The 224,249-nt window shown below is 42.9% G+C and overlaps 13 protein-coding genes, 1 long non-coding RNA gene and 1 pseudogene across 46 annotated transcripts in view; 7 read left to right on the forward strand and 8 right to left on the reverse strand.

Annotated features, from left to right (window-relative positions):
- The window catches only part of LOC118389240 (group XIIB secretory phospholipase A2-like protein), a 2,895-nt gene extending 995 nt beyond the window's left edge, over positions 1-1,900 (forward strand). The window contains exons 2-4 of the mRNA XM_035779102.2: positions 252-340; positions 1,029-1,194; positions 1,535-1,900. Of these exons, the coding sequence (XP_035634995.1) occupies positions 252-340; positions 1,029-1,194; positions 1,535-1,653 (374 nt within the window). The 3' untranslated portion in view covers positions 1,654-1,900. The remainder of the gene's footprint in view (positions 1-251; positions 341-1,028; positions 1,195-1,534) is intronic.
- A 10,138-nt stretch (positions 1,901-12,038) lies between these two features.
- LOC118389243 (uncharacterized) lies at positions 12,039-57,369 on the reverse strand. Of its 28 annotated transcripts, none has more exons than XM_052527691.1 (7): positions 57,185-57,369; positions 47,408-47,898; positions 27,220-27,348; positions 26,076-26,169; positions 13,680-16,542; positions 13,375-13,436; positions 12,039-13,283 (listed from the first exon to the last, which is right to left on the reverse strand). In XM_052527691.1, the coding sequence occupies exons 2-6, from the start codon at positions 47,852-47,854 to the stop codon at positions 13,418-13,420; spliced, it is 3,552 nt and encodes a 1,183-aa protein (XP_052383651.1). In that variant the 5' UTR covers positions 47,855-47,898; positions 57,185-57,369; the 3' UTR covers positions 12,039-13,283; positions 13,375-13,417. The 28 variants fall into 28 exon arrangements, with proteins under 28 accessions (XP_052383651.1, XP_052383653.1, XP_052383652.1 ...); XM_052527693.1 differs by lacking the exon at positions 27,220-27,348 and adding an exon at positions 36,449-36,577; XM_052527692.1 differs by lacking the exons at positions 26,076-26,169; positions 27,220-27,348 and adding exons at positions 35,312-35,405; positions 36,449-36,577.
- Positions 57,370-57,510: 141 nt separating this feature from the next.
- Positions 57,511-66,456, reverse strand: LOC118389242 (uncharacterized). Its single transcript, XM_052527694.1, has 4 exons — positions 66,140-66,456; positions 58,390-60,936; positions 58,155-58,223; positions 57,511-57,925 (listed from the first exon to the last, which is right to left on the reverse strand). The coding sequence occupies exons 1-3, from the start codon at positions 66,200-66,202 to the stop codon at positions 58,173-58,175; spliced, it is 2,661 nt and encodes an 886-aa protein (XP_052383654.1). The 5' UTR covers positions 66,203-66,456; the 3' UTR covers positions 57,511-57,925; positions 58,155-58,172.
- An 837-nt stretch (positions 66,457-67,293) lies between these two features.
- LOC118389244 (secernin-2-like) lies at positions 67,294-75,806 on the reverse strand. Of its 3 annotated transcripts, XM_035779113.2 has the most exons (9): positions 75,687-75,806; positions 74,698-74,866; positions 73,957-74,138; positions 71,876-72,075; positions 70,950-71,165; positions 70,454-70,619; positions 69,815-69,995; positions 69,362-69,521; positions 67,294-69,243 (listed from the first exon to the last, which is right to left on the reverse strand). In XM_035779113.2, exons 2-8 carry the CDS (start codon positions 74,863-74,865, stop codon positions 69,366-69,368), a joined length of 1,269 nt encoding a protein of 422 aa, XP_035635006.1. In that variant the 5' UTR covers position 74,866; positions 75,687-75,806; the 3' UTR covers positions 67,294-69,243; positions 69,362-69,365. The 3 variants fall into 3 exon arrangements, with proteins under 3 accessions (XP_035635006.1, XP_035635007.1, XP_035635008.1); XM_035779114.2 differs by lacking the exon at positions 67,294-69,243 and having other exon boundaries at positions 69,368-69,521; positions 69,815-69,928; XM_035779115.2 differs by lacking the exons at positions 67,294-69,243; positions 69,362-69,521 and having other exon boundaries at positions 69,852-70,274.
- A 1,521-nt stretch (positions 75,807-77,327) lies between these two features.
- Positions 77,328-78,271, forward strand: LOC118389583 (gamma-crystallin M2-like; annotated as a pseudogene).
- Positions 78,272-85,072: 6,801 nt separating this feature from the next.
- On the forward strand, positions 85,073-98,365 carry LOC118389245 (transcription factor Sp6-like). Of its 2 annotated transcripts, none has more exons than XM_035779116.2 (2): positions 85,073-85,336; positions 95,489-98,365. In XM_035779116.2, exon 2 carries the CDS (start codon positions 95,660-95,662, stop codon positions 96,575-96,577), a length of 918 nt encoding a protein of 305 aa, XP_035635009.1. In that variant the 5' UTR covers positions 85,073-85,336; positions 95,489-95,659; the 3' UTR covers positions 96,578-98,365. The 2 variants fall into 2 exon arrangements, with proteins under 2 accessions (XP_035635009.1, XP_035635010.1); XM_035779117.2 differs by lacking the exon at positions 85,073-85,336 and adding an exon at positions 95,118-95,297.
- Positions 98,366-101,653: 3,288 nt separating this feature from the next.
- LOC118389246 (pre-mRNA-splicing factor CWC25 homolog) lies at positions 101,654-105,943 on the forward strand. The gene is made up of 9 exons (XM_035779118.2): positions 101,654-101,899; positions 102,339-102,511; positions 102,733-102,969; positions 103,091-103,160; positions 103,274-103,422; positions 104,488-104,569; positions 104,702-104,970; positions 105,103-105,276; positions 105,366-105,943. Exons 1-9 carry the CDS (start codon positions 101,882-101,884, stop codon positions 105,478-105,480), a joined length of 1,287 nt encoding a protein of 428 aa, XP_035635011.1. The 5' UTR covers positions 101,654-101,881; the 3' UTR covers positions 105,481-105,943.
- Positions 105,944-106,381: 438 nt separating this feature from the next.
- Positions 106,382-108,319, forward strand: LOC118389248 (proteasome subunit beta type-3-like). The gene is made up of 6 exons (XM_035779120.2): positions 106,382-106,550; positions 107,110-107,294; positions 107,416-107,523; positions 107,627-107,804; positions 107,898-107,992; positions 108,154-108,319. Exons 1-6 carry the CDS (start codon positions 106,548-106,550, stop codon positions 108,200-108,202), a joined length of 618 nt encoding a protein of 205 aa, XP_035635013.1. The 5' UTR covers positions 106,382-106,547; the 3' UTR covers positions 108,203-108,319.
- A 313-nt stretch (positions 108,320-108,632) lies between these two features.
- Positions 108,633-119,760, reverse strand: LOC118389247 (phosphatidylinositol 5-phosphate 4-kinase type-2 beta). Its single transcript, XM_035779119.2, is given in 11 exon segments — positions 108,633-109,686; positions 109,854-109,957; positions 111,034-111,292; positions 111,541-111,654; positions 112,327-112,365; positions 113,147-113,293; positions 113,595-113,728; positions 113,731-113,746; positions 115,244-115,340; positions 116,503-116,600; positions 119,090-119,760. Coding segments are annotated over 11 exon segments (1,233 nt in total). The 5' UTR covers positions 119,234-119,760; the 3' UTR covers positions 108,633-109,605.
- Positions 119,761-120,269: 509 nt separating this feature from the next.
- Positions 120,270-126,406, forward strand: LOC118389249 (polycomb complex protein BMI-1-like). Its single transcript, XM_035779123.2, has 9 exons — positions 120,270-120,427; positions 121,133-121,260; positions 121,422-121,518; positions 121,650-121,705; positions 123,518-123,656; positions 124,245-124,281; positions 124,527-124,625; positions 124,864-124,944; positions 125,115-126,406. The coding sequence occupies exons 2-9, from the start codon at positions 121,143-121,145 to the stop codon at positions 125,487-125,489; spliced, it is 1,002 nt and encodes a 333-aa protein (XP_035635016.2). The 5' UTR covers positions 120,270-120,427; positions 121,133-121,142; the 3' UTR covers positions 125,490-126,406.
- Positions 126,407-126,778: 372 nt separating this feature from the next.
- Positions 126,779-128,894, reverse strand: LOC118389250 (CDGSH iron-sulfur domain-containing protein 3, mitochondrial-like). Its single transcript, XM_035779125.2, has 3 exons — positions 128,554-128,894; positions 128,121-128,237; positions 126,779-127,899 (listed from the first exon to the last, which is right to left on the reverse strand). The coding sequence occupies exons 1-3, from the start codon at positions 128,641-128,643 to the stop codon at positions 127,714-127,716; spliced, it is 393 nt and encodes a 130-aa protein (XP_035635018.1). The 5' UTR covers positions 128,644-128,894; the 3' UTR covers positions 126,779-127,713.
- Positions 128,895-129,900: 1,006 nt separating this feature from the next.
- On the reverse strand, positions 129,901-132,898 carry LOC127932693 (uncharacterized). 3 transcript variants are annotated; one of them, XR_008146361.1, is made up of 3 exons: positions 132,626-132,898; positions 130,687-130,803; positions 129,901-130,267 (listed from the first exon to the last, which is right to left on the reverse strand). It is a non-coding gene; the product is annotated as an uncharacterized LOC127932693 (long non-coding RNA). The 3 variants fall into 3 exon arrangements; XR_008146360.1 differs by lacking the exon at positions 132,626-132,898 and adding an exon at positions 131,886-132,605; XR_008146362.1 differs by lacking the exon at positions 132,626-132,898 and adding an exon at positions 131,854-132,605.
- Positions 132,899-135,503: 2,605 nt separating this feature from the next.
- Positions 135,504-168,819, reverse strand: LOC118389398 (protein AF-17-like). The gene is made up of 20 exons (XM_052527695.1): positions 168,237-168,819; positions 166,871-166,950; positions 166,643-166,697; positions 166,232-166,341; positions 164,054-164,157; positions 163,787-163,880; positions 161,117-161,236; positions 160,837-160,923; positions 160,206-160,356; positions 159,125-159,970; positions 158,225-158,391; positions 155,605-155,722; positions 153,809-153,875; positions 152,238-152,386; positions 149,978-150,190; positions 149,659-149,735; positions 145,900-146,264; positions 145,504-145,561; positions 138,796-138,984; positions 135,504-138,559 (listed from the first exon to the last, which is right to left on the reverse strand). The coding sequence occupies exons 1-20, from the start codon at positions 168,343-168,345 to the stop codon at positions 138,524-138,526; spliced, it is 3,195 nt and encodes a 1,064-aa protein (XP_052383655.1). The 5' UTR covers positions 168,346-168,819; the 3' UTR covers positions 135,504-138,523.
- A 6,314-nt stretch (positions 168,820-175,133) lies between these two features.
- On the reverse strand, positions 175,134-196,678 carry LOC118389399 (zinc finger protein Aiolos-like). The gene is made up of 8 exons (XM_052527696.1): positions 196,417-196,678; positions 195,613-195,677; positions 195,316-195,474; positions 183,744-184,121; positions 183,115-183,282; positions 179,045-179,161; positions 177,991-178,110; positions 175,134-176,399 (listed from the first exon to the last, which is right to left on the reverse strand). The coding sequence occupies exons 1-8, from the start codon at positions 196,551-196,553 to the stop codon at positions 175,741-175,743; spliced, it is 1,803 nt and encodes a 600-aa protein (XP_052383656.1). The 5' UTR covers positions 196,554-196,678; the 3' UTR covers positions 175,134-175,740.
- Positions 196,679-200,294: 3,616 nt separating this feature from the next.
- Positions 200,295-220,858, forward strand: LOC118389251 (insulin-like growth factor-binding protein 4). The gene is made up of 4 exons (XM_035779128.2): positions 200,295-201,393; positions 211,957-212,120; positions 212,661-212,786; positions 216,748-220,858. Exons 1-4 carry the CDS (start codon positions 201,033-201,035, stop codon positions 216,883-216,885), a joined length of 789 nt encoding a protein of 262 aa, XP_035635021.2. The 5' UTR covers positions 200,295-201,032; the 3' UTR covers positions 216,886-220,858.
- Positions 220,859-224,249: the final 3,391 nt, after the last annotated feature.

Consider the following 224,249-nt stretch of genomic DNA (forward strand, 5'->3'; position numbering starts at 1 on the left):
TTACCACCATTTATGAACTGATAATCTTCCACATCTGTGGCCCAGTGGGCTACCTTTGCTGAGTTGGTCAATCAAGTGTGAATGGCGATCAAGGTTGGGTTCCATTCCATTTCAAGTCAATTCAGTCAATTTATGAAGTAAATGGAAATTCCAGTTCCCATTTTCCTCATTGGAATTTAAAAACATAAGTGGAATTCAAATATTCCTCATGGCATTTCTTGAATTGAACTCTAACATTCTTTCTACCTCAGGTAAAGCTGCTCTTCCTCGCCCTGACTACCAGATGCAGGAGCCCAACGGATGCAGCTCCTACTTCCTAGGCCTTCCCGTACCCAATAGTGTATGCATATATAGATGATTGGAAACACACGCACACACACTTTAATGCTCAGTGAAACATTTCAACAATCAAGTATTTTTATAGAATGCAAATCAAAATAGTACATTGGTCATACAACTCCAATAATATACAGATTGAACAGTGCACATACACTGAGTGTACAAAACATTAGGAACACTGACCAGGTGAACGCTATGATCCCTTATTTTCACTTGTTAAATCCACTTTAATCAATGTAGATGAAGGGGAAGAGACAGGTGCCTCAAGACAATTGAGCTATGGATTGTTTATGTGCTATTCAGACCGCGAATGGGCAAGACAAAAGATTTAAGTGCCTTTGAACAGGGTATGGTACTAAGTGCCTGGCGCACTGGTTTGAGTGCGTCAACAACTGCAATGCTGCCGGGTTTTTAAACGCTCAACAGTTTCCTGTGTGTATCAAGAATAGTCCACCACCCAAAGGACATCCAGCCAACTTGAGCATTGGAGTCATCATGGGCCAGCATCCCCGTGGAACGCTTTCGACACCTTGTGGAGTCCATGCCCGACAAATGGATGCTGTTTTGAGGGCAAAAGGTGGTGCAACTCAATATTAGGAAGGTGTTCTTAATGTTTTGTACACTCAGTGTATAACACCATCATAGCACGCATGCACACACACTCACCACACTTGTCCTGTTCCATCAAGGTTGATCTGGGTATCCCTGCCATGACTAAGTGCTGCAACCAGCTGGATATGTGTTACGACACCTGCGGCTCCAACAAGTACCGCTGCGACTCCAAGTTCCGCTGGTGTCTCCACAGCATCTGCTCTGACCTCAAGAAGAGCCTGGGCTTCATGTCAAAGGTCGAAGGTCAGTCAACCTGATGCAGTGTACATGGAAAGTTCCACAGTCTGAAAAGTGTAGAAGCCGTCAAGCCCTTGATTCCTCAACTCCCTCTCAAAGTCCAGTGCAAGAGGCGCCAATGTCCCTCCCCTCAAACTTTCTCCAATGAACTTTGAGGGGATGAAAGGAATTAAGGAAAAATCAAAGATTTGACTGCTTGTACACTTTCATACAAAGCCACAGATTACACCTACAGTGCTATACCTGAACTTTATTGCACTTTCATCAGGCCTATTGATATTTTGCTCAAGATGTTTAAATAGGCCAGTAATTATCACTCATCCCCATGTCCCTCTTTACCTTCTAGCCTGTGAGACGGTAGCTGACACCCTGTTCAACACAGTCTGGACTCTGGGCTGCAGGCCCTACATGAACAGCCAGAGGGAAGCCTGCCTCTGTGAAGGAGAGGAAAGGGATGAGCTTTAAATTAGGGTTATAGACATACACACACACTCGCATATATATGCACACAACACACACGCACAGCTCTCCTATTCACCAAGTTATATGGGATACGTCACTCCAAATGACTGCTGGAGATGCGACTTGGCTCATTGTGTAATTTATTTGGTGTGTTTTACTTGGTTTTGTTTAACAGAACAAGTGCTGTATATTTGCAATAATTGTTGGGTTTATTTTTTAAATCTGCAAAAAAACATGTACTACAATACAATCTTGTATTTGTCTTCTTGAGTTGTGGAAAATCTGAGATTGCAATGTGCTTCAGACTGCATCTCTTCCTGATAACAGGGGAACACAGAATGCACACAAATATACTGCACATGAACTTACAAAGATGACTGCCACACATTTTGTATTAAGTTCAAATGTGTTTTGTCTCGCCATAACTTAATTCATGATAAAAAAATAATGTTAGCCCCATTACGTAGAAATTATACTTTACTCCACTCTTAGTCCTGAGATACAAAGTGAAACAGGACAGGTTCTATAGAAATAGAATCTCGGAATTAAAAATAGTCAGTTTCCTGGCTTTTATAACTAAAACAACCTCCTGGTACTGCCCATGCCATAATAACATAAAAGCAATCTGAACATACAGTACACTGAAAAAAAGCTTCAATATGAATCCTCAAAGGATATAGCCAGAAGACAAATCCTAGGGTAGTATTACTATACTGAACAAAAATGTAATAGCACCATGCAACAATTTCTAAGAGTTCATATAAGGAAATAAGTCAATTGAAATAAATTAATTAGGCCCTAACTTATGGATTTCACATGACTGGGCAGGGGTGTAGCCATGGGTGGGCCTCGGGAGGGCACAGGCCCGCCCACTTGGCAGCCAGGCCCACCCACAGCCAGGCCCAGGCAATCAGAAAGATTTTTTTCCCCACAAAAGGGCTTTATTACAGACAAAAATGCTCCACAGCACCCCCCACGTTGTCTGCGGTTGTGAGGCCGGTTGGACGTACTGCTAAATTCTCTGGCAACAGCTCTGGTGGACATTCCTGCAGTCTGCACGCTCCCTCAAAACTTCAGACATCTGTGGCATTGTGTTGTGACAAAACTGTACATTTTAAAGTGTCCTTTCATTGTCCTCTGCACAAGATGCACCTGTGTAATGATCATGCTGTTTAATCAGCTTCTTTATATGACAACTGTCAGGCGTTTCAAACGTAACTTGTTCTGAGACTTGGAGTGGTTGTTCCCCTTGCTCTGCATGGGTAACGCTGCTTCGAGGGTGGCTGTTGTCGTTGTGTTCCTGGTTCGAGCCCAGGGAGGAGCGAGGAGAGGGACGGAAGCCATACTGTTACACTGGCAATACTAAAGTGCCTATAAGAACATCCAATAGTCAAAGGTTAATGAAATACAAATGGTATAGTGGGAAATAGTCCTATAATAACTACAACCTAAAACTTCTTACCTGGGAATATTGAAGACTCATGTTAAAAGGAACCACCAGCTTTCATATGTTCTGAGCAAGGAACTTAAACGTTAGCTTTCTTACAAGGCACATATTGCACTTTTCCTTTCTACTACAACACTTTGTTTTTGCATTATTTAAACCAAATTGAACATGTTTCATTTATTTGAGGCTAAATTTAGTTTATTGATGTATTATATTAAGTTAAAATAAGTGTTAATTCAGTATTGTTGTAATTGTCATTATTACAAATTAAATAAATAAATAAAAATTGGCTTTTAATAATCGGTATTGAAATATCATAATCGGTTGACCTCTCGAAGCAACATCTCAAGACATCAGTCAGGAAGTTAAAGCTACTTCTTATGGATAGGTGGGAGGGTAGCATCCCACCTGGCCAACATCCAGTGAAATGGCAGAGCGCCAACTTCAAATTACTATAAATATTTAACTTTCGTGAAATCACAAGTGCAATACATCAAAATAAAGCTTAACTTGTTGTTAATCCAGCCAAGGTGTCAGATTTCAAGAAGGCTTTACGGCGAAAGCAAACCATGCTATTATCTGAGGACAGCGCCCAGCACACAAATGCATAACAAATCATTTTCAGCCAGGGAGTTGCGACACAAAAGTCATAAATAGTGATATAATATATGCCTTACCTTTGAAAATCTTCTGTTGGCACTCCAAAATGTCCCAGTTACATTACAAATGGTCCTTTTTTTCGATACATTCCTTCTTTATATCCATAAAAACTCAGTTTAGCTGGCGCGCTTCCGTCAATAATCCACTCGGTTTCCCTCTTACAAAATGCATACAAAATGAATCCCAAACGTTACTAATAAACTTATCCAAGCAAGTCAATCAAGGTTTATAATCAAACCTTAGGTACCCTAATACCAATAATAAACAATACAATTTAAGACGGAGAATCGTTATTGTCTTTACCGGAGATAAACAAAAAGAACACGCTCTCTCGGCCATGCGCTTGGAAACGCTACAGCCAAAATGGGAGACACTTAGAGAAACCTGTCCCTCATTCTTCCAAAAACCAGCCAGAAACTCTTTCTAAAGACTGTTGACATCTAGTGGAAGCCCTAGAAACTGCAATTGGGGACAAATTTGCCCTATTATAAAAGTGCCAGGCATTGAAATCAGTGGTATGCTGAATTTATTTAATGGTCTTTCCTCTGGGTTTTGCCTACCATTTCAGTTCTGTTATACTCACAGACATTATTTTAACAGTTTTAGAAACTTTAAAGTGTTTTCTATCCAAATCTACCATTTATATGCATATCCTAGCTTCTGGGCCTGGGTAGCAGGAAGTTTACTTTGGGCATGCTTTTCATCCGGACGTCAAAATACCACCCCCTACCCCAAAGAAGTTAAAACTTTATCGCAAATGGGTTTTCCAAATGGACAATGACCCCAAGCATACTTCCAAAGTTGTGGCAAAATGGCTTAAGGACAACAAAGTCAAGGTATTGGAGTGGCCATCACAAAGCCCTGACCTCAACCCTATAGAAAATGTGGGGGCAGAACTGAAAAAGCGTGTGAGAGCAAGGGGGCCTACAAACCGGACTCAGTTACACCAGCTCTGTCAGGAGGAATGGGCCAAAATTCACCCAATTTATTGTGGGAAGCTTGTAGAAGGCTCCCTGAAAGGTTTGACCCACGTTAAACAGTTTAAATGCAACGCTACCAAATACTAATTGAGTGTAAGTAACCTTCTGACCCAATGAGAATGTGATGAAAGAAATAAAAGCTGAAATAAATAAGTCTTTATACTATTATTCTGATATTTCACATTCTTAAAATAAAGTGGTGATCCTAACTGACCTAAGACAGGGAATTTTTACGAGGATTAAATGTCAGGAATTGTGAAAACTGAGTTTAAATATTTGGCTAAGGTGTATGCAAACTTCTGACTTAAGTATTCAGACCCTTTGCTATGAGACTCAAAATTGTGCTCAGTTGCATCCTGTTTCCATTGATCATCCTTGAGATGTTTCTACAACTTGATTGGAGTCCAGCAGTGGTAAATTCAATTGATTGGACATGATTTGGAAAGGCACACAACTGTCTATAAAATGTCCCACATTTGACAGTGCATGTCACAGCAAAAACCAAGCCACGAGGTTGAAGGAATTGTCCATAGAGCTCCGACACAAGATTGTGCCATAGTACAGATCTGGGGAAGGGTACAAAAACATTTCTGCAGCACTGAAGGTCCCCAGGAATACAGTGCCCTCCATCATTCTTAAATGGAAGAAGTTTGGAACCACCAAGACACTTCTTAGAGTTGGCTGCCAGGCCAGACTGAGCAATTGGTGGGAGAAGGGCCTTGGTCAGGGAGGTGACCAAGAACCCGATGGTCACTCTGACAGAGCTCCAGAGCACCTCTGTGGCGATGGGAGAACCTTCTAAAAGGACAAACATCTCTTCAGCACTCCACCAACCAGGCTTTTATGGCAAAGTGGCCAGACGGAAGCCACTCTACAGTAAAAAGCCGATGACAGCCCGCTTGCAGTTTGCCAAAAGGTACCTAAAGACTGACCATGAGAAACAAGATTATCTGGTCTGATGAAACCTAGATTGAACTCTTTGGCCTGAATGCTAAGTGTCACGTCAGGAGGAAACCTGGCACTATCCCTGCGGTTAAGCATGGCGGTGGCAGCATCATGCTGTGGGGATGTTTTTCAGTGGCAGGGACTGGGATACTAGTCAGGATCGAGGGAAGCAAAGTACACAGAAAGCCTTGATGGAAACCTGCTCAAGAGCACTCAGGACCTCAGACTGGGGGCGAAGGTTCACCTTCCAACAGGACAACGACTGTAAGCACACAGCCAAGACAACGCAGGAGAGGCTTTGGGAAAGGTCTCTGAATGTCCTTGTGTGGCCGAGTCAGAGCCCGGACTTGAACATCTCTGGAAAGACCTGTAAAAAAGCTATGCAGCAACGCTCCCCATCCAACCTGACAGAGCTTGAGAGGATCTGCAGAGAAGAATGGGAGAAACTCCCCAAATACAGGCGTGCCAAGCTTGTACCCAGTATAACTCGAGGCTGTAGTCGCTGTCAAATGTGCTTCAACAAAGTACTGAGTAAAGGGTCTGAATACTTACAGTGGGGCATAAAAGTATTTAGTCAGCCACCAATTGTGCAAGTTCTCCCACTTAAAAAAAGATGAGAGAGGCCTGTAATTTTCATCATAGGTACACTTCAACTATGACAGACAAAATTAGAAAAAAAATCCAGAAAATCACAATGTAGGATTTTTAATGAATTTATTTGCAAATGATGGTGGAAAATAAGTATTTGGTCAATAACAAAAGTTTATCTCAATACTTTGATATATACCCTTTGTTGGCAATGAAAGAGGTCAAACGTTTTCTGTAAGTCTTCACAAGGTTTTCACACACTGTTGCTGGTATTTTGGCCCATCCCTCCATTCAGATCTCCTCTAGAGCAGTGATGTTTTGGGGCTGTTGCTGGGTAACACGGACTTTCAACTCCCTCCAAAGATTTTCTATGGGGTTGAGATCTGGAGACTGGCTAGGCCACTCCAAGACCTTGAAATGCTTCTTACGAAGCCACTCCTTCGTTGCCCGGGCGGTGTGTTTGGGATCATTGTCATGCTGAAAGACCCAGCTATGTTTCATCTTCAATGCCCTTGCAGATGGAAGGAGGTTTTCACTCAAAATCTCACGATACATGGCCCCATTCACTCTTTCCTTTACACGGATCAGTCGTCCTGGTCCCTTTGCAGAAAAACAGCCCCAAAGTATGTTTTCACCCCCATGCTTCACAGTAGGTATGGTGTTCTTTGGATGCAACTCAGCATTCTTTGTCCTCCAAACACAACAAGTTGAGTTTTTACCAAAAGGTTCTATTTTGGTTTCATCTGACCATATGACATTCTCCCAATCTTCTTCTGGATCATCCAAATGCCCTCTAGCAAACTTCAGACGGGCCTGGACATGTACTGGCTTAAGCATGAGAACACGTCTGTCACTGCAGGATTTGAGTCCCTGGCGGCTTAGTGTGTTACTGATGGTAGGCTTTGTTACTTTGGTACCAGCTCTCTGCAGGTCATTCACTAGGTCCCCACCGTGTGGTTCTGGGATTTTTGCTCACCGTTCTTGTGATCATTTTGACCCCACGGGGTAAGATCTTGCGTGGAGCCCCAGATCGAGGGAGATTATCAGTGGTCTTGTATGTCTTCAATTTCCTAATAATTGCTCCCACAGTTGATTTCTTCAAACCAAGCTGCTTAACTATTGCAGATTCAGTCTTCCCAGCCTGGTGCAGGTCTACAATTTTGTTTCTGGTGTCCTTTGACAGCTCTTTGGTCTTGGCCATAGTGGAGTTTGTAGTGTGACTGTTTGAGGTTGTGGAAGGTGTCTTTTATCCTAATAACAAGTTCAAACAGGTGCCATTAATACAGGTAACAAGTGATGGACAGAGGAACATCTTAAAGAAGAAGTTACAGGTCTGTGAGCTTGTTTGTAGGTGACCAAATACTTATTTTCCACCATCATTTGCAAATAAATTAATTTAAAATCCTACAATGTGATTTTCTGGATTTTTTTCTTCTAATTTTGTCTGTCATAGTTGAAGTGTACCTATGATGAAAATTACAGGCCTCTCATCTTTTTAAGTGGGAGAACTTGCACAATTGGTGGCTGACTAAATACTTTTTTGCCCCACTGTATGCAAGTATAATTTCTTTATATTTTTATTATTCATTTGCATTAAAACAAATGCATAAAAACCTGTTTTTGCTTGTCCTTGTGGGGTATTATGTGTAGATTGATAAGAAGAAAAAAAGTAATCATTTAAAAAATCTAACTAACAAAATGTGGGAAAAGTCAAGGGGTCTGAATACTTTCCGAAGACACTGTATATAATTTACATACACACAGTTCAGAGAGGCCCAGCCACTGCTACCCCTCAATGAGCCTTTGCTCCAGTCTCTGGATGATGGGTCCATGATGTGGCTCATAGCAGAGGAAGCACCATACTCCTCCCCAACTTCTCTAGTCCTCCTCATGCTGCAGTATTCACTGTAGGGCTCTAGGGGCATAACCTGGCCATGGTCTCTCTTCTCAAGGCCATTGTCCCATTGCCCTGAGCTCGGTTCTAAATACTCCCTCCTCTGACTGCATGTCTCTGGTTCTCCATTATCCCTCTGGTGACAGCATGTCTCTGGTTCTCCATTATCCCTCTGGTGACTGCATGTCTCTGGTTCTCCATTCTCCCTCTGGTGACTGCATGTCTCTGGTTCTCCATACTCCATCCGCTGACTGCATGTCTCTGGTTCTCCATACTCCATCCGCTGACTGCATGTCTCTGGTTCTCCATTATCCCTCTGGTGACTGCATGTCTCTGGTTCTCCATTATCCCTCTGGTGACTGCATGTCTCTGGTTCTCCATTATCCCTCTGGTGACTGCATGTCTCTGGTTCTCCATACTCCATCCGCTGACTGCATGTCTCTGGTTCTCCATTATCCCTCTGGTGACTGCATGTCTCTGGTTCTCCATTATCCCTCCTCTGACTGCATGTCTCTGGTTCTCCATTATCCCTCTGGTGACTGCATGTCTCTGGTTCTCCATTATCCCTCCTCTGACTGCATGTCTCTGGTTCTCCATTATCCCTCTGGTGACTGCATGTCTCTGGTTCTCCATACTCCATCCGCTGACTGCATGTCTCTGGTTCTCCATACTCCATCCGCTGACTGTATGTCTCTGGTTCTCCATACTCCATCCGCTGACTGCATGTCTCTGGTTCTCCATACTCCATCCGCTGACTGCATGTCTCTGGTTCTCCATACTCCATCCGCTGACTGCATGTCTCTGGTTCTCCATTATCCCTCTGGTGACTGCATGTCTCTGGTTCTCCATTATCCCTCCTCTGACTGCATGTCTCTGGTTCTCCATTATCCCTCTGGTGACTGCATGTCTCTGGTTCTCCATTATCCCTCTGGTGACTGCATGTCTCTGGTTCTCCATTCTCCCTCTGGTGACTGCATGTCTCTGGTTCTCCATTATCCCTCTGGTGACTGCATGTCTCTGGTTCTCCATTCTCCCTCTGGTGACTGCATGTCTCTGGTTCTCCATTCTCCCTCTGGTGACTGCATGTCTCTGGTTCTCCATTCTCCCTCTGGTGACTGCATGTCTCTGGTTCTCCATTATCCCTCTGGTGACTGCATGTCTCTGGTTCTCCATTATCCCTCTGGTGACTGCATGTCTCTGGTTCTCCATACTCCATCCGCTGACTGCATGTCTCTGGTTCTCCATTATCCCTCTGGTGACTGCATGTCTCTGGTTCTCCATTATCCCTCTGGTGGCTGCATGTCTCTGGATCCATTCTGCCAAGGTGCCTGAGCTGGGCTGATACTCCAGGTTCACTGCAGAGAATAAAGAGGTGGTGAACTGTACTGTGTGTCTGGGTGACAACTATAACATTAAGTATGTTATGAATATAAACATGTCTGTCGTTTATGATGTACAATGCTCAAAAAAATAAAGGGAACACTAAAATAACATCCTAGATCTGAATGAATGAAATATTCTTATTAAATACTTTTTCTTTACATAGTTGAATGTGCTGACAACAAAATCACACAAAAAGTATCAATGGAAATCAAATGTATCAACCCATGGAGGTCTGGATTTGGAGTCACACTCAAAATTAAAGTGGAAAACAACACTACAGGCTGATCCAACATTGATGTAATGTCCTTAAAACAAGTCAAAATGAGGCTTAGTAGTGTGTGTGGCCTCCACGTGCCTGTATGACCTCCCTACAATGCCTGGGCATGCTCCTGATGAGGTGGCGGATGGTCTCCTGAGGGATCTCCTCCCAGACCTGGACTAAAGCATCCGCCAACTCCTGGACAGTCTGTGGTGCAATGTGGCATTGGTGGATGGAGCGAGACATGATGTCCCAGATGTGCTCAATTGGATTCAGGTCTGGGGAACGGGCGGGCCAGTCCATAGCATCAATGCCTTCCTCTTGCAGGAACTGCTGACACACTCCAGCCACATGAGGTCTAGCATTGTCTTGCATTAGGAGGAACCCAGGGCCAACCGCCCCAGCATATGGTCTCACAAGGGGTCTGAGGATCTCATCTCGGTACCTAATGGCAGTCAGGCTACCTCTGGCGAGCACATGGAGGGCTGTGAGGCCCCCCAAAGAAATGCCACCCCACACCATGACTGACCCACCGCCAAACCGGTCATGCTGGAGGATGTTGCAGGCAACAGAACGTTCTCCACGGCATCTCCAGACGGTCACATGTGCTCAGTGTGAACCTGCTTTCATCTGTGAAGAGCACAGGGCGCCAGTGGCGAATTTGCCAATATTGGTGTTCTCTGACAAATGCCAAACGTCCTGCACGCTGTTTGGCTGTCAGCACAACCCCCACCTGTGGACGTCGGGCCCTCATACCACCCTCATGGAGTCTGTTTCTGGCAGTTTGAGCAGACATATGCACATTTGTGGCCTGCTGGAGGTCATTTTGCAGGGCTCTGGCAGTGCTCCTCCTTGCACAAAGGCGGAGGTAGCGGTCCTGCTGCTGGGTTGTTGCCCTCCTCCACATCTCCTGATGTACTGGCCTGTCTCCTGGTAGCGCCTCCATGCTCTGGACACTACGCTGACAGACACAGCAAACCTTCTTGCCACAGCTCGCATTGATGTTCCATCCTGGATGAGCTGCACTACCTGAGCCACTTGTGTGGGTTGTAGACTCCGTCTCATGCTACCACTAGAGTGAAAGCACCACCAGCATTCAAAAGTGACCAAAACATCAGCCAGGAAGCATAGGAACTGAGAAGCGGTCTGTGGTTACCACCTGCAGAACCAATCCTTTATTGGGGGTGTCTTGCTAATTGCCTATAATTTCCACCTGTTGTCTATTCCATTTTTTTTTTTACCTTTATTTAACCAGTTAAGAACATATTCTTATTTTCAATGACCTGCCTGGGTCCTGCTGCAGAACGACAGATTTGTACCTTGTCAGCTCAGGGGTTTGAACTCGCAACCTTCCGGTTACTAGTCCAACGCTCTAACCACTAGGCTACGCTGCCGCCCCGTAGCCTAGTGGAAAGCATGTGAAAGTGTTGCTTCCTAAGTGGACAGTTTGATTTCACAGAAGTGTGATTGACTTGGAGTTACATTGTGTTGTTTAAGTGTTCCCTTTATTTTTTGAGCAGTGTATTTGATGTTCTTTGCCCAGATATGCATATTCAAGGCAAGACATAATGACTCAAACTAATTAACAGGCTTCTAACAAACAAGTTCCAATATATAGGTAGTTGCATTTGACTTATATAATGCTAACCCACTTGTAAGATATTGTTTTGAATGTCAGCTGAAATGCACTAGTTAGTGATGTAATTTTCAGTGCAGGCCCACATATAGCTTGCTAGCTTAATAGTGTAAATGTAAGCATGACAGGTAGGAGGGGAATATAAACAAATATCTAAAATAGCCAAATCGAAATAGTCACGTGGCCACTTAAAAGGCGCAAGCCTTGCTTGTAATTGTTGTTTACCTCCAGTCTGCCCCTTCTGCTACCCTCGCGCAGGCCTTTATGTGTTCGCCGTCTCATTCTGGATCTTGAGGGTTCAAACAACTTGCATGCACACAAAAGGAGTCAGAAAATTCTGAGTGCTTTGACTTGGAAATTACTATTGTATATAGTTACATTTGTTAGAACGGCAACTGATCAAACAAACTCGTTTCCAGGCCCCTGCTTCAAGTTAAATTATTATAGCTTCATAGGATCAAAAATCCAATACCGCCACCAATAGGGCAGAATGCGTGCATGGAATTGTCCAATACAAAACCAATGGAAGTTGTCCCTGAAAAGGAATGTGAAGCTCAATGGGTTGAAGTTAATTTGAAATATGATACACTACACACTTACAATAGACCGAATATTTTATTCAATTACATATTTACAAAGTGAAAGATCTATAGAAATAGGAGGGCTGACTGCACTGGGGAATGAAACATGGGCAGTTCTTACTTTTAGCTATCAGGCATGACAACTTACAAACATAATGCCGTCAATAGCATTTATCGGATTGATACACATGTACTATATCTAGGGCCAGGAATTTCTCTTGACCACATGACCAGACCAAATAAACTCCACGCCCTTACTTGGTTTAGAACAGGTAAATTGTCTCTGGCAGCCAAATACTCCATCTAATTGCAGTACGGTTCTAGAAACATCAAGCCATCTACTTTCATATGCAAAATGTACACTTACTCTGTTATTTAAGCAATAAGGCCCGAGGAGTTGTGGTATATGGCCAATATACCAGGGCTAAGGACTGTTCTTAAGCACGACGCGACACGGAGTGCCTGGACACAGCCCTTAGCCGTGGGATATTGGCCCTACATCACAAACCCCAGAGGAGCCTTATTGCTATTATACACTGGTTACCAATGTAATTAGAGCAGTAAAACTAAATGTTTAGTCATACCCATGGTATATGGTCTGATATACCATGGCTTTCAGCCAATCAGAATTCAGGCCTCAAACCACCCAGTTTATAAAACCGGTTTTAACAGTTGCAGCCGACAGTATCTTTCAGTGACAACGAGTTTGTGGCGTCCATCTTCCATTTACACACAGGGTTTTGGAGATGCAGATCGGTAATTAGCAAAGGTAGTCGACTCAGTCTTCCATCAGTTTTCCGTAAACAAGCACTGTAACATGGAAATATGGCCGTGTGGGAACCCTAACCCAATAAATGTGCAATTTTGTCCAACGCTGATATGAAAGATAGTTCCTCATGTTCCAAAATCAGGCCGCAAGCGATGCGTGTTAACGTTTAGTGCAAGGGTCGGGGCTCTTAATTAAACTCCCCCGGCCAGAAGATACTATCATCAATAGGCGCTAAAGGTACTTAGCATATATGAATGTGCTAGACCCTCCCCATACCCCACACACATTATCAATAAATTACACTGAAAATAAATTCAATACGAAGCATTTAAGGATGAGGCTAAACTTTAACAAATAATTTTTCAGTGATTACAAATCTATTAAATGGTTGATAGGTAAGAATGTAAGCCAACTGATGTCCATAGGGTCTGGATGGGTCAGCAGCAGGTTCTATTCTAGTGTGCGATAAGCTCATGATGCCAAGTGAAGATCTGTAGAATAGAGAAATAGTTGAGATGAATGACTCTCTATAGAATACAATCGTTCTCTTGAAACAGATGAATTTCTGGTGCTTTTACTTACAACAGCTAGCCATCCTTTGATGCTGTGTTAGGCGTGCCCATCTTCAGGTTGAACTCTTCAAGCTGAGGAACATTTAAGAAATTCAATGTCATTAAAATGCTTTTTGCCGTAACAAGGACAAAAATGTGGATGAATGGTGAACGCTAAGTTATAGGTAGACAAAAGGTCAACATAACCAGGTTCACTAAGATTCATTCAGATTACCCAAGGGAGAACTTCACTTCCATACCAAAGACATTAATTCCAACAATTACAATGCAATACAAAAGTTGAAAAAAAATGTTTTTTTTTTAAAAAGCACCAACCTTGTTTTTCCTTCATTAATTCTCATGCCACTGGTTGTTTCTCCCCTTGTCTCATTCTCAGTCTCTGGTTCAGAGAGCAAGCCAGGGCCCGTTATAGACACTTTCTCCACAGGGTCTGCTAGCAGTTTCTCACCATCTATACTTGCGTCGTCCTCTCCTTCTCGGTCTTTCTCAGCCTTTGGTTCCAAGAGGACCTGAGGGCCCTTTACAGACACTTTCGCCACATGATCTGCAAGCAGTTTCTCATCTTCTAACATAGTTTCTTCCTCTCTTTCTGGTTCTTTGTTGGGCCCTGGTTCAGGGGGAAGCCCAGAGTCATTTGTAGCCACTTGAGGAACCCCTTTCTCTAATGTGTCTGCAAGCAGTTCCTTCCCTTCTGTCATTCCTCCCCCCCCTTCAATCGTGGGTGCTGGTTCAGAAATGGCCTCAGTGCCTTCAGCAGCTGCTTTTGCCTTTGCCAGTTTCCCCCTTGTCAAATACGTTCTGTGTACCCTTATGAATATCCCTGGGTAGTATATACCTCCTTTTTCCTCTAGTGTTTTCTTTTTTTTCTTTTTCTTGGGCCATGGTTCAGAGGGGTTCCCAGAGTCCTTTGCAGCCTCTAGAAGAGGCACTTTTTCCTTAGTATCTACCAATGGTCTCTTCCCTTTGTACTGGAAAGCCTTTTTCCTCCTCTTTGCAAAATGCTTCTTCTTCCCTTTTATCTTGCACAGATGCCTCTTTAGACGTCTCATTAGAATCTTCATGAAGATACCTGGATACAACTTTTTTTTCTTGGGACCCATTTCAGAGGGGGCCGCAGTGTCCATTGCAGTCACCTGAGGAGCCACTTTCTCTGCAGCATCAGCATGTAGTTTCTCGCCTTCTGGTTCTTTCTTAGGCCCTGTTTCAGATGGTGCCTCCACATTCTTTGCAGCTTCCTGAGGGAGCACTTCTTCAGCAGTGTCAGCATGTAGTTTCTCACCTTCTGGTTCTTTCTTAGGCCCTGTTTCAGATGGTGCCTCCAAATTATCTGCAGCTTCCTGAGGAACCACTTCTTCAGCAGTGTCAGCATGTAGTTTCTCACCTTCTGGTTCTTTCTTAGGCCCTGTTTCAGATGGTGCCTCCAAATTATCTGCAGCTTCCTGAGGAACCACTTCTTCAGAAGTGTCAGCATGTAGTTTCTCACCTTCCGGTTCTTTCTTAGGCCCTGTTTCAGATGGTGCCTCCAAATTATCTGCAGCTTCCTGAGGAACCACTTCTTCAGAAGTGTCAGCATGTAGTTTCTCCCCGTCTTTCTTGGGGGGCTCCGGTTCAAAGGGGAAGTGAGGGGCCACTTTCCCTGCTGCTTCTGCAAGCAATCGCTTTCTTTTGCGCTGGTGAACCTTATTCCTCCTCTTCGCAAGCCGTTTCAAATAATACTGGAACTTCCTTAGATGACTGTGATAACTCTTCATGAATATACCTGTGAAGAATATATTGTTTCTCCCCTTTGCTTTAATCTTGGACCCTGGTTCGGGGGGGGACTTCTTTGTCGCTATCTGAGTGGTCAAAACCGCGGGGGACTTCTTTGTCACCATCTGACAGGACACTTTCCCTCGGGCATGCTTCTGTGTCTTTTTCCTGCGGTTTCTAGTGGGTTGGATGTATGTGCATCTCTGACTTAAGACTGCTCGAGTGCTGGCAGGCTGGGTGTATGTGTATGTCTGGTTTAAGGCTGTGGTACCATTAGAGTAATATGGGGGGAAGTTGGTGTAGGGTGGATACCCAGGGGGGTTAGGTTGGCGGGGCTTGTTACTAGGCAGCATGGCACCAGCTGGCATGATTCCAGGAAGCATGGTACCAGGGGGCATGATACCAGGGGGCATAATACCAGGGGGCATAATACCAGCAGGCATGGTACCAGCGGGATAACCCCACCCTGGAGGGAAGGCCATGGTGTAGGGGCTGCTGTGGTACGTCATACACTGAGAGTACTGGGTGGTGGAGTAGGTAGCCATCATAGATGCATGGGGATGAGAAACAGGGAATATAGGGTCCATGGAGTATGAGTAGAGCTCAATGGAGCGTTCACTGGACTCATCCCCATACCTATCCCTATCAGATCTCTCTCTGTCCCAGTCTCTGGTCCTAGAACGTTTGTCTCCGTCTCTGGTCCTTTGCAGCCACCTGTCTAAATCCTTGGCTATCTCTCGTTTTCTGTCTCTCTCAGATCTGTATCTGTCCCGGTCTTTCTCTCGGCCTCCGTCTCTGCTTTTCTCTGGGTCTCTGTCCCCGTCTCTCTCAGATCTGTATCTGCCCCCGTCTCTCCTAGATCTGTCCCGGTCTCTCTCTCGGCCTCCGTCCCAGTCCTTCTCTGGGTCTCTGTCCCAGTCTTTATCTCTGTTCCTTTCTGATCTGTTAGTTTCTCTGACTACCGGTATGTCCTTGTCTCGCTCTCTGGTACTAGAGTGTCTGTGCCCGTCTCCCTTTCGGTTTCTCTCAGATCTGTCTCTGTCCTTTTCTCTGGTACTAGAGCATCTTTGCCTGCATCTCTCTCTCGCAGGACTTTCCCCTTCTCTGGCTCTGTCCCTTTTCAAGTCTCCCATCTTTCCATATAGCCTATCATTGGTCCTGTCTGTCAGCCGACCCAACTCCTCAACCCCTAAGTCCAGCCCAACAATCTCCAGCAGGGTCTGCATCCGCTCGTACCGCTGCTCATCCTCAAGCCTCACCTTCTTCTCCTCAAATGGAGAAGACTTGGACCTACTGCTGTAGTCAACATGACCCTCGAGCAGAGTCGGCCAAACTTGTGGTAGCTCCTCGCCCACAATGAGTTGCTCATTTTCGTCGTTGACGATCTTTGAGAGCTTGTTGAGGTCCACTCCTTCATTGAGGACATTGAGGAAGCGCTGGAAGCCTGTGGCTACTATGTCTTTCTCCTGTGTCCTGAGTGAGTGAACTGGCCTCTGAATGGTTGGATTATGTTGTTTATCATTAGCGATCACCTAACAGGAAACATGAAGAAATATAAACAAACTAGTGCTGGGCGATTAACCAACATTTTGATTATGTTCAATTATTTGAATACCATTTTGTTCAGTTTTTTTCTGTGAGCTCAATGCGCACAATTTCTCAAGATATCAGATCCAGCCTGAACTGTGCGATGTAGTAGGGAATTGTAGTTTCCAACAGGCCAATATTATACATGGTTTAGCACATAAAATGTGGTAATTAACTACAATGACCATAATCCATTGCACATCTACTTGTCCGGTCTTTCTTTTATGCCTGCTACTGAAGAGAGAAGAATGCACAATTGCGAGGTGATATAGAGAGCAGCTGTTGCTCTGTGAGCTATCTCTACCTGAAAATACATGATCTAGTTGGTATTCAGCAGTCATAAAAGTATGCCTATTCAAAGTATTTACTTTGAAGAACTACAAAATAGCGATTTTGTAAGACAGCATAGGCAGCAGCTCGATAGGATGACTTGGAATGAAATAGTCATCAAATAAAACAGATGTGTATATTACAACTGAAATATTTTATTAAATGAAAGTAATGTGAATAAACTGTTAATAAGCGATAAGCAGTAATTGGCAGTCACAACCATCATGGTACTTTTATTCATTGTTTTACTCTGTTAGAGCATTCAACACCCAATGCATTTAATGTTTAAAATCCAAAAAAGCACTAATCGCTCAGCACTAAAACAAACAAGATGTGTTTGATCAGCACCGCGCCATCAAATGTTGTTTCATTTACGTATCGCTTATGTGTGCATTTCACACAACCTTTGTGTTACATTTACATTTAAGTCATTTAGCAGACGCTCTTATCCAGAGCGACTTACAAATTGGTGCATTCACCTTATGACATCCAGTAGAACAGTCACTTTACAATAGTGCATCTAAATCTTAAAGGGGGGGGGGGGTGAGAAGGATTACTTATCCTATCCTATCCTGGGCTTGCTATGTTCATCTGATTGTCACAACGAATGTATTTGGTTGCCTTTTGTCAAATGCATTTTACTCAGAATGAGTCATTCTGCAATGATTGGCTTTTAGCTGGCTAGCTATGCTACAAGTCCATCTAAATGACTGTTCGCATGCTAGGTAGCAATTGATGCATCAGGTGGCTGACAGGGATAACACTAATATAGCCATGACATTTAAGAAAAAAACTATACTTATAAGAACACAAAAAATATTATGAAGCGTACAAGTAAGTAGGCACTTCATATCCTGCGTATTTGGAATGGGTGTCAATGGGAGAAATCAATTGCATTAATCGGGGGCCATGGTTTTCTTGACTTCCTTATGATACTTTTGCCCAGCTCTATGTTTTGTGATGGCATCATACCTCATTGTTGGGAGAGCGTCGCTGGTTCATTAAACCCTTCACTCTCAGTCTCAGAGGATGGGCCTCTTCATTTTCTAGGGGAGCGCTAATCATTAGCTCCAATGCTCGCATCTTGTTTTGTTTCTTCAGCTTGGCAGCGGTATCCTAGAGGAAAATAGAGACAATATTTTAGTATGTGTAATGCAGTTGTCTCTGAATAGTGATCCAAGGTCAGTTTTGATTTACCCCAGACTCTTAATGGCTTTGGGTAACTGATCTTAGAACTGTGTTTGGAGAAAAGGGGGTCTGCTGCTAAGTCCATGTAGTAGAAAAATCAGAATCCAAACATCAGGAAAGATCTGATGGTCATCCTGATGAAGGCTGTTGTAGTCACAACGCATTGGTGGATTTCTTATTTTTGCTATACATGAGACAAACAATAAAGGCTTTGAAATGTTTTACGCTACACGCTAGTACCTTGATTATTGGCACAAAGGCTTTTTTGGCATCGTTTACAATACATCATCAACTTCTTTTGGATCTATCAAGGAAAATGTATTCATAACAGTGTTGAGGTAGACTCAGAATTTTATGAAATTCAACCCATTAATTGAAATTTGAATTCAAATAGTTTATAAGCAGAATTTAAAATAAATTAAACTTAGACATATGCGTCTCAAAACCTTTGACAAATACTTTGTCAAAATCACCTGACACCTCTTACTAAAGAATACAGATACCATTTTAAATGTTAGTTTGATTATAACTCAATGATGTCAAACAGTATTTTGTTTGTATTTTTGTCATGAAATGTTCACTTCCATTCTGGAGTGTTTAATCTAATGCATTCTGAGAAATGTTTTTCTATCATTACATTGAACAAGACGTAAAGTGAATGATTCATAATTAGAGACAACCTACATAACTAGCTTTGAATATCTCCAGACCACTATAATTATAACTCGTTTTAGGAGGATGAGTTTAAAAAAAGGAAATGTTTGAAGAACATGTTCAGCCCAGGGATCTAGCAGTATAGCCATTACCCACCTTGCGTCTTATTTCCCGACCCTAGACTGTGCCTGTTTGGTGACACTTTTCCCACGTCGGAGGAACTTTCCGTGGTTGGTAGACGGTTGATTCGCCGAGCAGTGCCCAAACAATAATTCAATTCAATTGATGGATTCTACCCCCCTTCCTTCCAAATCAAACATGGATTCCAATTTCTGTTATTGCTTTGCACGCACACCTCTGTGTTTCCCACCTGTTTGGCTTAACTAATCAGCCTCGCAATACGGGCGACGTGCTGCAACAGACAGGAAGTAGAAATGGAGTGTGTGCGAGCAAACATTTGAGCAAACATTGAAATCCATCTTTGATTAATAGTAATTTCAGCGTGACTTAACTTGAACGCCCGAAGACTGAATGCCACAAGACGGAACGTTAAATAAATGTACTTACACGTTATTAACTGTATACATGACGGCGAGCTTGTAGGGCTACAACATGTCAAACAGTATTGGTCACCATACATGATGTCAACATGAACATAACGGTATAGAGAAAAAATTAAGGGGAATTCAACCCAAATCTCGATTTTTGCATGAACTATCCCTTTAATTCTGCTTCCTGTGGGTTGTGACCAATTCAAATCCAAAACTTATGGGAATTAATGACCAACTACCCATTCAGAATTGAACCCAACCCTGATTAATAAATACAGAACTAATAGGTACATACCTTATGCAGTAGGTACTGTACCGGTGTTCTTCTGAGCTTACTCAGAATGTCCAGCACCCTCCGTTTAAGAGGTAGGCATATGCGTGACGACTGGTCCGCGACATTACTGTATCTTTGGAATGTTGTATCGTTTACCTTCCTCTGTTTAGACATGCCCTTCGCTGTTGCGGATGCAGCCTGTGTTTCAGGCATGTCCTTAGCTCTGCGTTGAACTTTTTGCAGAGCAAGAACAGCTTTCTTGCGAGCTATCTTTTCCTCTATGACCTTCAACTCCTTCTTCTTACGAGCGAGTTCCAGGTCCTCCACACTGAGCACCACAGGCTCTCCATCAATGTCCCCATCTGTGTCTGGGGAGAAGGGACCACTGCTACCCCTCAATGAGCCTTTGCTCCAGTCTCTGGATGATGGGTACATGATGTAGCTCATAGCAGAGGAAGCACCATACTCCTTCCCACCTTCTCTAGTTCGCCTCATGCTGGAGTATTCACTGTAGGGCTCTCGGGGCATAGCCTGGCCATTGCCTCTCTTCTCAAAGCTATCGTCCCATTGTCCTGAGCTTGGTCCTCCGTACTCCCTCCTCTGACTGCATGCCTTTGGTTCTCTATACTCCCTCTGGTGACTGTGCTTCTCTGGATCCATTCTGCCAAGGTGCCTGAGCTGGGCTGATACTCCAGGTTCACTGCAGAGAATAAAGAGGTGGTGAACTGTATTGTGTGTCTGGGTGACAACTATATAAACACTAACGTTAAGTATGTGATGAATATAAACATGTTTGCTGTTGATTATGGATGTATTAGATGTTATTTGCCCATAAATGCACATTTAAGGCAAGACATCACTAAGGACTCAAATAAATTAACAGGCTTCTAAACAAACAAGTTACGTTCCAATATATACAGTTGAAGTCGGAAATTTACTTACACTTAGGTTGGAGTCATGAAAACTCGTTTTTCGTCCACTCCACAAATTTCTTGTTAATAAACTATAGTTTTGGCACGTCTGTTAGGACATCGACTTTGTGCATGACAAGTAATTTTTCCAACAATTGTTTACAGACAGATTATTTCACTGTATCACAATTCTATTGGGTCAGAATTTACATACACTAAATTGACTGTGCCTTTAAACAGCTTGGAAAATTCCAGAAAAGTATGTCATGGCTTTAGAAGCTTCTGATATGGTAATTGACATCATTTGAGTCAATTAGAGGTGTACCTGTGGATCTATTTCAAGACCTACCTTCAAACTCAGTGCCTCTTTGCTTGACATCATGGGAAAATCAAAAGAAATCAGCCAAGACCTCAGAAAAGAAATTGTAGGCCTCCACAAGTCTGGTTCATCCTTGGGAGCAATTTCCAAACGCCTGAAAGCACCATATTCATCTGTACAAACAATAGTACGCAAGTATAAACACCAAGGGACCACGCAGCCGTCATACTGCTCAGGAATGAGACGTGTTCTGTCTCCTAGAGATGAACGTACTTTGGTGCGAAAAGTGCAAATCCCATAACAGCAAAGGACCGTGTGAAGATGCTGGAGAAAACAGGTACAAAAGTATCTATATCCACAGTAAAACAAGTCCTATATCGACATAACCTGAAAGGCCGCTCAGCAAGGAAGAAGCCACTGCTACAAAACCGCCAGACTACAGTTTGCAACTGCAAACGGGGAGAAAGTACTTTTTGGAGAAATGTCCTCTGGTCTGATGAAACAAAAATAGAACTGTTTGGCCATAATCACCATCATTCTGTTTGGAGGAAAATGGGGGAGGCTTGCAAGCCAAAGAACATCCCAACTGTGAAGCACGGGGGTGGCAGCATCATGTTGTGAGGGTGCTTTGCTGCAAGAGGGCGTGGTACACTTCACAAAATAGATTGCATCACGAGGAAGAAAATGATGTGGATATATTGAAGCACCATCTCCAGACATCAGTCAGGCAGTTAAAGCTTGGTCGCAAATAGGTTTTCAAAATGGACAATGACCCCAAGCATACTTCCAAAGTTGTGGCAAAATGGCTTAAGGACAACAAAGTCAAGGTATTGGAGTGGCCATCACAAAGCTCTGATCTCAGTCCTATAGACCATTGGTGGGCAGAACTGAAAAAGCGTGTGTGAGCAAGGAGGCCTTACAAACCTGACTCAGTTACACCAGCTGTCAGGAGCTGTCAGGAGGAATGGGCTAAAATTCACCCAACTTATTGGGGGAAGCTTGTGGAAGGTTACCTGAAACATTTGACCCAAGTTAAACAATTTAAAGGCAATGCTACCAAATACTAATTGTAATATGTAAACTTCTGACCCACTGGGAATGTGATGAAATAAATCATTCTCGCTGCTATTATTCTGACATTTCACATTCTTAAAATAGTGGCGATCCTAACTGGCCTAAAACGGGGATTTTTTTTTTTTTTTTACGAGGCTTAAATGTCAGGAATTGAGAAAAACACAGTTTAAATGTATTTGGCTAAGGCGAATGCTAACTTCCGACTTCAACTGTATGTAGTTGCATTTGTCTTCTATAATAACTTCGCTTGCTTGTACGTTATTGTTCTGAATGTCAGCTGAAATGTGCAAGCGTTAGCCAGCTAACGTTAGCAAATGTTAACTACCTAGCTAGTTTGTAATGTAACTTTCAGAGCAGGCTGGCATATACCTTGCTAGCTAACGTCTGTAAATGCAAGCATGTGAGAATATCGACAAATTCATGAAATTGCCACATTGCACATTTTCCACAATAAGTGGTTGCAAACATTGACTATAGCTAATGGTTGTTTACCTCGATGCTACCCTAGCGCAGGTCTTTGTGTTCACCGTCTCATTCTGGATCTTGTGGTGTCAAACAACTAGCACACCAGTCTCTCTTAAAAATCGGAGTGCTTTGACTTTCATATAAATTGTATAGATTAGGTTAAATTTGTTATAAAGGCAACTGGTCAACCAACAAACTCGTTTCCTGTCTACATCGTCTATTGTTCTATGATTTCCGCTTCATAGGATCTATACTGCCACCAATAGAACGGAGTGCGAAGAGCATGGCATTTTCTAATTCCAAACCAATGAAAGTTATGCCTGAAAAGAAATGTGAAGCTTAATGCCTTGGTTAAATTACTTTGACGTACTCCACACTTACAATATTAGACAATATTTTATTCAATTAAATATATACAAAGTAAAAGATGATCTATAGACTGAAGTGGGGGAATGAAACACGGGCAGTTTTCTTGCTATCAGGCATGAGAACTTGCAAGCATGTCATCAATGGTCTTTTCATTGCATTGACACACATGTACTATGCCCAGGGCCAGGGATCTTTCCTAACCACATGACCAGATCAAGTAAACTCCACGCCCTTATGATTTGCTTTATAACGGGAGAGAAAATGCGTTTGCTGAGCAGATATAATAGTAAAGAAAGACCACTGGCCCTACCCATACCACATAAAATACAAACATTACACTGAAAATAGCTTCAACATGAAACTTTGAAGGATGAGGTTAAACTATAACAAATCCTTTGCTAGTGTCATTACAAATCTAGCTTCTTAGGGACCACTTCTTCTACAGTGTCAGCATGTAGTTTCTCCCCATCGATCATTGTTACTCCTTCTGGATCTTGGGCTCCTCTCCAAAGGGGAAATCCTTTACAGCCACCCGAGGAGCCACTTTCCTGTTGCTTCTGCAAGCAATCACTTTATTTTGTGCTGGTGAGCCTCATTCCGCCTCTTCAAAAGCCGTTTCCTCTTACACATACGCTTCCTTTGATGATTGTGATAACTCTTCATGAAAATACCCGTGAAGAATATATTGTTTACCCCCTTTGCTTTATTCATTCACCCTGGTTCAGAGGGGGACTTCTTTGTCACCATCTGACAGGATACTTTCACTACATCTTCTGCATATTTCTGTCTCTTCCATGTTTATTCTTTTCACTTTCGCTACGGCTTCTGCATGCTTCTGTCTCTTTTCCTTGCAGTTGCTAGAGGGCTGGGTGTATGTGTATCTCTGAGTTAAGACCAACCAATCCAATTAATTTACTTATAAAGCCCTTTTTCATCAGTAAATGTCACAAAGTGCTTAGACAGAACTCAGTGCTTAGATAATGTGGCCCAGTCCGATGATACCCCCAGACAGGGCCAACCAGGCAGGATGTAACTGCTTAGGTGAAGTGAAGGCCATCCTCACATGGGGAATGCTGCTTTTTAGTTATCTTTTCGACAGTATCAAAAATACATTTTCGATTGTTTTTATCCACCTCAGTCTGGTTGGAAACGTAGGCCGATCGAGCAGCAGTGAGGGCTTTTCGATATTGCGCTTTACTGTCCATCCAAGCTAGTCGGAAGACTTCCAACTTGGTGGAGCGCCATTTCCGTTCCATTTGTCGGGAAAGTCGCTTCAGGGCTTTGTCATTTTCTTTATACCAGGGAGCTAGTTTCTTGTGACAAATGGGGGGGTTACGTAGGAGGGGCAAGACTGCTGCAGTGCCGGCAGGCTGGGTAGATGTGAGCTGGAGGTTGCTAGTAGCAGGCTGGGTAGATGTGAGCTGTAGGTTGCTAGTAGCAGGCTGGGTAGATGTGAGCTGTAGGTTGCTAGTAGGTTGGGTAGATGAGAGCTGGAGGTTGCTAGCAGGCTGGGTAGATGAGAGCTGGAGGTTGCTAGCAGGCTGGGTAGATGAGAGCTGGAGGTTGCTAGCAGGCTTGGTAGATGAGAGCTGGAGGTTGCTAGCAGGCTGGGTAGATGAGAGCTGGAGGTTGCTAGCTGGCTTGGTAGATGAGAGCTGGAGGTTGCTAGCAGGCTGGGTAGATGAGAGCTGGAGGTTGATAGCAGGCTGGGTAGATGAGAGCTGGAGGTTGCTAGCAGGCTTGGTGTATGTCTGGTTTAAGGCTGTGGTGCCATTAGAGTAATAAGGGGGGAAGTTGGTGTTGGGTGGATACCCAGGGGGGTTAGGTAGGCGGGGCTTGTTAATAGGCAGCATGGCACCAGCTGGCATGATTCCAGGTGGCATGGTAACAGGCAGGGGGCATGTTACCAGGCGGCATAATACCAGGGGCATGGTGCCAGGGGGCATAATACCAGGGGGCATGGTGCCAGGGGCATGGTGCCAGGGGGATAACCCCACCCTGGAGGGAAGGCCATGGTGTAGGGGCTGCTGTGGTAAGTCATATACTGAGAGTACTGGGTGGGGAGTAGTTTTCCATCATAAATGCATGAGGATGAGAAACAGGGAATATAGGGTCCATGGAGTATGAGTAGAGCTCAATGGAGCTTTCCCTGGACTCATCCCCATACCTATCCGTATCAGATCTCTCTCTGTCCCAGTCTCTAGTACTACAGTGGCTGTTCCAGTCGCTCTCGCTGTCCCAGTCACTGGTCCTAGAACGTTTGTCTCCGTCTTTGGTCCTTTGCAGCCACCTTTCTATATCCTTGTCTATCGCTTGGTTTCTGTCTCTCTCAGATCTGTATTTGTCCCGGTCTCTCCTAGATCTGTCCCGGTCTCTCTCTTGGCCTCCGTCCCAGTCCTTCTCTGGGTCTCTGCCCCGTCTTTATCTCTGTTCCTTTCTGATCTGTTTGTTTCTCTGACTACCGGTATGTCATTGTCTCTCTCTCTGGTACTAGAGTGTCTGTGCCCGTCTCCCTTTCGGTTTCTCTCAGATCTGTCCCTTTCTCTGACTCTGTCCTTGTCTCTGGTACTAGAGCATCTTTGCCTGGATCTCTCTCTCGTAGGACTGTCCCCTTCTCTGGCTCTGTCCTCTCTGTGCCCATCTCTCTCAGATCTCTCCATTTCTCTGACTATATCCTCCTCCCTCTCTCTGTCCTTGTCTCTGGTACCAGAGTGTCGGTGGCAGTCCCTCTCAGATCTGTCCCTGTGTCTCTCTATGTCACATACCCTGTTACTAGAGCTGCTGTATTCAACGGTCATGTTTGAGTGCTGGTTTAGAAGGGGATGGCGCTGTCTGATGGTAATGAGGAAGTACTGAGATGTTTAAATGAAGGCTCGCTCTCCTTTTTCTCTTCTCCCTTCTCATTCTCAAACTCCTTCCTTTTCAAATCTCCCATCTTCCCATACAGCCTATCATTGGTCCTGTCTGTCAGCCGACCCAACTCCTCAACCCCCAAGTCCAGCCCAACGATCTCCAGCAGGGTCTGCATCCGCTCGTACCGCTGCTCATCCTCAAGCCTCACCTTCTTCTCCTCAACTGGAGGAGACTTGGATCTACTGCTGGAGTCAACATGACCCTCGAGCAGAGTCGGCCAAACTTGTGGTAGCTCCTCGCCCACAATGAGTTGCTCATTTTCGTCGTTGACGATCTTTGAGAGCTTGTTGAGGTCCACTCCTTCATTGAGGACATTGAGGAAGCGCTGGAAGCCTGTGGCTACTATGTCTTTCTCCTGTGTCCTGAGTGAGTGAACTGGCCTCTGAATGGTTGGATTATGCTGTTTATCATCAGGAACCACCTAACAGGAAACATGAGGAAATATCAATGAATATCTATCCACTTCAGCTATAAACAAACAAAAAGTGTATGATCTGCTTGCATCATCAGGACGGCCCATCAAACTTCATTTACGTATCGTTTATGTGTGCATTTCACACTACCTTCGTGTTATCATGGGCTTGCTATATTCATCTGTTTGTTTTGGTTGTTTCAGATTATTTTGTGCCCAATAGAAATGAATGGTAAATAATGTACTTTTGGAGTCACTTTTATTGAAAATAAGAATAGAAAAGGTTTCTAAATACTTCTGCATTAATGTGGCTCCTACCATGATTACGGATAATCCTGAATGAATCGTGAATAATGATGAGTGAGAAAGTTAGACGCACAAATATATCATACCCCCAAGACATGCTAACCTCTCACCATTACAATAACGGGAGGTTAGTCTTGTGGGTATGATATTTGTGTATCTAACTTTTTCACGATTCATTCAGGATTATCTGTAATCATGGTAGGATCCACATTACATTATTATTAGAAACTTATTCTATTCTTGTTTACAATAAAAGTGACTCCAAAATGACACAATACATGATTTATCATTAATTGTTTGTTTTTAAATCCAAACCTGTGGAGTAGACAGACACAAAGTAAGATAAAATGCTTCACTGTCCCAATAATTACGGAGGGCACTGTATTTGGTTGCATTCTGTCAACTGCATTTTACTCATAATTACTCATTCAGCAATGATTGGCTGTTATCTGACTAGCTATGCTACAAGTCCATCTCAACGACTGTTAGCATGATAGGTAGCAATTGATGCATCTGAAAGGATAACAACATTTCCACGCAGGTGGTTGACGGACACTAATATAGCCATGACATTCTAGACAGCACTGTAAGTCCTATAAGAACACAAAAATAGATTATGATGCATACAAGTAGGTAGACACTTCATATGGAGCGTATGTGGGATGGGTGTCAATCGCAGAAATCGATTGTATTAATCAGGGTCCATGGTTTTCTTGACCTGCTTCTTATGATACTTTTGCGATGGCTACATACCTCATTGTTGGGAGAGCGTCGCTGGTTCATTAAACCCTTCACTCTCAGTCTCAGAGGATGGGCCTCTTCATTTTCTAGGGGAGCGCTAATCATCAGCTCCAATGCTCGCATCTTGTTTTGTTTCTTCGTCTTGGCAGGGGTATCCCGGAGGAAAAGAGAGAATATTTTAATATAACATATGCCATTTAGCGGACGTTTAATCCAAAAGCGATTTACAGTCATGCATGCCTACATTTTACATATGCGTGGTCCCAGGAATCAAACCTAGTACCCTGGCGTTACAAGCGCCACGCTCTACTTACTGATCTACAAAGGACCACATACTAAAAGGACCATTTTAGTATGTGTAAGGAAGTTGCCCCTGGACTGTGATCCAAGGTCAGTTTTTATTTACCTCTTAGCAGTAGAAAAACCTGGTTCTTACATTAACTATTAAGTCCATGTAGTAGAAACATCAGAATCCAAACACCAAGAAAGATCTGGTAGTCATCCTGAGTGTTCGTTTTTTAAAATATTCTTGCTATACATAAGCCGTAAACAATAAAGGCGGTTTACTTTTTTTCCACTTACACGCCTTGATTAATTCTGGAAGTTTTTTGCACAAATGCCTTTTTGTAATTATTTACTATTAAGCAGCAACTTCTTTTTGATCTATCAGGAAATATATATTCATAACAGGGTTAATTCAGGATAAAAATTATATTCAAGACATTCATTGAAATTTGAATTGGTCACACCCCACAGGAAGCAGAATTTGAAATAAAGGAAGTAGAATTGAATTCAAATCAAAGAAATTCAACTGAGACATGAATATATGTCAATCATTGACAATTGATTGACAATCCATTGACAAATACATTGCCAAAATTATTTGCCACCTCTAGGACAGTTTTACTGCTTCTTTAATCAGAACAACAGTTTTCAGCTGAGCTAACATAATTGCAAAAGGGTTTTCTAATGATCAATTAGCCTTTAAAAATTATAAACTTGGATTAGCTAACACAATGTGCCATTGGAACACAGTAGTGATGGTTGCTGATAATGGGCCTCAGTACGCCTATGTAGATATTCCATTAAAAATCAGCCGTTTCCAGCTACAATAGTCATTTACAACATTAACAATGTCTACACTGTATTTCTGATTTAATTTGATTTTTTTAAATGGATTTAAAAATGTGCTTTTCTTTCAAAAACAAGGACATTTCTAAGTGACCCGAAACTTTTGAATGGTAGTGTACATGTTTGATTTGAATACTTTCTTGTGCACAGGTAATGTGAGGGATGCCGATTTAATAAGAACGGTCTTCCGACTATGGATATATCTTCAACGTCAGACACGTGCTGCTAAAACAGGTAGTCATTTCAGTGTGGCTTAACTTGAAACGGCCGAAGACCGAATGCCCCAAGATGGAACGTTAAATAAATGTACTTACACGTTATTAACTGTATACATGACGGCGAGCTTGTAGGGCTACAACATGTCAAACAGTATTGGTCACCATACATGATGTCAACATGAACATAACGGTATAGAGAAAAAATTAAGGGGAATTCAACCCAAATCTCGATTTTTGCATGAACTATCCCTTTAATTCTGCTTCCTGTGGGTTGTGACCAATTCAAATCCAAAACTTATGGGAATTAATGACCAACTACCAATTCAGAATTGAACCCAACCCTGATTAATAAATACAGAACTAATAGGTACATACCTTATGCAGTAGGTACTGTACCGGTGTTCTTCTGAGCTTACTCAGAATGTCCAGCACCCTCCGTTTAAGAGGTAGGCATATGCGTGACGACTGGTCCGCGACATTACTGTATCTTTGGAATGTTGTATCGTTTACCTTCCTCTGTTTAGACATGCCCTTCGCTGTTGCGGATGCAGCCTGTGTTTCAGGCATGTCCTTAGCTCTGCGTTGAACTTTTTGCAGAGCAAGAACAGCTTTCTTGCGAGCTATCTTTTCCTCTATGACCTTCAACTCCTTCTTCTTACGAGCGAGTTCCAGGTCCTCCACACTGAGCACCACAGGCTCTCCATCAATGTCCCCATCTGTGTCTGGGGAGAAGGGACCACTGCTACCCCTCAATGAGCCTTTGCTCCAGTCTCTGGATGATGGGTACATGATGTAGCTCATAGCAGAGGAAGCACCATACTCCTTCCCACCTTCTCTAGTTCGCCTCATGCTGGAGTATTCACTGTAGGGCTCTCGGGCATAGCCTGGCCATTGCCTCTCTTCTCAAAGCTATCGTCCCATTGTCCTGAGCTTGGTCCTCCGTACTCCCTCCTCTGACTGCATGCCTTTGGTTCTCTATACTCCCTCTGGTGACTGTGCTTCTCTGGATCCATTCTGCCAAGGTGCCTGAGCTGGGCTGATACTCCAGGTTCACTGCAGAGAATAAAGAGGTGGTGAACTGTATTGTGTGTCTGGGTGACAACTATATAAACACTAACGTTAAGTATGTGATGAATATAAACATGTTTGCTGTTGATTATGGATGTATTAGATGTTATTTGCCCATAAATGCACATTTAAGGCAAGACATCACTAAGGACTCAAATAAATTAACAGGCTTCTAAACAAACAAGTTACGTTCCAATATATACAGTTGAAGTCGGAAATTTACTTACACTTAGGTTGGAGTCATGAAAACTCGTTTTTCGTCCACTCCACAAATTTCTTGTTAATAAACTATAGTTTTGGCACGTCTGTTAGGACATCGACTTTGTGCATGACAAGTAATTTTTCCAACAATTGTTTACAGACAGATTATTTCACTGTATCACAATTCTATTGGGTCAGAATTTACATACACTAAATTGACTGTGCCTTTAAACAGCTTGGAAAATTCCAGAAAAGTATGTCATGGCTTTAGAAGCTTCTGATATGGTAATTGACATCATTTGAGTCAATTAGAGGTGTACCTGTGGATCTATTTCAAGACCTACCTTCAAACTCAGTGCCTCTTTGCTTGACATCATGGGAAAATCAAAAGAAATCAGCCAAGACCTCAGAAAAGAAATTGTAGGCCTCCACAAGTCTGGTTCATCCTTGGGAGCAATTTCCAAACGCCTGAAAGCACCATATTCATCTGTACAAACAATAGTACGCAAGTATAAACACCAAGGGACCACGCAGCCGTCATACTGCTCAGGAATGAGACGTGTTCTGTCTCCTAGAGATGAACGTACTTTGGTGCGAAAAGTGCAAATCCCATAACAACAGCAAAGGACCGTGTGAAGATGCTGGAGAAAACAGGTACAAAAGTATCTATATCCACAGTAAAACAAGTCCTATATCGACATAACCTGAAAGGCCGCTCAGCAAGGAAGAAGCCACTGCTACAAAACCGCCAGACTACAGTTTGCAACTGCAAACGGGGAGAAAGTACTTTTTGGAGAAATGTCCTCTGGTCTGATGAAACAAAAATAGAACTGTTTGGCCATAATCACCATCATTCTGTTTGGAGGAAAATGGGGAGGCTTGCAAGCCAAAGAACATCCCAACTGTGAAGCACGGGGGTGGCAGCATCATGTTGTGAGGGTGCTTTGCTGCAAGAGGGCGTGGTACACTTCACAAAATAGATTGCATCACGAGGAAGAAAATGATGTGGATATATTGAAGCACCATCTCCAGACATCAGTCAGGCAGTTAAAGCTTGGTCGCAAATAGGTTTTCAAAATGGACAATGACCCCAAGCATACTTCCAAAGTTGTGGCAAAATGGCTTAAGGACAACAAAGTCAAGGTATTGGAGTGGCCATCACAAAGCTCTGATCTCAGTCCTATAGACCATTGGTGGGCAGAACTGAAAAAGCGTGTGTGAGCAAGGAGGCCTTACAAACCTGACTCAGTTACACCAGCTGTCAGGAGCTGTCAGGAGGAATGGGCTAAAATTCACCCAACTTATTGGGGGAAGCTTGTGGAAGGCTACCTGAAACATTTGACCCAAGTTAAACAATTTAAAGGCAATGCTACCAAATACTAATTGTAATATGTAAACTTCTGACCCACTGGGAATGTGATGAAATAAATCATTCTCGCTGCTATTATTCTGACATTTCACATTCTTAAAATAGTGGCGATCCTAACTGGCCTAAAACGGGGATTCTTTTTTTTTTTTTTACGAGGCTTAAATGTCAGGAATTGAGAAAAACACAGTTTAAATGTATTTGGCTAAGGCGAATGCTAACTTCCGACTTCAACTGTATGTAGTTGCATTTGTCTTCTATAATAACTTCGCTTGCTTGTACGTTATTGTTCTGAATGTCAGCTGAAATGTGCAAGCGTTAGCCAGCTAACGTTAGCAAATGTTAACTACCTAGCTAGTTTGTAATGTAACTTTCAGAGCAGGCTGGCATATACCTTGCTAGCTAACGTCTGTAAATGCAAGCATGTGAGAATATCGACAAATTCATGAAATTGCCACATTGCACATTTTCCACAATAAGTGGTTGCAAACATTGACTATAGCTAATGGTTGTTTACCTCGATGCTACCCTAGCGCAGGTCTTTGTGTTCACCGTCTCATTCTGAATCTTGTGGTGTCAAACAACTAGCACACCAGTCTCTCTTAAAAATCGGAGTGCTTTGACTTTCATATAAATTGTATAGATTAGGTTAAATTTGTTATAAAGGCAACTGGTCAACCAACAAACTCGTTTCCTGTCTACATCGTCTATTGTTCTATGATTTCCGCTTCATAGGATCTATACTGCCACCAATAGAACGGAGTGCGAAGAGCATGGCATTTTCTAATTCCAAACCAATGAAAGTTATGCCTGAAAAGAAATGTGAAGCTTAATGCCTTGGTTAAATTACTTTGACGTACTCCACACTTACAATATTAGACAATATTTTATTCAATTAAATATATACAAAGTAAAAGATGATCTATAGACTGAAGTGGGGGAATGAAACACGGGCAGTTTTCTTGCTATCAGGCATGAGAACTTGCAAGCATGTCATCAATGGTCTTTTCATTGCATTGACACACATGTACTATGCCCAGGGCCAGGGATCTTTCCTAACCACATGACCAGATCAAGTAAACTCCACGCCCTTATGATTTGCTTTATAACGGGAGAGAAAATGCGTTTGCTGAGCAGATATAATAGTAAAGAAAGACCACTGGCCCTACCCATACCACATAAAATACAAACATTACACTGAAAATAGCTTCAACATGAAACTTTGAAGGATGAGGTTAAACTATAACAAATCCTTTGCTAGTGTCATTACAAATCTAGCTTCTTAGGGACCACTTCTTCTACAGTGTCAGCATGTAGTTTCTCCCCATCGATCATTGTTACTCCTTCTGGATCTTGGGCTCCTCTCCAAAGGGGAAATCCTTTACAGCCACCCGAGGAGCCACTTTCCCTGTTGCTTCTGCAAGCAATCACTTTATTTTGTGCTGGTGAGCCTCATTCCGCCTCTTCAAAAGCCGTTTCCTCTTACACATACGCTTCCTTTGATGATTGTGATAACTCTTCATGAAAATACCCGTGAAGAATATATTGTTTACCCCCTTTGCTTTATTCATTCACCCTGGTTCAGAGGGGGACTTCTTTGTCACCATCTGACAGGATACTTTCACTACATCTTCTGCATATTTCTGTCTCTTCCATGTTTATTCTTTTCACTTTCGCTACGGCTTCTGCATGCTTCTGTCTCTTTTCCTTGCAGTTGCTAGAGGGCTGGGTGTATGTGTATCTCTGAGTTAAGACCAACCAATCCAATTAATTTACTTATAAAGCCCTTTTTCATCAGTAAATGTCACAAAGGGCTTAGACAGAACCCAGTGCTTAGACAATGTGGCCCAGTCCGAAGATACCCCCAGACAGGGCCAACCAGGCAGGATGTAACTGCTTAGGTGAAGTGAAGGCCATCCTCACTTGGAGAATGCTGCTTTTTAGTTAGCTTGTCAACAGTATCAAAAATACATTTTGGATTGTTTTTATTCTCCTCAATCTGTTTGGAAAAGTAGGCTAATTGAGCAGCATTGAGGGCTTTTCGATATTGCGCTTTACTGTCCATCCAAGCTAGTCGGAAGACTTCCAACTTGGTGGAGCGCCATTTCCGTTCCATTTGTCGGGAAAGTCGCTTCAGGGCTTTGTCATTTTCTTTATACCAGGGAGCTAGTTTCTTGTGACAAATGGGGGGGTTACGTAGGAGGGGCAAGACTGCTGCAGTGCCGGCAGGCTGGGTAGATGTGAGCTGGAGGTTGCTAGTAGCAGGCTGGGTAGATGTGAGCTGTAGGTTGCTAGTAGCAGGCTGGGTAGATGTGAGCTGTAGGTTGCTAGTAGGATGGGTAGATGAGAGCTGGAGGTTGCTAGCAGGCTGGGTAGATGAGAGCTGGAGGTTGCTAGCAGGCTGGGTAGATGAGAGCTGGAGGTTGCTAGCAGGCTGGGTAGATGAGAGCTGGAGGTTGCTAGCAGGCTGGGTAGATGAGAGCTGGAGGTTGCTAGCTGGCTTGGTAGATGAGAGCTGGAGGTTGCTAGCAGGCTGGGTAGATGAGAGCTGGAGGTTGATAGCAGGCTGGGTAGATGAGAGCTGGAGGTTGCTAGCAGGCTTGGTGTATGTCTGGTTTAAGGCTGTGGTTCCATTAGAGTAATATGGGGGAAGTTGGTGTTGGGTGGATACCCAGGGGGTTAGGTAGGCGGGGCTTGTTAATAGGCAGCATGGCACCAGCTGGCATGATTCCAGGTGGCATGGTAACAGGCGGCATGTTACCAGGCGGCATGTTACCAGGCGGCATAATACCAGGGGCATGGTGCCAGGGGCATAATACCAGGGGGCATGGTGCCAGGGGGCATGGTACCAGGGGGCATAGTACCATGAGGATAACTCCACCCTGGAGGGAAGGCAATGGTGTAGGGGCTGCTGTGGTATGCCATATACTGAGAGTACTGGGTGGGGGAGCAGGTTGCCATCATAGATGCATGAGAAATGGGGTATATAGGGTCCATGGAGTATGAGTAGAGCTCAATGGAGCTTTCCCTGGACTCATCCCCATACCAATCCCTCTCAGATCTCTCCATGTCCCAGTCTCTAGTACTACAGTGGCTGTTCCAGTCGCTCTCGCTGTCCCAGTCACTGGTCCTAGAACGTTTGTCTCCGTCTTTGGTCCTTTGCAGCCACCTTTCTATATCCTTGTCTATCGCTTGGTTTCTGTCTCTCTCAGATCTGTATTTGTCCCGGTCTCTCCTAGATCTGTCCCGGTCTCTCTCTTGGCCTCCGTCCCAGTCCTTCTCTGGGTCTCTGCCCCGTCTTTATCTCTGTTCCTTTCTGATCTGTTTGTTTCTCTGACTACCGGTATGTCATTGTCTCTCTCTCTGGTACTAGAGTGTCTGTGCCCGTCTCCCTTTCGGTTTCTCTCAGATCTGTCCCTTTCTCTGACTCTGTCCTTGTCTCTGGTACTAGAGCATCTTTGCCTGGATCTCTCTCTCGTAGGACTGTCCCCTTCTCTGGCTCTGTCCTCTCTGTGCCCATCTCTCTCAGATCTCTCCATTTCTCTGACTATATCCTCCTCCCTCTCTCTGTCCTTGTCTCTGGTACCAGAGTGTCGGTGGCAGTCCCTCTCAGATCTGTCCCTGTGTCTCTCTATGTCACATACCCTGTTACTAGAGCTGCTGTATTCAACGGTCATGTTTGAGTGCTGGTTTAGAAGGGGGATGGCGCTGTCTGATGGTAATGAGGAAGTACTGAGATGTTTAAATGAAGGCTCGCTCTCCTTTTTCTCTTCTCCCTTCTCATTCTCAAACTCCTTCCTTTTCAAATCTCCCATCTTCCCATACAGCCTATCATTGGTCCTGTCTGTCAGCCGACCCAACTCCTCAACCCCCAAGTCCAGCCCAACGATCTCCAGCAGGGTCTGCATCCGCTCGTACCGCTGCTCATCCTCAAGCCTCACCTTCTTCTCCTCAACTGGAGGAGACTTGGATCTACTGCTGGAGTCAACATGACCCTCGAGCAGAGTCGGCCAAACTTGTGGTAGCTCCTCGCCCACAATGAGTTGCTCATTTTCGTCGTTGACGATCTTTGAGAGCTTGTTGAGGTCCACTCCTTCATTGAGGACATTGAGGAAGCGCTGGAAGCCTGTGGCTACTATGTCTTTCTCCTGTGTCCTGAGTGAGTGAACTGGCCTCTGAATGGTTGGATTATGCTGTTTATCATCAGGAACCACCTAACAGGAAACATGAGGAAATATCAATGAATATCTATCCACTTCAGCTATAAACAAACAAAAAGTGTATGATCTGCTTGCATCATCAGGACGGCCCATCAAACTTCATTTACGTATCGTTTATGTGTGCATTTCACACTACCTTCGTGTTATCATGGGCTTGCTATATTCATCTGTTTGTTTTGGTTGTTTCAGATTATTTTGTGCCCAATAGAAATGAATGGTAAATAATGTACTTTTGGAGTCACTTTTATTGAAAATAAGAATAGAAAAGGTTTCTAAATACTTCTGCATTAATGTGGCTCCTACCATGATTACGAATAATGATGAGTGAGAAAGTTAGACGCACAAATATATCATACCCCCAAGACATGCTAACCTCTCACCATTACAATAACGGGAGGTTAGTCTTGTGGGTATGATATTTGTGTATCTAACTTTTTCACTCAGAATTATTCACGATTCATTCAGGATTATCTGTAATCATGGTAGGATCCACATTACATTATTATTAGAAACTTATTCTATTCTTGTTTACAATAAAAGTGACTCCAAAATGACACAATACATGATTTATCATTAATTGTTTGTTTTTAAATCCAAACCTGTGGAGTAGACAGACACAAAGTAAGATAAAATGCTTCACTGTCCCAATAATTACGGAGGGCACTGTATTTGGTTGCATTCTGTCAACTGCATTTTACTCATAATTACTCATTCAGCAATGATTGGCTGTTATCTGACTAGCTATGCTACAAGTCCATCTCAACGACTGTTAGCATGATAGGTAGCAATTGATGCATCTGAAAGGATAACAACATTTCCACGCAGGTGGTTGACGGACACTAATATAGCCATGACATTCTAGACAGCACTGTAAGTCCTATAAGAACACAAAAATAGATTATGATGCATACAAGTAGGTAGACACTTCATATGGAGCGTATGTGGGATGGGTGTCAATCGCAGAAATCGATTGTATTAATCAGGGTCCATGGTTTTCTTGACCTGCTTCTTATGATACTTTTGCGATGGCTACATACCTCATTGTTGGGAGAGCGTCGCTGGTTCATTAAACCCTTCACTCTCAGTCTCAGAGGATGGGCCTCTTCATTTTCTAGGGGAGCGCTAATCATCAGCTCCAATGCTCGCATCTTGTTTTGTTTCTTCGTCTTGGCAGGGGTATCCCGGAGGAAAAGAGAGAATATTTTAATATAACATATGCCATTTAGCGGACGTTTAATCCAAAAGCGATTTACAGTCATGCATGCCTACATTTTACATATGCGTGGTCCCAGGAATCAAACCTAGTACCCTGGCGTTACAAGCGCCACGCTCTACTTACTGATCTACAAAGGACCACATACTAAAAGGACCATTTTAGTATGTGTAAGGAAGTTGCCCCTGGACTGTGATCCAAGGTCAGTTTTTATTTACCTCTTAGCAGTAGAAAAACCTGGTTCTTACATTAACTATTAAGTCCATGTAGTAGAAACATCAGAATCCAAACACCAAGAAAGATCTGGTAGTCATCCTGAGTGTTCGTTTTTTAAAATATTCTTGCTATACATAAGCCGTAAACAATAAAGGCGGTTTACTTTTTTCCACTTACACGCCTTGATTAATTCTGGAAGTTTTTTGCACAAATGCCTTTTTGTAATTATTTACTATTAAGCAGCAACTTCTTTTTGATCTATCAGGAAATATATATTCATAACAGGGTTAATTCAGGATAAAAATTATATTCAAGACATTCATTGAAATTTGAATTGGTCACACCCCACAGGAAGCAGAATTTGAAATAAAGGAAGTAGAATTGAATTCAAATCAAAGAAATTCAACTGAGACATGAATATATGTCAATCATTGACAATTGATTGACAATCCATTGACAAATACATTGCCAAAATTATTTGCCACCTCTAGGACAGTTTTACTGCTTCTTTAATCAGAACAACAGTTTTCAGCTGAGCTAACATAATTGCAAAAGGGTTTTCTAATGATCAATTAGCCTTTAAAAATTATAAACTTGGATTAGCTAACACAATGTGCCATTGGAACACAGTAGTGATGGTTGCTGATAATGGGCCTCAGTACGCCTATGTAGATATTCCATTAAAAATCAGCCGTTTCCAGCTACAATAGTCATTTACAACATTAACAATGTCTACACTGTATTTCTGATTTAATTTGATTTTTTTTAAATGGATTTAAAAAATGTGCTTTTCTTTCAAAAACAAGGACATTTCTAAGTGACCCGAAACTTTTGAATGGTAGTGTACATGTTTGATTTGAATACTTTCTTGTGCACAGGTAATGTGAGGGATGCCGATTTAATAAGAACGGTCTTCCGACTATGGATATATCTTCAACGTCAGACACGTGCTGCTAAAACAGGTAGTCATTTCAGTGTGGCTTAACTTGAAACGGCCGAAGACCGAATGCCCCAAGATGGAACGTTAAATAAATGTACTTACACGTTATTAACTGTATACATGACGGCGAGCTTGTAGGGCTACAACATGTCAAACAGTATTGGTCACCATACATGATGTCAACATGAACATAACGGTATAGAGAAAAAATTAAGGGGAATTCAACCCAAATCTCGATTTTTGCATGAACTATCCCTTTAATTCTGCTTCCTGTGGGTTGTGACCAATTCAAATCCAAAACTTATGGGAATTAATGACCAACTACCAATTCAGAATTGAACCTAACCCTGATTAATAAATACAGAACTAATAGGTACATACCTTATGCAGTAGGTACTGTACCGGTGTTCTTCTGAGCTTACTCAGAATGTCCAGCACCCTCCGTTTAAGAGGTAGGCATATGCGTGACGACTGGTCCGCGACATTACTGTATCTTTGGAATGTTGTATCGTTTACCTTCCTCTGTTTAGACATGCCCTTCGCTGTTGCGGATGCAGCCTGTGTTTCAGGCATGTCCTTAGCTCTGCGTTGAACTTTTTGCAGAGCAAGAACAGCTTTCTTGCGAGCTATCTTTTCCTCTATGACCTTCAACTCCTTCTTCTTACGAGCGAGTTCCAGGTCCTCCACACTGAGCACCACAGGCTCTCCATCAATGTCCCCATCTGTGTCTGGGGAGAAGGGACCACTGCTACCCCTCAATGAGCCTTTGCTCCAGTCTCTGGATGATGGGTACATGATGTAGCTCATAGCAGAGGAAGCACCATACTCCTTCCCACCTTCTCTAGTTCGCCTCATGCTGGAGTATTCACTGTAGGGCTCTCGGGGCATAGCCTGGCCATTGCCTCTCTTCTCAAAGCTATCGTCCCATTGTCCTGAGCTTGGTCCTCCGTACTCCCTCCTCTGACTGCATGCCTTTGGTTCTCTATACTCCCTCTGGTGACTGTGCTTCTCTGGATCCATTCTGCCAAGGTGCCTGAGCTGGGCTGATACTCCAGGTTCACTGCAGAGAATAAAGAGGTGGTGAACTGTATTGTGTGTCTGGGTGACAACTATATAAACACTAACGTTAAGTATGTGATGAATATAAACATGTTTGCTGTTGATTATGGATGTATTAGATGTTATTTGCCCATAAATGCACATTTAAGGCAAGACATCACTAAGGACTCAAATAAATTAACAGGCTTCTAAACAAACAAGTTACGTTCCAATATATACAGTTGAAGTCGGAAATTGACTTACACTTAGGTTGGAGTCATGAAAACTCGTTTTTCGTCCACTCCACAAATTTCTTGTTAATAAACTATAGTTTTGGCATGTCTGTTAGGACATCGACTTTGTGCATGACAAGTAATTTTTCCAACAATTGTTTACAGACAGATTATTTCACTGTATCACAATTCTATTGGGTCAGAATTTACATACACTAAATTGACTGTGCCTTTAAACAGCTTGGAAAATTCCAGAAAAGTATGTCATGGCTTTAGAAGCTTCTGATATGGTAATTGACATCATTTGAGTCAATTAGAGGTGTACCTGTGGATCTATTTCAAGGCCTACCTTCAAACTCAGTGCCTCTTTGCTTGACATAATGGGAAAATCAAAATAAATCAGCCAAGACCTCAGAAAAGAAATTGTAGGCCTCCACAAGTCTGGTTCATCCTTGGGAGCAATTTCCAAAAGCCTGAAAGCACCATATTCATCTGTACAAACAATAGTACGCAAGTATAAACACCAAGGGACCACGCAGCCGTCATACTGCTCAGGAATGAGACGTGTTCTGTCTCCTAGAGATGAACGTACTTTGGTGCGAAAAGTGCAAATCCCATAACAACAGCAAAGGACCGTGTGAAGATGCTGGAGAAAACAGGTACAAAAGTATCTATATCCACAGTAAAACAAGTCCTATATCGACATAACCTGAAAGGCCGCTCAGCAAGGAAGAAGCCACTGCTACAAAACCGCCAGACTACAGTTTGCAACTGCAAACGGGGAGAAAGTACTTTTTGGAGAAATGTCCTCTGGTCTGATGAAACAAAATTAGAACTGTTTGGCCATAATCACCATCATTCTGTTTGGAGGAAAATGGGGGAGGCTTGCAAGCCAAAGAACATCCCAACTGTGAAGCACGGGGGTGGCAGCATCATGTTGTGAGGGTGCTTTGCTGCAAGAGGGCGTGGTACACTTCACAAAATAGATTGCATCACGAGGAAGAAAATGATGTGGATATATTGAAGCACCATCTCCAGACATCAGTCAGGCAGTTAAAGCTTGGTCGCAAATAGGTTTTCAAAATGGACAATGACCCCAAGCATACTTCCAAAGTTGTGGCAAAATGGCTTAAGGACAACAAAGTCAAGGTATTGGAGTGGCCATCACAAAGCTCTGATCTCAGTCCTATAGACCATTGGTGGGCAGAACTGAAAAAGCGTGTGTGAGCAAGGAGGCCTTACAAACCTGACTCAGTTACACCAGCTGTCAGGAGCTGTCAGGAGGAATGGGCTAAAATTCACCCAACTTATTGGGGGAAGCTTGTGGAAGGCTACCTGAAACATTTGACCCAAGTTAAACAATTTAAAGGCAATGCTACCAAATACTAATTGTAATATGTAAACTTCTGACCCACTGGGAATGTGATGAAATAAATCATTCTCGCTGCTATTATTCTGACATTTCACATTCTTAAAATAGTGGCGATCCTAACTGGCCTAAAACGGGGATTTTTTTTTTTTTTTACGAGGCTTAAATGTCAGGAATTGAGAAAAACACAGTTTAAATGTATTTGGCTAAGGCGAATGCTAACTTCCGACTTCAACTGTATGTAGTTGCATTTGTCTTCTATAATAACTTCGCTTGCTTGTACGTTATTGTTCTGAATGTCAGCTGAAATGTGCAAGCGTTAGCCAGCTAACGTTAGCAAATGTTAACTACCTAGCTAGTTTGTAATGTAACTTTCAGAGCAGGCTGGCATATACCTTGCTAGCTAACGTCTGTAAATGCAAGCATGTGAGAATATCGACAAATTCATGAAATTGCCACATTGCACATTTTCCACAATAAGTGGTTGCAAACATTGACTATAGCTAATGGTTGTTTACCTCGATGCTACCCTAGCGCAGGTCTTTGTGTTCACCGTCTCATTCTGAATCTTGTGGTGTCAAACAACTAGCACACCAGTCTCTCTTAAAAATCGGAGTGCTTTGACTTTCATATAAATTGTATAGATTAGGTTAAATTTGTTATAAAGGCAACTGGTCAACCAACAAACTCGTTTCCTGTCTACATCGTCTATTGTTCTATGATTTCCGCTTCATAGGATCTATACTGCCACCAATAGAACGGAGTGCGAAGAGCATGGCATTTTCTAATTCCAAACCAATGAAAGTTATGCCTGAAAAGAAATGTGAAGCTTAATGCCTTGGTTAAATTACTTTGACGTACTCCACACTTACAATATTAGACAATATTTTATTCAATTAAATATATACAAAGTAAAAGATGATCTATAGACTGAAGTGGGGGAATGAAACACGGGCAGTTTTCTTGCTATCAGGCATGAGAACTTGCAAGCATGTCATCAATGGTCTTTTCATTGCATTGACACACATGTACTATGCCCAGGGCCAGGGATCTTTCCTAACCACATGACCAGATCAAGTAAACTCCACGCCCTTATGATTTGCTTTATAACGGGAGAGAAAATGCGTTTGCTGAGCAGATATAATAGTAAAGAAAGACCACTGGCCCTACCCATACCACATAAAATACAAACATTACACTGAAAATAGCTTCAACATGAAACTTTGAAGGATGAGGTTAAACTATAACAAATCCTTTGCTAGTGTCATTACAAATCTAGCTTCTTAGGGACCACTTCTTCTACAGTGTCAGCATGTACTTTCTCCCCATCGATCATTGTTACTCCTTCTGGATCTTGGGCTCCTCTCCAAAGGGGAAATCCTTTACAGCCACCCGAGGAGCCACTTTCCCTGTTGCTTCTGCAAGCAATCACTTTATTTTGTGCTGGTGAGCCTCATTCCGCCTCTTCAAAAGCCGTTTCCTCTTACACATACGCTTCCTTTGATGATTGTGATAACTCTTCATGAAAATACCCGTGAAGAATATATTGTTTACCCCCTTTGCTTTATTCATTCACCCTGGTTCAGAGGGGGACTTCTTTGTCACCATCTGACAGGATACTTTCACTACATCTTCTGCATATTTCTGTCTCTTCCATGTTTATTCTTTTCACTTTCGCTACGGCTTCTGCATGCTTCTGTCTCTTTTCCTTGCAGTTGCTAGAGGGCTGGGTGTATGTGTATCTCTGAGTTAAGACCAACCAATCAAATTAATTTACTTTTGAAAGCCTTTTTTCCATCAGTAAATGTCACAAAGTGCTTAGACAGAACTCAGTGCTTAGATAATGTGGCCCAGTCCGATGATACCCCCAGACAGGGCCAACCAGGCAGGATGTAACTGCTTAGGTGAAGTGAAGGCCATCCTCACATGGGGAATGCTGCTTTTTAGTTATCTTTTCGACAGTATCAAAAATACATTTTCGATTGTTTTTATCCACCTCAGTCTGGTTGGAAACGTAGGCCGATCGAGCAGCAGTGAGGGCTTTTCAATATTGGGCTTTACGTTCTTTCCAAGCGAGTCGGAAGACTTCCAATTTGGTGGAGCGCAATTTCCGTTCCATTTGTCTACAAACTTGCTTCAGGGCATGTTTTCTTTTTCTTTATACCAGGGAGCATGTTTCTTGTGACAAATGGGGGGGTTACATAGGAGGGGCAAGTCTGCTGCAGTGTTGGCAGCCTGGGTAGATGAGAGCTGGAGGTTGCATGTAGCAGGCTGGGTAGATGCGAGCTGGAGGTTGCTAGTAGCAGGCTGGATAGATGTGAGCTGGAGGTTGCTAGTAGGTTGGGTAGATGAGAGCTGGAGGTTGCTAGCAGGCTGGGTAGATGAGAGCTGGAGGTTGCTAGCAAGCTGGGTAGATGAGAGCTGGAGGTTGCTAGCAGGCTTGGTAGATGAGAGCTGGAGGTTGCTAGCAGGCTGGGTAGATGAGAGCTGGAGGTTGCTAGCTGGCTTGGTAGATGAGAGCTGGAGGTTGCTAGCAGGCTGGGTAGATGAGAGCTGGAGGTTGATAGCAGGCTGGGTAGATGAGAGCTGGAGGTTGCTAGCAGGCTTGGTGTATGTCTGGTTTAAGGCTGTGGTGCCATTAGAGTAATAAGGGGGGAAGTTGGTGTTGGGTGGATACCCAGGGGGGTTAGGTAGGCGGGGCTTGTTAATAGGCAGCATGGCACCAGCTGGCATGATTCCAGGTGGCATGGTAACAGGCGGCATGTTACCAGGCGGCATAATACCAGGGGGCATGGTGCCAGGGGGCATAATACCAGGGGGCATGGTGCCAGGGGGCATGGTGCCAGGGGGATAACCCCACCCTGGAGGGAAGGCCATGGTGTAGGGGCTGCTGTGGTAAGTCATATACTGAGAGTACTGGGTGGGGGAGTAGTTTGCCATCATAAATGCATGAGGATGAGAAACAGGGAATATAGGGTCCATGGAGTATGAGTAGAGCTCAATGGAGCTTTCCCTGGACTCATCCCCATACCTATCCGTATCAGATCTCTCTCTGTCCCAGTCTCTAGTACTACAGTGGCTGTTCCAGTCGCTCTCGCTGTCCCAGTCACTGGTCCTAGAACGTTTGTCTCCGTCTTTGGTCCTTTGCAGCCACCTTTCTATATCCTTGTCTATCGCTTGGTTTCTGTCTCTCTCAGATCTGTATTTGTCCCGGTCTCTCCTAGATCTGTCCCGGTCTCTCTCTTGGCCTCCGTCCCAGTCCTTCTCTGGGTCTCTGCCCCCGTCTTTATCTCTGTTCCTTTCTGATCTGTTTGTTTCTCTGACTACCGGTATGTCATTGTCTCTCTCTCTGGTACTAGAGTGTCTGTGCCCGTCTCCCTTTCGGTTTCTCTCAGATCTGTCCCTTTCTCTGACTCTGTCCTTGTCTCTGGTACTAGAGCATCTTTGCCTGGATCTCTCTCTCGTAGGACTGTCCCCTTCTCTGGCTCTGTCCTCTCTGTGCCCATCTCTCTCAGATCTCTCCATTTCTCTGACTATATCCTCCTCCCTCTCTCTGTCCTTGTCTCTGGTACCAGAGTGTCGGTGGCAGTCCCTCTCAGATCTGTCCCTGTGTCTCTCTATGTCACATACCCTGTTACTAGAGCTGCTGTATTCAACGGTCATGTTTGAGTGCTGGTTTAGAAGGGGGATGGCGCTGTCTGATGGTAATGAGGAAGTACTGAGATGTTTAAATGAAGGCTCGCTCTCCTTTTTCTCTTCTCCCTTCTCATTCTCAAACTCCTTCCTTTTCAAATCTCCCATCTTCCCATACAGCCTATCATTGGTCCTGTCTGTCAGCCGACCCAACTCCTCAACCCCCAAGTCCAGCCCAACGATCTCCAGCAGGGTCTGCATCCGCTCGTACCGCTGCTCATCCTCAAGCCTCACCTTCTTCTCCTCAACTGGAGGAGACTTGGATCTACTGCTGGAGTCAACATGACCCTCGAGCAGAGTCGGCCAAACTTGTGGTAGCTCCTCGCCCACAATGAGTTGCTCATTTTCGTCGTTGACGATCTTTGAGAGCTTGTTGAGGTCCACTCCTTCATTGAGGACATTGAGGAAGCGCTGGAAGCCTGTGGCTACTATGTCTTTCTCCTGTGTCCTGAGTGAGTGAACTGGCCTCTGAATGGTTGGATTATGCTGTTTATCATCAGGAACCACCTAACAGGAAACATGAGGAAATATCAATGAATATCTATCCACTTCAGCTATAAACAAACAAAAAGTGTATGATCTGCTTGCATCATCAGGACGGCCCATCAAACTTCATTTACGTATCGTTTATGTGTGCATTTCACACTACCTTCGTGTTATCATGGGCTTGCTATATTCATCTGTTTGTTTTGGTTGTTTCAGATTATTTTGTGCCCAATAGAAATGAATGGTAAATAATGTACTTTTGGAGTCACTTTTATTGAAAATAAGAATAGAAAAGGTTTCTAAATACTTCTGCATTAATGTGGCTCCTACCATGATTACGGATAATCCTGAATGATGAGATGAGAAAGTTAGACGCACAAATATATCATACCCCCAAGACATGCTAACCTCTCACCATTACAATAACGGGAGGTTAGTCTTGTGGGTATGATATTTGTGTATCTAACTTTTCACTCAGAATTATTCACGATTCATTCAGGATTATCTGTAATCATGGTAGGATCCACATTACATTATTATTAGAAACTTATTCTATTCTTGTTTACAATAAAAGTGACTCCAAAAATGACACAATACATGATTTATCATTAATTGTTTGTTTTTAAATCCAAACCTGTGGAGTAGACAGACACAAAGTAAGATAAAATGCTTCACTGTCCCAATAATTACGGAGGGCACTGTATTTGGTTGCATTCTGTCAACTGCATTTTACTCATAATTACTCATTCAGCAATGATTGGCTGTTATCTGACTAGCTATGCTACAAGTCCATCTCAACGACTGTTAGCATGATAGGTAGCAATTGATGCATCTGAAAGGATAACAACATTTCCACGCAGGTGGTTGACGGACACTAATATAGCCATGACATTCTAGACAGCACTGTAAGTCCTATAAGAACACAAAAATAGATTATGATGCATACAAGTAGGTAGACACTTCATATGGAGCGTATGTGGGATGGGTGTCAATCGCAGAAATCGATTGTATTAATCAGGGTCCATGGTTTTCTTGACCTGCTTCTTATGATACTTTTGCGATGGCTACATACCTCATTGTTGGGAGAGCGTCGCTGGTTCATTAAACCCTTCACTCTCAGTCTCAGAGGATGGGCCTCTTCATTTTCTAGGGGAGCGCTAATCATCAGCTCCAATGCTCGCATCTTGTTTTGTTTCTTCAGCTTGGCAGGGGTATCCCGGAGGAAAAGAGAGAATATTTTAATATAACATATGCCATTTAGCGGACGTTTAATCCAAAAGCGATTTACAGTCATGCATGCCTACATTTTACATATGCGTGGTCCCAGGAATCAAACCTAGTACCCTGGCGTTACAAGCGCCACGCTCTACTTACTGATCTACAAAGGACCACATACTAAAAGGACCATTTTAGTATGTGTAAGGAAGTTGCCCCTGGACTGTGATCCAAGGTCAGTTTTTATTTACCTCTTAGCAGTAGAAAAACCTGGTTCTTACATTAACTATTAAGTCCATGTAGTAGAAACATCAGAATCCAAACACCAAGAAAGATCTGGTAGTCATCCTGAGTGTTCGTTTTTTAAAATATTCTTGCTATACATAAGCCGTAAACAATAAAGGTGGTTTACTTTTTTTCCACTTACACGCCTTGATTAATTCTGGAAGTTTTTGCACAAATGCCTTTTGTAATTATTTACTATTAAGCAGCAACTTCTTTTTGATCTATCAGGAAATATATATTCATAACAGGGTTAATTCAGGATAAAAATTATATTCAAGACATTCATTGAAATTTGAATTGGTCACACCCCACAGGAAGCAGAATTTGAAATAAAGGAAGTAGAATTGAATTCAAATCAAAGAAATTCAACTGAGACATGAATATATGTCAATCATTGACAATTGATTGACAATCCATTGACAAATACATTGCCAAAATTATTTGCCACCTCTAGGACAGTTTTACTGCTTCTTTAATCAGAACAACAGTTTTCAGCTGAGCTAACATAATTGCAAAAGGGTTTTCTAATGATCAATTAGCCTTTAAAAATTATAAACTTGGATTAGCTAACACAATGTGCCATTGGAACACAGTAGTGATGGTTGCTGATAATGGGCCTCAGTACGCCTATGTAGATATTCCATTAAAAATCAGCCGTTTCCAGCTACAATAGTCATTTACAACATTAACAATGTCTACACTGTATTTCTGATTTAATTTGATTTTTTTTAAATGGATTTAAAAAATGTGCTTTTCTTTCAAAAACAAGGACATTTCTAAGTGACCCGAAACTTTTGAATGGTAGTGTACATGTTTGATTTGAATACTTTCTTGTGCACAGGTAATGTGAGGGATGCCGATTTAATAAGAACGGTCTTCCGACTATGGATATATCTTCAACGTCAGACACGTGCTGCTAAAACAGGTAGTCATTTCAGTGTGGCTTAACTTGAAACGGCCAAAGACCGAATGCCCCAAGATGGAACGTTAAATAAATGTACTTACACGTTATTAACTGTATACATGACGGCGAGCTTGTAGGGCTACAACATGTCAAACAGTATTGGTCACCATACATGATGTCAACATGAACATAACGATGTATGGAATAAATTATCTATTTGAATTTCATTGAATTCAATTCTACAGACAACTCAAAGTAAGGGGAATTTGACCAAAACTATCCCTTTAATTCAAATTCAATTCTGCTTCCTGTGGTGTGTGGCCCATTCAATTCAAATCCCAACATTTTATGGAAATGAAAGGTACATACTAATAGGTACATACCTTACACAGTAGGTGCCTTACCGGTGTTCTTCTGAACTTACGTAGAATGTCCAGCACCCTCCGTTTAAGAGGTAGGCATATGCGTGACGACTTGTCGGTGACCTGGTTGTATGTTTTGAATATTGTATTGTTTATCTTGGTCTGTTTAGCGATGCCCTTCACTGTTGTGGATGCAGTCTGTTTTTTAGGCATGTCCTTAGCTCCGTGTTTAAGCTGTCGTGTAGCAAGAACAGCTTTCTTGCGAGCTATCTTCTCCTCTATGACCTCCAGCTCCTTCTTCTTACGAGCGAGTTCCAGGTCCACACCGGGCTGCACAGGCTCTCCGTCAATGTCCCCATCTGTGTCTGGGGAGAAGGGACCACTGCTACCCCTCAATGAGCCTTTGCTCCAGTCTCTGGCAGAGGGATCCATAATGTAGCTCATAGCAGAGGAAGCACCAGATTGTAACTCTCTGGTTCCATTTGGCATGTTATCTTCCAGCGTGTCTGAGCTGGGATGACTCTTCAGGTTCACTGCAGCATAAAATAAAAATGTAAGAAGACATTGGTGAGCTTAATGTAAGCTAAATGTTGTTGTGTACTGTCGTGCTAGGTTGCCTGGCTACCCAAACTCCTTGCTCCGGCCAAATGCTATGCCCAAGGATGTGAATGCATTTATCTGCAATGAGTCTGGATTGGTTGTCACTAGTTACCACAGCCACAAAGTCAAAATTGGCTATATTGTAAAGATTCAAGAAAACAAAAACAAGCTGTTTGGTCTTAATTGAAGGTTAGGCCTGAGATTATCAGTGTGGTTAGGGTTTGGTTTAAAGACATTTCAGAAATAGGCAGGGTTTATGACTTTGTGGTTGTGGTAACTAGTGACAAGCGTCTGGATCGGAGTACCTCCCCGACAATTTCTAGAACGCAATCTCATTCTAACCGTTCCGATTGGTCCCAGAAACCGATCAGTTGGGTTTTTAAAATTCGTTATTGCCCTTGATACTCTGGTTAGAAATGATCCAGTCGCTGATGACTGTTTTGTACAACCCTAATTTTGATATCAACACAAACAACTTCAATAATGGCAGTCACTAGCTAGGTTTCCATCCATTTGGAGACAGATTTATGCGAATATTCTAGAATCTGGATAAAGAAAATAGGCACATTTTACAACCAGTGGTGTTTTCCACCAGTGGTGTGATAGAAATCAGTGTGTGCACAAAAAGTACCTTTTCGCTAAGTTTTCATGAACTTAATTCTATCGTATTTTCAACTCTACAGATAGTTTTGGCACAAAAACTGTTGTATAAAATAGCAAATGTGCTTACGCTAGTATTGGCACATGTGCTCCAGCTAACAGCTCGCAGATACAGTGCAGGTAGGTTGTGCTGGTAAACTAGTCTACATGATGAGATTATTATGGATAAGAACAAGAATATTTTTTCTTTGTCAAATGGCAGTCAAGCATCAATCATCATGTCACTTGTTCAGCCTCTCTTTCGTATCATCTGAGATTGCCGCGGTCATCCCCCTCTTCAAAGGGGGTGACACCCTAGACCCAAACTGCTACAGACCTATATCTATCCTATCCTGCCTTTCTAAGGTCTTCGAAAGCAAAGTTAACAAACAGATCACCGACCATTTTGAATCCCACCACACCTTCTCCACTATAACTGCCATCGATAAGAGACAATACTGTGCAGCCGTATTCATCGACCTGGCCAAGGCTTTAGACTCTGTCAATCACCGCAGACTCAACAGCCTTGGTTTCTCAAATGACTGCCTCGCCTGGTTCACCAACTACTTCTCTGATAGAGTTCAGTGTGTCAAATCGGAGGGCCTGTTGTCCAGACCTCTGGCAGTCTCTATGGGGGTGCCACAGGGTTCAATTATTGGGCTGACTCTCTTCTCTGTATACATCAATGATGTCGCTCTTGCTGCCTGTGATTCTCTGATCCATCTCTACGCAGACGACACAATTCTGTATACTTCTGGCCCTTCTTTGGACACTGTGTTAACAAACCTCCAGACGAGCTTCATTGCCATACAACTCTCCTTCCGTGGCCTCCAACTGCTCTTAAATGCAAGTAAAACTAAATGCATGCTCTACAACTGATCGCTGCCCGCTCCTGCCCGCCCAATCAGCATCACTACTCTGGACGTTCTGACTTAGAATATGTGGGTAGCCTAGTGGTTAGGGCATTGGACTAGTAACCGGAAGGCTGCAAGTTCAAACCCCTGAGCTGACAAGGTACAAATCTGTCGTTCTGCCCCTGGACAGGCAGTTAACCCACTGTTCCTAGGCCGTCATTGAAAATAAGAATTTGTTCTTAACTGACTTGCCTAGTCAAATAAAAGGTAAAAATAAAATACTCGTCGCCAAACCCATTGGCTCCAGGTTATCTACAAGTCTTTACTAGGTAAAGCCCCGCCTTATCTCAGCTCACTGGTCACCATAGCAGCACCCATTCGTAGCACGTGCTCCAGCAGGTATATTTCACTGGTCACCCCCAAAGCCAATTCCTCCTTTGGCCGCCTTTCTTCCAGTTCTCTGCTGCCAATGACTGGAACGAACTACAAAAATCACTGAAGCTAGAGGCTCATATCTCCCTCCCCAACTTTAAGCATCAGCTGTCATAGCCCATCTGTAAATAGCCCATCCAACTACCTCATCACCATACTGTATTTATTTATTAATCTTGCTCTTTTGCACCCCAGTATCTCTACTTGCACATTCATCTTCTGCACATCTATCACTCCAGTGTTTAATTGCTATATTGTAATTACTTCGCCACCATGGTCTATTTATTGCCCTACCTCCCTTATCTTACCTCATTTGCACTCACTGTATATAGACTTTTTTCTACTGTATGTTTGTTTATTCCATGTGTAACTCTGTGTTGTTGTATGTGTCGAACTGCTTTGCTTTATCTTGGCACGGTTGCAGTTGTAAATGAGAACTTGTTCTCAACTAGCCTACCTGGTTAAATAAAAGTTAAATATATATATATTTTATTTATTAATAAGACCTTCAATATTTATTTGAAAGGAGCATCAAGATCACCATGCACTAGTGCTGAGCAATTAAATGTCCGTTGTTTTCTGTTTTTAAACTACAATATTTAGTTTTTTAAACAACAACTAATTGACCAATGTTGGTTCAATTATTTGAATTCCATTTTATTCCGTTTTTTTCTGTGAGCTCAACTGTGCGATGTGGTAGGGAGTTTTAGTTTCCAACAGGGCCAATATTCATCATAGTTTATCGCATAAAACATGGCAATTAACTACAATGACCACAATTCATTGTGCATCTACTTGTCCGGTGTGTGTTTCTTTTACAGAAGAGGCAGAAGAATGCGCCATCGCAAGGAGATATAGAGCAGCTATTGCTTTGCACCGTATCTCTAACTGAAAATACATGATCTAAATGATTGATAGTTGGTATTCAGCAGTCATGCCATATTTTCTTTGAACTACAAAATAGTGATTTTGTCAGATGGCAAAGGCAGCAGCTCTATAGAGATGAGATGACTTGGAATGAAATAATAGTCATCAAATAAAACAAATGTAATATACACAACTGAAATATTTTATTAAAGTAATATGAATAAATGTTGGTTAATAACTGATAAGCAGTAATTGGCGGTCACTACGATTAATTAGTTGTTTTATTCTATGTTAGAGCATTCAACCCACATAATGCATAGTGAATTTATTTTAAAAATCATCAAAACTTAAATCGAAAACGGTTTTTTTTTACTAATCAATCCGAAACCTACCTCAAAAAGCACTAATTGCTCAGAACTACCATTCACTTTCATCACACTGTGAAGTTCTTCATAACTCAGCTGTAGTCTAATAAACTGCATGGTTTCCCAACTCATAGTGGCAGGACCACACACAGTATCATCGTGTGACTCCAAGTTTAATATGATGGTTATTAGATCAATAGCGTTTCCACCGCCATTTCTTGCAAAATACATTTACTGACATAAAAAGATCCCACCATGTCGAACGACCAAATTATCTTTTGGCATTTATAAAATTGTATCATCATAGCTTTATACGTACAGTGCATTTGGAAAGTATTCAGACCCCTTGACTTTTTCCACATTTTGTTACGTTACAGGCTTATTCTAAAATTGATTAAATAAAAAAATCATCAATCTACACAAAATTCCAAAATGAAAACCGGTTTTTAGAATTTTTTTGCAAATGTATAAAATATATATATAAATAAATAAATTGACATTGAGCTCAGGTGCATCCTGTTTCCATTGATCATCCTTGAGGTGTTTCTACAACTTGAATGGACACAACCTGTGGTTAATTGAATTGATTCAACATGATTTGAAGAGGCACACACCTGTCTGTATAAGGTCCCACAGTGACAGTGCATGTCAGAGCAAAAACCAAGCCATGAGGCAGAAGGAATAGAACACAGCAGCCTACATCATTCTAAAAGAAGTTTGGAAGCACCAAGACTCTTCCTAGAGCTGGCCACCCGGCCAAACTGAGCAATAGGGGGAGAAGGGCCTTGGTGGTGATATTTTTTGGCACCCTTCCCCAGATCTGTGCCTCGATTCAATCCTGTCTTGGAGCTCTACGGAAAATTCCATCAACATCATGTCTTGGTTTTTGCTCTGACATGCACTGTCTGTGGGACCTTAGAAAGACAGATGTGTGCCTTCCAAAATCATGTCCAATCAATTGAATTTACCACAAGTGGACTCCAATCAAGTTGCAGAAACATTTCAAGGATGATCAATGGAAAAAGGATGCACCTGAGCTCGATTTTGAGTCCCATAGCAAAGGGTGTGAATACTTATGTAAATAAGGTATGTTTTTATTTGATGTATTTTTTGGAGAAATTGATAACCTGTTTTTGCTTTGTCATTATTGGGTATTGTGTGTAGATTGATGAGGACATTTGATTTAACAATTTTAGAATAACATGCTGACCAAACCGGACACACGCGTGCACCTGCATGCGCCATCAGGCGCATGTTGATTTTGTACCCCACACCAGACACGATCAGGACACGCAGGTTGAAATATCAAAGCTTGCTGTTGCTAGCTCATTTGTCCTGGGATGTAAACATTGGGTTGTTATTTTACCTTAAATGCACAAGGTCCTCTACTCCGACAATTAATCCACAGATAAAACGGTAAACTGAACTCCTTTCTCGTCATCTCTCCTCCTTCCTCAAGCTTCTTTTTTACTTCTTTGGACTTTATATGGTGGTTGGCAACCAACTTTACAGTGCATTACTATAACCGACTGGAGTGTGGATGTCAGTTAATCTTTCAATCACTCACGTGGGTATATGCTCCTAAAAACCAATGAGGAGATGGGCGAGGCCGGACTTTGCAACGCATTGAGCGTCACAAATAGAACCTATTTCTATTTTAGCGCCTGGCCACGCAGACACTCGCTGAATCGCGCGCAATGATTGAATAACATGTATGTGTACATTTCTTTTGCAAAGCTCGCACACGTGTGCGGTATGGTCAGCATGTAAGGCTGTAATGTAACCAAATGTGGAAAAAGTCAAGAGTTCTGAATACTTTCCAAATGCACAGTACCGCGGCTAAGGGCTGTTATACGCACGATGCAATGCGGAGTGCCTGGATACAGCCCTTAGACATAGGTATATTAGGTATATTGGCCATATACAACAAACCCCAGAGGTGCCTGCCTTATTGCTATTATAAACTGTTTAACAATGTAATTAGGAGAGTAAAAATACATGCGTTGTCCTAGCCGTGGTACATGTAAGGGATAAACGCAGATGTTCTGTAAATTACCTTGGAAATAACGGACGATGCAGCGGGACGAGGTGGTCCCTTTTTCCAAGGTAATGTACAGAACGGAGGCGTTTATCCAGCTTATACCACAGTTGCCAAAAAAAACTATATGAAAGCACACATTTACCGGTACAAATACATATCTTTCGCTGATATTTTCATAAGCAAATTCATACTTTCATCTTTTGGTTTGCTAGAGATGCGACCCAGTCGTTCGATTAGTTTGATATTTACAGACGCGACCCACTCGTTCGTTCTTAATGTTCTGTTCTTACCCCATGCTTGCTGCTAGCTAGCCAGCCAACTTGCTACAGCTACAGTCATTCATTACCTCTGCAGCCAGAATAACAGCAGTTTATCCAGCTTATACCACAGTTGCCAAAGAAACAATATTAAGCACACATTTACAGGTAGAAAAAAAGTTGATATTTTCATGTATATAAACAAATTCATGCTTTGCCATCTTTTGGACACGACCCAGTCGTTTGTTCTTTATGTTCTGTTGCCATGCTCTCTGGCAACATTCCTATCACTTTCTTGCGGCTAACACAGTCACTACCTCTGCAGGCAGAATAACAGCAAAGTAGCTGTTTTCTATTGACGTTCATTTGGATACATCCATAACAATGAGCTGATAATGCCCGGGAATAGATAGAAAACATATTTCCACTAGATGTTGGAACATTGCTGCGGGGACTTCCTTCCATTCAGCCACAAGAGCATTAGTGAGGTCGCGCACTGATGTTGGGCAATTAGGCCTGGTTCGTAGTCGACGTTCCAATTCATACCAAATGTGTTCGATGGGGTTGAGGTCAGGGCTCTGTGCAGGCCAGTCAAGTCCTTCCGCACCAATCTCGACAAACCATACAGTGTAGATGTCCTGGATGGCAGGGAGCTTGGCCTCAGTGATGTACTGGACTGTCCGCGCCACCCTCTTTGGCGCCATGCGATCGAGGGCAGTGCTATTGCCATACCAGGCTAGATCTGAACACAATTAGAAATTGCATTTTTGTCATTGCTCCCCCCAATTTTGTTATTGCTGTGATACAAAACACAGTATCAGTGTGCTTTAGGACCATGCAGATGCCTCAAGAGAGGTCGGGTAGGCTCTTTGGTGGTATCAGCCGGCTGGATTTAGGACCGCGCCGACACCACAGAGCGGGCTGGCTTATAGGACCGTCACGGGAGACATGAACAGAGGCAGGAGCTGTGTGTTGTGCTTTTTCTTTGAGTTGTAAAAGCAAGCAGAGCAGAAACGGTCTACTCTTTATTTGACTGATGCAAGGTAACTGCTATTTGACTTATTAACGGGAAAAAATTATTTATTCCCAGTGCTGAGCTAGTAGTGTAGCTAACTGACTTAGCATTAGCTAATGTTTCATCCCCTCTCAACTGAATTTCTGTCTAAAGTGAATTAACTAGCTACAGTGGCTAGCTAGTAGTTACCACAGCCAGTTCAGCTATAGCCATCTCAGTATCTGTCAGGTAGCAGTATTTGTGTTGTTGTGTGTATGGAAATGTTTTGTATAGCCTTTGTTTTGTCCTGTTTCAACAGAAGTAAATTAACTTGGCTAGTTTTTGCCAGTTGATGTACCATTAGAGCTAGCCAAAAGTTGTCTGATGCTAGCTCACTAACTTCAGCTATTATGTTTGCCTCAATCACACTAGATGAAACAAGCGGCCAAACGATTGAAGACCAACATTTAGACATTTGTTTTGACAGTGCAATATGAGTTTATTAGAGTCCGTATAGCAATGTAACATTATTGATCTGGCGTAACTACATGACAGAAGTTTAAAGCTACAGTCTAGGATCTGGGAATAATGGTAATTTCAATTATTGAACCATTGGTTCTATTCTTGGATAATAATGTATAAATGTACACAAAGGTAATATTTGTAATGCCTCATTTGAGCAGGATCAGATTGTGACAGGGGTCTCAACAGGATCAAGAAACCAGGGAAGACCAGTCTGTGGTGCAGTAAGGTGAACTTATATGTTATGCTCTTGTGAAGGTTGGCTGAATTCTGGCAAAGAGTATGTTATTTTATCTCAGCATATCTACAGATTCTCCTTTCTCCCTGTTTTTGTTTGCTTGGAAATGTTGATACTGGAGACTGATATCAGAAGAAACTGATATCAGAAGAAACTATGTAACCCAGCATTTAGTGGCTAAGTAATGCATTGCTATTAATTGTAAGGTTGGTTATCCTCCGACAATATCACAAAGGATGGCAGAAATTTAAAGATTAACGGTATAGTGTGCAACTTTCATAAGCTCTGGATGCCTTATATGGAATACTGTATGCATGAAAACATGCCCACGTCAGGGGAGATACCTATTTAGGCAATCCCTAGCTGCTGGGCTGCTCAGTCCTGGCCCAGGGGTCAGCCGTATTGTTGGTTGTCATTCTGACCTTGGCCTAACACACCTGAAAACAATAATACATTTTTCACTAAGATCCTAAAGCTCAGTGGGGTGTGATGGGTTGGGGCACTGAAGGGCGTTGGACCCCTAGGGACAAGACAGGGCGATCCAGCTATATTGTGTGCAAGTAAAAAGAGCTCTACAGTACTATTAGGCCTATGATATGAATTACAGTGCCCTCAGTAATTATTGGGACAGTGAAGCATTTTATCTTATTTTGGCCCTTCCTCAAAGTTTGGAATTTAAATCAAACAATGACTATGAAGTGCAGACTGTCAGCATTAATTTGAGTTTATTTTCATCCATATCGGGTGGACTGTTTAGAAATGACAGCACTTTTTGTACATAGTCCCCCATTTTAGGGGACCGAAGTATTAGGACAAAATTCACTTGTATGTGTATTAAAGTAGTAAAAAGTGAAGTATTTGGTCCCCACATTCATAGCATGCAATGACAACATCAAGGCTGCGAGTCTACAAATTTGTTGGATACATTTGCTGTTTGTTTTGGTTGCATTTCAGATTATTTTGTGCCCAATAGAAATTAATGGTAAATTATGTATTATGTCTATTTGGAGTCACTTTTATTGTAAATAAGAATATAATTAGTTTCTAAAAGCTTCTACATTAATGTGGATGCTACCATGATTACAGATCATTCTAAATGAATCATGAATAATTATGAGAGAGAAAGTTAGACACACAAATATCATACCCCCAAGACATGCTAATCTCTCACCATTACAATAACATGGGAGGCTAGACATTTTTTGGGAGGGGTATGATGTGTGCCTCTATAACTTTCTCACGCATCATTATTCACAATTCATTCAGGTTTATCCATAATCATTGTAGCATCCACACTCATAAAGAAGAATTTGGAAACATATTATTATTTACAGTAAGTGACCACAAAATTATGCCAAAAGGGTCATATTAGATTGTGTACAAATGCAGGAAATTTGTTTGATGTCCCAAAAAATTGAGGGAGGTCCCCCAGTCCCCCCTCCAGGTTATGTCCCCCCTCACTTCTAAAACCAAAGTTGCGCCCCTGGCTATCAGAATATGAAGATATCACAGAGAAGACTGGTCTAGACGCACAGAAGTGGCTTTGTGCTGATTGTGTTCAGATCTTGCTGACCACTTCAGGACGTGGTCTGGAATACAATGCGGACTTCTCAGTCTGGATGCAATCGGGCTAACGAAATCGCATACAGTGGGCGACGTCATACGCAGTCCTCCTACAAGTCTCCATTAAACTTGTGTTTTTGGGACCGACTGGCACTTTCTCATTATAACTTGAGGAAATTCGTTCCTAGCGTGTGAGGAACGCGATTGCTGGCTTCAAATGCTAGCCATAAATGCTAACTATGATCAGAATACTAAAGCTGCATTAATCTGAAGCGGAACCTCTTCTACTAAGCTAGGTAGCTAACGTTAGCTTGTAGCTATGCCATTTTCAGAACATGCTGTGAGCGTGACAAAAGCATATAGCCCAATAACTGTTTATCATAACCAAACACATTACCATATTCTTAAAAATAAAGTGCAAGCAGTAGCTATAAAATTATTGTTTACCTCGTCTGCAACCTCACCCGCGCTCGTCTTAGGCCTTAAAGAGGGTACCATCTCATTATGTTCGCCATGTCATTTTAGATTTTGAGGCGTCAAACAAGTTCCACGCAATTGCATAAAAATGCATATATTACCTAGTACAAAAGCAAAGAACTAGCTAGCCAAGGACAAAGACTATTTGATTTTTCTGCTGTACCTGCTTCTGAAGATTTTTTCCCACCCTGTTATGATTCAAATTCCAATACTGCCACCAACAGGCCGGAGTGTGGAGCATAGTTTAGATCATCAGCATGACTTCCATTTTGAAGTTACTTTTTAAGAAAAATAAATAAATAAAATAACTCTTTATTTGTATATATACACAGTGAAAGAGGATCCACAGAAATGGGTTAAGAGTTTTCCTGACCAAATAACCAGCCTAGGAAAATCTCCAGGCCCTAATTAAAACTAAAAGCCTATATAGATAATCATTTTTGCACGTCAGATCACGTTTTCAAGAAAAGCCCCTGACCGTACCCATGCTACTACATATAAATCCAATCTGAATATACACTGAAAAAGATTCTTCAATATGTTGCCTTAAAGGATGTGGCTCAAAGATAACAAATCCTTTGTTAGCATCATTACAAATCAATAAATGGATGATAGGTAACAATGTAAGCTAACTAATGTCCATAGGGTCTGGATGGGTTAGCAGCAGGTTCTATTCTAGTGGGAGATGAGCTCATGATGCCAAGTGAAGATCTGCAGAAAAGAGGAAGAGTTGAGACAAATGACTCGCTATTATAGAAAAACAGTCATGCTTTCTTGATTTGATAAGAGAATCACTGCATAACTGACCCAAATCAAATATTCCAGGGTCGTTAAGTTAAGAAACAACTAAACTTTACAAATTTCACCAAAGTCTAGTAAACACAACAGAATACGGATTCTTTGATGAAATAAATATAGTATTTCTACTGCTTTTACTTACAACAAACTGCCTTTGAGTTTATGTTGGTTGCGTCGATTTCCGCTTCATCTTCAGGTTGAACTCTTCAAGCTGAGAACGGGTACACACTCGCATGTCAATAAAAATATGACTGAATGGTGAATAATATCATTAGTAAAAAGGCACAAGGAACAATGACAAAGTGAGAACAGCATAGAAGTAAGCCACGGTCTATCGTACCAATGGTAATAATGTACTTCCAGAAGTAATTACAAACCTTCTTCTTTAGTTTCCCCTTAATCACTTCTTCAGGCATTGTTTTTTTCTCCCCTTCAACATCGCTCTCTGCCTCCGCTTCAGAGAGGGCCCTGGGATACTTTGCAGCCAACCGAGCGGCCACTTTCGCTGCAGCTCTTGCAATCAGTCCATCTCTCTTCCCTTGGAGATCTCGATATATTCTCCTCTTTCTCAGAACCTCTTTCTTGTATTTATTATACCTTTCTTCAAGCGCCTGCCTGTTTCTCGTGACTCTTGACCGTCTCATGCGGCGTTTGCTGCCCTTGGGCACCACCGTCTTAACGTAATGCAGACAGCGGGGGGGTGACAGCTCCTTCAGTTGTTGAACCTTGTTCAAGGAGATGGGGCCTGGGGTCAACACTTTCAGTGCTGGCGTCAGTACAGCCGTGCTTGTGAACTTGAGTTCGCTATCGGGCTGGGTAGATGTGACCTGGGGATTGCTAGCAGGCTGGATGTATGTAAGCTGGCGGGTGCTAGCGGGCTTGGTAGATGTGACCTGGCGGTTGCTAGTGGGCTGAATGTATGTAAGCTGCTGGGTCCCACCAGGCTGGATAGATTTGACCTGGGGGTTGCTAGCTGGCTGAATGTAAGTAAGCTGGCGGGTGCTAGCAGGCTTGCTGTTTGGGAGTTGGAGGTTCATGAGCTGGAGCAGGTTGCCAGTGGACTTGGTGTTTAGCTGCTGGAGGGTGCCAGAGGGCTGGTTGTATGGGAGTGGGATATATGCTAACTGGTGGTTACTGGCAGGCTGAGTAGATGAGAGCTGGAGGTTTCTAGCAGCCTGTGTGTATGCGTATGTCTGGCTTGAGGCTGCTGTGCTATTAGAGTAATGTGGTGGGGCGCTGAGGTAGGGTGGATACCCAGGGGGAGGGTATGGGAAGGGAGGCTTGGTACCAGGGGGCATGGTAAAAGGGGGCATAATACTAGGGGGCATAATACCAGGGGGCATAATACCAGGGGGCATAATACCAGGGGGCATAATACTAGGGGGCATAATACCAGGGGGCATAATACCAGGGGGCATGGTACCAGGGGGCCTAATACCAGGGGGCATGGTACCAGGGGGCCTAATACCAGGGGGCATGGTACCAGGGGGCCTAATACCAGGGGGCATAAGGCCAGGGGGATAACCCCAACCTGGAGGGAAGGTATTGGCGTAGGGTCTGCTGGTATACAGAGAGAACTGGGTGGTGGAAACGGTTGCCATCATAGATGCATTAGGAGGGTGAGAAAAAGGATATATAGGGTCCTTTGAGTATGTGTTGAGGTCAGCAGAGCTTTCGTTGGACTTGTCCCTATACCAATCATTGTCGCTTCCTTCGGCCCAGTCGCCATCTCTGTCACAGTCCCTGGTACGACAGCGCCTGTTCTTGTCTCTGTCCCTGTTACTAGAGCGCCTGTCCCGGTCTCGGTCCCTGTTACTAGAGCACCTGTCCCTGTCTCTAGAGCACCTGTCCCTGTCTCTATCCCTGTTACTAGAGCGCCTGTCCCTGTCTCTGCTACTAGAGCACCTGTCCCTGTCTCTGTTAGTAGAGAGCCTGTCCATGGTACTAGAGCGCCTGTTCCTGTCCCTGGTACTAGAGCGCCTGTCCCTGGTATTAGAGCGCCTGTCCCTGGTATTAGAGCGCCTGTCCCTGGTACTAGAGCGCCTGTCCCTGTTTCTGTCCCTGGCACTAGAGCGCCTGTCCTCGTCTCTGTCCCTGGCACTAGAGCGCCTGTCCTCGTCTCTGTCCCTGGTACTAGAGCGCCTGCCCCTGATACTAGAGTGCCTGTCTCTCTTGCTGTCCCTGGTACTAGAGCGCCTGTCCCTGTTGCTGTCTCTGGTACCAGAGTGTCTGGAACCAGAGTGTCTGTCCCTGTCCCTGGTACTAGAGCGCCTGTCCCTGGAACCAGAGTGCCTGTCCCTGGTATTAGAGCGCCTGTCCCTATCTCGCTCAGATTTGTCCCCGTCTCTCTCTCGGTCTCGCTCAGAACTGACCCAGTCTCTCTCTCTGTCTTTTTCTCCGTTTCTCTTAGATCCGTCCCTCTCTGTGTCCTCGTCTCGTTCTCTGTCCCAGTCTCTAGTTCTAGAGTGCCTGTCTGACGTCAAGGGACTCCTCTCCTGGTCTCTCTTAATCCCGTACAGCCTCTCCTTGGTCCGGTCTGACAGTCGGCCCAACCCCTCCACCCCCAGGTCTAGACCGATGGACTCCAGCAGGCTCTGGAGCTGGCCGTGTGGGAGATCCAGCCTCCTTTCTCCAAGAATGTGTGAGTGACTGTGGTCCTGTGGCAGAGCTCTACTGTGGGGTCCCAAGCAATCCTGAGAGCTCTGAGCTGGGGCCCCCTTATCCTCACTCCTGTAGGTAGTCTTGGGATGGCCCTCCTGCATAGGGGGTAACTCATTCACGTTGTTGACAATCTTTGAGAGCTTGTTGATGTCCACCCCTTTGTTGAGGACATTGAGGAAGCGCTGGAAGCCTGTGGCTGCTGTGTCCTGCTCCTGTGTCCTGAATGAGTAAATGGTGGATTTGTGTTGTTTATCCTTAGGGTCCTATCAGGAGACATGAGAGAATATCAATGGATAACCATCCACTAAGACAGCTGCTTGCTTTATACCTTAAAAATTGATGAAGGTTGACAAGATTCATACCAGTTATATGGTCAAGTGCTGTTAAGACAGACATAGGCAAAGTACAGTTGGCCCAGAACAGAGTAGCATGTCTGGCCCTTAAATGTACACGGAGGGCTAACATCCACAACAGACCGAGAACTTGATACTTCGAAGTCAGTTCTTTATGAATTGTAGTTTAGAAAACAATCTTTCCGCAGAAGCGACTGTTACAGGATTGTAAAAACAGCTTGATTGCCATAGCTACATCCGGGAAACTGGTCAGAAGTGAGTTGTGCTTCAAATACAGCAGTTCTGCAACATCTTTAATTGTGCCTCTCATTCTCCTTAATTGCCGGCTTCAACATGTTACGGAAAGAAATTAACGTATAGGAAGCTCTAGGGAGAGGCCGTCTGGATACTGGACAGACAATACATTTGCAGATACAAACACAGATTATCATATTTAGCGGACAACCGTTCTTGAGGCTTGAACAATAAAAAGCGATTTGCGATTTCGTTCATACTGGTGAACCGGTGTTTGAGTTGTGTGGTTGCAAATATGAACAGTCCCTTATCTCAGGTATATCTTGGCATGTATTATTCAAGAATAGGATTACATTTTGTGCAGCGAAATGGACATAGGCCTATAATGCACCATGTCTCATGAAAGACTGTCTGGGTTGGCAATACAGTCGGGGCCGCAACCTGGATCTCCAGGCTGCGGTGAAAAGATTTGCACACACACAAAAATGAGGACTTCAGGAGACTCTCTCAAGTTAGATTTCATATACCTTGAATATTGCAGCCCATTTGTGCAGGCTATTAGCCAGTCAAAACCCACTGAGTTCAACAATAAATAGTGGCTGATTTTACCCTCAAGCCAAGTACTTTTTTCCAGTTTATTTTATTTTAACTAGGCAAGTCAGTTAAGAACAAAATCTTATTTACAATGACGGCCTACCCCGGCCAAACCCTCCCCTAACCTGGACAACGCTGGGCCAATTGTGCGCCACCCTATGGGACTCCCGATCACTGCCGGTTGTGATACAGCCCGAGATCAAACCACGGTGTGTTGTTTCGCCTCGAGCACTGAGATGCAGTGCCGTAGACCACTGCGCCACTCGGGGGAGAACTTGTTTGGCTATTTGATGTGTCATTTTTATAAAAAGCAGCTAAATACAGTACATAGCTATAAAATGTACACTGAATAATGAAACAATCCCTAGTAAACTAGTGTTTTGAGGGTGGACTGACTATTACTTGGCATTAATAGACTGGTTTTACTCACAACAACTTTCTATCCAAGCTAGGAGAGAGCACTAGGACGGCTCATGTCATGCAGGTTCAGGTAGCCTATACAGGACCGTTGTATATTATAAAAAAATCCATTGGTAGGTGATTAGTATGCTGTTGCATAAAAACATTATTTTACGCTCTGCAATGTTTGAATTTCCAACTTTAATTACTGAACAAGTAATTACATTATTGCCACCAGTCAGCAGTCTAAAAATGGCAACATTGCGACAACATGTATAGCTTCGTGAAATGTTAGGCTTAGCATGAGAAAATGACTACCAAATAGGCCTACCAATAAACATTTATCCATAAGCCAAAGCAAAGCTATAGATGCCCGCGCAATTTCAGCACCATGGACAGCCATCAGTTTATTTTACACTGGTGGTATGTTTTATTTCTGTGTTCTCCAGGAAGAGTAGCTGCTGCCTTGACAACAGCCTAATCAAATAAAATACTAAACGGGGGTTTGTAGCTATAGAATGTAGACTTAATAATGAAACAATCCCTAGTAAACTAGTGTTTTGAGGGTGGACTGACTGTATTATTTGGCATTAATAGACTGTTTTTACTCACAGCAACTTTCTATCCAAACTAGGAGAGAGCACTAGGACGGCTCATGTCATGCAGGTTCATGTAGCCTATACAGGACAGTTGTATATTATTTAAAAATCCATTGGTAGGTGATTAGTATGCTGTTGCATAAAAACATTATTTTACCATCTGTAATGTTTGAATTTCCAACTTTATTTACATTATTGCCACCAGTCAGCAGTCTAAAAAATGGCAGCATTGCGACAACATGTATAGCTTTGTGAAATGTTAGGCTATGAGAAAATGACTACCAAATAGGCCTACCAATAAACATTTATCCACTAGCCAAAGCAAAGCTATAGATGCCCTCACAATTTCAGCACCATGGACAGTCATCAGTTTATTTTAGGGGGTGGGGGTCAAAGAAAAAGTACCAAACTATCTGTTCAATAAGTTACTAACCTTGGGTTTGTAGTAAATAGTAAGTGAGAGAGTTAGCTGTGCCTGAGTTTTGTGTGTCGGAAATACATGGAGGAAACTCATACCTACACTCTGTTCTCTGTTCTGTATTTCGACTGCCAGCGCATGGAACAGAAGAATCCACTTGGCAAACCACACTATTTCCTAACTTGAAAAATGTACAATATATGCATCTTCCAAATAAAACCTGAAGTTTGGTAATTGAGAGAATTAGTAAGGAATGCTTGCATGTGGATGTGCATGCATGTGGTAGGTCAGACACAGTTTAGTTTGTTGTCATACCCATTACATTGAATTACATTTACATTTAAGACATTTAGCAGACGCTCTTATCCAGAGCGACTTACAAATTGGTGCATTCACCTTATGACATCCAGTGGAACAGCCACTTTACAATAGTGCATCTAAATCTTTTAAGGGGGGGGGGGGGTGAGAAGGATTACTTTATCCTATCCTAGGTATTCCTTAAAGAGGTGGGGTTTCAGGTGTCTCCGGAAGGTGGTGATTGACTCCGCTGTCCTGGCGTCGTGAGGGAGTTTGTTCCACCATTGGGGGGCCAGAGCAGCGAACAGTTTTGACTGGGCTGAGCGGGAACTGTACTTCCTCAGTGGTAGGGAGGCGAGCAGGCCAGAGGTGGATGAACGCAGTGCCCTTGTTTGGGTGTAGGGCCTGATCAGAGCCTGGAGGTACTGAGGTGCCGTTCCCTTCACAGCTCCGTAGGCAAGCACCATGGTCTTGTAGCGGATGCGAGCTTCAACTGGAAGCCAGTGGAGAGAGCGGAGGAGCGGGGTGACGTGAGAGAACTTGGGAAGGTTGAACACCAGACGGGCTGCGGCGTTCTGGATGAGTTGTAGGGGTTTAATGGCACAAGCAGGGAGCCCAGCCAACAGCGAGTTGCAGTAATCCAGACGGGAGATGACAAGTGCCTGGATTAGGACCTGCGCCGCTTCCTGTGTGAGGCAGGGTCGTACTCTGCGGATGTTGTAGAGCATGAACCTACAGGAACGGGCCACCGCCTTGATGTTAGTTGAGAACGACAGGGTGTTGTCCAGGATCACGCCAAGGTTCTTAGCGCTCTGGGAGGAGGACACAATGGAGTTGTCAACCGTGATGGCGAGATCATGGAACGGGCAGTCCTTCCCCGGGAGGAAGAGCAGCTCCGTCTTGCCGAGGTTCAGCTTGAGGTGGTGATCCGTCATCCACACTGATATGTCTGCCAGACATGCAGAGATGCGATTCGCCACCTGGTCATCAGAAGGGGGAAAGGAGAAGATTAATTGTGTGTCGTCTGCATAGCAATGATAGGAGAGACCATGTGAGGTTATGACAGAGCCAAGTGACTTGGTGTATAGCGAGAATAGGAGAGGGCCTAGAACAGAGCCCTGGGGGACACCAGTGGTGAGAGCGCGTGGTGAGGAGACAGATTCTCGCCACGCCACCTGGTAGGAGCGACCTGTCAGGTAGGACGCAATCCAAGCGTGGGCCGCGCCGGAGATGCCCAACTCGGAGAGGGTGGAGAGGAGGATCTGATGGTTCACAGTATCGAAGGCAGCCGATAGGTCTAGAAGGATGAGAGCAGAGGAGAGAGAGTTAGCTTTAGCAGTGCGGAGCGCCTCCGTGATACAGAGAAGAGCAGTCTCAGTTGAATGACTAGTCTTGAAACCTGACTGATTTGGATCAAGAAGGTCATTCTGAGAGAGATAGCGGGAGAGCTGGCCAAGGACGGCACGTTCAAGAGTTTTGGAGAGAAAAGAAAGAATGGATACTGGTCTGTAGTTGTTGACATCGGAGGGATCGAGTGTAGGTTTTTTCAGAAGGGGTGCAACTCTCGCTCTCTTGAAGACGGAAGGGACGTAGCCAGCGGTCAGGGATGAGTTGATGAGCGAGGTGAGGTAAGGGAGAAGGTCTCCGGAAATGGTCTGGAGAAGAGAGGAGGGGATAGGGTCAAGCGGGCAGGTTGTTGGGCGGCCGGCCGTCACAAGACGCGAGATTTCATCTGGAGAGAGAGGGGAGAAAGAGGTCAGAGCACAGGGTAGGGCAGTGTGAGCAGAACCAGCGGTGTCGTTTGACTTAGCAAACGAGGATCGGATGTCGTCGACCTTCTTTTCAAAATGGTTGACGAAGTCATCTGCAGAGAGGGAGGAGGGGGGAGGGGGAGGAGGATTCAGGAGGGAGGAGAAGGTGGCAAAGAGCTTCCTAGGGTTAGAGGCAGATGCTTGGAATTTAGAGTGGTAGAAAGTGGCTTTAGCAGCAGAGACAGAGGAGGAAAATGTAGAGAGGAGGGAGTGAAAGGATGCCAGGTCCGCAGGGAGGCGAGTTTTCCTCCATTTCCGCTCGGCTGCCCGGAGCCCTGTTCTGTGAGCTCGCAATGAGTCGTCGAGCCACGGAGCGGGAGGGGAGGACCGAGCCGGCCTGGAGGATAGGGGACATAGAGAGTCAAAGGATGCAGAAAGGGAGGAGAGGAGGGTTGAGGAGGCAGAATCAGGAGATAGGTTGGAGAAGGTTTGAGCAGAGGGAAGAGATGATAGGATGGAAGAGGAGAGAGTAGCGGGGGAGAGAGAGCGAAGGTTGGGACGGAATTAAACTTGTAAAAACATTATATATAAAAAAATCCAGTCCACATATTTTAGAAGCGGATCAGAGTTTCCTAGCAACTAGCTAGTTTACGTCAGATTAGCTAACGTTAGCTAATGTTATTTTCAGAGCAGGTTGGCTATGTAAACATAAGTATGTATGCCAGTCAGGAAGGTACCGGCAAATATATTAAATCACCAAATGTAATTTCCAATACTTCTGGAAATGCATGTGCAAGAACCGACAAAAAATGATTATTTACCTTCTCGCTTTTCCTCCTGGTAGCATCTCGCAGGTCTTCATCATATCTTGTGTGTCGTCTCATTCTGGATTTTGAGAGTTCAAAAATTTGATCGCCCTACCACTGAGCTCTTTGACTTGAAAACAAAATTGTAGTATTATAGTAGAAATAAAAAGGTTTATAAACTGTGGTATCACAGCTAGTTAGCTTTCCCAGTCATACCTCTCCAGCGGGGTGGGGAGAAAGCAGATGTTTCCGGTTTTCACGGATACAGTCTTTTCAGCCTAATTTCCGTTTCCACTGAAAAACAGATGTGGGGACTCCGTAAGGTCAGAGAGCAAGAGGCAAGACTTGAGGTTTTACTCCGCCCAAAATCTGTCAAAGAAAATAAACCCAGGAAGTGAGGAATTTTTGTAGTGAGGTCAATGAGAGCGTGTCAAATTTGGTCAACAAAAAATGTTATTCTAATTTGCTACGTCAGGCCTATTTGATCGAATAGAAGTTCCGTAGTTGCTAGATTTATAAGAATGCACCAATATAAGTGGATGCACGTGGCATTTCGGCAAATTAAAAACAGAAAGATTTTATATCAGAGTTGTGCCATAGAGATAGACACATCATGGATATAACCTGTTTAAGCATGGACATTGAACTTGAGGGCGTCCACTATTTTAAAGTAGTCAACTGGGTGGGCATTCCAATAAGTTGGAATTAATCAGACAACGCAAAATAAAATGTACCGATACAATAATTGAACAGATAAAGAGATGAGTCTTCTATCAATCTCTATGGCTGTTGTTAAAACGCGGATCTGCCCTCTCATTGGCTGAATGGTCCCACCTGGTCTCGCTGCCACAAACCTGTATTCAATCTTTGAGGACATGTATTTCCATTTCCATTGTTAGAGCAGTCACTTAAAGATCTTGTCAATATAATAGACAATCTTTGGTTAGGTGACTTCTGAAGCTGTGAGCTAGGATATTTTATAAGATTGGAAGTGCAACACTGCCACCATCAGGACGGAGTTAGAATTTCCCCAACTTCAACAAAACTGTACATTTGTTGAATTCTTTACTTAACTGTACTAAATACATCAGTACATACTGAATTAATGAATTGAATACTGCAGTGTTTGTTTTAAACTACTGTGTTAATAAATACAGGACACATCAGCAGACAGAGCTAATATTGTATTAGTTAATTCTCATGGGGCAGCCAGTCAACTAACCCCCATTCACTTGTAACAATGAATTGCACATTTTACAAATGGTGTACTTACAGTAGGTGTTTTAATGTGAAACAGATCTACACATAGTCACATACATACAGTACCAGTAAAAAGTTTGGAACACCTTCTCATTCAAGGGTTTTTCTTTATATTCACTATTTTCCACATTGTAGAATAATAGTGAAGACATCAAAACTATGAAATAACACATATGGAATCATGTAGTTACCAAAAAAAGTGTTAAACAAATCAAATTATATTTTATATTTGAGATTCTTCAAAGTAGACACCCTTTGCCTTGATGACAGCTTTGCACACCATTGGCATTCTCTCAACCAGCTTCATCAGGTAATCACCTGGAATTCATTTCAATTAACAGTTGTGCCTTGTTAAATGTTAATTGATAGAATTTCTTTCCTTCTTAATGCATTTGAGCCAATCGGTTGTGTTGTGACAAAGTAGGGGTGGTATACAGAAGATAGCCCTATTTGGTAAAAGACCAAGTCCATATTATGGCAAGTACAGCTCAAATAAGCAAAGAGAAAATGACAGTCCATTACTGGTCAGCCCATCTGGAACATTTCAAGAATTTTGAAAGTTTCTTCAAGTGCAGTCGCAAAAACCATCAAGCAACTGGCTCTCATGAGGACCGCCACAGGAAAGGAAGACCCAGAGTTACCTCTGCTGCAGAGGATAAGTTAGAGTTAATTGCACCTCAGATTGCAGCCCAAATAAAAGCTTCAGAGTTCAAGTAAAACAAATCTCAACATCACCTGTTCAGAGCAGATTGTGTGAATCAGGTCTTCATGGTCAAATTGCTGCAAAGAAACCACTACTAAAGGACACCAATAAGAAGAGACTTGCTTGGGCCAAAAAAAAACATGAGCAATGTACATTAGACTGGTGGAAATCTGTCCTTTGGTCTAATGAGTCCAAATGTGAGATTTCTGGTTCCACCCGATGTGTCTTTGTGAGACGCAGAGTAGGTGAACGGATGATATCCGCATGTGTGGTTCCCACCGTGTAGCATGGATGAGGTGTGATGGTGTGGGGGTGCTTTGCTGGTGACACTGTCAGTGATTTATTTAGAATTGAAGGCACACTTAACCAGCATGGCTACCACAGCACACTGCAGCGATACGCCATCCCATCTTGTTTGCGCTTCGTGGGACTATCATTTGTTTTTCAACAGGACAATGACCCAACACACCTCCAGGCTGTGTAAGGGCTATTTTACCAAGGAGAGTGATGGAGTGCTGCATTAGATGACCTGGCCTTCACAATCGCCCGACCTCAACCCAATTAAGATGGTTTGGGATGAGTTGGACCGCAGAGTGAAGGAAAAGCAGCCAACAAGGGCTCAGCATATGTGGGAACTCCTTCAAGACTGTTGGAAAATCATTCCAGGTGAAGCTGGTTGAGAGAATGCCAGGAGTGTGCAAAGCTGTCATCAAGGCAAAGGGTGGCTACTTTGAAAAATATCAAATATATAATGAACCACTTTTTTGGTTACTACATGATTGCATGTGTTATTTCATAGTTTTGACATCTTCACTATTATTCTACAATGTGTAGAAAATAGTCAAATAGGAAAAACCTTTGAATGAGTAGGTGTGTCCAAACTTTTAACTGGTAATGTACACTCCTGTAGTGGTCTATCACATACTCACTAATGTGGGGCGAGCATTGCTCCCTAAAGTGATACAAATGATAATGATGCTCCAATCCCATGGAACGTTAAGACATTTATATTCTGTGTTAATGATGGATGGAATGGCATCAGGGGGTTCGTATGCGTGAGATGGGAGGGAGCCAATCTAACAGGAGCACAGGATGTAACAGTCCCAGGGCCATCTCCTGCCGATCTGCAAGCACTAGCATTCTCCACATGAGGGCGCTGTAACAGAGAGAAATTGGAGGCAGCATTGGCTTAATGAGAAGGTTACTGTGCTTCTGAGAGACACACACACACACACACACACACACACACACACACACACACACACGGTTCTTACCTCCTCACTGGTAGAACTTCAGCTCCGTGTCCACACAGTCAAAGAACAGGTCCCCCAGTTCCTCATCTGCTGGTATTTCTCCACTGAGCAGGGCTGATATGTCCGTCAGACACTGGCCCTCCAACATCCTCAATGTCTTCGTCAGAGCATTCCCTGCGTCCTGAGGGACAGAACCACACACACGCAAAAATACACACATGAATGCCCCCCCACACACAAGCACGTGCACAAGCAGAGAAGACCTGACAAACAGCAATTTGTGAAGTTTATAGGGAATTATAAAAGTTCAAAGTCGGTGATGTACGTAACACAATATCCATCAGTCCGTACCCACACTCAAAGTAAAAAATGTAACACTTTTTTTACATTTTTATACTCTATGAAAGTGTAGCCTATTACATTCAGCCGTGGCATATTCAACACATATTTCATTCTAACCCCTTCTACACGTACCGGGTTGGTCTCCATAGTCTGCAGGGCCCCCTCATGGGCCTTGTACAGGTCGTGCCTGCGGTCCACTTGGCTCTGGAAGCGTGGCTGCTTCCTGACCGGGTCGTCTGGGCCGTACTGTGGGGAGATCACCCTCGACACTGGGGTCACAGACTCAGAGAAGATAAAAGGCTTGAAAACAGACCTGGCAGGACGGAGGACAGTCCGGTAGGAGGAGGAGGGCAGGGGGTAAGGACCAAATGAAACACACAGACACAAAGAAACTCCTATCAAGACGCAGTTTTGCCAAAGGGGGAAATGATGAAGATGAAAAAGAGCAATAGAGAGATAAACGGCAAAGAGCAAATCTGAATCTTAAGAAGCACTTCCAGATAGCCTGAGGGGTTCCTGGGCCTGGTTCCAAACCAATCCCTTGCCACTTCTCCTACACCCTTGTTGAGTCCCTCTTGCCAATCTGAAAAAACTGGAAAGGTTTCAGCAAAATAGCAACATTACCACATAGCTCTCTGGTAGGCTCGGGGGAGTTTCCCAAACATTTCTCACACACTTATCCAGCTCATTTAGATTAAACACAAGGAGTAGACAACAATGGGGTTAGGGTCAGAGTGATTAGTTTGGGACCAGGCCGGTGAGGTGACGCACCTGGAGGGGTCGGGGGTGGCAGTGAGGAAGTGGATGCAGGGCAGGCTGGGGTCGCGGGGCATGATGGACACCATGCTGCCAGTGGTGCGGAACCCCCCAGAGTCCATGCAGATCCCACTGGGCTTGTCCCTCAGGATGGACATCATCACCTCGGCCGTCACAGAACCTGGGGAACCCAGAAAATGTATCGTCTTAAGTACGTTATTAGTCGTCTATTTTTATGGGAAAGCCGACCGGAGAGGAAATGGCAGGACATGAAATGGCAGGAGACAGGAAATGACATAGCTAGTTACATGTAATGTACTTTCAATGGTAAGAGGGGATACCAGGCCTTTATTATGTGTAATAAAAATAGCTGTATAAGCAATGCGGCAACCAAACCAAACCTGTATAGCGTTGTTAATATTCTGCTTTAACATCATTTTGGGAGTTTTTACAGTTATAAGGAGTTGAAAGTGTTGAATTAGATTAGAATATAAAGAATAGTCTCCCTCACCATCATGCTGTTGAAGGAGCTGTGTGCCCCCACTGTAGCGCTTCTTGGCCAGTTCCATCCTGGCGGGGGGGTTTTCAGACTTGAACACCTCGTTGAAGCAGAACTCTCCCTCGCCGCTCCACCAACCCTGGGCCTGGGCCACACTCCGCAGCTCTGGGTGCTCCGCCGAGATATCCGTCCCGATGGTCAGCGCATTGGAGATGTTCTTCACCCCCTCTGTGGGAAGCAAAGACAGGCGGGGGGTGCACAGTTGTATACTGCTGGTAGAATTTGCTCAGATATACACAGATATACACAGATACACACAGGGATATACCCTCCCCACTGTCCTAACCATAAGGGTAAAACCACAAAAATAATCTCCTGTGGGCAGATTTTGCTCGTAGACTGACTAATCTGCAGAGACTGAATGGGAGGTGTGAGATAAGGAGCAGCATTAGTTCCGGTTTTGGGGTTTTCCTCGCTGGTTATTTGCACGTATCATTTGGGGTTTTAGGCTGGGTTTCTGTACAGCACTTTGAGATATCAGCTGATGTACGAAGGGCTATATAAATAAATTTGATTTGATTTGATTTGATCACGATTGGGTGAAGGCGGTGCTAAAACTGCTTCGGTTGGAGGAGGGGGGCTTTGTCTGAGAGATTACTTTATGCCAGGGTGGAGACTTCATATTTGCCACTCTCAATTTCTAACACTGACTGTATGAACAAAGAAATTAATCCCTCAGCTGACCAAATTACGTGGGATTTTACTTCTTAACAGAGATTAACCCAAAACTAACCTCTGATTCAAAACTTATGTCCATACTACAGCTCCAGTGATGTTAGAGCAATTTTCTCACCATGTAACCTCCTGTGCCACTCTCAGTTTCCCCCCCAAAGTCCATTCACACTACAGCTCCCACGGTGTTACAGCAGTTTCCTCACCGGTGACTTTCTGTGCCACCCAGAGCTTGCCGGCAGTCTCCAGGACCCAGGCCTCGTTGCGGTCCACCAGAAGGAAGGAGTTGTGGTAGCTGAAGGGCGCCGGGTCCTCCCTGCATGGCCCCCCCTGGCCGTGCTGCTCCAGCAGACCAGTGATCACACTCACCGCCCCCCAGGCACTGTCCGCACGCTCAAGCCCCAAGCTGTCAAGCAATAGAATAGAGTAGAGGAGTAGAGTAGAGTAGATTAGAGCAGTAGAGTAGAGTAGAATATAGTAGAATAGAGTAGAGCAGAGTAGAATACCTGGAGAATAGAGCAGTGTTTCCCAACCTTGGTCCTCGAGTACCCCCAACAGTACACATTTTTTTGTTGTAGCTCTTGACAAACACACCTCATTCAGCTCATTGAGGGCTTGAAAATTAGTTGACAAGTTGAATCAGGTGTGCTTGTCCAGGGTTACAATAAAAATGTTTACTGTTGTGGGTACTCGAGGACCAGGGTTGGGATACTGGAACAGAATAGTGATAGAATAGAATAGATTATGAGTAGAATAGAATAAAATAGAACATTCTGTCTTATATTATTCCACTGACACCACATACACACAGTTGCGAGGCTGGTAGCAGCATAGGGCCAGCCAAAGAGCAGCATAGGGTCAGCCACAGAGCAGCATAGGGTCAGCCAAAGAGCAGCATAGGGCCAGCCAAAGAGCAGCATAGGGCCAGCCACATAGCAGCATAGGGTCAGCCACATAGCAGCATAGGGTCAGCCACAGAGCAGCATAGGATCAGCCACAGAGCAGCATAGGGTCAGCCACATAGCAGCATAGGGTCAGCCACATAGCAGCATAGGGTCAGCCACATAGCAGCATAGGGTCAGCCACATAGCAGCATAGGGTCAGCCACATAGCAGCATAGGGTCAGCCACAGAGCAGCATAGGGTCAGCCACAGAGCAGCATAGGGTCAGCCACATAGCAGCATAGGGTCAGCCACATAGCAGCATAGGGTCAGCCACATAGCAGCATAGGGTCAGCCACATAGCAGCATAGGGTCAGCCACATAGCAGCATAGGGTCAGCCACAGAGCAGCATAGGGTCAGCCACATAGCAGCATAGGGTCAGCCACAGAGCAGCATAGGGTCAGCCACAGAGCAGCATAGGGTCAGCCACAGAGCAGCATAGGGTCAGCCACATAGCAGCATAGGGTCAGCCACATAGCAGCATAGGGTCAGCCACATAGCAGCATAGGGTCAGCCACAGAGCAGCATAGGGTCAGCCACAGAGCAGCATAGGGTCAGCCACATAGCAGCATAGGGTCAGCCACAGAGCAGCATAGGGTCAGCCACAGAGCAGCATAGGGTCAGCCACAGAGCAGCATAGGGTCAGCCACAGAGCAGCAGCCCCTGGAGTAGGTTAGTCCTGCTGCTATATCACTGCAGTCAGTGGTACAACAGGACCAACCTGCGGCTGCCATTGCCAACTGTTAAAATGATTTGTTCAGCGTTACACTTCAATCCTTTAAATGTTATGCTTATGACAATGTAAAGACAGCTTTAGGACATAAGTGAAAACACACTTGGGCCAGATTCAATCAAAACTCCTATGGAAATGTTTCTATCTTTGTTTACACGACTAGTCCCTACGCACACATGTAGGTATTAACCTGTGATGTAGGAAGTCTACCTAGTACATTTACAGTAGCACATCTGCTACTGCATTGCCCTATATTGCTTTTCTGACTACAGGCTAACTAAGTACATCTACTTTTCAACAAATTTACCAATTACAACAATGCATTGATTATTCACACCAAACTTTGAGTGATGTGATTCTGAAGTTAGTAAATTGATTCTCAAAGGGTAGTGCTACCCTATCGTTCCTGGTCCTGGGATCCAATGTTGTCTGACATAGCCAGACAAGTCATTCAATCAGACCGCTCGGTCAGGAACCTGGAACCTGACCATACAGCCAGCCAGCCCGTCTCTCCATCTTTCAGACCAGGAGGTGATTCTGAAGTTAGGATTCACTTGGCCCCCAAAACAACACTACTGTTTGGTATGCTGGCCTACGGTCAGCCGGGCTTACCGGACCAGGTCCATTCCTAGCAGGGCTTCCCCTGGATCGATAGCTTCGCGAGTCCACACAGCCTCGTTCCCGATGCAGACCCCCTTGTCGTTGGCCCCCATCTCGGCCCCCCACAGCCAGGAAGGCCGGCTGAGGACCACAGCATGGGTGTATTCTGCTTGGGGGATCTGAATGTACGTGCACTGCAGGACGAGAGATGGAGACTTACATTGTTGTTCAATTATCTTTTTTTTGGATTGTAACATCAAATATACTGGCAAACCCTACCAACACACACTCAGCCAATACCTTAAGCCTGTCGTATAAACCGTTGATAACATAAAGGCGTGAAAATAAATATAAATGATAGTCTATCATTCAAACTTTAAACTTTGAGAATCGTAAATTAGAAAATGTTGATTGTGTATACCTAGATGGGGTATTTTAGAGGTTTGATAACCCTTCTCAGTTGTATTGCCCAGACTGACTGCTCACCAGTGAAAACAACTCTAATCCAATTAGTGATGTTGGTCACAGAGCAAAACACTTGTTGTGAACATTTTTAACATAACTCTGACTACAGGCCTACATACAATGTTCAGAGGGCAGATGGATTTGAGTTCTTTAACCATGCTTCATCCAGGTTTAATCTCATTGAGATCAAATCTCTTTTTCAAGAGAGCCCTGATCCAAGATGGCAGCAGGCTTGTAATTTGCAGCAGGGTCAATCTATGGGGAGAAGTGAAGCTAGGCCTAGCTTACCTCCAGCATGGTCCCAGATGGGTGACTGGTTGCCGGGTAGTAAAGAACCTCCTGGACCTCATCTCTAGGACGGTCTGAGTTCTTCCCAAAAATCACGTGATCATCTTGCGAGCCGGGGGGCAAGGACACAAAGCAGTCACACGAGAGGGGTGGCTCATGCTCTGCCATCCTGCATGAACAAGAGGACAAGCAAACACCAGAAATATATTACCAGAAAATAAACTGCTATCATATCGTAGGCCAGGAGTTCTTCCTGGTCAGGCCAAATTATCAGGAAAAAGTCCTAGCCTTAGTCATACATTGGTCAAATCTGGAATACTCATAGTTATGTTGGTCAATAAATTGTAGAAGCATTTAAGCGAACTCAACAATATAGACATACTGTATATCGCTGTCACTATTCACTATCAATTAGTCATGTTTTTACAGCTTTTCAATTTAAATTTCCCACTCTGACTATTGTATATAGCCTAAGAAGCCTATACACGTGACATAAGGCATCCATCCCTGTAAAGACACAGTATCTTTAGGGAAGTCTCAGGTATAATATGTTCTTCCTGTCAACTAGTGCTTTGACCATCCCTTCTCAAACAGAGCGACAAGGAGGCAGTCTTGTGCACTGCACTTCTCGGTAATCTTTACAAATCCGAATGGTCCTTGCCGTCTCCTTCTTCTTATCAACATGGCTATTTAGTAACGCTGTCCTATTATAAAATTCGGAAACATTTTAACCAATGTGATCGAAGTCTTGTGGAGACATTATGGCCTAAAATGGTCTTTAGTCAAACGTTTATTTAAAATAGGGCCTATATAAACGGTAACGTTAGCGATGTGCCCTTGCTGTCCCTTCCCGGTTTCAGGAGATATCACGCTAAAATGCACAAATAAACGACTGTCATTTCACTTCAATCCAAGGGTTGGCTGTCATTATAATCTGTTGAGCAATAGAGCTACTGATATGTTTCAAATTCCTACAGTAAAATCGTTACCTTTTTAATCGCAAAACCAGACGCGGTAGCAAAGAGAAGGCAGGCTGTCGTGGAGCTAACGTACCACGTGATCGTATCCAAAGGTTGTATTTAAAGGTCTAGTCTCGTTGATTACTTGCTGCAAATACATAACAGAAAAACAAGTGTATAGCCCTTTTCAACAATTAGCCAACAAATGTTGGTGTAACAAGGCACAATGAGATTGTTCCACATAAAGTAATTGGATAGATTCCAGGTGATTCAAGAATACATCATCACAACTGTTTAGATTTGAGTCCTCTATATTCTATTATCAAATAGATAACTGAATTGCTCAAAAAGAGCATATCCATCCCATCCATCGAAAATCCGACATACTTATTATTCTCCTTCTGTTTCCACCTGTAGCCCAAAACTGTAAAAGCAACCAACACCAAAACAACTTTAAAACGTGCAGGCTTGCTGTTTTCAGGTTGTAAGAACAATACTTTTTGATACTACTTATATCTTACCTATCACACTACAAACACTTTTGCATAAATCCCAATCACTTTTAATGGTCATGGGTTTAAATGGAGAGGATAGGTTAAAAAAATGGAGTCGCTACTCCTCTAGAACTATTAAAGATAGAAACTCCATTCAACCTTTAAAACGTGCAGATGGTCTGGAATTGTGTGCTTGTTGATACTATGTATACTTTTTGAACGTAACTGTTTGAAATTAGCATAAAACCTCAATAGATTTAAAGCAAAATGTGGATTTGCCACTGCTCTTGAACCGTTTCAGCTTCAAACACCAACCCAAAGTTGACATGTGCAGACTGACTCAACTTAGATTGCTTTTCAGAAGATTGTTTATACCACATGTACTTTTTGAACTATAATCATTTTAAACACCAACCCAATGTGGACATGTGCGGACTGAATCAACACAGTTAGTTGCGACTATTCATACTTCATAAACTGTAAAGCTTGTTATATCCCATTTCATTTTATAGGCAGAATGCAGGTTTCAACATTCTAAACTGAAATCACTGCCACAAAACTTTCAGAATGCTCAAACTGAAGACCTTAAAGAGCTTAAAAACGCATAATATGGCTCATGATGCTGTAGTACTCATTCTATCTTACTATACTAGCCCACTATAACCCACTATAATAACTCCAAACCAACAAACCACCCCAAAATAGGTAACTATAACTAACCCCCGTAGCCTATGAAAACCCTATTACTACCAATAATACTTCTACTATTACTACAGCTGTTGCTACCACTACCACTATACTACTATTTCACAACCATAAATACTTCAAGACTTTCAAGCACACAAATTTATGTCATTTTCTAGTCAATAAAAGTTATATTTCAAGTAAGATTTGAATACTTATGTATGAAGAACTTTCACATTTGAGAGTCATTTGAGAGTAGACTCTCAAAAGGCTTTATGTTACTTTGCAAGATAAACAACCAATTGATAAGCTGCCTTTCTGGAAAGGTGGACGTAGCCTCAGTGGCCTCAATAGGCCTCTATAGCATGTTGCTGGTTCAGGGGCTTGAACAATGGAGCTAGAAATTCATTGGGTTTGGTCTGGTATAAAAGAAAGGGTTAAACCTGGTAGGAAGTCAGTTCGGGAGCAGCAACCAGCAGCACAGTTAGCAAACATGTCCACCACCAACATGAACAGAGGCAAGGTAAGCAAGCACTGGGAACGTTTTGAAAATACATACCAACATTTTTCTAGATTGGTATACAAAAGGGCTCTAGCGCTCTAGCACCCCAAACTAAATCATGAACGTTTGACTAATCCCAATATCCTGGTCGCCATTGGGACCGAATAGTAGACCATCCCAAATGTCTATAAAATGTTTCTTTCATACAATTGTTTAATTCATATAAATGATTCCATTTTATTTTCAGATCGTCTTCTACGAGGACAGGAACTTCCAGGGTCGTTCCTATGAGTGCAGCAGTGACTGCAGTGACATGGGCTCCTACCTGAGCAGGTGCCACTCCTGCAGGGTCGAAAGTGGCTGTTGGATGCTGTACAACCGCAACAACTACATGGGAAACCAGTACTTCATGAGGAGGGCCGAGTACCCTGACTACATGCAGCACTTTGGAATGAGTGACTGCATCAAGTCCTGCCGCATGATCGCCATGGTAGGTCGAAAATATTTCAGCTTAAAATAGTCACATCTTGTCATTGAAGGTAAAACATATTTTAATGGTCACACTCTCATATTAAACAATGTTCTAAATAATTATCTCATCAATGAAAGCTGTACTTTTATCCTAACAGCACAGATGAAACTACAGGATGAGGATCTACGAGAGAGAGAGAGAGAACTTCGGAGGTCAGATGCACGAGATGATGAACAACTGTGACAACGTCATGGATCATTACCGCATGTCCAAATGCCAGTCCTGCAATGTGATGGAAGACCACTGGCTGATGTACGAGCAGCCCCACTTCAGAGGCAGGATAATGTACATGAGGCCTGGAGAGTACAGCAACTTCAGCGTGGGCATGGGAATGGGAGCCATGGGCGGCTTGAGTGGTATGAGGTTCATGAGCATGAGGCGTATCATGGACTCCTGGTACTAAATACCCGTAGCAAGTAAAGCCATGGAATAAAATAATTCACAAACCTATTAAATCTTTCCCTTTTTTAGTGTGACAAAAAATGTGCCTGCTGATTTGTTGTTCACACACCTGCATCCCTTGTCATATACATTCACCTACATATGTTTTTGGACAGTGAAGCTAAGAATGACAATTTTGAGTATTTTGGATTTGAGATCAAATGTTTCATATGATGTGACAGTACATAAAGCCATCTTTTAGTTGATGGTATTTTCATTTAGCGCAGGAAGATTTGCAGCAACAACGGAGTGATCAAATGAAGATATGACATATGTGTGTATCTAGTTGTCACTCAATGTCGTGCAAAACATGCACTAGGCCTTCTATGCCAATTGTTTCAGTGCTAAAACTCTCAATGTTACATCACAGTTGGTGGCCTTGTAGCTGGACTAGACTGTCAGCCTCAGGACACTGACCCTGTCTATGAGTTTACTTGTTTTGACAATGATACTCCATGGAAGTAGCTTGGCAATACAAAACGTAAATATATAAACCAGCCAAACAGCATTTCTGAAATTGTTGTCAAAATGAAGTTTAGGACATTTTTATTACATTCTGTAACTAATATGTTTGGAACCAGTAAAGGGGTTGAGTCCATTCCAAGTCTACAAGTCTCTTCACTCTTTGATCAATAGCTAATGGATTTCCCTTTGTTGCCTAAGCCTAATAGGGTGTCGTCCACACATATGAAATGATACCTGTGAAAGTGAAGTATAAACACAAACACCTTTAACCTTCAGGTTTTTGGCTTGTGATTCCAGTTGTCGTTGAACACTTGGCCATGTCAGTGCTCAGCTATTCCCAGCTTTGTTTGGGTGTTGTGTGTCTAGGAAAAAGGATGTCAAAGCACTAAGGTGGTGAGAGGTGTTTCCTTGTGGCACTGTGCAGCACACATGGAATGTATGTGGAGGTGGAGGCAGCAGGCTCGGATTCTTTCAGGTAGACAGCCTGCTATCGGACTGGCTCGACTACCCCCCCCGCGTTCTTTCATCTCATGAACCATGCTGACAACCTCTGCACATCCTGTCTGTGCTAAGACACAAACACTCAACTAAAAGCCCTGAAAAGTAAACACCCACCTCTGGCACAGACAGCCACACCCAGTTAACACAGCTCAGACTGACACACACACTCTCTCACACACACACACACACACACACACACACACACACACACACACACACACACACACACACACACACACACACACACACACACACACACACACACACACACACACACACACACACACACACACACACACACACACATGTACACACAGTCAGACTCACACTTACGCACTTACGTATACCACACACAGACTAAACAAAACAGACACACTTTATAACAAACAAACACACAGTGGGCGTACACCCCCCCCAAGTCACTCTCAAAACATCACCGGTTAATGACGTACACAGCATATTTACGTAAGTTAACATTACATCTCTATATTTAGTTGCATTATGATGTACAAAATGGTATTATAATCTAAAATGTTAAATTTTCTGATTTAGTTCATATGAATAAAGTGATAGGCTATCATTTAATTTGATTTCATCAACAAAAGGTGGGGGCCCTTCAAAATGTTTAGTTATGTGACACAAGGCTCTTCCCTTAAAGCTGTCTATACAGGTAATTCATTTTTATATAACCTCAATTGTGACCAAATTCTTCTTTACAAGGGCGGTCTGGCATGTGGCAATGTGAACACACTGACACTCCTGCTAATGGGCGTGAGGGCGGCTATTCCCTCATAGACACGCAGGCACTGCGACAATGCGGCCCTATGGCCCAGCCCCAGAGACTGACTACCATCTACCACTTGAACCAAGAGGCCAGCGGCCCGGGAAGATGAGGGGTGTTCTGGCACGGAAACAGCTGGTGGAGAGCGGAGAGGACATTAATCTAGAGGGGAAGACAGGATGGCAGGGATGAGAGGTTGGGTATTAAAGCCTGGTATTAAGGGCGAGGGGAAGAGGGCCTTTTGTGTGTGTGTGTGTGTGTGTGTGTGTGTGTGTGTGTGTGTGTGTGTGTGTGTGTGTGTGTGTGTGTGTGTGTGTGTGTGTGTGTGTGTGTGTGTGTGTGTGTGTGTGTGTGTGTGTGTGTGTGTGTGTGTGTGTGTGTGTGTGGTCTGTTCACACTCTTTCTGTACTGTTTATACAACCTAAGACAGGGCAAACAACTCTGACAGCATTTTCTACTAAAGTTACCTCTGATTCTCACTTTCCTCACATTCAGGAGAATAGTCATGGTCTAGTTGATTTAGAGCTAGAATGTTATGGCTCTGCTTCCTGGCATGATGATTATTTTCTGATTCTTTCTGATTTACGCAGCTGTCACACACAGGAATTTGAGATTCAAAGTCTTTATCTACAACTGAGATACTTTGGAATGGTGGAATTTGGTTCAAATAGAATGGAGCTCGCCATACTCCGAGGCCAATTCAATTTCTCTTTTAAAAGGAACTTAAGTGGAGGAGGAGGAGGGGAAGCAGGGCGGCATCAGTCTCTCAGACAGTAATGGCGGCGCCACTGCTGTTTAACAATCAAAGATGGGAGGCGGGGGCTACTGAGGAAGTCTCTCCCCAAAAATACAGGTGTTTGGTACAATCAAAGTAGCAGCTTGCAGAAATAACTGGGTTTGAAGTTGAAAGGGGAGGCAGAGAGCGAGGGAGAGGGGGCTGCTGTGGTGAGTGAGTGTCTAGGTGTGTTTGCATGAAGAAGGGAAGAAAAAAAAGGTGACTCAGTCAGACTCAGAACCCCCGGCAGCCGGTACCTCCTCTTATGGGATTTTGAATAGTAAACAAGGATATGGGAAGTCTACTACTGTACACTTACTGTGTACTCTAGTTGACTTTTTTTTCCCTCAGAGGGGAAATGAGGCTTTACCTGGCCAATCCCTCTGGAGGCTCCAACGGTGATATTAGGCTTTAGCCGAGACACCATTGAAGTTCCCATGGGACTCACGTAAAACATGCTTCATGGTTGGTTAGTCAATGTTAGGCTACTTACAACAGGTTACATTTAAATGAGATTTTTATCTCTATGAGACAAATCTGTACAAATAAAAGTTAAACAAGGTATAGACATAAACAAAAAGAAACTAGTGCACCATAGACACGAACACATCAACTATGAGTACGATTATGACAATAATTGTCTTCTTTTATCATTTGCATTTTTTAAATGTATTTTTATCCATCTCGAAGCCTCTTAATGATATTGGAGGACGAAGGCAAGGGTGTAACAGAAAACTACAAAAGAGAAGTTCTTTGAATTGTTTATCATTGGATACTTCAATGAAACGGCTGTAGTCCAAGGAGAATGGCCAACAATGTGACAACGATGTGATAGATGATTCATTTCATAGGGATTTGTGGGATTTTATTTCCTGGTGCATTCGACTAGAGAGATTCAGCTATACAGAATGTGCCTCAGGACTAGAGAGAGTCAGCTCTACAGAATGTGCCTCAGGACTAGAGCGCTATATAAGTCTCGGAGAGTGTGAATGGATTTATATGAGTTGACACATAGGGTTGATGAGGTCTATAGTGGGTCCTTGGCACCCGGGTTACAGCTGAAGGATTTAAGGTCCAAAATGATGGTGTGTCCTGTCCTGAAATGGAGTCTGTGAGACGGTGTACTGTCAGTATATACAATATACTATATATTTACAGTATATGACTAAGCATCTCCAACCAACTGCTAGAGGTTCAAGTCCAGCTGTGAACAGTGTAAAGGCCTACGAGCAAATCTACGCCTGAAAGAGGGCGGATCGAATTTGAGGTAAACCACCTTTGACATCTGAACAGACTACAGTTTAAGTACGAGCCCTATCAAATGGTCTTTGATGTCAGTTTGAGGGGTTGAAGGTCAAATCCACGAACATACTCAGACAATTTAGAAACACACACAACCTTATGAAAGACGCTTAAAAGAATGCAATCACTGACAGAAAAGAGGCCATCATGCCGTCTAAACAGATTTAAAACCTTAGGAGAATTTGTAAGCCCCTTGTAATTGATCTTAAATACACTGTAATTAAATGTTATTAAACAGTCTCTTCTGGAGTTGGAAGAATTTTATTCACAAGGAAATATGCCTGACTATTGAAAGACATTGGTAAACATCATTTAGGCATTGTGTGTGGTCCCCAATTCAGCAACTTGATCCCTCTCTGTGTACATGCGTATCCAGATTAATTTCACTAGTGAGAACGCACACAAGATCAATCCCCTATTGAAAGGAATTCTTTCTGTGTGAACTTTTCAATACAGGTTGGGAAAGCTAGTAAGTATGGAAGAAAAGCCTACATCCCTTATCAAAGAAGCACTTTTATAGCACAGTGCATGTAGGCTACAGTTGTCTGTTGTAATACACTGTCAGTCTGTTTTATTGAAACAGCCTACGCACATACAGGGCCTTCAGAAAGTATTCACACCCCTGGACTCTCCACATTTTGTTGTGTTACAGACGGAATTTAAAATGGATTAAATTGAGATTTTGTGTCTCACTCTGTGTGCAATAATAGTGTTTAACATGATATTTGAATGACTACCTCATCTCTGTACCCCACACATACAATTATCTGTAAGGTCCCTCAGTCGAGCAGTGAGTTTCAAACACAGATTCAACCATAAAGACCAGGGAGGTTTTCCATTGCCTCACAAAGAAGGGCACCTATTGGTGGTATAAAATCAAATAAATCAGACGTTGAATATCCCTTTGAACATGGTGAAGTTATTCATTACACTTTTGATGGTGTTAATACACCCAGTCACTACAAAGATACAGGCATCCTTCCTAACTCAGTTGCCAGAGAGGAAGGAAACCCTCAGGGATTTCACCATGAGGCAAATGGTGAACTTTAAAAAAGTTACAGAGTTTAATGACAGTGATAGGAGACAATTGAGGATGGATCAACAACATTGTAGTTACTCCACAATACTAACCTAATTGACAGAGTGAAAAGAAGGAAGCCTGTACAGAATACAAATATTCCAAAACATGCATCCTGTTTGCAACAAGGCACTTAAGTAATATTGCAAAAAATGTGACAAAGTAACTTTAATACAAAGTGTTATGTTTGTGGCAAATCCAATGCAAGATGTTTATGAGTACTACTCCATATTTTAAAGTATAGTGGTGGCTGCATCATGTTATGGGTATGCTTGTAATCGTTAATGACTGGGGTGTTTTTTACAGGATAAAAAAAATCTATAGAATGGAGCTAAGCACAGGCAAAATCGTAGAGGAAAACCTGGTTCAATCTGCTTTCCACCAGACACTGGGAAATTAATTAAACTTTCAGTAGGACAATAACCTAAAACACAAGGCCAAATTTACACTGATTACCTAGAAGACAATAAATGTTCCTGAGTGACCGAGTTATAGTTTTGACTTAAATCTGCTTCAAAGTCTACGGCAGGACTTGAAAATGGCTGTAAATTTACAAAGATTTTGAAAAACATATTTTCACTTTGTCATTATAGGGTATTGTGTGTAGAGTGTGGAAAAAAACATACATTTATTGCATTTCGAATTCAGGCTGTAACACAACAAAATGGTTATGGTTCATGGTTATGATCAGGACTTTTTTTTTTTACTGAAAATGTGAATCAGTCAATATTTCATAATTTGATACAAAACAAAATACATCTGTATCCTATTATGTTGCAGTCCAACCATAGACACAATGTACATGCATTATTGATACAAACTCAGCGTTTTAAAAACGGCTGCTTCAGAGAAAGAGAAGAAGACGGCAGTAAGTAAGTAAACCACTTCCCGCCGGTCTGTCTGTGGCCTCTGTTTGTCAGGTGATTTGAAGTCACTCCACCAACATGCTGTGACAGGAAAGGAATTAACTGAGAAGAGGGAAAAAAGAAAACACTTTAGAAGAAGAGGCTAATAAAACAGTGAAGAGCAGTGATGTTGGATTGGATTTCATCCGTATTTTCATTTGTATGACCGACAACAGTTAACAAGTGTTTCCTCTCATTTGGCAAACGTAAGAGGAACAGCTATGTATTTGGGCACCACTGAGCTTTGATAAGGCACCTATACTGCCTGTAACATGCAGAAGATGAAAGGATATGATACTGTTTTGTAAATTGTGGTTTCTTGACGAATGAGAATTGAACTGATACTGAAGGTTATATAAACAGGTTACAGTAGATTGTGTATGCATAACAATTAAGAGATACAATCTGTGCTATAGAGACCTGTTGCCAGTAGTTTACATAGGATGACATAGGAGCCTACATGGTGACCAGACCAGTGACAATCATGACCAATGCAATGTTACCAGATGCCACTGTGTCACCATGGGGTCAATAAGATGGGTGACATGTATTGGTGAACTCAGCTTTGATGTTTTTTAATGATTCATAGTTTATTCAGTTATAAATTATTTCTTATTTTTAACACACAATCTAATAAACAAGTAGGCTACTGTTCTGTAAGTGACTAGCTGCTAGTAATGCATTAGTGCATTGACATAATTCTTTATAGAATTGCTTTGAGTAAAGTTTTTCTGAGAGTAAGTCGCAGTGGGCAAACATTGGAGCCATTTGAAATACAAGTATTATACACTGAGACAACCCCAAATGATGTAACAAGAGTGTTCAAAGAGTTGTCAACTTTCTAATGGGTCCGAATGTTGTAACGTAAGTGAGCCATGCCCATGTACCATCTTCAAAGGAAAGGCACACACCGAAAGAGGGCGGAGCCTGCGAGAAGAAAAAGAGACATAGCCTATTATAAACTTTGCCACCATTGAGTATGCTTACCTGTACGTGGAAGCGTTGTCTTGTCTCACCTGAACTGCTCGAGATGGAGGGAACTTTATGATATACCAGGATATCTATTTCTTTATTCGAGTTTTTTTTTATTTTACCAAAGGCTTTTACTTGACTTCTGCCAAGGTGATTTATTTATTTTCATACCAGTGAATATAATAGGCTACAAAAAGCTATTCGTACATCGCGTCGGAATAGAACTACGGGCACCATTGGATAAACAGGTATATATATATGTTTCAATATAAAGGTTTTTGTTTCATAAGCATCGCATTGTTTACCAACGAGGTAACCGTTGCATTGTATTTCTTGTGTAGTGGAACAATATCGAAGTGACGGGTACATCCTTTTGACAGTTGCATGAACAATGAAACAGAGGAATGTACCTGGAATAACTAGAACCACTTGAAATAAAGAAATATGGTAAACATTTAAGCATTTCTTTTTAAGAAAAAGTAAGAAAAAATATTGGAAAAATCGTAGTGTAAGTATTTATTATCTTCAATTTGTATTTTAATTTAGATTTGGAAAGACATATTTCAATTCATAATCTGTAATGAAAGTCGTGAAGTCATGAATATATATATAAATATATATATATTATTGTAGGCCTAATTCAAATTCCTTCCCCACTCATGGAAAGGATTGGGTTTGAGTGACAGGTTGTTCATTTGATACCATATTTTAAAATAGAAAAATGTGTACAATTTGCATCAAAATAAAGTAGAATAAAGTAGAAATTTGAATAAATCTCCTTTCCAGTTTGAGTTCATATTTAGGGGAATGTTTCCTGGTCACAGATGAAACATAAAGCAGGAGGTAGAGTCCCTAAAAGGTTGTTGAATGTCTCGTGTTTTTATGTTTTCACCGCCCCAAAGACCTCGATTTAGAAATTGGTTATCGCACACAAGGGTATTCATTATGATTGAGGGAAACAATTAGCACCAGTAATCTGTATGCCTTCCAATGTTGAAAAGCACACTGAGGATGATGGTGAACCATCATCACCATCAAAACCAACAATCAAAATCAACGAAAAAGCATTTTAGGAACTTTTTTAAATATTTTTTTTTACAATAAATGGTATTCCAATTATTAGAATATGTTATAGTGAATCTTTTACCAATTTATATAGGGGAGTAGCCTATCTTGCACTCTCTCGTACAATATATTCCAATGCTGTAGTAGACTACAAAACTACAGTATGAATGTTATGGTGACTGAAATGCATAACAAGGTGACTTTTATTTGACAGAAATAAAACAACATTACATCATGCCTCACATAGAGCTGCGTAGGCCTGATTCTCTTCAACCCAAATTGATCCAAGACATCCAGGACCTTGATAATGTATCTGTAATCAACAAGGGCAGGGAACAATGCATTCTGTGAAAGGGAATGATATAATCCTAGGTGATTTAAAAATAAAAAATGAAACAGGAAATCACAAATGTCAGAACTAATCCAGTTGACAACCCAAATAACACTGTATTAGAAATCCAAATGTAATCTATGTGTATATACACCAAAAACAATATGTACAGCAGTAGATCGAGAATCCAGTATATGTAACAGAATGCAATGTACAGCAGTAGATACAGTGCCTTCAGAAAGTATTCACACCCCTTGACTTTTTCCACATTATTGTTATGTTACAGCCTACATTTAAAATGTATTCAATTTATATTTTGTGTCACTGGCCTATAAACAATACCCCATAATGTCAAGGTGGAAAAATGAAAAACTGAATTATCTTGAGTCAATAAGTATATTGTGGCAAGCCTAAATAAGTTCAGGTGTAAAAAAGTGCTTAACAAGTCACATAATAAGTTGCATGGACTCACTCTGTATGCAATAATAGTGTTTAACATGATTTTTGAATGACTACCCTCGTCTCTGTACCCCACATACAATTATCTGTAAGGTCCCTCAGTCGAGCAGTGAATTTCTAACACAGTTTCAACCACAAAAGACCAGGGAGGTTTTCCAATGCCTCGCAAAGAAGGGCACCTATTGGTAAAACGGTTTTAAAAAAGCAGACATTGAATATCTCTTTAAGCATGGTGAAGTTATTAATTACACTTTGGATCGGGTGTCAATACACCCAGTCACTACAAAGATACTGTCGTCCTTCGTAACGCAGTTGCTGGGGAGGAAGGAAACCGCGCAGGGATTTCACCAGTCCAATAGTGACTTTAAAACAGTTACAGAGTTTAATGGCTGTGATAGGAAAAACATATGGATGTATCAACAACATTGTAGTTACTCCACAATACTAACCAAAATGACAGAATAAAAATATTCCAAAACATGCATCCTGTTTGCAATAAAGCACTAAAGTAAAATTGCAAGAAATGTGGCCAAAAACACAACACATCACTGAGTACCACTCTTCATATTTTCAAGCAAGGTGGTGGCTGCATCATGTTATGGGTATGCTTGTCAAGGACTAGAGAGTTTTTAGGATAGAAATAAATGGAATAGAGCTAAGCACGGGGAAAATCCTTGAGGAAAACCTGGTTTAGTGTGCTTTCCACCAGACACTGGGAGACAAATTCACCTTTCAGCAAGACAATAACCTAAAACACATGGCCAAATATACTTACCAAGATGACATTGAATGTTCCTGAGTGGCCTAGTTACAGTTTTGACTTAAATCGTTTTGAAAATCTATGGCAAGACTTGAAAATGTTTGTCTAGCAATAATCAACAACCAACTTGACAGAGCTTGAAGACTTTTAAAAAGAATCATGTGCCAATATCGTACAATCCAGGTGTGCAATCTCTTAGAGACATACCCAGAGATATTCACAGCTGTAATCGCTGCCAAAGGTGACTAACATGTATTGACTCAGGGGTGTGAATATTTACACTACAGTTCAACGTACAGAGGCCCATTATCAGCAACCATCACTCCTGTGATCCAATAGAACGTTGTGTTATCTAATCCAAGTTTATAATTTTAAAAGGCTAATTGATAATTAGAAAACCCTTTTGCAAATAAGTTTGCACAGCTGAAAACTGTTGTCGGATTAAAGAAGCAGTAAAACTGGCCTTATTTAGACTAGCTGAGTAATTGGAGCATCAGCAGTTGTGGGTTCGATTACAGGCTCAAAATGATCAGAAACAACTAACTTTCTTCTGAAACTCATCAGTCTATTCTTGTTCTGAGAAAGGAAGGCTATTCCAAGAGAGAAATTGCCAAGAAGCTGAAGATCTAGTACAACGCTGTGTACTACTCCCTTCACAGAACAGCGCAAACTGTCTCTAACCAGAATAGAAAGAGGAGTGGGAGGCCCCAGTGCACAGCTGAGAAAGAGGACAAGTAAATTAGAGTGTCTAGTTTGAGAAACAGAAGCCTCACATGTCCTCAACTGGCAGCTTCATTAAATAGTACCCGCAAAACACCAGTCTCAACGTCAACAGTGAAGAGGCGACTACGAGATTCTGGCCTTCTAGGCAGAGTTGCTAAAAAAAAAACATATCTCAGACAGACCAATGAAAAGAAAAGATTAAGATGGGCAAAAAAACACAGACAACTGACAGAGGAACTCTGCCTAGAAGGCCAGCATCCTGGAGTCGCCTCTTCACTGTTGATGTCGAGACTGGTGTTTTGTGGGAACTATTTGATGAAGCTGCCAGTTTCCAGCTACAATAGTCAATTACAACATTAACAAAGTCTACCCCAAAAAATTGCTTTTCTTTCAAAAACAGGGAATTTCTAAGTGACCCCAAACTTTTGAACGGTAGTGTATGTAAATTAGATGTTTATGTATTTCATTTTCAATACATTTTCAATAGATTTCTGATTTTTTTCTTCGCTTTGGGATTATGGAGTATTGTGTGTAGATGGGTGAGAAAAAACGTCTATTTAATCTATTTTGAATTCGAGGCTGTAACAACATGTGAAATAAGTCAAGGGGTGTGAAAACTTTCTGAATGTACTGTATATTACAATGCTATATGAAGCTATATGAAGAATACAGTATATGAATACACAGAGTAAACAAAAATATAAAATAAACGGTCCAGTGTTTAATGTCTCTATATACATGGGACATTAGCGTTGGCTGTGTGTGTGTGTGTGTGTGTGTGTGTGTGTGTGTGTGTGTGTGTGTGTGTGTGTGTGTGTGTGTGTGTGTGTGTGTGTGTGTGTGTGTGTGTGTGTGTGTGTGTGTGTGTGTGTACTATGTGCATGTGTTTGTGAGTTTGTGAGCCTATTTGTGAGACAGGAGTCTGTGTGTGTATGAGGTGTGTGTGTGCGTGTGCGTGTAAGCTTGTGTGTGTGTTTGTGTGAGTGAGTGAGTCTATCTTTGTCTCTTACTACAGAAGATGGCTCGATGGATGTTGAACAGTCTGATGGCCTGGAGATAGAAGCTGTTTTTCAGTCTTTATGTCCCAGCTTTGATGCACCTGTACTGTCTCTGTCTGCTAAATGGTAGCAGAGTGAACAGACAGTGACTCGTGTGCCCCCGGTGATGTGTTGTGCTGACCGCACCACCGTCAAGAGAGCGATTTGGTTGAGGGTGGTGCAGTTGCCTTACTAAGCGGTGATGCAGCCCGACAGAATGCTCTCAATGGTGCATCTGTAAAAGTTTGTGAGGGTCTTAGGGGCAATGCTGATTTTTTTCGGCCGTCCGAGGTTGTATAGATGCTGTTGCGCCCTCTTCAGCATGGTGTCAGTGTGGTGGGACCAATTAAGGTCCTCAGTGATGTGCACTCCAAGGAACTTGAAGCTTTTGACCCTCTCCACTGGGAGAGGGTCACGATCAACTCCTTTGTTTTTTTTACATTGAGGGAGAGGCTATTTTCCTGGCACCACTCCGCCAGGCTCTTACCTCCTCCATGTAGACTGTCTAGGCAGGTTTCCATTGACCCAGGTTTATTCGACAAAAGCAATGTTGAATATATCATTGCGACATGTGTAATGGAAACGGCAGTAATAAGCACATTTTTATAAAGATCGACAACATTTTATTCCATTCGACGGGTGGATATTTATTTTGTCTAACTTTCTTTATTGTGACAAATGGTGATGGAAACTGTGTTTTTCAAATAAATGATGATTGACAAATAATTGTTTATTATCATCACTTAACATAAAGCTCTTCAACCACTTCCTGTTATTCGAAGTAGGGGTGTGGAGGGTGCTGCAGCAGCCCTTTGATAAATACAAATGGAATACAAATCAAACATTTCATAAATCACAAAATATTATTACTGTTGTGTGAACTAGAGCTTTTACTACTCCTGTATGAGCGAACAAAAAATAGTCCTCAGTACAAGTTACATAGCTACTTGTGAGTTTGAGTAGAATACTGATCAATCAGTGTATGGTAGGCCTACACAATAATCACTATACTAGCCCTACTTGTGTAAGCTCAACCTTGGAGATCAATTTAGGGCTTATTGTCAAACAGCTACAGTGGGGCAAAAAAGTATTTAGTCAGCCACCAATTGTGCAAGTTCTCCCACTTAAAAAGATGAGAGAGGCCTATGACAGACAACTATGACAGACAAAAAGAGAAGAAAAAAATCCAGAAAATCACATTGTAGGATTTTTAATGAATTTATTTGCAAATTTTGGTGGGAAAAAAGTATTTGGTCACATACAAACAAGCAAGATTTCTGGCTCTCACAGACCTGTAACTTCTTCTTTAAGAGGCTCCTCTGTCCTCCACTCGTTATCTGTATTAACGGCACCTGTTTGAACTTGTTATCAGTATAAAAGACACCTGTCCACAACCTCAAACAGTCACACTTCAAACTCCACTATGGCCAAGACCAAAGAGCTGTCAAAGGACACCAGAAACAAAATTGTAGACCTGCACCAAGCTGGGAAGACTGAATCTGCAATAGGTAAGCAGCTTGGTTTGAAGAAATCAACTGTGGGAATAATTATTAGGAAATGGAAGACATACAAGACCACTGATAATCTCCCTTGATCTGGGGCTCCACGCAAGATCTCAGCCCGTGGGGTCAAAACGATCACAAGAACGGTGAGCAAAAATCCCAGAACCACACAGGGGAACCTAGTAAATGACCTGCAAGGAGCTGGGACAAAAGTAACAAAGCCTACCATCAGTAACACACTACGCCGCCAGGGACTCAAATCCTGCAGTGCCAGATGTGTCCCCCTGCTTAAGCCAGTACATGTCCAGGCCCATCTGAAGTTTGCTAGAGAGCATTTGGATGATCCAGAAGAAGATTGGGAGAATGTCATATGGTCAGATGAAACCAAAATATAACTTTTTGGTATAAACTCAACTCGTCGTGTTTGGAGGACAAAGAATGCTGAGTTGCATCCAAAGAACACCATACCTACTGTGAAGCATGGGGGTGGAAACATCATGCTTTGGGGCTGTTTTTCTGCAAAGGGACCAGGACGACTGATCCGTGTAAAGGAAAGAATGAATGGGGCCATGTATCATGAGATTTTGAATGAAAACCTCCTTCCATCAGCAAGGGCATTGCTGATGAAACGTGGCTGGGTCTTTCAGCATGACAATGATCCCAAACACACCGCCCGGGCAACAAAGGAGTGGCTTCGTAAGAAGCATTTCAAGGTCCTGGAGTGGCCTAGCCAGTCTCCAGATCTCAACCCCATAGAAAATCTTTGGAGGAAGTTGAAAAGTTGCCCAGCAACAGCCCCAAAACATCACTGCTCTAGAGGAGATCTGCATGGAGGGCCAAAATACCAGCAAGAGTGTGTGAAAACCTTTTTATTTTATTTTTTACCTTTATTTAACCAGGCAAGTCAGTTAAGAACCAATTCTTATTTTCAATGACGGCCTAGGAACAGTGAGTTAACTGCCTGTTCAGGGGCAGAACGACAGAACGACAGATTTGTACCTTGTCAGCTCGGGGGTTTGAACTTCCGGTTACAAGACCAACGCTCTAACCACTAGGCTACCCTGCCGCCCCTGAAAACCTTGTGAAGACTTACAGAAAACGTTTGGCCTCTGTCATTGCCAACAAAGGGTATATAACAAAGTATTGACATAAACTTTTGTTATTGACCAAATACTTATTTTCCACCATAATTTGCAAATAAATTTATTCAAAATCCTTTTTTTTCATTTTGTCTGTCATAGTTGAAGTGTACCTATGATGAAAATTACAGGCCTCTCTCATCTTTTTAAGTGGGAGAACTTGCACAATTGGTGGCTGACTAAATACTTTTTTGCCCCACTGTAAATACTTACCTCAAACATAGGTGTTTAAGAAGGATACCGTAATTTGTAATTAAGTCTAAAAGGAATTTGGGTGCCAAACCTCCCCGAGCACTTGACTTTCTAAATGACATTTGAATGTCAAAGTTGACAGGCAATATGCCTCAGAGGACCCTAAGCCTCACGGGTTTTCACAATGGCTAGGGAGTTTTCCCATTCAATTACCATAGAAATGGGAAGGTGTATTAGAAGTTTCTTTCGTTGTCTAATACAATGAGACAGGAGGTGTCATATCACTCGTGTACTCTATGTCCAACTGTCAACACATGGGTTGTGCTCCTCTGTGTAGACCTGTCTCGATATGAGTCATGATGATTTATTGACACACTAGTTGAGACACTTCCTCTACTCCATCTTCACATGTTGATTGAGTATTTGAATTGGAATTTCATGTCTGTGCAAGAGTGTTTACAAATATGCTCAAATTTGGACACATAATGCGTAACATTTACAACATTTGATGTAAAACCACATGAACATACAACAAATCAAGGTTGTTGCATTTGTCCATGATACTAGTAGACAAACAACTGTCAGGCAGTCACTATCCTACAGGGATCTTAGTCTTCTATAACGTCTTGGAACCTGTGACGTTATATCACATATCAGACTAAACTCCAAGATGTTCTCAACTCAAACACCATTCAAACACAAACACAGATATTTAGAAGTAGGAGTACAGATACTTCATACTGAACTGACCATTCTAAATGTCTGTGTTTGATAGAAATACATTTTGGATGGTAAAAAAGAAAAGTATGGAGAATCCACAAACTCCGGTCCATTATCAGTTTTTATTCATTGGTGTGACAGTTAAGATTGGGAATCTTATTCTGCTATTAAATTGAATCTGTACTTTTCCCTTTACTGGCTGAATCAGAACGATAACCAACATGGAATAACCCCAAAGTCAGTTCGTCATCTACCGTGATGCGTTCCTCCCCTGGAGCACCTCCTCATCTCTGGCAGACTAGTAAACCGGGGGGCTGTGCTGGGTCTTGGTAGGGCATAGCCTAGTAAACCTGGGACTTTGTTAGGTCTTGGTCGGGCAGGTTTTACGATGCAGCCCTGTCGTCCTGCACCTTCCTCCTCCCCGGCTCCCCACCCCCAGGGGCCCCATGCCAGCTGTTACTCTCAGGATACTCTTGAGTGTTCCAGCCAGCCACTTTTGTGAATGGAGGAAGATCGGCCACTTTCTTACTTGTTTACAGGGCTATTATATCAGAGAGCGAACGAGTGGAGGGGGAAGAGAGAGAGAAAGAGGGGGACGCTTCACGCCACAGTGCATCTGACTCGCATTCCCCCAAAATTACAGAGCATCGGTGGAGCTCTGGCTCCAGGGCGACGTGAAATAAACCAGCTTGACCTTTAACACCAGACCTCTAATTCTGGAATTCCAAACTAATCGCTTTACGATTTCATTCCAACTCAAGAGCATCTCCTCTCTAGTGTCTGAAGAGGGCCATGGGAAGAACAGTTCAAAGCATAGCTCGTAATCCTGTTGGTCTTCAAGGCTTTGTTTGTTGTCTCAGCAAATTGAAAATCAATTGAAGGGATCTGCGCTTGAGTTAGCCCCGTGCTCATTGGTAGGGAGTACCCGCACCCCAAATGTTCTATTGCTTGAGTACCAGTACCTAACGTGTACTAATACCTTGTCCATTCCCTTTCAAGCACTGGAAGGGATAAGAGTGAATCTGAATCTCACAAGTTGTATGCTATCTTTTCAAAGTTTCTGTAAGTTGTGGAAATAGCTTGGCTTTAATGGTTTTGTGGACAAGGGACAGGATGCAGGTCTACCATTGAACCTTGACCTTTCTATTGAAGCTTAATTGTCTGGGTGCTGTATGGTCTCTCCCTCCCAGATATGGTATCACGACCTAGGATCTTCAGACAAACAAGATAGTAACCTCTTCCGACCCTTACTGCTTTACGGGTCCTTCTGTAGCTCAGTTGGTAGAGCATGGCGCTTGTAACGCTAGGGTAGTGGGTTCGATTCCCGGGACCACACATACGTAGAATGTATGCACACATGACTGTGAGTCGCTTTGGATAAAAGCGTCAGCTAAATGGCATATATATATATATACTGTTTCCTGCAGTAAAAATAATGGCATATATTTGGGGGGTAGACGACAACTGATAATTTTGGGCCAGAACATTTTTTGAATCATTTTCATGTCTTGAACCAAGTAAGAGTCTCCTGTAGATTGGGTTACAGCTTTTTGGCAAAAATGTCTCTTGACTCCTATAATTTGAACAGGTGCATTCCGTCACCTCTCAAAATTCTAAGGTAACCTAATTTGTGGGGTATGTATTATAGCATTTGTATGGTCCATTGGAGTTTACCCACTGCAATGGAATGGGGACAAGATGCTGACTGTCTTCGAGCATGCTGCCATAATTATATGGATAAAGTCATTGTTCTTGTGTTATTGTTGGACTTGTATTCGCAGGCTCCTAAAAGCCGTCAGTCAGAAACGGCTGCCGCCAGTGTGTAGGAGGCAGGTTTTTCATCGCAACGTCTCTTTTTTTGTTAGTCGCCTCGAAGGGATGTTGTTCTAAATCATGTGTGATTCATAAAAAAACGGGTTCTTCTGTCTGCTAGGACTCATCTCCGAAAATCTCAGAGATGTACAAACACTGTAGATCTTGGCCCGCAGCCATTACCTCCCTGGATCTTCTTCCTTTTCACCCCCCCATCTCTGCACGGGGCTGTTCCTGTCAACACTCCTCCTCCTTCCTCCACCACCTTTCGTATTTATCTCCACTCTGCCTCTGCCTCTTCATAGGGCTGCTTGTTTTCTTTGTTTTCTCTTTGACTGTCCTCCACCATGGGAAGTACCTGGCATCGGATGCATTTGGCAGGTTTCTGTCCGGACACGTTTCTGTTCCCCTCGTCTCCTTCCCCTCATTCTGTCTGCTCTCTCCTCGGCCACGCAGCGTGAGAAATGGGGTGGGTGTCCATAAAGACGGGGGCGTGTCTGTTGGGTTTGGAGGGGAGGGGGGGTTACATGTGGTTGGAGGATTTGAAATCAAGTATTTGCATGTTTTGTGTTTGTTACATTGTAGCCGAACAGTATTTCAAGTCATTTGGCTAGAAGCAGTAATCTTACAAGAATTTACATTCCGTTTTTTTGTCCACAGGTCTGTAATCGTGGACAGAACCCTCAAGCTCTCCATCCAGCCATGTGGTAGTCTACACATCTTTACCCAGTTATCAGTCAGCCCACCACACCCTGGACCCACCCGGCTACCGCTCACTCCTCACCAGACTCAGCCTTCAACACCAGTATCCCACAGACAGCAGCTGGTCTCATGGCCCACCCCTATGAACCCTGGTTACGGACAGCACCCCCTGGTGGCAGCTCAGATGAGATGAACGTTCCCTCATGGTGGGACCTCCACACCGGGCCAGGGAGCTGGATGGACCTGCAGGCGGGCCAGGGTGTGGGCTTACAGGCAGTTGGTCAGAGCTCCATGGGGCTGCAGTCTTCCCTGGGGCCTTACGGCTCCGAGCCCCAGCTGTGTTCTTCTGCCCAGCTAGCCCAGCTCGCCCCAGCCTCACACTCAGCTCACTCTCACCTCTACCCCCAGGATGGCTTCAAGATGGAGCCGCTGGGAGGACCTGAGCTCCTGCAGCCGGAGTCATACTCCCTGGAGGAGCCACAGGAGGGTGCCACCTCGGTCCGGCCCAAGCCCCAGCGCCGCTCTGCCTCCAGGGGCTCAGGCCAGTCTGTGTGCCGGTGCCCCAACTGTGTCCATGCCGAGCAGATGGGCCAGAGCACTGACGACGACCGGAGGAAACACATGCACAACTGCCACATCCCGGGCTGCGGCAAGGCCTACGCCAAGACCTCTCACCTGAAGGCCCACCTGCGCTGGCACAGCGGGGACCGGCCCTTCGTCTGCAACTGGCTCTTCTGCGGCAAGCGCTTCACGCGCTCTGACGAACTTCAGCGACACCTGCAGACACACACCGGTGCCAAGAAGTTCAGCTGCACCATGTGCCCCCGCGTGTTCATGCGCAACGACCACCTGGCCAAGCACATGCGTACGCACGAGTCTCCATCCGGTCCAGGGGAGGAGAGGATGTATGGAGAGGGGGGCCGGATGGGGAAGAGCTTTGACACGCCTTCTCCTCAGCCCTCCCACACCACTGCATCTGACACAGAGGCACCCCTTAAGCAGCCGAAATGTGAGAAAGACCCCTCTGGGACAGGACAGTCCAGCTAACTGTATCCCGTCCACATCTGGAATGCTATACAGATAACGTACAGTCGGTGGGCTACTATCAGCCCCTTTCTATCAGACAGAGAATCCATAGTTTATAATACATGTAGTCCAGTGGAGGTAGAATCATAGAGGGTTTTATATTATAAATTGATAGTTTATTTCTACCAGATGCATTGAACAACATAAGGCAACAAAGGCCCCTCTGATTTTAAGAATGCATCATATCACACATAACAGCACCATACAGCATAGACAGACATAAAACCAAAGAGCATATGTTACATCACCAACAGAGGACAAGCTGTCAAGTACCTTACTGGAAGGATATCCATCTAAGGAATCAAGGAAAATGATTTTTTAGATGTTGTCTTCCATTGAAGGATAGCTTTGGTGGCAACCAACCCAGAGTCAAAGCTTGCTAGGTGCTAGGACTTCCGTTGCTGCTACTACTATTATACCATCCATCCACAGAGACTTTGAGAACGAGCTAAACTGAAGATGGTGCTTGATGTGTTTACAGTAAAACTACTAGCTACTCGGAGAGATATTTATTTCCAGGAAGCCATCAATCTCTCCAGTCTCCACTGCATACATCTAACTGAATTTAAGGCAATGGAAGTAGAGGGTTAGAATATGTTGGTATATTGTGTTGGCTGCCTTTCCCCACCCTTTAACCCACCCCCTTGCCTTGCTGTGTATAATATACTGTACGTGAGTGTATGAACATGTCACTGGAAAATTCCACACTGTATTTTTGGTTTTGACCACGCATAATGTTGGCGTCAACCTTTCGCCAAAGAGCACCACAGTAAAGCACCACTAAAATTCATTTTGGTGCGGTATGTGGGCGGTTCAAATAAAAAGGACGGCATTTGCTCTGTAGACGGCAAATGAATTGAAAGTATGGCACTTGAAGTGCAGAGATGTCCCACTACAGCACATTACAGCATGGTATTCATACTCCATGTTTTACGTCAACAAATATATTTTCTGTTTAATGTACATTAAGAAGACATTAATTGTGTTATCCATGTATTTCACTTACAGTAAATGCACCGTATGTATCATCACGTTTAAATATCCCTCAGCTGTGAGTGAAAAGCACCGTTGCTCATCTTTTGACACTCCTTATCTCGGCTATGCTGGTGTGAATGTCACATGATGACAGCGTATCTCATTCACAGGAAATGTGTAATTCCTTGGTCTTGTCGCTGATAGTGTACGATCCACACAATACCCATTTCACACTTCACAGAACCTACTGTAGTAACAGGCTGATAAGGATTTCCTTGGACAAAAGACAGGCTGGATACATCACTAATCATGAAATGTACGCTGGACTGAAATGTAAGCTGAACTGAAATCCCTAATTGAGAGGAACTTATGTAAACCATATTTTGTCACAATAACAACTTCCAGGATAAGCAACAATTCCTCCTCCAAGGTTGTTCAAGCATAAAGCCAAAAACAGATGGAGTGGAATTGTTTAGAACCGATTTTGATATTAGTAGTCATAAATAACCATTTATATCTTGATAGAAGATGCACTTCGATAAAGTTTTCGGAATCCAGTATAGACCTTTCTAAATAGGCTTAGGCCTGTGTGCCGTGGTTTAGGCTTCTTAGCTTATAGTGCTCACTGTAAAACAAATTAGCCTTGTTAGGAAAACATTGTTGCATTTTGAGTCAAAATGTGCTTAGCTATGTAGAGATCTCTTACTGAGGTGTTTATTGAACCCCCTATTAGAAACATCCCTAAATAAAATAAAATGTGTTTTTTTGATGGTTTACTTGCCTTTTGTGTATCAAATGTGATGAAATGACATCACTTTGAGACTCATCTATTGCAAATCTCTTGGGGCCTGATTCAGACTTAGGAAATGTACGCCTTTGCTACACACGTCTTTCCTACGCACTTCACAGTAGTTGGTATTCAGTCTTACCTTATGCAGGTGCGGTTCCCTTGAGCGTGCTGATACATATAATTAAACCGCTGAAAACCCGCCCACTTGCTGGCCAATACATTTTGTTGTGGAGTTTTCTTCCAATAGGGTTTCCAGTACATTTATCTAAAGCTATCCCTTTAAATGTGGTGTGCCTTTAATAGAATTGTCTTGACAGATTAATTAGAATATATGGATAGAACAGTTCAAAATATTAGGGATCAATGAAAGAAAGCCATGTAGGCCTAAATACACGCATATTCATTTCCTTTTCAGCACCAATTGGTAGATCTTGTATATTATTTAGGGTTAGGAAACTATTTATGAATAATCAGTTATGAGGGAATTAAGTCAAGACAAGGTTCAAATATGGCGTATCTGAGGGCCTCCCAAGTGGCACAGCTGTCTAAGGCACTGCATCGCAATGCTAGAGGCGTCACTACAGACCCCGGGAAGTCCCATAGGGTGCCACACAATTGGCCCAGCGTCCTCCGGGTTAAGGGAGGGTTTGACCGGTGGGGCTTTACTTGGCTCATCGTGCTCTTGCGACTCCTTGTGGTGTGCCGGGCGCCTGCAGGCTGACCTTGGTTGTCAGGGTTTGGCGGGTCATGTTTCGGAGGACGCATGACTCGACCTTTGCCTCCCGAGCCCATTGGGGAGTTGCAACGATGAGACAAGATCAAAATTGTGGAGAAAAATACTAAAATAAAAAGAACATGGCGTATCTGTAGACACACCTTCACCACACCTTCTTTTTTTAACTGTCCACCCCAAACAAATAACAAGTGAATAGCATGCTATTCTCATGCTTAAGTTCAAGGTCAGAATACCTGTAGAGAGAAAAGTGCATAAAAAAGGAATGACATTCCCTACTACACGCGCTTAACTCGGGTCAGAATTCCCCTGTTGTAAGTGCATTTCAAATAGGCCTACCTAGGAACACTTGATACATGTATAAAAAAAGGCCTATTGGCTATCTCTATTATTATTATCATCAATGCTATTATTGAGTTGTATGTGTTAGGAGCAGATTGAAGATTATTAAAATATTATTTAAAACTTACCTTATTTTAAGGATTACTGTAGTATGTTGTCGCAGTATATATGAATTTAAACAATATTTTGTAATAATTTAAGTACTGCTGTACTATTGGTTGGTTTTAAGACTTGCTTGTAATTTTAATAGAGAAATGTCCTTTATGGAAATAAAAATAGAAAGAAGTATGACTTATGTTGTCTATTTATTCAGTACTTCATCATGATTTATTATAAGACACACTGCTGGAACCAGCTCGTGTGTGTGTGTGTGTGTGTGTGTGTGTGTGTGTGTGTGTGTGTGTGTGTGTGTGTGTGTGTGTGTGTGTGTGTGTGTGTGTGTGTGTGTGTGTGTGTGTGTGTGTGTGTGTGTGTGTGTGTGTGTGTGTGTGCACAATGCTGCACTGTGCATTGTCCTTGAACGCACCCGGAACAGGTTTTTGATGTGGCTCTTGTCTTGAAAGCATTCTGTGAGTAAGAGGAGACATAGGGAATGTTAAAGGAGCATTGAGATGTCTTAAAGAGGAAATGGGAGTCAGGAGAAGCAATGGATGCAGAGTTTTCTATGTTTGAGACGACAAGGGCGTTGGAGAGCTGTGGAGAAGATCAAGTGTGTTATATGATGTTTAAGCATGCACTGGACAGTGTGTTGGAAACAGTGTTAGGGTTGTATACCTGCTGGGTGGAAAATGTGCAGTGATATTGCCATCTGTAAAACCAGGTAAAGATCCGACTAGGGCGGGCAGTAATAGCCAACGTGTAAGTTTATGGAAAAGATGATAGTGAGTAGGATTATGTATTTCTTGGGAGTTAGGGGTTTGATGAGCTTAGCACAGAGTGGGTTTAGGACAGTGGAGGCTGGTTGGAGGAGATATAAGAGGACAGGTTCATTTTAATGGATGGAATTGGATAAATGTAACGGAGTCAAACGTGGTTGCCATATGTTTGATACCTTCCCATTTATTCCATACCAGCTATTACAATAAGACTGTCCTCCTATAGCTCCTCCCATCTGCCTCCTCTCATTCAGGAGAGGGAGGTCTGCCATGGTTGCCCTAGTGACAGTTAGTACAGAGATAACCAAGGCCCTGACAATAAAAGAGGTGATGAGTGTTGTGTATTTTGACATTGAGAAAGCTTACGATATCGTGTGGAGAGAAGGGTTGTTGATCCAGTTGAGTTCATTGGGAATTGGGGGACGTCTGTATAACTGGATCATGGATTTCCTGTTCGATCGAGTCATACGGGTGAGGATGGAGTTAGAATTGTCAATGCGGATTGAAGTGGACAATGGTACTCCTCAGGGAAGTGTGGTTAGTCCGATGTTGTTCAACCTGATCATAGATGACAGATTTAAGGAGGTGGGACAGGGAGACTAAAGACGGAAGGAAGGAACGAAGACGGGCAGCTCGGATAGGGGAGACTTGTTTCTGATAATGAGACTCGAAAGGATGGGAGTGGTGGCAAGCTTTTGTTTGGTTCCTGCCCATGTGAGTGTGGAGGGTAATGAGAAGGCCGATGTGGTGACTAAGTGTGCTGTGAGGAGAGAGGGGGTAGATATTCAGGTCCCACTGGGTCGCAGGGAAGTTAAGTCCTTGATCTGGGCAAAAGGGCTCAATTTTTGACAAAGGGAATGGGATGCTAGTAGTAAGGGGAGGCCATTTTATTGCGTGCATCGGTCAGTAAAGGAAGAGGTGGGGAGTATGGGATGTAGGACAGAGGAAGTTGTGTGCAGTAGACTACGATTTGGGCACACAGGTTTGAATGCCATGTTGTGGATAATAGGAAGACGTGAAACAGGTCTGCATGATGAATGTTTAGTGGAGGAAACGGTGGAGCCTGTGTTGATATTTTGTGAATTGTATGACAGGGAGAGATTGTGTGAAAGGGTCTGAGAGGCTAGATGGGGTTGGGGTTTGGGTGGTGTAGTGGGGGAGGGAAGGGGAGGGAAGTGGTGTCTACGGCTCTATTTCGTTTTCTTAGAGGAACAGGACTAATGAAGGGAATTTAATATAGTTACACCGTGACTAGCCTCACATTCCAGAACAGTAGGTAGCGGTGTATGCACCTTCAAAGTTTGATGCTATCCGCCAACCCAATCCCCAAGAAGAAGAAGAAGAAGCCAAAGAAGAAGAAGAACGCACTCTTAAACAATCAGACAAATATTCAGAAAGTCCGGAAGTACAAAGAAAACACAACACGCTAACCTAGCATGCAAATGCCGATGTTATTTCGATAGTCATTTGTTTTGTCAGATACAATAACCACATAGGTAGAGGACACGTTTATTCATATCTTATTACTCAATTGGACGATCTAAGTCAAGATGGGAGGAGGTGACCTCGTAAGTATGATCAAATATTAGATTTAAAAGCTAACTAACTTAGCTAGCTACGCATGCTTGTTTTGTTTGTGTCTAGCAAGCTAACTAATCACAAAACCACCTAAATGTTCGACACAATTCAATTACTGCCAACTTCTGAACTAGCGTTTAGTGAAGAGAAACGCTATTACTGCCACGACAACGATGGCTAGTTGGCGTAGCTAGTTAACTAAGTTGACCCCTTAACTAATTACATTTTGAAGGTGTGTTTATTTAATATTTTCCCAGTTATGTTGTTACACAACTACCTAGCTAGTTAACGTCATTCAGAAGTAGTAATTCCTTGCCTTCCCTGAGGAACAATTGGAATTCAGAAATGATGGTTGTATTGATTAATTGTAGCTGTCTTTCCCTGTTCTGTTTAATTATATCGAATATCACTTTCTCTTATCTCTGTCAGAACTTGAAGAAGAGCTGGCATCCCCAGACTATGAAAAACATAGAGCGGGTATGGAAGGCTGAACAGAAGCATGAGGCTGAGGCGAAGAAGATCGAGGAGCTTCAGAAGGAGCTGAGAGAGGAACGAGCTCGAGAAGATATTACAAGATTCGCTCAGCAGACTGGGGCTCTAAAGTAATGCTCCCCTCACTGACTCTTGTGATGAGGAGGAAGTAATAGGTCTCACCTTGATAGAGAAACTACTGTCATGTCTAGGTTTAAAGGTCAAATGAGTTAGCTTTATTTGATATTATCCTATTTTCAAGTGTGCCCTCACCACAGACAAATGGATAGAGATACTCCCCTTGGATGTTGTCGCTAACACTCAACTGCTTTTTTTTGTTGTTTTACTCCAGGAAAAAAGATGACCGGTTGGACTGGATGTACCAGGGGCCAGGTGGTCAGGTGTCCCGTGATGAGTACCTGCTGGGCCGCCCCATCGACAAGCAGATCACCCAGCAGTTTGAGGAGCCAGAGAGCGGTCCATCCGAACAAACCGGCCTGCTGCCTGGCTCAATCTTCAACCCCTCCACCCCTGCATCCAACCTCGACATGGCCGCCAAGATCAGAGAGGACCCGCTGTTTGATATTAAGTCAGTCACTCTTGTCTCTTTCTTTACCATTTAGTGTGTCCAGCTAGCAACTGTTATACCATACACTGATGTTCTGCTGTTAGCCAAGAGCTGATGATAATGACACGTCTTATTTTTCAAGGAAACGGGAGGAGGAGAAGAAGAGGGAGGTCTTGACAAACCCAGTGAAAATGAAGAAGATCAAAGAAATGGTAAGTTGGATGGCTCGATTCAAACTGGGATGAAATCAGTTTCAGCCTGTTGTTGTTTCAGATTAACTGGGTTCTAAAGCAGCAACAGTTTTTCACTTTTTATTTTCTTTCAGCTGCGTCAGAATCTTGAGATGAAAGACAAGAAAAAGAAGAGGAAGAAGGACAAGAAGGAGAAAAGGGAGGAGAAAGAGAGGAGAAAGGAGAAGAAGCATAAGAGAAGGAGCTTGAGCTCAAGCTCTGTGGACGAAGACAAAATACACAGGTGCCCCTGAAACCTAACTTAAATAGAGGTTTCTCAGGATCAGTAAACCGATGCCAATATGACCAGATGTTCAGTTGAACTGTTTTGATCTTGTAAGCATTTTGTGATAGTTTACAAAATATAGCTTGCCGCTTCTATTGTTGACAGCAACTTCTGGATGGGGTAGATTGTTTGTTTGTTTAAAAAAAAATATATATATTTTTATTTAACCCAGGTAAGAACAAATTCTTATTTACAATGATGGCCTAGGAACAGTGGGTTAACTGCCTTGTTCAGGGGCAGAACGACAAATTTGTACCTTGTCAGCTTGGGGATTCGATCTAGTAACCTTTTGGTTACTGGCCCAACGATCTTAACCACTAGGCTACCTGCTGCCCCAATCCTATCAGTCCTTAGACCCCAGCAAAATTCTGCATGTCTCGCTCTTATGTTTAGCCTCCCAGTGAAGTGTTTTACTCTTCTTTTCAGGACAACCAGGGCTACAAGTAGAACACAAAACAATTTGACTTAAGTAGTTGCGTTTAATTGACAAATGTCCATAAAGAAAAAAGGTCCGCCAAAGCAAAAACCTGATAAAAATGAATTTATATGAATGCTGTAATTACAGAAACTGTTTGCTCACTGGGAAATGGATATCCAACTAGTCAGTGACAACTGAGCTTATTTCAGTGTCATGGACACTGTCTTGGGATGTCCTATGATATTCTATGTAGAAGAACCTCTTACCTTCTAATGACTCCTTTGTAGCTTGTGAGCGTCAGAGCAAAACATGTTACGTGTGTGTGTGTTCTTGAGCTTTTCATAGATGGGTAGTTGAAACTATTCGGACTCTACAGACATTCGCCTGTGTCTCTCAAACACAGCTCTATCTCAGCCGCCGTTAATAATTACACAGACTAATGGTTAGCACCGACGGATGCAGAATAAGTAAATTAATCCAATGGTACAACCCATAAGTATGTAGCTCAAACACACAATGTTTAAAAGTGGTTCGAAGTCCAAAACATTCCAGTGTTGTGGTGGGACTCATTGGGTTAACTGAGTGATGGATGGATCTTTACTTAGGCACCATTCTAAAGAGGAATCCAAAGAAACAACCCACTCACATTTCCACCATCGCAGTGTCCCCACTGGCTATGGACTACAGGTCAGTACGGCTCAATCTCAATCTTTATATATTGACAGTGAACGTTGTTAGATCTTAGTCCAATCAATTCAAAGTGACTTTAATCCTCCTGAGAGAGATGTGTACCGCTCATCGCCTAATTTCTTTCCTCAGTTTCCAGCTGGGAGGCATCATCAGTCCTCAAAGCCCACCAACCACTTAAGGCACCGTTCTCAGGAGAGGAGCCGCTCTCAATCGCCTCAAAGGACAGACTGGAACGGCCATCATTCCTCTCACAGGACAGACAACCACTCCTCTCACAAATCAGAGAACCACTCATCCCACAGGACAGACCAGTTTAAAGTTCCACAGTTCCAGCGCCCCAAAGCCCGCCCCAGCCCACAGAAAGATCGCTACCAAAGGCGTCAGAGCAGTACTACCAAGTAAGAGTCCACAGCACCTGTTTATACAAGTATCACACCTGGGTTCAATCATCAGTGAACTAATGGTAATCCCACCACCCCATCCTAAAGTGTTTTCTTATCCCCATATTTATCTGTGTGATATTCTCTTAGATGTCTCTCTGCTGAAGAGCTGGATAAGAAGAGGAGAGAGATGATGGACTTTGCCAAACAGAGAGACGAAGAGCGCGAAAGCAACATTAGAAGTTACAAACGACAGGATGAACAGGAGAAGGAGCGGGAGAAAGAAAAAGGCGGCAAGCATGACCGCAACGCTGGCTTTATCCAGTAAGTATCTCACTGACTGACACGCACGTATGGCATGCTTCCTCTGGCTGTTGCCTGGTCCTCTAAAACTGTTTCGTCCTTCCCTGCAGTAACATGAAGCTGGAGAGTGCCTCCACCTCTTCCTTGGAGGATCGAGTCAAGAGAAACATCCACTCCATACAGAGGACCCCTGCATCCCTGGAGAAGAATTTCATGAGGAGATGAGAACTAGAAGAAGCAGGAATGGGTTGATTGAGGAGAGAGTAAAAATATGCACCAGCTACCACACTGAAATATGTGCACCGGTTTGCCAGGACTGCCAACTAATTTATAATTCAATAAACAAAACAGACACTGCAGAGGCACCATGTATTTGTACTTGGGGGCCCTGTGAAACTGCCCCTTAGCCATTGCCCTGACTAAAGCAATGCAAAGGATCTGACTTCCTCTGTAATGGAAAAACTCACCCGTGCCATTCACCAGCAACAGCAAGCCATACTCACCTTTTATAGAATGAGCAATGTTGGATTTATTTTAAGTGGGAATTGTATATTGTGTTCTCTGTAATGTTTAGGATTATTCAAACTTATCAGACACAACCCTTTTGTAAATTATGCTTCTTGGAAATCTTTAGTGTATTGCTGTAACAGAGAATAATTTTGGATCTTAATAAAAAATTGTTCCTAGAGCTTCTATTGAGTTGGGGGCTAACAAAACTAAATACTCTGAGTTTACATGTATGTGATGCTGATTACTGCTTTGATACACCTTCAGAAAACTATAATAATTGAAAACGTCCTATGAAGACGAAATTCTCAGGCACACTGCCACCAGCATCATCATAAAGTAGACATATATTGTTCAATGACTATCATGAAAGCCTTTTGTTTTATAGGATAATAATGCTGGATTTAAGAGGTGCCCATCGCCAGTGGTTCGATGTTTTAGTCACAGGCTCAAAGTTTACTGTACTTTTTTTTTTTCAAAGTTTGGTCCCATAACTTGTCTTTATTTTTATTTTTGTTTCACTGTAGCACGCTTCAAACAAACTAGGAACGTTTGCACAGTCCCCTAACAACCGTCAACGATAACACCAATGGCCACCCGGAACTTTTTACAGACCCAATCATCGTGTAGTACCGAATGACGTTTCAAACAGCAAGGGTGGCTGATTTCCGCCTGTTCCAAATCGTGTAGTCACTGTGGGATTGTTATCCGCAGTCATTAAAAGTGTAACGTGAACATTTACAAGATATTTCAACGGCTAAGGAAGACACATCAACGTATTCACAATGGTAAGACGATGTCAAATAATGTATGCATGTAGCTTGTGGTCCGTAGATTGGTTTGTAAAACTAGCTTAGCTAACGTTAGCAACCGGCTGCCTAATCAGTACGGTAGCTAGCATTTAGCTTGCTAACGTTAGCTAGCTTAGTTACCATTGCAGGGGACTTTTGGCATTGCTAACTAACTTGTTCAACGAAAATGTAACTAGTGTTAGTCATTTTCCAAACATAACTACTTTATTAACTCGCTACCTAGTTAGCTATAAACTGGATTATTGTCACTAACGCAAGTCTATGAATGAGCTGACTAATGTTATCACTAGTTATCTGAAGAGGGATGCAACATCATGCAACTTGAGTCTGATGAAGTTTAGAATCTTGTCGTTAATAGTTATGCCAATGTTTCTACTAATTCACCTATGTTTGAAGTAATGAGGGTCACCCGTCAAAGTTAGTAACTCAATAGTTAGTGATGGAAACAATGTTGTTTGGGTTTTGAAATTGACCCCGTCATGATTGCTACTCATAACTTCTCTCCCTCGTTTCCTTCCTTGTGTTCCATCTCCAGTCTATTATGTCCTATAATGGTGGTGCCGTCATGGCGATGAAGGGTAAGCAATGTGTAGCCATTGCAGCAGATCGAAGATTCGGTGTACAGGCTCAGATGGTGACCACGGACTTCCAGAAGATCTTTCCCATGGGAGACAGACTCTACATTGGCCTGGCTGGCCTGGCTACTGACGTACAGACAGTGTAAGTGTGCACTGGTCCATCAGTGCACTTCTTCTCTCCCAAGTTCCAGAGTATTTGGATGGTCAGTGCAACAGATTGACCTTGCAGGTGATATTAATTATCCACTTTATTTTTCTAACAGTTCCCAGAGGCTCAAGTTCAGATTGAACCTCTATGAGCTGAAGGAGGGGCGTCAGATCAAACCCAAGACATTCATGAGCATGGTCTCCAACCTGCTGTATGAGAGGAGGTGAGTTTACTGATGTGAAGAAGCACAGTATTTCATATACAAGTCTCCACTTCCGCCTTGGTGGCAAGCCTGTGACTGATCAAACGTGTATCCCTTGTCTTAGATTTGGACCATACTACATTGAGCCTGTGATCGCTGGGCTGGACCCCAAGACCTTTGAGCCATTTATCTGCTCGCTGGACCTGATTGGCTGCCCCATGGTGACAGAGGACTTTGTTGTGAGCGGCACTTGCTCAGAGCAGATGTACGGCATGTGTGAATCTCTCTGGGAGCCAGACATGGTAGGTTGTGTACTGTATTGTAAGATAATACATTGACTGTGATAGTTGATTATCTCTCTTTTTATTTACAATGGTTATTTTTGACACCTGCAGGAACCAGAGGACCTGTTTGAGACCATCTCCCAAGCCATGCTGAATGCAGTGGACAGGGATGCCGTTTCAGGCATGGGTGTCATCGTGCAAGTCATGTAAGTACAGTCATACTTTTCCTCTTCCACTGCCTACATTTTTTATTAAATACCTGCTAAATGTGTAATTAATCAGAGGATTCATACAAATGACATTTAGATGATATTAATAATACTCTGGTCAGTGTTGTTGTAGTACCTTGATTAACTTATTTTTACAGTGAGAAGGACAAGATCACCACACGTACCCTGAAGGCCAGAATGGATTAAAGCTCCTCTCCCTCATCTCTACCAGCTCCTACTATTTTGTATGAAAATGATCAACACTGCGTGTACTGTTTTTAAGATACTGTTCAATAAAATTAATGACTATTAGTGTTACAATGACTCTGGTGTGCCTGGTATGTTATTTGTGAGAAAGTAATGAAAGATGAGGGCTTAACTTTGTTAAATGCCAGATTTATCAGATTGATAAATGTGGATTATCTGTGCTGTGGTGATTTAATAAAACGGAAAGATAGCCAGTAACCTTTTGAGAAGAACAGTCTCCAGGGACTAATTTGAATTAATTGAGTGGCTAAACAGCTATTGACACTTGTCTCTCGACACGGAATAAGTCATTATAATAACCTAATTTAAAACCATCGCTACAAAGCACAAAAGAATTATCTTTGTTAGTCAGGTGAGAAAATGAATTAAATTCAGGAAAAAAACAACTCCCTTTTAATATGTAATGAATCCTTTTCAAGTAACTTTTCTGATCTAATGTCTGTTACAAAACAATACTGTATACAAACACAAATGCTACATTAATGTAAACGAGATATAAAAATGATTCTTATGGTAATAAAACAAGCATTTGCTTTAGTATTCCCCTTTTATGTGGATTTTCCTTTACCAACCAAGTTCATGGTAAAAATGTCAAAAGTTTTCAGAACAATATGGCAACGTAACATTCAGACACTTATGTTTTTTTCTTTTTTAGTCATAATGCTCAGATGCTAAATTCAGTGGTTTGACGTTTCAACTAACTGGCAGAGTCATGTACATTTCAGCCATGCATTTTGATATTGCATTTATTTACGTTAAAACCCTTAATCTCCTGCATTTCCAATTTTGATACTGTCGGCTGCGGATCTCCTGACAAGTCAAGGAGGCAGAGTTCGGTCAAAAGATTAATGCGATCTGACCGCTTTGTGTCTGTGAGAGGTTTGTGTGTGTCTGAAAATAATAACGAACGGAAACGAACAGACGGTACTAAACAGACTCCTACTGCTGAAGCTGACACTCTTTCAAGGCATTAGTGAGACAGTTCCCGTGCTGGCGTGAGGACTAGTATAACGTGGTGGGGAAGGGTCTCAAATATCCTATTGAACTCTGTTTCACAAGCCTTCCTTGTCGAGCACTCAGATTGAGGTGGCTGGGCAGGGGGAGTGGGACATGGGGGTGGAGAAGAGACACGTTGCTTTTTTTTTTTTAAAAGAAAAAGTCCGGCGCCCCCTCTCTGTGGGTCAATGTAACAGGCTCTTCGTCTGTGCATCCTTTCAGTCTGTCATCCCCAGAGTGGGAGGGTAAGGGGTGGGGCTAAATCAGGTGGGAGGGGCAGGAGGAGGGAGAGAGGGGTGGGTGTGGCTGATGACAGGATGTGATTGGCTGGGGTAGGAGAGATGATTCTATGACAGGATGTTGGACATGAACTCAAAGAATCTTTTGGAGTACTGCTCTGGGTTTACGGTGGAGATCTCTGCCCCAGCCTGAAGGAGGGAGAACAGAGTTTAGTGTAAACACATGCACATTAGGAACATACAACTACAATTTATATTTAATAACACATCTTCTCCTTGAAACTACTATATGATCTAGCATCTTTGCAGCCTAATCACTTGGCTTCATGTTTGGTCAAAGGTAGTCCATTACTCACCCCATGTTTCACAGTTTTGGCAGCATGTGCAGCTTTTTTCTTAGCGTCGTAGTGCGTGAGGATGTCGATGATAGCCATGAAGTACACTTCTTTCTTCACAGCACCTACCACAAGGAGCAAGACAGTGCATAAGAGTATAAATAGCAAGTATTACGTTTCACTGGGCAGTCCCATGATGTCTGTTCTAAAATTAGTTTAATGTTCAATGTTAATTAAAGATGCACAATATAGAAATTGCTCTAGCATTTCCTGGTTGCTTACCAATCTATACACAATACCCCATAATGACAAAGTGAAAACATGTTTTTTGCTAAGTATTGAAAATGAAATATCGAATTTAAATAAGTATTCACACCACTGAGTCAATACTTTGTAGAAGCATCGTTTGGCAGCGATTACAGCTGTGAGTCTTTAAGGGAAAGTCTCTAAGAGCTTTTCACACCTGGATTGTGCAACATTAGCCCATTATTATTTTTTTAAATTCTTAAAGCTCTGTCAAATTGGTTGTTAATCACTGCAAGACAACCATTTCCAGGTCCTTTTTTGCAGTATTATTTAAGTGACTTATTGCAAACAGGATCCATGTTTTGGAATATGTTTTATTCTGTACAGGCTTCCTTTTCACTCTACCAATAAGGTTAGTATTGTGGAGTAACTTCAATGTTGTTAATCCATCCTCAGGTTTCTCCTATCACAGTTATTAAACTCTGTAACTGTTTTAAAGCCACCATTGGCCTCATGGTGAAATCCCTGAGTGGTTTCCTTCCTCTCTAGTTCGGAAGGACACCTGTATATTTGTAGTGACTGGGTGTATTGATACACCATACAAAGTGTAATTCATAACTTTACCATTCCTCAAAGGGACATTCAATGTCTGTATTTTTGTATACCTATCAATAGGTGCCCTTCTTAGAGAGGCATTTCAGATTTCAATTTTTTATTAATATGTAAACATTTAGAAAAACACAAGCCCACTTCGACATTATGGGGCATTTGTGTGCAGGCCAGTGATAAAATCAAAAATGTAATCAATTTTAAATTCAGGCTGTAACACAACAAAGTGTGGAAAAAGTCCAGGTGTGAATACTTTCTGAAGGCACTGCAGATAGAGAGTAGCACATATCTAGCACAATTGCATAAAAAAAAATCACGTGACAACTCAAGAAAGACAGTCTCTTACTGTCGTTGCTCTTGATTGCGTAGACGTCCACGGAGGGGTCGAACTCGCCAGGGCCAAAGAACCCGCCAAAGTTGAGGGGGTTCCCAGGGCTGTCTGGAGGGGTGCCGAAGGAGCCGGTGAGTGCTCCTCCCATCCCATCGTTCTCGTACTCCTCCTCCTCTCCTCCTGCCTCCACCTCCATGTCCTCCTGCTCTGCCCGGTCCACATCATGGATCCCCACCAGTAGACTGTAGTCCATGATCTTTAGAGTGGCCAGGAACTATGTACACAAACAGGAGAAAGATGTCAGATATTGTAACAAATGTTCTTTTGGGAAATTTGGAGGACATTAAACTCACTATTCTTTTTCTATTTGTCAACCTAAAGTAATGTCTTTGTTCACAGGTGAAACTGGTTGAAAGGTCTAGAAACCAAACATAATGTGCAGAAGTCCATTTACGGATATTTTCACAATGACTGTAATGATAACAAAAACATAAAATCGAGCAGCCGTGAGATGTCTCCTACCTCTACGTCGCGCTTTAGTTTCTCCAAGAAGTACTTCTTGTTGTCATCTCCTATCTGCAGCTTCTGGCCCTCGTTCAGAAAGTCGTTGTCCTTAAAAGTGGGGAGTTCCTTGGCCTGAGCAGAGTGATAGAAATTAGAATCAAAATATTCTGAGATTGGCACAAATGACAGAGGTCTTGATTTAGGATTGACTATTTAGGAAGAACAACCATTTCAGGCATTTCCTCTCGGTGTAATGGTTTAAGACGTTGGGTTTCTTGAGCGCGAGGTCCGCAGTACGACCAGTGACATTGGCTTCACTAGGTTCTGTCCGTCCCTCACTAGGTGTGAACCAGCAACCTTCTGTTCCCAACAACAACTCAGCACTCACAAAGCAGTATTTACGCACCGCTCTACAAAAGACGTAACCAGGAAGGGAAATAACTACTTCTAGGTTTCAGAGCGGGTAATGTAACTCACATGGTAGATACTACTAGAGCACACACAGCTAACTATTCCACATGGACTACACTCACCCCCTTTTGACTGCCCCCTCTGCGCAGCATAGACAGCAGTCGGACATGGCCCAACTGTGGATGTGTTATTTAATTTGTGCTTCATTATCATTAGATGGAAAAAACAGTATTTCTGTACTTTTCTAAAAAGTATTTTGGCCTGTAAATGAGTTTTGTTTTTAGCTGGTTAGTTTGATGCTTTTTTTTTTAGCACGACCCACAGTTATTTTTGGGGTGCTGTCATTGTACCCCAACACTCCTCTCATCATCGTACATATGTAAAAGAACACACCTTCTCTTTGTCACTGGCTTCCCTTGAGACTGTGGAACCCTGAATGAGAAGGAAAAATATATAATTCACAGAGATGTAACGGAATTCAGAGTTAGAGACAGACATTCTTTGCATCTTTGTTTCCCCTTTGTTTCTCCTGGACTTGACAGTATGGTTATAACATTGTCATATTTCAGAAAGCAGAACTGTTTCCCCCTGAGAATGCCTGGCAGCGGCAGAGTTGTTTGTTGTACGGGAAACGGTGTTCTGAGAGCCAATAGGCATGCACGCCGTCACACCTCTGTTCTCAGTGTTGTTGCCCGTGCACAAAGAGACAGATTTGCTGAGCTTTTCCACAAGAGCAGCATTCTTAACCATTTCCCCTTCTAGATGCTCCAGAGTGGTGCAGCGGTCTAAGGCACTGCATCTCGTCACTACAGTCTCTGGTTCGACTCCAGGCGGTATCACATCCGGCCGTGATTGGGAATCCCATAGGGGGAGCACAATCGGCCCAGCGTTGTCCGGGTTTGGCCATCATTGTAAATAAGAATTTGTTTTCACCGACTTGCTGAGTTAAATAAAGGTTAAATAAAAATTTAATAAAAAAATAATACATCAAAACCATTGGAGCAGAAAATAGTCTGGCTCAAGTTCTCCTGGGAACCGGAATACTCTGCAAGCACCCTATGCATTGAGCTTGTTACAAATGCCCTTAGCCCAATGAGCACCAACAGTGTTACAGCTGTAAGTGTGCTCCTAGTGCCCTACTGAAGTTAGTGTACTACCAGTAAGTGTTCTCCCAGTTGGTTCCCTCCAAGCTAGTGTGCACATCGACACCTACCTTCAGGTCGTACTTGCGGTGCACGGTGAGACGGTGGCTGAATACATTACGGGTCACCACCATGTACGTCTCAACCCCGTCCACTGTTAGCCGGTACATGCCCAGGAACTGAGGGAGCAGAGTGCTGCCATGACACTCCACTATGAACTGGAGACACCCAATGGAGGAAAGGAGAGAGAGAGGGGAAAGAGGAACGGGAATGAGTAATGCAAAGGAAACAGGGAGAGCTCCAGTAACGAAGTCGGCATAAATTGTTAGCTATTACAAAAGGATAGTCCCACCAAATGGAACAATTCACCAATATTTCTTCAGCACCACATTGAAATGTCCTCAGTATTTTAAGCCAACATGCTCCCTTCAACATGTATTAAGAGGGTGTATGTTTGTACAGAAAATACATTTTAAAAATTCAAACGTGTTATATTTGTGCCTGTGGTAACTCTCCCACCTGGTGGTACTTCTTGAGGATGTTGTGCATCTCGGCGATGTCTTCGCTGGACACCGTCTTGATGACGAAGCGGTGGTCGTAGCTGGACAGGAAGCGGTTGCCAAAGCGCCCCTGGGAGTCGCTGTTCAGCGGGCGCTCCTCGTCAGAGAGTTCTGATGATGATCCACCACAGGAGGGAGCCCGGTTTCTATATAATTATAAAGCCATTCATTGGGCTGAGGGATGAAATGGAGACTACATTGGGCTGAGGGAGTTTCATAATTATTTCACGAGTTAGTAATGGATCAATGGATTTCATTTAGACATACAGAGCAGAAAATTGAGGCTTTGACATGAATGAAAAGCCCTCTGTAAAGAATGTTTCATAATTATTTCACGAGTTAGTAATGGATCAATGGATTTCATTTACATAGAGCTATTCCAAGCTAAACAAAAAACACTTCACATTGCGATCCAGTCAGCAAGGCTACCAAGTTAGTTGAACTTAATGTAATAAACTATGCTTGGTATCGCTAAACACTGAGAACTCAGTAAACAGGGGACCCTAGGGATCAACAAATGCTGATTTACATTGGGCTGAGGGATGAAAACTAAAGCCTAAATTGGGCTGAGGGATGAAACTGATAAAGCCTAACTACATTGGGCTGAGGGATGAAATCTGATAAAGCCTGATCAACTGAGGGATGAAATGCTGATAAAGCCTGACTACATTGGGCTGAGGGATGAAATGCTGATAAAGCCTAACTACATTGGGCTGAGGGATGAAATGCTGATAAAGCCTGACTACATTGGGCTGAGGGATGAAATGCTGATAAAGCCTGACTACATTGGGCTGAGGGATGAAATGCTGATAAAGCCTGACTACATTGGGCTGAGGGATGAAATGCTGATAAAGCCTGACTACATTGGGCTGAGGGATGAAATGCTGATAAAGCCTGACTACATTGGGCTGAGGATGAAATTGGGCTGAGGGATGACTACATTGGGCTGGGATGAAATGCTGATAAAGCCTAACTACATTGGGCTGAGGGATGAAATGCTGATAAAGCCTGACTACATTGGGCTGAGGGATGAAATGCTGATAAAGCCTGACTACATTGGGCTGATTGGGCTGGGATGAAATGCTGATAAAGCCTGACTACATTGGGCTGAGGATGAAATGCTGATAAAGCCTGACTACATTGGGCTGAGGGATGAAATGCTGATAAAGCCTGACTACATTGGGCTGAGGGATGGGATAAAGCCTGAACATTGGGCTGAGCCTGAACATTGGGCTGAGGGATGAAATGCTGATAAAGCCTGACTACATTGGGCTGAGGGGGATGAAATGCTGATAAAGCCTGACTACATTGGGCTGAGGGATGAAATGCTGATAAAGCCTACTACATTGGGCTGAGGGAAGAATTGACATCTGCTATGAGTCAAACTGGGCAGGGAACAACAGGGAGTTCCCTCTGGTACTCTGATCTGCACTCCCCTTAATTGTCCTCTACCCGTTTGACATTACTGAGCCGTGCCAAGCAAACGTCTATCCTCATTCTGTCTTTCAGTTCACTACTGTTAACCCATCCTCAAATGGTCTTTCTCTTCAGTTAACCCATCCTACATTCTTCCCCTTAGACATCTCTACACAGGAGACCATATTTTACCTGGTAATCCTGGTCATCGATGCAGAACCTCTCCCTCAGGTTGCGGAACACCATAGGGCAGTACTCTTTGAATTTAAAGCGGCTGGGCAGGTTTTCTCTGAGAGATACAAAAGTATTGAAGAGTGTTAATATAGAAGAGTGTGTTAGCCCATTAGCATTCAGAGTGTTGATGTCTTCTGAGGAATCATTGGACTAGATAATGGAAATGTGAGAAGCTCTTGACCAGCATACTAGAGGTGCTTCACTACGAGGATGATTTGCATTGCAAAGATGCTCAGTTAAGTTTTGAATTAATGTTCTGACAACAACATCAGTGTAGTGTGGCGTAGTGGAGATCGCCAGAGGCATAATCTTGATTTTACTTACGCAGGACAATCAAAGTAAGGAATGTGATATATCACAAGATGTGTAATATAATTATTACCAACCTAAAATAGTCATATAATCATACAGATCATCCGGCTTTTAAACAAATTTTCGGTAAAAATAGCTTCTAAAATATATGTAAACAGACCATTATTTTTAACAGACCAATTCCTATCATCAACTGATTTCAGCCAGTTTATGGCTGTGGATTGATTGCATGAATGAAATTTTGGCATATTGGCAGTTCGTTTGAAAAATGTATGGAATCATTCCTCTAAAACTGTCTGGCTAGCTAAATTCTTCCAATGCATTACTTTACACAATATCTCATCACAGCACTGGCAAATCATGGTTGACCAACTCCCTGACCCAAATGGCTGACTGTTATCCCATCATATGAAGGTTCATGTCCATTCTAGTATTCTAATTCTATAGTTAGTCCATTAGCAGAGTGTTGATGTCATCGGAGGAACCCACTGGACTAGATAATGGAAATGTGAGAAGCTCTTGACCAGCATACTAGAGGTGCTTCACTACGAGGATGATTTGCATTGCAAAGCTGCTCAGTTAAGTGTTGAATTAATGTTTTGACTACAACTCCAGTGTAGTGGGGATCGCTAGACCCATGGTGAGTTATATTACAGGTGATAGAGGAGCTTGATCTTGCTAGTGATTTAAAAGGACACCACGTCATAGACCATTGGGCCAACCAAGCCAAGACCTTCTCTCTCCTAATCAGTAGCATAACATAGTGTTAACAGACTTCAGGTCTGTACTGTATATTTCTAAACAATGCAGCTAAATTGGCCTCTTGTTTGAGTTTATATGGGCAGTAATATGGTGTGCAGTAATATGGTATGGCAGGTTGCAAAGTTAGAACTCAGGATACCTACTTGTTAAATAGGTGGTTGTCCACTTTGATCTTACTGTAGGCTTTAAAATCATCAGGCATCAGCATTACTGGTACAGGAACGTTACTTAACTCGTTGATCTGAAACATAGGGGAGATAGAAAGAGCAGGAGATCAGAAGATCAAAATAGAATGGTAGAGCAGGGAAGAGGAGGTCAACACACTAATCCCCACACCAGACCAAACTGCAGTGAACCAGTGTCTATTTACTGACAATCATTCACTTTGGACCAAAGTGAACTGACAGCAGTGCTCTCTGGCTGAGTCCCCTTGTCACATTGTTGATCTTATCTACCCAGACAGATTCACTGTAAGGAACAGACTGATTCCCCGAGCGAGCCTTCTCCATATATGTATAAACTCCAGACAGTAAGAGGAGTGGCAGGGAGGGAACGTGAATAAACACTTCAAAGAAAAAAGGAGACAAGAACACATCCAGGAGACGCAGACATGGCTAAAATAGGGGAGACATTTGAAAAGTTATCTTGAGGTGGGAAAATAATAGCATATGGAGCACAAACACATCGAGTTGTATGGAATATGCAGGACATAGCCTAGTCGCCTCTCATAGAGCTGCTGCTTCAAGGGATAGACTCTCATTCAACTGTCTGACATGCTATGAGGAATCACTGTTTAACATGCCCACAGGTTAGGCTCTGGTAGATAGTGTGTCCTTCAAAAGTATCCTATTTATTTGTCATTAGAGGCATAGCTTAATGCCTTCAGCAGGCAGACAATCAATATCCTGACTATATGTTGGATTATGTCTAATCAACCTACACACAAAGTTTGATGAAGGCGGTCCGTTGTCGCTCAGTTGGTAGAGCTTGTAAAGGCAGGGTAGTGGATTCGATTCCTGGGACCACCCATCCGTAAAATGTATGCACGCATGACTGTAAGTCGCCGAAGATATAAGTGTCTGCTAAATGGCAGATTTTATTTTAAGTATGACGAAGGCTCATATCAGATTTGAAGATGTAGGCTGTTCCCGGTGTTGGAAAGCCTGTAAGGCTGGCATTATCTACCATCAAGACTGAATCCGTTTTTGATGGGAGTTTCAATTAAATCTGTGTTTGGCTATATGCTCCGACTGACAAAGGTCTTCTCTGAGCAAAAGCTTAGCTTGGAACTGAATTCATCCAGATTTGTGACGAGCAGAACAATGTTACGACTGACTACCAAGGTGAAATATATTGTGGTTATGACTAAGGTTATGAGAGCCTTGAGGAGAAGGCTCTTTGACGTCTTTCTTGCAATCGCCTAAATTAGCCTGCCGCCTACACCTTGAATCTACACCCAGCATCCACAACACACTGAACTTGTCCATGATGATTATTGCAGAATGCGTCACAGGATGATTATTACAGCTTCACTAAATATGCAAATTTGTTAATTAAATGCCATTGTCTTCTCCATACAATAACTGTCCGTTTGACTATAGTCTATATTTATCCTTATCTTTCTTATATAAGGTATTGAAATATACTTAAAATAGCCTCACTAAAAACACAGCAAATAGAGGGGGAAATCAAGAATAATTACAGACAATATACAAAATGCAAGATGTAATGTACATGTTAGTGTAGGCAACATATTGAAATGCAGCAAACATTGGAAGTGAAATTATGCATCAGCACTGTTATTCAAATGGTGAATGAAGCAAATCAAAAGCCTGGGGCATCATATTCATGCCAGAGATATTGATCTGGAGGTGTCAGTCAAGCAGGGAAGGGGGTGTGTTCGCCTACTACTGCTGGCCACAGAAATGGAGCCTTGAAGCTCTCTGCAATCCATTTGGTGATCGCAGCATTCATTTGAGTGAGAAACTTGATGCATTTGGTGAAAAACAGTATCAATAAAGTGTCTTTCAGGATGTGTTGAAGACACTGTCCATCCTTCTCCCACTCAAATTAGACTGTGAACCTATTATTTTTATGGTTGAGTGTTCGAATGTGTACTTCACACTAAACCACATTAAATCAGGAATATAGGCTAGAATATGCTAAATGTTAGATTTGCCGCCTTCTCATTCATTGATGCCTGTAAAACAATAGGCAGGCAGGCTGCGGTTGAGTCTCAATGCAACCTGCTGCTCTCCAACAGTCACACCCCTCTCTGGCCTGCGCTAGACATAATGAATGCTTAGGTTGGAGCAGTGCTCACGACCTCCTCTCCTAACCAACTCACTTCAGACCACCACACAGAACAGAATACGTTATGCAGGTTGTGCCAAATAATGCCTGCAAATTGCGCGGGTAATGTGAAATGTTTATGTTCAACGTCGCAGCTATTTGCTGCACATTTTTAAAGCGCACGCGACTGGCACACCAAATAGCTAGATTGTTGCTACGTTTATATTCTTGACCAGGGAGGATGGTGAATGAAGGGTTAACAGCTTTCACCTGAGCATCAGACTAAGTACCTGGCTAACACCCATACACTACAGACGATGGATGAGTTCTAAAATTGGCTTTTGTCAATCAAGCAGCTGGCTAACTGTCGCGTTACCTCGTCAAAACACCACATAGACAAACAAACTAGCTTGGGAACATGAACAAAAATACATTTACCGTATGGTTGACACCCCACATTAAAACGCTGAGAATAGGCTCACTTGCACGGAATAATTTCACTTTCTGTCCTATAAAATGTTTCTTTTTCGTCTTCGTTTTGCTAGCGCTCACCGGCGCAACGCTGGTACAGTTGGATGACATGTCTCCTGTTGGGAATAATTTAGGCAACGCAAGACAGCACTGTAATCAAACAGGCTAGCTGGGTCTTATCACTCCAGACAACGAAATTTGCAGTAAGAGCGTGATATCTATACATGCATTGTCGTATCCGCTTTCCGATTTGCAGGGTCTTTGAATCTAATTAGATTCTGTAGTAAAATTAACGGGATTGCATGTTGCGCGGTCACCACCCTTCCTCCAGAGCAGGCCGCACGGTTTCAGTCCGGAGCGGCACACAGACCAGATTCTGGCATAGATTGTTAGCCGGCCATCCAGCTACAGGCAAGGTTGCCTTTCGCAAAGCCGCTTATCAAAGATGATAAGTAATACACTATTGGTGGACGACTCCTCTCCTTTCTGGTGTCGTTTGCTACCCACAACGATTTGAGGTGATTTTATTTAGAGGTTAGTAATCCCATTATGATGCGCCTGAGATTGTTGTCACCAGTTTTGGGGTCTCCTCAAGATGGCGTCTAGACTGAACGTAGCAAAGCGAAGTGCGCCCCCAAGAGGCAGAGAGTAGAAGCGCGTACTGTAGTTGGTACCTTGAAAGTGCAGCGACATTTTGGTCGGTAAATCTCTGTATTTGTAAAAGCTGCTGATGGCTAAATGAATACTATAAATCATACATCAGGATTTATCAGAGTAAATTTATCATTCATTCTAATTGAATGGTGATGAAGCAGAAACGGCATACATTTCATGTGTAGGCCTATGGCTATGAAACTTGCACTTTTTACAGTCAAATTGACCCGCAACATCCTACAATAAATCCAATAATATGGTCAATGGTCTGTAGTAAAAACTTCAGGATTCTCTCTAGAGGAGCATTGTCTAGGGGGGCGTGGTTTTCCGTCTAGGGATGGTTGTCAAAAAGAAGATAGATGCATGCAATGACTCCTTCATGAACAAATGTGGTTAATGTATAGGGTGGGTGTGGGTGTTTTAGCTACTTATCAGCGACAGTTGTATTTTTTTTAATGTAGCAAATACATAGTATATGGCAGGCGGCAGGGACTGGAAATAATATCACGTGACCACAATGGGCGGTCCTCTGACTATGTGGGGGAAAAAAAGCCATTTTCTGGCGCTGCTGCAAAATCTAACGTTAACCGACTCAAAATAATTTACCTGTATCCACGTCGGGCGGTACTGGTGTTTTTCATGTCAAATCAGGTAGGAAGCAAAGAAAGGCATCAATTGTTTTTATTCGCATAATGCGATGCACAGGTACATCAACTCACAAACTGAGGTACTCGGTGTTATGTTTGGATTCTCTCTTGTTCGTTTCTCATATCCAGTCCTGTCACTGAATTTAAGATGGCTGCTTTGTTTCCCACTATCCATCCAAGCTTATTTTTCGTCTATCTTTACATAGTTTTTATTAGATTTTTCTATAATGCATAAGAACCCACTGGTACAGGAGGGGCTCATTGTGGGTCTTCTCGGGGTTTGGGGTACGTGCCTCACCGTGCACAGGAGGCCCCACTGGGGTAGTCGGGTCTAGACTACAGCAGTTCCAAACGTATTTTGTTAGATTGGTGGATGGGTAATATCTAAAAAAAAAACAACCAGGCTGGAAATAATTACAAAATAAATGGTCATACACTAGTAGCCATTCTATGTAGTAGCTATGACACTGGTCCATTACAAGAAGCATAACTGCTTCTAACAAAAAAAGTGATCCATATTATTATAGACAATATCCGTGGACCACATCAATATGTCAGTACACATTTTGTATGTGTAGGCTTTGTGTTTGAAAACATGTCAACAACAGCAAAAAAAGGTCAATAAATGTGTCATGTACTTTAGTGGTTCACATTTTGCTACCCAATAAATAATCAGTCATTCTTTGGCTGATGGTTGTTCTTTTTGCAGATCCTTCCAGATGGATAAAATGCAACCCAGTCGGCTAAAAATCACAGAGCTGAATCCTAACCTGATATGCCCACTGTGTGTGGGCTACTTCATCGATGCCACAACCATCGTGGAGTGCTTGCACTCATGTAAGATTCCTAAGTCCACTGCATTATTCTAAATGCATATGGGCTAGACTATATGGCCTATAAACTGATGTAGAAAATGAATGTAGATTTACAATGCATTTTCTTTTCATAAAAAGCCCTACAGTAAGTCACCTGCTTTAAGTCTGTCTGTCTTACTTCAGTCTGCAAGACGTGCATTGTTGCCTTCCTGGAAACCAACAAGTTCTGCCCCAGATGTGATGTGCAAGTACACAAGACGTGTCCACAGCTCAGCATCAGGTTAGTCACATTGTGTGTGTGCGCGCGCACACGTCTCTCTCTGAGTACTTGTGTTATTATCTGTCTATATGTGCAACCAACATGGTCTTATCTTTAGTAAGTGGCTTTATCATTTGCATATCCTTTCTCAGGTCAGACAAGACTCTACAGGACATTGTATACAAGTTGGTGCCTGGATTATTCAAAGGTAAGACCATATCTCTTGAGTAAGGGGTTTTCTATACAAATACTGAACAAAAAATATAAACACAAACTATTTCAAAGATTTTACTGAGTTACAGTTCATAGAAGGAAATCAGTCAATTTAAATAAATTCATTAGGTCCTAATCTATGAATTTCACATGACTGGGCAGGGGCACAGGCCCACCCACTGGGGAGCCAGGCCGAGCCAATCCGAATGAGTTTTTCCCCCAAAAAGGGCTTTTATTAAAGCCAGAAATACTCCTCAGCACCCCCCAGGTTGAAGAATATGAAGGTCTTGGGGCTGGCATGGTTACTCAAGATCTGCGGTTGTAAGGCCGGTTGGATGTCCTTTTTTAGGGGGTAGATCAGCTTTAATATTGAAGATTGATAGAAGCCACAATCTATGTAATTGTCTGCATCATTTCCAAAAACCTATTTATATATATATATATACACACAAACACAGCTGTCATCAAGGCAAAAAGGTGGCTACTTTGAGGAATATCAAATATAAAATAGATGTTGATTTGTTTAACACTTTTTTGGTTACTACATGATTCCATATGTGTTATTTCATAGTTCACTATTATTCTATGTTGTAATGAGTAGGTGTGTCCAAACGTTTGACTTGTACTCTCTGTATGTGTATATATATATATATATATATATATATATATATATATATATATATATATATATATATATATATATATATATATATATAATTGTGTATAATAATTTTTATTTAACTTTCGCTATCATCTGTTTTTAAGCAATGTGCAATGGAATCAGTACATCCCTAATCTCTTCACAACTATTTTGCAATCTGTATGGCACAGCTGTCAATTTTCTGGTCCTTAAATGAAACGGGGATACTTTTTTATCACAATTTCCTTTAACCAATTATGGTCTTTAATGCAGGGCCGACACAGGTTTTTGCCCCCATCCTCTTGTCTCTTCCATTTTTTGTGGTAATGCTGCAATTAGTTGGTTGTAATTTTGGACAGAGCAGACCTTTCCATATATTTTTGTTAGCTGCTAGTGTGACTCCACCAGTCCTATTTATGATATAATTTACAAAGATTATACTGTTTTCAACTCCATTTTTATTTTATCGGTTAGTATATTTGTTGTAATATTTGTTCAGTCTTTTCTGGTGGATTAAACTGAAATTACAACCAACTTTAAGATTTGTTTTAAAAATGGCAATATTTCTTAGATTATTTCATTTTCAAATAACCGAAAGTGAGAGGTTGTAATCTGTTGGATGTACTTCCAAATTCTCTAAAACAACGTATGAGGTGGCTTATGGTAGAGAAATTAACATTAAATTCTCTGGTAACAGCTCTGTTGGACATTCCTGCAGTCAGCATGCCAATTGCACGCTCCATCAAAACATGAGACATTTGTAGCATTGTGTTGTGGCCTTTAATTGTCCCCAGCACAAGGTGCACCTGTGTAATGATCATGGTGTTTAATCTGCTTCTTGATATGTCACACCTGTCTGGTATCTTGGCAAATGAGAAATACTCACCAACAGGGATGTAAACAAATGTGGGTGCACAATTTGAGATAAATGTTTTTTGTGCGTATGGGACATTTTTTATATTTTATTTCAGCTCATGAAAAATGGGACTTTACATGTTGCATTTATATTTGTGTTCAGTGTACATTGCAGTATTTTACAAGGAGCATATTTAGTGCTAATTACAGTACAATAAGCCTGTTTGAGCCCGTGAACAGTTGCCCCTTTTTCATAATTAAAAGCGGACATATGCCAACGTCTTTTTCACTCTGACTTTTTGTTTACATCAGATGAGATGAAACGAAGGCGGGACTTCTACACAAACCAGGAAAACCAACACCTGGAGCCAGGAGAAGTGGTGGAGGAGCCAACTATTATTGCAGAAGATGAAATCATCAGTCTCTCCATTCAGTTCCATGAGAAGAACAAGTAAGTTCTAGAATGTGTGATCTCTTGGTCTTTTTCATGCAACCAATTAGATAGGATGTTTCCTGTAGAACATATGTGTTATAATAGGGCTGTTTCCTGTAGAACAGACCAAATGTGTTATAAATAGGGCTGTTTCCTGTAGAACAGACCAAATGTGTTATAATAGGGCTGTTTCAAATGTGTTATAAATAGGGCTGTAGAACAGACCAAATGTGTTATAAATAGGGCTGTTTCCTGTAGAACAGACCAAATGTAGAACAGACCAAATGTGTTATAATAGGGCTGTTTCCTGTAGAACAGACCAAATGTGTTATAAATAGGGCTGTTTCCTGTAGAACAGACCAAATGTGTTATAATAGGGCTGTTTCCTGTAGAACAGACCAAATGTGTTATAATAGGGCTGTTTCCTGTAGAACAGACCAAATGTGTTATAAATAGGGCTGTTTCCTGTAGAACAGACCAAATGTGTTATAATAGGGCTGTGTCTCTACGTGCTAATAAGTTTGTTAACAGAAAGCTGGGTAAAAAAGCATTTCAAATCAAAGCTATGCTCATCTTAACCCATGCTGTTTTTCCATTTTCTTATAGAAGTGACACACAACCTATGAATACAGAAGGAGACAATGTGAGTGATTCAACCATAAAATGCTAACCCAGTAAATGCTGATGTAAATTTGTCACCCACACTATCTAAATGATAATACATTTATTTTAAAAACGACTGTCATGCGTGCATACATTGCAAGCGCCATGCTCTACCAACTGAGCCATACAGGACCACATTTTTCTAACCTTTCATATTATGTCCTGCCCTTACCCTCTAGTTATAAAATCGGTTCTAACCACACGTACTGTTCTCTTCATTTTCAGACCAACAGCAAACGCTTCCTGCAATGCCCGGCAGCCATGACCGTCCTGCACTTAGCCAAGTTCTTGCGTAGCAAGATGGACATTCCAAACACCTTACGGGTAATTCCTACAGGCTGCACAGAACCGCCTCACAACTCCATAGATAGCCATAGCATACACCAACAACGGCTTTGTCGCAATATTGTATTTTAGTGACAAGCTGCATTCCTATACAGTAGATCATGTGTGCTTTCACTTAGGTGGACTAGCCCCATACTTCATACTTATTCCCATACTTCACACCCTTCTCTTGAACTTGTGTGCTATTAATGTGTAATAGTGCTCTCTACCTTGACAGATTGAAGTGCTGTACGCTGATGAGCCCTTAAAGGACTACTACACGCTGATGGATATTGCCTACATGTATTCTTGGCGACGTGTAAGTGCCAACTGACACACTGGCTATAACAACAACACTGACCAAGCTTCAGTTGTCACTTCCAACCCTAATCCCAACTTCACTAAACATCTACGTTGCTAGGTCCTAGGATCTGAGTGATCTTTCACGTGTCTGGAGAGTTCTCATCTTCTCTCTGTGACTCTTTGCAGAATGGCCCCCTCCCCCTGCAGTACTGGGTCAAGCCCACCCGGAAGCGTCGACGGCTGTCCCAAGGTGCCGCCCAGGCTCACTCCGACGGTGTCAACACAAGCCCCACCTCTGAGAGCGACTCCCACAGCGACAAGGCCCTGAGCCCGGCTGGTCAGGCCCCCAGAGCCTCCACCCTGCCCAGCCCTGCCCTCCGAGGCCAACCCTCTACCCTTCAGAGCCCCAGCGGTACCACAGGACCCAACGGTACTCAACGGCTCCCTCTAGCCTCCAAGTCAGGGAGCAACACCCGCAAGGTGAATGTCAACGGCAAAAGCAATGGAGCGGCGACTGAGACTAGGGGAGGGGACAAAGGGGCTGTACCGCCACCAACCTAAATCTAATACATCCCAGAAACATGGAGAGTGGAACGGAATTGCCCCAAAATGTCGGAGTAGCCCCTCAATGGACCAAAGGACAGACAAGGAGAAAATCTGCCAAGAGAGTACTAAGAGAGAGGTCGATTGTGATCAGCAAAAAGACTGTCAAGTGCAGCCAAATAGACATTTAATTTCAATGTGTGTGTGTGACTGTGTGTTAGAGTAAAACATACATACAAAATGTACAATATGTATCCAATGTGAGCATTCGTACATACCTGGTCATGTATATAGTATCTTTTATACAGGATATTGTAATTGTTTTGTAACTGTATAATATGCAGTCGGTTCAACGATTCCTTCCCCCAATTCTTCAGAATTAATTTGGCTTTAAAATATCAATTATGACAAAATGCTGAATGGCATTGCAAAGCCAATGTCCATATATATAAATATTAACTAGAAATAAAAAAGCAAGATGTCTTCTTGCCGTCGGTCATACTGTATATAATAACTCTGGTGTATGTAGATAGATGCAGTACTTTCTACTGGTAATGGCCCCAATCACCAAGGACAATAGATATGTATGAAACGTTTGATGCACTTTCTTTGAAATGCAGATCACAGTATACGAGTACTGAACTTCCCTGTGCTTTGACATTAGAAAGCCATTATTTATCAAGCCCCAAGCAGCACTACAATTGTCTGAAAAAACATAGCTTACCGTACATGTTTTTCAACATTACATACTGGTACCCGTTCTACTTACAGAGAAATGAGCTCAAAGGGAATTGTATATCTGACCATGTACACCATGTTGTATTTTCATACACTTTTGACATTCCCTCAATGTATATTTTGACCATTCTATGATATTATTCTAAAATATCAGCCATATGTGCATGTTTAGGTCATTAAAAAGTTTACTTACTTGGTTTTGAGTTCAGTGTCCCATTCTGATTAGTTTGAGTTATTTTCTCAAGCAGTTCAAATATCAGAACTTGCCAGTGCCCTTGTGATAAGTCTCCATTTGGACTTTTAATACATAGAAATTGCTATCAACAACAATTCATGAGTAGCAGAGCTTTAAAGCATGTATTATCATTATGCTGCTATTTAGAAATGTTTAACTTAACTTGATTTTAAGTTGGGATCCATGGCAACTATGTGCTCTCCAAAGAATCTGGATTTTCACGACTTCAATGCAGAGGATGTTTTAGGTTGAACCATTGCATTTCTTCATAAGTGACATACAAAACAGTTTATAGAATGGCAAAATGTGACCGTAATTAAGAGAAAGTAAAAAATGTATTTGATCATTTTAATTTCAGACAGAATACACCATGGAGGGAATAATACATCTTAAACAATTAATCTTATAGAAAGCCTATGATTTAGTGTTCTATTACAATACTTCATTTTGAGAAACAGTCCATCACAATACTTGTGCGTATCATTAGCAGAGCATTAACATTTTAAATATCTGTTTCATCACAATTTACAGAAGCACCAGTGCATACCACACACAGGGCTATTCCACATTAACATCATTATTTTTCACTTTAAAATGTATGCCAAACAAACCAATGATTGCAAAGAGTGAGTAACTGATACTGTTACCTAACTGCATTTGCACTCAAGTAAATGTTTTTTTTGTGGAAATTGTTAAAACTAGCCATTGTGCATAAAGTTGAATGGTTTGATTAACTTTAATCATTGGTTTTAATATAATAATAATATATGCCATTTAGCAGACGCTTTTATCCAAAGCGACACAGTCATTTTAAAGTGAAATCCCAGCATAATTCTGTTATTGTGGAATTGCCCCATAACAAGTATCACAGCCTATCATAGGATGCATCCTTAATTGAGTTGTTCACAGCGCTCTTATGTCATGTAAATCTTGTATGGACTACAGTGGGAGATTTGTTCAAAGCTAGTGCTAAGCCGAGAGTTTCCCATTATATTATAATGGGGTTCCTAACGCTGCGTTTAGACATGTAGCCCAATTCTGATATTTTTTCCCCTAATCAGTATTTTGACCAATCACAGATCTTTTCACATCAGATCTAAGCATGTCACAGTATGTCAGATATGTACATAAGTCATCTGTTTGCCATCAATCACCCAAGTGCAGAGCTACTTTCTGAACCAGTGATTCTGGTCCTACATCTCCAGGACCAGAACTCAGAGGACCCACAGCTCAGTGAATTGGACAAAAACATATTCAGCGCCTAGCCATTCAGGAGTCGGTGTTCTCTGGGAGCAGGGCAGAATGGATGAATTCCTGCTTGTGAGTGCCATCGCAGTATGGTGGGTTAGCGGTGTACTTGCAGCCACACAGCCAAGCTTTGGAGTCCTTCTCAGGGACGAAGCGCAGAGGCATCAGGCCCTGGGCTTTAGTCTTGTGGGTTCCATCACAGAAAGGCTAAGACAGAAAGATGGGAGAAACACGACAGCGTTTGAGGACCTCAAATTCTAAATTAGTTACTGCTGCTAGATTCTGTGTCACTGAATAATCTGCTGTGTTGGTATGCTAAAGCAAATCTGATCCAATTCCACATGACAGAGTTCAATGAACCTGTTTCATTGAAAGTAGAGTGATGGGCGCATGGTGACCAATGTAAAGCATGATTGTAGTGCCCTCACCTGTTTCTTGCTGTGTCCACAAGTGCACCATGAGTAACGCTTTCCCCCTACAAGCTCCACCTTGAAAGGCTTTTTGGAAGCGATGACAGGCTCACTGGATAGACTGGAGAGCTGGACCTGTAACGATAAGTTTCAGATTTAGGGTAGCAAAACTGATTTCTAATATGCAAATTCTGTGAATGCATCCTACAAATGCCTGTGTGTGGTCACAAACAAGAAAATGGAAAATTATATTACGGCAGATAACAATAAATCACTTCCTCCCAATGCTATAGAGTGGGAGTAAATCCTCACCTCACAACATTGTAATCCACCATTTGAACACCAGGCTGCCGTTGCAACCAAAGACAACTTGTTTACATGCACAAGATAGATTGTGTTTTGTTGTTAACCATGTGAAACGTCTTCCTTGAGACTTTAATCGTTTGCTTACCTTTGGGGCAGTAATAATCGGCCACGTCCAAGGTTGTATCAAGGTTGCAGAAACTAATTTGCGCACTCTGTCTGACATGATCGTGTTCATATTTGGTTGTGGGTGGGTGCGTGCTATTAAGTAGCCTGCGGCTGCTACTCTGTGGTCTGTATATTGTTATTTATAAATAAAGCCTTCAAATTCAACGTATTCATATTAGTGACAGACAATTAGCAACCAAATGAAAATGGCATCAACAACCAACGTTAGCTTCACTTGAGATAAGGACGAGCGGAGACTGTGTAGCTAACGGCTGGTCATGTAGAGGTGGCTTCCGGGAATTAGTCACGTGAGCCGCTGCATGCGCTTCTCTCCAACCAAGATGCGCAGCATTGAGGGGATTCGATTATCTGGCCTTGGTTACCCGGTTGGAAAGAGTTTCACCGGGTGAAAAGTGAATTAGTTTAACCCTTTAACCTAACTCATAACCTTGACCCTAACTCCAAGCCTAGCTAGGTTGCCACCTAGCTAACATTAGCTACAACAAATTCGTAACATATCAAACGTTTAACAAATGTGTAACATATTATAAGAATTGTAATCCGTAAAGTATCATAGACAATGGATTATGGATATCTGAAAATTAATACATACCATACGAAATGTCATGTATACTAATTGAGTATCCCGGATTACGTTTACTATGTTACATATACCCCAGAGTCCAGGTTGCAAGCCCAGGAAGCAGCCCAGTTCCATAAGGTAGGTAGCCTGGCGGTTAGAGAGGTGAACCAGTGGCCGGAGGGTTGCGAGTTTGAATCTCAGGTCCGACTGAAAAAATCTGTCGGGAAGTGAGCTGGCAACAATTGGTTGCTGGCATTACATTCCTAGATGCCATTTGCCTGCTGTTGTGCCCCTGAGAAAGGCACTTGACCCTCACAACAACAGCTCCCCAAGTGTTCAGTGTGGCAGCCACCCTGCACCTCTCCAAAACCTGTGTTTTGGGGTTGGGTTAAAAGCAGAAGTCACATTTTGGTTCTTTTTTTTTCACACATTAACTTAGTTTAATAACGATCATCATATATCAGCTATATGAACTTGCCCGACGCCAGCATGTTAGACAAATATGAATACAACATTTTTTTTTTGATATGTTGCAGTAGGCCTATTTCACTATCCTTGCATCATGTCTTGCCTCCAGTTTGAGCTCAGGCTCCTTGAAGATTTCCTTTGAACATGAACATGAGCTTTGTTCTATGTAGGCCAAAAGTCACTGTTTTCTTGTAATATCTACATTGCCTGACTGTTTCTCAAAATAATGCATGGTTTAAGGGAAAAAAAATAAGAATGACACAATGTGTATTGAAATAGTAGGCTGTTATTTATTACCCTATGGACAGTGACAAAACATAAATGCCTTTATCCATTTATCATAAATAAAATGTTTGTCAACAAGTGATTTATGAACAATCAATATAGGCAGTACAGTATAAGGAAGTTAGCCACTTCATGACATGTTTAATTTATTTTTTAATAAGTTATTAATTTTAAACACTTTTTTTTCCACTGAGCTGACTAGATGCTAGAAGATGACCTTGAAATGTGTGCCATCACAGTAAAGTACATTTTTGGTTTGCCTACAAGGACACAGCATAAGGGTGCTGTCCTTCTCGGGAGTGAAGTGTGGTGGAGAGATACTGGGTGCTTGAGTCCTGTGAGCACCGTCACAGAAGGGCTGACAGAGAAAGGGCGTCAGAGAGAGAGAGAGAGGTAGCGAGACTGTCAGAGCTATTGTTTCACTGATTTCATTTGTAAATTATAGCACAGATTACAATCTGAAACATTATTCTCATGTAGAAGATCTAAAAATAGCATATAGGCATAAATCACCTCTGCTGGAATTGGAAAGGGTTAATATTGCATACATTTTGGCTCATCAGTTCTAACCCTTCTTTAGTTTTTTCGTTTTTTTACATTCAATGCCTTGAACTAGAACTCTGCTACACGACCCGAGCCCGACAGGCCCCGACATTATACATCAGGTTAGTCAGGCCTGTTTTTTCATCAATAACTAGGGTACAGGCTAGAGTTCTGCACAGGCAGGAATTTTAAGCCAGAGTACTCTACTTTGAACATTCAATGCCTAACACTCACCTGTTTCTTGCTGTGTCCACATGCACACCAGACATAGCACTTGCCTCCAGTCACTTTCCCCCTGAAAGGCATCTTGGCAGTAACGACTGTCTTATTGATCTGAGCGGAACACTGCATCTGAGGAAGAGGTAGTTTAGTCACACAATAATAGAGTATTGCTTAGTCTTGTCGTATGACAGAAGTGTTGATCCTGGCACTGAGAACTCATGGTGCAGTGGTTCACAAACTGTAGCAATAAATGTAATTTTATTTTAAATGTACTCTTGAAAGTTGTAATAGTAGAATGTGCAAGGTGACATTTAGAAATGGGATAGTGCATCATCAGTATTCTTCTTGTCATGTCAGTCATTGCATACCTTAGATAATTATTTATAACAGAAATGTCCAGATCAACTAGCCCATGTCAGCTAATGTTTTTAAGATACGGTTTTTTAGTCCAAAGATTTTTAGTAATGGTCAAGTCACTCAATATTAGATGAATACACATTAGAAATGGCAAAATGTATAGAATTACAAGAAATTTGCTTTAAAATGGCAAAATAATTATCTACACCCCATGACAAAATGTGTAGAATTGCAGAAAAAAAGTTTCAAATATGAAAAATGTTCTCTCTAAATACTGGAGGCTGAGACAGGAGGGGTCAGGAGACACTGTGGCCCCATCCCAAAAGCACAGCCCCCACACCACTAGAGGGATATCTTCAACCACCAATTTACCATCCGCCACGGCACAACCAAAGGGGGGCACGTTAGTGACTCAAACGCACCCCTCCTATTCACTACCATATGAATGGCAGTTCTGTGCCATGGGTGAATAAGGTGTGTTCTCTAATGACTATGCAGGTTTTCTTTGAACAGTTGCCCTTCCTTTATCTACTATGAAAAACATACATGTTGTTATTTCATACAGTGCCTTATAATTATTCTTTAAATGCTAGAATCTAGATTTATATATTCAAATATATAATAATAATAATTATATAACTGAATATATTTTTTCAAATACACATGTCAACAGTGATACTTTAATACTCATATCGTCTATTTCAATTATTTTAGTGAGGCTTTACAGAGAGGCTGGAATCCAGATCGCACCAGAAAGCTGACAAAAGGTGTTATTCTATAACTACTGCACTTGCAATCAAATCTCACAAGCGACCTACTTACAAAAAATGGATTTGCCTTGAGTTTATACATACGCTTGAATTGGTAACAGCTGCAAATAACCGAGGTTGCCTCAAAATTGCGACGGTCCCATTACGCCTTGTTCCTATGATCACGTTTATTCTTCCTGAAGCGGCGCGCGAGCATCTTTGTTGACGTCCCGGTTTTTAGTAAGGCTACCTACCTCCTAAGAAAAGTCAGACAAAACAATCTCCAGTAGCTTTCACTTTACCCTTTTCACAAAAAAAAAATGAATTAAAAAGACAAGTTAGACCGCCCACAACAAGTATCAACTTCCAAATGGGTTTATATCGCCAATGACAATGATTGTAGCAATATTTTGTAACACAGACAGGTAAGCTATTGGCCTATAATTGTAAAAAGACGCCCCAGGGCGAGGTCCACTTCCATACAAACCAAATGTTATTAGTCACATACACATGGTTAGCAGATGTTATTGCGAGTGTAGCGAAATACTTGTGCTTCTAGTTCGGACAATGCAACAATATCTAACATGTAATCGAACAATTCCACAACAGCAACCTAATACACACACATCTAAGTAAGGAATTGAGTAAGAATATATACATATAACACCGATCCCGAAGAAGTTAAAGTGACTGGTGATCCATTTATTAAAGTGTCCAATATTTTCAAGTCTCTATGTAGGCAGCAGCCTCTCTGTGTTAGTGATGGCTGTTTAACAGTGTGATAGCTTTGAGATAGAAGCTATTTTTCAGTCTCTCGGTCCCACCTTTGATGCACCTGTACTGACCTCGCCTTCTGGATGGTAGCGAGGTTAACAGGCAGTGGATCGGGTGGTTGTTGTCTTTGATGATCTTTTTTGGCCTTCCTGTGACATCGGGTGCTGTAGGTGTCATGGAGGGCAGGTAGTTTGCCCCCTGCGATGCACCCTTTGGAGAGCCTTGCCGTTGTGGGAGGTGCAGTTGCCGTACCAGGCGGTGATACAGCCCAACAGGATGCTCTAAATTGTGCATCTGTAAAATGTTGTGAGGGTTTTCGGTGAGGGTTTTCGGTGAAGCCAAATTTCTTCAGCCATCACCAATCATAGAGGAAGATAGAGGCCTCTAGTGGCCAAAAGCCTGTTTTAGCAAAGGCTGTGCCATTGAGGGTTTCAAATCAAATCAAACATTATTTGTCACATGCCCTGAATACATGCTCTGAAGTGTAGACCTTACCGTGAAATGCTTCCTTACAAGCCCTTAACCAACAGTACAGTTCAAGAATAGTTAAGAACATATTTACCAAATAAGCTAAAGTAAAACATTATAAAAAGTAACACAATAAAATAACTCATAACAAGGCTATATCCAGGGGGTACAGTACCGAGTCAGTGTGTGGGGGTAGAGGTGAGTTGAGGTAATTTGTACACGTAGGTAGGGAGTGAAGTGACTATGCATAGATAATAAACAGCGAGTAGCAGCGTACAAAACAAATGGAGGGGGGCATTTGATTAATTGCAGTCTTATGGCTTGGGGGTAGAAGTCTAGGATACTTTTGGTCCCATACTTGGTGCTCCGGTACCTCTTGCCGTGCAAAATCAGAGAAAACAGTCTCTGACTTGGGTGATTGGAGTCTCTGACAATTTTATGGACTATTTTCTGATACCGCCTATTGTATAGGTCCTGGATTGCAGGAAGCTTGGCCCCAGTGATGTCCTGGGCCGCATGCACTACCCTCTGTAGAATCTTATGGTCAGATTCCGAGCAGTTGCCATACCAGGCGGTGATGCAACCGGTCAGGATGCTCTCGATGGTGCTATCACGTTTTAAGGTAAGACCCAGATGCAGACTGTGTCGAAGTAACAATGTTTATTACAAGAACAGGGGCAAAGGTACAGGATGGCAGTCAGGCTCAGGGTCAGGTCAGGCAGAGGTCGGTAATCCAGATTAGTGAGGAAAAGGAACAGGAGGCTAGACAGGCTCAGAGTCAGGACAGGTAGAAGGGTCAAAGCCGGGAAAAACTAGAAAACAGGAACTAATACAGGAGCAAGGGGGAAAACGCTGGTAGGTTCTATGAACAAAACGAACTGGCAACAGACAAACAGAGAACACAGGTATAAAGACAGGTGAAACAGATCAGGGCGTGACAGGTGCAGCTGTCAAACTTTTTGATCTGGGGACCCATGCCAAATCTTTTCAGTCTCCTGAGGGGGAAAAGGTTTTGTCATGCCCTCTTCAAAACTGGCTTGGTGTGTTTGGACCATGATAATTAGTTGGTGATGTGGACACCAAGGAACTTGAAATACACGACCCGCTCCACTACAGCCCCGTCGATGTTAATGGAGGCCTGTTTGGCCCGCCTTTTCCTGCAGTCTACGATCAGCTCTTTTGTCTTGCTCACATTGAGAGAGAGGTTGTTGTTAGTCTCTTTCCACCATACTTCCAGCATTTTAAAGTAGTCAAATTAGTCAACTGGGTGGGGATTCCTATTAGTTGTAGCCTCGATGGTGCTGCCCATGCTGTCACAGATGCTACAATGGTACAGATATAAAGAGGAGTCCTCTATCCAAGGGTGAAAGTATAATTAATTATCTGTGCAAACATGTTTATGCGCCTGATCATAGAATTACATATCGATTCCCTATTAATTCAATAGGATTTCTGTGGGCCTAGTCGTAAATAATTGTCATTTAATTTTTAAAATGTATTCACTTTATTGTGGAATAAACACAACCAGTTATGATGTTTTAATCTGATTGTCAAATAATCACTTCAAAGGGCTCCTTTACTCGGCTACCTGTGCAAGTTCATCCACTTGTAAAATATTCCCAGCCTCCAAACAGTGGTGAATGGAAAGAGACACCTGTTACACAGAACACCAAAAAGTGTCATGAGATTTGGCGATTTCCATTAGGCCAGAACTGTCCGCGAGCGTCTCCGTGTCGGCCACTCATCTCTGCCTTTGCAAAATGTCAGTATTCTCATCTAAACCACATCACATTTTGGATCGTAGGCTATACCTCCCATTTTCAAGTCCATTCACTCATTTTTGCTCATGTTTTACCGATATGGCCTTCCCCCACTATTTATTTTGCCGGGATCATACTGCCTTACTTGCTCCTTCTACAGTGTTTTGACTGGTTCATGACACTGTTATTGTTACAGATTCCCCTGGCTTTGAGTTTTTTAAACTTCATACAGCTAACTCCACCCATCCCTTGGCGGTGCCCGAGACTAGGCCAGGGACATGTGGGTACGCAGACCCGGGAGCAACTGCAGCCCCTCATGATGAATTCAGATTTTTTTGTGTCTCCTACATCCATCAAAGTGACCCATCCCTGGACTAGGGGGATCATAAACTGTCTCCCCAAACTACTCATTTGTCTTGTGCTATTACTCAGAACCACATCCATCTCATAAATATGTTCTCTGGAAATAACATTTTATATTGTGTGTAACTCTCTGTGAGGTTTCCTTATTCCTCTGACTGGAAAATGTGTCAGTGCGTCACAGGCCAGCCCAACTGGGGAGTGGCTCTCTTTCAGTTATGACTGTTCATAACACTGTTATGACTGATTCATGAAGGCATTATGACAGGCTGCTTCAAATAAGTGATGCAACACAATGAGGACTTTGTCAATGCCGCGGTCTGTAAATAACGCTTTGAAACCAAGAGAACATGCAAATCAACTCAGTAAAATACATTTATTGACAGTAAAAGTTCAGTCGTCTTAATTGTGCCTTTTTAATTTTTACACAAAAATATCAAAATACTTTACAGGGCATTAAATCTGAATATTGGCAAATTCATTGTTGATTAATTCTCTCAAACAAATACACTGTACATTGACAACAATGCTTGTCTTTTCTCAAATGCAGTGCTCAATTTAAATTTCATAAAACTTTTTTTGAGAACAATGCATTTAAAAACTCTGCGTAGTCTAACTTGGTATTTAGCTACTGATTTGCGAGACTTAACTGCATTTCATGCATTTTATGTCCCAAGAAGTTAGTTCCATTTTCATCAAACTTCTTTAAGAGAGAGGTGCTTAAATATGCTGTAATACATAACAGATACACATAACGACATACATACATACATACATAACAACATGGATTATCTTGGTTACCCAACTTCAAAGCTTAGAAAATGAATGTGTCTATACACAAACACATTTAAGTATACAATTTGTACTCAAACAATAAAAAAGAACAAAAGTATATTTAAAAAATTATTTACATTTCATTGGGCCAAATCGCCCCAGTGCAACATGGGAAAGATTCCCTTTCAAGATTCCTTTGCAGTACTCTGTCAGTCAAAAACAATCGCTTTCGACATGTTCTTTCCTAGATTATTACCTTAATCGTACAACAACTCATAAAGGACGTACTTGTTCAACCGCAGATCTCCTTCGGAAGTCCTGTCAATATGGAGGAATAGGCTCATGTGTTGTCAACGTTAACATTCCCCATATAGTCTCGTTGCTACAGTATTTTACCAACTAACATCGTCGCTTGAAAGTTCCTCACTGACAACAAACTACAAAAAACAGAACAGTTCCAATACTTACCGACATCACATGTACGGGAGGTCAATATCGAGGTTGCAAACAGAAAACGAATACACATTTGGAAATGATCTTCGACCATATTTAAATTAGGAAATGATCAAATAAGATGAGTAACGCACACCACAAAGGAAAAATATTATTCCAGTCCAACAGTGAGTTAAAAGACCTGGGAGAACGGCACAGAAGGACCTGTTATTATGTGCCACACAGGAATGTAGATGCAGCAGGCAGTAAAGAAAGCTACATATTAGAGTTCCCGAGTTGCCTATGTGTTCTGAATGGTAACATGTATGACTTGGCATCATGATCTCAGTAGTAAGACATACTTTACATAATGGTGTTACTAGAATGACGTAACAGATGTCATGGGTAGTCGTATCATAACAGATAAAGTCAGCTGATGACAATTGATTCAACACTGACCCGATGAAAGCAATAAGAGTTTGAGTCACAATTGTATAAGAACATAGTCACAAATACCATGACTGCTATGTCATTGCTATGACAGCATTTTATAGATCTTAAGACAAAGTAAAGTGATACCATCTAACATGGGATGTTGCTTGTCAGTTCTTCTAAAAAACAGAACATTGAGCAGCATCTTAAGACACAATTACAGATGATTTCAGACTTACCAATAAACATATTTTCATTTTTACAATTGTTGACATTATCACCGTTGCCTATCAATAGTATAAATGGTAAGATTGAAAAGAGTGCTTTCACCTAAATCTGAAATAACGGTAAATGTAACCAGAACAAAAACTAGACTAAGAAATGGATAAGAGAAAAGAAGCTGCCTTTTGGCTGTTAAGGGGGAGTTGATTTTCCTCAGTAACTCTAGCATTATTTTAAGGCATTGACAACTATACAGTATTGCTAAAAGAACAAGTAGTTTTCCGGGCATCAAAAGAACAATATGTACAACCGTAACAAATAAGAAAACACTAACACTTCAGGATAGAGTGCAAAATATTCATACTAATCAATCACTAACTTGTCAGTTCCAAGTAGCCTAGAAACAGTAAGTACCAAATGTCCCTTATTCGGTTCTATATCAGCAAAGTACACATGGGTTGAGGAAACAAAAATATTAATTTCTTACATATTTACTTTGACAATTTTCAAATGTTTGGTTTCGTTTGATTAATCTCGGCAGTGGCACACATATTGAACATCATACATTCTCTCTAAATTCTCAGGGGTGGACTGAGGCATAGTTAGCATTCTACACTGTCAATGCCAGTCCCCAGATCATTTGGTGCCAGTCTGTAGCTGTGACATTTAATAGGATAGAATAGGAATATCATAGTTATACAATATATGGGAGGGAAGAAAATGAAAGGAAGACAGTTGATGTTTAGAGAGGTGTCAGACAGTTTGTCCTCAACAAGGATGTTTGAAGGGATACATTGGTTCCACAGGGGTACACTTGCTTAAGTGGAGGGTCAGTGCTTCAGTAAAGTTATGGCCTAAGGACACTTTGGCCCAAAACACTCACGCCCAAATTCCAAGTCGACACTTAGCCCTACCCATAGGCACTCCAGTAGATCTAAAAGGATTGGATAGGTTTAAAGTTACAAGGTAATTGATTTACCTTGTCTTCTGATTGGCTAGGTGGAATAGTCATCATATTGTTTACGCCCATCTAATCATTTCAGATCTCAGGAAGTGCCTTGAGAGTAGTGGCTAGGGGTTGATTTGGAATTGATCACCAGAGTCCAATTTCTATGCTGGACCCCAATACTCTCCACATTTACCGTCAGGACTCCAGAGTCTCTGGCTCTGCTACAAGAGCAAACACAATTGGTCTATCTAACAGATTAGTGCAATTCAATTACAGACCACTGTATTCATGCTCTCTGAAAGCTGCCTACACACACACAGACCTAGAAGAAAAAAACATCCTCAAATAAAAGGAATTCAATGCATTAAAAAAACATAACCGTTTAAATTGAATCCATTATACATTCATAAAAGAGGGGGAAAGACAGAGATGATAGAAGACAGAGAGTTCAAGAGTCTTTCAGGTAGAGATTAAAGGTGACATTAGTTTCTGATGGAACAGCTCAATTACTTTCCTTTCCCCTGTTATAGCTGCTGTTACAACTGCAACAGTTCAGACATGAAGATGACATGTCAGCCATTCTTGTCTCCGCCCTTCTCTCCCACCCCCTGAAATCAAACACATGTAAAACTGACCTGTGAGTTTAGATGTTCGGCCCACACATACATTTATCAACATTGATGAGGTATACAGCTACAGTATATCATCCGGTTTAACAGCGTTACAAAGCAGGTCAACCTCCTACAAAGCAGTTTATTTTTTATAGCTTCAGTTGATCAAGAATTGACCTATACAATGGTCTATTCAAATAAGGAGTCTCGAACAACTGCATATCGACACTCACCCCGGGCTTGTGAAGTGCATTATCCTGCAGGCCGAAGAGTGGGTTTCCCTGGCCACCCTGCAGTGGCGAGGCCCCCAGGTTGGGGGACTGGGAAGTGGGGGTGGAGGTGAGGGCCCCGGTTAGCGCGAGTCGCTGTAGCTCCCTCTGCCGCTGCTGCTGCAGCATCTGAAAGACCACCACCTGCTGCTCCTGAGACACACACAGCACAAGACATAAGGGACTTGAAAATGTGTAGTGATATGCACATCCAAAATGAATCCAACGGTGCTGGGCCCAAAAAAAGACTGCAGCATATACTGTATGCTGTTTTTCTTCTCCATTTATTTTTTGGGATCGAAATAAACTTGGCAATGGTCACACTCATTGAATAATTAGGGGTTAACAGCCAAGCAGATTGTTAACTTTTTCAAAATCATTTGGCACTAGAGGCCATGAGCAACTTGGGCAAAAATGGTCCTATAAACCGATTGGCCTATAGGTGGCACTGTTATAAGCAGTCTTACTTAAACCGTCATATCCACCGCCCCATTTGACCTCGAGTCTTGAAACTTTGTATGTACAGTCCCTTCAGAAAGTATTCAAGTGTTACAGCCCAAATTTAAAATGGATTAAATTGAGATTTTGTGTCACAGGCTTACACACAATACCCCACAACGTCAATGTGGAATTATGTTTTTAGAAATGTTTACAAATGAATTAAAAATGAAAAGCAGAAATGTCTTTTGTCAAGTATTTAACCCCTTTGTTATGGCAAGCCTAAATAAGTTCAGTAGTAGAAGTTGCTCAACAAGTCACATAATACATTGCATGGACTAATAATAGTGTTTAAGATGTTTTTGAATGACTACCTCATCTCTGTACCCCACACATACAATTAGTTGTAAGGTCCCTCAGTTGAGCAGTGAATTTCAAACACTAGGGAGGTTATCCAATGCTTGGCAAAGAAGAGCCACCTATTGGTAGATGAGTAAAACAATTTAAAAGCAGACACTGAATATCCCTGTGAGTATGGTGAAGTTATTAATTACACTTTGGATGGTGTATCAATACACCCAGTCACGACAAATATACAGGTGTCCTTCCTAACTCAGTTGCAGGAGAGTAAGGAAACCGCTCAGGGAAAAGAAGAAAGACTGTAAAGAGTAAACATATTCCAAAACATGCATCCTGTTTGCACTAAGACACTAAAGTAAAACTGCAAAGAAATGTACTTCATGTCTTGAATACCAAGTGTTATGTTTTGGCAAATCCAACACAACACATCACTGAGTACCAGTCTGCTTTCCAACAGAAACTGTGAGACAAATTGACCTTTCAACTGGACAATAACCTAAAACGCAAGGCCAAATACAGTTGAAGTCAGAAGTTTACGTACACCTTAGCCAAATACATTTAAACTCAGTTTTTCACAATTCTTGACATTTAATCCTAGTGAAATCCTAGCCATTTTGCCACAACTTTGGAAGTATGCTTGGGGTCATTGTCCATTTGGAAGACCCGTTTGTGACCAAGCTTTAACTTCCTGACTGATGTCTGGAGATGTTGCTTCAATATATCCACATAATTTTTCTCCCTCATGATGCCATCTATTTTGTGAAGTGCACCAGTCCCTCCTACAGCAAAGCACCCCCATGCTTCACGGTTGGGATGGTGTTCTTCGGCTTGCAAGCCTCCCCCGTTTTCCTCCAAACGGTCATTATGGCCAAACTGTTCTATTTTTGTTACATCAGACCAGAGGACATTTCTCCAAAAAGTACGATCTTTGTCCCCATGTGCAGTTGCAAACAGTAGTCTGGCTTTTTATGGCGGTTTTGGAGCAGTGGCTTCTTCCTTGCTGAGCGGCCTTTCAGGTTATGTCGATATAGGACTCATTTTTACTGTGGATATAGATACTTTTGTCTGTAAACAATTGTTGGAAAAATGTATTGTGTCATGCACAATGTAGATGTCTTAACTGACTTGCCAAAACTATAGTTTGTTAACAAGAAATGTGTGGAGTGGTTGAAAAACAAGTTTTTATGAATCCAACCTAAGTGTATGTAAACTTCTGACTTCAACTGTATATACTGGAGTTGGTTACCAAGATGACATTGAATGTTCCTGAGTTGCCTAGTTACAGTTTCGATTTAAATTTCCTTTAAAGTAATAATGTGCAACTATTGTACAATCCAGGTGTGCAAAGCTCTTAAGAGACTTACCAAGAAAGACTCACAGCTGTAATCGCTGCCAAAGGTGATTCTAACATTTATTGACTCAGGGGTGTGAATACTTATGTAAATGAGATATTTCTGTATTTCATTATCAATACATTTGCAAACATTTCTAAAAACATGTTTTCACTTTGTCATTATGGGGTATTGTGTGTAGATGGGTGGAAAAAACAAATATTTAATACATTTTGAATTTTGTCTGTAACATAACAAAATGTGGAATAAATCAAGAGGATGAATACTTTCTGAAGACAACGTCGGTGTCTTTCCTCATGCTGAACAAATTTGCCCCCAGGACCCATAACGTCCGTGAGGACAGATTTTCCTCCATCTTGGAAATTTTGGAAAACCTTGGAAAAACATATTGTCATGAACCATGAATCCAAATAAGGGATTGGTTGAGAGATGGCTGAGTTTTTGAAATTGAAATCCTTTGTAAATCCACTTCACAATGGCCTATCAACTTTCAACTTTTTAGGTCATCAAAGACATTACCACGAAGAACCATACGTTTGGCATTGATATCTTAAAACAATATGGAAACTATTAACAATTCACTTTTTGACGCTAATGCTTAAAATAGTCATAAAAACATGTGAGATACATGCCATTTATTTATCCCTTCTGAGCTTGTCAGTCATGCTTATGTTAACATGTGTTTGTATCTCCCTCTTGTATTTCCCTAGTAAACCACAACATAATCCTGCAACCTTTCCCCATGCGATCCCTATTTCCGGTCACAACTTGCAGACTTGTTTACGTGCTGCTGTGCATTTTGTTGCTAACCTTACTTTGCTACCTGACAACTTTATGATTTTTACTTTTTAATCACCGTTTATATTTTTAGTTTTCCCCCACTCAACTTTTTCACTCCGGACGCTTTATCTGGACATGGTTCGTCAGGACCACCACCAGCCGACGCTAAGTAGTAACATTAACATGCCTTCTAATTGCAGTCGCTGTACTCATAATATACAGGAGAACGATCGCCTTACGGCGAGGATAGCTGTGCTGCAAGCCCAGCTTCACATGCAATTGTTAGGCAAGGGTAATTTCAGTGTAGGAAAGGATGAAACGGTGTCTGTGCCACCAGTAAGTACAAAGAGTAGTATAAATCCCCTCGCACGGTCCCTGCAGCCGGACAACTTTCTCATGGCTTCTGGAGGGAAATGCTGTAGGAATGCTCAACCAGTGTCGCTCATTCAGCCGGCAAACTTTCAACCGGTTCTCCCCATTAAGCAACGAGTCTGAGTCAGAGGCCGAGCCTTCTCTGGTCTCTACTCCTCCCGTTACGGGGTCTGAGACGCCGAAGCCTCCCACCATTAGCTCTGACAAATTGAAAACCCTAGTCATTGGCAACTCCATTACCCGCAGTATTAGACTTAAAATGAATCATCCAGCGATCATACACTGTTTATCAGGGGGCAGGGCTACTGATGGTAAGGCTAATCTGAAGATGGTGCTGGCTAAACCTAAAACTGGCGAGTGTAGAGTATAAGGATATTGCTATCCACGTTGGCACCAACGATGTTATGATGAAACGGTCAAGAGGTCACCTAGCGCAACAAAGCTTCAGCGCGTAAATCAGCTAGAAAGATGTGTCGGCATTGAGTAATTGTCTCTGGCCCCCTCCCAGTTAGGGGGAGTGATGAGCTCTACAGCAGTGTCTAAACTCAATCGCTGATTGAAAACATTTTTCTGCCCCACCCAAAAGAAAGAATTTGTAGATAATTGGCCATCTTTCTGGGACCAAGCCTGGCCTGTTGAGGAGTGATGGACTCCATCCTAGCTGGAGACGTGCTCTCATCTTATCTACGAACATAGACAGAGCCCTAGCTCCACAATGAAATGGGGTGCAGGCCAGGCAGCAGGCTGTTAGCCAGCCTGCCAGCTTAGTGGAGTCTGCCACTAGCACAGTCAGTGTAGTCAGCTCCGCTATCCCCATTGAGACCGTGTCTGTGCCTCGACCTAGGTTGGGCAAAACTAAACATGGCGGTGTTCGCCTAAGCAATCTCACTAGGATAAAGACCTCAATTCCTGCCATTATTGAAAGATTGTGATACCTCATCTCAAAATAGGGCTACTTAATGTTTGATCCCTCACTTCCAAGGCAGTTATAGTCAATGAGCTAATCACTGATCATAATCTTGATGTCATTGGCCTACCTGAAACATGGCTTAAGCCTGATGAATTTACTGTGTTAAATGAGGCCTCGCCTCCTGGTTACACTAGTGACCATATCCCCCGCACATCCCGCAAAGGCGGAGGTGTTGCTAACATTTGCGATAGCAAATTTCAATTTACAAAAAAAACCCTACGTTTTCATCTTTTGAGCTTCTAGTCATGAAATCTATGCAGCCTCCTTAATCACTTTTTATAGCTACTATTTACAGGCCTCATGGGCCATATGCAGCATTCCTCACGTAGTTCCCTGAATTCCTATCTGCCCTAGTAGTCATAGCAGATAATATTCAAATTTTTGGTGACTTTAATATTCACATGGAAAAGTTCACAGACCCACTCCAAAAGGCTTTCGGAGCCATCATCGACTCAGTGGGTTTTGTACAACATGTCCCCGGACATACTCACTGTCACAGTCATACTCTGGACCTAGTTTTGTCCCATGGAATAAATGTTGTGGATCTTAATGTTTTTCCTCATAATCCTGGACTATCGGACCACCATTTTATTACGTTTGCAATCGCAACAAATAATCTGCGCAGACCCCAACCAAGGATCCTCAGAAGTCGTGCTATACATTCTCAGACAACTCAAAGCTTCCTTGATGCCCTTCCAGACTCCCTCTGCCTACCCAGAGGACACAAATCAGTTAACCACCTAACTGAGGAACTCAATTTAAATTTGTGCAATACCCTAGATTCAGTCACACCCCTAAAAACATTTGTCATAACAAGCTAGCTCCTTGGTATACAGAAAATACCCGAGCTCTGAAGCAAGGTTTCAGAAAATTGGAACGGAAATGGCGCCACACCAAACTGGAAGTCTTCCGAGTAGCTTGGAAAGACGGTACCGTGCAGTATCGAAGAGCCCTCACTGCTGCTTGATCATCCTATTTTTCCAGATTATTTGAGGAAAATAAGAACCATCCAAAATGTATTTTGATTCTGTTGCAAAGCTAACTAAAAAGCAGCATTCCCCAAGAGAGGATGGCTTTCACTTGTGTATATGTATTGATATGTTATGCTGTGTGTGCCATTTTTCAATTGATGTAGTTCTGTCCTTGAGCTGTTCTTGTGTATAATGTTCTGTATTTCATGTTTTGTGTGGATCCCAGAAAGGGTAGCTGCTGCTTTAGCAACAGCTAATTGTGATCCTAATAAAAAGTAAAAGGTCATACATATGAAAAGTTAAATGACAATTCTTTACGACTAGGCCCACAGAGATCCTATTGAATTAATAGGGATTCTATATGTTACTACATTTGTTTTGGTGCACTACAGGACGTCCCGTACCGGAAATAAATTAATTATACTTTCACCCCTGCACAGGAGTACAAAGAATCTGAGGAGGAACAAATGGGAGACTTCAAAGTTCAACCCTAATCCAGGTCCAAACCCCATAACCAAAGACAACCCATGACCTCATGCATCATAGGTCATGACAATCCCATCCACAAAAAGCTATGATGCAAGCTTTATAGGCAACAGTTGAAAATCATGGAGTAATCTTGGAGAAGCTGAGGTTTCAGATAGCACCCTCTAGCACAAATTCCAGTCCAAAACAGTACACCAACGCAGCTCCCGCTGTTGGCATTAGCTACACCTGATCAAGCTCAGGCAACACCTGAACCACCAGCAGTGGGCCGCCATTCGAGGGCTGTAGCTGCAGCCGCCCCTTACCAATCACCTCTGCCACCTCACCCCCAGACTCATCCTATCTAACCTCACCCTATACAGCTCCAGCCTGTAGCTCCCCCCAACAAGCCTCTAGCTTAAAAAAAAAAAAATCTGATTTCACATGTCAATTTAAAACACTGTAAATCCACTTCACAGCGGCCTATCAACTTGAAACTTGTCATCACTATCATAGACATCCCTAAGATGAACCACACTGACTTTGGTAATGATATCTAAAAAAACAAGGAAAATATTAATAACTCATTCTTTGCGTATGTAACACTAATGCTCAAAGTCATATTTTCCTCGTGAACCACACGTCAGATTCACTCCAGATGTAGTATTTAGAATCATGATTGCCCATAAAGGAAGAGTTCCTACATGATTGAGTGCTTGCTTTGTGAACCCCGTTCATTGCTGCTCGCAGCTATATTTTAATAATAATAATATATGCCATTTAGTATAATGTATCTCTTATTTCGGTCCTAGCAATTCATCCATTAATACTGTTTCAGTTTTATCTTAACTTCATATGATAACCATCTTATCACTGTGTTGTATTGCGTTACCAAAGATCACGAGCGTGTGCTGCAAGTGTTTGCATGTCTGAGTGTGTTTGTAGTGCATGGTAGAGTCATTACTGGAGTAAAGTTCTGCTGGAGAAGGAGCTGCTTCTGCTGCTCAGACAGGAGAGAAGACCTGAAATACAACCATGTTAAATATTACTCATCATGGGACACTTCCAGTCCAAACAACACTTACCCAGCCAACCCATTAGTCACAACACAAATAAATTACAGTAACAGTCTAGACCAGAATCAGTTAGCACAGCCAGTAACAACAAGAAATCAACTGTCTGTCACTATCAGACGATATAAAAATGTATCACTGTCACAAAAATAGTGGCTGTGGCTATCACAACAACAACAACAACTGATCAACAGCAATCAACTAACAACATCCTCACAAAACAATCAACCAACACTATCACCAATCATTATACTTTTCTGGTGATCAGACATGGAGGAGGTACTCACGGACTCATGCTCTTGGGGAGCTGCAGGCCCTGTGCCAGTGCTTGTAGGCCCAAAGGAGGAGGCTGGGGCCGCAGGGCTGGTAGGGTGGGCTGGGGGCCGTTCTGGACAGGTGACTGGATCACCCCGTTCAGGCTGCCCAGCATCCCGTTCATGTTCAGCTGGGGACTTCCTGCTTGGGAGGCCATGAGCCCGCCCACCATGGAACTGCTGGCATGACTGAGGCCCCCCAGGCTGTCAGTCAAAACCCGCCCACCCAGCCCGTTCAGCAAGGGCTGGCCGAAGGAGGCGGGGCTCTGCTGAGGGGGCGGAGTGCTCTGGAAGGAGAGGGAGGAGCTACTGCGGGAGGGACTACCAGAGTGGAGCTCCTAGAGTCGGAAGATAAAAACACAGGGTAAAACTAATGGGACAGTTATGGTTCATTTACAGGTGCAATCTGTAAGTTTAATTTCCCCATATTTCATATTTTAACATTCCCTCAATGTAATAACACGCATCTCACGCCCACCTGAAGATCTGTCTTTTTCAGTCATCTATTTCCTGTGTTTGAGGGATGAAAATCCACTTGTCACTTAAACCTCGCTGGATGAATTGCTTTCATTTGATTCCTGCGACTCTTTCATACTCTTGCTTAACGTTACGACCGTGGAAACGTTTGTAACGACCTGTCAAACACACTCTGGTAATGGCTAAAATGGGCTCAATTGAAAAAATTGTCTTTACACTGGTTCTATAAAAAACGCTAAAACTTCTTAAGGGATATAACGCACCATCTTGACACTTAAATCACAAGAAAGATAACTTGATTTCAATGGGCGTTCATTTTTTGTGGAATTTTAAAAAGTAATCCTTTCATACAGTTGAAATGTTTACAAATGAGATGCGTTAGGTTCTAATTCTCAGAGTAAAACACTCAACGGACACTGTGAAAGCTTAAGTTGAATTCTTCCCAGAGGATCAATACAGGTGCATTAGACAAACACATTTTCACACAAGCACTGATATTTAACCGTTCCTCATAGGCTGAGTCTCCTCCTACCCATCTGTACAAACATCGTTCTTTACTGCTAGGCAGGACACTAGTGATTCCAGGCCATAAACTTTTATTTCTCGCTTAGGTGACCTGACCTCAACCCCCCTCCATCACCAATCCATGGCTCTCTCCCCTTATCAATGCCTGCCACATGTAATCACTTCCCTGCAATCAACACATTCCAAGCTTAGTTGCACACACTATATACCTTCCTCCTATAACCCTTAACTTCTGGTGTAGACCCTCTAAACCTCAGCACTCCATCAGTGACATGAATAAGTATATTTTCATATTCTCAGAACCCAACAAAAGCAACTTTCGAGAATGAGCACTTGGATTAAAGTGATATTATGATTGATTTCGCAAAAATGCAAAGTATGTTTAGATACTGTAGGTGTAATCTTGAGCCAGGCATGTTGATTTTAATCTGAGGGTATCCTGCTATTGACACACTTGAATTATGCAAGTGAACGTGAGAACAACAGTAATTAATGGGGCAGTCTAGTCAGTGCAGGTGAGTGCAGATAGGGTAGACAGAGGTAGTGTTTGGGGGATGCTGCCCTGTGCCACCCCTTTATGTTAATTTACCCGTATATGCAAATAAACCTGGTGTATTTATGCAAACGATGCACATAGAATTGTCTTTATTTTAACACAAAATACCCCCCAAAATAACTAATACAATAAGAACATTTATATGTGAGTGCATTCTAATAACAAAAATACAATTTCACAATAAATTGAATACCTGAATTCCCACCTAAATCCCTAAGCTCATTATTTTTCCGTGCCAGTAAGATGTTTTACGTGCTATAACTCAGTCAATATCTGAAGAATTATAAACATTCTAAAAGTACAATGCCTTGCGAAAGTATTCGGCCCCCTTGAACTTTGCGACCTTTTGCCACATTTCAGGCTTCAAACATAAAGATATAAAACTGTTTTTTTTGTGAAGAATCAACAACAAGTGGGACACAATCATGAAGTGGAACGACATTTATTGGATATTTAAAACTTTTTTAACAAAAAAAAAAAATTGGGCGTGCAAAATTATTCAGGCCCCTTAAGTTAATACTTTGTAGCGCCACCTTTTGCTGCGATTACAGCTGTAAGTCGCATGGGGTATGTCTCTATCAGTTTTGCACATCGAGAGACTGACATTTTTTCCCATTCCTCCTTGCAAAACAGCTCGAGCTCAGTGAGGTTGGATGGAGAGCATTTGTGAACAGCAGTTTTCAGTTCTTTCCACAGATTCTCGATTGGATTCAGGTCTGGACTTTGACTTGGCCATTCATTCTAACACCTGGATATGTTTATTTTTGAACCATTCCATTGTAGATTTTGCTTTATGTTTTGGATCATTGTCTTGTTGGAAGACAAATCTCCATCCCAGTCTCAGGTCTTTTGCAGACTCCATTCTTCCAGAATGGTCCTGTATTTGGCTCCACCCATCTTCCCATCAATTTTATTAATCTTCCCTGTCCCTGCTGAAGAAAAGCAGGCCCAAACCATGATGCTGCCACCACCATGTTTGACAGTGGGGATGATGTGTTCAGGGTGATGAGCTGTGTTGCTTTTACGCCAAACATAACGTTTTGCATTGTTGCCAAAAAGTTCAATTTTGGTTTCATCTGACCAGAGCACCTTCTTCCACATGTTTGGTGTGTCTCCCAGGTGGCTTGTGGCAAACTTTAAACAACACTTTTTATGGATATCTTTAAGAAATGGCTTTCTTCTTGCCACTCTTCCATAAAGGCCAGATTTGTGCAATATACGACTGATTGTTGTCCTATGGACAGAGTCTCCCACCTCAGCTGTAGATCTCTGCAGTTCATCCAGAGTGATCATGGGCCTCTTGGCTGCATCTCTGATCAGTCTTCTCCTTGTATGAGCTGAAAGTTTAGAGGGACGGCCAGGTTTTGGTAGATTTACAGTGGTCTGATACTCCTTCCATTTCAATATTATCACTTCCACAGTGCTCCTTGGGATGTTTAAAGCTTGGGAAATCTTTTTGTATCCAAATCCGTCTTTAAACTTCTTCACAACAGTATCTTGGACCTGCCTGGTGTGTTCCTTGTTCTTCATGATGCTCTCTGTGCTTTTAACGGACCTTTGAGACTATCACAGTGCAGGTGCATTTATACGGAGACTTGATTACACACAGTTGGATTGTATTTATCATCATTAGTCATTTAGGTCAACATTGGATCATTCAGAGATCCTCACTGAACTTCTGGAGAGAGTTTGCTGCACTGAAAGTAAAAGGGCTGAATAATTTTGCACGCCCAATTTTTCAGTTTTTGATTTGTTAAAAAAGTTTGAAATATCCAATAAATGTCGTTCCACTTCATGATTGTGTCCCACTTGTTGTTGATTCTTCCCCAAAAAATACAGTTTTATATCTTTATGTTTGAAGCCTGAAATGTGGCAAAAGGTCGCAAAGTTCAAGGGGGTCGAATACTTTCGCAAGGCACTGTATCTTCATCCATTGTCCTTCTGTTGCATTTATTAGAATAGTTTTAAAAACCTTTTTAACAATTTAGATGACCGTTGCTACTCAATGTACAAACAAGTAGAGGCAGCACCTTTGATTGGAAATGAAACTCAGATGTCATCTTTAATGCTACAGTTTGGGATAAAGGGTAAGAGTGTTGTGTAACTAACTACACATTGGGTTCAGGTATTGGCCGGTTCTAAGTAAGGCGTGGTGGGCACAAAGGGGTTCTCACCTCGGATGAGGTGATGAAGGAGGTATCATTCAGGAAGAAGCTTTTAGACAGGGGACTCTTATTGGTGCTGAGGGGGTCTATAGGGAGAAGAGAAGTACACACACAGGGATATAGAAACAGGGACAGGGAACCAACTACAAAAACACAACACACTACTGTCCAGATTATAATGACAAAAACAAGGTTTGTGTTTGGGGATGGTGGCACTCTTTTCAGACTAGCAAACTAACTCTAAGAACGAATGAGGTAAGGAGGATGGAAAGCTTCTGAGAGGAGGTGAATGAGGAGTGGAGGATGAGGAGGGCTTTCTGAATCTGACCGTATGCGGAGGAGAGGAAGCTGATGTGGGTGGTGGTGGGCACTAGGCCCTGGGCGGAGTGGTGGGAGTGATGGACCTGCGGGGGGAAGGGACAGGCCAGCTCCACGTTGAGCAGCTGCAGCCGCTCCTTCTTGGCCGTCAGGCTGAGAATCTGGTCCTGGAGACGCTGGTTCTCCTGCTGCAGCGAGTGGAGGGACTGGAGCATCTCTACAACTGGAGGAGAGCGAGAGACGGAAAGGGGGGAGGGAGGCGGGAGAGGGGGGAAGAAACAGGGAAAAGGGGTAGGAAAGAAAGTGAGAAAATAAGAGAGTGAGAGTATGGCACTGTATTCGAGTCACTTCCGTGTTTTTAGTACAGCTTCCATACTGAGTGTTGTGTCACACAGTACTGTTTGTGCAAAGACAGGCCCTAAGGGATACACTAATGATCATCGCTGAACAGCACAGCACATTTTAAAGGATCTGAAAGCAAGTGTATCAGACTGACTCGGGTTGATAAGAATCCACTTCCTCTTCAAAGAGTCCAAAAATACATTTGACATCGGGTGTGTATGACAGACGGTGTCAAAAAGGCAGACACATCGCCCAAAAAAGACAGGCTGAAAATTCTCAAAGAATGAAGATATATTATAGACTGCCACAAAGCATCCCAGTGTACAGTGCTTTGCAAAAGTATTTATCCTCCTTGGCGTTTTTCCTATTTTGTTGCATTACAACCTGTCATTTAAGTGGATTTTTATTTGAATTTCATGTAATGGACATTCACAATATAGTTCAAGTAGGTGAAGTGAAATTTTAAAAAGAACAAACGGAAAAGTTGTGCGTGCAGATGTATTCACCCCCTGTGCTATGAAGCCCCTAAATAAGATCTGGTGCAACCAATTACCTTCAGAAGTCACATAATTAGTTAAATAAAGTCAGAATGTGTGCAATCTAAGTATCACATGATTTGTCACATGATCTCAGTATATATACACCTGTTCTGAAAGGCCCCAGAGTCTGCAACACCACTAAGCAAGGGGCAACACCTAGCAAGCGGCACCATGAAGACCAACGAGCTCTCCAAACAGGTCAGGGACAAAGTTGTGGAGAAGTACAGATCAGGATTGGGTTATAAAAAAATATCAAACATTTTGAACATCCCACGGAGCACCATTAAATCCATTATTAAAAAATGGAAAGAATATGGCACCTCAACAAACCTGCCAAGAGAGGGCCGCCTACCAAATCTCACGGACCAGGCAAGGAGGGAATTAATCAGAGAAGCAACAAAAAGACAACCCTGAAGGAGCTGCAAAACGCCACAGCGGAGATGGGAGTATCTGTTCATATGACCACTTTGAGCCATACACTCCACAAAGCTGAGCTTTATGGAAGTGTCCAGAAAAAAAGCAATTGCTTAAAGATTTTTCTTTGTTGCTGTTTACCAAAAGGCATGTGGGAGACTCCCCAAACATACGGAAGAAGGTACTCTGGTCAGATGAGACTAAAATTTAGCTTTTTGACAATCAAGGAAAAAGCTATGTCTAGCACAAACCCAACACCTCTCATCATCCCAAGAACGCCACCCCCACAGTGAAGCATGGTGGTGGCAGCATCATGCTGTGGTGATGTTTTTCATCAGCAGGGAATGGGAAACTGGTTAAAATTGAAGGAATGATGGATGGCTCTAAATACAGGGAAATTCTTGAGGGAAACCTGTTTCAGTCTTCCAGAGATTTGAGACTGGGATGGATGTTCACCTTCCAGCAGGACAATGACCCTAAGCATACTGCTAAAGCAACACTCGAGTGGTTTAAGGGGGAAACATTTAAATGTCATGGAATGGCCAAGTCAAAGCCCAGACCTCGAGCCAATTGAGAATCTTTGGTATGACTTAAAGATTGCTGTACACCAGCGGAACCCATCCAACTTGAACGAGCTGAAGCAGTTTTGCCTTGAAGAATGGGCAACAATCCCAGTTGTTGGCTAGATGAGCCAAGCTTATAGAGACATACCCCAAGAGACTTGCAGCTGTAAAAGCTGGCTCTACAAAGTATTGATTTTGGGGTGGTGAATAGTTATGCACGCTCAAGCTTTCTGTTTTTTTGTCTTATTTCTTCGTTTCACATAAAAAATATTTTGCATGTTCAAAGTGGTAGGCATGCTGTGTAAATCAAATGATACAAACCCCCAAAAATATATTTTAATTCCAGGTTGTAAGGCAACAAAATAGGAAAAATGCCAAGGGGGTGAATAATTTCACAACCCATTGCACTTACTGTTGGCTCCCATCTCTCCGTTGCCATGCTTCTCCAGGAGGAGCTCTATGTGGGAGCTGGATGGAGGGACGTTTTCAGGGCGACCTCTGACCCCAGGGCCCACGCCCTCCCTCTGGTCAAACAGTAAGGGCAGACTGCTCATAGGAGACCTGAGAGGATAACAGTGGTAAATCAACAGGCATATGGCTACAGAGAACGGAAACAGATTGAAATGGAATTAATTTGATACACAAGAGACAGAATGAAATGGAATGGTAAAGTATACAAAAGTAAAAGAGATAGTGTAAGTGTTAATAGTGGCAGTGATAGTGTTGATAGTGGCAGTGATAGTGTTGATAGTGGCAGTGAGAGAGAATAGTGTTGATAGTGACAGTGAGAGAAAATAGTATTGATAGTGGCAGTGAGAGAGAATAGTGTTGATAGTGACAGTGAGAGAGAATAGTGTTGATAGTGACAGTGAGAGATAAAAGTGTTGATAGTGACAGTGAGAGATGAGTGTTGATAGTGACAGTGAGAGAGAACAGTGTTGATAGGGACAGTGAGAGAGAATAGTATTGATAGTGACAGTGAGAGAGAACAGTGTTGATAGGGACAGTGAGAGAGAATAGTATTGATAGTGACAGTAAGAGATAAAAGTGTTGATAGTGACAGTGAGAGAATAGTATTGACAGTGGTAGTGAGAGAGTATTGATAGTGACAGTAGATAGTGACAGTGATAATAGTGATAGTGACAGTAAGAGATAAAAGTGTTGATAGTGACAGTGAGAGAATAGTATTGACAGTGGTAGTGAGAACAATGTTGATAGTGACAGAGAATAAAAGTGTTATTGAGTGTTAGTGACAGTGACAGTGAGAGAGAACAGTGTTGATAGGGACAGTGAGAGAGAATAGTATTGATAGTGACAGTAAGAGATAAAAATAGTGACAGTGATAGTATTGACAGTAAGAGATAAAAGTGTTGATAGTGGCAGTGAGAGAGAATAGTATTGATAGTGACAGTGAGAGATAAGTGTTGATAGTGACAGTGAGAGATAAAAGTGTTGATAGTGACAGTGAGAGAGAATAGTATTGATAGTGACAATGAGAGAGAACAGTTTTGATAGTGACAGTGAGAGATAAAAGTGTTGATAGTGACAGTGAGAGATGAGTGTTGATAGTGACAGTGAGAGAGAACAGTGTTGATAGGGACAGTGAGAGAGAATAGTATTGATAGTGACAGTAAGAGATAAAAGTGTTGATAGTGACAGTGAGAGAATAGTATTGACAGTGGTAGTGAGAGAGAATAGTATTGATAGTGACAGTGAGCGAGAACAATGTTGATAGTGACAGTAAGAGATAAAAGTGTTGATAGTGGCAGTGAGAGAGAATAGTATTGATAGTGACAGTGAGAGATAAGTGTTGATAGTGACAGTGAGAGATAAAAGTGTTGATAGTGACAGTGAGAGAGAATAGTATTGATAGTGACAATGAGAGAGAACAGTTTTGATAGTGACAGTGAGAGATAAAAGTGTTGATAGTGACAGTGAGAGAGATTTGTGTTGATAGTGACAGTGAGTCATAGAGAAACTTACTGTGAGGAAAGGCTCTCTCGTGGCGAGTTGTCATGACATGGGAAGCGACAGTCGTCCATCTCGGACTCTGAGAGGAGAGAGAGCAATCCCGATAAACTACCAGGTAGCTACAATAGGGGAGACTGGGGTAAGTTGAGCCATTTTTTACATTCAGCATCACTCCATCAAGGGAAATATAGTATGCCTTTCTGTTTTGAAAACATAGCTTGTCCAAAAAAAGTGGTCTCTTGGCACAACTTAGTTGAGCTGTGGGACAGGGTAAGTTAAGTTGAGCTGTGGGACAGGGTAAGTTAAGTTGAGCTGTGGGACAGGGTAAGTTAAGTTGAGCTGTGGGACAGGGTAAGTTAAGTTGAGCTGTGGGACAGGGTAAGTTAAGTTGAGCTGAGCTGTGGGACAGGGTAAGTTAAGTTGCGCTGAGCTGTGGGACAGGGTAAGTTGAGCTTGGGACAGGGTGAGCTGTGGGACAGGGTAAGTTAAGTTGAGCTGAGCTGTGGGACAGGGTAAGTTAAGTTGAGCTGAGCTGTGGGACAGGGTAAGTTAAGTTGAGCTGAGCTGTGGGACAGGGTAAGTTAAGTTGAGCTGAGCTGTGGGACAGGGTAAGTTAAGTTGAGCTGAGCTGTGGGACAGGGTAAGTTAAGTTCAGCTGAGCTGTGGGACAGGGTAAGTTAAGCCGCATACACATTTCTGTACTAAACTAAATATTACCACTACCCTTTTAAAAACATGTCTATCTTCATTTCCCAAACACAATTCAACACAATCACAATCGTTTTTTGCCTTTTAATAATTTTAAGGATCTTAATGCCTTGATTTTTTCTGCCTGGGAAGAAAACACTTCCATTTGCTCAACTTGCCATTGGCTCAACCATTGGTTCAACTTACCTCATGGTCATTGGCTCACCTTACCCAATGGTCATTGGATCAACTTACCCCATGGCCATTGGTTCAACTTACCCCATGGTCATTGGCTCACCTTACCCAATGGTCATTGGATCAACTTACCCCATGGCCATTGGTTCAACTTACCTCATGGTCATTGGCTCAACTTACCCCAAGGCAAACATTTTGACTATATTATCCCACACAGGTACAAGGATGTACTTTCATGCTAGGTTTAGGACCTCATATTGAAGCGTATAGAGACCCCAACTGATGTATAGAACAATCTGCAAATGATCTACTTTGGTTTAGACACAAGCATCATGAAACCTCTAACACAATAAATTAATTTGACTTGGTGTTTTTTTACATTTTTTTTACCTAACGTGCTATCCATGTGATTTCTTCCGTCTCCGACTGAAATGAAGACATCTTCCTAAATATTTGGTCAAATTATTAATTTTGTGCATGGTTTCCTAGAAACAAGGGTGGCTCAACTTACGCCTTTGTCTCAATTTACCCCACTCTCCCCTATGTACAGTGGAGCAAAAAAGTATTTAGTCAGCCACCAATTGTGCAAGTTCTCCCACTTAAAAAGATGAGAGGCCTGTAATTTTCATCATAGGTACACTTCAACTATGACAGACACAATTAGGAAATAAAATCCAGAAAATCACATTGTAGGATTTTTTATGAATTTATTTGCAAATTATGGTGGAAAATAAGATGATGAAAATTACAGGCCTCTCTCATCTTTTTAAGTGGGAGAACTTGCACAATTGGTGGCTGACTAAATACTTTTTTGCCCCACTGTAACTTCATAGCAAACATTAGTATCTCACTAAAGACTGTGTGTGTGTGTGTGTGTGTGTGTGTGTGTGTGTGTGTGTGTGTGTGTGTGTGTGTGTGTGTGTTACCTTGAAGTGAGGTCTGGGCTTGGCTCAGTAGTGAGGGCAGTGTACGGGCAGTAGAAAGGATCCTGCTAAATGGCTGAGAGGAGCTAAGGCTGTAGGAAGAGCTTGAACATGGGTGCACCTGCAAGTGTTTAACACAGAACAAAGTTAGGCTCTCATTTACCCTACAACTGAACACATTTGGGATACTATTTTAGTTGTAACATCATATTGCTGATAAGCTCAGTAAAAAGCTCAGTAAAAATGGCACTATATATTCCCTGCATAGTGCACTACAAAGTACACTACAGATGTAAGATCTTAATTTGATCACCTTGTTGCAGGAGAACTTTCCTTTAAAGCAGGACATTTTTAACTTAGCGTACTTGAGGTTTAAAAAGGCTTTTTGAATTTTGTAATTTCCACTTTGAAGTTTCAGACTCCTTTACGAATACATTTATCAACACCGACAAAAGTGTCCATTAACTAAAATCCACACAATAATTAATATTTCCTGTTGCAGCAGGATTATTTTTTTCTGCTGTAGCAAACTGGCTCAAATGAAGATCATACATCTGTATATACAGTTGAAATCGGAAGTTTACATACTCTTAGGTTGGAGTCCATTAAAACTCATTTTTCAACCACTCCACAAATTTCTTGTTAAGAAATTAGAGTTTCTAATTTGTGCATGACAATACATTTTTCCAACAATTGTTTACAGACAGATTATTTCATGTATAATTCACTGTATCACAATTCCAGTGGGTCAGAAGTTTACATACACTAAGTTGACTGTGCCTTTAAACAGCTTGGAAAATTACAGAAAATGATGTCATGGGTTTAGAAGCTTCTGACAGGCTAATTGACATCATTTGAGTCAATTGGAGGTGTACCTGTGGATGTATTTCAAGGCCTATCTTCAAACTTAGTGCCTCTTTGCTTGACATCATGGGAAAAACAAAAGAAACCAGCCAAGACCTCGTAAATAAATTGTAGACCTCCACAAGTCTGGTTCATCCTTGGGAGCAATTTCCAAATGCTTGAAGGTACCATGTTCATCTGTACAAACAATAGTAAGCAAGGATAAACACCATGGGACCACGCAGCCGTCACACCGCTCAGGAAGGAGACGCGTTCTGTCTCCTAGAGATGAACGTACTTTGGTGCGAAAAGTGCAAATCAATCCCAGAACAACAGCAAAGGACCTTGTGAAGATGCTGGAGGAAACAGGTACAAAAGTATCTATATCCACAGTAAAACGAGTCTGATAACAACATAACCTGAAAGGCCACTCAGCAAGGAAGAAGCCACTGCTCCAAAACAGCCATAAAAAAGCCAGACTACCGTTTGCAACTGCACATGTGGACAAAGATCATACTTTTTGGAGAAATGTCCTCTGGTCTGATGAAACAAAAATTGAACTCTTTGGCCATGATGACCATCGTTATGTTTGGAGGAAAAAGGGAGAGGCTTGCAAGCCAAAGAACACCATCCCAACCGTAAAGCACGGGGGTGGCAGCATCATGTTGTGGGTGTGCTTTGCTGCAGGAGGGACTAGTGCACTAAACAAAATAAACGGCATCATTAGCGAGGAAAATTATGTGGATATATTGAAGCAACATCTCAAGACATCAGTCAGGAAGTTAAAGCTTGGTTGCAAATAGATCTTCCAAATAGACAATGACCCCAAGCATACTTCCAAAGTTGTGGCAAAATGGCTTAAGGATAACAAAGTCAAGGTATTGGAGTGGCCATCACAAAGCCCCGACCTCAATCCTATAGAACATTTGTGGGCAGAACTGAAAAAGCATGTGCGAGCAAGGAGGCCTACAAACCTGACTCAGTTACACCAGTTCTGTCAGGAGGAATGGGCCAGAATTCACCCAACTTATTGTGCGAAGCTTGTGGAAGGCTACCCAAAACATTTGACCCAAGTTAAACTATTTAAAGGCAATGCTACCAAATACTAAGTGAGTGTATGTAAACTTCTGACCCTATGGGAATGTGATGAAAGAAATAAAGGCTGAAATAAATCATTCTCTCTATTATTCTGAAATTTCACATTCTTAAAATAAAGTGGTGATCCTAACTGACCTAAAACAGATAATTTTTACTCGGATTAAATGTCAGGAATTGTGAAAAAAACTGAGTTTAAAAGTATTTGGCTAAGGTGTATGTAAACTTCCGACTTCAACTGTAGGTAATAGGGTGCCATTTGGGAAGCAAACTAAAGCTCTGCTATCTGACCCGAGCTCGACGGGCTCTGACATTATACATGGGGTTAGGGCCGGGTGGGGCCTGTTTATTCATCAATAACTAGGGTACGGGCAGGGTTTAGAGCGATGAAAAGTATCTAACAGCTAACTGCTCTCTCATGTCTCTTCATTGAGCAGAGTAGCCCAAGCGGAGCCGTTGCTATGGCTACTCACAGACTCAGAGCCGCCATGAGCAGAGCAGGGAGCTCGTGACAGACAGAGAGGAGCAGCTAACGGATTGACTAACACAGGAAGTTATTTCTGATTTCGGCAAGGGCCGGGCATTAAATTTGGCAGAAGCAACCGGGCTTGGGTAGGGTAGAGCCTGAATGCCGCGGGTATGGGTAAGGCTCTAAACGCAGACATGATGTTGATTTCTGGAGTACCTGGGTGTTGAGGGCAGAGTTGACTGGTTGAAGTGGAAGCGTGGAGACGTGAGATGGCAGGAGTCCTGAAGAGAGAGCGGTGCTACATACGCCTCCGCCCAACGATAGAGGGGTGTTACAGACACCCCCACTCAAAGACAGAGGGTCCTTGTGGCTGGTGTAGATTCCTAACCAAGAGAATAATATCAGACTTAATTCATAAATGCAATTCATTTATAAAACACACACATGCACAGACACACACACACACACACACACACACACACACACACACACACACACACACACACACACACACACACACACACACACACACACACACACACACACACACACACACACACACACACACACACACATACAACCGCACACATAAAAGTGTTGAGGTCATATCTTGTCAGAGTAGAGCAGAAGCAGGAAGTCAACCCAGCCATTGACGCACATGCTCTCTCTGTTGACACAACACAAAACCACAATCTAACAAATCTCTTTACGACGCACAGATCACTAACTACCTAAGATTTACTACGTATGTGCAGTCTGCACTTCTAGTTCTGTTCAAAATGTCATAAGCAAACAAATGTATTCATACAAGGGTTCTTCCCTCTTATTTTTACTCAATCTGTTACACTTCTTCATCCTTTTCTTTCTCTGTAGTGCAAATATGTACAAGCTTAAATCTGACCGCCATTTTCTAAATGAGGTATCTTGCTTCCTGAACATCTCTAAATACACATACTTATAATGTGTACATTCATCATCCACAGCCACAATACACAGAAATGCTGTGTATTATTTTCACGTGCAAGTGCATGCTTGCAGTCACTCATGCGCACACAGGAAGCTAGAGGGCTACCGCACAGAGAGTACGCCCACTCAGACAGATCTGGTGAGACTCACCGGAGCCGCGGCCTGTGGAGAAACTGACGCTAGAGGAAGTGGAGGAGGAGGGGAAGGAGGAGGAGGAGAGGGAGGAGGTGGGCATGGTGGAGGAGTACGCTGTGTGGGGGAGGGTGGAGGAGCTGGGGAAGAGCGAGGAGAACGAGGTGGAGGAGGTTAGGGAAGGAGGTGGAGCAGGAGCCGTGTGGTGATGGTGCTGACGGTACTCCTCCTCTAGCCTCTCCGTCCGCTCCCGGTTCTTGCTCCCCCGCGGGCGCCCCGGTCCGTGCCGGCTCTTCTTGTTGCCACGGTGCCTCCTCTCCCGGTGTGTTGGCAGCGGTGGTGGGGGCGTGGCCTTGTCTTCCTCTAGGTCGGCCTCCTCCAGTATAGGGGGCGTGGCTAGGTGCGGGGACTTGAGAAGCGACTTTGAAAGCTTGTAGTCCCCCGAGGAAGAGGAGGAGGAGATTTTGCGGAGCTTGCTGCTGCCGCCGCCTAGCCCACCCGAGGAGGAAGTGATGCGCATGATGGAGCCGAAGGTGGAGATTGTGACCTTGGTCTCAAAGGAGTTGGCCTCTCCCTCTGACCTCTCATGACCCTGCGACGACCCTCCGTGAGGTCCGTCAACTGGGGTCAGGGCCGGGGGCTGCAGAGAGGCCTTGTTGTGATATTTACTATTGTCCAATTCCTCCTCCTCTTCTTTCTCTTCTTCCTTTCCCTCCTCCTCTTCTTCGTCATCTTCCTCAGGCGCTGTCCATCTGGTCCGCTCGTCACGGTGCTCCTCGGCACCATGCTCGTCCGCTCCTCGGTCGGGGTCGCACTCCAAACGAGAGGTAGAGGAGAACGGGGGGAAGTCTTGGGAGCCGCCACCTGGGAATACACACCGTAGTTATTCCTAAACACAGCACAATAACCAGACAACACTATACGGTAGAGTTATACCTAAAACCATTATAAAACACACGTTCAGACTAAACACAGTGAAGTTATACCAAAACAAAGAGTTCTGCACTAGAGAGTTGGTTATTCACAAACAGAACTGACTGAGAAGTTGCTCGGACAGAAAATGGCCGGTTAGTTGGCCCATAAAGGATTAGCTTTGTACCCGTGTTGAAGGGACTGGAGGAGCAAGAGGAAGAGGAGCAGCTTTTGCCAATGCTTCCTGTCTTCTTACTGCGGTGTCCCAGCTGGCCGTGAGAGCTCAACCTCTTCGAATTCCCCTCGCTGTCCTTGTTGCTGTGGTGACCCGACGACAACTAAATCAACAACACAGAGAGGCCACGGGGGAAAGTGTATCATTATGGATTGAGAAGGGGTTTGATGTCATAGATTAAAGCCATTTACGCTCGTTAGAAAGTATTGCAATACAGTCCTGTTAGAGAGTTCAACCAAGGACCTCACCTGAAAAAAAACATTCTCTCAAATGTATCAACTTAGCAATAAGCAATAGTTCAAACGATTTAGGAGCCCAAATGGTTATACTAGAACAATGAAGAGAGACAGATAGGATGGGTGGAGGTGGGGAAAGACTAGAGAGAGAGAGAAAGAGAGAGAGAGAGAAGAGAGAGAGACAGAAGAGAGAGAGAGAAGAGAGAGAGAGAGAAGAGAGAGACAGAAGAGAGAGAGAGACAGAAGAGAGAGACAGAAGAGAGAGAGAGAGAGAAAGATGAGAGGTTAGAAAGAAAGAGACAGAGACCGAGGGCATTTAGGGGTGTACATATTGGGGTTGGCTTTACCTTGTCCATGCTGCTGGACAGTGAGGACCCCAGACCATCAGATGACTTTTTATGCCGCTCCTTTTGCCTCATCTTGTCCTTGTGACTCTGAATGAAACCAAAGGGAAAGGCTGAGGATTTGACCATTTATGCAAATACAGGAACGCGTATGCGCGCACACACACACACACACACACACACACACACACACACACACACACACACACACACACACACACACACACACACACACACACACACACACACACACACAATACACACACAATACACACACACTCACCTTCCTGAGCCTGTGGTGGTGGGAGCTGTGTTTGTCCTGGGCGGGGGACGTGGAGCGCCCCCTAGAGGGGCCGAAGGAGCTGCGTTCTGTGTTCTCTCCACTGGAGCGCATCTTCCTTTGCTACAGGACCCCGCAGAGGAGAGGCAGAGAGTCACACTGCTGCCAACCATAATGGTCACAGAGGCAAGTACAGCTAGACGGGCAATAGCTAGACAGGCAATAGCTAGACAGGCAATAGCTAGACGGGCAGTAGCTAGACGGTCAATAGCTAGACGGGCAATAGCTAGACGGGCAATAGCTAGACGGGCAATAGCTAGACGGGCAATAGCTAGACGGGAAATAGCTAGACGGGCAATAGCTAGACAGGAAATAGCTAGACGGGCAATAGCTAGACGGGCAATAGCTAGACGGGAAATAGCTAGACGGGCAATAGCTAGACAGGAAATAGCTAGACGGGCAATAGCTAGACAGGAAATAGCTAGACGGGCAATAGCTAGACAGGAAATAGCTAGACGGGCAATAGCTAGACGGGCAATAGCTAGACGGGAAATAGCTAGACGGGCAATAGCTAGACAGGAAATAGCTACACGGGCAATAGCTAGACAGGAAATAGCTAGACGGGCAATAGCTAGACGGGCAATAGCTAGACGGGAAATAGCTAGACGGGCAATAGCTAGACAGGAAATAGCTAGACGGGCAATAGCTAGACAGGAAATAGCTACACGGGCAATAGCTAGACAGGAAATAGCTACACGGGCAATAGCTAGACAGGAAATAGCTAGACAGGAAATAGCTAGACAGGAAATAGCTAGACAGGAAATAGCTAGACAGGAAATAGCTAGACGGGCAATAGCTAGACGGGAAATAGCTAGACGGGAAATAGCTAGACGGGAAATTGCTAGACAGGAAATAGCTAGACGGGCAATAGCTAGACAGGAAATAGCTACACGGGCAATAGCTAGACAGGAAATAGCTACACGGGCAATAGCTAGACAGGAAATAGCTAGACAGGAAATAGCTAGACAGGAAATAGCTAGACGGGCAATAGCTAGACGGGAAATAGCTAGACAGGAAATAGCTAGACAGGAAATAGCTAGACAGGAAATAGCTAGACAGGAAATAGCTAGACGGGCAATAGCTAGACAGGCAATAGCTAGACAGGAAATAGCTAGACGGGCAATAGCTAGACAGGAAATAGCTAGACAGGAAATAGCTAGACAGGAAATAGCTAGACGGGCAATAGCTAGACAGGCAATAGCTAGACAGGAAATAGCTAGACAGGAAATAGCTAGACAGGAAATAGCTAGACGGGCAATAGCTAGACGGGAAATAGCTAGACAGGAAATAGCTAGACAGGAAATAGCTAGACGGGCAATAGCTAGACGGGCAATAGCTAGACAGGAAATAGCTAGACGGGCAATAGCTAGACAGGAAATAGCTAGACAGGAAATAGCTAGACAGGAAATAGCTAGACGGGCAATAGCTAGACGGGCAATAGCTAGACAGGCAATAGCTAGACAGGAAATAGCTAGACAGGAAATAGCTAGACAGGAAATAGCTAGACGGGCAATAGCTAGACGGGCAATAGCTAGACGGGAAATAGCTAGACGGGAAATAGCTAGACAGGAAATAGCTAGACGGGCAATAGCTAGACAGGAAATAGCTAGACGGGCAATAGCTAGACAGGAAATAGCTAGACGGGCAATAGCTAGACAGGAAATAGCTAGACAGGAAATAGCTAGACAGGAAATAGCTAGACGGGCAATAGCTAGACGGGAAATAGCTAGACAGGAAATAGCTAGACAGGAAATAGCTAGACAGGAAATAGCTAGACAGGAAATAGCTAGACGGGCAATAGCTAGACAGGGGCAGGAAATAGCTAGACGGGCAATAGCTAGACGGGAAATAGCTAGACAGGAAATAGCTAGACAGGAAATAGCTAGACAGGCAATAGCTAGACAGGAAATAGCTAGACAGGAAATAGCTAGACAGGAAATAGCTAGACGGGCAATAGCTAGACGGGAAATAGCTAGACAGGAAATAGCTAGACAGGAAATAGCTAGACGGGCAATAGCTAGACGGGCAATAGCTAGACGGGCAATAGCTAGACAGGAAATAGCTAGACAGGAAATAGCTAGACGGGCAATAGCTAGACGGGCAATAGCTAGACGGGCAATAGCTAGACAGGAAATAGCTAGACGGGCAATAGCTAGACGGGCAATAGCTAGACGGGCAATAGCTAGACGGGCAATAGCTAGACGGGCAATAGCTAGACGGGAAATAGCTAGACGGGCAATAGCTAGACAGGAAATAGCTAGACGGGCAATAGCTAGACGGGAAATAGCTAGACGGGCAATAGCTAGACGGGAAATAGCTAGACGGGCAATAGCTAGACAGGAAATAGCTAGACGGGCAATAGGTAGAGCTACAGGGGCAACTAGGGGGAAGAAGCTATTTCTCCACGCCGGCTTGAAAAGCTCTGTTTCCTTGCCTTCCTCAATGCAGTATGTGAATGGACGTTACCAATCCAAGAGGAGGTTGTAAGTCCTTTCCAAAGTCTTCTTATTACACTACACTCTTATAACACATTTCCATATTTCATTCCATTCAAATAAAGAAGAATTGGAGATATCCTAGAAAGTTGAAAACAGACGTGAATACGTCTCTTACCATCTTGATGTAATGGTGTTTGCAGTAGCCACAGTACTTGACGTTGTCAGCCTCAGGGCCCTCCTCCTCACACAGCAGGCCAGCCATCTGAGCACTGTACAGGGTCAGACGGTCAGACAGATGGGAGAGGACACACACACACACACACACACACACACACACACACACACACACACACACACACACACACACACACACACACACACACACACACACACACACACACACACACACACACACACACACACACACACACAGACCACTCACCAGGTGACGTGGAAGGCTTGTCGACAGCCCTGGCGGTTGCACGTCATGCAGGCCCCACACGCAGCCTTGCTCTCTCTCCCATGGTCCTCACAGATATAACACGTCTAAAGAGAGGGGAGGGAGAAAGACGAAAAAGGATGACGACTGACCAGAACATATCTCCTCTTATCAACGTCAGATGTCATGTCCACCTGAAATCCCTCGCAGATGTAAAGGGCAGACTTGACCGACGGTAAATCGGTCATTCCATGAAATGAGTGCTTTTTGCATCCCTTTGATTTATTAAGTAGGAATTGTGCACAAATATTGCATTTCAAAAGTGTGTTATTTGACTATAAATGAAGACCACATGGAACATTCAATGCATCTGATTTTTAATATGAATAAAGACTTGCTAAAGTGCCAAAATTCAGCAATGTGCCATGTCTCTCTGTGCATACTCTGTGACTTATATGAAGATTTTAACCCATGTCTCTCTGTGCATCCTCTGTGACTTATATGGAGATTTTAACCCATGTCTCTCTGTGCATCCTCTGTGACTTCTATGAAGATTTTAACCCATGTCTCTCTGTGCATCCTCTGTGACTTATATGGAGATTTTAACCCATGTCTCTCTGTGCATCCTCTGTGACTTCTATGAAGATTTTAACCCATGTCTCTCTGTGCATCCTCTGTGACTTATATGAAGATTTTAACCCATGTCTCTCTGTGCATCCTCTGTGACTTATATGAAGATTTTAACCCACTTAACCCCAACATTTATATATTTACTCTCTGGAGATGGGGAAAAAGTGTTTTCTATTAAGTTGAACATGTGCTCTTTATGACAGAATGATACAATTAAGTGAAATAAAAAGTTAGACTACTCAAAAGGTAGCTAATTGGTGGAACGAGCCAAATCTTGATGTCTGTAGGTGTTTCCCAAATTACATCCTATTCCCTATAGAGCGCACTCACTCACTTTGACCAGGGCCCATAGGGCTAAAAAGTAGTGCACTATACTCTGGGCTCTGGTCAAAAGTAGTGCACGACATAGAGAATAGGGCTCCATTTGGGACACAGCCAGTGTGATACTGTTCAACTGTATAGGCCTCACCAGTGCCCAGAGTCCAACCCTAGCCTGTCATTGATAGCAGGCTGTTATGAAACATTCTGCACCCCTCCACACCTCGCTCCCCCACGGCTATTACCCAGACAGAGACAGAGGGGGCTGGCTGTCTGCCTAGCAACAGGTGCTGGACAAAGGAACAGCGGGCTCCTTACCTTTCTTCTCATCTACCCCTCCTCTCCCCTTGTGAGCCATAAGTATCATGGGCCAAAGGGAAACAGAGAAACGGCATCTGGAGCTACTGTAAAGGAGGGAGGGTGGTGGGGCTTATTGAACCTTCACTCATCGTCTGCGTCCCAAATGGCTCCCTATTCTCTGTGTAGTAAAGCTACTTTTGACCAGGCGCCCATAGGGGATAGGGTGCTATTTGGGACACGGCCATTGTCCAGTCAAACGCTCACTAAGAATGGAGGGCAGCAAATCCGGATGAATGGCTCTGACAATCCAGACCAGAGAGGTGCAAGCCATTTACTGTAGCTGCCCCTGACACTGTAACATGAGACCACTACAAGACAAGCACTCACTATTGTACAGCAGCAAGCATCTACGTAGCTTCCCATTGACTCTAATAGAACTGTAATCCAATCGCATAAAAGCTTTCATTCCAAAAAATCTTGTCTGGTGGGCATATGCTGTATATAGATTTTTCCACAATAGCGATCACTCAAGACCATTAGGCCTAAAAGCATGCAGACTGTGGTGGGATACATGGCACATGATCATCCAGATGCCAACTCTAAAAGAGATAACTTGCAGAGAGGACTTGAAAGAGAGGGCTTAGGAAAAACTCTGGATGATCTCATGAAAGCTTTGCCTGTGCAAAAAAATATATTGTATACTAATGACTGCTTGCAAATCACAGAATCGGACAAAAATGCCCCCACACGTTTGTGTGGAATATTGAAGATAGGCACGTAGATGGACAACCATTTACTCTGGCTAAAGAAACAATATATCCAAATTGATTCAATCTTCATAGGCCTATAAAATGCATTTTAAATGACGGTCAAAACATCCTTCACAAAAGACAAACAAGCTTATCAAAAGTTGAAGTGAACAATGAAGAATACCTTGATGTATCTGTCGTGAGGGACATACTGTAGTACGATAGGCTCCATGGTGAGAACGTTGGCAAACTGCACCTCGGGAATATAGAGTGCACAAACCACATGGGCCCAGCCTGGAGCGAGAACAGCTCACATTAGTACACACACACACACACACACACACACACACACACACACACACACACACACACACACACACACACACACACACACACACACACACACACACACACACACACACACACACACACACACACACACACACACACACACACACACACTGACGTGCATACACACACATTAACACAAACACATCATATATTTGTAAGACAAGGGAAACGTGGAGGATGGCGGGCTTGATGGAAAGTGGAGGATGAAGAATAAAGGAAAGAAAATCTGTGTCCAGTAGATTACCTCCACTGTCTGTCCTCTTGAGGGCGCCATCTTTGTGAGGGCACAGCTCACATCTCTGATGAGAAATGAGAGCACACCTCACAATAACCAACTACGCACAGTAGCTTCGATAGCATGCTGTACTACCAGTGTTATTACTGCAACAGGCAGGGATATGCTGTACATTGATAGACATGCAGTACATGAGTATACGGATAATATATTGATATACTGGACATATATACTCACCACTCTGGCAGCTCTCTCCTGAGACTCACATTTTCGACAGAACCATGGTCCAGTGGGCACCTGGACGATGCCATAGCACGCTGTGACACACACACACACACACACACACACACACACACACACACACACACATAAATAGAGACACAAATACAGACATCTTTAGTCTACCACTCAAATGAATGAGACTCAAACAAAGGAACAAAAAACAGTTAACTAACTTATTAGTTATGTAACTAACTAACTTCTTGGTATACCTTCAACTTTTAATTTGTATTTTCTTTCTTTTTTCTGTTGAGAACAAGCATAGAGTAAGTAAGTAGCCTTGGCTTGTGCGAGGCCCGGAACGACACATAGGAGAAAGAGCCCATCTCCTGTTTCTGTAGCGTGAAGCAGCTTGATGTACAAGTTCACCCCCTGGACAGGATGCTAGTCTATCACAGGGTTTTACCCCCAATCTATCTCCTTAATGCTGAGTGCCAAGCAGAGATGCAGCAGGTCCCATTTTTACAGTCTTTTGGTATGACTCGGTCGGGAATCAAATTCCCAACCTTTTCGGGACAAACACTCTTACCACAAGGCCACTGAATTGAGAGAAGGCATAGTCAGGGCATGAAGCTAAGTGTGACAATGATTTATAGATTTGTTGTCACAAATATTCTGAGATTATACAAATATTGATAGGCTATTTCTGTACGTCAGCTTTTTCAAAGAGTGGTGATGTTTTGAACGCAGCCATATTGGTTTTACTTGGCAAGGCAGGCTGATTTATAATAATCTGACATTAATAACAGTTTATAAACTCAGATCGCATTGTGTGTCAGCTACATAAGATATTGTTATTGATGTTTCCTACAAAACACAATAAATAAAAGCCACGGGGGGATATACTGTGAAGGTGTGTACAACTGTTATAGCCTTACAACTGTAAATATTTACATATGAAATCATAATTAGTGGCTCTTATTCAAATCAAAACTCATGGACATATTGAGTGGATACGTTGTTGCATTGCTGAGATACAAAGATGTCAACAAAGAAGGTGAATATATCGTTGTGGAAACAATTCATCCGCAAGGCCCGATAGGCCAGCTCGTCTGCTGCTCCAGTAGTAGCAAATGCTTCCTAACGGTGCGTAACTTTGGATCGAATAAAAGCCATTCTACAAAAACCGCATTAGTCGGCGCCATAAGGGCTTGATGTCATTTTATATGTCTCCTCTCGCGGTCGCACCACGTCAACGCGTGCAGAAGGAAAACACCCCCTCCCACATAAATACAGACAGACCCACACGCACGTAGGCACCCACCACACCACCCCATCCTCCCCCCAATAGCGTAATTACATTGTAAAATAGCAAGCTAGTTACCCTGGTGAACAGCGACGCTGCATCCGTGCCCATCACAGTATACAAGAGGATTTTCAGCCCAGCCTCGCTCATCGGAACACACGCAGCAACCTCCAACCATTTCCCGCATACTGTTCCCATACGGTATTGTATACGGTTTTGCGGCGACTTAAATCGCCAGGGTGTCAAGTAGTCCCTGACTTCAACGGTGTCTCAAACATGGTAGTCGGTAGTCGTGCTACACTGCAATCAAGAATGGATTTCAGCGTGGGGTTCGGGTACAGAGAGTTTTTCCGTGATGTCTTCCCGTCCCCCGTAGAACCGATGCAGTGCGCATGCCCACATCTGCAGAATAGTCTCACTGTGTGAAGATGACAATATTTCCATCCCTTGAAGTTGTGTGTCCTCAGTTGTCCATCCTCAATGGCAATATATATGCTCCATTTCTACATTAATAATGACAAAACGGCCCCGATCTCCTGCTGTCGAAAAGCAATAATGACAAGTGTAGACTAAAGCGTGCCTCTTCTCTTTGAACGGTAGATAAAAAGCACTTTAAATGCATAGCGCCATCTTTAGGGATCAGAGAAAACACAAATGTCTAGGCCTACTGACCGAAATTGAATATCCAGACATAGTTTGAGGAAACTGTTAATATCATTCAGCAATATGTAGCCCAGGTCAACTACTTTGCCGATTTATTTAGAAACTTTCTAAATACTATATCCAATATGTAGGCATATTAAAAAGTATTATCATAATAATAGTCCATAAACAGAATCAGATAACTATGTTGTGCTAGAGGCATTATAAAGTCTCATAATGATGGTTGCTTAAGCAGAGGTCAATAAAATACAATTGTAGGTTTATAATGCGTTGTATTAGGCACTTGTGTGATGTGTAATGTAAAGCATTGTTGTAAAACCTTAGACTGCAAAGCCTTACATTACTTATTACATGATGATGATGATCTTTATCCGAAAGTGAAGTGAACTATAATGTTAGAAATGCATGCATGAACATGTGCAAAAAACAATACAATATAACAATGTCTGTAATATCCTACAGATTACAACTATTGTTTATGAACATAAAATTCAATTGTAATCCAAAGATTTAATAGGAGTTTATGGCAGAACTCAAAAACAGAAGATGTGATTCTATTTCCTTGGAATGACAGACTGCCAGTCAGCCTGTGAGACTTTAATAGCCATGCTTTTTGAAATATTAAGCTCTGGCCACAACATAATTGGAATAGTCAAGCCTTTTTCAAGAACAGCTTTTTTCCCATCTACGTAACATTGCAAAAATCTGAAACTTTCTGTCCAAAAATGATGCAGAAAAATGAATCCATGCTTTTGTCACTTCTAGGTTAGACGACTGCAATGCTCTACTTTCCGGCCACCCGGATAAAGCACTAAATTAACTTCAGTTAGTGCTAAACACGGCTTCTAGAATCTTGACTAGAACCAAAAAATGTGATCATATTACTCTACACTGGCTTCCTGTTAAGGCAAGGGCTGATTTCAAGGTTTACTGCTAACCTACAAAGCATTAGAAGGGCTTGCTCCTACCTATCTCTCTGATTTGGTCCTGCCGTACATTACTACACGTACGCTACAATCACAAGACCCAGGCCTCCTTATTGTCCCAAGAATTTCTAAGCAAACAGCTGGAGGCAGGGCTTTCTCCTATAGAGCACCATTTTTATGGAATGGTCTGCCTACCCATGTGAGAGACGCAGACTCGGTCTCAACCTTTAAGTCTTTATTTAAGACTCATCTCTTCAGTAGGTCCTATGATTGAGTGTAGTCTGGCCCAGGAGTGTGAAGGTGAACGGAAATGCACTGGAGCAACGAACCGCCCTTGCTGTCTCTGCCTGGCCGATTTCTCTCTCTCCACTGAGATTCTCTGCCTCTAACCCTATTACAGGGGCTGAGTCACTGGCTTACTGGTGCTCTTCCATGCCGTCCCTAGGAGGGGTGCGTCACTTGATGGGTTGAGTCACTGACGTGATCTTCCTGTCTGGGTTGGCACCCCCCCTTGGGTTGTGCCGTGGCGTAGATCTTTGTGGGCTATACTCGGTCTTGTCTCAGGTTGGTAAGTTGGTGGTTGAAGGTATCCCTCTAGTGGTGTGGAGGCTGTGCTTTGGCAAAGTGGGTGAGGTTATATCCTGCCTGTTTGGCCCTGTCTGGGGGTATCGTTGGATGGGACCACAGTGTCTCCTGACCCCTCCTGTCTCAGCCTCCAGTATTTATGCTGCTATAGTTTATGTGTCAGGGGGCTAGGGTCAGTCTGTTATATCTGGTGTACTGTGTGAATTTAAGTATGCTCTCTCTCTCTCTCTCTCTCTCTCTCTCTCTCTCTCTCTCTCTCTCTCTCTCTCTCTCTCTCTCTCTCTCTCTCTCTCTCTCTCTCTCTCTCTCTCTCTCTCTCGTCTAGAGACAGCAGGAGCCAACTGACATTTACTCCTGAGGTGCTGACCTAGGTTTCTTCTTAAGTTCTGGCCTTTCTATGGAGTTTTTCCTAGCCACTGTGCTTCTACACCTGCATTGCTTGCTGTTTGGGATTTTAGGCTGGGTTTCTGTACAGCACTTTGAGATATCAGCTGATGTAAGAAGGGCTCTATAAATTAATTTGATTTGAATAGTCCCCTCCAGTGGTTTTAGCGTCCACCTCCTCATATGAGGAGATGCTGCCAGGCCCTATATTGTAGTCTGCCAACGCCCCTGAAAAACATAAACACAATAGGTTAGTAGTTGCATACAGTACTACAACATGTATGATTCATCAACTCAATCCAGAAGTGGATCAGTAAGTACCTTTCAGCTTCTGCTCTTTGGTCCAGTGAGGATATTTTTTCTCAACATCTGAATAGGAGCCACAATCTGTGCGTCTTGTTCGATATGCTCCTGACTGTCCCATGCCCCCTGTGGACGGTGGCAGCGCTTGTCAACCTAGAAAAACCTAGACATGACCTCCTGGGAAGCAGTTACACAGTGGGTAAAAAAAAAAAAAGAAACGTTTGAAATTCAACAGCCAGATTACAATAATGGGTATAAAAAAATGACGTCTCTACAACCTGCATACAATCCTGATTGTAATGATGTTATTTCAACCCCTGATCCAGAGTCTCACATTCATTCTCACGCAAATGTTTATATTACCTGCATTAGCCCATGGACATTTCCATTGTCCCCTGAGCCATTGACCAGTCCTGTCCCACCCCTGGACTCTAGAGATGATACCACCGAGGACAGCTGGGTCCACTCCATACCTTTGCCCTGCGTTGGTGATGCGTCCCTTGTACTTGTCCACGTAGGGGCGATTAGTGGGACTATCATTTGTTTTTCAACAGGACAATAACCCAAAACACACCTCCAGGCTGTGTAAGGGCTATTTGACCAAGGAGAGTGCTGCCTCAGATTATTACATATACTTGTTAAATTCAACCTTTATTTAACTAGGCAAGTTAGTTAAGAACCCATTTCTTATTTACAATGCAAAGCTGTCACCAAGAAAAAGAGTGACTACTTTGGAGAATATCAAATATAAAATATATTTTGATTTGTTTAACACTTTTTTTGTGTTATTTCATAGTTTTGACGTCTTCGCTATTATTCTACAATGTAGAAAATAGTAAAAATAAAGAAAAACTCTTGAATGGGTAGGTGTGTCCAGACTTTTGACTGGTATTGTATATATAACATACCACTGGAACTTTTCCCGTCAGCATTTGCTGTTGCCCATGAGGCACCGTTAGTGTCAACTTTGCTAATGTCACCGTAACGATTTGCTAAAATAAAGACAATTATTTATTATTTGAGTGCATACTAACTCATACCACAACATAATCATTGATGGTTATTTTTCAATAAGCCCTGCTGTGGGCTTATATTCCAGACATAATGTTTAGAGAGTTCTACTACACACACAGGCAATTCACATCCTACAAATACAGAAAGATATGACAGGATCTTTTAACTGGTTTTAGTAAATTACAATGACAATATTATGCAGAATTCATGATAGAGCTGAATAAAGCTCACCCATGTTGATGTTTTCTCTTAAAATTCTTGAAACTGGAAGATCCTCAAAATGATACAGCGTGGCTGTTTCACTGAGAACTGACCTCGTTGAGAAAGTTCAGTTTGTACATCTTCGTGGACACAGTGGGATTTCCCTTTATATAGACAGGTCTTGATGGACCATCTGACTTTATAGAAATCATGTCTGAGTCCAGAAACAACCCAATCCTCCCTACTAGGTCAAACTGAAACTGAAAACAATGATTTGAGTGGACATAGTAGGAAATGCGTGCTTGAAATCTAAATTGAGCAAGGTGCCTAATTTGAACAGAACAATAGCCTCCAGCCAATAAAATGGACCACAGGGGTATTAAAGGGATAGTTCGCCCAAATTACAAAATTACACATTTGTTTCCTTACCTTGAAAACTATTTATGAAAATAATTACTTTTGTGGTTTTTGTGAACTATCAATATTCTCAAACTCTTTATTTGTGTAATTATCAACCGAAGCAATTTCTTGGACGAAAATAAGTTAGACCTTGATTCAGTCAGTAGATGTCACTGTGAGCCCTATTCCATTGTGCATCGTATGTTCTCCATGGTCAATTTATTACTTCGGTCCCTCACTGGAGGCTGTTGGCACCTTAATTGGGGAGGACGGGCTCATGGAATGGCTGGAGCGGAATCAGTCGAATGGAATCAAACACATGGTTTCCGGGTGTTTAATGCCATCCCATTTGCTCTGTTCCGGACAATATTATGAGCAGTTCTCCTCTCAGCAGCCTCCACTGCTGTCTGTGTAAGTAAATTGCTGCTGGGTAACTTGTTTTAAGCTTGTAGAAGAGAGGGAGACAGGGAACTTTACAGGGACACTTGGGCAGATAGAGAAAGTTAGACAAAGGACTGGGTCATCAAACGAGGGAAGTAACAACTGGATGTATGCTTTTCTACCATTGACACCAACTCCACCTCTCTACCCTTCTATACTCTCCTTTCAACCTAGGAGTCAGTTATGTTGTTTCTATTACAGTTTATATTGAAAAATATATATTTAGCATCATTGTTTTTAATGCAGAGACATACAAACCTGTCATCTTTACAATAAACATCCTGATAAGCATATCTGGGCGTATTCATTGAGAGCACAGCCTGCTTTATAAGTATCAAGTTTCTTCACTCAGCTCTGCATTGAGAGAGAGAGAGAGAGAGAGAGAGAGAGAGAGAGAGAGAGAGAGAGAGAGAGAGAGAGAGAGAGAGAGAGAGAGAGAGAGAGAGAGAGAGAGAGAGAAAGAAAGGGGAAATGAGTGCTGATGGAAAGGACAGATAAAGAGATGTCAGCAGCTGGATGAGATGAGACTGGGGCGGCAGGGTAGCCTAGTGGTTAGAGCATTGGACTAGTAACCAAAAGGTTACTAGTCCAATGACAAGGTACAAGGTACAAAGGTACAAAATCTGTCGTTCTGCCCTTGAACAGTTAACCCACTGTTCCTGTCATTGAAAATAAGAATTTGTTCTTAACTGACTTGCCTAGTAAAATAAAGGTAAAATAAAATAAAAGACTCACACCTGTTCTGGTGGTCTGACGCCGGTCCGAGCAGTGAGTCGTGACTGACTGTGTCCCTGGTCTATCTGACATGTGGCTGGCTCGTCAACTTATTGCCTGCTTACTGTTACTGATACGACTAGGGAGTCTGATTAGTCTAGCTATATATATGTACATATCTAGCTCTACCATATCTTACCTCTGCACAATGACTCGGTACTGGTACCCCGTGTAAATAGCCAAGTTATCATTACTCATTGTGTGTTTATTCCTTGTGTTATTATTTTTGTTTTTTTCTATCATTTCACATTTTTTCTCTATGTGTTGTTGGGAAAGCCTGTAAGTAAGCATTTCACTGTTAGTCTACACCTGTTGTTATGAGGTATGTGAGTTACTGGTGTGACTGACTGATACTCAGGTGAAAGTAGACATAAGCAGTTTCGATTGGTTTGAGTATTTCTTATCTGGATTGGGGTTGGCAAGTTCTTTCCTAAGGAACCTTCTGCCCTTTGGGAATTGCTTACTGTGTGCCAGACTTCTAGTTTCATATTGAGTTGAACTGAATACGTATAGCGTAGCAGGAGAGCAAGACTATTGACTGGGTGACGAACCACAGTAGTGACCTGCTTTAGCCACAAAAGCAGAATGAAATCCATCAGTGAATCGCACCAGCCTCTGGATTGGACAATGAATCTCAAAATCCCATAATGTGATTGGAACATTCCCCCCAAATCAAATCAAGTGTGTTTTTACATTTTGTTCCCTCCTGCCATATCTTTAGCCAACTTTTACATGCAAGCACAGTTCCCCATTAAAGTTACACTGTATGTACAGTGTGAAACATTGGTATTAATGAAAAATAATCAAGCAGCAATACATTATAATTCCTACTATCAATCCTACATGCTCTTTATTAATGACTGTCTACTTGTGCAATAAGCAGAGCCACAGAACATGTCTACAAAGCAGTCTCTCACAGCGCATGTTCATAGCACATCTCCTTAACTTCTGGGAGCGCGAGATAAATACTGTAAGTTGAAATCCAGGACAGAGAAACAGTTTGACTTTGAGTTGTGAAGAGGGGAGTGTATTGTGAAGTGCTGTCTTTCTTTGAAGCTGTGAACTTCTCAAACCACAGCCTAAAACGAGACACATGACCTTTGAGATCATAAGGATAGTTTTTTTTTTGCACATAGACTATTAAGAAGACGTATTTTTCTGTAATATATATATAATAATATAATATAATAATATAATAATAATATAATAATAATATAATATATTACTGTCACTTTCTGTAGTGACGCTTGCTACTTCTTTCACAAGGTACAGTCCACACATTAGCTTTAATTCTCTTTTTTTATTTTCAAACTTCTGCACAGTTAACAGGAAAACAAATGTACAGCAGAGTCTGTCAGTCAGCTTACAGTGAACGTAAAATGTACTCAGTACTATGTCCTACTACTACTGCTGTACATACAGAGGACATTTGGACATACTGTAGTTTATCACATCCTAAAAGCAGCAGGCACGGCAAAGGTAATGCCAAATATTGACTGCCTATTACCACTTCTATTGACACTTCTGTTGAATAGTAATCAAAAATAAAATAAACAATATATATATTTATGTTATTCCGTGGCTTAGTGAAGCAGAATAAAATGTAGTCCCACATAAAACATACATTTCCATCATTTTAGATGGAAAAATAAACTCTATAAAACATTTTAAATGCTACTTTACTGAAATGCTACATTTCTTTGTGTGTGGTAATACTGGTGCTAATAAAAAACAAGAAGGAAAGTCCCTGAGATACTTTTTGTGTGTATGTAATGTAAATACACAATTTGTGTGTGTAAGTGTAGAAATATGTATGCATTATTCCGTTTAGGAGTCTGACTACATGTATGGGTGTATGTGTGTGTGTGTTCACGTGCACATGTGTGTCTACACTACTTCAACTCCAGGCGGTGCTCGCCGCGTGCAATGTGTGAGGAGAACTCGTAGCGGTCCCGGCTGCGATGGCCACATACATTGCACTCCAGTGGGTCACGGAAGCCGTGGCAGCCCATGTGGATGGTGAACATGACGTAATCCAGAAACCACACCCTGCAGTGACCGCAGGGGTACACCGCACCCGCTCCTGTACCTACCCCAACCCCTACCTCCCCTTCTCTCCTTACCACCCTCAGAGCCTCTAGGGGTGGCATGGGGAGCGCGTGGGCCTGGGTATGGGTGTGTGAGAGGCTGTTGTGGGGACTGGGCCCCAGCAAGTGCCCGAGGTTGTAGATGAGAGGCTGGGAGAGCTGGGCCCGATCGGTGTGGAGTGAGTCCATGCTAGGGTGGCCCTGGCTGGGCCGGGGCAGGTAGGCAGGTAGCTGCTGCTCCAGCTTGTGACCATTGGTGAGGGCCAGGGGGCTCATGTCAGCGCGGCTCAGGGGGATGGGGTAGGCCCTGTGGGGGGAGGCAGAGTCAGGGTCATGGCCTGTGTAGAGGGGCTGGTGGATGTGGTGGTTCTCGGATCCTGGGGAGGTGAGGGGAGGGTCCATGGCGTCAGAGCGGTGGATCAGCTCCCTGTTGAAGCTCAGGTCCAGACACATGCCGTTGTCCCCTGGATCACCCACAAAGAGAGACACCTCAGCACTCACTCACTCAGCACTGTGCAGGTGGGGCAACTAACCCAGGTGGGGCAACTAACCCAGAGACAAAAATACATCAACTGTATATCTCTCTATATATATACATATGGCCATATATATACATATATCTCTATATAAATGTCTCTGCAGTAACCATTTCGCAGACAGAAAAGAGCCAGAGATGTGCAGTGGAGAGGGAGCCACAAGATAGCCAACTCCACTAACTATAAGGAGCTTCAGCAGCAAAAGAGCAAGCTCGGTCACACTTGAAGAAAAAAAGCACATTCTGTACAATTGAAATCTTGATAGCTCGTACAATAGAGAACTAGCAGGCAGACGCTGACCCTGTAGATAAACGAGCTTCTTACCACAGAACGAACACTAAGAGGGCGTGACAGGACAGAGAAGCTGTGTCCTAAACGTCACTATATGGTGCATTATGGAATAGGGTGCCATTTGGTGAACTATAGGGAATAGGGTGCCATTTAGGACTCAGCCACAGAGACGAGGAGGAGACGAAGAGGCCTCTCAGTCTCCACTGCTGCAGCTGCTGTTCCACCACAAGAGGAGACGGAGGCATCTGCTCACGTTTCGCGCTCTCGCCTGTTTTCAACCCTGTGGTCGAACACACCACCTCTCTTTTCCTCCTGTGGTCGTTATATTGCAAGATTTCAGTTCATTTGTCAGGGTGATGGGTGATAGGAGGATCTCTTTAGGCCAGACGCTTGCTGTTTCTTTGCAGCGACTCGAATTCTGAAACTAAACAGTTCATGATAAGCGGAGACGCTTGACAAGAAAGTGTGACCTGGGTATAGGAAATGGATACAACGCCTTAGGGTTTGGGAAGTCAACGTGATGACAAATCACTAATTTACTGAAACTGACGGGTTTCAAACACTCAGCAGTAGTAGTGTAGAAGTTTCAATGAAGCACTACAACTTGGATGTTTATACTTGCCAGTTTGTGTGTGAGAGAGTTCCAGTGTGCAAAAGGCACATCTCCCACGATTGCTTCATGTTATTGGCATTCTATTCCTATGCGTGGTTAACCATACCCACCTAACATATACATCAGGCAGGGAAATTAGGGCAGTGGTCTACCACCCTATGGCGCGGTGCAGCAGATGAGGCTGCAGTTCTGGCCAAAATTCCTGCTTGGCAAGCAAAGCAAGGGGGGACAGGAGAACTGCATAGATAGAGAGACAAATAGACAGATAGAGAGAGAGACAGCGAAAGAGACAGACAAACAGACATGTAGCTTAGACAGACAACGATATGATACACTTAAAACTTACATTTGTTTTAATTAAATGCAACTGACAGTAAACACTAATAAAATAATAGCAGCAGCAGCAGCAACAATTAATCAAATTGCTATTGAATTACCAAATTAACAATTTCTCAAAAGAGTAAGCAACCATCTAGTCACAAAGTCTAGTCACAAAGTAATCATCATTTTGTTTGAATGAACGCCCACACTCGCCCATGCCTAGTTAACCCTACCAAGGTGACAACCTGCGAGACAGTTGAACTGTAAGTGAGGAATGAGTCAGACTGGTCTTACCAGTGAACTTCTGTGGCATAGAGCTCTTGCGTTTGGCTACGTTGCTCGCCAACCTGTCCAGTAGCAGAGCGCGCTCCGTGCCCATGTGAGTAGTCCTGGACACGTGGGTGTCCTCACCGGCTGAGAGATACACAGAGAGAGAGAGATGTCTCTTAGCAGTACAGAGGTACAGTAAGGACAGAGTGTGTGCTTTCTGTCCCCTGTGCTGCAACTGTCCACTGCCTTGAGCATTTGAGGTTGTGAAATTCTCTTTTTCTTTTACAGCGCTAACAAACAAAATTACTTTAAAATGAAACTCACCCTCGGAGAAACCAATGAAAATTTGATCGCAGCCAAGATAACAAAGCCCGTGACCTCACTTCCTGGTGTTTTGCCTCATCGACTAGTGAGGCCTGCAGGAGGAAGACCGCAGGTCGAGGATGTGCTTCCTCACCACACGCTATCTATCTGCCGTACTTACGACATTCAACCGACCACAAAACAACAGAGTATTGTTTGTGTCGCAACCGTCTTGGCTGTCCACCATGGCAGTCAAACAGACTTCTGGGGGGTGTGCAGTCAGATCACGACACTGAGACATTTGTCCTACATCTCTTCTGACTGACTTCCTCTCTGGTGTCCTTACATCACAACGTCTCCCACAGCAACAGCCACAACCTATTTAGCTCTAATGGTGGGCTAACTTACGACCATGAACTCAATGGAATGAAGCTACACAACTCTGCAGACAGCAAATTTGTATGTATGTATGTGTGTGTGCACAAATGTGTGAGTAGATAACAGAATGTGCACATATCTGAGTGTAAGTGAGTGCCTGTGAATGTTGTATGTGTGTGTGTGTGTGTGTGTGTGTGTGTGTGTGTGTGTGTGTGTGTGTGTGTGTGTGTGTGTGTGTGTGTGTGTGTGTGTGTGCATGTGTGTGTGTGTGTGATTGCATGAGTAAAGTGTGTATGTGTGTATGTCTAAAGTGTGTTTGTGTAAGTGTGTACGTGTGTGGTATCTGAAGTGTGTGTGTGTAACAGAGGGTATGTAGGAGTGTCCCGGGGCCTCTCACCTCTCTCAGCGTTGCCTTTGTTCTGGATGTACACATGGCACCTCTCTCGGTGCTCTTCAAGGGAGCTGCGCTGCTTGTAACTGCGACCGCAGTGGTTGCACTTGTAGGGCTTCTCTACTGTGAGAAAAGAGTTTCAGTTAAAACTACAAACTCCCACTTCAAACCATCATACACTTTGCTTGCTGAGGCTGTTGTTAAATAATGGGGCAACTACGATCTCTGCAAGAACCTCCTATATTTTTTGTTGTTTTATCTCACCCCCTTTTTCTCCCTATTTTAAAAAAATATATTGTCTCATCGCCTCAACTCCCCAACGGGCTAGGGAGGCGAAGGTGGAGTCATGCGTCCTCCGAAACATGACCCGCCAAACCGCGCTCATTAACACCCGCCAGCTTAACCCGGAAGCCTGCCGCACCAATGTGTCAGAGGAAACACTGTTCAACTGGCAACCGGGGTCAGCCCGCAGGCACCCGGCCCGCCACAATAAGTCGCTAGAGCGCGATGAGCCAAGTAAAGCCCCACCGGCCAAACCCTCCCCTAACCCGGACAACACTGGGCCAATTGTGCTCCGTCCTCACACCCTAAATTCCCAATCTGGCCCTCAAACCATCACGGTCACCTATTAATCCCCAGTTTACGATTGGCTCATTCACCCCCCTCTATCACGCCTTGGTCATTGTATTTTGTGTTTTCGTTATATATTTGTTCAGGCCAGGGTGTGACATGGGTTTATTGTGTTGTCGTATTGGGGTTTTTGTAGGCATTGGGATTGTGGTTGATTAGGGGTGTGTCTAGTTTAGGCTTGGCTGCCTGAGGCGGTTCCCAATCAGAGTCAGGTGATTCTTGTTGTCTCTGATGGGGAACCGTATTTAGGTAGCCTGGGTTTCACTGTGTATTTCGTGGGTGATTGTTCCTGTCTCTGTGTAGTGTTCACCAGATAGGCTGTATTAGGTTTCACGTTCCGTTTGTTGTTTTTGTATTTATTTAGTTATTTCATGTATCGTCATTCTCTTCATTAAAGAACATGAGTAACAACCACGCTGCATTTCGGTTCGACTCTCTTTCGACGAACGAACGCCGTTACAGAATCACCCACCACACACGGACCGAGTGGCGTGGTTACAGGCAGCGACAGCAGGAGCAGCGAAGGGAGGACGTTATGGACAGCAGAAGCATGGAGTATACGACGTGGGATGAAATAGACAGGTGGACGGTCGACCCAGAGAGAGTGCCGGAGCCCGCCTGGGATTCGCTGGAGCAGTGCGAAGAGGGCTATAGGAGAATGGAGTTGGAGAGACAATCACGACGGCGCAGAAGAAAGTCCGTGAGTCAGCCCCTAAACTTTATTGGGGGGGGCTCAGAGGGAGAGTGGCTGAGTCAGGAGACAGACCTGAGCCAACTCTCCTTGTTAATCGTGAGGAGCCAAGGAGGAGACCAGAACCAGAGCCGGTGTTAGAGGTGAGTGAAGCAGAGACTGTGAAGGAGTTAATGGGGAAGGTGGGGTGGAGAGTAATGAGGGAGTTGCCAGCTTGGTGCTTTAGGTACAAGATTCGTCCGACGGAGCGTGTCGGGGATTTGATGGCACCTGGGTCAGCGCTCCATACTCGTCCTGAGGTGCGTGTTAGGCGGCTGGTGGATAAGAGCGTCTGCTAAATGACTTAAATGTAAATGTAAATGTAAAAATGTGCCAGCCTCACGCACTAGGCCTCCTGTATACCTACCTAGCCTTGCACGTCCTGTGCCAGTCCTGCTCTCAGGCTCTCCAGTACACCTTCACGGTCCAGTCCATCCTGTGCCACCTTCACATACCAGCCCTCCGGTAGCAGCTCCCCGCACCAGGCTTCCTGTGCGTGGCCTCGGCCCAGTACCACCAGTGCCAGCACCACGCATCAGGCCTACAGTGCGCCTCGCCTCTCCTGCGCTGCTGGAGTCTCCCGCCTGTTCAGCGCTTCTAGAGCCTTCCTCCTCTACAGCGCTGCCGGAGCCTCCTGCCTGTTTGGAGCAGCCTGAGCTGCCAGTCTGCATGAAGCAGCCAGAGCTGTCAGTCTGCAAGGAGCTGCCAGTCTGCAAGGAGCTGTCAGTCTGCAAGGAGCTGTCAGCCTGCATGGAGCAGCCAGAGCTGTCAGTCTGCAAGGAGCTGCCAGTCTGCAAGGAGCTGCCAGTCTGCAAGGTGCTGCCAGCCTGCATGGAGCAGCCAGAGCTGTCAGTCTGCATTGAGCAGCCTGCGCTGTCAGTCTGCACGAAGCAGCCAGAGCTCTCAGTCTGCATTAAACAGCCAGAGCTGCCAGTCTGCATAGAGCAGCCAGAGCTGCCAGTCTGCATGGAGCAGCCAGAGCTGTCAGTCTGCATGGAGCAGCCAGAGCTGCCAGTTTGCATGGAGCAGCCAGAGCTGCCAGTCTGCACAAAGCTGCCAGTCTGCATGGAGCAGCCAGAGCTGTCAGTCTGCATGGAGCAGCCTGAGCTGTCAATCTGCATGGAGCAGCCAGAGCTGCCAGTCTGCATGGAGCAGCCAGAGCTGCCAGTCTGCATAGAGCAGCCAGAGCTGTCAGTCTGCACAAAGCTGCCAGTCTGCATGGAGCAGCCAGAGCTGTCAGTCTACATGAAGCAGCCAGAGCTGTCAATCTGCATGGAGCAGCCAGAGCAGCTAGATCCGCCAGTCAGCCATGATCTTCCAGATCTGCCATTCAACCAGATTCTTCCAGATCTGCCAGTCAACAAGTCTCTTCCAGATCTGCCAGTCAACCAGTCTCTTCCAGATCTGCCAGTCAACCAGAATCTTCCAGATCCGCCAGCCAGCCAGGATCTACCGGAGCCTACTACCTGCCTGAGCTTCATCTCAGTACTGGGCTGCCCCTCAATCCCGGGCTGCCCCTCAGTCCCGAGCTGCCCCTCAGTCCCGAGCTGCCCCTCAGTCCCGAGCTGCCCCTCAGTCCCGAGCTTCCCCTCAGTCCCGAGTTTCCCCTCAGTCCCGAGCTGCCTCAGTCCCGAGCTGCCCCTCAGTCCCGAGCTACCCCTCAGTCCCGAGCTGCCCCTCAGTTCAGTGGGGTTCTGGGTGAGGACTATTAGGCCATGGTCGGCGGCGAGGGTAGATTATCCCAGGACGCGAAGGGGAGGAACTATGACATTAATGGAGTGGGGTCCACATCCCGAGCCGGAACAGACATGGACCATGGACAGACGCCCACCCGGACCCTCCCTATGTTTGTCAGGTGCGTCCGGAAGTCCGCACCTTAGGGGGGGGGGTTCTGTCACGCCTTGGTCATTGTATTTTGTGTTTTCGTTATATATTTGTTCAGGCCAGGGTGTGACATGGGTTTATTGTGTTGTCGTATTGGGTTTTTTGTAGGCGTGTGTCTAGTTTAGGCTGGCTGCCTGAGGCGGTTCTCAATCAGAGTCAGGTGATAATTGTTGTCTCTGATGGGGAACCGTATTTAGGTAGCCTGGGTTTCACTGTGTATTTCGTGGGTGATTGTTCCTGTCTCTGTGTAGTGTTCACCAGATAGGCTGTATTAGGTTTCACGTTCCGTTTGTTGTTTTTGTATTTATTTCGTTATTTCATGTATCGTCATTCTCTTCATTAAAGAACATGAGTAACAACCACGCTGCATTTCGGTTCGACTCTCTTTCGACGAACGAAAGCCGTTACACCCTCCTCTCCCCTGTAACTATTCCCCAGGTCGTTGCTGTAAATGAGGACGTGTTCTCAGTCAACCTACCTGGTAAAATAACGGTAAAATAAATAAATACATAAATATGGGACTCCCGGCTACGGCCGGTTGTGGCACAGCCCGGGAAATGAACCTGGGTCTGTGCCATTCGGGAGGCCTCAAGAACCTCTTTAAATGAGCGTCACTGGCAGCCCCAACGTGAAGTGGTATATCTAAATAACTGTGTGCAGACAGGTTATAAGTACCTACGTGTGTGTTTGTTTGCATGTGTACACATATATTTTGTGTACGTGTGTGAGTAAGTGCGAATAGGTGGAAAATACATGAGTTTGTGTTATTATAATATGCATGTGTGGTCATACATATGTAAACGCAGGTGGCACACAGATGGTGGATAGGTACTTGAGTGAGTGCGCAGGTGTCCGCTGAGGGCGTCTCGTCTGCGGCAGGCGTAGCTGCACATAGGGCACTTGAAGGGCTTCTCCCCGGAGTGCAGTTTGATGTGGCGAAGCAGGTTTCCCTTCTGGGTGAAGGAGGCACCACACTGGCTGCAGTGGAATGGACGTTCACCTAGGTGTAGGAAAAAACAGAGGGATCCTATGTCATGGAGAAACTCTGTCAACACTGCCAAGACTTACTGATACAGTAGTTATGTAGCATATAGTTGAGCTACTGTGGTATGTTTACTGGTATGTATTACTCAGTAGTACTGTGACTAAATAGAAGTAACACCTGGTTTGTTCCACATGTCTAATAAAGCAGACCATTGAGTGAAGTGTGATTACTGTAATATAGCAGATGTTGAAATGGCATTTTATCAGTACTAGGGCAAGAAATGTAGAGTACATGTAAAGTCAAATGTGTCCATTCAAAGTGTAACGCATGAGTCACTGTACATATTGAAACGCAAATATTTCAAATCAAACACCTTGATCTACTAAGTTTATCAAAGCCACAATGCCGCAGTGTTATATAACAAAAAACACCATTATTTAAGGTCAGGGTTGGTTTGGCTGTGTTACTCTGCTCACCGGTGTGGCTTCGCTTGTGCACGAGCAGCACATTGATGCTGACGCAGGACAGGCCACAGATGTCACAGTTGAGCTTGCCTGCTGCCTGGCTGCGGGGTACTGCTGCGTACAACGAAGAGTTGGTGAGGGCGTCCTGCGGGCCTGTACTCTGATACTTTACATAATCTGCCAGAGACAGGTCCTGTGGTTCGTTAAGGGCTTCTCCTTCTTCCTCCCCTTCCCCCTCTTCTTCTCCTTCGTCTTCCTCATCCCTTTCCTTCTCATCTTCTTCCTCTTCTTCATAAAGGTAATTGTCTCGTTCACCTTCTTCTTCACTCTTGGGGTACTGATCGTCATTGTCGTCATACTCTTCCCTCTCAGTTTTCACGGGAACCCCATCTAGGAAGGAGGTGAAAGAGAGGGTTAAATATATTTCCCTCTTTGGTTATTTGACTTCATGAGCACCTGGAGCTAATTGCATAAAACTACCGGTAGTTGTGACTGGTCTATGGTAGTAAAACAACGTAAAAAAATATATATTTTGGGGACTAGTGTTATTTCAGCTGACCGGTTTCATAAACAGACTGACTGACTTTAAAGGGGCAATCAGCAGTTGCTACATTCATTTTTGGACTTATAAATTAATTATATGTGCACATTGATTCTTGAAGAATATAACTTACAAATGCCTCATGAGCTTAGTTCAACTGTCGTAGCCCATCAAAACCCAAAATATAAGCTTGTTTAACTCCAATGTTTGTAAACAAAGAACATGTAACAAACACTGTATAGCCTCAAAACATGGTTAAATCATTTTGATATCATGGATGATCAATTCTTGCATCCATAGCTCTGCATACAAATTTGAGAGTGGTTACATTTCTCCAGCCCCATCCCTCTGATTTTTACAGAACCAGGGGTGGGGAGCTGGCTTTGTTATTGTTTCTACTGCTGATTACTACTTTAAACCTCAAAAGTTATTATTTTGTCCACTGCCAGTGTGCGAAGAGTAAAATGCCGGTCTATGTTGTAAAACCTATCTAATGATTCCACATGCAATTTTCTGCAAATATGGACATAAAAAAAGCTAGGAACCTTCTCCAAATGGTTTGTCTTTGGGAATGTTCTTAAATTGTTGAGAGAATGTTAAGAAACAACTTTTTGGCTTCCCGGGTGGCACAGTGTTTAAGGGCGCTGTACTGCAGCGCCAGTTGTGCCACCAGAGACTCTGGGTTTGCGCCCAGGCTCTGTTGTAACCGGTCCGTGGGGCGACGCACAATTGGCCTAGCGTCGTCTGGGTTAGGGAGGGTTTGGCCGGTAGGGAAATCCTTGTCTCATCGCGCACCAGCGACTCCTGTGGCGGGCAGGGCGCAGTGCACGCCAACAAAGGTTGCCAGGTGCACAGCGTTTCCTCCAACACATTGGTGCGGCTGGCTTCCGGGTTGGATGCGCGCTGTGTTAAGAAGCAGTGCGGCTTGGTTGGGTTGTGTATCGGAGGACGCATGACTTTCAACCTTTGTCTCTCCCAAGCCCTTACGGGAGTTGTAGCGATGAGACAAGATAGTAGCTACTAACAATTGGATACCACGAAATTGGGGAGGAAAAGGGGTAAAATGTTGTTGTTTTTTTAAAGAAAGAAAAAAGAAACAACTTTCTTCAGGAATTTCATTACTTCAATATAACGTTTCCTACATGGTTCCATTTAACCCTCCTGCTGTGTTCCGGTCGAATTGGACCGATTTATACGTTTTCTCTCTGAAAATTGTAGTTCATTTAATCTAATTGTCATAAAGTTCCATGACTTTGTCTACACAGGGCATCTGAACACAATTTTTTTTTTATATAACATTTTGGCTGTTTTATTTAACTTTTGTACACCTGTGGTGTTCTTGGACAAAAATGACCAGTCATTACAAATGAATGGGTGAGACTACAATTAAAAACACACACACACACACACACACACACACACACACACACACACACACACACACACACACACACACACACACACACACACACACACACACACACACACACACACACACACACACACACACACACACACACACACACCACTCCCCTTCTTGGCTTCCATGGCAATACCCATGGGAACCTTTCCCCAATATAATCTTCCCCCACGGGAACAACACTTGTTGGCATTCTCACAAACAATCGAAACATTGTTTCAATAATATATAGAACTTTTCTCACAACTCTGGTATATAAAGCTTTTTTGAGGCCTTGCTCACAATTCATTCTGTGGCAGCACGATGACCAAACGATATACTGAATGTGAGGCTCTGGATCATATCTTTGATCATGACACTGGTGAGGAGAGAGGCCAGGAAACTGACAATGAAGATGCATTAGAGGAGGAAGTGTCAGAAGTTGAAGACCAAGAGACAACCAGTGGTGAGAAAGAGGGCCCTGCTGAGGTTGTTGTTACATTCCAGTCAAAGAATCTTCCTCCCCACCTGAGGAGACGTCGGCTGTCGGCTGAACATGTTATCAGAATGACTCCAGGGCCAACGAGATACGCCACATTTTATGTTGATGACATAAAATCCTGTCACTATTTCAAAATGTGAAATGGTTTCAAATCAAATGTCCTTGTTAAACTTTGACACAAAGTAGTCTGTGATAAATAGCACAATATGTTTAATCTGAGTATTTGCTATTGTCAAAATAATCCATACATTATGCTTTTTTTAAACTAAAAAACTCAAGTCAAGTAGGTCTACAGGCCATAAATAGCCTAAATAGCAAATAGAAGTTTATAGAAGTTCAAAACTTATAATGTTCCCAAGAACTTAAGTTGATAAAAAGATCTAACACAACATTAGGTGATAATATATGTATTATTGTGAATTTATAATCAGCTATAATGGGGTGGTCATTTTGGACCGGGAACACAGAATTAATTAACATAAAACGTACACAACAGGAAGGTTAAAGTAATGTTCTCAAATTGTTCCAAGAATATTAAGAAACAATGTTCTTCTGTGGGAATTTCTGTACTTCAGCAATTATGTTTCCTACAGGTTTCCTCATGGTTCTATTTAAAAACATGTTCTCAAATTGTTCCCAAGAACCAAAATGTTGTAACGTTCATAGTCAAATTAAAGAAAAACCCCTGAATGAGTTGGTGTGTCCAAACTTTTGACAGGTACTGTAAGTATTCACACCCCTGAGTTTGTCACTTCTGCCGAAGTTCAGGTGGCGTTCGGCGGTCGTCGTCACTGGCTTTCTAGCTGCCACCGATCTACGTTTCTTTTTCCATTTGTTTTGTCTTGATTGTACACACCTGGTACTCATTACGTTAGAATTATTTCCCTATTTAACCCTCTGGTTCCCATGATGTTTTGTGCGTGATTGTTCCTTGTCTAGTGTTTTCAGTCCTCTGTGTTATGGTGTGTTTTCCCTGCGTGGAATTTATGGTTGATTACTTTCCGAGTAAAGCACGTTATTTTACTCAGTTCTGTGTCCTGCGCCTGACTCTGTACTCACCTCTGCATACTGATACATGACAGAGTCAATAGTTTGTAGAAGCACCTTTGGCAGTGATTACAGCTGTGAGTCTCTAAGATCATTATTAGACGTACCTTCATTGGCAGCGCTTGCTGCTACGACAGTCAAAACAATTGCACATTGCCAAAGGAGTGACATGACTGAATGATCTAGGAGTGCCTACAAACTAGAAATATTTATGGACCAATTGATCCTAATCATCTTAATTCGGAACACCCGTGAGAGGTCAAGGAGCGATAATTATAGACCTAAAAACCTACCAACATCATCACTTTTGGTATTTCCTGGTCTGAAAACATCCTTGAATTTTTATGGGTTTTAAAAGTAAAAATGGTAATAGTCACATCTTTTCCCCATAAAGTAGTCTGTAAAGCGTCTCACAAAACACGATGGACGGACAGAATAGTGATTTACACAGGAAATAAAGTTGAATCAAAAAGATTGAACAATCTGGTTTGCTCAATTTGACAGTACCACACTAAGTGTGGATTTGGTCTTTTTTACATCAATTTAAAGCGTATTTTATGCGACAGTCAAAATGCTGATCAAGGATAAGGTAAGACCAGCCATTGAATTGGTGGCCAAGCCCGCTAGTTTACATATTTACATATTTACACATTTACTGAATGGTCATCTCATCACTGATCTAGCTATCTGCCGTAGCTAAATATATGAATAGATCTGAAAAGCGCTATATAGTGGGCATCGCAGCAGGCCATTGGCATACCCGTATAGAATGCAGAGTTCGCTAACGTTAACTATACTGAACCAAAATGTAAACGCCGCAAGTAACAATGAAATATTTTTCTGAGTTACATTTCATATAAGGAAATCAGTCAATTGAATTAAATTCATTAGGCCCCAATCTATGGATTTCACAGGACTGGGCAGGGGCGCAGCCATGGGTGGGACTGGGAGAGCAGGGGTGCAGCAATGGATGGGACTGGGAGGGCAAGTGCGCAGCCACAGGGGAGCCAGGCCAAGCCAATCAGAATGAGTTCTTCCCCACAAAAGGGCTTTATTACAGACAGAAGCCAGATGTGGACGTCCTGGGCTGGAGTGGTTACACGTGGTCTGCGGTTGTGAGGCCGGTTGGACGTACTGCCAAATTCTCAAAAACGACATTGGAGGCGGCTTATGTCGAGAAATTAACAGTCAATTTTCTGGCAAAAGCTTTGGTGGACTTTCCTACAGTCAACATGGCAATTGCATTTTGTATGCTATTGTATGTGTGAACGATGGCTTGCTCCTCGAATGATCCCAATCCCTCCTATTGTGCATCTGTTGTAGAAAGAGGCGACGATTCTCAGAACATATGTGCTCTACAAATGTTTTATTTCCTTTTGGATGCAGATGCAAGATGCAGAGAGTGAGTTCTGCTTAATTAAAACTACCTGGTCTCCAAAGTCCACGTCTATAGTCTCAATCAACCACACACAACACAGAGTTACAGCGGTGCAGTATAGCACCGGTTACATCGGTGCCTTCTAGACCCGGATTCATCGTTGATCGACGTCAGCTCAATCACCGCGTCATACTGTTACACAAATGCTTGTTTAGCTATGGTTCAAAAGCATATTTTGAAAATCTGAGATGACAGTGTTGTTAACAAAAGGCTAAGCTTGAGAGCTAATATATTTATTTCATTTCATTTGCAATTTTCATGAATAGTTAACGTTGGGTTATGCTAATGAGCTTGCGGAGAGAATTACACTCCTGGGTACAGGTTTTTTTCGTAGCCAAACGTGATGAACAAAACGGAGCGATTTGTCCTACACAAATAATCTTTTTGTAAAAACGGAACATTTGCTATCTAACTGAGAGTATCCTCATTGAAAACATCTGAAGTTCTTCAAAGGTAAATTATTTTATTTGAATGCTTTTCTTGTATTTGTGAAAATGTTGCATGCTGAATGCCAGGTTTAATGCTATGCTAGGCTATCAATACTGTTACACAAATGCTTGTTTAGCTATGGTTCAAAATCATATTTTGAAAATCTGAGATGACAGTGTTGTTAACCAACATAAAAGTGTGTTCATCAACAGACATTTTAACGTAACATTAGTGGTTTAGTGGCACGGCATCTTATAATGGTGATGAACCCAAATTCACTGCTGGGAGGGGGAGGTTTTTCTCATACTCTGATCAAACCCCTGTAAAGTGTGTAGGTGCAGGAGATTCCCCCATGTTTTGCTCCACAAAAAAATTGGATGAAAGCCCTTCATCTGGTGTTAATCCAAATGCCCCTGTAGATGGTCTAGCTGAGCTGGTCACTCAGCTAGCCCAGGAAATAGGGAGCTCCATTAGGGAAGAACTACAGAGTGGCAGGTCCAGTACTTATGAGCCAGCAGTAAGTACAGAAAAGATAAGTGATCATCATTCAGAGTCGGTAGGATATGTAGATCTCAGTAAAATTAAGTTCATCATGCAATCAGACATAAAGGAACCTCCTACATATAGAGGAGATGTTACAGACAAATGCTCCATTTATGAATGGGAGGAGTTGATGAGAATATACAGTGCCTTGCGAAAGTATTCGGCTCCCTTGAACTTTGCGACCTTTTGCCACATTTCAGGCTTCAAACATAAAGATATAAAACTGTATTTTTTGTGAAGAATCAACAACAAGTGGGACACAATCATGAAGTGGAACGACATTTATTGGATATTTCAAACTTTTTTAACAAATCAAAAACGGAAAAATCGGGCGTGCAAAATTATTCAGCCCCCTTAAGTTAATACTTTGGACGACCATTCAGGATTAGCACAGTTGAAGATACCATCGCTAGACATGACCAGGTCTTGACACAACTGCAAAAGGACAATGCCTACCTCAAAAACAAGGTAGATCAGATGGAGAACCAGCGTAGACGTAGTAATATCCGTGTGGTGGGATTAAAAGAGGACAGCGAGGGCCATGACCCGGTCCGTTTCTTCACTCAATGGATCCCGGAGGTCCTAGGCATAATCAACTTCACCAAGCCGCTGGAAATCGAACGCGCCCACAGAACATCAGTGCCGAAACCCCGGCCAGATGAGCCCCCACGAGCCATCCTGATCAGGTTCCTCCGTTTCCAAGACAGAGAGAAGATACTGCAACTCGCAAGAGCCAAAGGGGACATCACCATCGATGGAAAGAGGGTCAGCCTTTTCCCAGATATGAGCGCGGATCTTGCCAGACGCCGCAAGCAGTTCAGACCTGCCGCCAAAGCACTGAAGGAGAAGAACATCACCGGCTACCTCATCCACCCTGCGCGGATGAAAGTTCAGTACAAAGGCCAAAGCCATCTCTTCAACACACCGGGAGAAGTGCACACCTTTCTCAAAGAACTGAGCAACGTCTGAGCCAGGACGGTCTCTGGGGGATAAAATGCAGTTTGTTTGTTTTCTCTTATCCGGATTGAACTGCTGGTATCTCCCGGTCACTACTAGTCCATATCTACTGGGTGAAGCAAGAAGTGGGTTTAGGCCCACTGCTTTCCCCCTCATTTAAAGAGCAAGATGAGAAGCGAGCAGCAACGTATCTCTACAAGTGTATTCATGTTTGATTGTTGGGATTGTTGTTTTAGTCAGACAATCGGGGTGGGTGGGATTTTTATTATTTTTTTCTTCCTTTTTTCTATGTTTATTGTTTCCTTCCTAAAGATTTCTATTCAGTTACATATTTGAAACCCAACCTATGCTTAATCCACTAAAATATGTCACATTCAACGTAAAAGGTCTTAACAGCCCGATTAAAAGGAAAATAGTCTATACATACCTTAAGAAATTAAAGGCTGACATTGTGTTTTGATAATTTGACTATTTTCTACATTGTTTGATTCTGTTTTCAGAACGTGAAGAAAACGTTCCATAAAAAACACAAGAACACTTTCGTAACGTTCAGAGATTTACATTTACATTTACATTTCGTCCTCAGCATCCACAAAACTCTCTCTATCCTCTATCTTGTTAATGGTGTTCAGGAGTGTTGGCCGTGCCCACTAATTGGCCACACCTGATCTTAATGAGTGCTTGCATGACATGCTAGCTCCATCCTGGTGGTGCAGTGGACTAGTTCCATGGATAGAGAACAGAAGATTACAGGTTCAAATCTCACTCATGGTGTGTCACAATCAAAAATAAACGTATTTGCATAATTATTGCTTAAGGAAATTGATTTTCATGTGTCCTATCTGTGCTTGGATTTCAAAAAAGTTAACCCACAATAAGCTAGCAGTGTTATTGAAACATTTTGTGAAATGTTTAAGGAAGTTATTAAAACACCAACAAAGAACCTATCATTTCCATTCTCAGAGCTTTAATAAAAGATTAAAAGATCCCATGAAAACTTTCAAGTTACCAGAGTAAAACATTCTCATAAACTCAGTGCAACTTAAAAATAAAACATTCTCATAACGTTAAAAAAACGTTCAGTTTTACCAGTCAGGAAACATATGGCTTCGTTCCCCGAATCAATGTGAAACCAAACATATACAGTAACAGTCAAAAGTTTGGACACACCTACTCATTCAGTTATTTAAAAAAATGTGTTTTACTTTTACTATTTTCTACATTGTAGAATAATAGTGAAGACATCAAAACTATGAAATAACACATGAAATCATGTAGTAACCAAAAAAGTGTTCAACAAATCTAAATATATTTTACATTCTTCAAATTAGCCATGACAACTTTGCACACTCTTGGCATTCTCTCAACCAGCTTCACCTGCAATGCTTATAAAACAGTCTTGAAGGAATTCCCACATATACTGAGCACTTGTTGGCTGCTTTTCCTTCTCTCATGCAGTCCAACTCCTCCCAAACAACCTCAATTGGGTTGAGTCCGGGTGATTGTGGAGGCCAGGTTATCTGATTCAGTACTCCATCATTCTCCTTTTTGGTCAAATAGCCCTTACACAGTTTGGAGATGTGTTTTGGGTCATTGTCCTGTTGAAAAACAAATGATAGTCCCACTAAGCGCCAACAAGATAGGTTGGCATATCACTGCAGAATTTTGAGGTAGCCATGCTGGTTAAGTGTGCCTTGAATTATAAATAAATCACCAACAGTGTCACCATCACACCACCTTCCCCATGCTTCACGGTGGGAATCACACATCATCCGTTCACCTACTCCGCATCTCACAAAGACAAGGCGGTTGGAACCAAAAATCTCAAATTTGTACTCATCAGACCAAAGGACAGATTTCCACCGGTCTAATATCTATTGATCGTGTTTCTTGGTCCAAACATGTCTCTTCTTCTTATTGGTGTCCTTTAGTAGTTTTTTCTTGGCAGCAATTCGGCCATTAAGGCCCGAATCACGCAGTCTCCTCTGAACAGTTGATGTTGAGATGTGTCTTTTACTTGAATTTTTTGGGGGGGCTGCTGTTAACTCTAAAGAACGTATCCTCTGCCGCATAGGTAACTCTGGGTGTTCCTTTCCTGTGACGGTCCTCATGAGAGCCAGTTTCATCATAGCACTTGATGGTTATTGTGACTGCACTTGAAGAAACTTTCAAAGTTTGTGAAATGTTCCGCATTGACTGACCTTCATGTATTAAAGTAATGATGGACTGTTTGCTTATTTGAGCTGTTCTTGCCATAATATGGACTTGGTCTTTACCACCCATACCTTGTCAAAGCCCAACTGATTTGCTCAAACACATTAAGCCGGAAAGAGATTCCACAAATTAACTTTGAACAAGGCACACCTGTTAATTGAAATGCATTCCAGGTGAATACATCATGAAGCTGGTTGAGAGAATGCCAAGAGTGTGCAAAGAGCGTTGGACTAGTAACCGGAAGGTTGCGAGTTCAAACCCCCGAGCTGACACGGTACAAATCTGTCGTTCTGCCCCTGAACAGGCAGTTAACCCACTGTTCCCAGGCCGTCATTGAAAATAAGAATATGTTCTTAACTGACTTGCCTGGTTAAATAAAGGTTAAAAAAAAATTAAAAAGGCAAAGGGTGGCTACTTTGAATATTTTTTTAAACACTTTTTTGGCTACTACATGATTCCATATGTGTTAGCTCATAGTTTTGATGTCTTCACTATTATCCTACAATGTAAAAAATAGTAAAAATTAAGAAAAACCCTTGAATGAGTAGGTGTGTCCTAACTTTTTACTGGTACTGTACATTCCCACAACTTCCAAGGCACCAAATGTGCTAGCTTGGTTAGCAGAGCTCCATGGGGCCAATCATCAGACAGAAACTTATACAAGGCTTTGTGATAAATGCCACATCTCCACTTCTACATTTGTAGAATATTTTAATATATTGATACTAGCACATCTCCTAGTGTGGTTAGGCTAATTTAGGACAAGGCAGAGTGTCAGAGAAATATTTAGGAGATGTTTTCTGAGATAACAGCAAGGCATTTCCTTTCAATGCTCAGAAACCAGAACCAGGGCAGAACAAAGCAGCATAGAGAAACCTCTCAGTCAACGTTGAAGAAAAGAAAACAACAACCACGCTTCATCTTCTTCTGAACATATAGATTGAGAGCATAGCCCTCCCCAAAAGTGTAGCATTGCCTTTCAAGTTAGAAGTTTTTACCCCAAACCACGCAAGTGTGCACCCACCCCAAGTCCTAAAAGTGCATAACTCAAGCCCAGCAAATGTACAACAATATAGGGCTGGGCAATATATTGTCAACACCCACATACCGGTATGGATTTTTACAATAACATATTTAAAGATATTTTTTATACAGTGCTAAATAACTTAAAAGTTCATATTTCATATTCATAACATATTGGACTACTTCACTGTCAGTTTTGTCCTAGTTTGATCGCGAATAAAAGAGATCAGAATTTGTTGTCATTCTAGGGTCATGCACTACATATTTGGAACTTGTATTACTCAGAAACATAAAATACTGTCAAATGCCGCCAATCATCAAAAATGAGAAAAATATAGTGAAATTATATTTTGGCTGTATTGCCCAGCCCCACACCAATAAGCCCAGCAAGAGTAAGCCTACACCCCAAGCATTGCAAGTTTAAGACCCAAACCCTACAAGTGTGTACCCCAAACCCTGCAAGTGTGCACCTCATACCATACAAGTACATCTCAAGACCTGCAGAGTATAGGCTATCCCCCAAGTCCTACAGTCTATATATCCTACAACTGCAACTGTGTATACCTCAAGTCCTGGGCTCTGGCCTGCAATGCCTGCCCCTGCTGAGAGTCAAGTTATATTCCATCCAGATACCACACTGTGGTCTCAGAGGTGGCTGATGTGCTGAAAAGCTGTGCTTCGTTGTCATGCAAAGCGCTCAGAGGTGCGATGGAAACTTCGCACAGTGAGAGAGGCCCCATATAGAGTCCAGGACCTGAGAGCAGTGAACCTCGGGGCACGCTTCAGTAGAAATTCAGAGCTACATGGTTATACCCGGACCGTGTAGCTGTGGCAAAAGACTAAAATAAGGAAGAACAAGGCCTCCAGTAGTAGCTCCAGTAGACACCAAATCGGTAACACTTTATTTAAGGGGCCATAATAAACCATTTATAAGGCATTTAAAAACAGTTTACTCACCATTTCATTTATCATTGCTCCCACATCTGTAAATGTTAGCAAGTGAGTTATTCACACATGTATATATATATTTCCTTACACATCCTGTGTTGTGTACCTATTATTTTACCAGGTACTGCAGGAATGTCCACCAATTGCATGCCTGTCTTTTTGTGGAGATATTACACTGGTCACTCAAAACATTTATAAAGTACACATAAAGTATTAATTGCGCTCACTTTAGATTAGGGAATGCAAAACAAAAACGATGTATACTTATGATTACCAATGATTAATAAATGGTTTATAAATGTGGAAGTAATGATTAATAATGCCTAATTACCAGCAACTCCTCTAACTTGTAAAATGGAGTCAATGTCTGGTTAACACTTTGGTGGTCTTGGGCGTCTGACCCCCTTTGTTCGCAGCCTCTGTTAAGCCCAATGACTTGTTGCATATCATACCATAGGTCGGTTGAGTATTGAACGCACGTGGGTAAACTAGTCAATACAGCATGGTTTTGGGACAATGTTCTCATCAACAAGTATTTCGTACCTGTCATTCCCTCGTTTCCTGTGGGTTCTGAGCACTCCATTCCACTCTCTGAGGTCTTCTCTGGGGCCTCCTCTTCCTCTCCCTGCCTCTCCACTGTCTCTTCTCCTCCCTCCGCCTCCTCTGTCTGTGACCTCTCATCTGTCACAGCGGTGCTAACGTCTGTGAAGAGACCATCACCATCTTAGTCTTTAATACGGAGCCTAACACACATCTCAAACCGTATACGTTATTTGGGCCACCATTACACTGCGCACAACATTGTTTTTGGAATATAAGTCTTATAGTGAAGGTTCTTACCCATCGTTTCACATTGTGATGACTTGAGCTCTTGTTTTACCTCTGTGTTCATCTTCAATGATTCTCTGTGGAAATAAAACACAAAGGAAGCAGTTTGTCAATCAACCCATTATTGCAAAAGTTAACATTTACCTCAGAAAGTTCTAAATCAGTTATTATATGCAAAATAATAATAATTTAATTTGGCATATCCCCGTGGAATTAGTGACGTTTCATGCAAGAAGCCATTAAGTAGGGCATACTTAATGCAATATGTATATTAATTCAAACATTTTTATGAAAATAGCCGTGAAAACTACAAAACAAAATGTGTGGTAAATTGTTCGTGCATGGTCCATTGCTCAACCCTAGCAGTTCATTCAAATAAAGAAGCAAAAATATGAGCTCACTGAACATGCATTTCCTGCCAAATTGACGCAAATAGAAAACTGTGAAAGAGACGTCCAACTTCTTCGGCAATGTAGCCATACTATTCTCCAGAATATGTTTTATTTTCAACAGAAAAAACACCTTGCCATTGAATGAGTTAATATATTTGACAAAGTTAAGCCCTATTTCTTACAGCACACCTACATCTGTTTTTGAGGATACATTAAAGCTAATAGTTGATGCTTAAAATAATATAAAACTCTCATTATCATAAGACTTTTAGAATTATAGCTAACAGCATCTATCTATGTGAACTATTCTGTTTTTTATACAGTAGTCTTATCTTCCTATTCCCATTTCCAGTTCCTATTAAAAATATGTTTCATTCAAGGAAGACAACAGCAGTTTTTCTCATGTATTTTTAAAATGTCCTACCTGTAACGTATGTGTCTTCCTCCTGATACTGAAGCGCTCACGTCCAGTTTTAAATTCACCTGTCTCTCCCGCCGTACAGATTCCCTTCTCCGCCACTGGATCGGCTCGCGGTATGGATATGCCAAGGTTGACGTCATACGCTAAACTTTGGAGACCGTCTTAAAGGAACAGGCGGCTGATTTTTGACAAAACGAAGCGATGGAAATACTTTGTAATTGCATAGGAAGACTAGACTGAAGACATTTTAAGAATGGAGGTGAAGTGAACCTGTTGAAGTGGTGAATATGCGTTATACATGTATGCATGGATTTATCATTATGATATGAATGATTACGATGGATCAAAACAGGATATTACAATATATGTTCAATGACGGGCTCCATATAATATACAAGTAATCCACCTTGTGGCCAAAGACTGTTACTACCTCCTCTTTCCATTCAAAGTGTTTTTGTGCACGTATCCCTGCCAATTATTTAATAATTTGCCAGTAAGTCTATCCAGTGATTGTATGAATAGACCATGACCAAGCATGGTAATGCTGTCAGAAGAAAATGTTGTTTGGGTAAAGGATATTGATGCATTTATGTGAAGTGTTGTTGTCTACTGGTTCAAACAGCCTTTTGTTCTGTCTACCACAGGTAACCTTTTGTTCTGTCTACCACAGGTAACCTTTTGTTCTGTCTACCACAGGTAACCTTTTGTTCTGTCTACCACAGGTAACCTTTTGTTCTGTCTACCACAGGTGACCTTTTGTTCTGTCTACCACAGGTGACCTTTTGTTCTGTCTACCACAGGTAACCTTTTGTTCTGTCTACCACAGGTAACCTTTTGTTCTGTCTACCACAGGTAACCTTTTGTTCTGTCTACCACAGGTAACCTTTTGTTCTGTCTACCACAGGTGACCTTTTGTTCTGTCTACCACAGGTAACCTTTTGTTCTGTCTACCACAGGTAACCTTTTGTTCTGTCTACCACAGGTAACCTTTTGTTCTGTCTACCACAGGTAACCTTTTGTTCTGTCTACCACAGGTAACCTTTTGTTCTGTCTACCACAGGTGACCTTTTGTTCTGTCTACCACAGGTAACCTTTTGTTCTGTCTACCACAGGTAACCTTTTGTTCTGTCTACCACAGGTAACCTTTTGTTCTGTCTACCACAGGTAACCTTTTGTTCTGTCTACCACAGGAAGCTTTTTGGTTATAGCGGGATCATCGCTTTCTATAGCCTATACTGTGTGTGTGAATATGGGCTCATTAGAGCTGTGGCATTGGACATTTCGGACTAATACAGAGCAGCAAAAAGTGCTTTACTGCAGCTTGGGACAAGCAATCAAGTGTGTGTGTATTGTATGACACTGACTAACAGAATCACAATTGTATCTGGAAATTTGCTGTGAGGGCTAAAGCAGACCGTACATCACCGACTCACCCCCTTTCCTGGCCTCATTGCTAACTATCCACAAACTGACCCAGGCAGCACCTAATGCTTCCTACAGCCTTAGCTCCTCTCAGCCATTTAGCAGGATCCTTTCTACTGCTCGTACACTGCCCTCACTACTGAGCCAAGCCCAGACCTCACTTCAAGGTAACACACACACACACACACACACACACACACACACACACACACACACACACACACACACACACACACACACACACACACACACACACACACACACACACACACACACACACACACACACACACACACACACCTCACTACAGTTGGCCTTATTATTTCATGAGAGATGGGAGACCAATAAACACCTCCACTGATGACACCTGTGGATTTCTCTACCACTGTTACAGTACAGGCTTATTCACTTAATCGAGTTATGTCTTGAACAAGATATTTGACATGCCAAAAGCAAACAGTTGAAGAAATGTTTTATTGTACTATTTACAGTACGTGTTCCAATATTGTAATAGATTGTTATTCATTACTTAATGGCCCCTATACCAATAGACTTGGATAGAAATGACAAAAGGTATTACCAAAAAGCAATAATGGTTCATGTGGGGATTTGTACTGAATATAAATTAGGCCCACTACATCAGCAAAGAGGACTACTGATGTAGTCCAAAATGAAAAATACTTACATTCACTGTGCCAGACTAGACTTTGATATCTTTCAGAACGCTGAGACATTTGTTGCATACCCCTGTCGTTTTCTGCTCTTTTATCAAGAGAGGAAGGAAGGAATCACATCGCTAACAACACGTACCACCCACCTGAGTGGTACAACACTGCCTAGTGAGGTTTGGCCCATGGCCCATGGCCCAGCCTATGGCAGCAGGCCACCAGTCTGAAGAATGAAAAAAAGAGGGAAGGAAAAGACACAAAGGCATTACAATACATGCTGGGTTACCATGGTAAAACACAAGCAGAGGAACATAAAAGAGAATTGGCGTCATCGCAGCTCTGTAAGCTTTGGAACCAAATAGTTGAGAATGAGAAAGCGCCTGGACACACACATATACACAAAATACACAGACACTAACACACACGTAGGCAGCCTACTAATTTACATTCTCTAATTTGCAAACACACACCCACAATTAAAAACCTCCCAGCTAGCGATGTAGTTCAAAGTTCCCTCTGTTGGAAAGGGGAGGCTTTTTAAAGACCTGCGGGGGCAGGGCTCCCGCGTGGACGGCACTGTCAATTTGCCTTTTATAGCTGCCCCGCACAGCTAGTTGGAGAGAGAGAGAGAGATAGACTTGAGTTTATTTCACTTTTGTTTATTATCTATTTCACTTGCTTTGGCAATGTAAACACATGTTTCCCATGCCAATAAAGCCCCTTGAATTGAATTGAATGGAGAGAGAGAGAGAGAGAGAGAGAGAGAGAGAGAGAGAGAGAGAGAGAGAGAGAGAGAGAGAGAGTAAAGGGCAGATGCAGAGGGAGGAAAGAGGGATGCTGGTGCCTAATGGACTCGTCTTCTCACACAACACACACACTGGCCACGCTAACCACGGCCATGTGCTGGAAAGGGACATGAGGTTGCCCAAGCTTTGTTATTTCAACAATGCTTTGTCATTAGCTGGAGGTGTATGTGTGTGTGTTTGTGAAAGAGAGTTTAAGATGGCATGGAAGTGGTTTTCTTTATCCCCTTTGTGTGTATATGAATGCCTTTTACTGCAAGTGAGAATAATAGCTTTCCAGATACGTTGTTCTCTGTGTGTGGGTTTGTGTGTCAGTGTGCAAGTGCACATTCAGGCTAGTGTGTATTTAGAGAGAGAATGAGAGAGGGGGGTGAGAGAGAGAGAGGGGGAGTAGGGGTTAGTGGTTCAAGGCAAGCTATTGTAATGATGCGAATTAGAAATGTGTGTACACAGTCGCTGTGAAGGTGCTGCCAGCTCTTGAGTCTGAATGTGAGAGAGGAGAAGGCTTTAGTTACATATTTTGTCCCTGTGATTCTGTGTTATAAAGGGACAAAAAGTGAGATACTCATTGTGTGAATATTCAACATAGGGAAAGAGAGAGTGAGAGTGGGTAGAGAGAGAGAGTGAATGTGTGTGTGTGTGTGTGTGTGTGTGTGTGTGTGTGTGTGTGTGTGTGTGTGTGTGTGTGTGTGTGTGTGTGTGTGTGTGTGTGTGTGTGTGTGTGTGTGTGTGTGTGTGTGTGTGTGTGTGTGTGTGTGTGTGTGTGTGTGTGTGTGTGTGTGTGTGTGTGTGTGTGTGTGTGTGTGTGTGTGGAGGGTGGTTCAGCCCAGTATTTCTTCCCTGCAATTCTGTGTGAGCATTCAAGATTGAGAGAGAAAAAGTGAGGGAGAGAGTATGTGTGTGTGTCTCTGTGTGAGAGCATGAGTGAGAGACAGCAAGAGAAAAAGAGAGAGTGAGGGAGAGAGAGAGAGAGAGAGAGAAAGAGCGAGAGCGCTTTAGCCTGGCATTTCTTCCCTGTGCCTTTCAGCTCCTCTCCCCCTGAAGAAGGAGGCGTGTCCATTGGCCAGCAGTATAAATTCCAAGAGGAACCACTCGTGTAGAGCCATTCTCAGGAGCAACCCATTGCCCTGCACCCCATATGGAAGACGAAATTGCTACTCGACTTGAAAAACTTGATGCCCCTTCCCTACACCTGGACATTGGCAAACCACAGACTTTTCTCTTTGCACTATAAGAGGCTTCATGGGCTCTGTGTGAATTCTACTTGAAGGGACAAAGACTCACCTAAATAGACCAGTGGACATTTGTTCTACTTCCCAACAAATAACCACTTTGTGCGACTCAAAGACGTAAAGACTTTCGTCGCATGGGAGAGCAAGGACTAGATATTTAGCATTCTTTGATCTACCTGCATTCCTTTTCTAACCTCCCAAACATCCTAGGGCTAGGAAATTGAGCCTAAGAAACGGTGAGGTAAAACAGCGGGGACATTGTGTTCCAACTCCTGCCAAAACCCCTGCCACCCGAAACACCAACCAGCGGGCAACATCAAAGACCAAACCCTCCAACCGCCTCCCTCCTCCTCCTTACCCTCCAAAACTAAAGCAGAGACCAAACAGTTGTGGGTGAGAGAGCAGAGAAACAGAAGGAATACTAACAAACGAACTGCGGGAAAGTGCAAGAGAAATCGAGGGCAAAGATTTGAGATCACGCCTTCGGGACTGCCATGGTGCGAGGTCGCGGTGCGGCTATAGCGCCGCCCTGCTGGGGCCTGTGGGCAGTGGGTGCCCTTTCGCTGGCGACCCTGTGTCTGACGGAGGAGGCCATCCGCTGCCCCGTGTGCTCTGAGGAGCGGCTGGCCAGCTGCCAGCTGCCTGATGGCAGCTGCGAAGAGACGGTGAGGGAGGCGGGCTGCGGCTGCTGCCCCACCTGCGCCCTGGCCAAGGGGGTGCACTGCGGCGTCTACTCGCCCCGCTGCGGCACGGGGCTCCGTTGCTACCCACCGCGGAACGTGGAGAGGCCCCTCCACTCGCTCATGCATGGCCAGGGAGTGTGCAACGACGAGAGGGATGTGGAAGAGAACTCAGGTGAGACAATAGGGAAGGTGTGGTTGCGGGATACCGGTATCTTTAACGCTTGTCCACTGATGTGGCTGTATGTGCAGGTGGCATCACTGGGGGGTCACCCTCTGTTAAAAATGGGTGATGCATTATGTTATCCCACCTTCTTTTCTTCAGTTGTGGTCCGACTCTCCATATTGTATTTTAGGCTACTGTGCGCAACACTCTTAGTGGCGCACTGGCACGCCTACCCAGAAATTAGGACACCTCAACAATAGCCTCAGTCGTTTTCCAGGTTAGTACTGTATATAATATGATGTAACTGTAAATCAAGCCTGGTGGACTGGTTGGTATCTCTCTCACACCCTCTCTTCCTCTCTCTCCCTCTCTCATGTTGGATCATAGCTGGTCCGGTTGGACCATACGCACATAAGAGGGCCAGGGTGCCGGGGCTGGGCCAGAGTGTTCTCTCCCTGCTCCCTGCTCTTACCTGAGCTGGGGAGGGTGTGGCAATGTGCTGCTTGTTTGCTCTAATCTCCGCTAAGCCTCGGCCCAGAGCACACACACCAGCTCTTCACGCATGGCCTGACCCGAGAGCACACAGTCCCCCCTGCTGTTTTGCGCCCGGCCGTACACAGTAAAAGGACACCTTCTGCCTTAGACAGAGCAGAAAAGGTATCGCTCAGAGAGAGAAGCACTGTGGGGATAGTATGGCTGGCCGTGTGTGTGTATGGAAATATCAAATCAAATGTCATTTGTCACATGCGCAGAATACAACAGGTGTAGACCCTACAGTGAAATGGTTACTTACAAGCCCTAACCAACAATGCAGTTAAAAAAGTAACAAATAATTAAAAAGCAGCATTAAAATAACATTAGCGAGGCCATATACAAGGGGTACAGGTACAGACAGAGTCAGTGTATGAGGGCTCCGGTTAGTCGAGGTACATGCAGGTGGAGTTATTAAAGTGACTATGCATAGATAATAACAGAGAGTAGCAGTAGTGTAAAAGGAAGGGGGGGGGAGCAAAGCAAATAGTCTGGGTAGCCATTTGATTAGATGTTCAGGAGTCTTATGGCTTGGGGGTAGAAGCTTTTTAGAAGCTTCTTGGACCTAGACTTGGCGCTCCAGTACAGCTTGCCATCCTAGTCATAGAACAGTCTATGTCTAGGGTGGCTGGAGTCTTTGACAATTTTTAGGGCCTTCCTCTAACACCGCCTGGTATAGAGGTCTGGATGTCAGGAAGCTTGGCCACAGTGTTGTATTGGTCCGTACGCACTACCCTCTGTAGTGCCTTGCGGTCGGAGGCCGAGCAGTTGCCGTACCAGGCAGTGATGTTCTCAATGATGCAGCTGTAGAACCTTTTGAGGATCTGAGGACCCATGCCAAATCTTTTCAGTTTCCTGAGGGGAAATAGGTTTTGTTGTGTCCTCTTGATGACTGTCTTGGTGTGCTTGGACCATGTTAGTTTGTTGGTGATGTGGACACCAAGGAACTTGAAGCTCTCAACCTGCTCCACCATAGCCCCTTCGATGAGAATGGGGGTGTGCTCGGTCCTCCTTTTCCTGTAGTCCACAATCATCTTCTTTGTCTTGATCACGTTGAGGGAGAGGTTGTTGTCCTGTCACCACATGGCCATATCTCTGACCTCCTCCCTATAGGCTGTCTCGTCGGTGTCGGTGATCAGGCCTACCACTGTTGTGTCATCGGCAAACTTAATGATGGTGTTGGAGTCGTGCCTGGCCATGCAGTCATGAGTGAACAGGGAGTACAGGAGAGGACTGAGCATGCACCCCTGAGGGTCCCCCTCGTTGAGGATCAGCATGGCGGATGTGTTGTAACCTATCCTTACCATCTGGGGGCGGCCCGTCAGGAAGTCCAGGATCCAGTTGCAGAGGAAGGTGTTTAGTCCCAGGGTCCTTAGCTTAGTGATGAGCTTTGAGGGCACTATGGTGTTGAATACTGGGCTGTAGTCAATGAATAGCATTCTCATATAGGTGTACCTTTTGTCCAGGTGGGAAAGGGCAGTGTGGAGCGCAATAGAGATTGCATAATCTGTGGATCTGTTTGGGTGATATGCAAATTGGAGTGGGTCTATCGTTACTGGGATAATGGTGTTGATATGAGCCATGAAAAGCCTTTCAAAGCACTTCATGGCTACAGACGAGTGCTATGGGTCGGTAGTCATTTAGGCAGGTTACCTTAGTGTTCTTGGACGCAGGGACTATGGTGGTCTGCTTGAAACATGTTGGTATTACAGACTCAGACAGGGAGAGGTTGAAAATGTCAGTGAAGACACTTGCCAGTTGGTCAGCGCATGCTCTGAGTACACATCGTGGTAATCCGTCTGGCCCTGCGGCCTTGTGAATGTTGACCTGTTTAAAGGTCTTACTCACATCGGATGTGGAGAGCGTGATCACATTTCCGTGCTCTGTGTGTGGGTTTGTATATGTATGCATGTGTTTTTGCGTGTGTGTTCAGTGTATGTGTGTGTGTGTGTGTGTGTGTGTGTGTGTGTGTGTGTGTGTGTGTGTGTGTGTGTGTGTGTGTGTGTGTGTGTGTGTGTGTGTGTGTGTGTGTGTGTGTGTGTGTGTGTGTGTATGTGTGTGTATGTGTATGTGTATGTGTATGTGTATGTGTATGTGTGTGTATGTGTATGTGTATGTGTGTGTGTGTGTGTGTGTGTGTGTGTGTGTGTGTGTGTGTGTGTGTGTGTGTGTGTGTGTGTGTGTACGTACACTATATATACAAAAGTATGTCACCCCTTCAAATGAGTGGATTTGGCTATTTCAGCCACACCCGTTGATGACAGGTGTATAAAATCAAGCTCACAGCCATGCAATCTCCATAGACAAACATTAGCAGTAGAATGGCTTTACTGAAGAGGTCAGTGACTTTCAACAGGGCATGTCATAAGATGCCACATTTCCAACAAGTCAGTTCGTCAAATCTCTGGCCTGCTAGAGCAGCCCTGGTTAACTGTAAGTGCTGTTATTGTGAAGTGGGAATGTCTAGGAGCAACAACGGCTCAGCTGCGTTGTTGCACAAAGTGAGGTCCATAGAGAAATTATTTGTTGAGATCGGTGTGTAAGAACTTGAATGGCCTGCACAGAGCCCTGACTTCAACCCCATTGACCACCTTTGGGATGAATTGGAACGCTGACTGTGAACCAGGCCTAATCGCCCAACATCAGTGCCCGACCTCACTAATGCTCTTGTGGCTGTATGGAAGCAAGTCCCTGCAGCAATGTTCCAACATCTAGTGGAAAGTCTTCCCAGAAGAGTGGATGCTGTTATAGCTGCAAAGGGGGGACCAACTCCATATTAATGCCCATGATTTTGGAATGAGTTTTCAAACGAACAGGTGTCCACATACTTGTGGTCATGTAGTGTCTGTGTGAGTGTGAACTGAATGTGAAATGTGTGAGAATGCATTATAAGTGTATGTGTATATATTTGTGAGTGCATGCATTTGTGTATTGATGTAGCTGCAGTATATGTGGGCGTATGCACCATATGTGTGAATGTATGTCCATCTCTGTGTGTATCCTGTTATCGATCTCAGCATGTTAATACGTGGTCATGTGTGTGTGTGTTGTATTGCAGGGAACTGTATGTGCGTGCGTGTGTGTGCGTGCGTGTGTGTGTGTGTGTGGGTGGGTGTGTGTGTTTAACAAGAGGAGGTAATAAAAGCTGCCTGTCTGCCTGTATGAAATTACTCTGTAATGGAGTGCTGCCAGTCTCAGGCTATTAGAGCTCTCTGCAATCAGTAATTCATTCTCACTCTCTTCATGGCCCCATTCCTCCTCCTCTTCACTGGCATTGCAGATGTCTAACTGACTGACTCCTCTTTTACTGGAGATGTCTTGTTCACTTCCCTCTGCAGACATCTTGATACAACTCCTGTCTTTTTCCTCTCACGGTAGTCACATTCTTCTTCCTACTGCAGCAGCAGAGGTCTGGTTCCACTTTAACATCTAATACTGTATGGCTTATCTGCTATTCCTGTTCCATCATATTCTTCAGATTGCAGCAGATGAAACTGTTCCTGCTTTTTAATTCTTCCTCTCTCCCCTTCCAAAGCAGGGGGACCTCGTAGACAGTTTTTCATGGTGGCGATTTCCATTATGCCAAAGAAGTTTAGTAGCGATCGTAAAAACGTACCGCGAACGAAGCAATTCACTCATTTGTTCCAGATCTCATCCCCACTGATTGTTCTAACGTCGCTTCTTCGACCAGCACCGCCGCTGCCGGGACCTCCAACGGGTATCGGTAATGAAGGTGAACTATCTCCCAGTTCCAAGCAGCACAGCAAGGCAAGACTTTGGACAGACTTGAACAGCCCTCAACTTCCAGGCTTCGTCTGACATGGCACTCTATTCTCAGGGCTCTGGTCAAAAGTAGTGCTCTGCTTTAGGGAGAATATGGTGCCATTTTGGATGCACTTCCAGAGACCCAAGTCTCCAGTCGTCTCCAGCACTACTGCATCAGTTTCCCCCTGGGCCTGGGTGACTTGCTGCTCCTCTCCCCCCCCTGCCCTGGAGCGCATCGTCCACCGTCCAGCTCTGCTGCATCAGTTTCCCCCTGGGCCTGGGTGACTTGCTGCTCCTCTCCCCCCCCTGCCCTGGAGCGCATCGCCCACCGTCCAGCTCTGCTAGGATGAGCTCATCGGCACGCTTGCTGCCAGAGCAGAAATCAGAGCCTTCTGCTCTGTGCGAGGCCAGCCTAGGTTAGGCCAGCACATAGCGTGACTAAACGGAATCAGAGACAGGGGGAAAGCTGTTTAGTGCATGATAAAAGGTTGACTGTCTTGATTTTGGTTCTGCATGGCTTAATCTGGCTGAACGTTTTTCCCTAAACATTGTTGACTGAATGACTTCCCCATCCCCACCATTGTGTTGTCTGTTTGAGGCGAGCAGCGCTGAAGCAGAAGTGGGCTAAAGTGTGAATGTTCAGCGGTTTGGGAGTTCTCGTAAACTCTCTCGACAAGATAGGGGGTGTCAGCGATTGATGAAATGCTAAATGGTGTCGAAATGTTTGGATGTTTTGTTCTCAGTGTTCTGGAATCCCACTATCCCAGTGTTGAGCTTTGGTTGACCCCCCCTGGGTCCTGTCATGAAGGAAAGTACCCCCCCAACGTAGCCCTACTCAATAAGTCTTACATCAACACTTCGGTGCAGCGCCTTTGAAACCTCATGCGCCAGAGAGACAGGAAGAAAAGGGAAAGAGAGAGAGAGAGAGAACAGAGAGACAGGAAGAAAAGGGAAAGAGAGAGAGAGAGAGAACAGAGAGAGAGGAAGAGAGAGGGAGGAAGAAAAGGGAAAGAGAGAGAGAGAGAGAACAGAGAGAGAGGAAGAGAGAGGGAGGAAGAAAAGGGAAAGAGAGAGAGAGAGAGAGAACAGAGAGAGAGGAAGAGAGAGGGAGGAAGAAAAGGGAAAGAGAGAGAGAGAGAGAGAGAACAGAGAGAGAGGAAGAGAGAGGGAGGAAGAAAAGGGAAAGAGAGAGAGAGAGAGAACAGAGAGAGAGGAAGAGAGAGGGAGGAAGAAAAGGGAAAGAGAGAGAGAGAGAACAGAGAGAGAGGAAGAGAGAGGGAGGAAGAAAAGGGAGAGAGAGAGAGAACAGAGAGAGAGGAAGAGAGAGGGAGGAAGAAAAGGGAAAGAGAGAGAGAGAGAACAGAGAGAGAGGAAGAGAGAGGGAAAGAGAGAGAGAGAGAGAGAGAGAACAGAGAGACAGGAAGAAAAGGGAAAGAGAGAGAGAGAGAGAACAGAGAGAGAGGAAGAGAGAGGGAGGAAGAAAAGGGAAAGAGAGAGAGAGAGAGAACAGAGAGAGAGGAAGAGAGAGGGAAAGAGAGAGAGAGAGAGAGAACAGAGAGACAGGAAGAAAAGGGAAAGAGAGAGAGAACAGAGAGAACAGAGAGACAGGAAGAAAAGGGAAAGAGAGAGAGAGAGAGAACAGAGAGAGAGGAAGAGAGAGGGAGGAAGAGAAAAACCCAAGCCACAAGTATATGAGTTCCTTTGTGGCACATTTGCCGGGTTTATCCATTATTAAACCGAGGGGTACATCTCCTTGAGACGCTTCCCGCACTGCCCCAGACCTAGCAACAGTGAACATGTATGATAAAAATAGAATCGTTTTTTTTTTTTTTTAATGGAACAGATTCCCAAAGAAAAGGACACCGTAGGGGGAAGGTGTATGACTGATCCTGAATTGACAGTAGGTGTACAGATGACTTGCTACCATCAAGCAGCAGTCCCAGAGACTGAGATGTTGCCTCATATCCCGATGAAACGGTCAATACTCAGAATATAACATTTTCATATGTTTTGTCAATAAACATTTCCCAAAGCTAGCCTGTCATTTCCATGGACCGACGCACAGACCATTTAAATCTGAGGAATACATGTCCAGATTCAATCTACTGTGCGCATTCTGTTACTTTCCTTCAAGTTCAAAGCTACAGTGTTTCGGAAACCCAATTTCCATAGCAACTGCAAGCACTGGAGTACATTCTGCATCTTATCATGTCCCGCAGGTCTATTGCAGTTCCTTAATAACTGATTCTTAGAAACGCTCTCTCAATCCTAATTCTTAGAAATCATTACGAGGGCTTGGAATCCATTCCAGCATTCCGACTGGGTCTCCTTTGGTGTCATATTCAAATGCTTCACGACCCTTTGAAACTCGAACATGTAAAAGTATTCACAAGCAGATACAGATGTCAATGGAAATGTCATTACTGGAATGAGGTGTTGCGAATGCCGTTCACGCGGGTGGTAAGCTGAAAGGAGCCACATGTGTCTGATGCACAGTATGAATCTGCATTTTAGGCAGGCCCGATCAGTGGCACTTCTAGTCAGCCATCTGTTCTTGTCAACCATCCCACAACTCCTGTTCTTCTTACGATGTGAGGAAAACACTTGTCTGTGTGCTCGCTGGAATGATGAAACTGATTCAATAATTTCTCTGTGGCCAATGAGGATATGTTGGGGAAACAAATTGCAGATGTCCCTGATGGCGTGTTTTGGTCCTTATTATTTGCTTACTTTGGGTATTTATCCCATTTGTACAGCTGGGCTTTCTGCAGCAGAACTCAGTAAATGTGATTAGCTAATTGATCCCTCCATGGAACCATGGATTTAGGACCCCCTCCTGGTGTTGGAGCTGTGGAGACAGAGATACACAAACAAACCAACTGGCGCTGAGTAACAACACAGAGCGACGATGAGCTAGCTGGCCGTCAAATTCAAAATACGCCTAATCCTCGGAGCCCAGTGAAATAAAAGTCCCTCGTAAACTGTGTGAGTTCATGTGTGAACGTATTAAACAGCAACCGCTCCCATCATGCTTTGTTTGGAAACATCCCATGTAAACACTTATATCACAAACATCTGGCAGGGGAACATCTGGCAGGGGAACATCTGGCAGGGGACTCAGCCCATGGTGCATTGTTTGAACAGTCGCTCATTAATTTTGAATTAAGCCTGTTGTCTGTATTTACGCGCGGTTTGCACACTAGAGACTCAAATATACTGCAATCAAAATGTGCTTAATCACTGCGAGCAGTGTTGCTATTGGCATGAGACGTGTGTTGTTGTAATGTTTTATGTTGTATTTTGGTGCATGATCCTGTTTTGTGGGATATTCTTACTGTACACGAGCAAAAACAACCCAAACCAACCAGTAATTATGGTTCAGTTCTTATTTCATGGATAATTCATTTTGGCCTACTTTTGTGGGGTACCTACCTCTATTTATGGCTGCTCTATGGTTTAAGCAGAGAAGTAAAATGGAAGTTTAAGAAAAAAAAGGGGAAGGGTAGTTGAGCACAACCATTTTTATTGTAATAATGTCCACATGTATTATTTTACAGTATAGAAATATGCCATAAAGCACTATGGACCAATAAGCTTCAAATACACCCCCAAAAGTGGAGGGTAACACTTTAGTTAAACAGATTGTACACATTCTTGCTAATGCCAGCTTACACATAGAGCAAAGAGTTGACATAGGCTATGCAGTGGGAGACAACTTGTGTCAAACGTGCACTATTTACATTCAAGCGTGCCAAACGCCCACTGTCTCCTCACCCAGATTTCCACTGATGCAATGGCGGCTGACGATAAGCATCTCGCTAGCTGACATACTATAATGCTATATAGTGTAACAAAGTCCAGCCTACGGAGCCAGACATATCCCCCAGGACAGTGTTGAGACTAGGACACATGCTCCATCCAGACTCCCAGTGACAGCTGCAACTGGAACAGTGGAGTTCCATGCCACCCTCTGAACCTCTGTGGGCTGGGAGTGGGAACACACCACCAACATTCCCTAGCAAACACCTCACTGGAGGACGGTTAAGTCAGAGGAAATGACAAGAAAAATGGTTTGCAACTCGGTCGGTTGTAGACTAGTCTGCACTAATTCAATGATATGACGGAAAACGACGATGGTTTCAGGGATCCTGCAGCTCTTGGACACACATTAACTTTACGCAAACCTCCCGGGTTGACATGTTGATGGCCTTTGGTTTTTAAACGCTGTCAAAACAGAGGGAAATGTTAGAGCCTTCATCAGAACAGTCTTAAAATCGAGTCTTTCTTTATCTTGGCTATGCACCTGTGGCTGGGGTTGGATCCGAGTGCAAACTGCACACTGTCCGTACTTGTGTTCTTCGTCATAACTCTTGAAAAAGGAATCTAGCTGAAATGGTTTTGGCCCTGTTTCTTTTCTTCTTCTGTTTGTTTAACATGATACTTTTTTTATTAAAAGAAGATTATACTTGGATTTTTTTCCCTGGAGTGCGTCCCACCCTTTCTATTCCTCATCACAGCAGCCTGCCTTGTGCCTTAGCCTGCCTGTGTTTGAAACTGAGATGTTGATACAATCCTCCCGAAACCACACAATGAAGCAGCAGCTTCCTCCCCGGAGAACAGAGGTGGCAGCAAACAGGACATGGTACCTCTGACCCACTTTTAAATAACTTTGGGCTTGTATGAAATGGCACTCCAAAAGAGCATGGATTCGGCAAACCGCTAAATGGCAAAAGAGGGAAAGAACAACTTATGGGGAGACGGGAAAACAGCTGAAGTCGTACTGGGTCTGGAAAAAAGTGCCGACGAGTAAGGCCAACGGAAATATACAAACCCCCGGTCAGCAGAGCACAGCCTGTCAATCAACTTCAGAGCAACTCCCTCACTTCAACCTCACGTACAGAGGTACGGTATAGAAATGTAAACTTCTCATCTCATTACTAAAATATGACTAGAATAGCTAATGGAAAGCCCTTTACCCCAAGTCTGAAACAGACAAAGGTCACCTTACCTCATGAGTAGGCTTGTCTATCCGTTGTTCAATAAATTCACAACAAAACCTATTGAAAGCTAATTGCTATTTAATCCTAATTACAGAGTGAATTACCTTGGAAAACGTGGAAAGGTCAGAGGGCAATGCAGAAGATCTGACTATGAGAGAAAGTAGGTTCCCAGAAGCAACTGGTATTACGCCACACTGACGTGAGACACCATTCATGCTTTGATCTTTCCAGTGATCTGGCAGAAAAAGCTCAAGGCAGCACTTAAAACCCAGGCTCTGGGTGCTATGGTTGCAGTGCCAATCCATGAAAGGTCACAGGTCACAAGCAGAACAGCAAAGAACAGTTGGTGGGGGAAAAAGTTCTTTGGGTTTTACCAACCAACCCTGCAAAGGCCACAGGTGAACAGTCAAGCCAGAACAAAACAGCTGTAAATCTCTCCACACTCCATACCTTTGACAACCGGCACCTTGTGACACTGCAAAATACCCTCTTCCAATCTCCATCTGGCACAGTGAGGGTTTCTTTTGCTGTAGGGGAGGTGGAGGGTTGGAGGGGGCAGTTTCCTTAGGAAACAGCTGGCTGCCTGCAGGGTCAAAGAACTGGGTGATTGTTGCAAGGTAAATGTGGCACAGGCCACAATGGGTAGGCAGGCAGTGAGGAGAGAGGGGGTGGTCATTTCAAATGCATCAATAGCTCTCCTTGGCAGAAGTGTGGTGCCAGTGGTTAAAGGAAGACCAAGAGAGCTGAAGTCCAAATTGAGATTACTGTACTTTACCCCCCTGAGTGGGAACACCACTGTTTGTCCTTGATGCTAAGCCCGTTTGTTAGCCTACAATTCCCCATTGTGTTTTCATCAAATCAAATGTTATTGGTCCCATACACATATTAATGGAAAGATAGCTCTGTGTTGGTATGACAATGTTTGCGTTGGGTCAGATCAGTAATATGCTGTAAATTTGGTACATTAAATTATACATTTTCATGCAATCAACAAATTGCGTAAAGCCTCTGAGAGGCAGTGTAATTTACAGAGAAGCCTGTCAAAAATGGCATGGTCTATTGTTTTAACTCTTGTGTTGTGACACATATGATTTGCGACTATGTACGGGTTGGGATTGCGAGTCTTTCATGTGTTGTGTAGGTTGTAGCTCTAGAGGTTTCCCTTGTAAAAGAGGTCTCTTGACATTGATAGGACTTACTGGATAAATAAAGGTTTAAATAAAAAGCCTGTGACTTGTAGTGCTGTGACTCAATGGTAACTCTTGTGTCCCCACAGCGATGGACAGACAGGATGAGATCATCCCTGAGCACCCAAATAACAGTAACATCCGCTGCAGTCCCCAGGACAAGCGCTGCATTCAGAAGACCCTGGCCCGCCACCCCGCCAAATCCACCAATCAGAGAAGCAATAACGCCAGGGAGGATCCAAAGGCTGCCCTGGTGAGCGCACCAACCACCGTTCACCTCTGTATAAGAAAAGATTACACATAAAGATTACGTATAGGAAAACATTACATACGCACATTTAAAGTATTTGAGCAGGTGCTGGATGTAAAAAATGATGTCGCCCCATAACGTTCAACTAGAGTCGAGTGGAGTCTAGTTACTAGACCGACGCAGGTCTAACAGGTGTTTTCGATGACTATTTTACAGAACGAAATCCATGAGCTTAGCAGTTAGATTACAAACGACATGTAACCTATTCGTTATTTGCAGCACTCAACATTTCATGGTCATCTCATGAAACGTAACCCAGGTGTTCACTGAAATCAACAACAAAGGGTAGTATAAGACTGTTTACCATTTCCAGATACCTACATGGACGTATATGAGCATACATGGGCGTACATTTCCAAACATCTACATGGGCCGCACTAGCCTGAGTACCAGTCTGTTTAGCTAAAGTTCCACTCCTTATTGTGGCAAGGAGCGGAATGATACCTGAACAGATTTACAACTAATTCCACTGGTTGTCCTCAGGCTCCATGTCGTGCTGAGCTGCAGAGAGCGCTGGACCGACTGGTGTCCAACACTCGCACTCACGAGGATCTCTACAGCATCCCCATACCCAACTGTGACAAGAACGGAGACTTCCATGCCAAGCAGGTTTGTCGACTGACAAGTAGTCATTATCCCACTGTTCTCTATATTATGCACTATTCAGGAAGTACTCCTTGACATACTCCAAAACGGCACCTTATTTATTCCTTATATAGTGCACTACCTTTAACCAGAGCCATATTGGGCACTACCAAAAAAGTAGACCACTATAAGGAATATCGTGCCATTTTGGATGCAGACATTTATCCAGGTAGTCTGTGGAGAAGGTCTTTAGCAAGCGAGATCCGATCACCTATCATTCACTCGGTCTGGCATCAGACAGGCACATGCGCCCACACTACACAAACAATCCCCTCTAACTTCGTCACTGCTCTATTAGCCAAAACACAACATGTCTGTGTAGCAGCATTGTTTTATGTGAACATTTTCTCCTGCCAAGACTCTACATCTACAGACAAGCAGTGATTTATCAAAGAAAATCCAAGCTGAACCGTCTACATACAACACAGTGGTTAACCTGAAATGGTTGACAGTAATCGCTCCATTTCTGGGATAGATGTCATTAGCTTTTTGAAGTAATTATTTCTTGTTATGTCTGAAATGGGCGACTTTGTAGATAAGACCGGGACGAATCTGAGAACACGGAGCTAGATATGGCTCGTTGCTCTGTGGAGCTGAATACGCTACGAAGCAACAGGCGTAGCAGAGTCAGTCAGTGTTAAACGGCTTACCCTGCCAAGGGCATCAGAGTCTGGGGTCAGGCTTGATTGTGTAACACAGTTAAAGTACCCTTGTCTGCTCGGTATAGTGTGTAAAAGGCATCTGTTTACTGTTTATCTATAATTGCATTGTGGTAGAGCTTTTACGGCACCCCTTGTGAGCATAACTAAGGTTATGAGAGGTCATCAGGCATCTTTTCATTGCACAGGGGGAATCTCAATAGGAAAGTTGAGCCAAGCTGATTCAAAACCACCCAAGGTTATGTACAGAAATGTATCACTCAGTGGTTATGATTCATACAACTTTGAGTTTCTATTCAATTGCTTCATATTCGCACTGGTGAGAATGAGGGGCTTGAGAGAAAGTTATTCACTAAAGGAACAATGTCAAATATAACAGTGGTTTGATTTTTAAGGTACCCCAGGTTTGAAATGTAAGGTACCGTAAAGATGGAATCCGCAGTAGGGGGTAAACATCGCCACTGGCCGCCCTACCACCGTTGTTATTGTTTTGGTTTCCGAGCTGAGGAGAGTCGTGCAGCATGGTGGAAAAAATGATTGCAGTACATATTGCTCTCTTCTATCGTGCGTGCAATGATGTCCGAGGATGACAAAAAGTGTTTGGTGTTTGCAGTAACTTCTTTGTTGTTGTAATATCACAAACGGACGTGGCTCTTTCACCATTAAGTAATCCAGCTTTAAGGGACCTAAGTGCTATTAAGAAACTGCAATACCTTATGTCAGAGTTCCTGTGGTTTTCTGAGCCAAGTTTTCTGAGCCAAAAATATATATATCGCTGTTGGACATAAAATACTATAGAATGCATACATAGAGAGGCATATGTGATCGTATCATAATGTAATCAAGGTTTGAAATGATTCTGTTTTTGTCAAATAGTATATCTGTTTGAGATTCTTGCGGCCAATTTGCAGTGTACAAAATATTTAGAACTATTTTCCAGCCTCCGACGATCCTTTCAAAGAAAAATCGGCCCACGGCTGAATGTATTTAGGCACCATACCTTATGCCATTTATCTGTATCATATGCTTATCATGCAATAAGTGCTATTTGGCTTGTGACTGATACCTGTCTGGTTTCTTGTGTCTAACAGGTGTTTTCAATTACTATTTTACAGATCAAAATCCATGAGCTTAGCAGTTAAGTTACAAACGACATGTAACCTATTCATTATTTGCAGCCATCAACATTGAATGGTCATGTCATGAAACGTAACCCAGGTGTTCACTGAAATCAACAACAGAGGGTAGTATAAAACATGTTTACCATTTCCAGATACCTACATGGCCGTATATGACCATACATGGGCGTACATTTCCAAACATCTAAAGTTGAAGTCAGAAGTTTACATACAACTTAGGTTGGAGTCATTAAAACTTGTTATTCAACCACTCCACAAATTTCTTGTAAACAAACTATAGTTTTGGCAAGTCGGTTAGGACATCTACTTTGTGCATGACACAAGTAATTTTTCCAACAATTGTTTACAGACAGATTATTTCACTTATAATTCACTGCATCACAATTCCAGAAGGTCAGAAGTTTACATACACCAAGTTGACTGTGCCTTTAAACAGCATGGACAATTCCAGACATTGATGTTATGGCTTTAGAAGCTTCTGATAAGGCAATTGACATAATTTGATTCAATTGGAGGTGTACCTGTGGATGTATTTCAAGACCTACCTTCAAACTCAGTGCCTCTTTGCTTGACATCATGGGAAAATCAAAAGAAATCAGCCAAGACCTCAGAAAAACATTTGTAGACCTCCACAAGTCTGGTTCGACCATGGGAGCAATTTCCAAACACCTGAAGGTACCACATTCATCTGTACAAACAAGTAGAAACACCATGGGACCACGCAGCCATCATGCCGCTCAGAAAGGAGACACGTTCTGTCTTCTAGAGATGGTGTGAAAAGTGTATATCAATCCCAGAACAACATCAAAGGACCTTGTGAAGATGCTGTAGGAAACAGGTACAAAAGTATCTATATCCACAGTAAAACGAGTCCTATAACAACATAACCTGAAAGTCCGCTCAGCAAGGAAGAAACCACTGAAACCACTGCAGTTGCAAACTACGGTTTGCAACTGCACATGGGGACAAAGATCGTACTTTTTGGAGAAATGTCCTCTGGTCTGATGAAACAAAAATGTAACTTTTTGGCCATATTCTATCCTTATGTTTGGAGGAAAAAGGGGGAGGCTTGTAAGCCAAAGAACACCATCCCAACCGTGAAGCACGGGGGTGGCAGCATCATGTTGTGGGTGTGCTTTGCTGCAGGAGGGACTGGTGCACCTCACAAAGTAGATGCCATCCTGAATGAGGAAAATTATGTGGATATATTGAAGCAACATCTCAAGATATCAGTCAGGAAGTTAAAGCTTGGTCGCAAATGAGTCTTCCAATTGGACAATGACCCCAAGCATACTTACAAAGTTGTGGCAAAATGGCTTAAGGATAACAAAGTCAAGGTATTGGAGTGGCCATCACAAAGCCCTGACCTCAATCCCATAGAAAATGAGTGGGCAGAACTGAAAAAGTGTGTGCGAGCAAGAAGGCCTACAAACCTGAAGCTTGTAGAAGGCTACCTGAAACGTTTGATCCAAGTAAAACAATTTAAAGGCAATGCTACCAAATACTAATTGAGTGTATGTAAACTTATGACCCACTGGGAATGTGTTGAAAGAAATAAAAGCTGAAATAAATCATTCTCTACTATTATTCTGACATTTCACATTTTTTAAATAAAGAGGTGATCCTAACTGTCCTAAGACACCTAAGAATTTTTAGTAGGATTAAATGTCAGGAATTGTGAAAAACTGAGTTGAAATGTATTTGGCTAAGGTGTATGTAAACTTCTGACTTGAACTGTACATGGGCCACACTGGCCTGGGTACCAGTTTAGCTAACGTTCCACTCCTTGCCAAAGATTAGAATGACAGGAGTGGCAAGGAGCGGAACGATCGCTGAACAGATTTACAACTAATTCCACTGGTCTTCCTCAAGCTCCATGTTGTGCTGAATTTTTCAGCGACAAAAATATATATTTAGTTGTTGGACATAGAATCACCAGGAAATCAGCTCAAAATGATTCAATTTAGGAAATCTGTGCCCAAGTATTCCCATGCATACATAGAAAGGCATATGTGATCGTATCACAATGTAATCAAGGTTTGAAATGATTCTGTTTTTGTCAACTAGTATAAACTAGTATATCATTTGGCTTGTGACTGACACCTGTCTTGTTTCCTGTGTCTACAGTGTCAGCCAGCACGTGACGGGCAGCGGGGAAAGTGCTGGTGTGTCGACCAGAAGACGGGCATGAGGCTGCCGGGGCCCCTGGAGCTGCGGGGGGAACTGGACTGCCACCAGCTAATGACTGCAACCATGAGAGAGTGAGGAGGGGACCGGCGGGGGCCCTGGGGGGCCAGGGCTAGGGCTTAGGGCCAGCCAAATTCTACTGGTGCTGTTTAGTTACAACTATGGAAGGAAAGGACTTAACCCTAAAGCCCCACTTCACGTGAGGCTAACGGTACTTGCTTGATATGAAAAAGATAAAAAGGAAACCATAGAATTTTGTTATTTTATTATTGTTTGTTTCCGTGTGTGAGTGTATGTCTGTATGCATCTTTTTGAGCACATGTGTGTATTTTATGATTCTGTGAAGTTGGGAAGATGCTCTTGCTTTAAATAACAGGTGGCAAACAACAGGCCCCCAAATAAAAGTGTTGTAATCATTCTTCTCAAAACAGGACAACGTTGGTTTTGTATAGTTCAGTTGAACTCTGATTTCCATCTCTTAGCATCTTTGAAACAAAAAACATAAAACCTTTTCGCATGAGTTAAGTGTCCTAACATGGCTCAACATCGACCATTCAGCAGCAGCTGTAGAAAATAATGAATATTGGGAGTGTGTGTGAGAGAGAGAGAATTACCAATTGATGATAAGCCGCAGCTTTTCACAACATTTGGAGACATGTAGTGAAAAGAGAGATTACTTTTGAAAGAATAAACTGTACCTCCAAGAGGAGCCCAGAATAGATGTGCTTTACCGCTACCCCCCTCTCGTTCCCTCCTCTCCGCTTCCCTCCATTCTCTTTGACTGGGAGCTCTCTCTCTCTGGCTTATTTGTCCAGGGGGACTGGCATCATAGCTGGGCTCGGGACTCTGTACACTGCTGATAGGATAATCTTGTTTCTCCAGCTGGGGCTAAAGTGCTAAGACGCCAGTGCTGCTGCTCTCATGTTTGTATGAATATGCTTCTATATACAGGATTTCTTTCCAACCAAGAGACTGCTTGTTGGCAGTATTGTGTAGTTTATAGTGGTGCTATACACTCATTGTGCCAAAAATGTTTTTTTTCTTCCCCCTGTGCTTTTTGAGGGGGATTGTTTCTTCAGAAGGAGACAGATACAAACTCCCAGATGAGGGGGACAATCTTAGAATAGCCTACATGTGTGACTGACCACAAATACTGTCTAGCTGTCACACAAATATCTCCAAGTTTTTATACTACATTGATTAAATAAAACATACAACTAAATACACAGATATCAGTGGGAGCATTACTATAGTTAACCGCCTGACTGTTTCATGGACTAATGTAGAGACTTTGCATGATTGTAGCATGTGTGGCTAGTGAAAACCCCTTACGGCTATAAGAGAAGAGGACTTAATGACTGCATGATGAAAAAAACACGCTCTAGACATCCTTTGTAATTGCTAGCTAGTTGAAATGTTTGGAGAAACATCAGATGTCTATATAATAACATTAGAAACCTCACAGAGAGGTAGCATCATGCTCATACATGGACTCCCTCCAGTATAAATAAGTGAACACCCTTGACTTTTACTCTGGCAGAGCCAGTTATCAGGTTTGACATCATCGATGAAGCAGTATATGAGCAAAGGAATCGTTGATTTGTATTATTATGTTGACAAACTTACTGGTGCATCATACTCCTACATACCTTCCACATATACTACGTGGACAAGACTGTTAACATCCCTACAGCGATTTGATTGTATTGTATTGCAAATGGGTGGAAAAGATCATGATTGGTTCCCTCGGAATATGATCTATGATGTGATTGGTTGATTGACTGACTCAGGCTAAACCTGTGGACCACAGGGAGTACAGGAGAGAAGAAGACCCTTGAATGCAGGACAGTCTGATCAGTGAGTTCAGTGAGGTCGGTCGTTTGTCATTTCTAGAAACGGATGGTGCACTTAATCCTCCCCTGAGAGAGTTGGGTTACTAATTGACTCCAGGAAGGATTCATCTCGCCGGGACATTCATTATTGGTGTTAACAGTACACTGGCACAGTTAGCTTCATGTAGAGGCGAGGGGACAGTGCCGAGGGGGTAAACCAGACGGACGTGGGCAGCAGTTGTCCTGCTTCCTCTTTCAAGAACTGAAAGAAGAGTGCAGAACAGGCTGTCCGAAAACTGACTCCTACAAATGATAGGCAGCTCTTTTTGTCAGCAGAGATGTGAGTAGATAGACTAGAGGGAGAGGGAATAGAGACCGTGTGAGTGATAGAGCGCTAGAGAGTCCAAGCTACATTGGGATTGCACTGATTTGCTCTCACAAAGCCACATCGTGTCTGAAAGGCACACAACTTTTACCATTCACTCTTTCTCTCACATACCCCTCTGGTTTGACAGAGGAGCCTAGAAGTCATTCAAGGCCTTTCCTCTGGCTGTTATCCAGAGCAGCAGAACACATACTGTAGCAAGTCCAACTAAGCCCAACATAGCAACGCCCTTCATCATGGTTGTGCTGTCATTGCTACCTACCATGGGTAGTAAATGTTGGGACAGAAACATCTTATTTCATTAGGCAACATTGAACATTCACACCTCCCAGCCTGAGGACAAAGTAGATAGAACACCAGCTGTATTACATTGCCATTCAGAATCACAATAACAAAGACATTTGGGTCGATGTGTGACATGACCTGACATGAGCCGGGCCAAAGACAATTATTGCGGACTTAGCCAATTGTACTGTATCTGTAACTTGCTTCCTTGTAAAAAAATATATATATATATAATAAAAACACTGCCAAAGTTATGCAAAGGATCTATGGGATATTGTATGTTAATACTGTTGTAGTTTACCTAGCAGTCCTTCAATCGATGACTTATCTTCTGAACTTATTACTAACCTGTAGACATTTACTTAACCTACATATGGTAAACTTTGACCAAAACTGTGACCAAACAAACACACATCCCCGGTGGGCTGGTTGAACCGACATCCAGTTTTGCCTGCTTCTGGGTCATTAACCTTGAAACGGAGCCTCTTGATGATCACTAATAGTTCATATTAGCTTTTTCTCCAATAGACAAGTCCCTAAAGTGTATTTTTGGCTCTCTGAGGCTATTCAATGAAACGGGATGCTCTTACTTTCCGCCACATTCCACCATGACATCCACTATTCCCCTAGACTACATAAGAGCAGTTCCACCCCAGCAGCACCCAATGAAAAGTCCATCTTCAAAAAGCTGGTCATATTTTAATTGTCATTGTAAAAATTCCTTGTTCTTAACCGTTATCACACATAATTTCAACAAAGCTACTGATGTCATTCCCAACTAGAAAGACATAGGAAATGGTATTAAGGAAGGAGGATATACTGTAGCTGATGAGTTGATTGTATTCCAAACGCAATGAAGTGACACAAACAATGAAAGGCAGCCCCAAAGATGTTATGAGCGAAGGTATTTTGAGGCATGAAAGCCCAAAAACTATAGGAGTGCTTTGTGTACATTACATTGTATTCCCTTGTCATGTACTGAATAACACTATACATAAGTCTAAGGCCTTATCTTTACAAGCAGGCTGTCCTTGTAAATAAGAATTTGTTCTTAACTGACTTGCCTAGTTAAATAAAGGTTTAAAAAGTCACATGGGTCATACAGTAGAACATTCCATTTCTGTGCTACTGTAGATATTATCAAGTCAATGGTCCTGGTTTTCCTTTTGGATCCAAGACTTTGGTGTTTCATTTACATTAAACTGTGTATACTTACACTATATTACTTGATCTCTAACTTTTGCTCTACTGTCTTTGTATTTCCGAGGGATATTCCTGTTTTCCTTGGACTTTACCTGTTAATTCTACTGTAAAAAGATTCAAAGTAACTTTTGCATGTGTAGCCTAGCTATATACTGGGTTTAAACATGTCAAGATCTTGTATGTGTGGTCCAGAACAGGGCCATGCTTTACAAACATTGAAGAACACGCAGCAAGAATTTGTGCTTGTTATGGAATAATAATTTGGTTACCTTAGAAATGTTTACTCTATGAGAGAATTGTATACATTGTATTAGATCGAATGAAATCATAAACGTGTAGCATCTGATCTCTGGCCTGATTCTTTTCCTCTCTAAACGACTGCATGGCATATAAAATATTCCACCACACAGGAGATACTGAGGTGGCAGGTAGCCTAGTAGTGGTTAGAGCGTTGGACTAGTAACTGAAAGGTTGCAAGCTCAAATCCCCAAGCTGACAAGGTAAAAATCTGTTGTTCTAACCCTGAACAAGGCAGTTAACCCAATGTTCCTAGGCCATCATTGAAAATAAGAATTTGTTCTTAACTGACTTGCCTACTTAAATAAAATACTGAGTTCAGGGAAAGTGCATACTGTGCTAAGTGTAGGCCATACATTGTATGTAGGCCATACATTGTATGTAGGCCATACATTGTATGTAGGCCATACATTGTATGTAGGCCATACATTGCACAAGAACTGAGGGTGCACTTCTAAACGGGTTGTTTCTATCATTATGTCTGGACCATCAAAGGCTAAGAAAAACATAATCTCATTACTGTTTTCCAGGTCCACCACACAATCATAGCTCCAGGTCAACCAACCGAGTCAGAAAGGCTGAAGTTTCTGTCAACTGAAAATCTCAAGAATGTATTTTGCCGGATGTAACTTTTGAAGACTTGTTAACAGAAATACATTTTCTAACTCCGCTTAAATATACACGTCGTTAACAGTAATACTCAAGGCATGTCCAACGAATACCGTAGGAATGATACAGCATAATAGTGTGACTGCCACCGCTTCTAAAAATACCTGCATGGTCCACCACCAGAGTCAACTTTCAAGGCTGATTCGTTCCACTGCCTGAGACTATTGGTGAGCCCTACAGGCGTAAGAAGAACTGAGCCTGAATCAGAATACCCCAGAACTTTCAGAAAAAAAATCATGTGCCTAATCCAAAAATGGGAAGTCAATAGAGATTTACGTGGAATCCTCTGCTTGATTTAAAATGGGATTGGACTTTCCCAGCCTGCAGGCATCCAGAATCACAGGACTGTGCCAAGGAGACCTGGGGGTGTGTCAGTTAAGCCCTTACATCTGGCATTTAGTCTAGGGGTCATCCATCTCTGCACACTTCTCCCCAGTACATGAACAATAGGCTATATGAAATACTTACGAAATATAATGGAGTACTGCATAACAGGTGCCACACATCAAGTGAGTGATGCAGTGATAGAGGTCAACGTACGCAAGCTGGCCTATCCATAGATATCGAACAGTACTATCTCAATAACTGTCGCAGAGAAAATGGCGTTTTTTTCTGTATTCAAGATATTTGAACTGTATTCAAGGTCGTGTTGGAAGACAATACAAATAGAGGGTCACACCATGATCAATAGTCTGACAAATCAAACAACAAGTGGATTATGGCAGAGCCATAAAGAAAAATTGACAAACATTTAAATCCAGGTCAGAAGAGGCTTAATGTGTTATTATAAAGATGGCAACAAGCAAATAAAGCATTACTGTTGACATTGTACAGATTGCAAAGAATGTGAGCAAGAATGCAAAGTATTTGAGTTCTAACAATCAGTGACGATTTTAGCATGTAAATCTTGGTGGGGCAAAAAACAAAATGAAACAGTGGGATGCATACCATGAAAGCCACTACGCAACACAACAGTAAACAATACATTAATTGCACTATAACGGTGACAAACGGTGCCCACAAACTGTTAAGGCCTACATAAAGCTGTCCCAACATTTTACCACTGCTCCACCTGGCTGTCAGCGGAGCCTTTGCTGGCAGAGAAACAATTCATTCAGCCTCATTTACTGCCTTTAAAAAAAACATAACTGATATGGCTGACCTGCTAAAAACAAATGTGGTTCCTAATGACAATTGAGATGTACAAACTATGGAATAAGGTGACGACAAGCAGATAAGAGGCAATCTGTAATTTCAATAAAGACATTAATGAGCGAGCTAGGACGGACGTAAACAATATAACTATTTGTTTAGCACTTTTGAAATGTACAGCGACCAAATTCAGAACATGGGCCGTTCTTACAGTGTTCTCCCTGTACACCAAGTCAGAACATAGGATAAATAAAGGGAGCATATAAGCAGACAATGGAAGCTCTTACAAAATTTGATGATTACATCTCTCTTAAACAGGTTATGGACTACATGTGCACCACCAAGTCAGAACAGTAGGCAAAATAAAGAGGGGTAAATAGACAAAATTATAGGCTGAGGCACATGGGCTACTAACAGCTTACTACACAACATACTCTTAGTATTACTTTCTTAGCTACAGTATACATACAGTTAAAGTCAGAAGTTTTCATACACCTTAGCCAAATACATTTAAACTCAGTTTTTCACAATACCTGACATTTAATCCTACTAAAAATTCCCTGTCTTAGGTCAGTTAGGATCACCACTTTATTTTAAGAATGTGAAATGTCAGAATAATAGTAGAGATAATAATTTATTTCAGCTTTTATTTCTTTCATCACATTCCCAGTGGGTCATAAGTTTACATACACTCAATTAGCATTTGGTAGCATTGCCTTTAAATTTTTTAACTTGGGTTAAACATTTCGGGTAGCCTCCCACAAGCTTTCCTCAATAATTTGGGTGCATTTTGGCACATTCCTCCTGACAGAGCTGATGTAACTGAGTCAGGTTTGTCGGCCTCCTTGCTCGCACACGCTTTTTCAGTTCTGCCCACAAATGTTTCTATGGGATTGAGGTCAGGTTGTTGTGATGGCCACTCCAATACCTTGACTTTGTTGTCCTTAAGCCATTTTGCCACAACGTTGGAAGTATGCTTGGGGTCATTGTCCATTTGGAAGACCCATCTGCGACCAAGCTTTAACTTCCTGACTGATGTATTGAGATGTTGCTTCAATATATCCACATAATTTTCCTCCCTCATGATGTCATCTATTTTGTGAAGTGCACCAGTCCCTCCTGCAGCAAAGCACCCCCACAACATGATGCTGCCACCCCCTGTGCTTCACGTTTGGGATGGTGTTCTTCGGCTTGCAAGCCTCTCCCTTTTTCCACCAAACATAACGATGGTCATTATGGCCAAACAGTTCTATTTTTGTTTCATCAGACCAGAGGACATTTCTCCAAAAACGTACAATCTTTGTTCCTATGTGCAGTTGCAAACTGTAGTCTGCCTTTTTTATGGCGGTTTTGGAGCAGTGGTTTCTTCCTTGCTGAGCAGCCTTTCAGATTGTGCCGTTATAGGACTCGTTTTACTGTGGATATAGATACTTTTGTACCTGTTTCCTCCAGCATCTTCACAAAGCTTTGCTGTTGTTCTGGGATTGATTTGCACTTCTCGCACCAAAGTACGTTCATCTCTAGAAGACAGAAAGCTTCTCCTTCCTAAGCAGTGTGACGGCTGCGTGGTCCCATGGTGTTTATACTTGCGTACTATTGTTTGTACAGATGAACGTGGT

This window comes from Oncorhynchus keta, chromosome 10 (assembly GCF_023373465.1).
Source record: "Oncorhynchus keta strain PuntledgeMale-10-30-2019 chromosome 10, Oket_V2, whole genome shotgun sequence".
Taxonomy (NCBI): Eukaryota; Metazoa; Chordata; class Actinopteri; order Salmoniformes; family Salmonidae; genus Oncorhynchus; species Oncorhynchus keta.

Excerpts from the sequence above, each read along its gene's own strand:
- LOC118389243 (XM_052527670.1), bottom strand. The coding sequence starts at position 20,357 with ATGGATCCAGAGAAGCACAGTCACCAGAGGGAGTATAGAGAACCAAAG. Across the intron at positions 18,147-19,718 it reads TACAGTACCTACTGCATAAG|GATACCGCTGCCAAGCTGAA; the intron begins GTATGTACCTAT and ends ATTTTCCTCTAG. Across the intron at positions 16,646-18,002 it reads GACGCTCTCCCAACAATGAG|GTGATCGCTAATGATAAACA; the intron begins GTATGATGCCAT and ends GTTTCCTGTTAG.
- LOC118389249 (XM_035779123.2), top strand. The coding sequence starts at position 121,143 with ATGGATAAAATGCAACCCAGTCGGCTAAAAATCACAGAGCTGAATCCT. Across the intron at positions 121,706-123,517 it reads GGTGCCTGGATTATTCAAAG|ATGAGATGAAACGAAGGCGG; the intron begins GTAAGACCATAT and ends TGTTTACATCAG. Across the intron at positions 123,657-124,244 it reads CAGTTCCATGAGAAGAACAA|AAGTGACACACAACCTATGA; the intron begins GTAAGTTCTAGA and ends ATTTTCTTATAG.
- LOC118389398 (XM_052527695.1), bottom strand. The coding sequence starts at position 168,345 with ATGCGGGAAATGGTTGGAGGTTGCTGCGTGTGTTCCGATGAGCGAGGC. Across the intron at positions 166,951-168,236 it reads CAGCGTCGCTGTTCACCAGG|CGTGCTATGGCATCGTCCAG; the intron begins GTAACTAGCTTG and ends TGTGTGTCACAG. Across the intron at positions 149,736-149,977 it reads CTTCCTCTCCTCCGCATACG|ACCCCCTCAGCACCAATAAG; the intron begins GTCAGATTCAGA and ends TTCTCCCTATAG.
- LOC118389246 (XM_035779118.2), top strand. Across the intron at positions 103,161-103,273 it reads TGAAGAAGATCAAAGAAATG|CTGCGTCAGAATCTTGAGAT; the intron begins GTAAGTTGGATG and ends ATTTTCTTTCAG. Across the intron at positions 103,423-104,487 it reads GACGAAGACAAAATACACAG|GCACCATTCTAAAGAGGAAT; the intron begins GTGCCCCTGAAA and ends ATCTTTACTTAG.
- LOC118389245 (XM_035779116.2), top strand. The coding sequence starts at position 95,660 with ATGGCCCACCCCTATGAACCCTGGTTACGGACAGCACCCCCTGGTGGC.
- LOC118389248 (XM_035779120.2), top strand. Across the intron at positions 107,295-107,415 it reads GCTACTGACGTACAGACAGT|TTCCCAGAGGCTCAAGTTCA; the intron begins GTAAGTGTGCAC and ends TTTTTCTAACAG. Across the intron at positions 107,805-107,897 it reads CTCTCTGGGAGCCAGACATG|GAACCAGAGGACCTGTTTGA; the intron begins GTAGGTTGTGTA and ends TGACACCTGCAG.
- LOC118389242 (XM_052527694.1), bottom strand. The coding sequence starts at position 66,202 with ATGAGACGACACACAAGATATGATGAAGACCTGCGAGATGCTACCAGG. Across the intron at positions 60,937-66,139 it reads CCAGGAGGAAAAGCGAGAAG|GACCCTAAGGATAAACAACA; the intron begins GTAAATAATCAT and ends GTCTCCTGATAG. Across the intron at positions 58,224-58,389 it reads AGGGGAAACTAAAGAAGAAG|CTTGAAGAGTTCAACCTGAA; the intron begins GTTTGTAATTAC and ends ACCCGTTCTCAG.
- LOC118389399 (XM_052527696.1), bottom strand. The coding sequence starts at position 196,553 with ATGACGTCAACCTTGGCATATCCATACCGCGAGCCGATCCAGTGGCGG. Across the intron at positions 195,678-196,416 it reads GGAAGACACATACGTTACAG|AGAATCATTGAAGATGAACA; the intron begins GTAGGACATTTT and ends TTATTTCCACAG. Across the intron at positions 184,122-195,315 it reads AGGAAACGAGGGAATGACAG|ATGGGGTTCCCGTGAAAACT; the intron begins GTACGAAATACT and ends CCTCCTTCCTAG.
- LOC118389244 (XM_035779113.2), bottom strand. The coding sequence starts at position 74,865 with ATGGCAGAGCATGAGCCACCCCTCTCGTGTGACTGCTTTGTGTCCTTG. Across the intron at positions 71,166-71,875 it reads GGTGGCACAGAAAGTCACCG|AGGGGGTGAAGAACATCTCC; the intron begins GTGAGGAAACTG and ends TGCTTCCCACAG. Across the intron at positions 70,620-70,949 it reads GCTCCTTCAACAGCATGATG|GTTCTGTGACGGCCGAGGTG; the intron begins GTGAGGGAGACT and ends TGGGTTCCCCAG.
- LOC118389251 (XM_035779128.2), top strand. The coding sequence starts at position 201,033 with ATGGTGCGAGGTCGCGGTGCGGCTATAGCGCCGCCCTGCTGGGGCCTG. Across the intron at positions 212,121-212,660 it reads AGGATCCAAAGGCTGCCCTG|GCTCCATGTCGTGCTGAGCT; the intron begins GTGAGCGCACCA and ends GGTTGTCCTCAG. Across the intron at positions 212,787-216,747 it reads GAGACTTCCATGCCAAGCAG|TGTCAGCCAGCACGTGACGG; the intron begins GTTTGTCGACTG and ends CTGTGTCTACAG.
- LOC118389250 (XM_035779125.2), bottom strand. The coding sequence starts at position 128,643 with ATGAACACGATCATGTCAGACAGAGTGCGCAAATTAGTTTCTGCAACC. Across the intron at positions 128,238-128,553 it reads CGATTATTACTGCCCCAAAG|GTCCAGCTCTCCAGTCTATC; the intron begins GTAAGCAAACGA and ends TTATCGTTACAG. Across the intron at positions 127,900-128,120 it reads GTGGACACAGCAAGAAACAG|CCTTTCTGTGATGGAACCCA; the intron begins GTGAGGGCACTA and ends TTTCTGTCTTAG.